This window comes from Alosa alosa, chromosome 12 (genome assembly GCF_017589495.1).
Source record: "Alosa alosa isolate M-15738 ecotype Scorff River chromosome 12, AALO_Geno_1.1, whole genome shotgun sequence".
Taxonomy (NCBI): Eukaryota; Metazoa; Chordata; class Actinopteri; order Clupeiformes; family Clupeidae; genus Alosa; species Alosa alosa.
Genome location: NC_063200.1, coordinates 35,100,463 through 35,353,468, shown reverse-complemented (window position 1 = coordinate 35,353,468; position 253,006 = coordinate 35,100,463). Strand labels below are relative to the sequence as shown.

The following is a 253,006-nucleotide window of genomic DNA, read 5'->3' as shown; positions in this document are numbered from 1 at the left end:
CAAAAAATTGTGAGTGATGCAAGTCACCCCTGGCCACAATCTGTTTGATCTACTGCCCTCTGGGAAGAGGTACAGAAGCCTGCGCCCTCACTACCAGACTCACCAACAGCTTCATACACCAAGCTGTAAGGATGCTGAACTCTCCCTCCTCTCTCCACCCCCTCAGCTACATAACATCCTGGACATTGGACCCACAATGGCTGCCTGCACTACTCCACTTGCAAACTTGCACTTGTACACTTTACAACTTGGTGTTGTTGTCCTGAAAACACAACACTTCTGCTGCTCTTACATAACTTGCACCACTATGCCACTTTTCTTCTTACTTAGGTCAAAGAGAACTACCCAAGCCTTTTATTGTTCGACTTTGCACTAGTATTTTATTGACTGTCTATGCACAAACCAAATTTTGCTGCTCTTATTTTTTCATTATTATATGTGCCCCCTTATTTACTTCTTTACTTACTTTTTGTTTACTTGAATGTTATGTTTGTCTGTGGACCTAAATTGGCAAAATATGTCTTGTCTTCACCGGATAGTGAGAGAAACGTAATTTCGATCTCTTTGTATGTCTGGAACATGAAGAAATTGACAATAAAGCTGACTTTGACTTTGACTTTGAAAAGTGCATTGTAGTAGTCTAACCTGCTAGTGATAAAGGCGCAATTAGTTTTTCTGCATCTTGTTGAGTTAAAAGGGCCGACTTTGGCAATGTTTCTCAAGTGGAAATAGGCTGTCTGAGTAACTTTACCGGATATGGGGGCTTAAAACTTAACTCTGCATCTAAGATGACAATCGAGGCTTGTTACTTTTTTGGTTTAACCTGGTGTGCCAAGTTCCCCAGATTACTAAGAATAATATCTCGCTTTAGTTTTGGTCCAACCAGAAGTACCCCTGTTTTGTCATCATTTAGTTTCAAAAGTTTTGCTCATCCACTGATTAATGGAGGTTAGGCATGCAGTGAGGGAGCAAAGGCCATCTGGGTTAGTTAACCCATTAGAAATATACAATTGGGTATCATTCATGAGCTGTGGTTTAGTTTATGTTGACTTATGACGCTTCCCAATGGAAGCATATATATAGAAAATAGCAGGGGACCAAGGCAGCCCCTGGGCACCAAAAAAGGCAAGTCATGTTTACAGATACATGATCCCAGACTGATATAAAAATCTCTGCCAGTAATGTAGGTTTGAAACCAGTTTAGAGCATTATCAGAGAGACCCACCCACTTTCAAGGCGGTGAATTAGATGCTATGATCAATGGTGTCAAAAATGCCACACTCAAATCCAGAAGAATAAGGATTGAGACTTTGTTTGAGTCAGTAGCCAGTCTGAGATCATTGACTATTTTACTAGAGCCGCTTCTGTGCTGTGATTTGATCTAAAAACCCGATTGAATTTTTCAAGGATACTGTTTTCATGGAGGAAGTTGCATTTAACTGATTACAAACAACTTTTTCAAGTACTTTGCTCAAAAACGATAGATTTGATACAGGCTCAGTAGTTGCTCAGATTGGTATGGTCAAGATTTGACTTTAAGTAAAGGTTTCACAAACAGCTGCCTTTAAAAAGCAGTTGGAAATATACCTGTTTCTAATGAGGCACAGGGGTCCCAGTTAAAATTGGATTAATCTTCATTCAATGACGCATGGTGAATGGTGAAATGTAAGTACAACTGCAGCCGCTGGGGCGCATAGTCCGCCAGGAGTTCCACGGTCGAATCCAGATGGCGATTCGGACAGCAAGGGCTGTGATTGGTCGAAGCCAGTCAGCTTGTGTTTTTAGCAGCCCCTGCAACATGCTAGTCCACTGTAGCCTAAGCCTTGTAAGATACGTTAAACATAGTTTTGGATTCAGTGGCAAGATTTCTGATTAGGTACAGTGTCTGTCTCCTCAGTAATGTTTTTAAAATGAGAGCTTCATAGCTGGCAGTAGGCTAATTTGTTTTGTAGTCATGAGAAGTTCGCCGCTAAACAGAACATAAATATGCTGCCCAGAAACCCCTGTAATATTCTGATTTTTTTACTACACTAACGAGGTTGAAATATAGACTTTGCCAACAGCATCTCCTTAACAGTAATGTTAACAAAATGACAGCATTCATATGACAAAGAAAAACTAATTCGGGTCACTCAAGACTGTGCCACAGCAACCAGTGTGGTAGGCCTCCTCGGCAGATAGCTTGTTCGACGTCAAGGGGTTATGCACTTATTTCAGAACAGGTCTGGGTAAACTTTCAGGTAGTTCTGAGTTCGAATCCAGGCAGGAGCAGAGCCATATAAAGGCCTAGGCCTATTATCATTTTTGCAAGGTGTGCTGCTCCTGGCAATACTTGTTCATAAGACGCTTGGTGATTAATGGATATCTGTTTTGGGACACGCTAAACGCTCTTATAATGAGTATCCGGGAGTAAAACGATTGTTACGCTGTTACAACTGTAAGCCATACGATTGCAATACAAAAATATGCGCTGTTAGTTTAGTTCGCTTTTGTGATGTTTTTGCACTTTTGCCTCATGTGTTTTCAGGCTTGAGGGCTTTTGGCAAGATTGACCTTGGTTAGACTCTCTGCATATGTTATCTGCATGGAAAATAGAGTCAATTTTCTACACACGCCTGTTATTAGTTCAATAACAAGTGTTGCTTGTTAAAATATGTGACTAGTGAAACTCAAAATGATTTTAGAAATATTTAGCCAAAGCCAAAAGTGTTGAGAAGAAGGAGAAGCTAGATGTTAATTTTCTTTATAGAATATTATTAAACTTTGACTAACGCTTCGATGTTCGTTAATAAAAACATCGACACATCTAAAATGTTAGTCAAAGTTTAATAATGTTCTGCACCTTTTACTGAAGAATAAAGAAAATTAAGAAGACATCTGAGCTGCACCGCCGCCTCCTCTAAAAAATATCTGTCCTGGCCTGGTTGCAACGGATTGTGGCCAAAAGACAGAAGCGCCGGAGAACCTCCTTTGTCCACCAAAAGTGTTACTTTGTGCCCGCTCGCCCACCGCTTGTGAAAGAAGGGATGGGGGAGGGGGCTTAACGCGAAAAGCTTAATGTCACAAAACGGCAACGAAGTCGCTTTAGGCTACAGGCCTTCATAATGGTAGGCTACAGGAAGTGGGGGAGGGTATGGGATGACCAGGAGCCGCCATCTATCGCCTTTCCAGGCAATACAGCCTGCTATATAGCCTATCCACTGCAGTCATGCCTTAACAGATAGGCTTTGCTCTTGGGTTTGGCCTTTACAGCCAACTCAATGCTCTTGTTGCTTGCAGTTTGTTAAATAAAGCCATGCAGATTACATTATTCATTTCTGATTAATTGCGCTTTGATGTATTTTGCAACATTTGCTTGTTAGGTTGGGCTACTGTCAATGTCCTGTACAGGTCAATGTTCAACAATTGCTGGTGGTAGGCCTAGGCTATTAATCAATTAGGGACTGTTCGTTATTTATTTAATTAAGGCTACCGGAGGAGTTTTGGGAGCGTTAGTCAAAAAGACGGACCCTCCTCGCCAGCAAGAATTTTTTCTATGACCCTCCAAAAAATGATGTGACCCACACAAAAAGACATCATCACTGGCTAACTGGAAGCCATGGCTGACAGGGGATGTCCTCAGGCTGCTGAGGGCCAGAGACAAAGCCTACAGAGCTGGGGATGAAGCTGGCATGAAAACAGCGAGCCAACCTGTCCCGTGGGCATCAAGGAAGCAAAAAGGAATACACTCATAAGATAACCACCCACTTCAAAGACCGCGGGGAACGCACAAAAGCCTATGGCAGGGCATTCAGGCCCTCACGGACTACAAGCCTGCGCCACAGAGCTGTGAGAGCAACATCCTCTGCTCAACAACCTGAACCTTCTTTGCTCGCTTTGAAGCACAAAACAGCACCTGCCCACAGAAGACCCATCCCCTACATGAGCAGCCCCTGTGCCTCTCTGCTTAACAGCTGAAGAGGACACTTGCTGCTATCAACACCCGTAAGGAAACAGGTCCAGACAACATCCCAGGTCGTGGCGCTGAAGGACTGCTAGGGAGCTTAAGGATGTCTTCACAGACATCTTTAACACTTCCCTGAAGCAAGCCATCGCCCCATCATGTTTCAAAGCTGCCACCATCATACCTGTGCCAAGAAAACTGCTCCATCCTGCTTCAATGACTACCGCTGTGGCACTGACACCCATCATCATGAAGTGCTTTGAGCGGCTTGTCATGTCACATATCAAAGCCATTCTCCCCCCACCTTGGACCCCTTCCAGTTTGCATACCGAGCCAAGCTGCCTACAGAGAGGATGCAATCTGCTCTGCCCTCCACCCAGCCCCCACCCACCTGGAAAAGAGACTCATATGTGAGATTGCTGTTTATAGACTTCAGTTCTGCTTTCAACACCATAATACCACAACAACTCATCTGCAAACTTGACAAACTGGGACTCAGTACCTACCTCTGCAACTGGCTACTGGACTTCCTCTGTCAGAGGCCCCAAGTAGTACATGTTGGCAACAATACCTCAAGCAGCATCACACTGAGCACAGGGCTCCCCAAGGCTGCGTGCTCAGTCCGCTGCTCTTCACACTGCTGACGATGACTGCACTGCAACCTACAGCAACAATCACATAGTGAAATTTGCTGACGACACAACTCTGGTGCGTCCTAATCACCAAGGGCTTAATGACTCAATACAGGTTGGAGGTCGACCATCTGACCACGCGGGTGCAGGGACAACAACCTCCTGCTGAACGCCAGCAAGACCAAAGAGATTGTTGTTGACTTCCGGAGAGGTCACACCCAACACCTGCCACTGACCATCGACGGTGCTGTGGTGGAGAGAGAGCAGCACCAAATTCCTGGGGTGCACATCAGTGAAGACCTCTCCTGACCACCAACACTGCATCACTGGCTTAAGAGAGCTCAGCCGCTGTATTCCTGGGCGGAAACTCAGGCGCAGCAAGTGCTCCACCAGCCATCATGACCACATTCTACCGAGGCACCATTGAGAGCATCCTCTCCAGCTGTATCAGCTGTGTGGAAGCTGCACTGAATACAACAGGAAAGCCCTGCAGCATAGTGAACACAGCTGGAAGGATTATTGGTGCTTCACTCCCTCCCTGAAGGACATTTACACCACCCACCTCACCCAAGAAGGCACCAAAATTGTGTGAGTGATGCAAGTCACCCCGCCACAATCTGTTTGATCTACTGCCCTCTGGGAAGAGGTACAGAAGTCTGCGCCCCGCACTACCAGACTCACCAACAGCTCCATACACCAAGCTGTAAGGATGCTGAACTCTCTCCCTCCTCCCCCTCCACCCTCAGCTACATAACATCCTGGACATTGGACCCACAATGGCCGCCTGCACTACTCCACTTGCACACTTGTACACTTTACAACTTGTTGTTGTTGTCCTGAAAACACAAAACACTTCTGCTGCTCTTACATAACTTGCACCACTATGCCACTTTCTTTTCTTACTTAGGGTCAAACAGAACTACCCAAGCCTTTTATTGGCCTGACTTTGCACTAGTATTTTATTGACTGTCTATGCACAATTTCAACCAAATTTTGCTGCTCTTATTTTTTCATTATTATATGTGCCCTTTTTACTTACTTACTTTTTGTTTACTTGAATGTTATGTTTGTCTGTGGACTTAAATGGTAAAATATGCTTGTCTTCACCGTGGGATAGTGAGAGAACGTAATTTCGATCTCTTTGTATGTCTGGAACATGTGAAGAAATCGACAATAAAGCTGACTTTGACTTTGACTTTGACAAAGTGATTGAGAAAAACGCATGACCCTCCCCAGTCCCAACAATTTATTGATGCCTTAGGCTACTGGGTCAATTTGGGAGCTTGTGATGCTACTTAATTCTTCCTTGAAATGCCTTGAAAAGGCTGTCGCTTGCACAATTTCACAAATAATCACCGGACCCAAACAAACCTGTCAACTTTTCCCGGTTTATCAGCAGATTTTAACTTTTTCCTCGCTGTCTTAGGGAGGAGCTGCAGGGCCGTCGCCAAGGGGATGCGAGGCCCTGTCTTAACTTTTGACAGATGCAAGGCCCTTTTCACTTACGTGCATGAAATCATGATAGCTTACTTTACACATAGCCAAGGCTACCGTTGGTGTTTTAATAGTAGCCTAGTCTAATAAGCTACACCAGCTTGCCTTTAAGAGGGAAATTCAATTGTATAGCCTATAACATTAGCTGAGTCACATATTTGGCCAAATGGTGTTTATCATAGGCTACATCAATAAACCAAATAGTGTAACAAAGGCTAACACTTTAACAGGGGAATTAATTGGGCATGAATCATTGTGTTGAACGGTTTTGTCAATGAGCAAAAAACACACACGACATTCAAACTATTGATAAGATGTACTGGTCTGTATCTATAGGCTAACATTGGACAAATAAATGACACTGACTCCATATCCTGACTCAGGAAAAAAACATTTTCTTATTTTGCCAAACTCAGCAATGAAATCATAGGCCAGTTTGCAGGTAGCCTAACGCCTTTTCATAGAAGGGAGAGCCCAGTCTCTCCTGTGACATGGAGGTGCGAAAATAGTTTTATTAGCCTGTTCAACTTCAAAAGCTTCGCTTCAATTGATGTCAGTCACTGATCGCAATTTCAAAGTTCGGAAAGCTTCATCTTTTTTAAGTTTTAACTGCAGTGGCCCCTATCTGCCCCTTTGGAATTATATCTCCGAGCCTATTATAAGGTCCAGTGCATTCTGTCCTGGGATTGATGTGCTCAAAAGAAAAGAAAAACACTTTTTATAGATGGTTATGAGGAGCAATGAGAGAAAATTTGATGATCATTGATCGTTGTTTTGGGACGTTAAGCCTTTTCCATAGGCCAGTGAAGGAGATTGAAGAATGACCATTTTTTATACGAAAATATTTCTTAACTACAAAAACTCCGTGGTCTAAAAACTCAGTGTCATTCAGACTCAACCCTTTGTTGTTTTATTATCTTTTTTAAGTTGTCGTTTGAACGTTGGCAAGCAGGCATGTTGCGGTTGCAATTTAAGTGAAATTTCTACAGTAGGCCTACAACATGCTGTTAGGCTGGGCTACTGTCAATGTATTTGTACAGGTAAATGTTCAACAAATTGCTGGTGTACAGGTTATATAATCAATTAGCTAAATCATTTGTCCAGCTGTTTAAACATTTTTTTTTTTACATTCAAACGCAAAAAGGTGCTTTGATATATTTTTCGTTTGAACGCCGGGCAAGCAGGCATGCTTTGGTTGCAATGAATGAGGATCATTGTTTTTTTGCATTATTTTGAATATGACTCAGCTCCAGTCTCAACAGCACGTACTTTTTTCCACACGCTAAGTTCTAACACACATAGGCCTATCCCTCTCGCTTTCTCTCTCCATCCCTGCACACGGTGCTTTCTTAAAGGAGCTGCACCATTTTACAACAATTGCATCTACATTTTCATATTAGAATGTTTTGTCAAGTGTAAGCTTAAACTACCGCGGATCAATTTAAGTTCCGTCTCCCCAAGGCCATGGAAGCAGTAAGTCAGTCGCATCAAAAATAGTAGTAGTGGCACCCAAGTGACACCTTGTGGTTGTTTGTGTCAACTGCAGTTTGTGCCATTTCTGCTGAGAAAATGGGGTATGGATTCATGAAGGAACCCGGCCCAAACTTAACGGGACCCACTGTATTTATTACCTTGAGAAAAAAAAGGGAGCTAAGCTCTCATATACTTTTTTGAGGAATGTAGTAGGGATTGGATCTAAAACACATGTTGAGGAGCCAAATGCGAAAAAATCAGACCAATTTTTTTTCACTTTTTTTGCCATAGTTCATGCATTTCACATGTCTAGATGTGAAATAAAAATAATTTGGACAATAATTGACAGATTTTGAAAATTTGTCAAAAATCTGTCTTTTTTCCTGACCCCTGACCTTAAATGAAAACTAAGAAAATCTGAAAAGTACGAAAAAATCAGACCAATTTTTTTTCACTTTTTTTTGCCATAGTTCATGCATTTTTCACATGTCTAGATGTGAAGTAAAAATAATTTGGACAATAATTGACAGATTTTGAAATTTGTGGAAAAAAAAATAACTTTCTCTCATCCTGACCGCGAAAACTAAAAAAAATCTGAAAAGTACGAAAAAATTAGACCAATTTTTTTTTCACTTTTTTTACCATAGTTAATGCATTTCACATATCTAGATGTGAAATAAAAATAATTTGGACAATAATTGACAGATTTTGAAAATTTTCAAAAATCTGTCTTTTTTCCTGACCCGGACCTTATATAAAAACTAAGAAAATCTGAAAAGTACAAAAAAAATCAGACCAATTTTTTTTCACTTTTTTTGCCATAGTTCATGCATTTCACATATCTAGATGTGAAATAAAAATAATTTGGACAATAATTGACAGATTTTGAAATTTGTGAAAAAAAAAAAACTTTCTCTCATCCTGACCGCGAAAACTAAAAAAATCTGAAAAGTATGAAAAAATTAGACCAATTTTTTTTTCACTTTTTTTGCCATAGTTAATACATTTCACATATCTAGATGTGAAATAAAAATAATTTGGACAATAATTGACAGATTTTGAAAATTTGTCAAAAATCTGTCCTTTTTCCTTGCATCAGAAATATAGCCCACTGGCAAAGCTGTCACTGAACAGCCTACCAAATGTGCATGACCCTTTATCAGCAGTAGACATATGTCTTTCATCAAAAATTATAACAAAAAATGCCATCAAGGTGATAAACAATGTAGCCTTAATACTTCGTATGGGAAGCGAACCTGCGAACACGCAAGAATGTAAATCCTTTCATATGCCGTCTCGCTGCACGTTGCACCACCACTGAATGTAAATGACGCAGAGTAGCACGATTCCTAGAACCACACGCATGTGAAGTTAAAACATTTTTAATCGTATAATCTTCATACATTCTTTGGAGCTAGTGAATGTGTAAATCCATGCTTGGTGCACTGTCGGTAAAAACATTTCTATAGGCCTAGGCTACTTCTATTTTTGAAGTTGTAGGCTACAGGTGACGAGAGCACAAGTTGACGGAACCATCTTTTTGGACTCGTTTTCCGACTGATTGTTTTTTTTTGCAACACAGCTTAATTTAGCTTGAAAGTTAACCTGCTACGGAGCAGGTTAGTTCTGTGGTATAAATTCCCATGGTTACCAAACTGGGATTCACGTTAACCTCGTTATCGAAATAAGCCAGGTTTGGCCTGGAGTCCTGGTGTGCAGTCAGCAACCTGGAGCTTTAACATCAACAAAACAGTGGAGATGATGGTGGACTTCCGCAAAAAGCCCACGACTCATCCTCCTCTGGTCATTAACAACTCATCTGTTACTGTGGTAGAGGACTAAGTTCCTGGGCACAACCATCACCAACACACTCAAAAGGGACAATAACATATCCCAACTAGTGAAAAATAAAATAAAAAATAATTTGGACAATATTTGACAGATTTTGAAATTTGTCAAAAATCTGTCTCTCGTCCGGACCTTATGCGAAAACTAAGAAACTCTGAAAAGTACGAAAAAATCAGACCAATTTTTTTTCACTTTTTTTAATAATGCAGCAGATTATTACAAAATGCGGCAATTACATAATGGCGTGAAAATGTATTACATTTTGTCGAGTCATTACATAATGCAGTGTTATTACATAATGCTATGTTAGGGCGTCTTCTATCCCTGGCTGTCTCTGACATATAAAATTCCTGCCCTCTAAGATAACTTTCGTCAGCAGCAAGGAATGTCCTAGGCAAATATTGGTATACAATGCTACATTCTAAGATATTGTTTTTATACATTTTGAAGGTAGAGTAGATGTATCCTTCATGCTGCCTTCAACATCCAAAATTCTATCAAATTGTAAGTCAGCTGTCAGTAATTGGCAACAGCTGAAAGGGGTCAAGAGCCGTGCAGTTGGCCTCAACAGAGATGGACCCGTGTGTAGAGATATTTTAAGTAAGGGATAATGTATAGAACGCCGGTCATTATTGGGAAAATAAGTCCCGACAGGGCGAACCGGACCCCGACGCGCAGCGTGTTTGCCAAAACGAAACAATAAACGTCCCACGATGTGACTCTTTAGCCTACATAGCCTAGGCTATAGCCTATTTGTTACCGTTTCATCGTGGCTTTTGGTGAGAAACAAATAGTTCGACAACAGCACACGCTGAATTTGAATCAAACATTCTTTAGAACACAGCTGATCAACCGTCTGCTTTCATTTTTGAATGAAGTTCCAGTCCTTGCGTAGTGATATGAAAGACGTGAAATAGAAGCACAAAGCCCATTTTCCTTGACAGCGGTCTGTTGTACTTAGCAACAGTCTGTTATTGAGAATTAGCAGACCACCGAATGTTGGGAAGGCCTATTCAAGTGAATGGAGCATTCTGCAGCATTATGAAGAGCCGTGTAATAATTTAGGCTAATCCACTGCAGTTTGCAGGTTATATGTAGAGATAAGTACCCAGATAAGTCCAGTTGTCAAGTAACACAGAGTGAGATAAGGGAGACGCCAGCAAATAATGATTTAGCTATGGACAACAACATTGTGTGTTGCTATCTTGCTAGGCTGTCTGAAACAAAGTTAATAGCTGGTACCTTGATGCCTGCTACAGCAACTGACTCTTTAAACAGCTGAAGGCAGCGAGACAACAAGCAGCTTTCTTCGGTTTCGGACTCAGCCCCTATGTATTAAATGAATAACAATGTACACCCAAAACTGCATTTTATTTGTTTTATTTATCAATTATTATTATTATTATTATTATTATTGCAGTGTACACAGGGGTGATTATGAGAATGCAATGAAATAAAATAATACAATCAAATAAACTGTAGCAAACGTGGACAATTATTTAAAAAATGTCAAATATTTTATGACTAAAAGAAAAGCATAAAAGAACCACCAACACCTTATCTAAAAATATTAACACTGATTTATAAGGGAAAGAATAAACGGTCATACCCAAAAACCTATTTCTTTTGTATACAACATACAGTTGTTGGTACAGCCAGTACCAGTAAGAAGAACATCCAAACACACATCATTCTTTTCCTCTACCTTAATTTCCCCAAACACTAAAAGGAATTATGACAGCCTGATTTACCATTATATTAAGATTGAAACAGACTGGAATTAGGTAACCAAAATGGCACAGTCAGGCACTCATATAGACATGGACTGATACAACACAAAATCAGTGATCTACACAGTTTCATACCATACTGGTTAGAGTTGACTCTACTTGTTCCAGGTCAGAAATAAACAGATCAGACTGGTATGACTTTCCCCTTTCAGCTCTTAAATGCTGGACAGACCTCATTAAGTGTGAGTATCTTCAAACTGTTAGCTTTGACAGGCATTCATAATCCCTACAGTTTCCCTTCATAAGCAAATCTCTTCTTTCAATCACCACCTCTTCTCATTCAAAGCTGGATATCTGTTAACCCTCAGTCCCGCTCCTCAACTTCTGTAAAGATGTTACTGAGGAAGTACTCTGATATCTTTGTGGGCTCCTCCGAGCGATGCCTGATGCCCGACTGTCTTGATTCAGATGAGTTCACCTCAGGATTCTGCTGAGAACATGTGACAAAACAAAACAAAAATAGATGAGCACAGTACTGAAAATGTGGTCCACCATATTAAAAAGTGACAGGGCACAACTTTGTTATACTGACAACTCAATTGATCATTCATGAAAAAGCACCTTAGTTTTGAGATTAAACTTCTCCCAAGCCTTACTTTTACAATTTACTACAGCAGGTTTTCTAGTGATATTGTGATAACTAAATTCATCTCTTTATTACACATACTACTCACGATGTGACAGATTGTATTTTTACAATTTAAATTAAATGTGTTTATTTTAACCGTATTATGATTGAGTGAGTCTCTTCAGTTTGTTCAAGTTGAGCCAATATCAAAGTATAGATAGCCTATAGCCTATTGGAATAGGGTAGATGCACTGTACGATATTTAATAGATGGATCAATATTCAGAGAGGGCTAGAGATATATCAATTTGCTATAGTATGGGCTACTTAATTAAATGAATATCTTAAATGTCTATGTTGAAAACAATATGTCGTTTTATTAGTTATAAATGTTATAATTAAATGATGGTGCATGGTGACCTATCCACAGAATTTAAAATGTATCTGTAATTCCATCTGGATTCACCAAGCTTAGCCAACCTTAATATTATAAACCATCTCACATACACTAACAAGTCACCACCATATAGCTGGCGTCCCAAGCCTTTATATGTGCTGCTCCAAAAATACCAGGGTAATTTACAAAGTAAGACAAAACAATTACATTCATAGCAACAGCCAACGCTAGTACCATTAACATGATTTCTCCATATCATTATTATTGATACATACACATAGCGTAGCGTTGTCAAGGCAGCAATTTCACTGAATCTATACCAGGGGTTCCCAACCTTTTTTGGCAGGACTATTTTAAATGTCAAATAACGTTCGCGACCCTAATCATTCATGTTGAGAAAGAGTGCATCTCATCTCCAGTTGAGAGCGGTATTTCCCCTAATGCCCAAGCAAACTAATTTGTTTGTTTGACTAGCTTGCCTGGTTGTTTTGCTACTTTGTTTGGAACGTTGATCAAGCATTATTACCCATGATGATCTCATGCAGGATGTCTACATTTATTTCTACATAGCTAGATTGTAATGAAGGATCCAATTAATTATTTATCTTGGATGTTATGGGGGATTTTATATATATTTTTTTTTAAATGTACCCTATGCAGGTTGAGCTCCCTCTAGAGTTGTGTGATGTATTAATATGTTGCTCTGCTATTGTAAATAGCAAACTTCTCGCGACTTATCCCCCCTCTTGGAAGTTGCATAGCTGGTTTTCTCGGTAGGGACTCGCTACATCTATGCTGTATAGCCTCGTAAAGGTGAAAATCTTGCATAGTGTACCTTTAATGTATATATTTTTCGTAATGTACTGGTCAATTGTAAGATACCCAATATCTCAGCCGACCCCATTTGAATTTCAGGTGACCCCACATGGGGTCCTGACCCCAAGGTTGGGAACGATGATCTAAACAAACTAATCTAACCAGAGAGGTGACCATAGTGGTGGCTTAAATATTTTTACAACATTGCTAAGACATTAGTATATTTTTTTGCCTAGCAGGTAAAACATGTTTAAATGGCTATAGCCTACATTTAAAACTGTTTAATGCTACTGAAGCCAGTTCCAAAATTGAAACAAAAATAGTATACATGTTCTCCTCGTTTTGAGGAGGGATTTACAAGACAACACTGACTTGGCTAACCTCATTTCCTAAGGTAGATCATTCCAATGATATGAGACGGGCTTCAGGAACAGTTAAAAAACGCTACCAGAGGATCTCAATGTACACGCAGGTGTATAAGGCAATAAGATATATAGCAAGGAGAACTTTACCATGTAGAGCTTTACAATTAACTAGAACAGCAAATCCAAGGAATTACCAGTGGATGCAAATAATGCTATGTAAACTATCATGTAAAAGAGATCATGTAAGCAGAGAGATAGTAACTGTAGTAATTGCTATGGTGGATATGGTGGTTGCTATGTTAAATAAAGTGGTTGCTATGCTGTTTGCTAGTCAAGTCAAGTCAACTTAGCGCATTTCATACACAGAGGTCATTCAATGTGCTTTACATAAACAAAAGCAAACAGAGATAAAAAGCATAGAAGGGCAATAGTCAAAGAATAGTTTAAAAAATAAAGAATAATAACGCACAAGGTAAAATCATTTAAAATAAAGAAAAATGAATAAGCGAAAAAAAAAACTATCACAATCAGGCTAGGTTTTTTCGTCTCATTATTTTAGATGGTCGGAGAGAAGACCCATAGGCCCAACTTGTGGAGTCACTCAAGGGCATGACACAGCCGACTCCTGATGAGGTCCAGGTCATTAGCAAACATGAGCCCAAGGACCACAATGGCATGAACCTGGAAGATAGGTAGATTCTAGATGAAGAGGAAGATGAGGAGGAGGATAATCTCCCATCATCCTCAACTGGGTAAGCATGTTTGAGTGTGTGTGCCCAACTGTGCGCATGCACATTTCTGGTTGTGACAAGAGTGTTGCTTATAACATTACTTGACAGGAATTATAGTGTTAATAGTTTGTTTACATTTGTAATTACATTTCTAATTACATTTCTACTTTCCTTATTTGTCAATTTCTTTATTTTGAGTTTGGTCTACCATTCCCTGTCAGGCCCCTTGTCAATCTGAGTACATATATTGCATGTAAAGTGCATTGAATTTCTTGTAAAGTTTGAATTATTTATACGTGTTTATAAGTTGTGTTAACCATGATTAAGTATTTTGCTGAACTTTGTTATACCGTTGCCTTGTCATTCTTGTAGATCTAATATGTATTGCTTGTTTGTAAATGTTTGTTTATGTTCATGTGTTATTTACCTGAGGTTGTTATTCCTAGTTATTTAAGAAATAGTTTGAGAAATCTATAAATAAAATGTATTTGTTTTTCTTTCTTGGGCAGGGTCTCTTTATTCTTATTTTCATAGTAGAATGAATCACACAGAGAAGGAGTCACCATCAGACATCCCATATTTAGCTATGCATCGTGCTTAGATGGGTCATGTGCCATAACATTTGAACAAAAGGTGAAATTGATTTTGTTTCTTTTACTGAGAAGGAGGAAAAAAATGTGAATCTTTCATACATTCTAGGATATTTAAGTGGTTTTTGGGGTTGAATTTTGAAGGGCTATTTCTCCTGATTACAATGGTGGGTACATCTCTGCCATGTAGCAGAGTAGTAGTTCCGACATGAGCCCGACATGAGCCCGACACGAGCCCGACACGAGCCCGACACGAGCCCTCCGGGACACAGCGTGTGACGTCATTCATTCTACAATTGCAAGACTCCAAACTCAACACACAGATGTTCTTTTTGAGACCGGTGGCGACTTCAACCACATAACACACCGATCTGCTGCTAGTGACCATTGAGGGGGTCAATGTGGAGGTGGTAAACACTTACAAGTATCTGGGGATACAACTGGACAATAAACTGGACCGGTCAGTCAACACTGAAGCACTCTACAAGAAAGGGCAGAGCAGGATGCACACCTTACCACTGCATACTGAATCACAGGGTCAGTCCCTGCCCTGTCACTGGAAGCGCCTCATGCTTACACATCCTTAGTACATTCATGTGGATCCTTGTTTTAGTATCTTTAGTATCTTTTACGGTTCATTTTATTCATGTGGATTTGTTTTTTTATCATCCTGTTTATGTTGTGGTGTCTTAAGCTACTGGGACCTTGAATTTCCCCTTGGGAATCAATAAAGTATCTATCTATCTATTTACAGTGGGTATCAGTTCAAGTCAAGTTTGGACGGGTTCCTTCATGAATCACGCACCCCATTTCCCCAAGTATTTCTCGGCAGAAATGGCACAAACTGCAGTTGACCCAAACAACCACCAGGTGGCTCTTGAAAGTTCTGCCACTACTATTTTTGATGTGACTTGACTTACTGCTTCCATGACGCATCCAGTTTCCAAGTCAGTAGAACAATCAGAGACAGTTGAGCCATTACCAAACATATATGATAATACAATAGGGGCGTCGATTTTGCTGGGGCTTCAGCCCCGAATGTTTCGAGTGTAGCCCCTAATGTATTTTGCAAAGTTGACTAACAAATATGAAACCATTATTCGGATCATGCATTGGAACTGTGAGAAGAGATAGACCTATTTATCATATATAAAAGCAGGACATGGGTTTCCTGTCACTCTCCTTCATGCAGCAGATCTAACTGGAACGTTACCTTAGGCTACCATAATTTGAAACGTAGGCTGCTTAGAGCGCGCGCACACACGAGCGAGACAGAGAGTCAGTCAGTTCCAGGGTTGGGCATGTCATTATTTGCATTTCCTATTTATTATAAGAAAGTTATAAAGAAATCATAAAGGCAACAAGGCAGGGGCGCCGGAACGAGTTTCAAAGTGCAGCCCAAAATCGTGTGCGCTGTATTTTCTCTTTCTTGCACAAACAAAATGTCCAAATAGCCTGCGTAATTCTGCTTCATAAAGTTGAACAAACGCATGTGGTAATTTTATAGATAAATAGAAATAGCCTACTGTCATGCAGTTTATAGGGTAGGCCAACTTGGAGTAAACTTACACACGGGAGATTCTTTCTCTAGTAGTAGCTGAGCAGAGTTGGGTGTAACGTGTCATTAATCACGTTACAGTTCCTACAGTGTGTGAGCAAAGATATTCAGAATTCTGGGAGGGTGACAAGAATATTGGCAAAAAAATAGAATTCATCGGAGTAGGCTGTTTGTTACCTTACTACTGAGTGGGAACTAACTAGCTAATGACTAATCTGATGTAAATCACACCACAAATTGATTCCAAAAAAATATGTTAGGCTATAGGCTACAAGCTAGGACTGCCACTGTTTTCAGTGTGAAGAAGAGCATCTAGTAGGCCTATAATTAATTACAGAAGGAACGCAACTCGCAAGTTGCAAGTTGTGTGCGTGTCACCATTCAACATTGTGAAGGAGGGTGCGCAAGCTGGGTAGCGCTTCCATAAAGGTCTCTTTCAAAATGTCCTGTTACAATTGCAGCTGCTTCCGATTGTTGAATATTTAGAAAGTAGCCTACATGACGGCATTTTTGAGCTAGTGAGAGTCAGATTTTTGGCTTCTGGTAGTAACTTGGTAATGAACTAAAGCAAGACTTGAGTGATATCACAAATTTGAAAAGAAAAATGAAGGCAACAAGTGGCGGGAGGCTACAGTGGGAGGGATATTGTGTCCTGTTGCTGTAAAGGACGAGCCCAATCGCCTATTTCTCAGTTGTGTAATAAAAGCTGTATCATCCAGTGGTCGAAGTTTGCCAGGGCGGATAAGCATAGTTGTAAAGGGCATGAATAAAAAAGGCAAAAAACAGCCTTTGCCGAACACAGAATTTTATCTTAACGAAACAACTCTAAATATCAGAGTGGGATAGGTTGGGATATTGTAGAAATTTCACTTAAATTGCAGCCGCAACATGCCTGCTTGCCGACGTTCAAACGACAACGAAAAATATATCAAAGCACTTTTTGTGTTTGAATGTAGCACGAACAAATGTTTAAACAGCTGGACAAATGATTTAGCTAATTGATTATAGCCTGTGCACCAGCAATTGTTGAATATTTACCTGTACAAGGATATTGACAGTAGCCCAGCCTAACAAGCATTTGTTGCAAAAGACACAATTAATCAGAAATAAATAATGTAATCTGCATCGCTTTATTTAACAAACTGCAAGCAACAAGAGGGTTGAGTTCGCTGCGAGGCCAAACCCAAGAGCATCTGTTTAGGCAGTTGATAGGCTATATGGTAACGAGCTGTGTGCGCCTGGAAAGACAATAGAATATATGCTTTCTGAATAGCACAAATGTTCTTCCCAATCGTTTCCATAAAATTGGCTAAGACAAGGACAGAAAACTAAGTCTTATAATGACATAATGGTATAGTTTTTTTTCCATTTAGGATACGCGGGTGAGGGATAAGGCTTTCATGGTGGACCACACACTTTTTCTAGTGTCAGGAACTCTGCACATAGGCTTAGTCCGTCCATAGCCCAGCTCCAGCGAAGACGACTCTGGTCATCCCATCTTACCCTCCCCCCCACTTCCTGTAGCCTACCATTATGAAGACCTGCGGGTAGTAAAACGACTTGTTGCCGTTTTGGTACATTTAAGCTTTTTCACGTTAAGCCCCCCTCCCCCACCCCTTTCACAAAGTAACACTTTTTGGCTTTGGCTAAATATTTCTAAAATCATGAGTTTCTCTAGTTTTAACAAACAACATACACATCTCTGTTCCAAATGTGCACTGGAAGTTGGTTTGTAGGACCTACTGTTCTTGTACAATTCCACTGAGAGTGGCGATAGGTGAAATGTAAAAAATGCAAAAGGCTGTTTTTAATTCAATTAATTCAATACATGTATCTGATTGTGTATGATAGGATCTATTAGGACTGTTTGATACATAACTCATGAACTAATAACAGCATGTGTCGAAAATTGACTTTATTTTCCATACGGAGAAATAACATATGCGTCAATGGAAGCAGAGTCTAACCAAGGTCAATCTTGCCAAGAAAAGCCCTCAAACCTGAAAATACATGAGGCAAAAGTGCAAAACATCACAAAACTAACACGCGCATATTGTTGTATTGCAACATCATTGTACAGTTGTAGGCTAACAGCGCTATAAGATAGCTCCTGCTATGTGTTGACTACATGTTTCAAAACGGTGTTCATTTTTAGCCTACAAGACGATTATTAGATGATACAAGACAAGAGTCAGTGAGCCACAACTCCGTAATCGAAAGACAAATAGCCTACCACCCATTTACTTTGATGCCTTCAAAAGACGTTTTGCTGTATCTACGTGAAAACACGTCCATACTGACTGAAAATTTGTGGAACACCGTCTCATAGTAATGTGGTTAACTGACAAATAGCATGCCCCGATAAACCCTCTGCAACTAGGTAAAAAGTCCATGTTACATTTAACCCCGCGTTGGCCTACTTTGTGCCCCGCGCTCCCCTGCAGCTTTCTGAAGCGGTGTTTCTGAAGCTAATGTAACAACAAATACCACCTTAACGTGAAAAAGCTTAGCATAGCTTAGGCCTATGTCCTCAAAATGGCAACAAGTTGTTTTACTCCCCGTATGCGCTCAAAGAACATTTAACGTGTCCCAAAACAGCTATCAATTAATCACCAAACGTCTTATAAACAAGTCTTGCCAGGAGCAACACCTTGCAAAAAAAGATAACAATAGGTAATAATGGTTGGAATGGAAAGATGCAATTATGTTTTAAAAACAAATGCTCCCGTTACCCCGCAGAAGTTTCAAAGTAGCCTACACCCAGCCTAAGCCTATTCAGAACACCTCATCAAATGTCTGTAGTAGGCTACAACTTCGATTCAATAAAAAGATTTCTAAAGGAAAAACGTTGCCTCATTCATTACTCCTGCCTGGATTCGAACTCGGATCTGCCTGAAAGTTGCAGACCTGTTCTGGAAATTCGTGCATTAACCCACTAGACCATCAGACAACGCTAACTGCTTTGAGTAGGCCTATTGGGTAGGACTGTAGCCTACACTGGTTGCTGTGGCACAGCCTTGAGTGACCGAATTCCCATATGAATGCTGTCATTTTGTTAACATTACTGTTAAGGAGACGCTGTAGGCAAAGGCTATATTTCAACCTCGTTAGTGTAGTACAAAAATCAGAACTATTCACGAGGTTTCTGGGCAGCATATTTATGTTCTGTTAGCAAGTGAACTTCTCACGATACGTTACGATACGATGTGTTTTTATGACGAAGCTCTCATTTTAAAACATTACTGAGAGACAGGCACTGTACAAATCAAGAAATCTTGCCACTGAATCCAAAACTATGTTTGACATTATGTACAAAGCTTATAGGCTACAGTGAACTAGCATGTTGCAGGGGCTGCTAAAAACGCAGAGAAACAACACACTGAAAACTCGGCAAATCACAGCGGACTTATGCTGCCCCCAGGCGGCTGCAGTTGTACTTACATTTCACCCAGCTGCATGAATCACCTTGATCGTGAATTAAGTGTCCATTCTTAACTACTACCCACTGTACCTATCTATCTATCTACTGTGGTGTCAATGGCAAATGTTAAGTCTATAGCAGAAATGTATTCGTTGAAGATCTACGCATCAACATTTTAACCAAGTTTCTACGTTAAGCGGTTCAAGTCAAATTGTACCCTGCAAAAATACTAATAAAAAGAAGGAAGAGGCCATTGGAATATAATCTTACTATATGCCTACAATATGATACTGTATTTTGTTGACAATCTATTTGAATGGAAGGCCTTAGTTTAAAGGAGATGCTGTTATTCTTTTAGTTGGTTCTGTAAATGGCAAGCAGATGTTCTGCTTTCTAAATGGAAACATAAACTAATATAATGTATGTGCAATGTTGTGTGCCGGTGAACAATGAATATTATAAATACCATATTTTCCGGACTATAAATCACACTTTTTTCATAGTTTGGCTGATCCTGCGACTTATAGTCCGGTGCGACTTATATATGAAAAAATATATAATTGAACATGTTTTTAAATGTTAATTCATATTAACTGACATGAACCCTACATGAAACATTACCACCTACAGCCGAAAAAGAGCGCTCTAGGCTTGTGGAATGAGATCGTTGGCTTGCGACAAGTCAGACATGTTTTTGGTGGGTTTTGGGGTGTCACCCCCGGGAAATGTATTAAATATTGTTATGTAAGTGCACACTTTCAGTCAGAGATTAGTGCTTGCACTATGCCTGAAACACGCGTGCATACCTAAATCCTCAAATTATGGCAGGGATTCTATTTATAGCTGGGCCTCAGATTAGGACAAATAAAGGCCGGTAATAATAATCTACATTGTTTAACTCATAAAAGAGCTCTTCTTAATATTTGATATTGTTGGACGATCGTTGTCCTACACCATGGGTTGCTCTCAAGCTACCAGTCACTTGCCGCCCCCTTCTGAGCCAGATGCTGAAGCAGTAGCCTACATTTAAACACAATTGTTGCTACGTGGAATTCCAGCTTACAAATTTTATAAAAAAGTAAATCATGCATAATTTAAAAAAAAATAACTCAATTTAGGCTATGATAGACCTATTTGGCTATACGCAATAAGATTTCCATTACAGCAAAGCGCAAATTCCATGATGCCTTGTCTCGCAATAAGCAGGTGGAAATCCCAACACTCTTTCAACTACATGAAACTTAGCAGTGGCAATCAGTCCCAACATTTAACAATATAATTAAACAGTAAATTAAATCCCAAACCAAACCGAACATCTTCTGCTTTTGATAGCCTGGTATGCCGCTCCAAACAAAACACATGTCTCACAATAAAACGCACCACGTAAGATATAAAGGCCTGCTTCGAATACAGGCCTGCCCCAAATAAAGGTACTGTGCTTAGCCTAAGTAAATAAAAGACCCTAGCCATAATTTGAGGATTTACGATAGTCTGTCTCCTAAACATTCCTCACCCGTTACCCAGACATGCATGAAAACATTTGAAAACAAAACTCACAGCCATAGATTATTATGACCGCTAAGCTAAGCTAAGGTCATATAGGGATTGTCAAAGTTTTTTTTTTTTTTTTTTTTTCCCAGTCATCTACTTCCTGAATTTTTGGTCAATCGATACCGGGACACCGAACAACCGGGGCACATGAAATTTGGTGGGTATGTAGCCCCACTAGACTTTTACTGAAAAAATTGTTTTAGATCCCCCGGGCCCTCCCCGGCTGGGCCCCGAACCGCAGAAAAAGCTTTAAAATAAAACTTTTAAAATCTCTAAACAATCACAAGTAGGGCAGTTCATCACAGTCCATCCATTGCAACTGGACTGATGAAAGGTACACCTGTAGGCTACATTGTATTTGGGAAAAGCAGAAGGTAGCAGCATAATGTATGTATGTATGTATGTATGTATGTATGTATGTATTTATTTATTTATTTATTATTATTATTAAACATAACAATCCCTGTCAGTTCCATGCAGTTTTCAACGGCTATCAAGAAGAGAGGTCGTGTCATGGATTTTTGTGAATGTTTCTTCTTCTACATATGCATAAGTTTAGTCATCTAGTTCATATGATATTCAGCTTTATTGTCAATGCACAAATTAAATACCAGTAGTCTAAAACAAAATGTAGTTTTACCCAGTGGTGCAAATCACTAGATACTATATCATCCATCGAAAAGAATGATTTTTGTAGCACGTGCAACAAATATGTGTAGGTACAGCCCTGCCCTGGATACATCTCTCAACGTGCGCTCTAAACATTTGGTTTAAATGGAGATGTAGATCACGGGTGCGTTAATAAATCTACATTGCGGCGAGTTGACAAAAATTATTCACTTTGACGAATTTATGTAGTTTCAGTCCTAGTTACATTACTTTGGGCCATGCTCGATCCTTACTTGAATCACCTTTGAAAATAGAGGATTGAAGTAGCCTATATGGGTGTTTGGGAATGAACGTTGACTCAGATGCTTTTTGAGACTTTGAGCAGAAATGTCCCAGCCCGGTGTTTAGGATGCATCATAGACAGGTTATCTTTCAGGTAGCCTATATATTTTCCATTAAAAACCATCACGAGTTTAACGAGCGTGTTGTGGCTAACTCACTTAGCTCCTGTTAGTAGCCTAGGTTATGGTCATAAGCAAATGAGATGACAGTCGAAAGATACAATTAGTGCTGCTATCATTTGCTTGGTATAACCGCATAGTTTTCTACAAATGCAATCAAATTGGCCTCCATCACTCAACCAATGCTAACGGTAACATTATTGTACCTAGGTCCTATAGCTATTGATATTATAAGATTAACGTACCTGCAATAAAAACCAAGCATGTCCGATAAACACTCAGATTTATTTCGGCTTCAAGAAGAAATGGGAATTACATTTCATGTGAAAATCGTCTATCCTATTAGACGTTCTCTGCGGTAAACTACAGTCCTTGTAGGAAGCGTCCATTGTTTTTCCAACACACGTTAGATTAACTTCCAACAAAATTACGTCTGGAAATGCAGCCATGATGATGATGATGATGATGAATATTTGGTTTTCCTTTAATCCTACTGAATTTGTAATTATTTATCGGCCGTTCTAATTGCCGATACCGATAGTATGTGCGTGCCTGTGTGTGTGTGTGCTTGTGTATAGGTGTGCACCAGCAGTGTTTCCCCTAGAATTTTTTCCAGCAGCGGTGCTGTTGATCGTAGGAAGCCCCTAAAAAATGACTCCTTAAATTGATTGAGTTACAAATTATGACATAACCATTAACACAAGCATTTACACAAAGCATGATTATTGCAGTACTTGAACAGGATTATTCATGTTTTTCTTTCACCTTTTTCATTTACATTATTAGTATTAGCCACTGTACAACTGTACACTGTAGGCCACTATACAAACTATTACTATTTAGAATATACAGTGCTGTGCATAAGTTAAGACATTTATATATAATAGCATTTATTTATTTACGATGATGCGTTAAAAAATAATTGATGTCCTATTTTTTTTTAATTAAGGCATTAAGACAAAAGGCAAAATATGTTTTTTATTCCTCCCTTTAGTCAATTTCAGCATGGGTGTTTTAACTTTTGCACAGCACTGTATAAACTATATAGACTTCTCTTTCATGTCATTACACTGTATTGGTGCTGTGCAAGTCGAATTGAGTACCTGTCACTTTAATGCCGTGACGGTCCGTGACGCTTGCTTGATTCTCATGGTTTTAAGCTAACTTAGTAGCGTTGTTGTGCATGGTGCATAAGAATATGTGGATGAAATGAATTATGCTTCCCATGTCATTTGGTAAAATAAATGGTCAAAAACTCGAAGAAAATCTATCTTGGATTATAGCAGATAAGTGTCTTGTATCATATATAATTTTGGTGAGCTCTACAGTAATTACAAACTATCTCAGATGTAAATGGTTGCGTATCCTATTACTCAAATTCAATTAAACCCACCAATAGACTAGCTAGACCAGGGGTCGGCAACCTTTTTTGCCTGGAGAGCCACTTTTACCATTTTTTTTTTAAATCTCAGAAGAGCCACATAAAGACGGTTACAAAAAAAAGTTTGGATATTTAACATAGTTACTTTCATTCAACAGAGGATTTTTAAATACATTATCTACTCGTTTTAAAAGTAGGCCTAATGTGCAAGTAACTTGAAATGTAAAGTGGAATGACAGAAGTATAGGCCTTAGGCTTCCCATGTACTGTAGGCTAAACACCACCCCCTATTTTTCCAGTGTCCTTTGGTATGCAAAGTAACATCATAGTTAACAAAACCTCAACACTTAATTTTCGTTGACATGTCATTGGCGAAATTGAACATTAGGCATACCAGATATTAGATTTGGTGATGGCCTTGGAGTCTGGCTGGCTCATATTCAGTGAGGTGAAGTTTCATGCAAGAATTGAGGCCGTCACCATTTAAGGGCAACTCCACTCAAAACTGTCATATCCATAACGGCAACTAAATACCATGGCATTGTGTTGGCGTTATGGATGTGACAGTTTTTGCTTAAATTACCTCTACCCTTAAACGTGAGCGCAGGTTTGTCTTTATATTTTTCATATGTGAGAGATTTCTCACATGCAATATTGTGCAGGCTACGGTTACGGAGTCAAGTGAGGTGGAAAGTTATATAGGCTAAATTACTCAGATAGACCTACAATATCACATTTTGAAAATAAACTAAAATAAAATACATTTTAATTAAATACTCATTAATTATTTTCAAAAGCTGAGCCGCATCAGAGGGATCAAAGAGCCGCATGCGGCTCCGGAGCCGCGGGTTGCCGACCCCCGAGCTAGACCTTAGTTTCACAGCCTAGGTATGTTAGCAACACAGGGCTTGAAAGCATTGCCTGTATCACAAACAAAAACAAAACAATGCGTGGAATTTATCTGGGAATAGGCTACTGAAGGTAGGGGCGAGCTATCTTGCTGGCGTGTTTAATTTGGTTCCTTGTTAAACATAATGTAGGCTACGTTTTTTTGCACAAAATTGCATCTGCTAATAAACTTAAACACAAACAAGCGTGATCTCCTGTGGAATCCCTGACTGCGCCTTCAACGTTAGCCTACTATTATTTGTTGACATGAAACCTGAACGAACGGCAGCTGTTCCTAAAGTTCACTTGCATTTTTTTTTTTTTTTAATTAGCCAACTTTTTTTTTGCAGTGGCGCTTGAATTCCAGGAGTGCCGCTGATGAATACCTTATAGGGGAAACACTGACCACCATCTACAGGCCAATGAGTGTAGTCACTAAATGTACACATAACTTACATTTTTTTAGACCCCCCTCCAATGGATGAAATTCTACGAAACTTGGCATCCCCCCAGAGAATGCCAGGTTAATCATACACATAAAATTTGATGCAGTTCTGAACATCTTAACTGAAGAGAGGGGCGATTAAAGCAGAATGATATTGCATTTTCATTTTTTTTACCGGGGTGTAAATCACAAATAAGTGATTATGGGCTAGGTTGATGTGGGCCCTTGAGACCAACATACAATACAAATGTCTTCATCCTCGGTGCCACGGTTCAGGTAGTTATTTAGGAAAAACTGCATTTTTTGGGTTTCGGGGGGCCCAGCGCGGAGGGGGAGTGGCCCCCGGGGACCAAACAAAATTTTTCACGCATTTTACGCATTTTAACACGCATCTTTTTTTTCTTTCCAAACATTTGCTCTGCTGCTGGCTTGCGCGTTGACATTACCCAAAATGCTTGATTGCATTGTCCACATTTTTAGCTACATTTTCATGTACCACATGGGTCATTCCGTGTGAAATCACCCAATTTCAGCACAATTTGGCAGGTGACCCTCTGAAAAAAAAATCACAGGTGTTTGTAGACAAAATCCATGCATAGATCTTAAATTGTATATCTGTATAACTAATCGTTGCAAAACTACAGCCCTTTGAAACTTCAAGTCATTTTAAGCATTGTGGTGAACAATCCTTTTTGTTCAACTTCCAACATTTTTGGCTCTTTTGGCATTTCACACACATTAGTGAAACTATGTGAATAGAAGTACATTTTCCTGTTGAATTAAAAAATCCAATCGGATCAGATGTATCTTGTGTACTTTTCCCTCTGGAAAGCTCTGAAAATGGCTATAAATTCATAATGTGAAAAAACATCATCACCTTTGAGGGCTTCTCATTCAAAAAGTATATGACACAAATTTCATCAGATTTTTTTCCTACTCATATATGTATTATAAGGTCCTGTCCATGCATTAACTTTGGTTGTTATAATTAAAGGAAAAATTAAAGGAAAATTCAGTTTTTTAGCACTTTAAGGCCCTTTTCTGGTTTGTTTTGGATGAACTAGAGTGGTGGACACCGACATTTTGACGATTGGTCCTGTCTCGACTTTTCTGACTCATTTTGAATCGCCTTTGACTTCTCAGGGTGGCTGGCAATGGGCATACTGTAGTAGGCTACTCAAACATGTCCTAAAACAACCCTTAACGTTCGTTTTCACTGTGCAACTGGTTATTGGTGTTCGTTGATGTTCCAAAACAAGTAGCGTAGCAAAATACAGTTTCTGTCGTGTTTTATTTGGCATTTTGTAAAATCCCATTGATTTCTGTTGGAAGACTCATTGCACGTTGATAGCTGCGCCACCGTCTATGCTTCAGGTTCAAATATTGAGCGGTTGTGAATAGTTCCACAATAGCAAATAAGACGGCTGGAAATCATACACTGCGCCGATATGCATGGAAATGCATGGATTCCAGTTGCTGCTACTGGAAGAAACTGGAATCCATGCATTTCCACTGAATTATTTTTGGAATCTGATCCCTTATCATACCTGTTCATTCTTACTCGTTGCTTTCGACTTATCGCGACTAAATTCAAGATGGCTGCAAACGCTAAACTTCGTGAAGATACTGTCTGTATAAATCGTCTTGTAAGCAAACTACCAGTGCTTTTTCAAAGTTCTCAATGTCTCGTTTTAAATGTCAGGACCCTCGGAAGTCTACCAATGAAGTGTGGAGATACATTGAGCCTCGTAAATGGGTGTAAAACAGTGATTTATTTGAATGGCTAGCCCGATGCCGAAGCACCACTATTGAAAAAAAATGTTGGTAGCATCGGCTAACTAGCCAGATTTTGGAGTGCAGGGGACAAGCCGAGATGGGCTATGAGACATACGTTCACACTCGGTATCATGTTTCAATACACTTTAGGTCAATATCACACCGGAATTCTCCTTTAATAAAAATGCTCTGACCAAAGTTAATGCATGGACATGACTTTATAATCCATACATGAGTGGGAAAAAAATCTGATGAATTTGTGTCACATACTTTTTGAATGAGAAGCTCTCAAAGGTGGTGATGTTTTTTCACATAATAAATGTATAGCCATTTTCAGAACTTTGCAGAGGGGGAATTACAGAAGATACACCTGATTTGATCGGATTGTTTAATTCAACAGGAAAATGAACTTCTATCCACATAGTTTCACTAATGTGTGTGAAATACCAAAAGAGCCAATAATGTTGGAAGTTGAACAAAAAGGATTGTTCACCATGATGCTTAAAATGACTTGAAACTTCAAAGGGCTGTAGTTTTGGAACCATTAGTGATACAGATATACTATTTAAGATGTATGCATAGGTTTGGTCTACAAACACCTGTGATTTTTTTTCAGATTTTTTGGGAGAGGGTGACCTGCCAGCCACTGGGTGATTTGACACGGAATGACCCACATCATAATTTATGTTCAGTGAATCTTTTGTAAATTGCTTTACAATTACATCAGGCCATCGTTGGCTGCCTTCGTTATCGCCTGGCTCGCCTCAGCTTGCAGCCATTTACTCCGTGCCTCCACATGCCCAAAATGCTTGATTGCATTGCATTCTCCACATTTTTAGATAAGTTTTCATGTACCACATCATCATTTTTGTTCAGTGAATCTTTTGTAAATTGCTTTACAATTACCGACGGGCCCTCATTGGCTGCCTTTGTTATCGCCTTGGCTTGCAGCCATTCACTCCGTGCCTCCATATGCCCAAAATACTTGATTGCATTGCATTCATCCATATCTTTTGTAAATTGACTCTCAGATTTTGCTGAAAAGCAGTGAAAATATGCCTTATGTTACCAAACGAGGGAATCTGAAGTTTCAGGTCAATATCTCAAACGGTTTGCCCGTGGCGTCCATTTGAATTTTGGGTGCCATGGCCGTAATTGACACATTAAAATGTCACATTTCATCTTTTGCCATTTTTGGAAGCCCATAACGTCTGTTCTAATAGTGGTAGAAGGCTGGAAACTGGTGTGGTAGTTCATTGTAGCCTGTACTACACAATTCTGGAGGTAGAATCAACATTACTTACTGTTACTTATTCACCAAAGTCCTAAAAAATGCATGTGTGATTTTTCACTTTTTGGGTGGCCTTAGCACCACAATTAATGATCATATTTATTCTAAACAGGATTATTTGTTATATGTGGGAACCTTGCTTCCACAATTTCTTGGATAATAGTTAAAGACACTATTCAATTCAATTTTCAATTAAATTTTATTTGGAGAGTGACAGCAGCAAGGAAAAACTCTTACACTATGTAACATTCTTGTTATTCAGTTCTTTAAAAGTTTGATGGCGGGTCTCTTTCATGACCTCCATTCCTCCAGAATTGTGTAGTACAGGCTACAATGAACTACCACACCAGTTTCCAGCCTTCTACCACTATTAGAACAGACGTTATGGGCTTCCAAAAATGGCAAAAGATGAAATGTGAAATTCCAATGTGTCAATTACGGGCCATGGCACCCAAAATTCAAATGGACGCCACGGGGAAACCGTTTGAGATATTGACCTGAAACTTCAGATTCCCTCGTTTGATAACATAAGGCATATTTTAGATGGATAGATAGATAGATAGATAGATACTTTATTGATCCTCAAGGGAAAATTCAAGGAATTTTCACCACTTTTCAGCAAAATCTGAGAGGTACCATGCACATGATACCCTGATTTTGGCTGTTTTTACTTGGAATGACCCCCCAGGGACTTTTTTTGCATTAAAACACATCAAATAAGCCATGGAGACAATATTTTTCGTTGATTAACCACTACAGTACAAAGCTTGCCCCGGTATACGCTATAGCCCCAAATCGCAAACAGTGGATTAGCTAAGGGCAGTGAGCGAAACGCTTCCCAAAATTTTTAACCAGCAATGATGTTTAAAACAGCACCAGTTTATTAAAAATGGTTGTTATGGTGTTGTTTGGGCAGACATGGTGATTGCTATGCTAAATAAAGTGGTTGCTATGTTGGTTGCTAGGATAATCATGTTTTTGCTAGGGTGGTTGCTAGGTTGTTGCACTGTTTTTTGCACTTCTGGTTAGATACAAACTGCATTTCATTATCTCTGTACTTGTACCCAGTACAATGACAAAGTTTAATCTAATCTAATCTAATGGCAATAGTTGCTAGGTTGTTGCTAGGGTAATTGAGATGGTTGCTAGGTTGTTGTTATGGTAAATATGTAGTTTGCTATGCTAAACATAGTGGTTGCTATGCTGATTGCTATGGTAATCATGTTAGTTGCTGTGGTGGCTGCCATGTTGACATTATGTTGGTGGTTGTTAGGTTGTTGCTAGGGTAATTGAAATGGTTGCTAGGTTGTTGCTTTGGTAGATTTGGTGATTGCTTCGCTAAACATAGCCATTGATATGGTAATGGTTTTCAGGTTGTTGCAAAGGTAACTGAGATGGTTGTTATGGTGTTGTTTGGGTAAAAATAATGGTTGGTATGCTAAATAAAGCAGTTGCTATGCTGGTTGCTAGGATAATCATGTTACTTGATAATATAGAATGAGTTGCTAGGTTATTGCTAAGGTAGTTGAGATGGTTGTTAGGTTGTTGCTAGGTTAGGCATGTTGGTTTCTTTGGTAATCATGTTGGTTGACAATATCAAAGTGGTTGGTAGGTTGATGATAGGGTAATTGAGATGGTTGTTATGATGTTGCTAGGGTAGATATGGTGGTTGCTAGGGTAGATATGGTGGTTGATATGGTAAATAAAGTGGTTGCTATGCTGATTGCTAAGATAATCATGTTGGTAAGGAAAGCTGGCTCTGTAGTGGGAGCTGAACTGGAGTGCATCACTTCAACATCTAACAAAAGGACCCTGAACAAACTGATCAACATTTTGGACAATGACTGTCATCCACTCCACAGCACTATAACAAAGCAGAAGAGCCTGATCAGCTGGAGATTTCGCTCACTGCCTTGCACAACAGACAGACTGAGGAAGTCATTTGTCTCCAGGGCCATTGAACTGTACAATGAAGAGGAGAGATAGACTTCTCCGCATAGTCTGTCTGCCTCTCCACCCTCTCCATGTTTGTGTACCGTCTGTCCACTAGCCACTTTTTACCACTGTCTTACTGCTTCACTGTTAGCATGCTGTATTAGCACATATGCATAACCCCTACCTCAGTCATTACAAGTGCCTAATGCTTAAATCAGCCACTATTAGGATACTGTTTTAGACTTGATTTAGATTTAGTCTAATTTAGTATAATTTATATTCTTTATCTTCTACTGTCCTTATTGCTTAGTTGTGTTTTTTATATTATATATTTTTAATTACTTTTTCTGCTGTTAGTGAATGTTGTGTGTGATGTCTGTATGCTACTGAGACCTTGAATTTCCCCTTGGGGATCAATAAAGTATCTATCTATCTATCTATCTATCTATCTATCTATCTATCTATCTATCTATCTATCTATCTATCTATCTATCTATCTATCTGTTCCTGTGGTGGTTGCTAGGTTGACATTATGATAATGGTTACTAGGTTGTTGTTAGGGTAATTATGGTTGCTATGGAGGTTGCTAGGTAGGAATTGAAGTGGACATGGCTGCTGAAGGAATTTGATAGACAGATAGTTTAATGGATGTTGATAGACATATGGTTTAATGAATGTTGATAGGCAGACAGTTTAATAAATGCTAATGATAGGCAGATAGTTGATAGGGCTGTAACGATACACCAAACTCACGATTTGTATCACGATTTTTGACCTTCGGTTCAATACATACCTTGATTTTGTTGTGTGTGTGTGTGTGTGTTATTTTTGGACAATGTACCAGTAGTTAAGGCATGTGTTGCTGCTTAGGTGGCCGTCTATGCTGCAAAGCTCTGCGGGAAACATTGGAAGGGGTGTGTCACGATTCTGCCTTCTCACACTGTGGCACAGGTTTGTGGATATGAGTGTTGCGATTTCGGTTTCGATATGCATATCGTTACAGCCCTAATAGTTGAATGGATGTTGATGTCAGTTTAATTATGATATCATAAAGCCAATGCAATGTCTATGGGGGAAAATAAGCTTGTTTTTTGCTGATATCTCAGAAAGTATAACAGCATGTCCTGACAGAATGCGATGTGAGCAAACATTAGCGATAAAATCCATTCAATTACACAGTTTTCTATTGGAGTGTCCTGACTGCAAGCGACACCAGCAGCGTGATGCAACACAACATTTTGAGGAAACTTTTGTCGGACGCCCCGTTTCTATTTTCTTTCTGTCGCTTGTGTTGCTCTACTATTTTGAATGAAAAATATGTCGTAATAGAAGGGCATATTTAACGGATCCAGTGTAGACGTACATACAAAACAGTCACTCGCTCGGATCCTATTAGTACATTGTGTAAAGTTTACAAAAATGAAAAATACAGTTGTGCTCTTAAGTTTACATACCCTGTACATACACGTGCTAAAGTTGACTAAAAAGAGGAATAAACAATCTTCTTTTGGAAATTGATCTTAATGCCTTAATATCCAACCTTTAATGACACCAATTTGTGAATGAATAATGTATTGTAAATAAATAAATGTTCTTCCTTAAAATACAGGGGCTCATAAATATACATACCTCTATGATAAATTCTCATAGAGGAAGGCAGATTTTTATTTTTAAAGGCCAGTTATTTCATGGGTCCAGGATACTATGCATCCTGATAAAGTTCCAAATGGCCTTTGGAATTAAAATAGCCCCACATCATCACATACCCTTCACAATACCTAGAGATTGGCATGGTTTTATTTCAGTTAGCCTAATAGCTGGTTTGATTTGCACTGAGAGATGATCTTATGAAAAGTACCCCATGCCAATTGACCTGTCGCTAAGCTCCGCCGCCCATTGTTACCATGTGAAAACTCGGACAAACAAACCAGACTTGATTAGAAATACATTGTGGACAATGGCAGCTGACAGTATATGAAAGCAGGATTTGAGGACGTTTTGGTCGAAAAAAGATTTACTTTCCTCCTGAAGCTATCAAAAAGGACTAAATTATGCTATGGAGGGGTGTATTCAAAACTTACAAGTTACATACAAATACATACAAGGTGATAAGCAGTTGTGGCGAGTAGCCGTGCACATCACCGTGCAAAAACCACTGACATTAATGCTAGCTAGCTAGCTAGTGGAAGATTGATACTAAGATATGTTAGTTTTTTTTTTTAGTTAACTCATTGAATGCCAAGCTGTTTTCGGAGTGCCAGCAATCTAGACCATTGTTGAGGATTTTTGTACAGCCACAGCATATTCTGTGTTATAGCTATGAACACATACAATGGGTCGTTTAAAAGGAGACTAAGCTCTCAGTGGGTGCAAACCGTGTATTTCTACACACCTCTGTTCCTGAGAAATCCCAAGCTAAACAGTGGCTAGTTTTCATCAAAATCGCCGTTTTTGTCTAGAAATGGAGATATAACGTCTTTCATGAAATATTAAGTGTTGCCTGTAAACTTTCCGGGAAGTGATCAGCGAGACCTGGCGAGACTGCCACCTAGTGATAGACCCACGAAAATGGCCTGGTTTTGAGATGACGTGCATGAGTCACTGATTCGACCCAAAGCGGCAACCGAGTTATGATAAAATGTCCAGATTGTGCGTTTTCATGAGTTTTCGATAGTCATATATTTCATTTCCATTCATCACAGAGTTCCCAAAATCACATATAAGGTGTGTTAGTGTCTAGTTTCGTAATTTAAAAAAAAAGCTAAAAACGTAATATTATGTTTTTGGCACTCAATGTGTTAATAAACTCCATAAATAACCATTAATTTGTCATTTTATGCCTCCTCCCTGTTGTTTCCTATGGAGTTGTCCGAGCTGATGTCCGAGTCCCGCTGAGGCTGGACTGTCATTGGCTCATTAGCGTTCTAAGGGTGGCGCTTAGCGACAGGTCAATTGTGAGATATGGTGAAGGGTATGTGATGAATAGGGTACTATGAATCAATATTTCAAATGTAATACACTTCAAATACTCAAGTTAACAATTACATTAAAATAAACTGTTTTATTTGCTGAGGCAAATAAAGTCGATTGAGATATTTTATTGCGTTGACTGCTTACCAAGGAGTGAATGTGGCAGGAGGAGGTGATTGGTACAGCTCTTCCAGTGCCACAAGTAGATCTGTTTGGTGTCAGATTATTTGCATTTGTTGAACTGCTTGTAGTTAGTTCTGTTGCTGTGGATATGGTCCTTGGTGCTATGCACATCCTCTTTGATGCAGATTTGACTTGAGTAGGTCTTGTAGCAGTCACCCCAGACACATTCTTACTGGACATGAAGGACAGGAAGCCTTTCGGTTTTCTTCCAGGTCTGCACAACAGCAAGAAAACCTAATGACACTCATGTGACAGTTTCACTACATGAAAAGAAGCATTTCTGTGAAACATGCTTGCACTGCAAAAACTGCTTATCTAATAAAATCTAACCAAGTGTAATTACAGTAATCTTATATCAAGATCCAAAAATCTAGTTGGTATTAATTTTCCATATAGGGACTTACCTAGTGTTTTCTCATAAAATCATTTGACTTTATTTAATAAGAGTTTGACTTGATTTAAGATGTCTCATCATGAAAGCAAGCAAATGTAACAATGTAATAAGTTATTGGCTGGTTATTACATTATTGGCTTGGTGAAAAAAAAAAAAAACTTTAATAATGTAATAACTGGAGCCGATAATGTAATAATATACTAATGTCAGTTATCAGTCTATTTGGTTATGGTTATGGGATTTGGCAGACGTATTTGTCCAAAGCGATAAACAAATAACAACAATACAAATTAAATTTAAGGCGAGACACGGCAGGTGAAAACATCGTTTTTTCATGCACTGGTCAATTTCGAGATTTTGAGCTAGTATGTTACCTTAGCATGTATTCTATCACACTATTACATCAAAAATGTCCGATTTACACATTTATTTTTATATATTGTGTTTATTTCATTATATTGTGTCTACTCGCGCCTGTATATTTCTCTTAAATTCAGCAAAAGTTAGCATTCTAACCTTGCATGCACTCCCGCGACCGTGAGCCAAAACATATCATGTGTAGTACCATTGGAAAGCTCTGTTTTTCCTGTATCACGCTATGTGATCCATATATGGACACTTCCTTTGTATCAGCAACCAATCGCGGAAGTTCAAAGGAGAGTCTAGGCTGAGAACGGAATCTCATTCAAGGATGTTTTCTCAAAATGAGTTTCCTCTCCCACTCTGAGCACGAAAACTCCACATCAGAAGCACTTACATACACCAAACTTTCTAGACTTATGCCTAACTATATGTAAAATATTTTTACAGAGGGGTTTGTTGATCTATTATTCCTAGCCTGACTTACATGACATTTTATTCCTAAAAACATGGCAAAAATCGATTTTTTAGGGCTATTGGCAGCATATTTTGATTGACAGGATGACAAAAGTAAATATTCATAAATCCCTCTAAAATTTTCCCCATCTAATATCTGAACACAATGAAAACATAATTTTGAACTTGGCTGTATCCAATGCTCAGGTTTCGTGCCTTAAAATGTATGCAAATTAGCCCATATTTAATTAGATAATGCATAATTTGCATATGTCAACATTAAATTACAGAAAACTTGTAATACATTTTTTTCTCATATTAATGTAAGTAATCAACTGGGGAAGTTTCATAGTGACATCTGCTTGTTAAACATTTTACCCTATTCACCTGTAGTGTCTCGCCTTAACAGTAAACAATTTAAAAAGTTGGCAAGACTACATTAAGGATAATAGCAATAATGAACAACAATGTCAATTCAATCAATAGCCTAATGGAAATAAACAAATACTATAATATACAAACCATAACACATAAGAAACGCTTAATAAACTAAGTGCATGTTGAACAGATATGCCTTTAGACCCCTCTTGAAAGACCCAAAACTATCACAGGAACGGAGAGCACTGGGCAACTCATTCCACCAACGTGGAACCACTGAGGAAGAGAGTCTTGAATTTGACCAAGCGTTTATGGCTTATGACTGGTTGACATAACAAACTATCAGAAGACCGCAGTGGGCGGTTGGGGTTGTACATCTTGATCATTGAATTAAGATAGCAAAGAGTTAAAGTTTTTAATGACCTCCTCATTGCTGCTGATAATGGATATATATCAATATTGGTCCTCCTGGACCTCAGCGCTGCCTTTGACACCAGACCACGACATACTACTTCATAGGCTTGAAAATTTGATAAGCATTAAAGACTCAGTACTCGCTTGGTTTAGATCATACCTTTCTAACTGCCGACAATTTGTACAGGTCCACAATAAACCATCTACCCAGACTATGGTAAAATATGGAGTGCCTCAAGGCTCAGTACTAGGGCCCCTGTTATTTTCTCTTTATATGCTTCCCCTAGGCTCTGAAATTAGGAAACATGTCATTCATTTCCACTCTTATGCAGATACACAACTATACCTTTCTATAAAAACCTGATGAATTAACGCCTCTAGCCAAACTTGACACAAGTATAAGAAACATAAAGACATGGATGACAAACAATTTCCTGCTTTTGATAAAACAGAAGTCATGGGTTTTAGGTCCTAAAAAGATGAGGGATATCCTATCCTCATCACAGGCTACATACAGTGGGCATTACTTTCAAATGGCCACTTCAGTCGCGCATTACGCGGCGTGAAGCTGCGTGAAACTTTAGTACCACTTTCAGCCACTGTGCGTTGCTCTGCCACTGTACATCGCTGTCAGTAGCCTGCCTGCCGCCCCTTCTGAAAAAGCAGGAGGCTACCTTTAAACATAATTGTTGCGAGAGGAATCCCAGCCCTCACTTAATTCAATAACAAAATAAATCATGCATAATTAAACATTACCTCGATTTAGGCTACTTGGGTATGGCTTAAGGCTTGGCTACACAGTGGTAACGAAAATCGAAATCTGCTTTTGATAGCCTACCGGTGCCGCTCCACAAAACGAAAAAATATTTTAATTTGCTGTCTACGTTATTGTCAGTGTTGGGGGTAACGCAACTACGCAAATCAAAACAGTGTCTTGTGCAAGAACTGTTCATGCAGACTACAACTGGCATGGTGTAGCCTACACAACAAACAACTACAACAAAATTGATGCATTCAAGTTAACTTTGCAAAGTTATTGTTATAGCCTACTTATCACAACGTTATCAATCGCAAACGCCAATTTATTCTAAAGTCTCTATAGGCTACGGAACTACCTGCTTCATTTGCTGAGGACAAAGAGAAAGCACCTTTTGATAATTGAGCCAGTAGAGAAATAACTGTTCAGAATTAATCTGTAGCCTAGGGTAGGCTTCTGCAGAAAACAATGTTGTTGGCGATATAATACTATCTAGCGACGTTTTTAACAGGCTACGCAATAGAGGCTTAGACAGCTGTGACCCACGTTTTGGTTTCGTAAATTAATATGCCCTACTTCTTGACTGTAATCTAGTCAATTGACTGCTTGACAGGTTATTTGTATTTTTCTGTACAATAAACAAATTGAATTACGCACTTGGCCAGCCTATAGAACGGGCACATTTTGGAGAGAATAGAGAATGTACGCACGCAAGAATCTGTAGGCTATTTGTGGTGGGTTACCAGCAAACAATGTTTAATGCATTAACTCAAGACGTCAAACGCTGTCTAAACAATAATAGAAAGGATGCAGCAGGCAGCAAATGAAGAGTCATTTCCAGTGGAAGAACAAAATGATGAATGAAGCCCAAAGATATAAAGGCATATCTGGCAAGTTGTTATTTTATGAAGACGTAAATGGTTGCGCTTATAGGCCTAGTCAAGTTTACAAGAAGGAGACATAATGCGTGAGCATGCCACATTATCCACACCTGTGGTGGCAGGGGTAGGAGGATTACTGTTAGCGCAGGCTTTATATAAAATTCTTCAACAGAAGGCCTGCCTCGAATGCAGGCTTGCCAAAAATAGGCTAAAGGCCTGTTGTTTGCACAGCCTACAGTAAGTAGGCTAAATAACAGACCCGCCACAAGATGCGGTATGATGATTTTTTACGAGCAAGATGTTTTTGGTGCCCTATGCGCACTGCATGTTCTTAAATAACAATGATCATCAGTAATATTTGACCATTATTTTGTGTAAATGGGCTATGCATTGGGTTAGACACCAGGGGCCATATTCACAAAGCCTTTTATCTTACCACTAGGAGTACTCCTAAATAGCAATAAAAGATTTTAGCTAGGAGTTTCTCTTATTAAGTTATTCACAAAGCCTTTCAGACCTACTATTAGTAAGGAAAAATGACAACTCCTAAACTAAGAGTGAGTCTTCGTTGCTATGGATGATGTCATTACTCATGCTGATGATTGTAACGCGGGAATGATTCCAAACACCTCCCTTACGATGAAGAGTGACAGGTGACAGGTCTGCGTGCGCTACATGAGGACGGAAGATGATGAATAACTGAATAAAAAGGCCTAGCCTAAATGAATCAAGAGTAAGGCAAAACAAATAGCCTAGTAGCCTAATGAAACATACGGATTGATGCAGTATCTTTGTAACATTATTAAATTAATCTGTCACTATGCCTATGCCTACGTTTGCAAAGAGGAGAACATTTTAATTTGATTCACAATAACGTTACATTTAATTTACATGTTGACAATGAGTAGCCTAGTTTTGGTTGTTGTTGGTGGCGTTATTGCATGTTAGTTATGCCTACAATGCGAAATTGCTTCTTTGCGATTGGAAGCTCCTGTAGCCGCATAGGATTTCAAAGCATCGCTTTGAAAATAGGTTTGTGAATAGGTCTCAGTGAGTTAGGAGTCCTCTCGACTTCTTTTAAGCTGTCCCAGAGGTGGAAAGTTGGGATTCGTTGGGGGCAGGGCCGGATTAACATTTCATAGACCCCTGGGAACAAATGTCTGATGGCCCCCCCTGCCCCCCAGCCAGCGTGAATCGGGCAGTCAGTTAATAGGCCTATATCGTGAAGATTTTTCTTGCCATCTAAGGCACGAGCGCATCTGTGAGGCCAAGCCTCACCAGCCCGTTTATTTACAACTAACATTACATTTAATTAAACTGCTTATAGGCTATGCCAAAATAGTTTTCAACATTTTGAATATCAGTGTCGGGTGAATAAGGAAATGTTCTCAAAGTAGCCTTATGGCTGAAAGTTGCTTCGGATCCCCGAAGCAATATAACCACACAAATGCGCGGCCAGCTCACTCATTGTTTCAAAAGTAGTAATTTCGGGTTTTTCAAGAACTGGCCATTGTAGGCTATGTAAAAATAAACTTCCAAAACTAACGAAAAATATTTATCTCCTTTCTACGACGGAGTATTAGGGCCACACATGAAGGAAAAAATATTTTTGCCATGACTATTCTCGAAATGTCGAGTTTAATCTAAAGTTGAAATGTAATATCAATTTTAATCTTTACGTATCGACTTCAATCTCGACGTGTCGACATTAAACTCAACATTTTGAAAATAAAAGTTAGTTTGGAGAGAGAACGACGAACGGACGAATGAAACAATGCAACAAGTGCAACAATAATTCAGAGTGTTCGAGTGCAACAATGATTAGACATAGGCCTATATCATATGGACAAAACATAGAACATATTAACCTACGTTGCTCAGCCAAATACTTTGCTGTTAGGTCCTTATCACGGAGTTACAGGCGATAAATGCGATGGTCAAAAGTAGCCTAAACGTCATAGCGGTTTATTTATTTATTGTAGGCCTATTATTAAAGTGTTGTTTTTCATCTAAATGTTCAACTTCATGCTTATGCACTAGAGGCATACTAGGCGCTCTCCCCAATCCTAGACTTTCACGTTGCTCGTTTGTAATGGATACAAAACAGCCCATTGCTGAATGTCTCCTCCCGACCACCCCATGTAGGCTAGTAGCCTACTTTCACACATATGCACACAAAGTGCATAAATAAAGTGCATGCACACATATTCTCCTCACGGGATCAAAATAGTATATATTCTTAGGCTATACCTGTGTTTCTAGCCTCCTATACGTATTGCAGGTGAGACATGGAAAAGCAGTTTTAGAAAAATGAGTTTTGCCATGTTATCCTATGGAGAGTGACGCCCGTGGGTCATGAAGGGCAGTTATTTGGATGTGCAGTGGCCTTAACCACGTAAAACAGAGTGAAATAACATTTTGTATAGAAACATTATATTATTGGATACATATATTTTTCTAGCTATTTAGCCTAAACGGCATAGTATTTCCATAACAGCGAGACAGCACTTCACGATGACGGCAATGTTAGTTAACAGACAAGACGCAATCTATCTGAATATCTGCAATCTATCTGAAATAACACCTATTTGAAGCCCATTTTTCATGTAACATATTGTGTATTAGTGTAGGCTACATAGCTTAAACTGTGTAGGCTATGTTTAAACAGTAGGGCCTATTGCGAGTTTAATGTCAGCATGTCGACTTTAAAGTCTTAGAATAGAATCTTAGACTTAAAATAGTTCCGGCGCCACTCTCTTGACAGGCTATGGACAACAGGCTGGTTGAAACAATAGTAAAGTATGTATATTTTGCACAGAATTTACAATTAAATTGAGCTTTTGCGCATGGTAGGACTAAGAGAGGGGATTAAGGGTTTTCTCCCCCGAGAAATGTTTAAATAGTTGGTCACGCAACTCCTAGGCCTACCCAAAATGGACAGGAAGGAAATGTTGTAAATTTAAGAGCCTTTAGCCTTATGGACATTTTATTATTGTCGACACTTTATTATTGCCATTTGTACTTTTGCATTGTTTATTGACACTGTTGTAAGCTACTTTTGTATTGTTTACTGGACCAAATTAAAGTCCTCTTCCTTTTCACACCAACCTCTGCTTCATCCTTTGCTTAAAATAGACCACCAGTCACAGTTACCCTTTAAAAGCTGAGAGAGGAGGAAAAGGGTGCGCACGGGTAGGCCCGGAACATTAGGAAATAGATTAAAATTAGGATTTCGGTCCCTTCAAGTAAAAAAGTTATCCAATGCAGATGTAAATTAGGTAAATAATGCAACCTTAACGAAACCGAACTCTGGGATTTAATTGAACGTTTATTTTGAAGTGTTTCAGTTGATTTGATGTCAGATTTACATGATTCAAATGTCCCTACCAAGGCAGGCTACTTGCTGTAGGGTTTATTATTTTTATTCAGAATGTTCTTTCTATCCATAATCATAAGCCTTTCTTCAGTGAATTAGCAAGATACCATCAGAAGCAAACAATTATAAAACACCTGTGCGCGCGCTCTCTCTCCCCCCTGTGCATGAAGCTGTCTGCGTGTTGTAGGCTAGATTTGCGTGAGTTCTTTCTATCTGCTTTACTTTTGTGAGTTGCGACCACCTAGGCTATGTTATAGACGTTCTATGAGGTACCAGTGTTTAGCTGTGTCACAAAACAATAACCTTTGTCAGACTACTTTTAAAATGATATTCAGGGCTATATACATTTTAAACATTCGGGGCTGAAGACCCGACAAGGTCTTGCGTTGGGAAGTGTCAGGAATTTTCATACGAGAGACGCCCTCACTGGTGGATATGGAGTAGGGGATTGACAGCAACATAGCCAATCACATTATGAGAGATGCTGAATGTAACATCAACTGCGATGTTTGATTTTAAATCAATGTAAATTTAGCCGGGACTGTAAGCTGCAGCATTTTCCGTGGGTGCTCGAGCGACGGAGCACCCACGGTATCGGCGCCTATGAGCCAGAGCATAGGGGAGAACCGGGACGAATGAAACACTTTTTAATTAAACGTAATTTACAAAGACATCGTAAAACACTGAAAGTTAATATTTTGTCACTAGCAACATACATCTGTCCTTTGTCAAATACAGTTGCATGTATAGTAGAGATGCGCGGTTCGTGGTTACAGCCGCGGACTCCGCAGTTAAACCGCGTCTCGTTGCAGAGCCTTGGTAGGCCACTAAGTAAATCTGCAACCTATGAGCCCAGCTGCCAGTATTGGAGGAGGCCTAAACATCTCGTATATGAGACTGCCTGGGTTATTTTGTTTCGATATTATATATAAAACACATAGTCATTGTAGCCTACCATTCAGGGTATAGGCATTTAAAAGAGAGACAGATTATGGAGTGATATGACTCAGAAAACTTCTACAAGCTCAATAACATCCAGAGCGGAAAAAAGAAAGTAAGAAAAATAGTCGGAAAACTTAGATGTGTAAGGCAAGCAAGCAAGTTTGGTGGTTCTTACTAAAAATGTGAACATGCACGTTGCACTGTTGTGTGGTGGAGTTTCAGAATGAGTAAACATGTGACCATCAAAAATCGTTTATCGCCTATAACTCCGTGATAACAGGAAGTAACAGGACGTAACAGGAAGGCATTTGGCTGAGCAACAGAGGTTAAAGGTCCAGTATGCAGGAAATAATGGAAAATAAACTGTAACCATTCCAAAAATGATCACCATATGTTGTCAGAGAGTAAGGAAACACGATGAATTGAAGTAATGGCTTATTTGACAACATTACTCTAACCCGTAAAACCCCGTAAAACCCATGAAAAAAAATGAGTTACAGGGCGGAATCTCTTGGAATTTTCGTTTATGTTTTGAACGATTAATTCTAGAATAGCGTATTAATAATGGGCTAGCGCGTCCTCCTATTTGGGTTGCCAAATTAGCAAAGGCCAACTGTCAACAGCTGTCAGTTGTAGTCATGAACGCCTACGAGAGGCAGGCAAATTTCCAAAATTAAAACAAGAAACAAATTAAGTGGACATCCGAGGAGCTTCCTGAGATGGTGACGCCTGAAGAATATCAAGTCTGAAACTGGCCATATTTCTCCACAACAGGTAGCCTAGGCTAAACTTCATCTGCATCGCTAACTTCAGCTAAATATGTTACGTTGGTTAGAGAGGTATTTTTTGTTTTCAATGTTTCCGTAATGTGTAGCTGGGTCATGGTTGGAGAAACGTTAAAGCAGCTGCAGGTCAACTAACGTTAGCTAAGTCTTCATTACATCTGGCAACCCAGAAGAGGCTCGCGTCTGGTAGTCTTGAGAACGTTCACCAGTGTTTTGATTTTGGCCTACAGAACGTTCGGTAACAATCCTACAAATCACACCTTTAATATGCTCTATATTTTGTCTAAATGATGTCTGTCTTATCATCGTTGCACTCGGAGAAAACCGGAATGTTTCATTCGTCCTGCGTTTCTTCTACGGCTGCAAACAGGATTCACTCGCAGTTAACCAAATATTTCTTTATTAGGGCAGGGCAGGCATATTTCTGGCTATTAAATTATTTCTAAACCAGTCTGCTAAAGTCTGTAGTGAAGTCTGTGTAGGGTTCCTTTTTACGAGACATCTGCCGGTTGTTTGGGTTGTTGCAGCGTCGTTGCAGCGCCACTGGAAAAATACAAATTAAAGTCGTGTGATGCCGCGAGGGAAGCTGGCCAATTTGAAGTAATGCCCACTGTACAGTATAGTGATCTTCCAATGACCTCATCCACAAGTGTTAAAAACCTTCACTGGACCAATCACTAAATATGCTTTTCCATGCTTTTTAAAGAGCTTACAGCTTATACAAAATGCAGCTGCTTGCACACTCACTAGGACTAAAAAATATGAACATATTTCCCCTATCGTAGCATCTCTACACTGGCTGCCTGTTAAAAGTCGAATTGCCTTCAATATATTACTTCTAACATACAAAGCCATAAATGGCCGGGCACCAGAATATATTAAAGATCTCCTAGTCCCATATAACCCACCCAGACCACTACAATCACAGAATACTGGCCTTCTTGTAATCCCAAGAATCTCAAAGACTACAGTAGGAGGCAGAGCTTTCTGCTACTGCGCACCCCTCCTCTGGAATAATCTCCCTCCCTAAATTCGATTAGCAGACACCCTCCCTATTTTTAAGTCTAGACCTCTTTACTGCCTCCCATAGTTAGGTATGGTGCAGTGTGGAACTTCACCCACCTCAGGGATTTTTGGAATGGACCACCCTGCTGTGTCCTCGTGTGACTGGCACCCCAGTCATGCGTGCGATGGTGGTCACTGACCATACCTGCGCTGGTGTCGACTACCCTTCACCATGCCTTAGTTATGCTGCTATAGCATAGTGCGGTCATGGCCTTCTCCTCTCTTCCCTTCCCTCACTATGGTATAACACTATATACAGTGGGCATCGGTTTCAAATGGCCACTTCAGTCGCGCATTACGAGGCGTGAAGCTGCGTGAAGCTTTAGTACCACTTTCAGCCACTGTGCGTCGCTCTGCCACTGTACATCGCTCTGCCTGCCGCCCCTTCTGAAATAGCTCGATTTAGGCTACTTGAGTATGGCTTAAGGCTTGACTACACGGCGGTAACGAAAATCAAAATCGAAATTTGCTGTCTACATTATTGTCAGTGTTGGGGTAACGCAACTACGTAAATCAAAACAGTGGTGTGATAATTGAGCCAGTAGAGAAATAACTGTTCAGAATTAATCTGTAGCCTTGGGTAGGCTTCTGGGACGTTTTTAACAGGCTACGCTATAGAGGCTTAGACAACTATGACCCACGTTTTGGTTTCGTAAATTAATTTGCCCTACTTCTTGACTGCAATGTAGTCAATTGACTGCTTGACATTTTTATTTTTCATGTTGGTTAGTTGAATGATGCATCCTGTTAGTAAAAAGCTAACCTCTGTAGTTGTACGGGAAACACACCCCAGATCAGCTTGTAGGCCATTAGCAATCTGTTTATTTTATTTTATGAAGCCTACACAGTAGATCACATGCCACATTCTCACTTTCAATAGACAGATGCAATAGCCATTGGTCAAGTATTGAGTATAAAGCAATTAAGATAGTACCCTATACAAAAAGTACATCATACTATCATAAAAATTCGTTAAAACGAATAGCATTTTGCAACTTGACAAAACACTGGATTAAATATCGTAGGCACAAGAGAAAACTTGTACATCCCATTGGCCCGTGGGGAGATCACATGCCAGTTGCCTCTCCCTTCAGTGCTATGACTCGTTCGGCTGTGAGCTTGTTTCGCCAAAAAAAACTCTATTGCAGATATCAATGCGTCTTTGTTCATGGGTTTGGCCTCACAGCAGAGGCTTAGACAACTATGACCCACGTTTTGGTTTCGTAATTTGCCCTACTTATTGACTGCAATGTAGTCAATTGACTGCTTGACAGGTTATTTTTATTTTTCTGTACAATGAACAAATACATCTGCTTTATGCCGCAGAATTACGCACTTGGCCAGCCTATAGAACGGGCACATTTTGGAGAGAATAGAGAATGTACGCACGCAAGAATCTGTAGGCTATTTGTGGCTGGTTACCAGCAAACAATGTTTAATGCATTAGCCTAACTTAAGACGTCAAACATTTTCTAAACAATACAAACAGAAAGGATGCAGCAGGCAGCAAATGTAGAAGAGTCATTTCCAGTGGAAGAACAAAATGCTGAATGAAGCCAAAAGATATGAAGGCAAGTTCTTATGGCAAGTTGTTATTTTTTGAAGACGTAAATGGTTGGGCTATAGGCCTAGTTTGCAAGAAGGAGACATAAAGCGTGAGCATGCCACACTATCCACAGCTGTGGTAGCGGGGGGTAGGAGGATTACTGTTAGCGCAGGATTTATATAAACTTATATTCAACAGAAGGCCTGCCTCGAATGCAGGCTTGCCCAAAAAAAAAGGCCTGTGGTTTGCGCGGATTAACAATTCATAGACCCTTGGGAACAAATGTCTGATGGTCCCCCCTGCCCCCCAGCCAATGTGAATCGGGCGGTCAGTTAATAGGCCTATCGTTAAGATTTTTATTGCCATTTAAGGCACGAGCGCATCTGTGAGGCCAAGCCTCACCAAGTAGCCCGTTTGTTTACAACTAACATTACATTTAATTAAACTGCTTATAGGCTATGCCGAAATAGTTTCAACATTTTGAATATCAGGGTGAATTAGGAAATGCCTTATGACTGAAAGCTGCTTGGGATCCCCCGTCAAGCAATAACCATACAAAAACTTAAAAACAGATGACATGATTCGCGTCACTGACATAATGCGCAAATAATATAGCCTAGATATTCCAATATTTTCGAATACATGTGTTTATTTTAGAGGGGATATTCGAACGTCATTTTTGAGCAATTTTGACAGCCCTAGTCCACTGTAGGCTACGCCAATCGTCTATTAACACCTTCCACCTAACCCCGGTGAGTGGGGGTCGCTAAAATGCGTGTGAAATAGCAGCATTGAGTAGCCTATGCAAAATAGCCTTAAAATCGTTCCGGTGTTGTGTGCCTTCTGGTTTCTCCACCTACTGGTTTCCTTGCACGGGCATGCGCTGCAGCAGTTGTCAGACATTCACAAACAAGTTGTTTTAGGTCAGAAGAGCCACATAAAGACGGTTACAAGAAAAAGTTTGGATATTTAACGTACAGTTACTTTAATTCAACAGAGGATTTTTTAATACATTTTCTACTAGTTTTAAAAGTAATGTGCAAGTAACTTGAAATGTAAAGTAGAATGACAGAAGTATAGGCCTTAGGCTTCCCATGTAGACTAAACACCACCCCCTATTTTCCCAGTGTCCTTTGGTATGCAAAGTAACATCATAGTTCACAACACAACACTCAACTTTCATTTACATGTCAATGGTGAAATTGAACATGGCCTTGGAGTCTGGCTGGCTCGTACGTGAGGTGAAGTTTCATGCAAGAATTGAGGCTGTCATCATTTAAGGGCAACTCCACGCAAAACTGTCATATATCCATAACGCCAACTAAATAGCCTACCATGGCATTGTGTTGGCATTATGGATGTGACAATTTTGCGCGGAATTGCCCTTAAACGTGAGCGCAGGTTTGTCTTTATATTTTTCATATGCGAGAAAGATTTCTCACATGCAAGTGGAATAGGGTTAACACAGCAATACTAACTTGTTGCAGTGTGCGATATATAACAGGCAGATAATTTCGCGTTTTCAGAATCAGTCTTCGGATGGAAACTTTCCCAATTAAAGTGAGTGTTCTTGTTGACTGAAATGGAGGGAAATCGGTGATTTTGTTTGATATTGACATGGCAACGAACCACAAATGTAACAATATTGTGCATGCTACGGAGTCAAGGGAGGTGGGAAGTTATATAAATTACTCAGATAGACTTACAAACTAAAATAAAATACATTTTAATTAAATAGGCCTACTCATTATTATTTTCAAAAGCTGAGCCGCATCAGAGGGATCAAAGAGCCGCATGCGGCTCCGGAGCCGCGGGTTGCCGACCCCTGTTTTAGGCGGTTTGAAGTCGCTACATTACAGCCACTCGGACAAAAGAAATGTAAAAAAATATATGTATTGAAAACTAGCATTAAACTGGATTCGATCCCGCAAAAGCAACACATGCATGAGACTCTCCATCCTGATTCCCTACTAGGGATGTAACGATTACCGGTATAATGGTAAACCGCGATAAAAACCGCGTGTTTAATCCTTCCCAGCTTCATCCGAGCCTGCTTTTGACATATAGTAGGCCTGGTACAATGGAACAAAACTGGTACCCTACTGATTCTGCTGTCTAATTGATGGTTTTAACTACGATTCGGATTAGGCTACACCTGATTTTAAAAGGCGGAACTTTTTCACTGCAAAATGTGCACTGTATCATGTAGCCACTCTGCGTCTTTTTATGTTCACGTCCACATTAAATCCATTCCACTCACGTTATCAGGAGAATACAGTTGCCTAAGGTTTTATTTTGAACACTCACTTTTTTGGGAGCAAACTCCCAAGTTATGGTAGGGTAAGTTAAGCTATAAGCACATAGCCAATTAAACATGAAGAAAAAAGTGAACAGGACACCTTTTGAAACTATTTCAGCTTGTGTAGGCCTATCAGTGCTTTCTGAACATATTGAACACACTTTTAGAAATACCGTGATAATACCGAAAACCTTGATAATTTTGGTCACTATGAACCGTGAGGTTTAATTTTCATATCGTTACATCCCTATTCCCTACTCTTTGAGCCAACTAATATGTTACGCGAATCAATTAACTATTGTAGGCTACCATTAATTAATAACGTAGGCAACACCAAGGTAACATGTTGTCCAGGCTATCTGAAACAAGGGGTTGCCTCTCATCTACAACAACTGGTTATCTTGGGCTGCTACAGTCGTCAGTGCACTGTGCACAGTAGGCCTATGCTACTCTTTGTGGTTGATCAACTAAAAATAAAAGATGTATTTGGTGATGACGTTATTGTAGGCCTAGTAGACCTAAATTCTGAGAAATTAAATGGTACGAGAAACGATCTACATAGCGCACCAGACCGCGATGTCTTCAAAGGTTGAATGAAGGGAGTTTGCAAATATTAGTGTATTCTTCAAGTCAATAAACATTCTTAATTTTCGAATGTCTTTGTCAGGGAACATCTGACTTTTAAAAACCATAGGCCTGGTAGTCGCTCAGACAAGGAGTTATAAGATAAAGGCAATACCATTTGTGTCACCTAATGCAGTTCAGTGAATTAGCAAGAAACCACCAGAAGCCAACAATCATAAAGCACCTGTGCGCGCGCACGCTCTCTCCCCTGTGCATGAAGCTGTCTGCGTGTTGTAGGCTAGATTTGCGTGAGTTGTTTCTATCTGCTTTACTTTTGTGAGTTGTGACCACCTAGGCTATGTTATAGACGTTCTATGAGGTAGTGTTTAGCTGTGTCACAAAACAATAAGCTTTGTCAGACTACTTTTAAAATGATATGAGTGTCAGGAATTTTCATACGAGAGACGCTCTCATTGCTGGTTAGTATATGGAGTAGGCAATTGACAGCAACATATCCAATCACATTATGAGAGATGCTGAATTTAACATAAACTGCAATGTTTGGTTTTAAATTAATGTAAATTTAGCTGGGACTGTAAGCTGGCACACGTGGGTGCTCGATGTTTTCAGTGGGTGCCCGAGAGACGGAGCACCCACGGTATCGGTGCCTATGATAAGCGTATCTCGCGGTTGCATCCATTACAAACAAACATGCAATGTGAACGTCTGGGATTGGGAAGAGCACTAAATGCTCTTCTGAATAAGCACGAAGTCAAGCCTTTAAATGAAAAACACTCTTTAATAATCAAAAAAATAAAACGCTAATGAAGTAAACTTGTGACCATCAAAAATTGTTTATCGCCTGTAACTCCGTGATAACTGGACGTAACAGGAAGGCATTTGGCTGAGCAACGGAGGTTAATATGCTCTATATTTTGTCCAAATGATGTCTGTCTATCATCGTTGCACTCGGAGAAAACCAGAATGTTTAATTTGTCCTGCGTTTCTTCTACGGCTGCAAACGGGATTCACTCGCCGTTAACCAAATATTTCTTTATTAGGGCAGGGCAGGCATGTTTCTGGCTATTAAATTATTTCTAAACCAGTCTGCTAAAGTCTGTAGTGACCTCTGCCGGTTGTTGCAGCGTCGTTGCAGCGTCATTGGAAAAATACAAATTAAAGTTGCGTGATGCCGCGTGATGAAGCTGGCCAAGTCGAAGCACTGCCCACTGTAGTACCATTGATTTACTTTATTAACCATTATTAATCAATATTAATGCAATATCAATCATTACACTGATACATATCCTGTAATTCATTGAGGCCATGGGGTTCTACTGTATTTAATTCATGTATCCAATATGCCTCTCTCTGTAACAGTTGTTTAATCAAGTTACCCCCTCTTGGGCTGGGTTTCACTCGTTCTATGCCAATGAATTTAAGTGTGGTGGCTGGCCCATGGTTCTTCTCTTTATAATGCCTGGCTATGGCGTAATCCATATTTCCATTTCTTATTGCCCCTTTATGTTCATTTCAGCATTTGGAGAGCGTTTTCAGCTGGAGACTGCTTCAACATTAAGGACTGTTATAGACGGTCATTCCTACCCACTGCAGTAATAACTTAAAACTCCCCTTACAATGGAGTTTTGGTGATATAGAAATGGACATCAATGCTGCCATACAAAGGCAAAAGACCTTAACTCACCAGAGTGTGAAACTAAGAAAAATGACTTTAAAGTTTTTGTTGTCTAGCCAAATGTATTATAGGTAGGGTACTGGAAATATGGCTATTACATGTTTTAATGAAGAGATGTCTGTACATAAAAAAATATTGGGCTCAAACTTGTCCTTTGACCCTTATTTGGAAGTTACTGTACTCTGCCTTTGTGTCATCTGTCAACAAATAGTGCCAAGACAAGGCAGAAACCTCCATATAATCAATATAGCTGATGTCCCCAGCCAGAGACTTTCTAATGAGGACACACAGCACTCAAAGAATCTCCCATGGGCAGCTCTGTATGGGGTTCGTCTAACATATATTCCACCCCTTCCGCCGCCAAAAGTTGACATGTGAGTACATCGTGCCAATCATATGGTATGTAATGAATACATTGTGCCAATCATGTGTTGTGATCTCGCAGCTGGAGCGAGGTTGTGTCGTGCCTTACGCATGCGCAGTTCTGCCCGAAATAGATGCCTGATAAGTGCCAAAAATGCATTGCAATATGGCAGCCGAGTGGAGGGACTTGCCTAAAAGTGACTGAAATGAATATGGAAAATAATAATAATAATAATAATAATAATAATAATAATAATAATAATAAACAACAACAACAACAACAACAACAACAACAACAACAACAACATTTTATCTATACTCAATATTTCTAGGAAATAATATTATAAGGTATAAAGAAAACATTTGATTTGACCAATAAGCTAGCCCATTTAATTAATCAAAGTTAGATTTGACCAGATAGGTTAATCAAGGGTTAAATTATGCTATAATACCAAACTGCTCCACAGTTACACAACTGCTGCACAGTTGATGGATTAGCCGACACCAAAAATGATGTTCTTTTGCCATGTTTCACCGACGCTTTGCATGGAATGGAATGGAGGTAACTTAGCCTTGCCTAAAAGAGGATGATTTGTTGATAGTGGAGCGCTTCAGTGTGAACAGGAGTAAGGATTAATGCTCAAAACGGGTGTTCAAACATCTCAAATGATGTTTATTGCAATGGATTACGGGTATCTTAGGGTTACAAGAACAGGTAGGATATGTATTTAATTGTGAGCTGTTGTTGAGCTTTGCCAATGAGTGATTATGCTAGGCCAAAGTCCTTTTAGGCAAGTCCCTCCACTCGGCGGCCATATTGCAACGCTTTTTGGGCACTCATCGGGCATCCTATTCGGCAGAAATGCGCTGCGTGCGCCAAGGCTTCACGACACCAATCTTGTTCCAACGGGCGAAGTTCACAACACATGATTGGCTCAATGTATTCACATGTCCTTCACAAAACTACACCATATGATTGGCTCAATGGCTATTTGTCACATTAAAAGTCCACATTCCTTTTGGGCTGCCCGGGCTGTCATTTTACAGGTGGCACTGAGTGATAAATCAGCTTTATGGAAAAAAGGAAAAAGGCAGGTAGCTACCAATGAATATGGAAAATAACAAACCTAACTGGGTGTCCTACAGCATTCTGACTTGGTTTCTCCCTTTGATGCATTTAAACAAAGGCCCAAAGAAAATAACAGTAACTGGGTGTTACAGCATTCTGACTTGGTTTCTCTTAGGCTTTTTTGCCAAAAAAAACCCCTTAGTAAAAAAAAAAAAAAAAAAGAAGTGTCTCAACGATAAAGGAGGTCTTGAAATTCCCAAAAATGACAATAACTCATTTTCGACAAAAATTAAGTTACGACCTTTTGCCTTTGCACGGCAGAATGGGCTCCTTTCCTGACCGACCTGCAGAGCAAATTCAGATTTGCCAACAGGTACGCCTGGGTTCTACCCTGGCTAGGGTAGACAGCAAATGAGTTAATTTCACAAAAGTTGGTGTGTTCCTTGACAGACAATATAAAACACAAAATAAATAAGGAAACTCTTTTGTTAAATCACCTGGTCACTGCATGAATAACTTCCGGTGGAGTGCTTTGCTGGACAATTGAAGATTCTTCTCCAACCCCAAAACTAGCCGTTGATGGAGGCTTATATGATGATTCTGGCAATTGTGTGTTGTTAGTCTGGCCAGACCCAGAGCAGTGTGCAAGGAAACTCCCAGTCGAGGAAAGTGGTAGAACAGATTTTTCTGCTGAGGCATTTTGTGAAGAAATTCGCCGTACAGGCACAGCTGGTTTCACTTGGAGCTTGGCTAGATTGTTAAAATGATAAAAGTGCATATGCATATAAAATCCCATAATCGCTGAAAAAAATTTGAATTTAACATCAACTCTTCACCTACCTCTCCTTGTACCCTCTAGCAATTTCCTTTTCTTTGGCGGGGATATCTCTTCAATTTGTCCATCAGAATCAAGCTGTTCTGATGACCTTGCAACTGCCAACAGATGGCAACAGTCACACCACAACAAATGCTGTAAATGTATTAAGTTTATTTTTTGAAGTTGCATTCTGCTTCTTACCATTTTCATTAGTTGAGCTTGGAGTGTCAAGACTCTACAGAAGACACACACATTGAAATGGGTTGAGGTGAGGAGGGGTTATTTGAGTGCAATTTGGTCATTATGATGTGAAAAATGTATGGAATACGATGGTCTTACATCAGGTTTCACTCTCTTTGTGCAATTGTCCTCTTTGCGCACATGTTTTTTCTCCATTTCTGCTGATACAGGCACCAGAGCATCAGGGACGATCATTTGAGAAACCACTGTAGTATCATCCTTTGGGGCTTCCAAATGGCTGGAGAGAGGTAGGCAAGAGTAAGTCTTAAAACCACTTCTACACATTGATTACTTCATAAGCAGATCACATCAACTTGAGAGAATATTATATTAATGATATATACAAGGATACAAGGATACAAGGAAGTTTATTGTCACATGCATATAGTTACTGGAAGTAAGAAATGCAGTGAAATTATGTCTGGTGTCAGCCTATTTGTGCATTATATAATATATTATATAATAATGTTAAATGATTTTCCATAATCAGAACTCACATATATCAATAACGATATAACAACACGTAAACACTTGAATACTGGACCATTTTAGGAGATATGTCATTTACATGCTGGCTCTGGGAGCTAAATGTTTAAAGTATCTGGGTGTCTGTATACAATTAGTATCATTCCAACTATTTGTTAAACTTTGATCCCACGATTAAAACACAACACCACAATTAGGGATGGGTATTGTTAAGATTTTATTGATACCCACACTGCTTATCAGTATCAGTTCTTATCAATATTCTTATCAGTACTTCTCTCCATAAAAATAAAGCATTACACTTTTGTCTGAAAGTGAGGACAAAGCTATTTAGTGCAGCAGATTAGTAAAACAATCGTTCACTTTGGTATAGAAGCATGAAATTTGGCACAGATACTCTCTAAGGGCCATTATTTTGGAAAAAGGTGTTGGCCACTCAAAAATTCAATATGGCGGCCATTTTTCAAGATTTTTCTAAAGGACATGTTAATGGAAAAAGATGCTTGTCCCTCAAAAAATTCAAGATGGCCGCCATTTTTAAAGAAATGTCGAATATTAATTATTTCAATTGTTCAAATGGTGATGCAAACATACATTGAGGCAGAAATACAAAAAACACTCTTTTGGAAAAAGGTATGAACCACTCAAATTCAGGATGGAAACCATTTTTCAAGATGGCTGCCATTCCTGTCCTATGTTCATTGCCACTGTTTCCAAAAAGTGATACAGAAAATATGCCACAAATATTCTGTTAAGGCCACTTTTTGGATTAAACTTGTTTTAATAGTGTACTCTGTTGGGACTGAGTTAAAAGGAAGGATTGAAAAAATAACAAGTTCTATTCACATTTTTACCAGCTCAAAGGCCTTGTGGTTAGAGCAGGGGTGTCCAAACTATGGCCCGCGGGCCAACTGCGGCCCGCCACGCACTATAATCTGGCCCGCTGAGCATTTATTAGTTTATCATAGATCCGGCCCGCTTATAAACTGTGAGAGGCCACGAGCCATAGGCACAGCACTAGCCATAGGCTATAGGCTAGCCATATACATACAGACACATTATTTTTTGTTGTGTGGCCCGCCGGCCAATTTTCAAAACCCAATGTGGCCCTTGAGTCAAAAAGTTTGGACACCCATGGGTTAGAGTCTCTGTGGAAATGGGAAAAGGCATGAGTTTGACTTCGATACAGACTTTAGGCTACAGCAGGGGTTTTCAACCTTTTCAGCCCAAGGATCCCTTGGCTGAGAGAGACACTGAGCACGACCCCCCCACCCAAATTAAGCCTAATATGCATATCTTATATTTGGAAGTCAATCATACTCTCACCGAACACACAAACACACTCCCCTACATATGTTAGCATGTACATTATCTGTAATGGGTGATTTATAAGACTTGTTTCAATTTATGCTGTTTATTATTGAATTTTTTTCTACCTGAATCACGGGACAACTTTTTAGGCAATGTTGCTGAGCGACACTCTCCCATTGAGATTGGGCAACACAATTTCTATCTGAACGATTTGGATACTTATGCTGCGTTCTATTATCTACCCGTGTGGGAGATCCAACGAGAAAGACGGGACGCTGCCTAGCGACACGCACCAACACATCCCCTTTACTTGGACGGCGAACTTTCCCGCTCGGTGGAACTCAAAGGACAACAGTTTGATACAAAATCCAAGATGACTGCTGCGCCCTGTGTGACTTGTAAGTATGAACTGTTTTCATTGTTTTTGGACCACTTTGGTTGTTTAAGGCGAGACACGGCAGGTGAAAACATTGTTTTTTCATGCACTGGTCGATTGAGATTTTGAGCTAGTATGTTACCTTAGCATGTACAGTGGGTCCCAGTTAAGTTTGGACGGGTTCCTTCATGAATCACGCACCCCATTTTCTCAGCAGAAATGGCACAAACTGCAGTTGACACAAACAACCACAAGGTGTCACTTGGGAGTTCTGCCACTACTATTTTTGATGCGACTCAACTGCTTCCATGACGCAGTGAGCCATTACCAAACATATGATAATACAATAGCGTGAGTTTATATATATATATATATATATATATATATATATATATATATATATATATATATATATATATATATATATATATATATATATATATATATTATACCCTATTTGTCACAGTTACTTATAGATTTGATAGTGTAACGATAAGCGCATGAGACTTTCAGCGGGGGCACGGGAACTTAAATTGATCACGGTAGTTTAAGCTTACACTTAAACAGACAAAACATTCTAATATGAAAATGTAGATGCAATTGTTGTAAAATAGTACAGCTCCTTTAAGAATGCCCCAAAAAATATATCAAAGCAACTTTTGCATTTGAATGTAGCACAATTTTTTTTTTAAACAGCTGGACAAATGATTTAGCCAATTGATTATAGCCTGCACACCAGCAATTGTTGAACATTTACCTGTACAAGACAGTAGCGCAGCCTAACAAGCATGTTGCATGTTGTAGGCCTACTGTAGAAATTTCACTTAAATTGCAACCTAACATGCCTGCTTGCCGACGCTCAAAACGACCACGAAAAAAAGATATCAAAGCAAGAGGGTTGAGTCTGAATGACACGGAGTTCAGACTCATATTGCTCCTCATAACCATCTATAAAAAAAAGTGTTTTTTCTTTTCTTTTTGAGCATGTCCGAATCCCAGGACATAACGCACTGGACCTTATAATAGGCTCGAGATATAATTCCAAAGGGGGCAGATATAGGGGCCTACTGCACTTAAAACTTAAAAAGATTGAACGAAGCTTCCTGAAATTTGAAATTGCGTGAAATTAAGTGACTGGCATCAGGTGAAGCTTTTCGAAGTTGAACAGGCTATTAAAAACTATTTGCGCACCTCAATGTCACAGGAGAGACTGGGCTCTCCCTTCTATGAATTGAAAAAGACGTTATGCTACCTGCAAACTTTCATTGCTAAGTTTGCGGCAAAGCAAGACAATGTTTTTGTTGGGATATGGCAAGTCAGTGTCATTTATTTGTCCAATGCCTACAGACCAATTTCCATAGTGCACATCTTATCAACAGTTTGAATGTCGTGTGTGTTTCTGCTCATTGACAAATACCGTTAAGCACAATGATTCATGCCCAATTAATTTCCCCTGTTAGGAGGAATAGTGTTCGCCTTTGTTACACTATTTGGTTTCGTGATGTAGCCTATGATAAACACCATATGGCCAAATATGTGACTCAGCTAATGTTATAGGCTATACAATTTCCCCTCTTAAAGACAAGCTGGTGTAGCTTATTAGACTAGGCTACTAAAATGCACCGACGGTAGCCTTGGCTATGTGTAAAGTAAGCTATCGCATGATTTCATGCACGTAAGTTCATGCATCTGTCAAGTTCGCACAGGGCTGCGCACCATCTGTCAAGTTCGCACAGGGCCTCGCACCCCCTTGCGACGGCCCTGCAGCTCCTCCTAAGACAGCGAGGAAAAAGTTAAAATACGCGATAATCCCGGGAAAAGTTGACAGGTTTGTTTCGGTCCCGGTGATTATTTGTGAAATTGTGCAAACGACAGCCTTTTCAAGGCATTTCAAGGAAGGTGTCGAAGCAGCATGCAAGCTCCCAAATTGACCCAGTAGCCTACAGAAGGCATCAATAAATTGTTGGGACTGGGGAGGGTCATGCGTTTTTTCTCAATCACTTTGGAGGGTCATAGAAAAATTTCTTGCTGGCGAGGGAGGGTCACATCTTTTTTGACTAACGCTCCCAAAACTCCTCCGGTAGCCCCTTAAATAAATAACGAACAGTCCCTAATTGATTATAGCTGTAGGCCTACACCAGCAATTGTTGAACATTTACCTGTACAGGACATTGACAGTAGCCCAGCCTAACAAGCAGATGTTGCAAAAGACATCAAAAGACGCAATTAATCAGAAATAAATAATGTAATCTGCATCGCTTTATTTAACAAACTGCAAGCAACAAGGGGGTTGAGTTCGCTGTGAGGCTAAACCCAAGAGCAGAGCCTATCTGTTAAGGCACTCGATAGGCTATATGGTAACGAGCTGTGTGCGCCTGGAAAGACAATAGAAGATGCTTTCTGAATAGCACAGCACGGCTCTGGTCATCCCATACCCTCCCCCCCACTTCCTGTAGCCTATCATTATGACTTGTTGACGTTTTTGGGACATTAAGCTTTTTCATCGTTAAGCCCCCTCCCCCACCCCCTTCTTCTTTCACAAGCAGTGGGGAGCTGGGCAAGCACAAAGTAACACTTTTGGTAGACGAAGGAGGGCTTCTGTCGTTTGGCGACAATTTGGTGCAACCAGGCCAGGACAGATATTTTAGAGAGAGAGGTGTAGGTTGCAGCTGAGATGTCTTCTTAATTTTCTTTATTCTTTAGTAAAGGTGCAGAACATTATTAAACTTTGACTAACGTTTAGATGTGTCAATGTTTTTGACTAACGAACATCAAAACGTTAGTCAAAGTTTAATAATGTTCTGCACCTTTTACTAAAGAATAAAGAAAATTAAGAAGACATCTGAGCTGCACCGGTGTCTCTAGGACTTTTTGGCTTTGGCTAAATATTTCTAAAATCATTTAAGTTTCACTAGTCACATGTTTTAACAAGGAACACTTGTTATTGAACTAATAACAGTGTGTCGAAAATTGACTTTATTTTCCATACGGAGAAATAACATATGCAGCGTCTAACCAAGGTCAACCTTGCCAAAAAAGCCCTAGAAACACATGAGGCAAAAGTGCAAAACATCACAAAACTAACTAAACTAACACGCGCATATTTTTGTATTGCAATCATTGTAGCCCACAGTTGTAATAGCGCGTAACAGTCGTTTTTACTCCCATTATCCATTATAAAGAATGTTTAACGCGTGTCCCAAAACAACTATCAACTAATCACCAAACGTCTTATAAACAAGTATTGCCAGGAGCAACACCTTGCAAAAAATGATAACAATAGGCCTAGGCCTTTATATGGCTCTGCTCCTGCCTAGATTCGAACTCAGAACTGCCTGAAAGTTGCAGACCTGTTCTGGAAATACACGCATTAACCCACTCGACCATCAGGCAACGCTATCTGCTTCGAGTAGGCCTATTGGGTAGGACTGTAGCCTACACTGGTTGTGGCAGTCTTGAGTGACCGAATTCGTTTTCCTTTGTCATATGAATGCTGTCATTTTGTTAACATTACTGTTAAGGAGATGCTGTAGGCAAAGGCTATATTTAACCAAACAAATCAGAACTATTCACGAGGTTTCTGGGCAGTATATTTATGTTCTGTTAGCAAGCGAACTTCTCATGACTGCCGACAAAGTAGCCTACTGCCAGCTGACGAAGCTCTCATTTTAAAACATTACTGAGAGACAGGCACTGTACAATCAAGACATCTTGCCACTGAATCAAAAAATTTTTAACATTATGTACAAAGCTTATAGGCTACAGTGGACTAGCATGTTGCAGGGGCTGCTAAAAACACAGAGAAACGCACTGAAAACACAGCCCTTGCTGTCGAATGCTCCACCCGGTTCGACTGTGGAATGCCACAGCGGACTATGCTGCCCCCAAGCGGCTGTAGTTGTAGATACATTTCACCCAGCTGCGTGAATCACCTTGATGGTGAATGAAGTGTCAATTCTTAACTGGGACCCACTGTATTCTATCACACTACTACAACAAAAAAGTCTGATTTACACATTTAGGTGTTTATTTCATTATATTGTGTCTACTCGTGCCTGTATATTTCTCCTAAATTCAGCAAAAGTTAGCATTCTAACTTTGCATGCACTCCCGCGACAGTGGTCCAAAACATTTCATGTGTACTGTAGTACCGTTGGAAAGCTCTGTTTTTCCTGTATCACGCTATGTGATCCATATATGGACACTTCCTTTGTATCAGCAACCAATCGCAAAAGTTCAAAGGCGAGTCTAGGCTGAGAACGGAATCTCATTGGCTGTCTTTCAAGGGTGTTTTCTAAAAATGAGTTTCCTCTCCCACTCTGAGCACGAAAACTCCACTTCAGAAGCACTTACCATACACCAAACTTTCTAGACTTATGCTTAACTATATGTAGAAGACTTTTACAGGCTTTTCCCAAATCACGGAAGTAACGTCAACGCAGCGGTGGATAGTAGCATCCATCAGGCAAGTGTTATTTAAATAAACTCCTGGTGTACTTACAAACTTTTCAATGCCTCGTTTTATGAGTAAAGAACATAGTTGTACTACTGTAGAAGTTTCGTACCATTCAGGGCATTATTAGTGGGGTAATTCACAAGATATTAAGTTGGTTCCATTACGCCTGCAGAAAGTCATTAGTTTCTGACAGCGCTACTGGACCAGGGTTCGACCAAGGGAAAACAGGCTCTGGGAGAGTGTTTGGCTCGGGGTCATGGTGCAAAGGACCCTAGGGTGAAATTACTCCAAACCATCGCTTTAATGTAAGTAATCAACTGGGGAAGTTTCATAGTGATATCTGCTTGTTAAAATTTTTACCCTATTCACCTGTATTGTCTCGCCTTAAATGACGATTTCAATCACTCGTATTACTGCAATACCTTACGGCGTCCATATCACTGCCTATAGGTATGGAAATCGGTCTTATTATGAGTGCAATATTGAATGAAGACTTGCTTCAAACGGGTGGTGCTAGCCTTGCAAACAGAATTTTGGAGCGTCTGGTACTCGGCCAGTGCTACCGCAACAACAGCTTTCCGGGTGGCGTCCATGTTTTTCTCTAACTCGGACGCGCAAAACATAACAGAACACTTGAAGTGTGGAAGTGAGTCATATCCGAGGGGCCAAGTCAGTTCGCAGAGAATAATAAAACCAAAGATTATACATGGCGGAGAAGATATTTCATCAGAACCCAGATTGCCTCTTTATGCAGACAGGACTCGACCCCCATTTCCCACCCATAGACATGAACTACGACAAGCTTTGTTGCTCCGCCTATGTATAACCATGTCTGTGCCACTGCTTGTCTTGTGAGGCACAGCTAGGAGACAACGTGGGAGACTGTAGTTTAATGTTTTTCGCTGTTAGCAGAGGCATAGCAACAGTCATATTTAGCGATATAGCAAATCCTCATGGAGACAACATACTCGCTGATTTTATTAAAAGGGTATGAGCCCAGGGACTAGTGAGCAGTTAATTAACTATTAAGGGGCATTATCTATCTATAAATTGCAGGAATGTCTGTCTGTCTGTGTGTGCGTGTCTGTCTGTTATTTGCATATCTCTTGAACTGATGGTCCGATTGATCTCAAACTTGACAGATAAGTAATGCAAAAGATATTGTTAAATATATCGGTAAAAGAAGCACACACTGGCTTTCGCCACTCTACTGTAGCCACTCCCCCTCTCACACAGCACAGTGCAGGACCAGAGACAGAGACAGAGAGGGTAGCAGAGTTTTGGCAGCACTGAATCAGGGGGCACAGCACGGGTCAAGATGCAAGATGTTTTGGATTATCATGTCTGACATCAACAATAAAGACTCCCTGTGTGCAGTTTGCGTGCATAAAATTATTCCGCAGATTTTGCAACAACACGCCAACAAACATGGGTATGCAGTAGCTATTTAAAATGACGTAAAAATTAAAGATGTTTTGGATGATTATCATGTCTGACATCAACAATAAAGACTGCCTGTATGTAGTTTGCGTGCATAAAATTATTTGCGGATTTTGCAACAATACGCCAAACAAACATGGGTAGCATGCAGTGGCTATTCAAAATGACGTAAAAATTATGTACAATAAACTGACACTTCGAATAGCCCAAACTACTTTGGACTTGAGACTATGGATAAACAAAACGACAATTCCGACTGCAAGGTCCCAAGTTGAAATGACGTGATGACGAAGTTTCACACATGCCACACAGCTAGACAACGAGTGGCAGACAGAGCGACATGTCACTATGCTACCAAAGACTGTTTTGAGTCACATCATTGCAAATCTCATATGAAGATGCATCTTTCTACAAAATAATTTGTCTTCTATATCATTAAGTTATTCAATAGGCTAAACATATAGCCTTACATCAAAGCATTAGGCTTATGTAGGCCTAATTTGGATCAGCTACAGACAACGTAGCTGACACACACCTACAGACACTTATATGCTACCAGAGATTGAGTCACATCACAACGTTTCTTACGATGATTCAACATTCCCCAAAATGGTTTGTCTTCTCTATCAGGAAGTTATTTAATAAGCTTAACAACAAACATATAGCCTTAACTCAAAACAGCTTTTAGGCTTATGTCATTTTGATCTGTAAAAATGTCACATGCAGCCCTGCAGGCCTACTGCATTGCACTGATTATGCACATTAATTATAGGCTAATATATTATAATAATATATTTAGTACCGTATTTCCGGACTATAAGTGGCTCCGGAGTATAAGTCGCATCTGTCAAAAAATGAATCATCAACAGGAAAAACACATATATAAGTCTCACCAGACTAAGTCATATTTACAAATGTATTTCACAAAATCCGAAACCAAAAACAGACAGAGACTATGTAACTAGACTATTGAGGCCAAAAAGATTAATGTTAATGAAGACGAAGGAGTGAAGGCAGCCAAGAGGAGGGCCGGAAGGTAAATGTAAAGCAATTTAGGCTACAAAAGATTCACTGAAAGAAAATGCTGACGTGGTACACCAAAATTTAGCTAAAATGTGGACAATACAATGCAATCAAGCATTTTGGGCGATGTGGAGTCACAAGCCATCAGCAGATTAAATGCTCAGGAGAGAGAGAGAAAAAGATGTGGTTTTAAAAAGACGTGACCAAAGCTGAGGCAAGCCAGGCGATAAGAGTAGGCCTATAGGCCCAACGGTAATTGTAAAGCTATTTACAAAAGATTCACTGCACATAAATTCTGATGTGGTACATGAAAATTTAGCTAAAAATGTGGATAATGCAATGCAATCAAATTCTGATGTGGTACATGAAAATTTAGCTAAAAATGTGGATAATGCAATGCAATCAAGCATTATGGACGATGTGGAGAAACAAGCCTGCAACAGATTAAATGCTCACGAGAGAAAAAGATGCGGTTTTAAAAGGATGTGCAGACCGAAGCTGCAGCAAGCAGGTGATATTTAGAAATTTATTTCACAAAATCCAAGACCAAGAACAGACAGACTACGTAACTGGACACAGAGGCCAAAAATATTGAGAATTCTACCGGGAATGTTAATAAAGACGAAGGAGTGAATAGTGCCAAGCTGAGGCAAGCCGAAGGCTGCCAACGAGGGCCCGACGCTAATTGTAAAGCAATTTACAAAAGATTCACTGAACAGAAATGCTGCTGTGGTACATGCAAATTTAGCTACAAATGTGGAGAATGCAATGCAATCAGGCATTTTGAGCGACATGGAGGCACAAGGTGGCAGCAGTCCAAATTTCCGGGAGGCTACCTCCCAGAACGAGAGAAAAAGATGCACGTTTTAAAAGAACATGCAGAGGAAGGAGTGAATGGCTGCCAGCTGAGGCGAGCCGGGCGATAAAGAAGGCTGCCAACGAGGGCCCGACGCTAATTGTAAAGCAATTTACAAAAGATTCACTGAACAAAAATGCTGATGTGGTGACATGAAAATGTAGCTAAAAATGTTGAGAATGCAATGCAATCAAGCATTTTGGACGATATATTGGCACAAGCTGGCAGCAGAGCAAATTCTCGGCAGGCCACCTCTGAGAGAGCGAGAGAAAAAAAGATGTGCATTTAAAATCAGGGCCTAAATTTCAGCGCGGGATTGCGGGTATTGCGCATAAGTTATTAAGTATTGTGCATAATAATAAAAGTCCCGCAACTCTAGCCATCATAATGAGAGAAATTCCAGCACACATTTTACAGTGCTGTCTGCTAGGCCTAACGTTAATCTAATAATGGAGCGGCCTGAATGCGGGACTAATGACTGGACGGACCAACTCTGACTTCAAATGAAACGTAGCCCCATGCAGAGACACACACACGCGCAGGACCACTTTGCGGGTGTCTCTCTCTCTCAGCAGGATTTGACACCGCTGAAGTCATATTATAGCCTAGGTGCTTCTACATCAACCGCTATCAACAGGAAAGCGAAAACAAGTTTAGCGATCAGGAACCGTCAGGAATTTTGCAAACACAGAAGCATAACAGCCTATAATGCGAGAGAACATGGATGTGTTCTCCATTTGAGGAACATTATAATCGATTGCGGACGTGAACAGACAGCTACAGACACGGAGCGCATAGTAGGCATACTTTCATTTTCTAGTGCACACATTCATTACGTGAAAGATAATTTGTAACAAAACAGCGATCAAATATTACATATATGGCAGTGAGCTTTGTTTTCAAATGTTTTCATGCATGTCTAGATAACGGGTGAGGAATGTTTAGGAGACTATTGTAAATCCTCAAATTATAGAAAGCACAGCACCTTTATTTGGGGCAGGCTTGCATTCAAGGCAGCTAGACCTTTATTTCTTATGTGGTGCGTTTTATTGTGATACATAGGCCTACTTTTCGTTTGGAGCGGCATACCAATAGGCAAAAGATGTTCGATTTGGGATTTAATTTACGTTTGGACTGTTTGATTATATTGCTAAATATCGGGACTGATAACCACTGAAATCTGTGGGGTATTTGATGGTTCACTATTAAGTTTCATGTAGTTGAAAGAGTGTCTGGATTTCCATCTGCTTATTCGAGATAAGGCATCCACTTTCATTCATTAATGCAACGTGTGGTGTGCTGTAATGGAAACCTTATTCTGTATAGCCAAAGAGGTCTACGATAGCCTAAATTGAGTTATTTTTTAAAATTATACATGATTTAATGTTTTATTAAATGTGTACACTGATGCCTGTCAGCAACAATTCTGTTTAAATGTAGGTTACTGCTTCAGCCTCTGGCATGCTCAGAATGGGGCGGTTAGCGACAGGTAGCTTGAGAGCGACGTGTTGGAGACTCATGGTGTAGGACAATGACTTTTCATTGGCAACAATATTAAACCAACCAACAATATAAAATAATTAAGAAGAGCTCTTTTATGAGTTAAATCGAAACAAAATTATTACTGGCCTTTATTTGTCCGAATCTGAGGCCCGGCTATAAATAGAATCCCGGCCATAATTTGAGGATTTAGGTATGCATGTGTGTTTCAGGCATAGTGCAAGCACTAATCTCTGACTGAAAGTGCATAGAACTTGTGCATCTGAGAGCACGCTCGAATCATAATTGATGTTTAATTATACATTTTTTCATATATAAGTTGCACCTGACTATAAGTTGCAGGACCAGCCAAACTATGAAAAAAAGTGTGACTTACAGTCTGGAAATACGGTATTCATTATTGAATGCCAAGCTGGAATCATCTTATTGTCAAAGCAGGCCTACCTGTGAGCATGTAATTGGCCTATGGGTTTTCTACAGGAATTGCATGTTTGAACGGGCACTGCATTAGTTTTTTATAATTCCCGAAACCCCATTCATTCACGCATAGGGATTTTTTCTTACGAACCGAACGCATACAATATGACGGTAGTGTCTACCACACTCTATATGGGCAATGTTTTGAGATCATCAAATCAGAGTGCTAGCAATGAATCACATGACCATCTGTGAGCTTCTGAAATTTTCAACAAAGATGGCAGTATCACAATAGTGAACCGAGTGAAAAGAGAGGCTTCTTTTATCTTTTTACTTCGCTAAGTGTTTATGTTAAAGTCCAAAATGGACATTTTACTTCATCAAATGCTCAAAAAACCAACTAACATCTATTTTTATGTGCTGAGGTTGTTAAGAAGACATCATTTTTCCCAGTAAACTGTTAGCTACCATTGCTCCATTGAGATTGAATGGGATTTAGCTAAATATCGGTGGGTTTGCTAACAAGTTGCTAGTTGTCTCTTGCCCTCATTAGTTGCCCTGTGTTGCCGGCAACATTGGCCAAAAATTGTGGTTATAAGGAGGGACAAGGAATTAAGCTTGAGTATGGATGTAATATCTCATAGCCTATCTAGTGAGAGATCTGACCCTGGTGAGTGGCACAGGTTCTGGGGCAGATGGAGGTCGTGTGTTTTGACGCAAGATGGCTAAATGAAAGTTCCCACGGTTATTGCATGATTGCATGAAGACTCATGGGTAGCCTATATGTTATTTTATATAACGAATAGAAAGCATCTTTTCTATGTTCTGTTCGGAAGAAGAAGAAAAATGCTTAAGATGAAATCATTTGACGGACCCCCTGCAGTACCTCTGCAGACCACTGGTTAAATATCACTGGGCTACAGGAAGCAATGGAGGGAAACAGGGGGCCTAGGCTACAAATACAGGATTTATACTGTTCCTTCACAATTATTGGGTTGAACACGCACAGTGGTGTCATGTAAGGACCCTGTTAGCACTTGTCATGACATTTTGAGTCTGTTAGGAGGCACAAAAGCACAGTTTAGTACATGCCCTCATGCCTTTTTTTATATATTGCAGTTCAGTTTCCTACATAATTGAATTATATTTGTGGCGGTAGGTGACGTGGTTATGATGCTAACGGATTTAATCACGATTTAGCCAGTCGTCTTCTATGCAAACAACAATCCTTGCAGGATTTTTAATGTTTTCTTTAAAAATGCATGCAGGTTTGTTGAGGGACAGAGACTCAAGGAGAGGCTGTACAAAGGTGCACATAGCTCTACAATTAAAGGATTTCATTCAATTTAGTACAACATGGAAAATCATTGTGTGGTGGTCAGTGTTGATATTGTGGTGGGCCGCCACAAATAAGTCAATGTATGGGAAACACTGTATTGCAAGTTTCACTGACGCTTTGCATCAAATTTAATGGAAGTAGCCTAACTTAGCCTTGCCTAAAAGAGGACAATTCATGGATAGTGGATGCTTCATTGTGAACGCCAGCAAGGATTAATGCTAAAAATGCGTTTAAACATCTCAGATGACATTCATTGGAATGTATTTTATCGGGTTAGAAGAAAAGTTAGGATATGTATTTAATTGTGAACGGTTGTTGAGCTTTGCCAATGTGTGATTAGGCTCATGGGAGGTGTGTCATGGCATTAAAAGTCCACACTCCTGCAACTAGTGGGCAACTCCGGGCTGTCATTTGAAAGGTATGAATGACTAATCAGCTTTAAGCGAAAATATATATTTTTTTATTTACAATCGCATATGGCTTTTATGGTATACAATGCTTTGTTTATGCAAATCCTTGCGAATTCTGAGTGACCTTGCAATTTTGTCCAAACACTAGGGCTGGGACAGTATGGATGTTTTCTTACTGTGGTCGGTAAGCAAGAAATTACTGCGGTTTTGCGGTATTATTTTATAGCACAATGTTATGATAACAATGATAACTTTCACTTAAACTTTAAGCAATATTAACCCTATTAGACTCACTATAATAAAATGGCTTCACATTTATCAACATCATATGAAAATTATAGTTTTTTTTTCAGTTTTTTTCTGTATTTCATACTACAGTACGCTGTGTTTGGAAAATAGGCTCTCGCTAGATTTTCATATAAAAATTGATTTTTTGGCATATTTTGCACCTCCTCCCTTGTTGCCTATGCTAAGCTCAGAGTGATGCATGGTATTAAGGGGGCCCTCCTCCCCATACAGCCTGATCTTATAGTGTGCGCCAATTCCATCCAGACACTCCACAATTTCATACTTGGTGGACACCCATGTATCCTGGATTTTGTGGCGACCGTGAAAATGGTTCTTGCAAAAGAGTGTATATGTACATTACATTTAGCAGACACTTCTTGACCAAAGTCATTTACATACGTCAGCTATATTACAAAGAATCACATTGTCCCCGGAGCAACTTGGGGTTAAGTGCCTTGCTCAGGGGCATAACGGTGGAAGCCGGGAATTGAACCGACAACTTTCAGCCCTTCTCCTTAACCACTACACTACCACCGCCCACTAGAAAAAGACTAGAGTGCCAGGTGGTAATATGGGTACGTGTGAGGACCACCATGCCTACAATATGCTGCAGCCTCTTCTAAGTGTCTCCTAGCACTAGCATAGACAGAAGTCAGGTACTCTTGATGTTGCACCACCCAATCAGTCGGTGGACTGTCCCTGTGGTTTTGTGACTACCAGAACATTCTCGTGTCCTGTGATACAGTAGCCCAATCTAAGAGAGTAAAGTCAATGGATATTATCTACAAAGGCAGATTTCCCATGAAGGTTCTGGCTTGGGTTGTCTTGCTTTAGTAACCACACAGTGCTCATACTCAGAACACCACTTTTGCACCTCATGCCACATCTTGGGCCAGTAGCACCTCTGGCATATCAAATCTGTGGTCCTGTCCACCCCCAGATGGCCATGGTTGTTGTGTAGGCTAGTGAGCACTTCGACTCGCAAAACCTTAGGCAGTAAAAGCTGTAGCACTGGATCCCTGGAAGGAGGAGCCTGGATCGCTCGGTTTCAGGTCCCATACACTTCCTGTATCTGGGACCACTGCTTTAACAGCTGCTGGACTTCCCTTGGTTCACTCCTCTTGTCTTAACGGGTAGGTGGTCGTCCCTGTCGCAAAAACCACAGGTATCTGGAAATACAGGGATCAGTCCCTTGCAGGACTTTCAGGTCTCTTTTGGTTCGACCAAGGATGGTTCAACCAAGATTCTGTCATCCAAGAGTCTGGATAGGTGCACTCGAGGAGGCTTACATGTTGGCTATGGCAATCGGCAGGGGGACGTCCAAGCCGTGTCACACAGATTGCAAAGTGTTAGTGGGGCTTGTGGGAAGCCTAGAAAGAGCATCGGCATTGTGATTAGCTGTCCCAGGACGATATTTGATGTTGTAATCAAAGAGGGCAAGCTGAGAAACCCAGCACTGTTCCAGAGCACCCAGTTTCGCTGATTGCAGGTATTGGAGGGGATTGTTGTCAATGTACACGGTGAACTTGTTGCCCAGGAGATACTTTTTTTTTCTGAGATTGCCCAATTGACTGCAAGGAGTTTCATGGCACTATAATTTGACATGTTTGTCTCAACTGGCCTCAAGCCCCGGCTAACAATGGCTATTAGTCGCCGTAACCCATCCTTCTCCTGTCACAGAACTGCCCCCAATCCTGCATGGCTTGCATCTGTCTCTAAGATAAAGGGACGACTGAAATCGGCATAACCTAGGACTGGCGCTTGAACAAGCCGATTTTTAAGGCTCTGAATTCAGAAAAAGTTCTGAAGGCAAACTTGAACCTGACTACATTCAATGTTAACTATCCAATATTAAGATGTCTCTTTTTTTTTGTAATTGAAATGTATGCAAATTAGTGCATAATTAATGAGATATTGTTAAATTACATCCATAAACATATATTTTCAGAAAACTTGTAATGCAAAAAATATTATCTCTACATAAATAATCATAATAATAAGTTTCATAAGAATATCAATGAGTTAAATTTTTTACCCTATTCACCCGTTCTATGTTGCCTATGGAGGCCAGTTTTATGCCACAAAGGCCAATTAGCAGGTTTAAAACTAAAAAATCAGCTAAGTAAATATGATATTCAGAATCAGCACCCCAAAATTAGGCAAAATACCCTCTATACTAGTGTTTCCTCACATTTGACCCCCAAGTGATGGTAGTCCCAGTCTTAATTATGCATTATATAAATGATGGTCATCTAAGTGTGAAAATGGATCGTGAAAATTTGAAGACAAAAAAAATATTGTTCCTTAGACTCTATACTAGCAACATATGCAAAAAAATCAATTTTTACAAGAAAATCCAGCGGGATTACACAAGACACTGTACTAACTCATACTAGTACCACACAGAGCCGCATTGATTCACACACTCTGTCTGACAGATGTCAGAAGTGTTTTGATGTTTTATATATTTTATATATATTTATATATATATAAAACATATTTTTCTGTTTGGATATGAGGCACTAATTTACTCACTGGTTTGTTTATTTAGATAACCAGTAGCCTAAAACAGCAAAAATATTGCAGAATCATCCCATTGTAGCATCTGTTGAAAGCCAGTCTGCTGTTAAGTTTCAGTGAAAACATACTTTACATATGTTAGCCTACTTGCAATATTTGCATTATCATGATCTCAGGAATACATTTTGATGATGAATAAACACAGTATTGATACATTTTCCTGGATAGAATGGAAACTTATAACCAAATGCAGATGATGATAAAACAAAGTTCTCCTGCTTTGCGACTAGCTTTAATTTCCCCACTAACCCACAGCTACACTAATCTTTAGGATTGCATGGATAGAACTGACAGCCTGTTACAACCTGGGAGTTTTGACTCGTGGCGGATTTAATGGATTTGCTTTAATGGATTTGCTCGTCGGTTGTTTGATATGGATTTTAACCAGGGTTCAACAAAAGGTAGGCTCTAAATTACTACATTCCTGCTGCTGGTGTATGGATGTGTGTCGTTGTGGCTCCAACAAGCTTGCGCAGCCTAGTTTTCAGTCAGTGACGGTCATTTGCAGGCAAGAGCTAGCCTATGAGAAACATTTTTTTCTTTCAGTTGACATGTAGCCTTGTATTACGGGCTGTGAATTAAGATATCCTAGGCAACAAGACATGCTCTAATGGACCGCTTGTTACGGAATACGTTGTTGAGTTTAGGCTTTTAAGTTAGGCTAGGCTATTAAGATTATCTTTATGCACCAGCATGTCATTCCTTGAACAAAACACCGCAACTTTCATCACAATTTTTTAGAAAAGTTGTCGAGAAATCAGGCATTTTAAGTCGCAACAATCTAAAAAAAATCCTCGCGAAATCCTTGAGGGACTGTACAGAGCAGTTTGGTATTTGTTGCTAAGTAGCCTAGCTAGCAAATTAAGCAGTAGGCTACAGTAACTTCCCTTTAATGCGTGGCTAAACAAAGGCAGAGTACCTTAAAGGTGCTCTAAGCGATGCCACATGTTTTTTAGACTAAAACATTTTATGTCACTTACTGCAAACATCACCTAACCAAAAACAGCAACAAAAACATAAACTGTTCCACCAAATCACAGACAATATGCGTGTTTAGGAGTTTCAATTGCACGGGAGCAGCACGGGAGGGAGGGGGAGTCAACAGAAAGTCAACAGAAGTGACATAACCAAGCATCGCTTAGAGCACCTTTAACTTACCTTTAGCACATGGCTAAACAAAGGCAGAGTACTAAACCTCAACTTCAGCGTCCTAAAACAAAAGGAAAGAACCGTAACTCGGGAGTTCTGGCCTTCTGCCTTGGTTTCTCTTAGAGTTCCTGTTAAAATAACCCTTTAATTTTTTGAAAAAAAAAAAACAAAATTGACTCAAGATATTTCTCCACATCATAAAGGAGGTCTTCAATATTCCATAGAGGACAATGGGCTGTATGTTGGGCACCTGCGCATGGCGCAAAGTTCGTTTTTCACCCGCGCAAAGTTGAATTCGGTATTTTGCACGTTTTTTTTTTAAACATCGCGCCCAGGGGTGTGGCAATTAACAACCTAGGGAGGGGCCTGGCGCGTTGTCTAAAAAATCGCCATCATACACCACCCAAAACCTGGTCAGAAGTCAATGGCGAAGTTGTTCATATGCTATTTTAAGAGCGCATGTCAACAGTCATATTGGCAGGTGCACGCACCATCCTTCTATCATTCATGAACGCACACCAGCGCACGTCCATGCAAAGCATTACAAATTGCACGATTACAATGTGAAACATAATTAGAATAAAGATATTACGAAATACTGTACATCTCATGATGAGTAGTTATTCACCATCATTTGCAAATTGGTAATGACGGTTAAAAGTGATTAGGGGAGAGGCGAGACACACGTATGGAGCACAGCTGAAGACGCACCGTCACGAGATATAAGCAACTCCTCTGCAGGATAAATGTTGTTTTATTCAGTCATTTGAGCAACATTAGGGTAAGTATTGCTTTTTCCAGCCTTTGTTTTCGGTGGTAACCCATTGTCAGTCGATAGTGAAAGTAACTGCATATAACTGTCTTGTCGTTGACTGACTCCTTGGTGAAGTTAGTTTCACTTGCCAATGAGTTCAAATAATAGACAAGTGCAAATGCGAGACGGCTATGCTAGGTTTTAGTAAAGCATGGTTTAAGAATGACTATTCCATACGGTCTCGCAAGCAGCCTCCTTCAAATGCGCCGTTGAATGCCAAAATACAGATGCATTTATTTGACATATCGCGTTTTGCGCCGTTAAAGGGAATGACATATGTCATTCTCATTGGTTTAAAATGATGTTACGCCCCAAACACACCCATATGACTGATTTAAAAAACCTAGGAACACCTTGTTGCGCCATGCGCTCCACTTTTGATAACGAAACCCCTCCCAATGTGAACTGGACATCCTACTAATTTGAATAGACTTTTGATGAGTGACAATGCACTTTAGAATGTCATGATAGGGCCCAATAACTAATTTTCGACCAAATCTGAAGTTACGGCCTTTTGCCTTTGTACGGCAGTGTAAGTTTGACATGGTTATACTAAAACATCTCATTTCCATTATAGATTAGATTAATATTGTTCTCTACTACATTTTTTTTACCATATTTTGAAAAAAAACCAACATCAACTTGAAAACATTTCCTCTCCGACTAGATTGCGTTATGCGGCCCACTAATGGGCCCCAGCCCAATGGTTGAAAACACACCGTCCTAAACAGTCTCCTTGACTTTTTTATAAGGAATATTGCAGATATGCCTCAAAAATTTTTTTTTTTTTTAACAGATGGACATTCTGACTAAACAGCTCAAAGAATTTAGTAATTAAAGGCAATTTATTGTTCAGTTCATGTAGAGGAAAGTACTTACACCTCCTTATATTATCATCCTGGAAAAAGACTTCCTTATCACAAAAACTCCCTGATATGCAACCCCATATCATCAGTGACTATGCTAGACTTGCTTGTTTTCTGCTATTCGATAAAGAGGAAACCTGATTGATGAAGAATACTGTTCTAAATTAGTAAAGTCTATGCCTCAGATAATTCAAGAGGTCATAAAAGCCAAAGTTAATAGTATAATAAAAGTATAAAGTATAATATTTCCATCAGGATTGAGTAATTACATTATTTGAAAAATAAATTGCCTTTAATTATATATTTACAATGTATAGAATGTTCATCTGTGATTTGTCTTTTTTTCTAAAAAAATGAAACCGCTGAATGAACATCCTAAAAGAGTGGTGATTCCATAACTTATTCCAGGGATTGTAGATATTGTGAATCGGTTTTCCAAGGAGAAAATTATGGCATCATTCACCTTAGTGGTCTTCCGTGGTCTTCCAGACCTTTTGGTGTGCTTTCCTTCCTTTTGAGAAGAAATTGTTGATTTGGCCATTCCTAAAATTCCTGTTATTTAGATTTTATTTCCAGCCTAATCATGGTCTCCTTCACTTTCATAAACCCTTCTTTGGACTGTATATTTATTAGTTCCAATGAACAGCAACCCAATGCAAATTCAAATGCTTAGAGTGAACTACAAACCTTTTATTTGCTTGATTTATCGTATTATAATGAGGAAACAGACCACAATTGACAGTCAACTGCTTGCCAATTGTGCAATTGCTTTTGATCCTGAAAAAAGGGTGATAATGTATAAAGATGGCTGTTGTTTTTTAATGGTTAATCCGGTCATTTTATTTAACTTGAATTAAAGACTACACTTCAAGCACAGCTTCATTTCAGATCCACTGTGGTGGTGTTCAGAGGCAAAATGACAAAAGTTGTGTTACAGCCCAAACACTTGATATGACTGTATAAAGAGCTTACTATAGAAACACAACATAACAGAATCAACACATCAACTCCACAAAAAACATCCACAACTGATCACAGGAGAAATAGATGGCCAATGAGAGTTATGATGGAAGTCAAAAGACTCCTCCCCAAACCTTATGATGGGGCCTTTGGGATCCACTGAAGAAGGTTCCTGCATATTGTTGTCCTTGGAATCATTGTGATGACTTGCAAAAGAGCAGAGGCCTGCGGAAGACACTGACAAGACAAATATACAGTATATATAGAAACATTAGTTGCAGAACCTTGGTCTTATAAGCAGTTTGCGGTCAGACTGATGTTTTCAGTAAACCCCTCAGAGTGAAATTATGATCATACCCTGACTCCGTTAACTTCTGTAATCATAGAAGAATCAACAAGACTACTTAGGTCTTCATGCGGTTTATGAATCAATAAGACATTAACTGAGATAAAAATCTCTCACCTGCTTTGCCATCAGAGTTAACTGGACTGAGACACTAGAGGAGGAAAAAGACATAAAATAGTAAGTAATGTGCTGTGAAGTAATGTGTAGTAATGCAGACTTGCACCAATGGCAGTTTTTTACTTGAGAAGTTGTATCCTCTTTGTTTGAAAAATGGTTGTCTAAGTCTTCTTTCTGCTCTCCTCTCTCTTGTCCTTCTGACACAGCCACCAGAGCATTGGGAATGAGCAAGTGAGACACCACTGCTGTAGCTGTCTGAAGTTTGTCACTGCTGCAAAACCAAAACAGGGTGCTATGGATTATGGGAGTATTACTGCCAGTTAAAGGTTGTATCAGCGATAGCGGGGAACATCACTTCTGTTGATGTTCAAACAAAACAGAGAGCGAAGGCCAGGTGTAAAACCGGCCAGTTGGAAAATGGAGCAGACTGGGAAATGAAGGTTGATCTTGGCCAGAAGATGGCGGTACCTCCACATATAGTGAATACTAGATTAAGACCCGATTTACTTCTGTGGTCGGATTCAGAGAAGATAGTTTATTTAATTGAACTTACTGTTCCTTGGGAAGACAGAGTGGAAGAGGCCATTGAGCTGAAGAGAACGACATATACTGAAATACCAAAGGAGACAGCCCAGCGCGATTAAGGCCTATTGAAATCGGCACACAAGGGTTTGTGCCAGATCTGCTATTGGCTTGCTGTATGAATTGGGCATTTGTGGATGAAGTCTAAGACAGGTGGTTAGTAACATGTCCTTGGCAGCAGAAGTGAATGGTTGTGGGTAAGAAGTTACACTTCCTGGGGTAAGGTAAACTAACTGGCTCATTTGTTTTGTGTTTGTGACAGACTGTGCCTAGGTTGATGGTGGTTGGTTAGGGTTTTTAGGGTTATGGTTTAGTCCACATCAACGGGACGGACCAACCTAACCAACCTAGACCATGCCAAGGCTGGTTAAGAGTATCTTAGATATTGGATATTTCAATGTGATAATATGGTGGAAGCATGGAGGGGAGTGTCTCCAGGACGCTGGTTTCACTGTTAAGCCTTCGTGGTAAGGTGTCGTGGGCCTAACTTAACGAAACATCTGTGAATGAGGGTGCCCACTTGATAACCCCAATGACATGCTGCATTCTGTATATTACTGTTAGATGGGCCACTTGTCTTGTGTTTGTGACCATTGGTTGGCAGATTGGAGGTTAGCGTGTTTTTTTTAGTTAATTTGGGTAGAGGCTTCTGAATGTGTATTTACCTAGGGTTAGGATTTTGGCACAAGGGATTATATAACATCTAATCCTGTGTACTAATGTAATTATTAACACACCTCATTATAAAGTGTTACCGACTAATATATTCAGTTTACACCTAATTAATTGATTTTAGAGTTATGGTTTGCATATTTATGCTTTTTTGTTTATTTTCATTATTGATATTTGACATTGTATTGATATTTGTTATTACTACTGATTTATTTAACGCATATGTACCTGTCAAATTTTTTAAAAACTGTTTACTGTTAATTTTAACTATTGTAATAGTTAAATAGTTAATGTAATTGAGCTTTGGACAAAAGTGTCAGCTAAATACCATAACCAATAAAGATGTACAGGTGCATGTAGACATGGTCAAAGGTGAACACCGAAAACTCCACCAAGGTAAGATTTAAGTTCAACTTAAATTAATGTTATGCTCCCACATCTCTTGCATAACTCCTTTCCACCGCAAAACCATGAGAATGTTAAAAAATCCATCACTTCAGATGAAAATCAGTGCGATACTTATCCAGGGGTCCCAGCACCCCTCCACTGTTTTGTGTAACTCGGCCATTGAGAAACCACTGTATGAATGAATATTGATCCTATATATTATATACGATTAGCCATGAAAAAACATCTACTATGATCACACAAAATCTGTCAATGAAGTTGTATTAGTTTTTTTTTTTTTTTAAATAACAGACACACTTACCTATTAATAGCAATAGGCATTTCAGGAGTAGTGTCATAGAAAGACACACTTTCTTCCAAATCGGAACCTGTGACTCCCTTAGGCTCCTTCTGAATGTCTTTGACTCTACTTTCTGGTAAGTTCACATAAGATGAAGGTATACAGCTTGACTGATCAGTTTTGCAGATTTGAGAAACAGGGGGGGTCTTTGCTTGGATATACTTAGCTGAAACCTGTCTTAAAGGAAGACCTGATCGCACTTGTGTTGTGCCTAGAACACAGAAAATCAAACTTTAACACAGTGCAGGAAACTTGACAATACAACAGGATGACAATTCCTGCCCAATCTACCATGCCCTCAACTTCAGTTGATACATCTTTATGAAACAAACTATTAGCTTGAAGGCAAAGTCTGCAGTTTACCCGTTGGATGGCTGAAGTCTCTAGAATAAGATTTGGTGATGAGATGTCTATATTACACACAAGTTGCTTATTCTTGTCTCCTTCCTCTTCCTTTGGCACAGGTACCAGAGCATCAGTGACCATCAGATGTGGCACTGCTCTTCTATCAGTCTCAATGATATCTCCATTACTAGTAGACAAAGACAAAATTGACATAACACAGAAACAGTTGCCACATGGCATGACATAGGTATTGAGAGGGACTGTTTGAGAGTAGGGCTGGGATAAACGATTATTTTTTAAACGATTAATCTAGCGATTATTTTTTCGATGCATCGATTAATCTAACGATTCATTTTTTCAGTCCAATTCGATTATCTCCCCATTAATTGACTAATAGCAACTCATACATGTTGATTTACATATCTGAATGAAAAAACATTAATTCCTTAACATTGCAATATATGTTTATTGCTCTTAAAATTCCAAAATAAAAGACTATACAAGTGCAAAGTCATGCATTCTTAGTCAGAGGTAGCATTCAATAAAGTTCAGTAGTGTATATGTCTAATTGAGTGCCTGTCACTTTAAGACGTTCATGATGGAATCCTTGAAATTGTAACATTAACACAGTTAAAAGGCTGCTGATGTGTGGATGCAATTCATAATGTAGTTAGTTCAAATAACGGTTCGTAGCCTACTTCTCCTTGGGACAAGCACTTTTGAGTCTTGGAAAACACTTTTCCATTTACATCGGGATTTTGCAAACATTCAGTGTCAGAGTCAATAAAACGAGCCCTGTATGAGTAACGAAATTGACAAGCAACTGTAAGTAAGCATGCTAAACTTGACATCCAAACAGTAGCTTTGAGATACTGCTTGATTGCATAACTTAACTTAGTTCAGTCTCCTCAATGTACTATGTTGTGATAAGACCTTAGCAGACTTAACTTTAATGCAGCAGTTTTGAACAAATTTGCGCAGCATGGTCACGATGCTAAGCGGATTTAATAGCAATTTAGCCCGCCGTGTTCTATGCAATGCTTCTATGTGGCAACAGCAATCCTTAACCTCGTTACGAGAGAGAGCGGGCGGGGCAAGGAAAGGCTGTGTGCGTAAAAAGCGCAGTACAGCTCAATGAAAGGATTTTATCTTATCTTTAATTTAAATAGTACAACATAGAACATCAGTGTGTGGTGGCCGATTTTGATTTCGTGCCGCCCAGTCACAGATAAGTCAACGTACGGGAACACTGAAGGTGTAAAGTTAAAAATATTTAGCGGCACACTTTATGCTTGACAAATCGACGCCAGATATTTTTTTTTTTTTTTTCGCGCCATCGATTTTTACATATTTTTTCGCCGGCGCCATCGACACGCTGGACGTTGTCCCAGCCCTATTTGAGAGACAAAGCAACTGAGAAAGTGACATGAGCAGAATACACTGACAGAAGCAAAGGAGCAGAGAAATATATAAAATTGCATTCATGCAGTGAATTGCTCACCCTTGCACTAGTCTTGTGTTCAATTGTCCGGTCATTGGATTGGGCTTTGTGATAGAACACAGAGGCCCTATAACAGTGGGAGGATTATCTGTAATGGAAGGAGGAGTCTCTTTCAGTGAAGGGAAAATGTCTGTGACCAAGTTATGGGGCTCTGTGAGAGATGTGGGGGGCTCATGGGAAGTCGAGCACATTTCTGAAAAAGATGGCAGACATTCTGCATTCGAGGGAAGCGTGTCGGTGACGCATGGAAGTGACTTTGTATCAGAGGGGAGAGTTTCTGTGAGAGATTGGAGAGGTTCTGGATTACAGAGGAGTAGCTCAGTGTGGGAGAGGGGGGGGTCAGTGTCAGGGGGAAGTGTTTCTATGAAGGACGGTGATATTTCAGTTAGGGAAATGATGAATATCGGCTCCTCGCAGTTAGTTTCTGCCAGCTGAGACACATCTGTTGAGACTTCTACTACCTGTTGTAAAAATAAGTACTTGTTAGTATAGATTACAAAAAGTATCCTGGCATTTAAAAAAAAAAAAAGTTATCTTGATTTACTAATTCATATACCGGTCTTGAATTTCTGCCGGAAAATGAGGCTCCATGGACACTCCTGTCCATGTCAGGCTCTGAAGAAACTGTTCTTCCATGGTCTGTATGTGTACTAGTGAGCTGTTCCTGAGTTGCAATTTCTGGAAGAAAAATCATATTATAATTCTATACTTTCTGGAAAGCATACAACAGTTGTCAGCTGCAATTGCAAGAATAAATACAGACATTTATTATGTTCAGCCAGATCTGTGCAATGTTGCATGAAGTTGAACGCGCATTGATTTAAAGCTACATGAATACAAAGGAAGGTAATATGCCGACTGTATAGTGTACATTTTAGGACATCCTCAGCTGTCAGACTCAGGTGTCAGACATCAGATGAAAGGGCATCAGGTCTCAGGAAAACCAGTCAAGTTTACGGAATTACACAGTCATGTCTCAGACATCAAATGAAAAGGAGTCAGGTCTCAGGAAAAGCGGAGTCAGAGTCAGGTATCAGACATAAGATAAAAAGGAGTCAGGTCTCAGGAAAACCGCTGTCAGAAGAAGCGGAGTCAGATGAAAAGTTATCAGTCAGGTTTCAGACATCAGATAAAAAGGAGTCAGGTTTCAGGAAAACAGCTATTTCTGTTAATTGGTACAACAAGCAAGCTTATTTGTGATATAATAGACTATAGCCTATTTCTTTATGCAAAGGCTGACTGACTGTCATTAGCTCTGAATGAAGAAATACAACAATAGTGCTATTGAATAAGACACATGTTTATGGCCTACGCTTCTACAGAAATCACAGTGAACGTTATTTTTAAATCTTCTGTCCTCAACTTTTCCCCTCACTTCGCACACTCCATCAGATTCTCCACACACACAGCCTAACGTTTTTGAGGAAGATCTTGTTTTCATTTGGTACTAAAGTTACTTTTGAACTGCTTGATTAACTTTGTTGACGCTGACTGACATTGAGCCCTGGAGAAAAACTTTCCCAGTAGCCCACTACGCACCAAAGGGCATATGGCAACTTACTTACTTACTTAATGGGCATGAATAAAAAAAGGCAAAAAATGTCTTTTGCCGAACCCAAAATTTAAACAAGAATTTTATCTTAACGAAACAACTCTAAATATCAGAGTGGGATAGGTTGAGATATTTCACTTAAATTGCAACCGCAACATGCCTGTTTGCCGACGTTCAAACGACAATGAAAAAGATATCAAAGCACCAAGCTAGCAACAAGAGGGTTGAATGTCACGGAGTTTTAGACACTGAGTTTTTCAAGTTTTAGAAATATTTTCGAAATAAAAATGGTCATTAAACCAATAAAGGCTGAAAACATGTAGGCTACATGCAACCCAGCAGAAGACTATTACATTGGTAAATCATTGACACCATTCACACATTGTATTCTGCACAGTCTCTACATGTGGAGCGCTAATGAGTCTACTGTAAATCATTCAAGTCATGTGTGAAAGTCATTAGGCTCGAAGCGTCAATGTGTCTATTAAGCTCATTAGCCTACTTTCAATAGGCCTACTGTACAGCCTGAGAAGGAGAACATAGCCTACTGTAGAGTAAACAATCAGTTTACTTAGTTATTACATTTGTTTAGTTAAATCCAGTTTTCTACCCTATCTCCATAATATGCTTATAGAAAGACGAAGTCGGGAAAGTGCTTCAGAGAAAACGTGTTTATTGAAATAATGAACATTCTACATTCTACTGTCTCATGCCGCAGTCACCAGTATTGCCACGGCAATGCTACTTTTTAAAGTAGTATTGCCTGGCAATACTAGTTTTCATACATGAGGTTACACTAATAAACAGCGTCACAAACTGCTGCTGCGCTGCGCTTATCCTAATCCTCTTAATTCTTGAATTTCCCCTGGGGATCAATAAAGTATCTATCTATCTATCAATCTATCTATCTATCTATCTATCTATCTATCTACCAAGTGTTTTTCCCGATGCACATAGGCCTATTCTAGCCTACTGTCAGTGACTGACGTGAGAAGCGGGTTCTGTGTTGCGTTCATTTCAGTGACTGACGCGAGTGAAGCGGGGTCTGTGTTGTGTTGCGTTAATTTATTTTCATTGGGTGTGCCCTGCCACAGCATAGAGACTGGCTAGTCTAATCCAAAAATGGAAATGGTCTTTGAATTGACACGCGAAATTAGACTGTTGTAGGCTATAGCCTAAGTTAAAAGTTGAATGGGCAGACTTGTTGTAACAAAGGTAGCCTAAATATCGTAGCAAATAGCCTATGACACAGCCTTTAAGACATTTATTTTACTCTCGCTGGAGTGAACGCAGAATGTGAATAGGCTATCTCTATCGTAGTAATGGGCATGAATAAAAAAGGCAAAAAAACGATTGGCAATTGGATTGGATTGACAATTCCTTCGCTGTTCTGTCGGTTTGTGCCAGATTTGTGCTCACTTTTTTGTACAGAGCTCCAGGATCGGCCACTCCTTCAATGTTCTCTCGGTTTGTGCTCGCATGCATTTTTCCGACACTTGGCTGCAAGCTCCCCTCCCCCACCCCCTTCTTTCACAAGCAGTGCAGCTTTCTGAAGCGGTGCGTTCTGAAGCTAATGTAACAACAAATAGGCTACCACCAATATTGTTGTGTGGCAATAAAAGTATCCAGGGTTTGTGCAAGTAGCCTAAATATATAAATAAATTAAGGACATAAAATCCTTAACGTGAAAAAGCTTAACGTAGCTTAATGTCCCAAAACGGCAACAAGTTGTTTTACTCCCCGTATGCGCTCAATTTTTTTTTTACGTGTCCCAAAAACAGAGTATTCACCAAACGTCTTATAAACAAGTCTTGCCAGGATGTTAAACGGGTCTACCGCGGGAGTGCAGACCTCTACTCTACAGCTGAACTACTTCTTCTCAACACATCAACAGTTTAGGTATGTCTGGAAAGGGAAACACCCACGGATTAAAATGTCCATCTTGCAGAGGCATAAACTCTCCTGAGGTCTTGGGTTTCCAAACTTCCAGTTTTATTTCTTGTCCTAAACTCTTCGACCTCTTCATACCTGGTTAAAACCGGGGGCACAAGTAGCTTGGCATTCTTTAGAGGAAAATTTAGTAAGACCACATAGGCTTCAGGATTTAATTTACTCAAAAATCCTTCTTAAAACCTGTAAATCCAAGTTTGGCTCTTTAATCTCATATCTTGTTGCCACATGGAGAAACATGGAATCACACTCTGACAAATCGCTCAAAATTCACCTCACCTTCCTTTATTTAATAATTATGCCCTTCGCTTGGGTGGTCACCCGATTTCCTTCTATCAGTGGAGTGATAAAGGGATCAATACCCTTTCCGACATTATATCAGATTATGCACTCAGATCTTTTCAAGACCGGAAATTACATTACAACTTACCGGTACTTCTTTTTTCTTCTACCTGCAACTCCGTAGTGCCTTACGGGCATACGGAGTCCCCTGGGGAGAAACTTTGGAGCCTCATCCAATCCATAAAATTTGTGGTAGTCCATCTACCCAAGGCTTGGTCTCCTCTCTCCAAACGTGCAGAAAAAACCCTGCAAGTTGATAGTCACTGGAGCCATGATCGCTCAATTGCACCTAATACAAGGGCCGTAGTCACCATAGACATTGAGGGGGACGTGTCCCCCCCCAATATTCAAATATGACCAAAATGTCCCCCCCAATATACGGACATAGAAAAATAAAGAAAGAATAAAGCGCTATACTAGGCCTACAGGAAACCAACACGCATCTGAAATGTAATCAAACGTAAATAACGCACAAATTAGTGACCTATTGTTCCAGAGTGGTTTGTCCTGGTGATTTTCCGTTTTTCGTTAGTGGCGTGCGCTATTAAAAGCTTCCATTTACTGCACCCTACTGCGGTGAGGTAGGGCTGTCAACAATATCGCAAAAGCTACCGGTACAATTTTCACAAAAGTTCTTGGAAAGGTGTAGCACAGGCTAAGGAAATCCCATACATGTTTGGAGCCAATCAGACTGAAAGGGAACATTTTCCATATTGTAGCCTATTCTCGCAATGATAGCGAAAGTGAAACGTTTTATTTTAAATGATGAATTTGTGCAAGCCTGTGTCATTTCTTTCATGTCTTTCAACTTAAATAATGCCTTCATATGCTAGTAGTAATGCCAGAAATTACCGTTTATAGGCCTCTTAGAAATGATTGTTGCATCTAGATGCGCACTCAATCGCGCATCCATGCAGGCAAAATGTGATCAAATGTGGCGACGGCGCACAAGTTGGAAAAAAACGTTTACAATACGTGATAGCCTACAGTTAATGTGAATCGCGGACAATAACCAAAGAAAGGAATTTGCACCTCCATTCACCAATTAAAGGCTGTAGTAGGCCTAGTGTTTCTACATGTTGGCACAAAACGTAATTTCTGTCAGAAGCCAGTCTATAATGCATACAGGGGTAACATGAGGTGAGTCAGACAGAAGAGGGCCTGTCTTAGTAGCCTATTCCTGAATCCTGTCCCTTTCAAACTACGTTAAAATTGTGTGATTAGCCGCCAGCATAATAAAATCTAAATTAAAAGACAAAATCTTATTAGGCTCCTAACCTATGAGTCTAAGCCTTAGTTTAAAAAAATCTTCAGGTGTATGTAATAAGTCAAAGAACCACATTCTGTGTAATATAGAGGTTATCATAAGATACTCTTGTACTCTTGTTTGTAATTTCTTTTAAAGTATACATTTTGAACACAAATGGAGTCACGGGTCCAGGGATGGATTACTGAATGGGCTTCCTGTGCCCAAGAGTTCAGGGGGCCCTGAAGCCCAAGACTCTGTGTGAAGTTGCTTCTTCTCCACCCTTATCTTTTCACAAAACTCACCAGAGGGGGGGGGCATCTGTGTCCAGGGGTTCATAATACATCCATGCCATGCCTATGTCCGTCAAAAGTTTGGAATAACCTAATTGACTGACCTAACTAATGACTTGTTTGTGATTTTTAATAATATTTTTGCATGGTAGGAAATGTATTGAAATTCTGTTTGGGGGTCTCTCAGACCCCACCACAGACTTGGTCCCCCCCAATGTTGACATCATGACTACGGCCTTGCCTAATACAATCAATTGGACCACAGTCTGGTCAAGGATAGTTATACAGTAGGCAGTGCTTCGACTTGGCCAGCTTCCCTCGCGGTCCGCTCGCGGGATCACGCGGTATTACGCAACTTTAATTTGTATTTTTCCAGTGACGCTGCAACGACGCTACAACAACCCAAACAACCGGCAGATGTCTCACAAGAAGTGAGCAGGGTGTCTCGTAAAAAGAAATGGAGCCTGGAAAACCCTACACAGACTTCACTGCAGACTGGTTTAGAAATAAATTAATAGCCAGAAATATGCCTGCCCTGCCCTAATAAAGAAATATTTGGTTAACTACGAGTGAATCCCGTTTGCAGCCGTAGAAGAAACGCAGGACAAATTAAACATTCTGGTTTTCTCCGAGTGCAACGATGATAGACAGACATCAGTTGGACAAAATATAGAGCATATTAACCTCCGTTGCTCAGCCAAATGCCTTCCTATTACGTCCTGTTATCACGGAGTTACAGGCGATAAACGATTTTTGATGGTCACAAGTTTACTTCATTAGCGTTTATTTTTTTGGATTATTAAAGAGTGTTTTTCAAGGCTTGACTTTGTGCTTATTCAGTAGATCATTTAGTGCTCTCCCCAATCCCAGACGTTCACATTGCATGTTTGTTTGTAATGGATGCAACCGTGAGATACGCTTGTCATAGGCCCCGATACCGAGCTCGAGCGAACCGATAGGTGCTCGAGCGACGGAGCACCCACGGAAAACATCGAGCACCCACGTGTGCCAGCTTACAGTCCCGGCTAAATTTACATTAATTTAAAATCAAACATCGCAGTTAATGTTAAATTCAGCATCTCTAATAATGTGATTGGCTATGTTGCTGTCAATCCCCTACTCCATATACTAACCACCAATGAGAGAGTCTCTCGTATGAAAATTCCTGACACTTCCCAACTGAAGAATTAACGCAAGGCTTTGTCGGGTCTTCAGCCCCGAATGTTTAAAATGTATGTAGCCCTGAATATCATTTTAAAAGCAGTCTGACAAAGCTTATTGTTTTGTGACACAGCTAAACACTGGTACCTCATAGAACGTCTATAGCATAGCCTAGGTGGTCGCAACTCACAAAAGTAAAGTAGATAGAAAGAACTCACGCAAATCTAGCCTACAACATGCAGACAGCTTCATGAGCAGGGGAGAGAGAGCGCGCGCACAGGTGCTTTATGATTGTTGGCTTCTGATCAGGGGTGGGCGATATCGTCTGCGATAATATTGTGATTGTTGTTTTAACGATGTGCAATTTGACATTATCGAGTATTTAAATTACTTATGGGGAAAAAACACTCGAAATCACGCATTGAAGACTCATACATTCCCAGGAGGTGTATGTGGGAGAAGCCCCTGGCTGCAGCAGAGCAAGTGTAACGTGATCACTAGTGGGTCACAACCCACATAGCAATTTCCTTTGGGCCGGATCCGCATAAAAGCCATTAGATCCGTCTGTAGCGGACATACGGTATCTGACTGTGGGCCAGGTCTGCTCCTGATACAGGTTTCAGCTCTGCTAGCAATGCTGTTTTATCACCGGTTTACAGATTTGTCCCAGGTCCAATTTCCACAACTCAACTGGAAGTCAGGAGATGCGTTTAAAATACAAAACACCGATTTGGCCCAAACCTGTGATACGGATATGAGCCGAAGGACCATTTTTTCACAGCAGACCCAGGTGGTAATGATATTAATTAAGGTGCTGATTCTGCTAAATTGACCTTTCCCTACTTCATTGTCAACTGGCTGCTAAAGAAAAAAAAGGTATTTTGGAATGGCACAAATTTAGAAACCATGGGGGTGCACTATGTTCCCATGGCCACTTCATTTCTACAGTAAGGCTGGAAAAGAAGATATAGTTGGCTCAATATTGATCATATGCTCGTTTCATTATTTTTATTATTACCTAGCAGTGGTAAAAGTAGTCAATTGTTGTTTGTGTCAGATCAAACAGTGCTATGAGACAACCCCATATTCTTGCCACGCATGCAGAAGTCCAAGCAGTAACGTTAATCAAGGATCTTTGGTTTGCTCACTGTCAATCTTTTGACATGATTTGCCAGCCTGGACTAGGACAGCCCAACTTTTCAAGTTAGGCTCTGCTTTTCTACTTTTTATCTCTGTTGGTTTATTCAGAGACAACAATAAGCAAACGAGCGATTGATAACTTTACTGTAAGGTTATACTATTATTTTCCAGCAATATAGGCTAGGCTACTAGCTTAGCTTGAGCAAAACAGCCATCACAATAACTAACTGTAATTGTGACTTAACCTATTTTCAAAAAGGAATAAATGGCTCATGTTTATTTTTTGTTGTTTCAGATTGACCATGGAGATGACTGAGGAAGACAGCCTGAATATCGATGGGAACAGTGGAATTGACACAACTTAAACTTTGTCTGGGATTGCACTTCTACAGCCAGGTTGTTGAATAAAAAAAATAATGACACTTATGTGTAAAGTTTTTTACCCCCTTGTGTTTGTAGCCTAGCTTATGTTTATCAGTTGAGCTGTTGGGAAAACGTTACGAACTTTAGCCTGGGTGAACCTATAACGAACCTGTTAGCAAATGTGTAGCAAACAGATTTTTCAGGATAATTAGCCCTAATTACCAATCACATTTCACATGTCAAATAAAGCCGGCTGATAAACGGGTCCGTACCACACACAATAAGCGGACCCGTATTGCATATGATAAACAGATCTGGAACACGTCAGTAACACAGACTACCATACGGAACTGGGCCAGTGTTAGCCCTTATTGGTACCAGATCCGTCAAACGGATCCAGACCAATTTTGGACCGATGTGCGTTTGGACGCCGGATCAGGTCCATTATGCAGATCCGTGCCGGACGTTGTGGTAGGTGTGGCCCAGTACCGTCCCAGTGTATGTTTGCTATCTGGGAACGTTATCCCACGCACGCCTAATGTTTATTTTGTGCAGCGAGAGTAGCCTACTTGGGATTTTATGCGGCTACTTCTGTTCAAGTAGCATTGATGAGACGGTCACGTTTTTTCCTACACGGTATTATATGGAGAGAAAACATTAGCCTTTGAGTATTTTTAATAGTCAGTTGTAAACAATTAACTATTCTCAAGTAACTCTTTTGTAAATGGACTGAAGTTCGCTGTAAATATCTACGTTTACCGATTATGCTAACGTTAGCATCTCTATGGGATTTCTCATATACATTAGCCATAAGCTAACGCATTAGTTTCTATTCTGTAACTTGGAATGCTAGCCTACATAGAAGGAAATAACTGATATGTACTCTGTTGGTCTGCTTAGTTTTACAGTGAATCCTATGTAAAGGTTTGAAAGGAACTTCAGCCTCAGACTTTCTCTTGGGAAACTGTTAGGCCTATTCATTTTCTCTAATGTAGCTGGCTAGACCATGTCATTGCCACACACCCAAGTGGGGGCAGAATTGGAAATGTGTCAGATTGACAATGCATTGGTTGATTTGGTTAAAAAGTCACAGGTTAGGTTATTGGTGTAATGATGCTATTCATAAATAATTAGCGGTAAAGTAACTCAGACTTTAACAAAACATTTTTTTTAAAGGATATCGACTAATAATCGTTATCGTCAAAATCACAAAAAATATTGAGATATTATTTTTTGTCCATATCGCCCACCCCTACTTCTGATGGCATCTTGCTAATTCACTGAACTGCATTAGGTGACACAAATGGTATTGCCTTTATCTTATAACTCCTTGTCTGAGCGACTACCAGGCCTATGGTTTTGAAAAGTCAGATGTTCCCTGACAAAGACATTCAAAAATTAAGAATGTTTATTGACTTGAAAAATACGCTAATTTTTGCAAACTCCCTTCATTCAACCCTTGAAGACATCGCGGTGTGGTGCGATGTAGATCGTTTCTCGTACCATTTAATTTCTCAGAATTTAGGTCTGCTAGGCCTACAATAACGTCATCACCAAATACATCTTTTATTTTTAGTTGATCAACCACAAAGAGTAGCATAGGCCTACTGTGCACAGTGCACTGACGACCGTAGCAGCCCAAGGTAACCAGTTGTTGTAGATGAAGGGCAACCACTTGTTTCAGATAGCCTGGACAACATGTTACCTGGGTGTTGCCTACGTTATTAATTGATGGTAGCCTACAATAGTTAATTGTATCGCGTAACATATTAGTTGGCTCAAAGAGTAGGGAATCAGGCTGGAGAGAGTCACGCGTGTGTTGCTTTTACGGGATCGAATCCAGTTTAATGCTAGTTTTCAAAACATATTTTTTACATGTCTTTTGTCCAAGTGGCTGTAATGTAGCCGAGCACTCATGGCGTATGAAAAGCGACTTCAAACCGCCTAAAACAACTTGTTTGTGAATGTCTGACAACTGCTGCAGCGCATGCACGCGCAAGGAAACCAGTAGGTGGAGAAACAAGAAGGCACACAACACCGGAACGATTTTAAGGCTATTTCGCATAGGCTACTCAATGGTGCCATTTCACACGCATTATAGCGACCCCCAATCACCGGGGTTAGGTGGAAGGTGTTAACAGATGATTGGCGTAGCCTACAGTGGACTAGGGCTGTCAAAATTGCTCAAAAATGACGTTCGAATATCCCCTCTAAAATAAACACATGTATTCGAATATATTGGAATATCTAGGCTATATTATTTGCGCATTACGTCAGTGACGCGCATCATGTCATCTGTTTTTAACTTTTTGTATGGTTATTGCCTGACAGGGGGGATCCCAAGCAGCTTTCAGCCATAATGCTACTTTGAGAACATTTCCTAATTCACCCGACACTGATATTTAATTTTTTTTAACTATTTCGGCATAGCTCCAACATTACCTTTCCATATAATGCACCCCAAGCCATTTTGTAACTACATTCTTAACAATTCTCTAATTTTCTCTACCTCTGAAATGGCTTTTTTATACACATAGAAATGCCACCTGATGTGTGGCAAGTGCCCAACACTGGGGCATTGAGTTTATGATAAGATTGAAGACCTCTTAATGGCCCACCAACATTTTCCCAGGAGGTCTCCCTTCCCAGTACAAAGCAAAGCAAGCCCACATTTGGTAGTCATTTAGTAGTAATAGGGCATATTCTGGAATTATTCAATTGGCCAGTCTTGACAATACAAAGTTTCCGGCATAAAAACTTGCATACTTTCAGCATACCAATATGCAGTTCTTGCCATTTTTTTAACATATAGTGTTCAACTTACCGGAATTAGATGCACAGTTGATCTGTCTCACATGACCTGGGTTTCCAATGGTCAGCAGAGTTTGGGCTGCCTCCTTATAACTTTCCTCAGATACTAAGGATCACGTGAGAATGTAAGTCAAATAAGTACATTTGATTAAAATATAATGTATAACTCTAAGTTGAAACTCCACAAAAGGTTGGTCCTTCAGAAAGTCACTGTCATTCATTCATTTTGATGGTATATGGGCATGTGAAGGACACATGTATGCAAGGTTTTGCTTGCATTTCAGGTAGCTAGTTCTAGAACAAAACTTGCAAAGTGCTGCTTTAGGGGTCCTGTACGCAATAGGGACAAGCAAATTTATTTCAGATTTCACTCAAAGCAAATTTGGGGCAGGGTAAGTTTTTCCATTTTTCCAATTTTGGCCAGGTTGACAGAAGCTAAAGGCTACTACATCTACGGTACCACATAAATAACAATGACATTCCACAAGTGACAATTAACATATCAGTGACAAAACATATTTCAAGGCATTTATATTTGCAATGGCTAGATCAGGAGTGCCCAAATTCTTCTCCGTCAAGGCCCAAAAAATAATCAAGGCGGAGAGCCGTGGGTCAAAACTTAATGTTCACGTTGTGAACCATTACATTTAAATGTATTGCATATTTGAGCAAATTTAACATTCTATAAAAGGTAGACTATTTTTAAGAAAAAAACACTACTCTTTATTGTGCTTTACTGTGTTTACAGAAACTTTCATTAATATAATGAAATGATTGAACATCCATATAGCTGTTTTAAGGAGTAGAAATATATGTTGTATCTGAAGCGATCAAATTTTTTGAAGAAAAGCTTATGGAGCAATAATTCTATGTCTTGGAAAAAAGTTATTTACACTAGAGTTCTCAACGGGCCTAAAAATTACAACCCGACCCGGCCCGTGGCTTTTAAAGCCCGGACCCGATGTAACCCGACACATCAACATGAATTATCTGCCCGAACCCGGCCTGCGGCCCGACGTAAAACATAAGCTTAGGCTACGTTTTGACTATTAAACCCTGACTTTATTTAGGTGAAGATTCAACACATTAGTGTGACAATTTACTTGGTGATTTTCTCCTCTTCTGGCGTATCGTGACGGCAGAACCATGCCAACTTTGGATGCGGTTATCTAAGCGATACTTTTTGCAATACCCTCGATATACATATCGTTGGAAAGCTTAGTTTATGGCCGTTCATATGAGCACAATAACTTAATTTTGTAAATTTTACCAAAGCGACTTGCAGGGTCACATATTTCATCAGCACCTTGCATTTTGAGCATTGCACATAACCTGTAGAATTTCCATCAGAATCCAGCACCACTCCAAACACTTTCCAGACCTCTGATTTTCCCACTCCTGTAGTAGCGATGGTGAATTCACCTGCGGCAAGTTTAGCCTACTTTTCAACAACTCCATCTTCTTCTCCAGGCTAAAGGCGTGCACGCAGCGGCAGGTCTGCCTCTGCCCCTCTCCATGATGCACGTTGCACGCAGCAGCAGACTTTCTTTACGGTGAACAGCTGCGATGATTAATAGGTTAAATGTTTTTTTGTTTTTTTTCACTGAGCAGAAAAGATTAAGCCCGAGGTCCGACCCGACCCGAGTCATTTGCTTATATTTTCGACCCGAACCCGGCCCGAACCTACGGGTCCCGTCCCGGTTTAAGCCAACGATTTGATTCTTTTAAATACTTCAAAATGTGTAGCAATCCGAGACTGTGAAATCAGGTAGGTTACAGAGTTTGTTCTCTTACACCCCCCCCACTCCCTAAAACCTCCTGTCACTAGCTAAATGCTTTCAAATTTAACATGGTTTAAACTCATATGTTGCAGTATAAGTTTTCTGTCACTGCAATAAAACTAGCCTATTTGGAATATTTTGTAGGCCTGCTGTTCCTTTTATGAGAACAATTTAACTGACTGATCAATTTTTCATAGGCTATTGAATGCTTTAAATGTGAATGCCATAAACAATTAACTAGATTAGCATGGTTCTTCACGAAGTTGTCATCTAAATGCAGTGTTTTGTAGGCTATTCAAAGCATTTCACGTTCATCACTCAGTTGTGGTGTAGGCCTATGTCTTAAGTGATCGCTGTCCCTTTAAATGCCTGGGACTTTAAATTAACGTTTTAACTCCATGCTGTTTTTGTTGGACAGCACCGTCTTTGATTCAGTTTTTCTACCGTTTTAATAAATGACACACGCACTTAGTGGTTACAAGTAAGGAATTGTTTTCACTCGTGTTCTTGCAATCCCCACGTAACATTAGATACTAGGTCTAGGTTACATAAAAAACTAGAAAATGCAATTCCAGGGAATTACCATTGCATGTAAATGCAAAAAAGCTGCTTTGTATAACATTAAATTACTTACAGTATGATTATTCAGATTACATAGACATGTCCAGTATTCTTGAAAACCACTTACTTGATTAGATGTTAGCTTAGAGTCAGGGTATCTGCACATTTTCCAAGTGCAAATTTAAAGACTTTTAAGACCTTTTCAAGACATCTAAATGGAAAAATTAAGACTATACCACGGCAAAAAAGATACAACTCAAAACTGTTTTATGCAATAGTTTTTTTCTACTAATTTTAACACCCACCCCATTTTGGATGTCTACAGACGTTACCAAATATATTTTGGCAAAAAAAAAAATTGTGTATTTACCTTCACAGCTATAAATGCCCAATTTTAGGGTCTGGGCTGCTTGCTTTTGAAGCTGGCTGTACATATCTGGTTGTGCTACTGTCTGAGGCTGTTCTTCACCTGTGTCTGTAGTAGCCTAGGCTACTTGCATGTGTACTGGACTGGACTCCCTTCAATTTTTTGACTATTTAAATATTTTAATAAGCCTACTAACTTTACTAGGCACGAAACGTAAGGCATATTTTTACCATTTTCACACCTTTAACGACACCTGTGAAAAACACCTTCACTCTGCAACCACTACACTTCCTTCAGTAGCCTTAGAGCCTCAATTACACAAAACCGGATGGAGACATTTCACTCGCTCTCTACTTTCTGGCAGTCCCATACACAAATTGAATACCTCCTTTTTAAAAAATTCAAGACATTCCAGTCAATTTAAGACTTTTTAGGCCTTAAAAACTGAAAGTTGTATTTAATACTTTTTTAAGACTTTTTAAGGATCCACGGGAACCCTGTAGAGTATATGACAGTCAGTAAAATAAATTGTTATTTCAATATTGATCAACATTCTTTGTTTTAATACAGCAGAATGATACTCAGAATACACTAATGAACACTTAACAACCAATGTAAGCTTGAAGTAAAAAAAAAAAAAAAAATCACAGTTGTGTGTGTGTGTGTGTGTGTGTGTGTGTGTGTGTGTGTGTGTGTGTGTGTGTGTGTGTGTGTGTATACAGAACTTGATAATGCCAATCATATTATCCTAAAACAGATCTATTTATCAGTGGTAATTCTGAAATGGCAGCAAGAGCTAGAGGTCTCAGTTAATTGTAATAAATAGGTCACTTTTGATGGTGATATAGACTGAAGAACAAGATTCAGCCCTTCAGATGATCAGTTTTAGACAGAACTTAGGTTAGAATCTTAATTTTCACACAGCACAGCTCAGGTCTAAAAACAGAGGTCTAACAGCACAGCTACGTTTCACAGATGTCACAGCACATGATTCAAATGTATGCATGCTTCATATAGTTGTCGGCATAGTCCTCCTGCAACAATATAATACTCCGAATGTCTCAGTGTAGATCTCAGATCTACGTCTATAGTTCAAAGGTATGTGCAGATATGTTGAGATATGGTCACATGTTTTTAGGAATTAATGTTAGTGTTAATGTCAGCGATGTATGGTTGGCAGGATGTGCACACAGACAGGCACACACATAATGTAATACACGGTCATCACCACACTGGTCTGGTCCCTAAAAGACAAATTGTTCAATACAACTTAAACATTTAAGTGAGGTTGTTGCACCATAAATCTGTAATCGTAGTTAAATATACTAGCCTATAGTATTTCACTGCAAAACAAAGCAACATTTTGTGTTTTATTAATTTCTGTTTAAGGATAGTTGATAGCCGAACAGTTTAAAGTAAATAGCTTAGAACACTTTGTAGGCAAAGGGTGTGTTGTTGCTGTTGATAATCATAAACTGAGTCTTAAGGATGGACCATTCTGATATTAAGCATCTTGATAACCAACTACACTATATCTTACAGCTTGCTAGGTCTGTTATCCACATTTTTCTACAGATTACGATGTAGTCCTACTTTAGGATGTAGCCTACAACAACTGGGAAGCTTTAATTTATAGGCCAGAATAATGCAGAAATGAGTAGGCTAGGCAAAGTAAACATACTCTGTATCTATGTTGACAGCACAAACGTTATACCTCAACTTCTGTAGTGTGTTTTAACAGTACTTTGGTCATATGATCCGTTTCCAAACAGTAAGGTTTTCATCAGATCCCTTTCCACAGATTATCAAGAGCCAGATGGTATAACGTTAGTTAAAACGCTACTGGTTAGTGAGCAAATGTAACGTTAACGTCAGTGCTTAGCTGGGAGCGACGTTAGGTTTGAATGTCGTTAACGTTATCGAAACCTACAGCTAACCGGTCAATTTAAAGTGACGACTTATTAACGTTGATTAGGTGGGTTTCATAACTTTCCTTACATAATAAATATCAACGGATAGGATAGCTTCTAAGTGCTAACGTTAACTATTCCCCTAACGTTAGAACTACCGAGTTTGGCTACTTGTGACCCATCATTTCATACATAGCTATAGTATAGAATGCTACATAACATAATGTTTGACGACACAAATGAGTCAAATACCAAAAATCGTACCACTTACCTTGTCTGTAGTTAGAGAAATGTGCCTCTGGAGGAGAGTTTTACGAGCAAGTAAAGGATCACGGCAGGCCAAAACGTTCAGAAGATTCACAGCTCCAGTGGTAGAAAGATTGCAGTGGACCAGCTGTTGATTGCCTTCAGGTGCAGGTCAAGTCATAATGCTAAAAGTTGCCGCCACGGCAGTCAATGTTAAGTCTATGGGATTTTATTGCTCTTTTATCGTAATTATCTCAAAAAGTATAAAGTTCACAAATATGAAAAATACATTGTACGATTGTCCGTTACAAGAGCTTTGTATGAGTCTTTGAATGAGGTCAGACGGTTCAGCGGTTTCAGTCGCATTAAACGTTGAATTTGGTCGGAAGAATAAGAACTAGAAATGCAATTCCAAGGAATTACCAGTGCATGAAAATGCTAAAGTTTTGATGTAAAATATCATGTATAGTTACAACAGATAATACAGAGATGGTTACTACGGTGATGCTAGGATAGACATGGTGGTTGCATAGCTTAATAAAAGTTGATAGTTTAAAAGTAGACTGTTTAAAAGCTGAATGTAGATAGTTTAAAAGTTGTTGATAGACAGCTAGTTTAATAGATAGTTTAAAAGTAGACCATTTAAAAGTTGAAGGTAAATAGTTTAAAAGTTGTTGACAGACTGGAAGTTGAATGAATGTTGATATTCAAATAGTTTAATGGCTGTGTATAGGTAGATATTTGACGATAACTGAAAGTTGGAATGGCTCTAATGTTTGCTAGCAGTTATGCTAAGATTTTTAACTATGCTAACCATGTTACTTAGCTAACTTAGCTAATCATTTTTAGCAGTTATGCTAACTATGCTAACATGTTGGCATGCTAACTATGCTAACCATGTTACTTTAGCTAACCTAGCTAATAATTTTTAACAGTTTTGCTAAAAATGCTAACTAGCATGCTAACATGCTAATTATCTTAACCATATGACTTAGCTAACCTAGCTAATCATTTTTAGCAGTTTTGTTAAAATGTTATGATGTTAATGCTAGCATGCTAACTTGCTAACCATGCTAACTAGCTACAGTGGGTAGGAGTCATAGTTGATGAAGTGTTGACATAGTTGATGACAAGTTAAAAGTTGTTGATAGACAGCTAGTGAATGTATATAGTTTAAAAGTTGAATGTAGATAGTTTAAAAGCTGTTGATAGACAACTAGTTTAATAGATAGATAGTTTAAAAGTAGACCGTTTATAAGTTGAATGTAAAAAGTTCAGTAGTTTAATGGGTTACATTGTTTAACAGTGGATTATTGTAGTAAGGACTTTTATTTTGAAACAGTTTTGGGCAGAGGAAAAAGTTGAATAGGATGTGTAGTCTTAATTGACCCAGATTGTATGCTTAAAGCCTGAGGCTGCAGGTGGCCTGAACACCTGCCATAGGATTCTAATTGCTTAACGGCCGTATTATGATGTCACAATCGGCAATGTTAAGTCTATGGGGATTTTAAAAATGTTTTTCTTTAATAGTTTAAAAAAGTATAAAAGTTTCAAAGTTGAAAAGTCATACCAACCCGATCTGTTTGAAAACCTACGTTACAAAGTTTGAATGAAGTTTCTAAGTTAAACTGTTGAAGAGAAATTGCGTACGGAAAAAGTGGTAAGCGGAAATAATAATAATAATAATAATAATAATAATAATAATAATAATAATAATAAAAAAGCATTTCCTGAAGGAAATACAGTGCATGAAAAGGCAAAAATATGATGTAAAATATCACACAGAGTAAAAACAAACTATATTGGTTGCTAGGTAGATGAGGTTTAATATAGTTAGAATGACTGAACAGTTAAATAAGTGGATAGTTTAAATGGTTAAATTATTTAGGTAGATAGTTGACGATAACTGACACTTGGAATGGCTCTAATGTTTGCTAGCAGTTATGCTAACTATGTTAACAAAGATAATAATGTTAACCAAGTTACTATGCTAACAATGTTAAAATCTTAAGTATCTTAACCATGTGACTTAGCTAACTTAGTTAATTATTTTTAGCAGTTATGTTAACTATGCTAACCATGTTACTTAGCTAACTTAACTAACAGTTATGTTAACTATGCTAAACATGTTAACTAACTAACATCCTATCCTAACCATGTCACTTAGCTGACTTAGCTAATCATTTTAAGCAGTTTTGCTAAAAATGTTAACTAGCATGTTAGCATGCTAACTATGCTAACCATATGACTTAGCTAACTTAGCTAATAATTTTTAGCAGTTTTGTTAAAAATGCTAACTAGCATGCTAACTATGCTAACCATGTGACTTAGCTAACTTAGCTAACTAGCTACAGTGGGTAGGAGTCATAGTTGATGACAAGTAACAGTTACAATGGCTGAACAGTTGAAAAGTTCAGTAGTTTAAAGGGTTAAATTGTTTAACAGTGAAATATTGTAGTGAGGACTTTTATTTTGAAACAGTTTTTGGCAGAAGAAGCAGTTGAATAGGGTGTGTAGTCTTAATAGGGCCAGTTTGTATGCTTAAAGCCTGAGACTGGCAGTTGATGCAGGTGGCCCGAACACCTGCCATAGGATTCTAATTGCTTAACGGCTCTATTGTGATGTCATCAGCCCATGTTAAGTCTATGGGGAAATTTTGACTAGTTTTTCATTAATAGTTTAAAAAAGTATAAAAGTTACAAAGTTGAAAAATACAAAGCCCACATGTCCTAAGTAAGACCCACGAACATAGTTTGAATGAAGTTTCTCACGTTAAACGGTTTTAAGCTGCATTAACTGCGTTAGAAGAAGAAGAAGAATAATAAGAAGAAAAAGCCTTGGAATAACAGTACAGTGCATTTTCATGCACTGTAATAAGAAGAAGAAAAAGCCTTGGAATAACAGTACAGTGCATTTTCATGCACTGTAATAAGAAGAAGAAGAAGAATAAGAAGCCTAGGAAGAACAGTACAGTGCATTTTCATGCACTGTAATAAGAAGAAGCCTAGGAAGAACAGTACAGTGCATTTTCATGCACTGTAATAAGAAGAAGCCTAGGAAGAACAGTACAGTGCATTTTCATGCACTGTAATAAGAAGAAGAAGTTGCCTAGGAAGAACAGTACAGTGCATTTTCATGCACTGTAATAATAATAAGAAGTTGCCTAGGAAGAACAGTACAGTGCATTTTCATGCACTGTAACAACAGCGATAACAGTCCATTGCATTTACATGCAATGCAAAAAAGTTAGGTCTACTATGTCAGTGACTAGTTCGAACTTTGTTACTGATGGGCTAGGTGGAATAATTTCATTATTGCACGATTCTGGATGATCACAGTCAGACAGCTGAACGAAAGCACACTAGTCAAGTCCACAGTTGTTAAAACTTCCAGCTGAAGTAGCCTAGTGCGAACTGAGAGTTGCCTCCTAACGGAGTGAGTGTAGCCTATATGTAAATGCAATGGACAGTTATCGCTGTTCTTCTTATTCTTCCGACCAAATTCAACGTTTAATGCGACTGAAACCGCTGAACCGTCTAACCTCATTCAAAGACTCATACAAAGCTCTTGTAACGGACAATCGTACAATGTATTTTTCATATTTGTGAACTTTATACTTTTTGAGATATTTACGATAAAACAGCAATAAAATCCCATAGACTTAACATTGACTGCCGTGGCGGCAACTTTTAGCATTATGACGTGACCTGCACCTGAAGGCAATCAACAGCTGGTCCGCTGCAATCTTTCTACCACTGGAGCTGTGAATCTTCTGAACGTTTTGGCCTGCCGTGATGCTTTACTTGCTCGTAAAACTCTCCTCCAAAGGCACATTTCTCTAACTACAGACAAGGTAAGTGGTCCGATTTTTGGTATTTGACTCATTTATGTCGTCAAACATTATGTTATGTAGCATTCTATACTATGTATGAAATGATAGGTCACAAGTAGCCAAACTCGGTAGTTCTAACGTTAGGGGAATAGTTAACGTTAGCACTTATCCTATCCGTTGATATTTATTATGTAAGGAAAGTTATGAAACCCACCTAATCAACGTTAATAAGTCGTCACTTTACATTGACCGGTTAGCTGTAGGTTTCGATAACGTTAGCTAACGACATTCAAACCTAACGTCGCTCCCAGCTAAGCACTGACGTTAACGTTACATTTGCTCACTAACCAGTAGCGTTTTAACTAACGTTATACCATCTGGCTCTTGATAATCTGTGGAAAGGGATCTGATGAAAACCTTACTGTTTGGAAACGGATCATATGACCAAAGTACTGTTAAAACACACTACAGAAGTTGAGGTATAACGTTTGTGCTGTCAACATAGATACAAAGTATGTTTACTTTGCCTAGCCTACTCATTTCTGCATTATTCTGGCCTATAAATTAAAGCTTCCCAGTTGTTGTAGGCTACATCCTAAAGTAGGACTACATCGTAATCTGTAGAAAAAATGTGGATAACAGACCTAGCAAGCTGTAAGATATAGTGTAGTTGGTTATCAAGATGCTTAATATCAGAATGGTCCATCCTTAAGACTCAGTTTATGATTATCAACAGCAACAACACACCCTTTGCCTACAAAGTGTTCTAAGCTATTTACTTTAAACTGTTCGGCTATCAACTATCCTTAAACAGAAATTAATAAAACACAAAATGTTGCTTTGTTTGCAGTGAAATACTATAGGCTAGTATATTTAACTACGATTACAGATTTATGGTGCAACAACCTCACTTAAATGTTTAAGTTGTATTGAACAATTGTACACATTCCATGTTTTTGGTATAACTCTAACTTGTCTGCTTTTGTCTTTTAGGGACCAGACCAGTGTGGTGATGACCGTGTATTACATTATGTGTGTGCCTGTCTGTGTGCACATCCTGCCAACCATACATCGCTGACATTAACACTAACATTAATTCCTAAAAACATGTGACCATATCTCAACATATCTGCACATACCTTTGAACTATAGACGTAGATCTGAGATCTACACTGAGACATTCGGAGTATTATATTGTTGCAGGAGGACTATGCCGACAATTATATGAAGCATGCATACATTTGAATCATGTGCTGTGACATCTGTGAAACGTAGCTGTGCTGTTAGACCTCTGTTTTTAGACCTGAGCTGTGCTGTGTGAAAATTAAGATTCTAACCTAAGTTCTGTCTAAAACTGATCATCTGAAGGGCTGAATCTTGTTCTTCAGTCTATATCACCATCAAAAGTGACCTATTTATTACAATTAACTGAGACCTCTAGCTCTTGCTGCCATTTCAGAATTACCACTGATAAATAGATCTGTTTTAGGATAATATGATTGGCATTATCAAGTTCTGTATGTATGTGTATATATATATATATATATATATATATATATATATATATATATATATATATATATAACTGTATATTTTGATTTTTTTTTTTTTTTTTACTTCAAGCTTACATTGGTTGTTAAGTGTTCATTAGTGTATTCTGAGTATCATTCTGCTGTATTGAAATAACAATTTATTTTTACTGACTGTCATATACTCTAAGCTAACATCTAATCAAGTAAGTGGTTTTCAAGAATACTAGACACGTCTATGTAATCTGAATAATCATACTGTAAGTAATTTAATGTTATACACAGCAGCTTTTTTGCATTTACATGCAATGGTAATTCCCTGGAATTGCATTTTCTAGTTTCTTAGCTGCTATCAGAGTGGTAGGCTAGCCTACATCTACCGCTCCTTTGCTACATGAACAAATATTATCAGATGAGTGACAGAAGCCCCGGACATTTGACCAGCAGGCCCATAAACGCTGCTCTGGTTCCTCTGGTAGCCTACGGTAGGGCCTAGATGACGTGAAAAAAGCGAGGGTCGCCGAAAAGCATCCCTGCATCCTCGCCCCTAAAAAAAACCTCATCGGATCTGCACAATTCATATTAGTCACCCATAGCCGAAGTCGCCCAAAGGAACGTAAAGGAGGCACCGAAAAGCGCGCTGTTTGCATCCCTGTAATATCAGCTGAGGCAAAAAGGCGAAAATGTTGTTGGCGTCGCTGATAGGCTGTCAACCACGGAACTCTAAACATGTAGACACAAATATTAAGCAAACATGTAAATGTTGTGATGAAAAATGTACTACCAAGTCAAATCATTTATTACCTTTTACTACCTTTCAAGGGCCTTCATTTTGGTAGATTCTTTTTACTACCGCGCGAACACCCTGACTTGTCATAATTTGGTTGCCCGGGGCAACGGTTACTGTCGAGCCCTGGTGTCACCACTCTCAAACGGATTACCACTTTCCCTAATCAGAAGCCATGGATGAACAGTGAGGTCAGACTCCTGCTGAAGGCACGAGACATGACATTCAGATCAGGTGATGCTCAAGCCTATAGTATAGCTCATCCAGGGCTAACCTGAAGAGGGGCATCAAAAAGGCCAAGCAAAACCACAAGCTAAGGATCGAGGATCACTTCAAGAGTAACTCTGACCTCCGAAGCATGTGGCAAAGCATCCAGGCCATCACAGACTACAAAACTACACCAAACCCCCCTACCACAACACCTCCTGAGTTGAACCATTTCTATGGCCACTTTGACGGGGACAACAAGGAGGTGGCCATCAAGGCTGGTCTCTGCAAAACAACAGCCCCTCACACTCTGTCCCACCGATGTGTGTGCAGCACTAATGGACGTAAGGCTACTGGTCCTCAGGGCCTGCGCTGTGCAGCTAACTGAGGTTTGAACTGAAATATTTAACCGGTCACTAGACCAGGCAGCTGTGCTTTAAAATCACCTCCATCGTGCCAGTGCCAAAACACTCCACTACCAAGAGCCTTAATGACTTCTGTCCAGTTGCACTCACCCCAATCATCATGAAGTGCTTCGAGAGGCTGGTCCTGGCCCACCTCAAGACCTGCTTACCACTAGGCCTACTCAGGGACAAAGGCTTGGCCCCGGTCGTGGCCCAGCGACTCGCTAGTGCCCCCTTATGTGACTCATCCCATGGTACTTTCAGCTACACACTCCAAATTTGGTAGGTGTGTGTATCTCCCCAAGATGAACAACTTTTGTGTGTACAATGCATTACCACGCCCAACAGGAAGTGAGGTATTTAGGATTTTGTGCACACTAAAATATGATGAATTGTCATGCCGAAGAGGTGCTTCCCATGGGCGAAAACTCATGAAATGTGGCACACACATCAATTGGTACAGTGCATACACAGGGATAAAAGCTTGGCGCCGGGCATGGCCCACGAACTCCATAGCACCCCCTTATGTGACTTGGTGTGTGGTTGGCATATACAGTCCCTGACAAAAGTCAAAAACCAGGACAATTTCAATAGCTCAACACAACTGAAACAACAATTGGTTTCCCCAAACTCAACACAAAATATCACCAAAATGCTACGGGAAGTGTAATAATGTCAAACTGACACGTTCAAAAGTCTTGTCACCCTTCACAAAAAGTGTCTTTTGCACTGATAAAAGCACACTTTTCATTGTTAAAATCCAGTGCTAAGCATTTCTAATGGACACTCAAGTTTACTCACTTGATTTCTATAGACAGTATGATGTTTTCTCCAAGGATGTCTAAATATTTGAATGACTGTACCTACCCCTTTATATGCAGCTGATTATCAGTGCCAGAGGAAGCAAAATAGGCTTAGAGCATCAGTTGGCCATGGCCATGCTTCACTTTAAACATAGTGCACCTTTCAGGGTATTCTTTAGTCTTCCTCATCCAAACATACTACTGTAACATGAACAAAACAGAAAACTGAACCAAAACCATATAAATGAGTGACAATAGGTTTGGCAGTTAATTCTATGGAGCAACGGAACAAAACTTTTTGGGCCTCCTGACCAGTGGTTATGTCTGGAGGATGAAGAATGAAGATAACCCCGAAAAGTGCACACACACTCTATATCTCTGTCTCACACACAGACAGACAGACACACAATAACACTGACCTGACACTGACGCACGCACGCGGACACAAAAATCATTCTAATTGATGTCAATAGTCAAAACACACGCAAGTGTCACAGTGTAAACCGTCACACCCAACAGGAAGTGAGTAAGCGTTTCCAATGTATAAAACCTGCAAAAACAAATTGCACACACATCAGATATGTGCATTGACACTCGCACCACATGTGAGTGCATTGTTGATTTCCGAAATGGCACGGATCACGGAGCCACACGTGCTCGGGCCAGTCAAGGCCGTGTTGAGGGGAAGAGTGCAATATATTTCTCCAGGTGAATGGGTCTGGAGATGGACGCGGAGCTGTATGCAGAATGTAAATGGACTAAATTGCATGTACATTCAAAGTTTATATTCTCGCGAACCATTTTATACTTACTAGCGACTAGGACCATTCGAAAGCCGGGACCACGTTCATATGATATGCATGTGATATCTTATGTGATGAATACTCTATATGAGCAATTCAACAAAGAAGAGTGGGTGTGAATTTGAACACACTGGTCATCATCTTACACCTGGTGCAGTGTGACACAACTGTTGTTGGCATTACAGATAACAATAAGACAAAATAGCACTTTCTGAATTACTCCTATATGGTTTGTTTGCACTGTGAATTAAATTAAGTAATTGGAGGAAATTAGGCATACCTTCAAGGTTTTCTGGAGCAATAAAGTCAACAACATCCTGAAAAACAAAAATGATATACTGTCAGTATTTAAAGTTCCAACCAAGCAAAATAGAAATTATGACATTAATTACTTTTAAACAATATATGCATGTACAAAATCTCAATTTATATCACATGAAAAGATGATGTATATTTGAGAAGCAGCAAGAAGCCAAAAAGTGTGTTGAAATTAATCAAATCTTGCTTTTTGGTACCACACCAGCTTGATAATGAATATCTCCACGGTACTGAAACTTTGATTCCACCTTCATCTAAAAATTAAAATGCCACTGATGATCTTGCACTTTACTATTGATACTGGTACTAATGATACTACACTTATAATGTAGAGATACTTGGTGTTGTGTATTGTTTTTGTGTGAGGGTAGGGTTTAGTGGTCCTCTTGTTTGTCTATCTGACGACAAGATGATGGTGCAAGACTAATTCGATCTAATCTATCTGAACGTCAATCTATAGAACGTCAATCTGTTTATCTATACGAGGCAATGATCATTTTCTCCAGGATTATTTTACAACTTGAAATAGTTATAAACTCTACAAATTGAAGCAGAGCAAGATTTCTCACCTCCTCAACAGCTTCCTCAACCACTACATTTACAAGCGAAGGAGAGCGAAGACCCAGGGGCACAAAAGCCGGCACTTGGTTCTGGTCTTCAGGGTTTGTGGGATAGCAATCTTGTAGAATTCCAGGCTCCTGTATATCTGTTTCTTGTACTTCCATGTCCTCTTCAGAGACCGATGCTCGAATGGTAACAAGCCCAGTCCGTTTTTTCCGGCTGCCATGCACAATTGTCACTGGTTTACTCCGACTCGCAATATCAGGAAGATAATCATTTGAGTTTGAGAGTGTGTGACCTTTTATTTCCGTGGACCTCTCCTTTGGGACGTGTGGTTGAGGTTGTTTCAGTGTCCTCTTCAACCTGAGGGACATTAAAAAAGATTTGAGAGTCTTTGGGTGTGTTCGAAACGGGTAAAGTTGCTGCCTTTTAAGATATCTAACTGGGGAGCGAGGCAGTAAGTGCGGTTCGAAACCGAAAAAACAAATTCTGCTGCCTTCTAAGATATCTTAGAATTCCCAAATAACGGTCATTTTTGGAGGCAGCATCGATGCACACTTCATGCTCCCTCCTACCCATAATCCCTTGCGGCAACGTCTGAAACGGCTGTGAAAGGTAAACAAACATGGCGGATGACATCGGTAATGACTGCTGAATCTGTTTAAAATGTCATTTGTGTGACCTTATTTTGCTTAGATTTGTAGATTTGAGATGACAAATAAACAATTTACTATCCGATTATGCCATTGTTGTAACCATTAATAGCGTCTGGTCTGATATATCTGCCGGCCGTAAAACTAATTTATACTGTTAGCCTGCTAGCTTACGTAAGCTAATATAGTTCAACGTCAGGCCTTTGCTAACGTCATACCGTAGTGTTAACCAAAGATTCTAGAGTGCTACGCTCATTTTTAAAAGATGCATTTAAAGGAGAATTCCGGTGTGATATTGACCTAAAGTGTGTTGAAACATGATACCGAGTGTGAACGTATGTCTCATAGCCCATCTTGGCTTGTCCCCTGCACTCCAAAATCTGGCGCTAGTTAGCCGATGCTACAGTGGGTCCCAGTTAAAAATTGACACTTCATTCACAATCATGGTGAATGGTGAAATGTAAGTACAACTGCAGCCGCTTGGGGGCAGCATAGTCCGCTGTGGAGTTCCACGGTCGAACCAGACGGGCGATTCGACAGCAAGGGCTGTGATTGGCCGAAGTTTCAGTGCGCTTCTCTGTGTTTTTTAGCAGCCCCTGCAACATGCTAGTCCACTGTAGCCTAAGCCTTGTACATAATGTTAAACATAGTTTTGGATTCAGTGGCAAGATTTCTTGATTGTACAGTGTCTGTCTCTCAGTAATGTTTTAAAATGAGGGCTTCGGCCAGCTGGCAGTAGGCTACTTTGTCGGTAGTCATGAGAAGTTAAACTTGCTAACAGAACATAAATATGCTGCCCAGAAACCTTGTGAATAGTTCTGATTTTTTTTTTTTATACTAACGAGGTTGAAATATAGACTTTGCCTACAGCATCTCCATAACAGTAATGTTAACAAAATGACGGCATTCATATGACAAAGAAAAACGAATTCGGTCACTCAAGACTGTGCCACAGCAACCAGTGTAGGCTACAGTCCTACCCAAAAGGCCTACTCGAAGCAGATAGCGTTGTCTGACGGTCGAGTGGGTTAATGCACGTATTTCCAGAACAGGTCTGCAACTTTCAGGTAGTTCTGAGTTCGACTCTAGGCAGGAGCAGAGCCATATAAAGGCCTAGGCCTATTGTTATTATTAAACTTTGACTAACGTTTCGATGTTCGTTAGTCAAAAACAGACACATCGAAATGTTAGTCAAAGTTTAATAATGTTCTGCACCTTTTACTGAAGAATAAAGAAAATTAAGAAGACATCTGAGCTGCACCGGCATCTCTCCTCTCTAAAATATTTGTCCTGGCCTGGTTGCAACGGATTGTGGCCAAACGACAGAAGCTGAGAACCCTCCTTTGTCTACCAAAAGTGTTACTTTGTGCCCCGCTCCCCCACTGCTTGTGAAAGAAGGGGATGGGGGAGGGGGCTTAACGTGAAAAAGCTTAATGTCACAAAACGGCAACGAAGTCGCTTTAGGCTACAGGCCTTCATAATGGTAGGCTACAGGAAGTGGGGGAGGGTATGGGATGACCAGAGCAGTCATCTATCGTCTTTCCAGGCACACAGCTCATTATATAGCCTATCGACTGCCTTAAAAGATTGGCTTTGCTCTTGGGTTTGGCCTTACAGCGAACTCAATGCTCTTGTTGCTTGCAGTTTGTTAAATAAAGCGATGCAGATTATTTGCTTGTTAGGCTGGGATACTGTCAATGTCCTGTACAGGTCAATGTTCAACAATTGCTGGTGTAGGCCTAGGCTATTAATCAATTAGGGACTGTTCGCTATTTATTTAATTAAGGGGCTACCGGAGGAGTTTTGGGAGCTTGGGAGCTAGAATTTTTTCTAGTCCAAAGTGATTGACGCATGACCCTCCCCAGTCCCAACAAGATGCCTTATTTTTTCTATGACCCTCCAAAGTGATTGAGAAAAAAAACCTGTAAACTTTTCCCCGGTTTATGACCCTCCCTGTCTTAGTCCCAACAATTTATTGATGCCTTTTCAGGCTAAATCTGGGTCAATTTGGGAGCTTATTTTAATAGTAGCTAATAAGCTACTCCTTCCTTGAAATGCCTTAACATTAGAAAAGGCTGTCGCCAAATTGCAACACTTTAACAAATAATCATGAATCCGGACCAAACAAACCTGTAAACTTTTCCTGTAAACTTTTTCTTTGCTTTGCCGCAAATCATAGGCCAGTTTGCAGGTAGCCTAACGCCTTTTTTTTTTTTTTTCATAGAAGGGAGAGCCCAGTCTCTCCTGTGACATGGAGGTGCTAAAATAGTTTTAATAGCCTGTTCAACTTCGAAAAAGCTTCGTTCACCCGATGTCAGTCACTGATCGCAATTTCAAAGTTCGAAAGCTTCATCTTTTTAAGTTTTAACTGCAGTGGCCCCTATCTGCCCCTTTGGAATTATATCTCGAGCCTATTATAAGGTCCAGTGCATTCTGTCCTGGGATTCGATGTGCTCAAAAAAAAGAAAAGAAAAAACACTTTTTTTTATAGATGGTTATGAGGAGCAATGTGAGAGAGAAATTTGATGATCATTGATCGTTGTTTTGGGACGTTAAGCCTTTTCCATAGGCGCCAGTGAAGGAGATTGAAGAATGACCATTTTTTTTATAATGAAAATATTTCTTAACTACAAAACTCCGTGTCTAAAAACTCAGTGTCATTCAGACTCAACCCTTTGTTGTTTTATTATCTTTTTTTTTTGTCGCTTGAACGTTGGCAAGCAGGCATGTTGCGGTTGCAATTTAAGTGAAATTTCTACAGTAGGCCTACAACATGCTGTTAGGCTGGGCTACTGTCAATGTACTTGTACAGGTAAATGTTCAACAATTGCTGGTGTACAGGTTATATAATCAATTAGCTAAATCATTTGTCCAGCTGTTTAAACATTTTTTTTTAGCGGCTACATTCAAACGCAAAAGGTGCTTTGATATATTTTTCGCTTGAACGCCAGCAAGCAGGCATGCTTTGGTTGCAATGAATGAGGATCATTGTTTTTTTTTTGCATTATTTTGAATATGACTCGCTCCAGTCTCAACAGCACGTACTTTTTCCACACGCTAAGTTCTAACACACATAGGCCTATCCCCTCTCGCTTTCTCTCTCTCCATCCCTGCACACGGTGCTTTCTTAAAGGAGCTGCACCATTTTACAACAATTGCATCTACATTTTCATATTAGAATGTTTTGTCAAGTGTAAGTGTTTAAACTACCGTGATCAATTTAAGTTCCCGTGCCCCGCCAAGGCCATGGAAGCAGTAAGTCAGTCGCATCAAAAATAGTAGTGGCACCCAAGTGACACCTTGTGGTTGTTTGTGTCAACTGCAGTTTGTGCCATTTCTGCTGAGAAAATGGGGTGCGTGATTCATGAAGGAACCCGTCCAAACTTAACGGGGACCCACTGTACCAACAGCTTTTTCAATGGTGGTGCTTCGGCATCGGGCTAGCCATGCAAATAAATCACTGTTTTACACCATTTACGAAGCTCAATGTATCTCCACACTTCATTGGTAGACCATCTTGAATTTAGTCCTGATAAGTCGAGCGACGAGTAAGAATGAACAGGTATGCATGGATCCCAGTCAAGATGGCTGCAAACGCTAAACTTCGTTAAGATACTGTCTGTATAAATCGTCTTGTAAGTAAACTACCAGTGCTTTTTCAAAGTTCTCAATGTTTCGTTTTAAATGTCAGGGCCCTCGGAAGTCTACCAATGAAGTGTGGAGATACATTGAGCCTCGTAAATGGTGTAAAACAGTGATTTATTTGAATGGCTAGCACGATGCCGAAGCACCACCATTGAAAAAGCTGTTGGTAGCATCGGCTAACTAGCGCCAGATTTTGGAGTGCAGGGGACAAGCCGATATATCACACCGGAATTCTCCTTTAATCCAGTCATGTCTAGCGAGACAGCTCTCTATGTAGGGAGGGAGGCAGTAGGCAGCTGTCTTCCGTTTCAAACAGACCCTTTATTTTCTTCAGAACAGTCGAAAGATCATAATTCTGTCATGAACAGGGCTGCACACACTTCATGAAAAGTGTGATTTTAGTCCCTGTAAACGCCCGGAAATCTCACTAATTTTGGCAGTTAACAACAATTTACAGCCTGTGAACGTCATGTTTGGCTTTGCCACATATTTTCGGAAACGAACTGTGACATGTGGAGAGCTCACGGAGTACTAATGGCTCTAATTAGCATATGAATGGCCTCTTTATTTCAGTGGAACGACTGCTAAGATCCAAGAAAGTGGAGATGGAGCCATCAGAGCAGTTTGCATTGCACTTGAAGTCCCCATGTAAGTGTTATGCTGTACAAACACATTGTCTTGCATAAACCTATACAAATAGCAGTTATATTCTTATTGCTTATGCAATATTAACTAAATGTAATATGTAGTAACATTAGCCATCTGTGTATGTTCCAAATGTTATCACCATTTGCATTTTGTATGATTTTCTATCGTTGTGTGACAGGTTCAGCCCTGTAGAACTTGCCTTCTTGGCTGAATATAGACCCTTTCAACAATAAAAACAAAAACAATGCTTGAACGTTCTATTTGGGCCCCAATCTACTTCCTCTGCATTAACCCTTAGAACCCGATTGACGCAAAGTGCATCAAAAAACACACCCTTTCTTCTCTGTTACATTGCTCCGCGGCTGTTCATCGCAGCGAGATGAAATTTTTATAGCATGACAGAAAAGAAGTGGGGCTTTCCAACGAGACCACACACTCGTCTGTACGATCAAGTATGAAAATTAAAAAAAAAATCATGAAATTAAATCAAATAGCATCATATTTACAGTCTATACTTCTCCACGTTCACCTGCGCACCCATTACTCTCGTTTGAATTACTCGCGAACTCGTGATCGCATAGATATGGCAAGCATATCAGATGAAAGAGACACAGGGATATCCATTGGTACCATGTATATCGATCCTTCTGGCTTATAAAAACAGACGAAGTGACTGCAAAATGTTAACGTCATGTACACAAACCAACGCTGCACACCCATTACTCTCGTTTGAATTACTCGCGGACCCGTGATCGGATAGATATGCCACGCATGTCAGATGAAAGAGGAGACACAGAGCTATCATTTGATACCAAGTACATCCTTCTGGGTTATAAAACAGATGAAGTGACAGCAAAATAATGACTTCATATAGCTGGACTTACCCCACGTTTTTGTCTGTTTTTGTGGCAAAGCATGTTTATAATCCAACGCTATCGTTATGTTTCTCACGCAAAGCATGTTCATAATCCGGTTTTGAGATCCTAGCAAATTCCTGCATGGCATCCAATTCAAGGCTCACATTGCATCCCAATTTGTTGAACAAAGAAACACCTTTTTTGCCTTTACTTTGTTCATGGCAATGCAGTAAAAAGTTGATAATCATTATGGCACACATGCTAACACGCAAACTTGGGTCAAGTCAGGTCAGATCAGTTTGTGTCATAGATATGGAGCGCAGAAAGGTCATTTTTCATCACTAAATAAAAAATGGCATTTATTTCCATAAATCACACACCACATATTTCTGGAAATTGCTCAGCCCCAGAGTATCCCTCCAACATGGCAATTATATTGCCGATTCAGGACAGTCTGCCCTACACACACATGAAATGCATGTAGAGCTATGAGCTTGCTATGGTGAGATACAGGTCAAAATATAAGAATTTTTATAATACGCTTTTTATATTTTTAATTAAAATTCTTTAAAAATCAAAATAAAATCAATGCTATTACTAATACATGACATGATGGCAGATCTGGATAGCCTAGACTCTGCTGAAAAAAACAATATATAATATGTGTGTGTAGCACTCACAATGACCAGAATAAATCCTTATGAATAAAGGTAGTGAAAATGCCCTAAAAACAGCTTAGGGTTCTAAGGGTTAAGATAACATATGGAATGTTAAAAAGGAAGTCTTGTGGGGCCAACTATGATGCTGATAATGGAACTCTCTTGAAAGGGTCTATACTGCTACCATGAGCCCTATCGCCAAGGCACTGAACATAATGCAGACAGAGGTGAATGTCCATATGGGATGGCTGGTGCCCACTATAACCCTCCTAACTGTGAAGCTTGACCGCCTCATAACCTCTTCCAAGTTCTACCTGCCACTGCAAGAAGGAATACAGCAGCGGTTTGGACCCATGCTTTCCGACCCTGAACTCATTGCAGCTGCGATTTTAGTTTTGCACGTCCTGGACAAGCAATGAGGAATTGCTGAATCTGGGTAAGTCATTGGTTCTTTAAATACTGAGGAGCAATATTTTCATAGCCTTGTCACACTAATGGTCATATCTGATTATGGAGACACATACAGTAATCTTTTCTTTCTTTCCTTTATTTGGTCCCATGGACATTTTGTGTAGGCATGAACTACATCAAGACCCAGTTGGAGCAGGAGCCAGTGCAGTCTAACCAGTCAGAGCAGGAGGAGGAGGAGGAAGAGGTCTCTCATGACCTCTAAGCAGCTTGATGTACACCTGGCCAGCACAGCTGAAAAGTGAAGTTGCAGCCCTCAACTGATGTTGATGTTGTGTTTTGTCATGTCATGTTGTGTTTTGGCCTGATGCGCCACCCTCCACCTATCTACTAATCACAAAGTCAGTAGTGTTTCGGCATCAGCTCAGCAGGGCAGATTTTTACCCCCAAAAGAGGCAGGCTGGGTTCAGAGAACTTTGAAAACCAACTCCTTTAGAAACTCAACAAAAAATACTGGTGATGAAGTTTTTAAAAAGTGCTCCAAATGTTCACAGGTTGTTTTGCTTTTGTATTTTGAGGATTCTGAGGATTACCCTGACAGATGACCAGAATTGTAAGTCAGAATGAAAACTGTTTTCATTCTGACTTACAATTCTGGTCATCTGTCAGGGTAATCCTCATTATTCTGATGCACATTACATTAACCTAAAACAGCTTGTTTTTTTTTTTTTATTAGAATTAGAATATAAACATTAAGAGAATTAATCATTCTGCAAGTACTTTTACTTTTAATAATTAAAGTACATTTAAAATCAGATACGTTTTACTTTTACTTAAGTAGGATTGTCATTACTTGTACTAAAGTAAATATTTCTCTGATTATTTGTACTTTTACAAATTCAGTACTTTCTCCACCACTGTTTATTAGTTAACTTACAACTTTGTATACCATTTACCACCATTGAAACCCCAACGCCAATGAAACCATTTTGGCAGGGGTGTTTTAATGTACATCACTAATATAGGATTTTTATCAGCACAAAACTGGTTTTGGTAGGAGAAAGTTGTTATGTATTTGTGTGTTTTATGTTTGCTTGTTAGATTTATTATTTAGTAATAACTGTGAACTTGAATTTGAACGCTGTTCCAAGTTGCTGCTGGTGCACAATTTTTTTTTTTTATACTAATAGTAGTAGTAGTAGTAGTAGTAGTAGTAGTAGTAATAGTAGTAGTAGTAATAATAATAATAATAATAATAATAATAATACTACATTACATTTATATCTAAGTGTTATTCTGTTATATTTTGTCCTTGGAAAGTATGTTTAGTTCGGGAAAGAATGTTTAATTTAGGCCTGATGCCTTTAATCTCCCACATGGTGGTTTATTAATTTAACTATGGTATCGCCTCGGTATCAGGCATTAACCGATACACAAAGCCCAGGCATCGGTATAGAGACTGAAAAAGTCGGATCGGTGCATCCCTAAAAGAAAACACTCTCTTAATGATGTGTAACATGACTGGGTGGTGGTAGTCTAGTGGCTGAGGCATTGAACTAGCAAACAGTAGAATGATAAATTGGGTTATGAATATTGCTAGATTCAGGACAGTCTAGCCTACACACACATGAAAGTCATGTCCAGTTGGCAGCTTGCTGTGGTGAGATACATATCAAAATGTAAGAACTTTGTCAAAATCAAATCGATGCAAGTATTAATACACAAATTGGTGGCAGATCTAGGTATCATAGACTCTGCTGAAAAAAAACAATATATAGCATGTGTGAATGGCACTTACAATGACCAGGATAAATACCTATAACTAAAGGTAGAGAGAATGCCCTGAAAATAGAGCAGGACTCATAGGGTTAATGTTCTCCCTCCGATTTAGCTAGACAGCCATTTATCAGCTGACTGTCTGGGTTTGTGTAAATTAATTGGGATATATTGACGTCATGCAAACAAAAATGTTTTTGACAGATTATCTGTTCGCATGGCTTCTCATACCAACTGGCAACTGAAAGAATGGTTATTACACTGATGACACAGGATCAATTTTGACACACTTTTCTTTGACAGTTCATCCAATTCATGTCAAATGTAGCATACATGATGTCATGATGCTCCTGATGTTAAATTGTAAAGGAATTGACCCTTTGCTATGTCCCGTCCTCCTTAGTTTCTGTTGCTATGCCTGACAACCTTTTGAACCCTGCACGTCTATTACACAGGGGGAAAACCAGGATGAATGGAACACTTTTTAATTAAACGTCATACCACACTGAAAGCTAATATTTTGTCACTAGCAACCTACAGCTGTCCTCGATCAAATACAGTTGCATTTTCTGTTCTGAACAAAACCGTTCATGAGTTATTTAAGCAGAAGTCGAACGTACATTGTTTTATTAGTCCCTTCTGGCCAGGACGGATAAAACAGGCATGGGGAACATAAGAAACATACCATTTTTGTAATATACTTCCCACAACTTCAGTATCTGACAACATATCATGAATGGTACTTCAAATAGGTGTTATTTTAGATAGATTGCTACGTCTTGGTGAGTCTTAGTTAGAACAATACGTGTTCCCAATTATATCAGGTTTCTATAGTGCAACATGTTATTTCACTGTGTTTTTACGTGGGTTAGGTTCATGAACCACAGGCCATCAGTCTCCATTGGTTAACATGGCAAAACTTGACCCCCTACCTGCCTTACATCATCTTATTTTATTTTAAAATATATGCATTGTGAACAAAGAACCGTCATTATTTGCAAGCAATGTTTTTAGCTAGCTAGCTAACATTAGTTTGTTCTTACATTGAAGCAAATGTATTCTCTTCGCAAAATCAAAATTCCACTGGAGCTCCATGTGGTTTTGCACGTGCATCCTTACAAAACTGTTTACAGCTCTTCAAGTCACTGTACAAATCAGTGTCAATGTAATTTTTGGTACACAGTTATTTAGATAACGTTACTCTTATGGGTGGGTGCTTGCGTTTCTTTAGGAATCCACTGTCTTGGTTTTTATACAAATCAATATGTGACATACACGTAAAAGGGCGAAAATAGGGCATGGGCGGTAATAGGTCCAGCAAGCTCCGCTTGTGGCTATATTTCTGATATAAACTTCGATGATTTTCGATTCATTTTTAGCTCAGGCCATTGTATTTGTAAATTTTGCCTAAATGATAACATACCTGGTGGACTTGTTGGGCAATTCATTTACTTCAACACCCTCCTTCTTGTTCCTTCTTGTTCTTGAAGTTGGAGATGTCTAAAAAGAAAATGAATAGCATTAAATAGTCAGTTTTGTAAGACCATAAGATATCTAAATCCTTATAAACCTTTATAAAAAAAAAATTCCAATACTGTTTCCAATACCTGCATCTCTAGGGTAGTTCACATTTCACAACATATGAGGGCAACAGCTGATAACCAATGTATGAAAATTAATTTGAATATTTTTTATGAAACTAGCAACCAGCAAAACATCCTGTAAATATTCTATTTATTTAGTGCACATTTTAAACAAATGTTCAGCTATATTAGGTTGCATACAAACTGTTTTATAACATTTCAATTTTGCTTTAAAATATTAGTTTCCTAAGAAATACTACCAATTTGATGTTCTCTTAAAGGGCTTTACAAGTCTACACAGTTCTTAAAATGACTTTTTGCCAGTTCCATCTAAATATAGCCTATATGGCTAATCCATTAAGTTGGTATAAACAGCCTTAAAGCAACACCAATCCACAGTCCACATAAAGCATGTTGCATGATTTTATTAAAGTGCGATGTATTGCGACATCAGAAGCAAGTCAAATTTGTAGTTTCTTAGGTCTCATTCCATCGAACTACAGATCCGGTACCTGATCTGGCAAACTTGCATAGTGCGGTTATAGCCGACAGAGGGGTCGCGAAGTGAATGCAGAAGTGCCGTTCACCCTGTTAGGAGTTGATGAACCACTGAAACGATTGGAAATGGAAACATTATTTTAAGGTACAAAAACCTCTTTGGTGTTGCTTTAATTGCTTTGGAAATGGAAGCACATATTGACATGATGCTAATTAGACATTTTCTGTTTGATATTAAAATTGAATTATAAGCCTTGTAGCCATAAGAATGGAATGTTTTTCAATTGGTATAACATTTTTTTCATATAAATGCTTATCTTAAGGGAAACAAACTATTAAAGGCTTCGAGATTCACCAATTCCACTACAGAAAGACAAAGACCACACTTTTAATCTTGTCCATTTTCCAAATCACAGTGAGTGCAGTATTCGTTAGTGCCCTCTCACAGTTTATAAATGGTCAGTAATGGGAACCAGATAACTCTGCAATCTCCCCTAGCCTACTGTTTGTTGCCTTCATGTCTTCCATTTAAAAGTTTCTTACATTAAAAAGGAGAAAATAATTATCAAACCAGCTGGAACCTGCCACTATCTCCCATTCATGCCCGCTCAAGATGTGTTCCCATTTAAATGGAGTAGTATAACATTCAAGTAAATGTGCTGCATAGTGGAGATTACGAGGACGCAAAAATCATCTTTACATGTAACATGCTGTTGGTGCATTTTGACATTGTAGGCGTAAACATTCTAGAGAACTGAAAAGCAGTTTGAAGTAAAGCTACTCCTACTGTCGAGTCTGCCAAGAACACAACAAGTAGCCATGCTTTGACACTTTCACATGACTAGTCTCGTTAACAGGCCTGTAATGCCAAAGTTACAAAGAGTTACAGCAGACTCTCTCAGGTGTTCAAGTGTGCGAACTCCTCACAGACAGCTTTCCCCACTTCTTACCACCGTCCCATAATTTCACACTGAACCAAAAAGAATGAAATATCACTACTGCAGTGAACAAAGAGCTTCTCACTGCACAAATGTGCATGAAAAAATATGACATTCCTTGACGGAAATGGAAATTTTAGAATAGGCCATTGCTTAGGCATTTGAACCCATAGTTGTACTCATACTTTTATAGGCTATGCTGTTGATAACAGCATTATGTCCAGGATTACCACCACTTCATAACTGAAGTAGCCCAATATGGACCTCTGTGAAAAACTTTCTGTGGACCTTATAACGGTAAGATAATAAATGGCAGGCTATCATTATTTAGCATAGCTTTTGCTGTGTGTTGATCATCGCCATACAAGCTGATAAATTTTAACCACTTGTTGCAGCAGTGCGATTTTATCCCATGCTCATTTCTACAGGCTGGTACTGATGGTAGGCTATGCCCTCCGCTCCTTAGCAGATAACTTGACTTTTGACGTATGCATGCGTGTGAAATGGTTTTGTAGCCTACATGATATAGGCTATGGTCGTTTTATAGCATATAACATTTTGGCACGTAACATTTTAAAATTACCCTAGCCTACCCTTCAAGTTGTTAGGCTACAACAGTCCGCCCAAATTGCATAACTCGCGTCCAATATGTGGGAGCAAAGGGTGGTTGCGTGTGTGTGTTTGTGTGTGTTATGTGGTGGGGTGGATGGGTGAACTGATGAGCCCAACCAACTCCTATGTGTTTCATCAGTGGTTCGACTGCACAATAATCAGAATAGAACAAGTAGAATAGACAAGGGATGGGAAGGATGGCCGTGAGCTTTCATTTCCCCAACACCTCTCAATCCAATGCACAGTCCCATGAATGAACAAAGGCTATTATCTGCTTCAAATCGAGTTCTCCCTGTCTCTTTTACCCAAAACTATCTCTTTCTTGGCTACATTTGGCAACTCCATCATTCACTCAGAAGTCAATAAGCTATACTGAAAGTCACTGCATGAACCTGTGTGATGTGAGCACAAAATAGAATGCGAAATATTAAAATAATAGACTCTGTGTGTACACTTTAAGTCTGAAATTTTAAATTAATTGTAAATAAAAAATATAGCTGCAAGCAGCAATGAGGGGGCCAATCAGATAAGCAGTTGAGCAGGAGTTGGGATTGGATTGGATTGGACTGGACTGGATTCAAAATTCACTGAATGTATTGTGTGTCCTCAAGATGTACTCCTAAGACCACATACCAAGTTTGGTTTAAATCGGTGAAAGTGTTGATAATTATAGCACCCCTAGTGGTGAAAGGCCATCAAAATAATTGTGCAGTCTTAATATGGGGTCATGACTCCACACACCAAGTTTGGTTTACATCTGTGAAAGTGTTGATAATTATAGCACCCCTAGTGGTCAAAGCACACCAAATTAATTGTGCATCCTCAGGATGTAGTCCCAAGTCCACATACTAAGTTTGGTTGCGATAGGTGAAAGTGCTAATCATACCGCCCCTAGTGGTCAAACATCACCAAATGTATTGTGGGTCCTTAGGATGTGTTCATGAATCAACGTACCAAGTTTTGTGTCAATACGAGAAAGTCTTACTAATTATAACGCCCCTAGTGGTCAAAGTACACCCAATGTATTGTGTGTCCTCAGGATCGGGTCCCTAGTCCATATACCAAGTTTGGTTTTGATATGTAAAGGCATTACTGAGATATGAGCTAATTTCCTGTATCTCTAGGAATTATAGCACCACCTATAGGTCAAAAGTCATTATATTTAATGAGCCTCCTCCTAATTGGGTTCTGAGCCCATGTAACAAGTTTGGTTTTGATACGTGATTTGATTACTGAGATATCCCTTCACTTCCTGTTTGGTGGCTTCACTGCCAAATTTGATTGGCTGTTACGGGCAAACGGTTTTAGGTTTGAAGACAAAAAGGGATAACTTTTTTGAGGCTTGGACTGAAGATTATGTGTGTCAAATTTGGTGTCAACCAGACAAACTTTGTGACCTGTGAAAACTTTTAGGTGTTTTTTTATTAAATCCAATATGGCGGCCGAATCAATTAGGATGACATCACAGTTTTGTTTGGGTCAGCCTAAGGACCTCCGATTGTATCAACAGACCCCACTAGTACATTTTAATTCCAAACACAACAGCAGCTACAGGCCAAAACACATTGTTCCTAATTGCAGCGCCCCCTAGAGGTCAAAGATCACTAAAGTATTTGAATATCCTCCTGATGTAGTCATGAGTCTACGTACTAAGTCTGGTTATGATACATGAAATAGTTGCGGAGATATGAGCTCACTTCCTGTTTGGCGGCTTCACCACAAATTTCGATTGGCTGTTACGGGACAGCTGTTTTATTTCCGAAGACGAAAAGGGATAACATTTGTGCGGCTTGGTCTGAAGATCATATATACTAAGTTTCGTGAAAATCGGACAAACTATGTGAGGCGTGAAACTTTAGTTTCACTTTCGATAAAATCCAAAATGGCGGAAAATGACGTCATAGGGTGCGTTGAACTCGGCATGGGCCAAGGATTCCAACAATACCTCATTTTTGACAATCGGGTCAACAGGTCAAAAGTTACGTGCGTGAACGCACGTCCAACTTTGGCCTGTTGGTGGCGCTAGAGCGCTCAAGGTGCCAACTTGAAACTTGGTAAAATTAATCATGGGACTTTGCCTAATTTGTGTGCCAAATTTTACAACTTTTTACCAGACAGTTCTATGGGCTGCCATAGACTTCCATGACGGAATAATAATAATAATAATAATAGGAAAACGTAGAAACACAATGGGTGCCTTCGCAGCTTCGCTGCTTGGCCCCCAATTATACAGTTCTGTTTTAGGGCACTGCAAATTACAGTTGGTGGTGACCCAATTGAACAACATGAATAGACAAAGGTTTTGTAAATTCCACGTAGAATGTTAAAGGAAATTGTACACTTTCTGGAGACTGGCTGGAGTCAGTGGTTATGCTGCGCTTATGTTTTTATTAGGGCTGTCAGCGTTAGCGCGTTAATCACACGTTAATTAAGGGGCAAGTATAACGCGTTACATTTTTTTAATCGCATGCCGCCAAAGATTTTTTTTTGCATCGTCACTTGTTCTGTTATCAACAATCCCCTTTAGCTGCTACCATGGGCATAGATTTAGGGTGGGACGCTAAGGACTAGTCCTAATCAAAATTTTAAGATGACAAAATTGTCCCCACCAATATTTTAGCAAACTCATTTGTGCTGCTGATCATTATGACACGGCACAGCACGGCAGTACAAGAAATGTCGTCATTTGATTGGCTGAAAAACCGAACCGGATAACCGGGGTTATCTGACACGCACGCTACACACACAGAGAGTGTCAAAGCACAGGCTACAGACAATGTTAAGTTACCAGAGTAAAACATTTTGATATTCCCTTTGCCCTTCAGCATGTACATGTTTGCCCCTTTTTGTGGTTTGTAGATCAGCTATGCCACCCAAAAAGGGGACATACTAAGCTTTTTCATTTTACAGAGTCTAAGTAGGCAAAATAACTAGCCATACAAACTGGCAACTGGTGACCAGGCTTTCAAATGTGAATTGTACTGTGTAAAATAGCATTAGCTGTTAGGGTATTACCCAGGATATTGTCATAACTAAACCTAGCTTCTGTAATTTTTTAACCAAAGTTAGGAGTCATGTTGAATAAGGGTGTGCCGCACGGACAGTCGCTAGGCTATAGCACAGAATAGAAGTCACCATCACTGAGTGTTAATTGGGCTACCAATCTTGCAGTCGCAATAAACAATGGATCTGAACAGGGTAGGAATTTCACGGTGGCCACGACGGCCATGGCCGTGATGCCCCATTGAAAATCAGAGGTTTACAGGCCACAGTGGCCTTGGTGCCCCCTTCTTTCAATATTCTGCTTTGCATCCGACTAATAGCGATTTTTATTTAGCCTATTCGAGGGAGAGCAGATAGCTAACAAACGTTCAGAAAAAGTCCTGTTGGCAAATTTGAGGAAAAGTTGGTAAAGGGGCCATTTCACACAATTTGAGGGTGCTGAATTCAAATATTTTGTTTACCAAGCTCAATTTTGAGTTTTAAGCTTGCTAATTAGCATAATTCACATACTTTTTGGTTTTGCCATCAGATATCATAGGAATTGCAAAAAATAAGGCATTAATATACTCTTTATGTATCAGATATGTTGTAGGACAGGACAGGAATTGCCCCAATGACCCTCAAGTAGCAAGTGAAAATAAGCTTAAATTAAAATATAAATTGAAATAATAGATAAAAGTCAGTATGACGTTTAGAAACAAAATAGATTCCTTGATAATAAATTGATAGAAAAGTACTGTAGGTGACTGCTCATTTTTCTGTAGAAAGTCCTTTGTCACTAACTATTATGAACAGTTGTCAGTCTTTACAGAGGATTTACACTGTATTTTTTTAACTGTAAAGGCGACTGTGCTTGCCTAGTTAAAACATCTCACTGCAGAAAAATGGAAGAATGTGCATGTTTGAGGAGTGCTGAAGAGTGCTATGGAGATTGCATTATTTGCAAAGAATTTAGACAAGATATCCTTTATAGTGCAACAAAAAGAAACATTCTCCAGTGCATTATTACTGCATATGATGCTGAAAGGAAAGTGGACCTAGGACAAATCCTCAGCTATGAACTGATTAATGTTCCTGTATTTACAGATAGTGATGGTTATTTGTGAAGTGGAAATAAGTCTATCCTCACAGGTGCTGTCTAGCAATGTGGAATGTCCAGTAGTGATCACTGCAAAAACTGCTCATTCAACACTGGTAATAGATGCTCAAGATCTAGTTACAGTATGTGTTTAGGACACCCATCTGACTACAGCACATTTAAGGGTATGCAGGAATGTTTGTGAGAAACTTTCGTATTGTTATTTGGTATTTGTTATATGGTAGCAAAACAGATAATGGTGTATAGGCCTATCTGATTAAGACCTGAGTGGTTGAAACGTCCTTATTAAATTACACTGGGAGCAAAGAAGACTATCTTCACTTTTTTCCCCTTTGCAACTGTCAAAGAAATCCCATAAACACAGGAAGGCCGAGGGTAGCCTACATCAGATGGCCTAAAGATTAGCAGCATTAAGTGATTTGCATGCAGTAATTTGAACACTGAACTTGATCTAGCCTACTTTGGCTATTTAAAGGTAATTTATTGCCAAAACACCACACAATATAAATGAGCTATAACAAACAATAAATGACTTAAATCACACACAAACTACTATTTTTGCTGACTCCAAAAATAATAATTATGTAGAAAGTTTAGAAGTTTAAAACCCAGAATTGACCAAAAGTGCACCAAATTCAACACAAATGACTCAATACACTTGGAGGAGGCCTGAGTCCTTTCTTTTCCAGATATTTTAGGATTTGGATATCGTTTCAGTATCGAGTATCAAGATATTTATGGCAGGCATTGTATCGAAGTCATACTTTTTGGTATTGTGACAACACTATGCCAGAGCCACTCTGTTTTCTAGATGTCGAGGATCGGAGGCTCTACCACCACCAAGTGATGCTGCTCAATGGCATATTAGAAGAGCACATCATCAAGCTCTGGTATGGAGGCAATATACATATACACACACACACACACACACACACACACACACACACACACACACACACACACACACACACACACACACACACACACACACATATATATATATATATATATATACATATACATATATATATATATATATATATATATATATATATATATATATATATATATATATATATATATATATATACACACACACACACACACACATATATATATAGACTTATTTCCACTTCACACTTCAATATATATACTGGAAGTAAAATGTTTTTTACTTGTCGGTTGTTGCTGATGGTAGATGCAGTTCTGCATTAGGCTTATTCCCGCTATTTAAGTTCATATGTACTGTAGGCTATATTCTGAGTTGAAGGTTATCTGTGCAACTTGTTATTGTGATGAAAGGCATTAAACACCACATGAGTGACTCACTATGTTGGCAATAAAAATTATGGTTGTGTTTTGATTAGAATTTCCGAGTTTATTACATGTTAACTGTAATCATGTTCCCATTAAATATGTTAATAAACTATAGTTTGGCTTCTTTAATGCTCAAACATGTATTTAGAGAACACTTTTATTTGGTTTTAGTGATTACTTTTGAAATCAACCCAATTTAAAAAAATAAGCAAAAAAGAAAAATCGCTATTTTATGTTAAAATGCTGATTATGCAGCTTAGATCTCAGAATTGAGCTTGGTAAACAAAATATTCAGAATCAGCACCCTCAAATTAGGTAAGTAGGGTGGTTTACCAACTTTTCCTCAAATTTGCCATCAGAAGTTCTCTTCTGTGAAGCTGCTCTTCCTCTATATGTCATGTCAAAATAATCTTAGCATTCACAGCGCAAATTAATTTAGTCTTTTACGCAGTGGAGAAAGTGACAGCGCACAGCAAGAAAGAAAGTGCGTCCAAATTCACCCATTCTTCTCAGTTGAACCACTCGCGAAGTATCCGACTCATCACACAGACATCACAAGTATCACATCACATGAAAGAGCTTTTTCTCAGCTTTTAAACAATGTTAGCCGCTAATTGCTGTGGTGAACGGTTCGCGAGAAAAGTAAATAATATAATTCAATTTAATCATAAATTCTACTTAAGGTTCTGCGCCAGTCTCCCTACCCATTCACCTCGGTCACGAACACTTCGTTCAACACAAGACAAACCATATATCAGAATAAACAGCAGACCTTACCGAACACAAAGGTGTAAAGCAGTCCCCTGTACAGTTAGCCGTTCCAAAGTAATCCAGTTTTGAATTTGCAGCAAATTTCGACAAGCATGGATGTCTCCAAATTTGGGCTTTAAGTTTTACAATGTGTTTAAATTGTTTTACATGATTTCATAACAGGCAAAATACAAAATAAATGTTACAAATATCACCTAGATATTGGTAAATATTAAAATCAGAGGACAGCGGAGTTTGTTAAAGTAGCCTTATTGATCACAAAATGCTAAGCATGCATCTAGGCTATTTGAGTTTCTTAAAGCTGAGCTGTGCTTAAATTGTTCAATACATGATTTCATAACAGGCAAAAATATAAAATAAATGTTAACTATAGCCTAGATATCTGTAAATATTAGATGATCAGATGTATTAGATTTACAGTTCTATGTAATATGTCATGTTTCATGTTTTTGTAATGTTTCATACAGTGATGCAGATCTACTGCTGTGAATAGACTAAATACAACTTGATCATTTTTGTAGCCTACTACTGTATAGTTAACTTTGGCCTTGGTGCCCTGACATTTGGCCTTTGTGCCCCCCACCAAATATGCCCAACTGAAGGCCCTAAAATGGTGAAATTTCAAGCCTGGATCGGAGACATTTTCCTGTTCCTATATTCTGTTTATGTAGGCTAATGTATTTGTGAATGAAGCCTGCATAATGCAAAGACATAAAAGATGGTGCTATGGTGCATTTCCATACTCATAGAAATGAACATTGCGAGACACCAGATATCTCTTCTATCATCCTAGAAAGATTTTCTTTGACTTTTTAGTTTGTTGAAGATTTATTTTATCTAATGACATAGCAAACATGATGAATTGAATCCACATATCCTTGCAGTTGCAAAAACTATTTTTCACTAGCCTAAAACCGTGAGACTGAAAGCTAAAGCTCTTCACGTTCTCCTTGAAGAGACAGGCACTCGATTAGATTTAGCCTACACACCCCAAATGTGATGATATTAAAGACAAGTGTAGCCTAATAATTTAAATATCAATATGATGTATTGAAATTACTAAATATGTTTAGCTATTAGTAATTATGCAGATCATAAAATCTGAAGCTAGGCTAAATAATATAAAAGTTTATATGAATTCCGAAATATGAAATAGAAACCTATGACAACCATCACGTTCTGTGTGTGTGTGTAGGGTCAATCAAATTCTATGATTGCCACTAATGTGAATGATCTCACAAATCACACAAACCAAATCAAATTTTAAAAAAGAGATAATAAACACCAACGCAGTTCTGAACTCCCGGTCGGCTGAATGGCGCTTTTAAGCACTGTGGACACAAGTGACATGAGTGCAGCACACTTCCCTTTCGACATTCATGTACCATATTTGGAGTATAAAGAGCTCAACTGAGTCAACTCCACGGCATAGCTATGCCGCCACTCCTACGGCGTTGTGACCCTTTTATGATTCTGCGTCGGGTTGCTTTGCATCGTGGTGCAATTCACCGCGCCTGCATCTTTGTCCGAAACAGTACTCAAATGTATGTAGAATGGCAAACCCCATAGACTGTCGTGCCAATATTAATCTTATTTGTTTGGCCTTTTCTTGATTTTGTACAAAGTATCCAGAAATAGACAGTAAAATCCATTGACCTAGTTATTTGTGAGGTGTCTACCAGCCAGTTTAAGTTATGTTAGCAAGCGAACTTTAGCACAACTGCCCACAAAGTACTGGTTGCTGGCGAAGTGCTAATTTCAAAACGTTACTGACACAAACACTTTACAAACGGAACCCCGTCATTGTAACCAAAATATGTCTGAGTTTATTTGCAAAGCTTACAGTGAGCCCCAGTTAAGTTTGGACGGGTTCCTTCAGGAATCACGCACCCCATTTTCTCAGCAGAAATGGCACAAACTGCAGTTGACACAAACAACCACAAGGTGTCACTTTGGAGTTCTGCCACTACTATTTTTGATGCGACTTGACTTACTGCTTCCATGATGCAGTTTCCAAGTGAATACAACAATCAGAGAAAGCTGAGCCATTACCAAACATACATGTATATGATAATACAATAGCGTGAGTTTATATATCATACCCTATTTGTCACGGTTACTTGACAAAGATAGATTTGATAGTGTAACGATAAGCACATGAGACTTTCAGCGGGGCACGGAACTTAAATTGATCACGGTAGTTTAAGCTTACACTTGACAAAACATTCTAATATGAAAATGTAGATGCAATTGTTGTAAGATGGTGCAGCTCCTTTAAGAAAGCATCGTGCGCAGGGATGGAGAGAGAGAAAGCGAGAGGGTGTGTTAGAATCTCAATTTCACAGGAGAGACTGGGCTCTCCCTTCTATTAATTGGAAAAGACGTTATGCTACCTGCAAACTGGCCTATGATTTCATTGCTGAGTTTGCGGCAAAGCAAGATATGGCGAGTCAGTGTCATTTATTTGTCCAATGTTAGCCTACAGACCAGTTTCCATAGTGCACATCTTATCAACAGTTTGAATGTTGTGTGTGTTTCTACTCATTGACAAATACCGTTCAGCACAATGATTCATGCCCAATTAATTCCCCTGTTAAAGTGTTAAGCCTTTGTTACACTATTTGGTTTTCGTGATGTAGCCTATGATAAACACCATTTGGCCAAATATGTGACTCAGCTAATGTTATAGGCTATACAATTTCCCCTCTTAAAGACAAGCTGGTGTAGCTTATTAGACTAGGCTACTATTAAAATGCACCGACGGTAGCCTTGGCTATGTGTAAAGTAAGCTATCGCGATGATTTCATGCACGAAGTTCATGCATCTGTCAAGTTCGCTGGGGCCTCGCGACCCCTTGCGACGGCCCTGCAGCTCCTCCTAAGACAGCGAGGAAAAAGTTAAAATACGCCGATAAACCCGGAAAAGTTTACAGGTTTGTTTCGTCCCGTGATTATTTGTGAAATTGTGCAAACGACAGCCTTTTCAAGGCATTTCAAGGAAGGAATCGTAGCATGCAAGCTCCCAAATTGACCCAGTAGCCTACAGAAGACATCAATAGCCTAAATTGTTGGGACTGGGGAGGGTCATGCGTTTTTTCTCAATCACTTTGGAGGGTCATAGAAACATTTCTTGCTGGCGAGGGAGGGTCTTTTTGACTAACGCTCCCAAAACTCCTCCGGTAGCCACTGAACAGTCCCTAATTGATTATAGCCTGTAAGCCTACACCAGGGAAGTTTTCTCTCGTTGTTGAGGGACTGACGTGCGGGCCATTCAAAATCATCGTGCGGGTCATATGTTTGACACCCCTGTTTTAGAGAGAAGGAGAGACGCGGTGCAGCTCAGATGTCTTCTTAATTTTCTTTATCCTTTAGTAAAAGGTGCAGAACATTATTAAACTTTGACTAACGTTTCGATGTGTCGATGTTTTTGAGAATAAAGAAAATTAAGAAGACATCTGAGCTGCACCGGCGTCTCTCCTTCTCTCTAACACTTTTTGGCTTTGGCTAAATATTTCTAAAATCATTTGAGTTTCACTAGTCACATGTTTTAACAAGCAACACTTGTTATTGAACTAATAACAGACGTGGTGTCGAAAATTGACTTTATTTTCCATACGGAGAAATAACATATGCAGAGTCTAACCAAGGTCAATCTTGCCAAAACCCTCAAACCTGAAAACACATGAGGCAAAAAGTGCAAAACATCACAAAACTAACTAAACTAACACGCCGATATTTTTGTATTGCAATCATTGTAGCCTACAGTTGTAACAGCTAACAGTCGCTTTTACTCCCCAGATAAGCGCCATTATAAAGAACGTTTAACAGCTATCAATTAATCACCAAACGCCTTATAAACAAGTATTGCCAGGAGCAACACCTTGCAAAAATGATAACAATAGGCCTAGGCCTTTATATGGCTCTGCTCCTGCCTAGATTCAACTCAGAACTGCCTGAAAGTTGCAGACCTGCTCTGGAAATATCGCATTAACCCACTTTCGACCGTCAGACAACGCCATCTGCTTCGAGTAGGCCTTTTGGGTAGGACTGTAGCCTACACTGGTTGCTGTGGCACAGTCTTGAGTGACCGAATTCGTTTTTCTTTGTCATATGAATGCCGTCATTTTGTTAACATTACTGTTATGGAGATGCTGTAGGCAAAGTCTATATTTCAACCTCGTTAGTATAGTAAAAAAAAAAAATCAGAACTATTCACAAGGTTTCTGGGCAGCATATTTATGTTCTGTTAGCAAGTTTAACTTCTCATGACTACCGACAAAGTAGCCTACTGCCAGCTGACGAAGCTCTCATTTTAAAACATTACTGAGAGACAGGCACTGTACAATCAAGAAATCTTGCCACTGAATCCAAAACTATGTTTAATATTATGTACAAAGCTTAGGCTACAGTGGACTAGCATGTTGCAGGGGCTGCTAAAAACACACAGAAACGCACTGAAAACTCGGCCAATCACAGCCCTTGCTGTCGAATGCGCCGTCTGGTTCGACCGTAGAACGCCACAGTGGACTATGCTGCCCCCAAGCGGCTGCAGTTGTACTTACATTTCACCCAGCTGCGTGAATCACCTTGATCGTGAATGAAGTGTCAATTTTTAACTGTGCGAACTTGACAGATGCATGGGCGGATTATGAACTTTCGGGCCCCTGGGCCCAGATGTATTAAGGGCCCCCCACTTATTGTCATATATGTGGGAGGGGGGGGTTGGGGGTCCTCCCCCAGAAATTTTTACATTTTTTTGATGTGATTTCCTGCATTCTGGTTCATTTTGGGGATGGCCAATACTAAATTTAATCAGATTCTAGCCTTCATCCTGATTTGTTGATATTGAGGCAATGATTCCATGCAAAGGCTTCAGGGCCCCCTGACCCCTTGGGCCCCTGGGCCTGGGCCCGGTAGGCCCGTGCAGTAATCCATCCCTGGACAGATGCATGAACTTACGTGCATGAAATCATGCGATAGCTTACTTTACACATAGCCAAGGCTACCGTCGGTGCATTTTAGTAGCCTAGTCTAATAAGCTACACCAGCTTGTCTTTAAGAGGGGAAATTGTATAGCCTATAACATTAGCTGAGTCACATATTTGGCCATATGGTGTTTATCATAGGCTACATAAAGAAACCAAATAGTGTAACAAAGGCGAACACTTTAACAGGTGAAATTAATTGGGCATGAATCATTGTGCTGAACGGTATTTGTCAATGAGCAGAAACACACACAACATTCAAACTGTTGATAAGATATGCACTATGGAAACTGGTCTGTAGGCTAACATTGGCAGTGGTGGAGGAAGTACTGAAACTCAGTACTTAAGTAAAAGTACAAATACACAGAGAAATATTTACTTTAGTAAAAGTACCACAATGACAACCCTACTTAAGTAAAAGTAAAAAGTACCTGCTTTTAAATGTACTTTAAGTATTAAAAGTAAAAGTATTTGCATAATGATTTATTCTCTTATCTATATTCCAAAAGAAAAATCAGTATGGGCTGTGGCATTTTAATTAAGCTAGTTTTAGGTTATACTCGACTAGATAGTTTTAAGCTAATGCAATTGTGCTTACCATCTGTGGCCCAATTTACATTCTGACCTACAATTCTAGAGACTGTAATTCTGGTTATCTACTAGGGTGATCTGCTGAGTAAAAGATCATTCAGCAAAACACGAGAGCCTGAAGTTTAACGGGGTAGACAAGGAAAACATTGGGTGGATCGTAATGCCAATTCTGCTGATTGAACAGAAAAGTTGCTGAGAAAGGTGTCTTTATGATTAGGTTCAGTTTCACTTAGCAGACGCACAGAGACATTGAATGAGCGCTCACATTACTACCCCCAAGTGTAGGCTATGCCTCTTTATTTGATCACACACAATTAATAAAGATTTCCTAATCTGGAAATTGTTATGTTTTTTTTCGGCCAGTGGTTCTATAATACAGTAGTCTACCATTAATTTGTGCCGCAAATGATCAGACGTGTGACAGAAGCAGGGGCATAGCCTGTAACTTCGCTGATCCGTAGGTAGCAATCTCATCGGAGAGGAGGCCCTAACGCTGCAGATAACAGACAGAAGGCACAGAACACAGTTGCATGTCCAGTAGCCATGGGTCTAGTGAATATAGCCTACCGAGTGCAGATGGCTACAAGCTCACGCTTTGCCTGGTCTAGACTAGAAGCTTATGTTTCAAAGATTTAGAAGCTGGGCACGTAGAGCTCCAGAATCTTTGGTAGCAACCCCGCCCCCTGGTAAAACAAACGTGTTTGACATAGAGAAAAAAAACTGATCATAAAATGTATCGTAAAAAGGAACGATGGTGTTGTAGAAATGTAGCGGAGTAAAAAGTACAGATAATTGCTGTAAAATGTAACGAAGTAAAAGTCAAAAGTATGCACTATAAATTCTACTTAAGTAAAGTACAAATACGTGGAAAATTTACTTAAGTACAGTAACGAAGTATTTGTACTTCGTTACATTCCACCACTGAACATTGGACAAATAAATGACACTGACTCGCCATATCCTGACTCTGAAAAAACATTGTCTTGCTTTGCCGCAAACTCAGCAATGAAATTATAGGCCAGTTTGCAGGTAGCATAACGTATTTTTCAATTCATAGAAGGGAGAGCCCAGTCTCTCCTGTGACATTGAGGTGCGCAAATAGTTTTTAATAGCCTGTTCAACTTCGAAAAGCTTCACCCGATGCCAGTCACTGATCGCAATTTCAAATTTTGGGAAGCTTCGTTCAATCTTTTTAAGTTTTAAGTGCAGTAGGCCCCTATCTGCCCCCTTTGGAATTATATCTCGAGCCTATTATAAGGTCCAGTGCGTTATGTCCTGGGATTCGGACTTGCTCAAAAAGAAAAAAAGAAAAAAACACCTTTTTTATAGATGGTTATGAAGAGCAATATGAGTCTGAACTCCGTGTCATTCAGACTCAACCCTCTTGTTGCTTTTATATCTTTTTCGTTGTCTTTTGAACGTCGGCAAGCAGGCATGTTGCGGTTGCAATTTAAGTGATATTTCTACAGTAGGCCTACAACATGCAACATGCTTGTTAGGCTGGGCTACTGTCTTGTACAGGTAAATGTTCAACAATTGCTGGTGTGCAGGCTATAATCAATTAGCTAAATCATTTGTCCAGCTGTTTAAAAAACAAAAAATCGTGCTACATTCAAACGCAAATGGTGCTTTGATATCTTTTTCGTTTGAACGTCGGCAAGCAGGCATGCTGCAGTTGCAATGAATGAGGATAATTGGTTTTATCTGCGGATTTATTTTTTTGCATTATTTTGAATATGACTCGCTATAGTCTCAACAGCACGTCTACTTTTTCCACACGCAGTTCCACACGAAGTTCTAACACACATCCCCTCTCGCTTTCTCTCTTTCCATCCCTGCGCACGGAGCTTTCTTAAAGGAGCTGCACCATTTTACAACAATTGCATCTACATTTTCATATTAGAATGTTTTGTCTGTTTAAGTGTAAGCTTAAACTACCGTGATCAATTTAAGTTCCCGTGCCCCGCTGAAAGTCTCATGCGCTTATCGTTACACTATCAAATCTATAAGTAACCGTGACAAATAGGGTATAAGATATATAAACTCACGCTATTGTATCATATATGTAATGGCTCACTGAGTCATGGAAGCAGTTAAGTCAAGTCGCGTCAAAAATAGTAGTGGCAGAACTCCCAAGTGACACCTTGTGGTTGTTTGTGTCAACTGCAGTTTGTGCCATTTCTGCTGAGAAAATGGAGTGTGTGATTCATGAAGGAACCCGTCCAAACTTAACTGGGACCCACTGTAGGACGAGTTGACTAATCACAGTCCTTGCTGTCTGCGTCGCTTCGACGCAAAGTTACAATTTTTTGGAGGTGCACGTCAAGCTACGGCGGAGGGGTCCGAGGCGATGCAGAGGGGTCTGCGGGGGTATGGCGTCGATTCGACGCAGAAGTATAAAATAGGCTTAAGACGCATCAGTCAAAAAATGAATAATTCACACCGGACTATAAGTCGCATTTATTTAGAAATTTATTTCACAAAATCAAAGACAAAGAACAGACAGACTATGTAACTGGACACAGAGGGCAAAAAGATTGAGAATTCTACCGGGAATGTTAATGAAGATGAAGGAGTGAATGACGACAAGCTTAGGCGAGCTGGGCATGACAAAGGCTGCCAAGGAGGGCCCGATGGTAATTGTAAAGCAATTTACAAAAGACTGACTTAACAAAAATGCTGATGTGGTACATGAAAATTTAGCTAGAAATGTGGAGAATGCAATGTGGAGAAAGTCATCATTCTCAAAATAACCTATGGCTGAGTTTTTTTTTTTTTTTTTCAAATGTTTTCATGCATGTCTGGATAACGGGCATGTTACGAGGAATGTTTAGGAAACAGACTATCGTAGGCCTACATCCTCAAATTATGGAAACCTTATTGCTACACTGTTACATTGATGGAACATTAATGGACTAGGCTATTTCTGTTAGCACTTCATTGAAATGTACATTTTGCACATGCAATTTTGCATATCTCAAAATGAAAAGTTCCTTATTTTCAACTGAACTCCAGAAAGAATGAATATAGGCTATATGGGGTATTTTTTGTTTGTTATGCCCTTTATGTGTATATATTTTGTGCATGCACTTCTGCTGTAGCATTTATTTCAGTTTATATCAGTTATATTTCTGAAGAATACAATGTGTTGTTTCAGGCCCGCTGCATATCTTTTGAAATTTTATTTGAAATAATCAAATGTCTTAAAGTTAAGTTAATAAAGTAACTCTCTCTGCTTTCATTTGATTCCCAATCAAGATACACAGGTAAAAATGTCTTTACACTGTTAATGTGGACTTCTGTAATGTTTAGAAATGTAAAAGAATTTTAATCATGTGATAAAATATGTGATTAATCGCGCTAGTGTTGCACAGTGCACTGATACTACAAAAGTATCGCAATACCATGAAATGAAAAATGTCACAATACCTAATATTTTATTAGTATCGATACTTTTAAGAATGACCGTCTTTTGAAGTAACGTGCGTGTGTGCAAGGCATGCTTTTAGAGTCATTTCTCCTCACACACACGTATGCGCAGCTGTCGTGCCATAAACAGCGAGACATTGCTGCTAGTTTAAATGCTGTTGTAACACATAATAATAGGCTAATATCAAGTTGATTTGCTCACTTGCATCTCAAGTTTGTGTTGCTAACCTACCTAGGCTATGGGATTTAGGTAATTTAGGCCTACTATTGGGTTTAATGTCATTTAGAAATAGGCTACGCAACCATGGCAAACTTTTACATCTGGAGAGAGCTCCTGGCTAACTATCCCGCTAGCTCAGGTCTCATCTCATTCGTGGAGTGGTTACTAAAATCATTAATGAACATTGCAAGACACTTAGCTCTTCTATGATCCCAGAAAGATTTTCTTTGACTTGTTAGTTTTTTGAACATTTATTTTATCTAATGACATAGAAAACATAATAAATTGCATCCACATATCCTTACGCACTATGCACAACTATTACTCACTAGCCTAAAACCGTGAGGCTGAAGGCTATAATTAACTCACGTATTTCTTAAAGTGACAGGCACTCAATTACACCTAAAAACAAACAATGTGTACTCAATTAGCCCTACACACCACATTAAAGATATGCCTAAGTGTAACACTTAAAAATTCATATTCATATTCATATTCAATTCATATTCATTTTTATGCAGATTATAAAATACTATATTTTATTAACAAAATAACTTTAGATGAATTCCAAAATATATCAAATAGAAACATATGACATAAGCCATAATTTTCCGTTTATGTGTGTATGGAGAGTCAAGCAGAATCTAGGATGGCCACTGGTGTGGTGATCACACTATATTCAATATTACTGATGACGTGGGTGGGGGCCCCCAAATCAAATACATGTACATTTTTAAAAAGTATCAAAGAAGTATCGAAATCGCAATTCTTGACCTGGTATCGGTATCAAAACAATAATTTTGGTATCGTGACAACACTAAATCGCGCTTAACTACAGAAATTCTGCGATTAATCGTGATAAAAAAAATAATAATTTCACAGCCCTAGTTTTTATGCATTTGCACCTGTGTGTCTTCCTGCCATTACCAAGCTTTAATTTTGCATTTCATTTGGTGTGCAAATACAACTTGCTCCCAGTGACTTTCGGTTCAAAGGATTTGCTTTTACCTCAGATCTCCTGGTCATCTGTGAAGAGACTCCCTCAGTCTCCTCAGTGGCACAATCTCCAATTGGGGCATTTTGTCCAGCCTTCCCTAAGGCTCTCAGTGGAAGTTTAGGGTGTGTTCTCTGCTGGAGGTCACACACCAGGGAAGTGTGCCTCATCTCGGAGTCCCTTCTGTCATTCATAAACATTGACACAATCTCAGTCCTTATTAAAAAATAAGATTTATATTATCCATCACTTATGTCAATTTATTGTGCCCCACCAAAATCCAAGCATCTTACCCATCACTGTGTGAGTTCTCATCAGCAGCTAATCTGCCAGTAGCTGCCTCATTGTATTCTAAGACAAAATGAAAGGTGCAATGTTTGCTTAACTTATCAATTATTTATAAAAAATAAATCAATCAATATTAGGCAATAGCATTTTTTTTTAAATTCACATTGTTATTACAAGACACACATAGGTTTTGTCATGCCTGTGTCGAGTGTCTGTCTATCCGTCATTGGATAACAATCACCTCCCTCTCTACTGTTTCTGCTGTTTTTGCCATCACTTGTTCCATGTTCATTGACATTGTGCTCATTTTCTTTTTCTCCCTCTGTAAAATCACCAATTGAATTTTCCTCTGCAGAACCTTCCGTATCCGAGGCAGCCTTTAAGGGCTTTCTCACTGATGGAGAAAGATATGAAAGGACATTTGATGACAATGGACTAGATCAAAAACATTTTATTTTTAAATACACTGTAGGCTCAAATGACAACTTTGCAATATTACCTCTGTTTTTTTTCTTGTCTTTCCTCTGCTGCACTCTGGCTCCCATAGAAGGTTTTACTTTATTTGTTTTCCTTCTTTCTTCATCAGCCAAGATCTTTTCAAGCAGTTCTGTGAAAAAATCCAGATCCAAGCGGCGTTTCTCTCCTAACACAAGAATACAAAAAAAGAAACTGAATGCTAAAGAATGAAACCTCGCAAAAATAATAACTGAAACATTTTGTTAAGGTCAACAAAAAACTGTGCCTTTAAAGAATTTATCACTTAGAAAGCTCGTAATGAATGCTGTAAGAGGGTGAGATGGGTTATTAATATACTTATTACATCTTTCTTATCAGTTTGTAAGTTGTTATGCAATCAACCTATCTAAAGTGAGTCATCTATAATTTATATGGTCTAGCTAAACAGCTGCTTTTGTTCAAACCAATTTAGAAAAACTATGCAAAGCCCTAGGTCTCCAGTTTAAATGGCTGCATTGCTATCCATTGTGCCCTCACATGATTGTCTGAATAAAAAAAATTAAAAAAAAACACTATTTACCATGCATCATGGAAAACTTCTAAAATGTATATCAGCCCTGGAAACACATAATGGCCTACTTTTTAAACTCAAAAATATTTGTTAGACATTTCACTCAATGTCTGTTTTATCCAGAATTTGATCCTATCATCACTTATAAACTGTAAGTTGCACATGATTATTGCTTTCCAGAAAATATGCTCTTGAAAGTGTGTCCTTTCAGGGATATACAGTGGGGAGAATAAGTATTTGAACCCATGCTAAAGTTGACTAAAAAAGAGGAATATAAAAAAATCTGTTAGAAATTGATCTTAATGCCTAAATTAAAAAAAAATAGTAAAAATCCAACCTTTAAAAACACCAATTTTAGTGAATGAAGAATGTATCGTAAATAAATAAATAAATAAATAAATAAATAAATAAATAAATGTTCTTCCTTAAAATACAGGGGTAATAAGTATTTGCAGTCCAGCTCACTGCGCCGGGATTAGTGTGTGCTTCACCTCACTGTGTTCACTGTGTGCTGAGTGTGTTTCACTAATTTCACGGATTGGGATAAATGCAGAGACCAAATTTCCCTCACGGGATCAAAAAGGAGTATATATACTTATATAACTATCAATCCTTCCAGGGCAGAAGAATTTGGTTTAGGTCAGGGATTCCAAGAAGAAAGTGATCCTGAGTTGGGAGGAAGGTAAATAAAACTGTGTAGCCTATGCATAATGTTAGCTTATGGAATGGAAGAAGTGACACTTCTAGTTTCGTAATAAATCAAAATATTGCCTTTTTCTAAAATGTTGTCCCCAAACAACTCGATGCATATTTAATGTTTCAACTATTTCTTTAGCACAAACACAGTGATGTTTTTCGACGGTAGAAAATATAGGCTAGATACTTTGGTTATCTCTATAAGAAATAATGTTAGCACTTGACATACACATAAGTAGGCTTGTGTGTAGACTTTGTCTCATTATGGTCAATCATGAAGAAGTTATTCCACTGGACAGACCATCATGAGACAAACAGCCCAACACATATTAGCCTATGCAGATTGACTGCTATGTAGCCTATTTATGAATGATTAATATACAAAATTCAATAATGTACAATTTTTGGAATGATTCATATACAAATAAATGCGCAAATCAATCAACAAATTTGCAAATCAAACCAGCTAATAGGCTAACTGAAATAATACCATGCCAATCTCTAGGTATGGTGAAGGGTATGTGATTATGTGGGTCTATTTTAATTCCAAAGGGAACTTTATCAGGATTGCATAGTATCCCGGATCCATGAAATAACTAGCCTTTTAAAATAAAAATCTGCCTGCCTCTATGGGAATTTAACATAGGGGTATACTTATGAGCACCTGTATTTTTTTTTTTAGGACGAATGTTTATTTATTTACGATGCATTATTCATTCACAAAAAAAAAATTGGTGGGTTGGAATTTCTCATTTTTTTAATTTGGGCCTTAAGATCAATTTTCAAAAGATGATTTTTTATTACTCTTTTTAGTAAACTTTAGTGGTTTTAGTAGTAGCTTTAGTAGTTTTTGAAAACTGGATGAAGTAATGAAAAAAAGTGTTTGATATTGCATTTATATCTGGAACATTGACTGATGAAATAAATTTAATGTTTGCATGTTGCACATTAATTGGGTAGCGATAGGACGAATGAGAGAAAGAACGGAAAAATTAAAATAGAGATATGCGATGGTCAAAAACATGATTGATGAATTCATGGTATACTGGATGATGTTAATTTACCACAAAGATATTTTATCTTATCCGGGTCACTTTTGACCCAGGTTATGCATTAAAAGGTACACTATGCACGTTTAGGTATTTTTGGCAACTCTAGAGCTCCTTCTAGAGTCACGATATATTTATATTTTACTGTAAATAGCAAACTTCTTGTGAATTGTCCCCCATGTACACATAACAATGGAAATGCTTTTGTTGTGGTGGTGAAGGATTAACTTCTCTTCTCCAAACAGCTATATCTACTGACAAGGTATCGAGTCACGATTCTCATGAGATTTGTTATGCCGCCAAAGTTGCATTGCTGATTTTCTCGGTAGCGACTCGCTACGTCTATGCTGCATAGCTATGCTAGGTGAACGATTCGCCTATTACAAGTTTGCTTCTTGTGGGAAATTCAATTAATGTAGCTGGCTAGACCATGCTATTGCCACACACACAAGAGGGGGCAGAATGGGAATTGTGAATTGTAAACAAAAAGGTTAGCATCATATCTGAATCATCCGAAGGGTAGGACCTCCGTTTGACAAACCTCCGCATATACTCCGGAGGTTATATCTGAAAGCCCTAAGTGAAACACATTCAGCACACAGTGAACACACAGTGAGGTGAAGCACAGACCAATCCTGGCGCAGTGAGCTGCCTGCTACAACAGCAGCGCTCGGGGAGCAGTGAGGGGTTAGGTGCCTTGCTCAAGGGCACTTCAGCCATTCCTACTGGTCGGGGTTCGAACCAGCAACCCTCCGGCTTCAAGTCTGAAGCGCTAACTAGTAGGCCACGGCAGCCCCTCATGTGATATGTTTTTTTAGAATTTCAATGACACATAGATCAAGGTTTAAACAAATACACAATAATATAACTGTACAACAACAAATGATATTGCATAAAATAAAATATTGTTATGTAATTGGCAAACAATATATTGCAGGAAAGTCATACGGAAGGCTTTGTCTATCCTCCAGGCATTGGCACGCTCTTCTTTCTTGAATTTGTTCTAGAAAGTTAAAAATTCAATTAACATATGATTTTCCAATAACACCAAGCTCAAACATCAATACTCAGCCTATTAAAAATAAACACCAACTAAAAAATAAAGCAACCTATGACCAAAATATGAGATCATACCTTAATCTCAGAGCGAGCTCTGTGTGGAAACATCGAGCCAATCATTGAAAAGTCTGTGCCTACCATACTAATGGCCAGGAAGAACATATCGGTCTCTGGAAAATACATACAAAAAAGAGCACACATCATGTCATCATAATGTATACAGCTGAAAGTAAAGCCAGTAATAAAACAATAACACCACATTACATTGATTGCTCTTAATCATGGTGACGAAATCTCTTTACAGTTAAGCGGGGACCTCACTTCAACCGCCACTAATGTGTAGCACCCACCCAATGGGTGATGCATTGCAACCATTTTGCACGAGAAAGCTAACCACAAACCAGTTTGGGGTAGCCTGGTCCTTCCAGACTCTCGTACATTTCATAATGAAGCCACTTTCCATTGCCAAGCGTTAACTTCCTTGAAGGGGAGTACTCTGTTGAAGTTTGAAACTATTGGATCTGTCCAGAGCCACTCTGGATCTGCCATAATCAATCGCTAACGTTTGGTCATGACGTATGTCTGGCTCAAACTAGCGCACAACCTCAACGTCATCGTTCTCAGCTACTCCCTCTGTTCGCTGATTGGACCTGCAGATTTTTGCAGGAGAAAACCCGCGAATATACCGCAGACCCAGACGACGTACTGAAGGGAAATGAAAATTGAGCGGAAGTACGTAGGAGGGTGGAGCCAGGCTAAGCTTGGGGTGGAGAGAGAGGGAATCATTCAGCCAATTACACTGAGGGATGATTAGGTGACCAGATGGAATAAAATGATTCCATGATTTAAGACATCAGACACCCTTTTCTTTCTAACACATTTATTTTAATGTGGACTTATAATAAAAGTATTTAAATCAGTAATACGTCCATGTATACAGATTTCTCAGTCAACACATCATACATCTGCATTTCCAGCTCAAATCCCATGTCAACTTGGGAGAGGAATTGAATTGAATTTTCAAAATCTATTTATTACAATCTTAAAAATACATCAAGATCAACCTGACACTGTACTCAAAAAGTAAAGGTTAGGAAAGTTACTTGGGAGAGGATAAATGTCAATATTGCAAATACTACATTAAGGTCTGTCTGGAGTAATCACTGTTTGTACGTTTGCGGGCAAAAAAAAAAAAAAATATGTGCTACATATGCTATCATTTACAACAAACTCAGAAACAAACATGGCTGCAAGCAGCAATGAGAGGGACCAAGCAGTGTCCAGAGTTACCATGGCAAGTTTCACATATTAAAAGTCTAATAATTTAATGCTTTTCTGAAGCTGTCTGAAGATTAACCCTTACAAGCTTTCTAATTTCGTTAAAACTTTAACGATGACCAATCGTCTTATATCTCAGCTGTCCATTGACTGATTTTATTTCTGAAATCTTCCCCATAATGCTGACAACATAGGCTTCAATTTGATGATTTCTTTGAATTTCTTTGGATACTTGAAGATGAGTTGTGAAAAATAATGTCACTTCAGTCGCTTTATTTGATGTAGACAGCTGCGGATGCCGTCTGTACACCTTGGGAGATTACATCGACTGATACCCATACAGCTGGATAAACTGAGGTAAGATATATTTTAAATCGGTTGTAGTTATGGTTAATCTTAATTTATAGTCCTAAAATCATGTTATTTGACAGTAATATGCTTTTCATTAGCGTCATCATTATGGCATAACGGGGCTCACGTTAGTGTACCGGCATGTAAACTTTAGCTAGCTGCATTACTCTGAACGGTTTGTAATATTCTCGTTTGCTTTTGATGTCAGTTGTTTTCATTTAACAATTAAATTAAATTTTGGATATACATTTGGAGAGGATTTCAAAGACTGTTCATTACTATATCAACATTACTACATGTATTTTACATCATTTCATAGAACTAATCCTTCTGATTACAATGATATGTATATCCCATTGATGGTATGTAATATACTCAAGAAATAAGGTTTTTTTGTGTGAGGTCATTCAGCACAAAAAAATGGAATGTTCGGCACGGGCACGAAAGGGTTAAACGGACAAAATGATGAACACCTGTGAAAATTTTTGGCAGCCGGTTCGATTGGGGTCAAAGATATTTTAGTTTAACAAGCTGAAGCATATCAGGAATCGCCAATGGAAAGACTAAAAGTTAAAATAAATATTTGTGCTACCTACACAACAGGATAATACATGGATTTAAAGGAAAGATCCGGTGTAAAAACAACCTATTAATGGATGATAGCTAGTTCAAACCTTCGTTTGGGGGCAAAATTATGTTAAACGGAGGAGTTTTGAGCTAAATCTTTGTTTGCATTAGCACACTTCTCGCTGTGCAGATCTGGCTGAACACGCCCACTGATTTGACGCTACTGGAACACAAAAGGGTTACACTTTACATGACAGTATCGACATAAGAGTGACATGACACGGTCATGAACATGTCATAAACAAGTGACATTCGGTTTTTGTCATAACAAGTTAGGGTTAGGTTTAGGTTTAGAGTTATGGTTAGGATTAGGGTTAGAGGCTAGGTTTCACGTGTCATGACAATGTCATGTGTTCATGACAGTCACTGCATGAAAAGTGGGATTTCCGTCAGTATTCAGCACTGTAGATTGTCGTGGAAGTTCAGTTTAATGGCTGTTCGCAGCAGTTTGCACGCAATGCCGAAAACTGCCATGAATTGTCAGAAATTGATGTGGGCCTTGCTTGGCAGTCGTCCGCCCATGACCCCCCTCCTCCTAATTCTAGGGGAGGCTTTAACATGTAAATGAAAATGCTGTGAGCATCAGGGTAGCAGGGGGAGTGAACTGTGCATGCTGGCATGACTGTGGCCTTTGGTCTTGCTTAAACAGTGGATGTGTTAACCACACAACTCCCAGTAATACACTCAACAGGCAGAAATGATGCTGGGTATGACATGTCTGTTCCCTGCAAGCTCCAATAATGTAACCTGACTTAAAACAGTCGATAGAGTTTAGAGTCAGATTTTCCCTTCGCACCAACACAATGAGAATTTCAGAGGCAAATAAATGATTGTCTTCATCACTGTCTTCATTCAACAAAAATATATGCAAAACTGCATATATTTTTGTTGAATGAAAACATACATACATACATACATACATACATATTGGCTATTTCCCTGGTAGTAGACTATTTACACAGTCCAAAACATTCTCAGTCTATACGCCACAGCAGGGTCACTTCAATAGTCCAAAGTCCAACCGTTACGCCCCCACACCAGCAGGGGAGACACTTCCTCTAGTGAGCAGTGGTTGTACTATGGTCACGCTTCCACCAGAACAGCTGATAGGATAAACAACAGTCAGTGTGCGGCAGCAAATTCAGAGAGGAGCATCTCCAAGCCTCGCCTTCCCACAGGCTGCAGCGAGCTATACTTGGATTTAGCAGAACAGAAAGGCTAGCCTACAGTTTCATTAGGCTACTACTTCACGTTACTTGGATGTATGTGGATGTGAATCATAAACAACGCGCCCGCGATCATCGGCGCTCATTCCTTCTAGAAGAGGGGACCTTTAAACAAGCACTTCCCTTTTTGCTTGGAAGAATGGAGAGCGTTGGATCTAGTGCCAGATGAGTGGTTACTTGTCTCGCCAGGAGAATGGACATCTGCTGTCAGGAAATCAAAGCCGCGGTAGCCAGCCGTAGCCTAGCAGGGTTCACTCGGAGACACATAGGCGCTACCGGAGCAATGGTAAGATTTAAAGAATACTATGCTTTCATTCTGCTGTAGGCTATAAGGAAATAGATAGGCTACGTTGATAGATACCGATCTTAACTGTACATTTTGTTTTCACAGACTAACTTTGCCTCTTAATGGGGTTGTGACCACCTCTTTGCTCGGAGCTGTCTGCAAGTCATTAGAGCAATTAGGTAAACTCCAGGTTGCTGTCCATAGAGGCCGGTTGGCTGCACTGGAGTCGAAAAACTGTGCGGGAGAGACAAACTTTAAGAAGAGAAGACGGGTGTACAATCCCAAGCTTGTGGTAAGAATATGTTCGATGACTGCTAGCTAAGCTAAAAGTAGCCTACCCTAGCCTAAAACCAAAGCTAAGAGTAGCCTAGTAGCCTTGCAAAAGAACAAGTGAGCAGAACCAGCTTTATTAAAGTGTATTTTTTTGTCTCGTCATTTACAGGAAGCATGCCGTCTTCACAACTCCGAGACAAATTGCAGGCGCTACGAACCGGAGCAAGGGTAAGATTTAAAGAATATGCTTTCATTCTGCGGTATAAGGAAATAGATACTTATACCATAAGATAGATACCGATCATAACTGTACATTTTGTTTTCACAGACTAATCTTGCCTCATAATGAGGCGGTGACCTCCTATTTGCTCGGAGCAATATCTGCAAGTCCAGATTTACACGATGTTGATAAAGACTACATTGTGCGCAAGTGACTTTTTTACAATCTTTTGAAGATTGTTTCGGTAGTGACTAAATGGAACTATAGGTCCTATATTTTGGTAAATCAGTGATATTTCCAATTGCACATTTATATAAATAAAATGCATTTTAGGATATTTAAGACTATGCCTACAACCTAAAATAAAAATTTTGTTTCAATGATTAAGCTAGTGCTATTCATGGGTTTCATCAGATTCCTTTCCACAGGTGTATTAGTCAAGCACCATGCAGTCTGCATTCATAATCTAGGTTATTGATTGTATACACCTGTGGAAAGAGACCTGATGACACCCATGAATATAGAAACAAAATGCCAACATGTCTAAACATAAAAGAAAACATGGAGCAGAAAGACTGATAAAATATAGACAAATAGTGAAGTACCAAGAATATTTAAGAAAGGAAAGTGAAAGAAATCATTGTTCAACTGCATATTTTTGCAGAAGCATTAGTTAGGAAGACTGAGGGCCCTCTCTTACACTCAGTGCATTGAGGAACCAGTCGCGACACAATTGTTTTTCTAGTTTTAGGTCAGCGCATTTTATCATTATTCCGCCAGACCTTGCACACCCACGGGTGTATCGATGAAAAAAACAGGTGTGGTCAGGCATATGATCAGAAATTGCTATTTTGACGCCACAGAAAATTATAACACCACTGACCAAGGAATGTGATCTAAAGTTAAATGGGCATTATTTCGTTATTTTGATGGTGCACTGTCAGGAGTCTAACAGCCTGCTAAGCCAGTGTTTCTTGCACTGGGGGTCGGGACCCCCAGGGGGGTTGACAAAAATTTGGGAGGGGTCGCGAAATTATTTGCAGAAGGTTTTCAGACCAACATGTTTAAAAACTGGGATATTCAGTAGTCCTAGATGTAGGGTTACAATTCACAGTGTTTCCATAATGTTCCTCCGAATGTGGATGCTTTGTTTACGCAAACTCAAATCTCTATTTGCGCCTATTGCAACGATAACTTCAAAGATTCTGTGCGTAAGCTTACCAGTGATGCAGCCTTTTCTTGCCACAGAACTGCCAGTTATACATTGGATGAGTGCTTATTCTTTGGAAAACAATAAATCAGATTATCAAAGGCTTGGTTTTGATGTTGACATAGCATACCGTTTCTGCCTCTGCCTCCAATGCCAGTCTTGCAACATTTTCCAAAATGAAACCAACTTTCATTGGCTGGAGAGAAGGGGGTCTCGAGGCTTGGCCAATGTTTTTTGGGGGTCACCAGTCAAAACGTTTAAGAACCACTGACCCAAGCAACAAGTCCCTGGCAACGCAATTCAAAGTCTGTGCTGGTGTGCTTGGATGAATGTCCTTAGCATTTTTAACATTCATTGGAATGTTATCGGGGTGTTGGGAAGCAAAGTGCATGAGCGTAGACAGCACACAGACACATACATACTCCACACACCTGGGGACGCTGGTTTGCCTGTGTAATCTGTGTTGTGTTGAACCACGTGGCTCAGCCTGTAACTCGTCCGTACTCAAACCCGCAAACAGCAGCACCTCGGATCAGGAGGAGTCGAGGATCCTAGCAATAGCAGAGCAAAAGCCCAGGCTGCAACACTACTCTATAGGCGTCTGCAGGGAGGTTTACCAACATACTGCACACCTACCGTTACACTCCTAAAGCCCCCTAAACCTCACTCCTGATCTGGGTCATGGTCCAGGATTCCTACACAGTGGACCACCCCTCCACCCTCGTTTTGTTTTCATTGTTGAAATTTGGGAAAAACCTTGTCTTACATTTAAAAAACAAAAACTGAACTGCAGATTTGCTTAACTACTTGGGCTGTCTGACCGAGTGGGTCAGAGTTTAGGCTGGCTATGGACGAGGCAAACTGGTGTCGCCTGGTTTCAAGCATTCCAACAATAGTTCCATACATACTTTCACATTTGTGTGAGTACCTAGTAGGGGTAATTGTTGATTTAAAGAGTAAAAAAAAGTGTAAGCCTTCAGCAGATCCCTTCTGCAGAAATGTGTTTGCTCATCCGTATGGTGGTACTGTGCCATGGTACATGCAGTAGGCCTACTTCCTTTTAGGGAATGGGAGATGGCACTCATTGTTTTTCTTCTGATTGGTTATGGCATACCTGCTGACATTTAGCTTTTAAAAAACGAGTTTTGGGTTGCCAGGTTTTATGACAACAGGATTGAAATTGAAAGTAAGTCATTGTGTTGGCTATATGTAGGGTGCATATCATACCCAATTTGGCAACCTGGGAAATGTCAGACTAGCAGCATTATGTGCAACATTTGTGACTTATGTCATTTTTATCAACACAAAATACTGGCAGTCTGATGTAATAGTCACTACCGAAACACTACCGTCACTACCGAACATGTGCTGTCAAAACCGAAACATGGGATGTTTTGTTAAAAAAAGAGTATATCTAATCATCTGACAAGATAACATGGTGGTGTTTGGTTAAATATATATTTATAGTAATACATCCTTAAATTTGAAAACGGTATGATCAACTTTTGGCGTTTTACAAAGAAATATTGTTTTTAAAATGCAATTAATCTCATAAATTACCTATATTTTTGGTTTCAAAATGGATTTATTTTGGCGTGTCTACATGCCCTATGCTATAAAGGCTATAAACCATTTTGTTGCTAATGCAAACTTTTAGCTTTAGCTAAAATGCCTCCATTTAATGTAATTTTGCTAAAATGTTGGTTAAATCCACTCACCTTGACTTGACCAGGGCTTAGTGTAGCTGCCCTTACGAAAACTGGAGTATGTAGTTGTTGAGCCACGCTCAAATATAGGGTCTCGGTCTTCAGAAAGGTTTGGTCCCTTGTTACGAAGTACTTCTACTGTCAAACTACAAGGAGACAGAGGAGTCAGACAGTAATCAAGGTCAGGACTTCCAAATTAGCCGATTTTTGTGTTTTGCTTTCAAATCATACCCTCATGAATTTAATTGTTGCAACATCTACATTTGAACATCTGACCCACAAGTAGGGGTGCACTGAATCCAAGATTCGGTTTGGGATGGCTCTATGATGGGATTCAGATTCTGCTGAATTTCGATTGGCTGTGTTGGGCAAATGCTGGTTTGGCTCTAAGGCTCAGTCTGAACAGTATTAAAATACACTACTAGTAAGTTTTGATTCCAAACACGTCAAAAGTAAAAAGCCAAAATGCATTTTGCTAATTGCAGTGACCCCTAGAGGTCAAAGGTCACCAAATTTCTTGAGTGTCCTCCTAATGGGGTCATGAGTCCATGTACTAAATTTGGTTTTAATTAGGGCTGTCAAAATAACTTAATTTCGATTCATTAATTTGAGAAGAAATAACTGATTAAATAAAAAAAATAGCGCAGATTAATCGATTCCATATGACCCCGAACCGTTCTAGTCCTTAACCATTAGACTGTAAAATGAAGGAGAGAAGAAGAAAATGTGCTGCCTAGATCATTGACTGGAACATTTACTTTTAAAAAATGGCCTGATGATGTTGATAAAAATAAAGTGTTGATTAAAATAAAGTCTTCTGCCATGTAAACAGTAAAATGGATGTAAAACAAAATAAAAGTGGAGGCTTTGTGTGACTGAGGTAAATTCTGACCTCTCCTCATCGATGATCAGTGAACCATCCTCTGCTACCTTCACCTGGGGTACCAGCAGCGGTTCGTTGGGCTCAGATTCTGACAAATCTTCCTCATGGGTCTGTTCCTGTTCTTCCACATGATGTTGCGATTGAATCTGCTGTTCCAACTGTGCTGGTATCTCCTCTGAGCTGCATATAGAAAAGAGAAGTTTATTCAAACTTTCACAACAACACTTGATTAAACAAATGATTAAGTACATGAACCTGCAAACTAGTGACTTAACCCATTTGGTGACAAATCTCCGGCACTGCGGTTGTTATTGACGACAAAATACACCTCACAAAAAAATATGCTTTTCACAAGCCTGACCACAACATAGCCAATCAAAATTCAGAGTAGAAAGCTTTTCTTTGAGATTGGTTGATTCAATATTGATAACCATAAGCAACAAATCAAGGTATTCTCACAAGCTTAGAATGAGTCCTTTATATATATGTAGAGCGGGGAAGCCGATCTCAGTTTCTGTCATGTTGGCTGCCATATTGATACTGAGGTCAAAAACTGACATACTCCACTGCCTTATGTGTTTTTCACATTTAAGTAGCAGCGTTGCCAGAAGAATAAAACAACAAATCAGTAGCCTTAGCTTGTTTTAGTGGGCTACTGATGGTGGTTGCTAGTTCACGCTAACAAGGATTCTGTGAAATGGGAGATTGCAACATTAGCCTACATGAAAAGGCAAGGAAGACAAATCATGACAGCAGAAAACAAGGTTAAGAGCAAGAATTCGCAGTACGCGAATGACCATTCCATGCCTTGAAAGAAATGCATTTAACATGTATTGTAAATGTGATCACAAACTATTGATCTTTGCCTATGTGCAACATTAATGTTTCATGTGCCTTGCAGGGTTCATTGCTGTAGCCTTCATGGGTAGGGATGTCCCGATCCAGTTTGTTTTCAAAACTCCGGTCCGTGTTTTCCAGCGCACCGATGTAGGTAATCCATTCCAGGTTTATTTTCAGCTTTTCCCCCACACCTAGGCCTACAACTCTACACATCCAAAAGGTTAGAAGCTTCCAGTATAGGCGATCATAACTTTTTTTACCGTTTAGTCTGTTCATCGGCGCAGCCTACGACGATGTGAATTAGTGACAGCTGTTGTCGCGGTAAACTTAAGCTCCTGTCTCTAAATAGTGTAGATAGGCCTACGTGCTGTTGCTTGATTTTCTGTAGCCTAATAAATGCAGCCTGTAGCCTAGGTTACTTCAGCAAACCCAGACCAGTTGTGGCATCAGTTTCACTTTTAAAACGCAACAGTCTCACTTATCATTGATGAGCACAGGAGCAGGCTGACACCTGAGCATGTTGAAATGATCACCTTTGTGAATAGAAGAATAATCTCCCCATCATGCTCAGACTGCAGCCAGGGCAAACAGTAGAAATTGAAGGGAGTATGGAGATGGAGCAGTAAAATGTGAAAGAGATAGCAATACTGTAGAAGGCGTGACAGTTATTTAGGTTGTTATAGCCAATTCAGTGTGTGTGGGGTAATTTGACTATTTTCTACTCAGGTTTTGTGTGTGTTGCTTTTATATATAATTTTAGATTGTTTACAATATTGTTTACACTGATGGCTTTTTTAAGCCTTGGTTTACACTCTTGAGCAGAGCACTGATGCCAATTCAGTTTGTGTGGTTAATTGACTATTTATTTTATACTCAGCTTTTCTGTGTGTTTTGCTTTTTTTATACAGTTTACAATATTGTTTGCACTGATGGCTTTTTAAGCCTTGGTTTACACTCTTGTTCAAGAGCAGAGCACTGATGCCAATTCAGTTTGTATGGTTAATTGACTAGTATTTTGTGTTTATTTAACCCTGTTAAGAATAAACAGGTCAGCTTCTCATTATCAACCACTGTGGATTATTCAAACTAACCTAATTAAGTTGGCCATAGTTGTTCTTAAGAGTAAAACCCTTTTCAACATGAGTATAACAACAAAATAAGTAAATATCTTTAATCTTTAATACATGCTTGGATCGACCGGTATCGGCCGATGCTAAAAGCTACAATTTCGATATCGGATTGGAAGTGCAAAAAGCTGGATCGGGACATCCCTATTCATGGGCACAGCTTGTTAGTTTGAATCGTTGATTGATGTTGATTGAGAGACAACGCACAGTTTACAGTCAATTGTAAAGATAGGTCATATCCTAATTGTATTTATTTTTGACTTGTTTGTATGTGTGTGATATGTTTATATTATTAATTGCTGCTGTAACACCATAATTTTACTTTGGGAATGAATAAAGTAATCTGTCTGTCTATTGTATCCATCTATCTATCTATCTATCTATCTATCTATCTATCTTCAAAATCAATAGTTTACAACTGAAATATTAATTCAGAACATCACTAAGAAAATGCATTTCTTTCGAAAAATAAAAACAACAATACATTAAACCTTATTCCCAACTTTTGAACAGTGTACCCATTTTACTTAATTTTACATACACTTCAGAAGGATCTGGTGAAGAAAGGGTGGTTTCATTGCTGTGCTGGTCCTTTTCCTGATATGATCTAAGAGAACACAAGATCAATAATACGTAAATAAAAAATAAAGGGCATGCCTGCTGATTAAAAATCATGAAAAACACATAAAATCATTACATTTGTCCAGCTATTTATAATGAGTGGAAGAACAGTCATACTTCATTGGGTTGGTTTTTGGCAGATAGTAAATAAGTTCCCTCATGGTCATCTTGCTGTGGTCTTTCAGAGTCTCATATTGTATCCTTTTTGTTTTCTCCGTTAAGGTCTTCTGGCTCTAGAGGACACAAAATGGCATTTAGATTAGGGTATACAGAAATCCTGAAGTGAAATTCAATACCTTAATACCTGCTCAAAACACATTTAAAACCTCAACACCACAGAGATTTTCACGGGCGAAACCTTTCTTAGCCAAATTTAGTTACTTTAATATATTGGGGTATGAAATTAATTGACTTTGAATTTCAGTTTTTACCCATCTGATCCTATTCAAACGGATTCAATCTTATTTGTATAGACCTCTGAAGTTCGCCTACAAAAAAGCTGTTTTGCCCATTTACAGTTCCTATAAAAAGTCTTCAGCCCCATGCTAAAGTTGACTAAAAGAGGAATAAAATCTAATCTTTTGGAAATGAATCTTAAAGGAGAATTCCGGTGTGATATTGACCTAAAGTGTGTTGAAACATGATACCGAGTGTGAACGTATGTCTCATAGCTCACCTCGGCTTGTCCCCTGCACTCAGAAATCTGCCGCTAGTTAGCCAATGCTACCAACAGTGTGTCTCGGGCATCGGCCTAGCCATGCAAATAAATCACTGTTTTACACCATTTACGAGGCTCAAAGTAGCTCCATACTTCATTGGTAGACTTCCGAGGGCCTTGACATTTAAAACGAGACATGGAGAACTTTGAAAAAGCACTGGTAGATTATTTACAAGACGATTTATACAGACAGTACCTTAAGGAATTTTACCGTTCGACACCATCACGATAAGTCAAGCGACAAGTACGAACGAACAAGTATGATAAGGGGTCAGATTCCAAAAATAATTCTGTGGAAATGCATGGATTCCAGTTGCTGCTACTGGAAGCAACTGAATCCATGCATTTCCACTGAAGGTACTGTCTGTATAAATTGTCTTGTAAATAAACTACCAGTGCTTTTTCAAAGTGCGAGTCCCCCAGAGTGCAGGGGACAAGCGGAGGTGAGCTATGAGACATACGTTCACACTCGGTATCATGTTTCAAGACACTTTAGGTCAAAATCACACCGGAATTATCCTTTAATCCTTAATTTAAAAAAATGAGGAAAAATCCAACCTTTAAGGACACCAATTTTCTTTGTGAATGAATAATGTATCGTAAATAAATAAATGTTCTTCATTAAAATACAGGGTGCATAAGTATTCATTGATTAACAATGATTAAAAGGTTCTAATTAATAGAGGCCTTGGCAGTGGAGTGCATTACCTATGATTTTCTCTGTAACAATTGAACCAGCGGATGGCGGGCAGGTGCGGTTTTGAAAATTGGTCAAAAAACGTTGGTGCGGAAGGATGATAAGTTTTGCTATGCAGTTACGGTTGAAATAATAGCCCATCCGCGCATCTCTAGTGTGTGTGTGCCTCTCTCTCTCGCTCAGAGGGGAGGGGGAGGCTGAGGGGTCGATCAAGCATGGATTCTAAACTCTGTGGTGGATAGGATCTACAATTAGGTGTTAATTAATATTACTACGCTAGGTCGAAGTACTCCCAAGTGATATTGCGCCACACATTGTAGTTCTCCTGTTTATTCACTTGGAAAATCGTCACGTTTCATGTTGTGTGACCTTACACATTTTTATCAACTACTCGTGCAACTGTATTTAAGTAGGGAAAACGTGGATGTTTTTGATTGCTGCCATCTTCCTCTCTCTATGGCTATGTCTGAGCCCGCTAGCATAGCAACATGCTAACACATTCGCGCTGCACACCAGAGCGTTTGAGTTCACGTACCGACACAGGAGAGGCATGACTCAACTCGTGAAAGTTAAGGTAAGAACATATATTACTACTGACTTCCCAACTATTTTTCTTACCTTCTTTTTTTGCTGTGGATGTTATTGAGCTTGTAGAGGTTTAGCTCTTGCGTTCTGAACATCCCGCTGCCATTGCCCGATGTCTGAGTCATATCACTCCATAATCGGTCTCCCTTTTAAATGCCTATTCCCCAAGTGGTAGGCTACAATGACTGGCCGTTTTAAAATATAACTAATATCGAAACAAAACAACCCAGGCAATCTTTTCTATGAGATGTTTAGGCCTCCTCCAATACCAGTGTTGGGGTCGTTACTAGGGCTGGGACAACGCGTCAACGTAATCGATGACGTCGACGCAAAATATGCACGTTGAATCGTCAAGCATAACGTGTGCTGCTAAATATTTTTAATTTTACACCTTCAGTGTTTCCCATACGTTGACTAATCTGTGGCTGGGCGCCACGAAATCGAAACCGGCCACCACACATTGATGTTCTATGTTGTACTATTTAAATTAAAGATAAGATAAAATCAGAGAATGTCTAATAAGGGTAAACGGGCTCTGAAAAAAATCCTTTCATTGAGCTGCGCTTACTCACGCAGCCTTTCCTCGCCCGCCCGCTCTCTCTCGTAACCACCCCGCTGCTCCTCCTCTGCATGTACATTTAACAAAATATTCATGATTGTTGTTGCCACATAGAAGCACTGCATAGAACAGGCTAAATTGCTATTAAATCCGCTTAGCATCGTGACCATGCTGTGCAAATTTATTCAAAACTGCTGCATTAAAGTTAACTCTGCTAAGGTCTTATCACAACATGGTACATTGAGGAGACTAAACTAAGTTAAGTTATGCAATCAAGCAGTATCTCAAAGCTAATGTTAGAACACTGTTTGGATGTCAAGTTTAGCATGCTTACTTACAGCTGCTTGTCAATTTCGTTTTGTCGGCTCATTTTATTGACTCTGAATGTTTGCAAAATCCCGATGTAAATGGAAAAGTGTTTACCAAGACTTAAAAGTGCTTGTCCCAAGGAGAAGTACGAACCGTTATTTGAACTAGGTAACTATGTTCCTGTATATACCTCCTGAAATGCGTCCTCCTCCTACTCAAGCGAGTAGGACGCATTTCACACTGCTCCTGCGTCTCCTGCTTCACCTATCCTTTTAGCAATTTCCACTCTTTTTCATTCTTTTATTTTATTTACAAGCTAGTTTAGCAAAGACAGTGAAACCAGTACATTTAAATCTGAAACTTTAGTGGTTAGTTTTTTACTTTAAATGAGCCAGCCAAGTCAATGAACAAAAACTGAACGGCAATTCACCTTGAAGTTGGATTAAAATAAAATGCGCTCCTCCGGCCAGAGACCCAGGAGATCATGCCGAAAATGTACTGAGCTAGAACAGAGAATTTCTACTTTGGAATCAAAGATGCATGCCCTTCCACCAACGACAGATGAACTACGAGAGGCATCTCATGAAGTGAGTACAGCAACTACTGGAAATGCAGAGAATGTAACCCAGCAGTCTAATATCACTGCTAATAGAGCAGATGAATGCATCGACCTCACAAAGGGAAATGTGAGTACAGAGCCTTGGCACAGGCAAGGTGCCAGACCAAAAACAAAAAAGCGTAATACAAGAACTGCAATTACCTCAACACCAGTAAATTCAGATGTTAACTTCAGGCCTCGTATCAGAAATACAGACAGATCAGCAAACTACTACAGGGCTTGTGGTCCTAAGGGAAGCCCACAGCCCCTAACACTATGGAACAGATTTGATTTCACTATGGAACAGATTTCTCAGGGAACAGACTCAAAGCAGGCAGCAATCAAACCACAACAATAGAAAGACACCTATTCATCCCACAACCCTCGTTCTAGGCGACTCTGCTGTGAGACATATAAATGGGGAAAGGATGATTGTATGTTGTTTCCCAAATGCTTCAGTGTCTGACACAAAAACAAGCTTGCAGAACTGGTGTCAAAATATGCAACTATCAAAGCATCATTGTGCATGTTGGAGCAAATGACATCTACAGAGAACAGCTGTATGTCAAAGAAAATTTCAAGGAACTTTTCTCGGCTTGGAATACAAATTTTCATCAGTGGCCCACTCCCAGCAGAGGGAAGCTTTGTATTTTCCAGACTATTCAGTTTAAACACCTGGCTCACAAAAACATGCTTTTCAGTTGGGATGAATTTTATTGACAATTTTAACCTTTTTTGGAATCGCAGGGAATACTTCAGACCAAATAGCACAGAGCCGAGTTGGACTGGGGCCAAGATCTTAACCGAATACTATCACCTCTCTCTCCTGCACCCAACATTTTTTCTGCCAACCTTGAGCCGAGCCTCTGATAAGCACTCAGTGGCCATACAGACGGAACAAGCGGATGACATCAACAACTCAGCTAAACCAAAACACTCTGCACAGGCTGAAACAGAGATATGCCCAACCCCCCCTGCTGTGGGGTCCTCTGGTAACCACCCGCTAGCCTTCACTGAAATGCAGACCTTGGAGAAACATAAACAACCAGCTCAACAATGCCCAGCCATGTCCACTGGACAAGATAAGATGGGTGCTGCTAAAATGACTCAAAGTCAATCACTGGCGTCAAACTCCCTGGAATCTCAGCAAACAAATGGATGTGATGAGCATGAGGAGATAGCACCTATCAAAGCTGCTGAGAGGCTATCAGAAAGGAAGGGTCATGTTGTAACACCAGTACCAATACCCCTCCCCACCTCCGTCGACTCCTTGTCACCACAAAGACACAACATGGAATACACTACTGGAATACATGCTGAAAGCGGAGCGTCTGCAACAAACTTCCCAGAACCTAAGCAGGCAGATGGAGACTCTGGATCAATTTTCAACCCCAACCTCCTTGATTTCCCATCACCACCCACACCCAATCAAACTCCCCAGGGCACACAAACCCCCCTAATCTCCCATCACCATCCCCACCCAGTCATCCCACCACCCACTCAAACTCCACAGGATCCCCTGAATACCAATCACCATCCCCACCCAAGCACATGATGTTCCCTGCAAAAATGGAGAGACTGCTACCAGTAGCCATGCAGAGTTTTACTAGCCCAAGATCATTAGCACCAAAGAAGCGAAGGGCACCTCCACCCCCCCGCCCTCCCCGTTTAGAAGGATCTCTTAAGCAGCAGCAACCTCTTAGTTCATTTTCTCAGCCGGCATATAGCATGGAATGTGCAGTGGAAAATACAGATGGCAGCAGCAGGGGACAATTATATGATGACTGTATTGCATGATATTCTCAGGGTCCCTGCAATATAAATGGCACTGACAGTAGTTTTGAGAACATGCCGGGACCCAGTAAGCCCATGACACCAACCACATCAACCTCAGATTTCCCCCATGGATTATATTTCCCCAACACTTACAGCAAAACTAGCACTCCTAAATATCAGATCTCTTTAAAACAAATCATTCTTAATTTAGGATCTAATTTGCATACACAACCTTGATTTTTTACTTTTAACTGAGACATGGTTAGATCAAGCAAACAGTGCTGCATTAAGTCTTCTCCTCAGATTTTATTACTGACAATTTACAGGCCTCCAAAACATTCAGCTAAAGTTTTTCTTGAAAGAGCTAGGTGAACTGCTATCAGTTGTTTGCATGGAGTTTGACTGTCTTATTATATCAGGGGATCTAAACTTGCATTTGGATAATCCAGAAAACAATGATGCCAAGGAATTCATTGCACTAATCGATACATTCTCCCTAACACAGCATGTACAGGGGCCAACACACTCTCTCGGCCATACCCTCGGCCTTGTTATTACAAAGGGTCTCGATGTCTCTACAGCTGTTAAAGACTTGGCCTTATCTGATTATTTCTGCGTGTTCTTTGATGTGTCTATGTCCCCACACACTCAAAACACAGCTATGATGGTAAAAAGGAGAATCATAAATGATCAGACAAGTGCTCTCTTTGAGCAAGCACTTTCACTAAAGTCAAGTCAACTGTCAGACTCTGATTTGATCACTTTAATGCAAAAATGGCAAACATTATGGATGACATTGCTCCATTACAATTCAAGAAAGTTAAGGACAAACAGAAAGCACCAAGGAGGCAAAATCCAGCAGTTAAACTTCTAAAAAGAGAGTGTAGGAAGACTGAAAGAAAATGGCGTAAATACAAACTTCAGATCCACTATGAAATCCATAAAGAGATGCTCCGCACATATAACTCTGAAATATGCAAAGCAAGACAGTCTTTCTTTTCTAACATTATCAATAGAAGTTCAAATAACACTCGTATTCTATTTTCAACTGTTGATAAGTTAACAAATCCCCCCTCACAATTAGCGCCTGAACTTCTCTCAACTAATAAATGCAATGAGTTTTCATCTTTTAGGTAAAATTGACCAAATCAGACTCAACATATCTGCTCAATTAAAAAATTCAACAACCTGAACTTCCAGCAAGAAACAGAGGGAAACTAAACTTGATGTCAGAGTTCAGCTTGATAGACTACGAAACACTTGAAAAAACGGTACAGAATCTCAGCTCTTCCACATGTGTCTTAAACACTCTGCCTACCAATTTCTTCAAAACTGTTTTTCACCTCATAGCGGCGGATGTCCTTCAAATTGTAAATGTATCACTGCTGTCTGGCACTTTTCCTAAGTCACTGAAAACAGCTGTTGTAAAGTCACTTCTCAAGAAAAATAACCTGGATGCCTCCATGCTAAACAATTACAGGCCCATATCCAATCTACCTTTTATTGGCAAAATTATTGAAAAAGTAGTCTTTAATCAATTAACCACCTTCCTAACATCAAATGGGTATTTTGATTACTTTCAGTCTGGTTTTCGGGCAAATCACAGCACTCCAATGACATACGCCTTAACACAGATTCAGGTAAAACATCAGTCCTAGTGCTACTGGACCTTAGTGCAGCATTTGACACTGTTGATCACAATATTTTACTACACAGACTAGAACACTGGGTTGGATTTACAGGCATAGTTATCAGCTGGCTAAAATCATATCTACAAGAAAGGAGCTTCTTTGTTGCCATCGGAAACTGTACCTCAACACCAACGTCCTTGACCTGTGGTGTTCCCCAGGGGTCGATCTAGGGGCCACTATTATTCAACCTCTATATGCTCCCACTTGGACAAATCATTCAAAATAATTTGATTTCATATCATAGCTATGAAGATGACACACAAATTTACTTAGCTCCATCACCAAACGACTATGGTCCTCTTGAATCTACAGTGGGTCCCCGTTAAGTTTGGACGGGTTCCTTCATGAATCACGCACCCCATTTTCTCAGCAGAAATGGCACAAACTGCAGTTGACACAAACAACCACAAGGTGTCACTTGGGTGCCACTACTATTTTTGATGCGACTGACTTACTGCTTCCATGACGAAGCGGGGCACGGGAACTTAAATTGATCACGGGTAGTTTAAGCTTACACTTGACAAAACATTCTAATATGAAAATGTAGATGCAATTGTTGTAAAATGGTGCAGCTCCTTTAAGAAAGCACCGTGGTGCAGGGATGGAGAGAGAGAAAGAGAGGGGGATAGGCCTATGTGTGTTAGAACATAGCGTGTGGAAAAAGTGCACGTGCTGTTGAGACTGGAGCGAGTCATATTCAAAATAATGCAAAAAAAAAAGCAATTATCCTCATTCATTGCAACCAAAGCATGCCTGCTTGCCGACGCTCAAACGAAAAATATATCAAAGCAGCTTTTATGCGCTTGAATGTAGCACCTAAAAAAATGTTTAAACAGCTGGACAAATGATTTAGCTAATTGATTATATAACCTGTACACCAGCAATTGTTGAACATTTGCCTGTACAAGTACATTGACAGTAGCCCAGCCTAACAGCATGTTGTAGGCCTACTGTAGAAATTTCACTTAAATTGCAACCGCAACATGCCTGCTTGCCAACGCTCAAACGACAACGAAAAAAAGATAATAAAACAACAAGAGGGTTGAGTCTGAATGACACACACAATGAGTTTTAGACACTGAGTTTTTGTAGTTAAGAAATATTTTCATATAAAAAAATGGTCATTCTTCAATCTCCTTCACTGACGCCTATGGAAAAGGCTTAACGTCCCAAAACAACGATCAATGATCATCAAATTTCTCTCTCACATTGCTCCTCATAACCATCTATAAAACAGTGTTTTTTCTTTTCTTTTTGAGCACATCCTAATCCCAGGACATAACGCACTGGACCTTATAATAGGCTCGAGATATAATTCCAAAGGGGCAGATAGGGGCCACTGCACTTAAAACTTAAAAAGATGAAGCTTTCCAACTTTGAAATTGCGATCAGTGACTGGCATCGGGTGAACGAAGCTTTCGAAGTTGAACAGGCTATTAAAAAATTTTATGCACCTCCATGTCACAGGAGAGACTGGGCTCTCCCTTCTATGAAAAAGACGTTAGGCTACCTGCAGTCAGGATATGGTGAGTCAGTGTCATTTATTTGTCCAAAGTTAGCCTATAGATACAGACCAGTACATCTTATCAATAGTTTGAATGTCGTGGTGTGTTTCTGCTCATTGACAAATACCGCTCAGCACAATGATTCATGCCCAATTAATTCCCCTGTTAAAGTGTTCTTCCTTTGTTACACTATTTGGTTTCGTGATGTAGCCTATGATAAACACCATATGGCCAAATATGTGACTCAGCTAATGTTATAGGCTATACAATTGAATTTCCCTCTTAAAGGCAAGCTGGTGTAGCTTATTAGACTAGGCTACTATTAAAATACACCGACGGTAGCCTTGGCTATGTGTAAAGTAAGCTATCGCATGATTTCATGCACGAAGTGAAAAGGGCCTTGCATCTGACAAGTTCGCTGACAGGGCCTCACATCCCCTTGCGACGCCCTGCAGCTCCTCCTAAGACAGCGAGGAAAAAAGTTAAAATACGCCATAAACCCGGGTTGACAGGTTTGTTTCGTCCCGGTGATTATTTGTGAAATTGTGTAAACGACAGCCTTTTCAAGGCATTTCAAGTAAGGAGTCGAGCATGCAAGCTCCCAAATTGACCCAGTAGCCTAAGGCATCAATAAATTGTTGGGACTGGGGAGGGTCATGCTTTTTTCTCAATCACTTTGGAGGGTCATAGAAAAAAATTCTTGCTGGCGAGGGAGGGTCACGCTTTTTTGACTAACGCCCCAAAAAACTCCTCCGTAGCCCCTTAATTAAATAAATAACGAACAGTCCCTAATTGATTAATAGCCTAGGCCTACACCAGCAATTGTTGAACATTGACCTGTACAGGACATTGACAGTAGCCCAGCCTAACAAGCAAATGTTGCAAAATACATCAAAAGACGCAATTAATCAGAAATAAATAATGTAATCTGCATCGCTTTATTTAACAAACTGCAAGCAACAAGAGCATTGAGTTCGCTGTAAGGCCAAACCCAAGAGCAAAGCCTATCTTTTTAAGGCAGTCGATAGGGCTATATAACGAGCTGTGTGCCCGATAGATGACGATAGATGACGGCTCTGGTCATCCCATACCCTCCCCCACTTCCTGTAGCCTACCATTATGAAGGCCTGTAGCCTAAAACGACTCGTTGCCGTTTTGTGACATTAAGCTTTTTCACGTTAAGCCCCCCTCCCCCATCCCCTTCTTTCACAAGCAGTGGGGGAGCGCGGGGCACAAAGTAACACTTTTGGTAGACAAAGGAGGGTTCTCCGCGCTTCTGTCGCTTTGGCCACAACCGCTTGCAAACCAGGCCAGGACAGATATTTTAGAGATGGCGCGGTGCAGCTCAGATGTCTTCTTAATTTTCTTTATTCTTCAGTAAAAGGTGCAGAACATTATTAAACTTTGACTAACATTTCGATGTGTCGATGTTTTTTGACTAACTAACATCAAAACGTTAGTCAAAGTTTAATAATGTTCTGCACCTTTTACTAAAGAATAAAGAAAATTAAGAAGACATCTGAGCTGCACCGCATCCTCCTTCTCTAACACTTTTGGCTTTGGCTAAATATTTCTAAAATCATTTGAGTTTCACTAGTCACATGTTTTAACAAGCAACGCTTGTTATTGAACTAATGACAGATGTGTGTCGAAAATTGACTTCATTTTCCATACGGAGAAATAACATATGCAGAGTCTAACCAAGGTCAATCTTGCCAAAAAAAACCCTCAAACCTGAAAACACATGAGGCAAAAGTGCAAAACATCACAAAACTAACTAAACTAACACGCCGCATATTTTTGTATTGCTATCATTGTAGCCTACAGTTGTAACAGCGTAACAGTCGCTTTTACTCCCCGGATGTGCTCATTGTATAGAACGCTTAACGGTCCCAAAACAGCTATCAATTAAATCACCAAACGCCTTATAAACAAGTATTGCCAGGAGCAACACCTTGCAAAAATGATAACAATAGGCCTAGGCCTTTATATGGCTCTGCTCCTGCCTAGATTCAACTCAGAACTACCTGAAAGTTGCAGACCTGTTCTGGAAATACGCATTATTAACCCACTCGACCGTCAGACAATGCTATCTGCTTCGAGTAGGCCTATTGGGTAGGACTGTAGCCTACACTGGTTGCTGTGGCACAGTCTTGAGTGACCGAATTCGCTTTTCTTTGTCATATGAATGCTGTCATTTTGTTAACATTACTGTTAAGGAGATGCTGTAGGCAAAGTCTATATTTCAACCTCGTTAGTGTAGTAAAAAAAATCAGAACTATTCACAAGGTTTCTGGGCAGCATATTTATGTTCTGTTAGCAAGTTTAACTTCTCATGACTACCGACAAAGTAGCCTACTGCCAGCTGATCTAAGCTCTCATTTTAAAAACATTACTGAGAGACAGACACTGTACAATCAAGAAATCATGCCACTGAATCCAAAACTATGTTTAACATTATGTACAAGGCTTAGGCTACAGTGGACTAGCATGTTGCAGGGGCTGCTAAAAACACAGAGAAACGCACTGAAAATCCTCGCCAATCACAGCCCTTGCTGTCGAATCGCCCGCCTGGTTCGACCGTGGAACTCCACAGCGGACTATGCTGCCCCTGCGGCTGCAGTTGTACTTACATTTCACCATTCACCATGATCGTGAATGAAGTGTCAATTTTTAACTGGGACCCACTGTATGTGTCAGTGTATAGAACAAATCAACACCTGGATGTCTCAAAAGTAATTATATTTGGTAAAAAGGAGGAAAGACTTAGGGTTGCCACTCTCCTTGACACAAAAGGGTTGAAGGCAAAGGATACTGTTAAAAATATTGGTGTATTAATTGACAGTGATCTAAATTTCAACAGCCACATGAAAGTGATAACTAAATCAGCTTTTTACCACATCAAAAATATTGCCAAACTCAGAGGGCTGATGTCAAAGCATGACTTAGAAAAACTCATTCATGCATTTATCTCCAGCAGCGTTGATTACTGCAATGGACTGTTCACAGGCCTTCCTAAAAAGACTAATAAACAGCTTCAGGTGATACAAAATGCAGCAGCTAGGATTCTAACAAAAACTAAAAGAACTGACCACATTACTCCAATTCTTAAGTCCTTGCACTGGCTTCCAGTAAGTCACAGAATTGACTTTAAAACACTATTGCTTGTTTATGAATCAGTAAATGGAGCAGGACCTAAATACATGTCAAACATGCTTCAGCAGTACACACCTTCTCGTCCTCTCAGGTCCCAGGTGAAAAACCTGCTAGTAAAACCTACAGTTAGAACTAAACATGGTGAAGCAGCTTTTAGCTGCTATGCGGCTCAGCTGTGGAACCAACTTTCAGATGACATCAAAAAGGCCCCAACTGTAGCCAGTTTTAAATCTAGACTTAAGACCAAACTGTTCTCAGATGCTTTCTGCTAACTGTGCCGAGTTACAAATTCTGAATCTGCCTTGATAATTATTCTACCTTGTCTTTTATTACTTTTTTATTTACTTTTTTTTTTACTACTTTTGCCTTTGTTTTTGCTTACTAATTATTCTTTATTTTTAAATGATTTTACCTTGCGTTTTATGTTTTCTTTTTATTATGATCTTTACCTTTTACCTATGCTTTTATTTGTTATTATTGTTTGGTTTTGTTTATGTAAAGCACATTGAATGACCTGTGTATGAAATGCGCTATATAAATAAACTTGACTTCACTTGAATTGCATCCACGCATCAGCAGCCTTTTAACTGCGTTAATGTTAATTGCAAGGATTCCCTCACGAACATCTTAAAGTGACAGGCACTCAATTAGACCTATACACTACTGAACTTAATTGAATGCTACCTCTGACTAAGAATGCATTACTTTGCACTTGTATAGTCTTTTATTTTGGAATCTTAAGAGCAATAAACATATATTGCAATGTTAAAGAATTCATGTTTTTTCATTCAGATATGTAAATCAACATGTATAACATGTATTAGTCAATTAATGTAGAGATAATCGAATCGAAATCGAATCAGACTGAAAAAATTAATCGTTAGATTAATCGATGCATCAAAAAAATAATCGCTAGATTAATCGTTTAAAAAATTAATCGTTTATCCAAGCCCTAGTCGTTACTCAAAAAAAGTTATGAGTTACAAGTTAGCTCCTTCTTTAAATTGTAATGAAATTACTTTACTCGTTAGTCATTTTGGAAAGCAACTTGCTACTCGTTACTTTACTTGTGAGTTGGTCTCTATAACCAGGGTGCAATATTCAAAGAGTTAGGATAGCCTACATTATTAATATTCGCAAATTTCAGGTTCGGCAGCCTAGGCCTACTTTCACGCCGAACAGCCTAGGCCTATATTAATTTGTCACCTTGATAAATTCACATTTTGTTTAGTTTTATTTTACCGTTATGTGTGTGTGCTTTAACATCAGTAAAGCTTTGGGCATCATTCAGCATGTTGTTCTTCCATCGGAAATAACTCCTCTACATTTGCTGCCTGCATCCTTTCTGTTTTTGTTGTTTAGAAAACGTTTTATACTATGGCCTTGAAGTCTTGACTTAACACATTAGATAAATATTGTTTGCTGTTAACCCGCTTCAAATAGCCTACAGATTCTTGCGTGCGTGCACTCTCATTCTCTCTACAAAATGTGCCCGTTCTGTAGGCTGGCCAAGTGAGTATTTCTGCTGCATAAAGCTGAATAAACAAATGTGTTTATTGAAAAATATAAATAACCTACTGTGAAGCAGTCAATTTGCTATGTTTACAGTGCAGTCAAAAGTTGGAAGTATAGGGCAAATGAATTTACGAACCAGAACGTGGGCCATACAATTGGCCATTAAAAACATCTGCTAGATAGTTAAATCGCCAACAACATTGTTTTTTTGTTTTTTGCAGAAGCCTACACTAGGCTACAGATTATTTCTTAAAAGTTATTTCTCCACTTCTGGCTCATTTATCAAACAGGTGCTTTCTCTTCGCAAATTAAGCTACAGGTTCGGTAGAGGCGTTTGAATAGGATAAATTAGCGTTATGCGATTGACAACGTTGTGATAAGTAGGCTATACTAACTTTGCAAAGTTAACTTAATGCATCAATTTTAAACAAAGTTGTGTAGACCAGTGGTTTTCAAAGTGGGGGCCGCGAGGGGGTGCCAGGGGGGCCTCAGCAAGTTGGAAAGAAAAATAAAAGCAACAAATAAATACATTTGAATTTTTTTTTAAATATACCCATTACTATGAGGGTTGTTATACAATGGCAAATAATAATTAATATAACAAAATTATTATAACAAAATAATAATTTATCGCATATCTGAACATTATTTTCCATGATAATGACTGGGAATAATAGTAGAGTGATAGCTCTCATCACAAAGTGCTTGTAGCTAAAATAATTATTAGGATTAGCTTAATGTATTTTTAAATTTGCTGTAGTATTGTCGATGGGTTAAATAACACATCAAGGGGTCCTTGGCCAGAACCTAGTGGTATTTGGGGGGCCTTGTCAAGGAAAAGTTTGGGAACCCCTGGTGTAGACTACACCGCGCCAGTTGTAGTCTGCATAAACAGTGCTTGCACAAGCTGTTTTGATTTGCGTATAGGTGCGGGATGGAACCAACCTGTTTGAGGGATAGCGGTGCAGGAAAAGATTGCGTGCTCTTCCCTGCGCACTAATAATGTATCTAGGCTAATCTACATTTTAAATAGACCTAAGCAATTACTGTGTGCTGCTATGGAAACAATAAGTCAATATATTAGAGATATTGTGAGTAACGCAGTGATGGACGTTCAACCGCCACCCGCCCGAATTTAATTAAAATATTATTTTTCTTCACATCATCCGCCCGATCCGCAGTTTATCCGCGGAGTCCGCAGCTGTAACCGCCAACAGTGCATCTCTAACACACACACACACTGCAGATCCTTTACATGCAATAACTTTCAATTGAAGCAGGTGGAAATCTACATAACACACTTAAGTAGAATTGATTAGTATAAGTATACTCTTTGATCCCGTGAGGGAAATTAGTAATATAGTACTCACCCGCTCCTTATAAATCTCTAGCTTCAGCAGTTCCCGCAGTTTTTGAGCTTTCCCCAAACGGATTCGATCAGCAGGGTCATTTAGGCCTTGTGGTCGCATAGCAGATGAGTCCTTATTAGTCCATTTGTAATTATCTTTCTCTGAGGTCAGAGTTATGTCTTGCTCGGAGGAAACTGTTGGTTCAACCTCTGAAACCTTAGAACCACCTATACCTAAAAAGGAATCTGGCTGTAGACTTGACACTTTCAGTGCCCTCTCTTCCTCAGTATTTGACTCCAGAATCTCTTTGTTTTCTTTATTAAGAGACATTATATCTGGCTGCTGCTGGATAGGGATGTCCTCTCTATGCCTTAATCTGCACTGTTTAGGATCAGCAGTGGAGCTCTGTCGGACCTTAGGCTTCTGTGGGGCTTTGTAGTTTGCCTTCGCTTGCACAAAGGCTGTTGATGGAGTGGTTTCATCTGTGTTGATGGTAATTCTGGGGAGGGAGGATTTGACTGAGGTTGAATGCTTATGTGAAGAGAGAGTGCATCTGTTAGAAGGAGATTGAGGGGAGGTGGTTTTGTCATGTGTAATTTCTGTGAAGGAGGCAGAATAATGTGGCTCGGACAGGCTGACACTGGGTGGTTCTTCCTTCCACTGAGGTCCCGAGAATTGCTTTCTGCTTTGAGATACATCAATCCTGCAAAATAATTAATTTAATGGTAAGTATCACAATATTGAGTGCATTGTGCTTAACTGGCTATTCAACCCATGAACAGGTATGATAAGGGATCAGATTCCAAAAATAATTCAGTGGAAATACATGGATGCAGTAGCAACTGGAATCCATGCATTTCCACGGAATTATTTTTGGAATGTGATCCCTTATCATACCTGTTCATTCTTACTGCCGCCGACTTATCGCGACTAAATTCAAGATGGCTGCAAACGCTAAACTTTGTGAAGATGCTGTCTGTATAAATCGCCTTGTAAGTAAACTACCAGTGCTTTTCAAAGTTCTCAATGTCTCGTTTTAAATGTCAAGGCCCCTCGGAAGTCTACCAATGAAGTGTGGAGATACATTGAGCCCTCGTAAATGGTGTAAAACAGTGATTTATTTGCATGGCTAGCCCGATGCGAAGCACCACCATTGAAAAAGCTGTTGGTAGCATCGGCTAACTAGCGCCAGATTTTGGAGTGCAGGGGACAAGCCGAGATGGGCTATGAGATAGTGCTGGACGGTATACCGGTTCACACCGTACACCGGTGTATATTTTCGTTATGATATGAATTTTTAATATACCACCATACCGTGTATTTGATTACACAACGTTTGGAACGCTGCCGACAGTGTTTCAGACGGGACTTTTTCACACGCGACGATGGTGCCATTGCGAGGCATAGTGAGGGTAAACACAAGTTTTTCCCCTGAAGCATGACCCTTAAGGCTTAATTTCTCCTTAGGTAAGGGGTTTATTTAAGGGTGTTGCACAGGATACCTTAAATTGTTTCTTTAGTTAAGGAAAAACGTTAAGGGATACTGCATTGAAAGGGATTTACCAAAGATCCTTGATTACTAGCTCCGCTTTAACCCTTTCTGGATTTACCGTCACGAAAATTCTATTGAGATTGTTCAACAGCTGTAACTAGCTGGCTAGTAGGTGATGTCGTTAGTTAGCAACCCACCGAACACAGTGAAGTTTAATGTTCTTATCATTCATCTCACCTTAAGAATATTCGCTGAAATTATCCAGGTAACAAGTAAAGCATGTTATAGACATGCACTGAGCAATACTAGCTGGCTAGTTAGAAATGATCCTGACTGTCATCAGTGCACCAAAACAAACTTTTTTTGTTAATGTTTTGCCTAGCGAATCGAACCGAAGCGAAGCTCATGGCAGGCTAACAAGACATCCACATCAAGTTAACGTTAGCCTACCACTAATGTCATGTAAACCACACCATAACAATAAGGCATGTTTCTGATAGGCCTATTTGACAGAGTAAGCATATTAGCAGAGGTTTTATTTTAAATTGTATAATTTTCAAAAAAGTATAATTATTGCAAGTTGCACTACTTTTTGTATTGGTTTGATACAAGATGTTTGTGAAATTTGCACAGTAAAAGTTCTGTATTTTGACTGCAATTGTCTTTGCATTCTGATTAGATTCTTCATTAGAATCATGAGTGGCTCTTTGTAAACGGCATCATTTTCTGGGGCCATGCAAAACTGCATTACCACTAGTGTGGAGTTATTCTACATCATGACAGTAAAATAGACCATCCTTAGTCAGTGTACTGCAGCAATTCCTCTCTCAACCTGTAGAAAATGCTGTGAACATCTGATTATGCATGGGGGAAAAAATACTGTGATATACTGTGAAACCGTAAGAATTTTGAAAAAATACCGTGATATACATTTTTGGTCATACCGCCCAGCACTACTATGAGACATACGTTCACACTCGGTACCATGTTTCAACACACTTTAGGTCAATATCACACCGGAATACTCCTTTAAGAGAGGCACATATCTCTTTATATAAGGTCTCACAGTTGATGGTGCCTGTCAGAGTGAAAGCCAAGCCACAAGGTCGAGATAATTGTCCGTAGACCTGCGAGACAGGGTTGTGTGAAGACACAGATCTGGGGAAGGATACAAGAAAATGTCTGCAGCAACTGAGTAATCTGGGACGAAGGGCCTTGGTCAGACAGGTAACCAAGGACCCAATGGTCAATATGAATGAGATCCAGAGTTCCTTTGAGAGGATGAGAGAAGCGTAAAGAAGGACAATATTTTTTTTCAGTAGATGTCATTTTGATAGGTTGATCGGAGGATATGGCATTTTATATTGGTGTAAAAAAGTAAATTTCACAAAAAAATGCAGATACTGCACTTTGGCTTTGTAGGGCAGTATAGGGTCCAGAAGAGCATGTAGTAGGATGGCTACAATTCAGCAGCCTAGATACCTCACTCTCGGAGAGAGGCGCGAATGCAAATAAGGATAGCCAGCTACCGCTAGAGCTTGTAGGAGTGCAATGTCTGATTTTGTCTCGTCCTGTGGGCATGTAGAGAATTGACTGCTGATTGCCTACACTTTGTTTGTAAAAAATGAGGCAAGGGTATCGCCAGTAAGGCTGGACGGAGGAGGAGGCGGCTGAGGGTTGAGGAAATTGACATGACGTCTCCATCTTTCCTGTCAGCTACTATTAGGGATGGCGAAAATAAAAAAAATTCTTGACCAACCACCGAGCCTCATTAGCCGGTTGAAACCAGTTAACCGATTAGTTTAAAATATGCTACGCTATTTGAAATGACAGCCATTTCGAGCCGTGCCTGCAATTTCGCAACTCTGTTGCATCTCTCTCTGCCGCTCTCCCTCCCACTCACACACACACTGCCCCAGCACCGCCCTTCCACTCACGTCACTTTTTTTTAAATCCCCTACAGCGTGAAACATGAGTGCCGCAAACGCGGCACCGAGGAGCTTGTATGTAATCGAAGGACAAATGGCTCCTTAGTTTCGAAATGGTTTGGGTACAAGGCGATCGCGTTGAAAATAAAGGCATTTGTCTAGCGTTACAAGCTCAGTTGAAACATTGCCACGGCTCATTTAAGAAAATGACCGCTCCGAAGAGGTTTAGTTTGAGGTAGTGCTAACAGTAAAGAAAGATGATGATCATCATAATCACCTTATCTGTTACCACTGATGATCCTTCCTGAAATGTAGGCTAGATGTAATGTATTTCCAAAAAATTTGCCTAAAAATCTAGCGGAAACACTGGGAATCCGAGCATGGGGGTAGCAATAGGCAATGGTAGGGCAATCATAGGGATGGGATTTCCCTAGTTCCCGAGTTTTTCCACTCCCTGGTTGGGTTTTAGAGTTTTAAACATGTTCCACCGAAAGGCTTTGGCTGTTTGAAAACCATGTTTTGAGGAGCTGACACAAATTTCTCACCTCTAGCTAACACGTCTGGAGATGGATGACCTACTACAAGCCTACAAAGTGTGTTAATGACATCACCATGACTTGATTGACTTGAAACAGGTCCACCGACTCTATACACGATGTGATTGGCCTAACTGAAGTTTGGTTTTTCCACCTCGCAAGCCAACAGAGAGTTGCTAGACTACCCTGACTGCAAATTACATTTGCTGGCGCTAGGGTGCGTCAAGATTTCTAGGCTAAGATGTATCTTTTGTCGACGATCTCCATCTTGAATTTAGTCACGATACGTCGAGCGATAAGTACGATTGAACAGGCATGATAAGGGATCAGATTCCAAAAATAATACTGGAAGCAACTGGAATCCATGCATTTCCATGGAATTGGGGCTTTGGGGACTCTTTCATTAATTGGGTTAAACTATTATACACCTCACCGACAGCCACTATTATACATCTCACCGACAGCAGGGTTTCCCGCAGCACTTTGCAGTCAACTTTGCAGTCACCTTGGCAAAACACACCTGCCGCCTTAACTACGTTGTCAAAAAAAAAAAAAAAGTAGTCCACCGTGTTACTCTGTCCTGTTTTCTCCCTTTCATTCCAAACCGTGACAAACGCCAGTCTCCCTTCTCCGCAGAACGCATTAAAAAAATAACAAACGTGCCATGAGTCGAAAAATAATCAGTTTTTATAATCTTTACATAGGTGATATGCCTCCGAAGCAGAGCTAGTGAGCGGTGCAAATATCCCACTCCTCGCTCAGGTGGCTGTTTATAGACCGCTCCTCCGCTCAAATTACGTCAGGTAGGGCTGGGACAACGCGTCGATGTAATTGAAAAATACGTCGACGCAAAATATACGCGTCGATTTGTCAAGCATAAAGTGTGCCGCTAAATATTTTTAACTTTACACCTTCAGCCACGAAATCAAAATCGGCCACCACACATTGATGTTATGTTGTACTATTTAAATTAAAGATAAGAAAATCCTTTCATTGAGCTGTAATGCGCTTTTTACGCACACAGCCTTTCCTTGCCCCGTCCGCTCTCTCTCGTAACGAGCTTAAGGATTGCTGTTGCCACATAGAAGCATTGCATAGAACACGGCGGGCTAAATTGCTATTAAAACCGCTTAGCATCGTGACCATGCTGCGCAAATTTGTTCAAAACTGCTGCATTAAAGTTAAGTCTGCTAAGGTCTTATCACAACATAGTACATTGAGGAGACTGAACTAAGTTAAGTTATGCAATCAAGCAGTATCTCAAAGCTAACGTTAGAATACTGTTCGAATGTGAAGTTTAGCATGCTTACTTACAGTTCCTTGTCAATTTCGTTACTCATACAGGGCTCATTTTATTGACTAACACTGAATGTTAGCAAAATCCCGATGTAAATGGAAAAGTGTTCTCCAAGACTCAAAAGTGCTTGTCCCAAGAAGTAGGCTACGAACCGTTATTTGAACTAACTACGTTATGAATTGCATCCACACATCAGCAGCCTTTTAACTGCGTTAATGTTAATTGCAAGGATTCCCTCACGAACATCTTAGTGACAGGCACTCAATTAGACCTATAACTTACTGAACTTTATTGAATGCTACCTCTGACTAAGAATGCATTACTTTGCACTTGTATAGTCTTTTATTTTGGAATCTTAAGAGCAATAAACATATATTGCAATGTTAAAGAATTCATGTTTTTTCATTCAGATATGTAAATCAACATGTATAACATGTATTAGTCAATTAATGTGGAGATAATCGAATCGAAATCGAATCGGACTGAAAAAATGAATCGTTAGATTAACCGATGCATCAAAAAAATAATCGCTAGATTAATCGTTTAAAAAATAATCGTTTATACCAGCCCTAACGTCAGGTCGCTTCGCTCAATTTCGCTCCCTGCTCCACTGATAATTCATCCTGCTCCAGTGAAATCACTCCATGCTCGCTCCAATTTAAAAGAGGGAGAAATAATCTACAAGCCGAATTGTCACCTTTCAAGATTCAAGATTTCTAGATCTCATTATAGGTTTATAACAGAGTAAAATTCGTTGTTTTTTTTCTCCTCAAAAAATAAATAAATGAAAGGGTGTGTGTGTGTGTAAAAAAAAAGTGCCTTGTCTTCAGCATGAGTTCAGCAATCTAATTGCTTGGTGAAAGAAACTACTTCGGAGTCTGGTGGTACGAGCTTTCAAGCTTCTATATATCATTTGCCAGATGGTAATAGCTCAAATAGTTCATGGTTGGGATGACTAGGATCATTCAAGATTTTTTTTGCCTTCCTAATGCATCTTCCCTCAAATAACTCCAGTATGGAGGGTAGGTCACAGCCGCATATGGTCTGTGCTGTACGCACAACTCTCTGAAGTGCTTTCCTATTGTATTTTGAGAGCAGTTCCCATACCATGCAGTTATGGTCCCAGTCAAGATGCTCTCAATGGTGCCTCTGTAAAAAACCCCAGGATCTTGGGTCGCATACCAAACTTTCTCAATCGTCTGAGGTGGTACAGACGTTGTTGGCCTTTTTTTTACAGTGTGTTGAGTGTGACTGTCCCAGGTGAGGTCTTCGGAGATGGTAACGCCCAGGAACTTAAAGTCTCTCACCCTCTCCACTGTCTCACCATTGATGTTAATGGCTTCAAACTGTTGTTCTTTCCGCCTGAAGTTAACTATCAATTCCTTCGTCTTGGACACATTCAGAGACAAGTTGTTTCCTTTACACCAATTCATAAGGTTGTTGATTTCGTTTCTGTAGGCTGTTTCGTCATTGTTTGTGATTAAACCGATTACAGTGGTGTCATCTGCAAACTTGATGATGGTGTTGGTGTTGTGTATAGCCACACAGGTCATGCGTATACAAGGAGTAGAGGACTCAGAACACAACCTTGCGGAGCTCCCGTGCTGATGGTCAAGGAGGAGGATGTGATGGAGCCCATTCTCACCACCTGTTTTCGTCCAGAGAGGAAGTCCAGTATCCTGAGCTTGCCGTCGAGTATATTGGGGACAATGGTGTTAAAGGCCGAGCTGTAGTCTACAAACAGCATCCTTACATAAGTGTCTTTTCTCCAGGTGTGTCAGGGAGGTATGCAGTGCACTGGTGATGGCATCATCAGTAGATCTATTCTGTCTGTAGGCAAACTGGTGACGGTCAAGCATAGGTGGAATCATTTTGCAGATGATGTTCACAAGCTTTTCAAAACATTTACTCACGATGGGGGTGAGGGCCACAGGTCGCCAGTCGTTCAAGTTGGTGATTTGTTTTTTCTTAGGCACTGAAACAATAATAGATGACTTAAAGCTGCTTGGTACAACACACGTGGACAGGGAGAAGTTGAAGATGTCTGTAAACACACCAGCCAGTTGCTCTGAACACACTTTGATTACACAGCCTGGAATCCCATCAGGTCCTGCTGCTTTCCGGTCAGAGAGGTGAGAAATGGAGGGGGCTCTTACTGGAGGTTTGATGTTAACCTCAAAATGTGTATAGAACTGGTTCAGCTCATCTGCAAGTGAGGGGTGAGAGACTTAGATGTTGGATTTCTTCCCCTTCAAATCTGAAATCATGTGCAGTCCCTGCCACATATTCCTTGAAATCATTCCCTTCCAGCTGTTCCTCAATCTTGTGCCTATATTCTCTTTTTGCTGCTTTGATTGTTTTCCGCAGGTCATATCTGGCTTTTTTCCTCCAGAGGCAAACGCACAATCCCGAGCTCTGAGAGCAGATTTTACTTGGCTATTTATCCATGGTTTTTGATTTGGATACATTTTGACTGTTTTTGTTGGAACAATATCTTCTACACACTTCTGTATGAATCCTGTGACTGTCTCTGTGTATTCATCTATATCCCCATTTGATGCATCACGGAACATGTCCCAATCAGTGCATTCAAAGCAGCCTTGCAGTGCACTGTCTGATTCCTCAGACCAACAGCAAATGGTTTTGACAGTGGGTGGGCTCTGTTTCAGTTTCTGCTTGTAAGCTGGAAGGAGCAGGATAGAAGAGTGATCCGATTTGCCAAACGGTGGGCGGAAGAGGGGCTTGTACCCATCGCGGAAGGGAGTATAGCAGTGGTCTAGTGTCTAGTGGTCTAGTGACTTGTCAGTTTCCTATCTAACAGTAGCGTAGCCAGAAATGTTCAAATGGGTGGGCACAGAAAAAACAGGTGGGCAAAGCGAATTTGATTGAACACAAGAGAGGCCTAGATGAGATACATCATACAAGCATTAATCATAGGCATGATATATTTATGACATAAAAGAGGAATTTATTGAACGCATTATAGGCATGTTACATTAATGCCTATATGCGATGCGTCGCATAAATGAACTTACAACTTCACTCGCATAAACTTGCCCATTGGACAATCGTACCACAAAACCTTTCCAGGCCTGCAAATTTATGACATATAAAGTGGAATATGAACGCATTTCACCACACCTGACAATTAAACGGAGCTGTGGCTGTTCGCGATTTGACTGATTCTTGAGCTCTCAGCGCAGTGTTGACTGGCGCGTCTTTTTAAGATGGTGAGTGTAAACGAAGGAAAGCCCTCTAATCAGACGGGCAAGACTGACAAGTAGACGGGCCTATGTCCCGCCCATGGCTACGCTTATGCTTTCTAAATTATTTAGCTAACTGCATCCCCATCAACGAACTTAGGCTATATGGCCAATATCTTTGAAATTTAATGGTCTTGGTTTTATTAGGAAGACATGAATTCTGGGTGGGTTTGGGCATGCCTCAGACTCGTGGTGTGAGCGGTATCAGAGCGGAACAGAGCGGCCACTCCGGCCTCTAAATTTAAAAGCGCTCCGCGCTCAAATTCCATCCATATTACACAAAATAATCTAAACTTCATTCACGCAAAGTGCGTCAAAAAACACACCCTTTCTTCTCTGTTACATTGCTCCGGAACTGTTCATCGCAACGAGATGAAACCTTTATTGCGTGACAGAGCAGAGGTGGGGCTTTCCAAAGAGACTACACACTTGTCTGTACGATCAAGTATGAACATTTAAAAAAAAAAAAATCATGAAATTAAATCCAATTGCATGATATTTACAGTCCATACTTCTCTGCGTTCACCTGCGCACCCATTACTCTCGTTTGAAATACTCGAGAACCCGTGATCGCATAGATATGGCAAGCATATCAGATGAGAGAGGAGACACAGGGCTATCCATTGGTACCATGTGTATCGATCCTTCTGGCTTATAAAAACAGACGAAGTGACTGCAAAATAATAACGTCATGTACACAAACCAACGCTGCACACCCATTACTCTCCTTTGAATTCGCGGACCCGTGATCGGATAGATATGCCACGCATGTCAGATGAAGGAGGAGACTCAGAGCTATCATTTGATACCAAGTACATCCTTCTGGGTTATAAAACAGACAAAGTGACAGCAAAATAATCACTTCATATAGCTGGACTTACCCCACGTTTTTGCAGCAAAGCATGTTTATAATCCATCGCTATCGTGTGTTTCTCTATGGCAAAGCATGTTCATAATCCGGTTGAGACCCTAGCACAGTGGTCCCCAAAATTTTTCTTCCGAGGGCCAGCTCACTATGCCTGGCTCTAAGAGAGGGCCAGAGACTCGGAGTATATCAACCATAAATAGCTTAGTGCTGTAAACAACAGCAGTCTACCTTAGTTGAATATTCCATTATATTTAAATCATCACTGCAATTTAATACCATTGCTAGCTGTGTTAATGTTGCCACCATGCCATATCAGTGTAAAATGTAGCTCAAATTAAATAATACTAATAAAAAGACTCTGTTTTTTGCATACATAGCTTAAGTTGTGAACAAGCAATATCCTACAAATAATTTAAAGTTATCAAACTATGAGAGTTTTATGAAGTGCTGGCAAACACATCTGAAATGACCATCATTCTAACTTTCACTCACCTGATGAGAACTTTGAACTCTGTATGAACATTTGAACGTGTGAATAAAAAATAGAAATAATTATCCCAGAAAGTCCCAGAAATATGACTTGAATAGAAGTTAGTTATTAACAAATAATTGATAAACTTTTAGAACACTTTGAGCACTGTTGCAGTCAGCATAGGCCTCTTACATTGTTTGCAGGCAGGCCTACATTTCATTCCGTTTTCGATGGCAAACGGGAAACAGCATCAAAACAACCACCAGTGGACAAAAAGAGTATTACATGTGTACTGTTAAGACTCGAATGAATGGGGAAATTACAAAGGTTATAGTTTGACGATGTCTTAGTCCCGTGCGGGGCAGATGCTATATACCACGGACATGTTTTGGGGGGGCGTAGTTTGGGAACCACTGTCCTAGCAAATTCCTGCATGGCATCCTGCATGGCATTCCTGCATGGCATTCAAGGCTCACATTGCATCTCAATTTGTTCAACAAAGAAACACCTTTTTTGCCTTTACTTTGTTCATGGCAATGCAGTAAAAAGCTGGGACTCATTATGAGTGCATACACCACAGGCTAACACGCAAACTCGGGTCAAGTCAGGTCAGATCAGTTCGTGTCACAGATATGGAGTACAGAAAGGTAATTTTTCATACTAAATAAAAAATGTATTTATTTCCGTAAATCACACACCACATATTTCTGTAAATTGCTCAGCCCCAGAGAATCCCTCCAACATGGCAATTATATTGCCCAATTCAGGACAGTCTGCCCTACACACACATGAAATGCATGTAGAGCTATGAGCTTGCTGTGGTGAGATACATGTCAAAATATACAAAAATAATACGCTTTTTATATTTAAATTCTTTAAAATGCTAGTACTAATCCATGAAATGATGGCAGATCTGGATAGCCTAGACTCTGCTGAAAAAGACAATATCTAATATGTGTGTGGCACTTACAATGACCAGAATAAATCCTTATGAATAAAGGTAGTGAAAATGCCCTAAAAACAGCTTAGGGTTCTAAGGGTTAAAGCCAAGGAGGATGGCTTGTAGCGATGCTAGTTGTCAGCTCTACCATAAGTAGTGACTGATCACATTTGAGATGTTGTTCATTGAGTGAGATACAGTAAGATCCAAATAGCGGGGATAGCCAGAACAGATGAAACACGTTTTAATTAAACGTAATCTACAAAGAGAAATAATAGCGGGATTTATTTTCCCCAAATCGCCAAACTGCACCGAGAGCTCATATTTTGTCACTAGCAAATAGCCTATATTTCGGGTCCTTTGTCAAATACAGTTGCATTATCAGCCCTGACCAAAACTGTTCTCCCTCATTTTTGGCACGAATGAAACAGCAAGAGAGAGCATGAACCATATTGTTTCTCCCGTTTTGTATTTGCCAAATTTGACAACAGTCTACATTCAAATCATAGCCTGAATTCCAGGCTCGCGGGAACATATTTTTGACCAGGGGTGCTGAATAACAAAATAATCATGGATGTCCGACGATTTCTCCCCCAGCATATGATTCGACAGCTAAATACGCCATTTCACCGCCCGTTAATGAGTAGGTCTAAGAGTGAGAAGTTTTATAATGCCCTGGGCAGCCACATTCCACTGCAACTATGCGCAGCACTTGCCACTCCGACTCATCAATAAAAACTGTGCGCACACACAGCAGTCCCATAGAAGCGCATTTGACTTTACATCATTAACCTATTTCAGACTTCATTAACCTATTTCAAGACTTCTTTCTCTTTATCGCCATGGCATTTAGAATAAAGAATAACGTTCACGAACCGTTCTGGATTTGTTGCCAGCATTAAAACAAGCTTACCATCGGCCTATCCGCAAATTTTACACACAAGGGATGAATTGAACGATGACGAAGTCGGACATATAGGCATAGTTCATATTGGAAAAAAGTTATACAATTTGGAACTCTAGCTTTTCCCCACCGCAGTCTTTTAATGCCATCTAATCATAACGTCGCGCAGTCTGCTCTATACTTAAGCCCAAATCACACCCAAGATTCAAGAACGAGATGAGCAGCAACTTCATGCAACATTCTAAAACCTTGCAACTGTGACCAGACATGTGAATGCTTTTGCGACGGCTTGTAACGACGTGCAACATCTAATTCACACTGCTGTAACCTCCTTTCTGTAACGGTTTAAAGTGTCATTCTTAATCTTTAAACAGACGATCTGACGGGTTTTAGAAGATTAAATACAACCCGAAACTAAAAAAACAGACCAGGCCTCTACTGGAGACTGGCCTTTAACCCAAACCTGTAGCCACGCCAGGCGTTTAAAAGAGACAGGCGTCTCTTAGGGACTTGGCGATTATTTGAAGTTTTACGGTATATATATATATATATATATATATATATATATATATATATATATAGGAATACTCGATAAATTGGTATAAATCATCTGTTCTCCCATTACAACCCAAAAGTTGGGATACAGCAGCCACCACACTACCTATACCCCTATACTGTGACCACATCCACCTACTTGGGTATAAGAGTTTCCCTCTGGCTGTCAGATCTATTTACATTAAACTTCACTCCCCCCTCCCCCCCTTCTGAAATCAATTCAGGAAGACCTCCATCGCTGGACAAACCTACCACTTTCCATTATGGGCAGGATGGATCCACTATCAAAATGACAACATTACCCAAAGTAAACTACCTCCTCTCAATGGCCCCAATACAACCAACCACTTCCTGGTTCAAATCTCTAGACTCAGCAATCACACAATTCTACTGGAAAAACAAGACTCCAAGAATAAAATTATCCACCCTTCAAAAACCAAAGAACCTAGGAAGATTAGAGGCACCAAATTTCACTTTATACTGTTTGGCAAATCATCTTCAATGTGATGGACTCACCCCAGATCTCCAGATCTAAGACCTGCCCTTCCTTACCCCGACAATTAAAGAACACCCCTGTTTCAAAGCGCCCACAATTAGCTAAAGGCTGACAGCCTGGTGGAAATTCCAAAACATTACTAACACAAAGCTTTCTCTTTCGAAACTCACTCCAATTTGGATTAACCCCGATTTCACTTGCAACAATAAAACAATTAACTTCCGCAACTGGAAAGATAGAGGCATTACTCATTTGCAACATGTTTTTTTCAATGGCAACTTCTCCACATAAGCGGACGTGGTCCAGAAATTTTGCATCACCGACAAAAACTTCCTACAATACCTACAGATTAAATCAGCAATTAAATCAGCTATCAAATCAACCACCAACACTCCAACGGTCAACTTAGAACTCGCCACACATATCTCACAGCTAGTCAATACTCCATCCTCAAAAAACTACTATCCAAAATCCTCTATGTCTCCTCCCCTAAATGGTTTCCCGTCAACCTGCAGTTTCCCTCTGTGCTGCTCTGGCCTCCAGAGGCTTAAGACTGGCTCCCTTGCGGGGTGGTTGGGTGGATGAGCTGGAGGGGGGTGTCTACTCAGAGGGAGGATATGCACCCAGAGGGACCTTTCTGCCACCACATCTCCACAGCCCTCCTCTTCCCCTGTGACTGCCAGGGCCAGCTCCACTCTGTACACCTCACGTTTTAATGCTCCTCATGCTAGATGTCCAACATTCACACCACCATTCAAGAAAACAATAACTAAATCATCTAGGAATAGGGCCAGATGGGGTGCTCTGTGGAGGGCCTGAAGAGCCTTATGAGGTATGTTACCTCTTGTAACATACACTTCAGGTGGCTTTAAACACCATGTTCTATTTTCTACTGACTAACTTATGCATTTATCATGTATACAGACCTTACTGTTCTGTATACATGTACCCTAGGCAGATGAGTCAGGCCCTTGAGTCGTGGATCTGCTCGAGGTTTCTTCCTATATGCCTCTCCAATTCTAGGAAGTTTTTCCTCGCCCCTGTTACCCATGGGCCTTCTTTTCTTTTCTCTGATTGTCTAACATTCTGTAAAGCGCCATGAGACATGTGTAATGTTTTGGCGCTCCAAGTGAAATTAAATTGAAATTGAATTGAAATGGTGCTTTACAGAGTGTTAAAACATTCAATCCCTCTTTTCTGGCTGCGATTCCCAGGATCTCCTGCCCCATCTTTAAGTAATTTATTGTTCACACTTATTTAGGAGACACACTCTGTTTTTACTGTTCTTATTTGGTATCAAGCTGCTGCAGGTCAAGATTGGGGCAAAACCTAAATTTGTCCCTTTTTATATGTGAATAAATATATATGTGAATAACTGAAACTGAATCTGAATGTAATATTTCCAAGTATCATTACATTCATCTGATGGGTCCCCCAGGAAAGGCATAAACAGAAACAGGCTGATGACACACAGAAAAAATGTTTCCTTTACATTTATTTCAGCAAGGCCCCCCACGGTTTAATTAATACCGCCACGGTATCAGAATCAGGGCAGACGCACATTTGCTTTTTAAATAATCCTGCGACGTATCCTCCCCTGCAGGCTGCCGCTCACTTTGCAATTTAACAATAAGTAGCCTAGCCTAAAACTAGTCAGAGGTTATTATGGCCCGTCCAGTTTCAGTTCACATATTATATATATATATTGTATTGATGTAGCCTATTTAAAGCATTAACTTTCTTCTCAGTGTTTCCTCTTCATTTAGCGGTGCCACTGCTTCAGAATTAGGGGAGACGCAAAATATTGTCCGGAAGCATAGTAGGCTAAATGCCCTCCGCTGGCTGCTGAAAATTGCAGTTTAAGAATAAACAGCAATGCTAATCCGAGGTACCTGTTTAGTTTTATTCCATAAATATATTGTTTTATAGACGCAGTGGCATGCGCTATCAAGAGCTTCCATGTGCTACGCATGTTTGTCAACATCGCAAAAACTACAATTTTCGCACAACTTGGTGGAAAGGTGTAGCACAGGCCAAGGAAAACCCATTAATTTCTGTAGCCGATCGTATAAAGTATTTCCCATATCGTAGTCTATAGGCCTAAGCTCGCTCGCAACAACAGCAAAAATGAAACTGGAGAGGATGTCTCGGCCAAGACACCGTTGGTACATTAGATGCACATTCAATTGCGAATCGACGCAGTAAAAAAGCAACGACTGCTGGTAGTAATGAAGGTAAATTGCAAAACATTTTGTATGCACTTGCGGTGATGGCCTAGTAGGCCTAATGTGAATCGCGGACTATAAAGTAAAGGAGATTTGCACCAAATAAAGGCAGTGTTGTGGGTTGTGTTTTTACAACGTGTTGGCACAAAACTTAATTTCTGTCATAAACGAAGTAAGCTAAGCGTTTCTCCATTGTCAACATATGAACTACCGGTTCAAGCGACAATGTGGTTTAACCCATTTACTCCTAAAATGCCTGCTAAAAACGCCTATACAATCCTATGGCATTCTAGACTAAATAACCTTATTTCCTGAGGGTTTTCTGAAAACATACTAAAAATTGTCAATGTCTACCAAAATTTAATATCTAAGCCTCTGTAGCACCTAGAAACATGAAATAAAAAGCATGCTGCACTACGCAGCATCCAGCGGGAGGGTCAATGTTGCGCTACGTGACATGAGTCAGACAGAAGATGGGCCTGTCTTAGTTTCTGAATCCTGTCCCTCTCAAGTCACATTAGGCTAAATGTTGTGATTAGCAACTAGAATTTAAAAAAAAAAACATACCGGGAGAGACTCCCAACCAGTTTTTTCATACTAACCTTTTTTTTCTGGGGGGGCGCTGCCGCCACTGTTAAAAAAAATCTAGCGGAAACACTGTAGAAAGGTACCATCAATGCAATTGTGGAATTAGTACCAAGTACCAGAGTTTTAAAGGAATTTTAACTGAATTTATGATGTACACAGCACATGACATGACCTAGGAACCTTCACACATCATTTAATCAATGTTATTTTCAAATGCATTGACTCACTGGCAAGAGGCAGCTGTCTCAGGCTTCTCTGTGTAACTCTTGCCTGCTTCAGTAAACAAAGGCTGTTCTTGTGCTGTTTCAGTCAGTTCTAAGCTCACAGAAGACTGTGAAGAAAAGTCTTGATTCTTCTGGGATGTGTCCTGAGAAGTAGTTGTCGATCGGTTTCCAGGCCGCACATTCGGCCGTACACTGATCCTGGATCTGCGAATCATTGTAATCTACAGGGTGGGGAAATAACTTCAATCAGCAAAATGATTATTGGTCTTCTTTACAAAGAAAAACATTTAAAGGTACCAGCAATCGTGCTTCACTAAGTTCAAAGTTCATGAAATTTGACATGCAATATCACTTCCACATTTCCTGAAATTTTTGTCAATGGGGGCCACTAGAAGTCATAAGGTCAATTTAGGTAGTTTATTTACTTTAATTTAAGTTTGAGGGGTAATTTTACCTCCAGAGGGGCAAACAAGATGTGAACTGATCTTGTCATTTCACCATTCACACTAGTCACATGACATTGATACATTACATTACATTACATTTGGCTGACACATTTTAACCAAAGCAACTAACAACGTGGTAAACAGTTTAAGTCTTAAAGCAATTCTCTCAACAATTCTAGGACAATTTAAAAAAGGTAGAGTACAGTAAGAATAAGTGCATCAGTGAGTGCTGTTTTTAAACAGTTGAGTGTCAGTTCAAGACAGGTGGTTAGTGCTAGGATCAGCAAGACTGGTTGTAAGTAGTGCTATGAGAGGAGATGTTCTCTGAAGAGCTGGGTCTTCAGGAGTTTTTTGAAAATGGAGAGGAATGTCCCTGCCCTTGTAGGACCTGGCAGTGCGTTCCACCAAAGAGGGACAACAGATTAGAAAAGTTTGGATTGGCCTGAGCGTACCGGTGGCAGAGCTAAACGTTGTTCGTCTGAGGAGCACAACAGTCTGGAGGTAGCGTATGTCTGTATAAGGGCATTGAAGTAGGAGGGAACCGGAGACTACTTTGTAGGCAAGCGTTAGAGCCTTGAATTTGATGCGGGCCACCATAGGTAGCCATGTGTAGGCAGCGGGGTAACATGTGCCCTTTTAGGTTGGTTGTAGACCAGGCACGCCGCAGCGTTCTGGATCATCTGAAGGGGTTTCACTGTGCAGGCTGGGAGACCTGTCAGGAGGGCGTTGCAGTAGTCAAGTCGTGAGATGACTATTGCCTGAACCAGGAGTTGGGTAGCATCTGCATATGATACATTTTAATCAAGACAACCTGGTTTGTTATTCTGAAGTGTAATTCCTTTCCTAAATGCAACAGAAACACTTCTGGGGAAAAAATGAAGTCATTGTGACCGATATGGGATTAAAGACACGTTCGATCAAACTGATTCGTTCGCGACCGACCCATCTCTACACGGAGGGAGTAGAAAGCTGGCTCTCTTTTGTTTGTACGTCAACAGAAGTGACGTTATCCAACATCGTTTAGAGCACCTTTAATCAAAATGTGAAGGGTCTGGTGATTTTAAAATGGAGCCCAGCCCTGACAAAATGCATTACTATTCACGCACAAATTCTGGATGCTTAAGAATAATATCGGCAGTCTCACAACACTTTTTGATCAAACCGGCAAGGCTAGGTAAGGATTATCCTGCAATGTTCTGCTAGTTTACCTGTGTCGACAAGACAGGTACACTGTCTAATATTAGGATTAATAGACGCCTTCTTGTTGTCTGTATAAGACAATCCAATAGAAGCTAGAGTAAGTTAAAAATTAAACCGACAATAATGAATAAGTTAGCACGCTAGTAGCTAGGTTCAAAATAGGTTGCAAGGTATTACAAGATCATTCTGGGTCAATCCATTCGTCGATGCATATACTACTAAGAATAACAGTAATAGGAACGTCAACTTACCCTGGTATTGGCAAATAATAATAGTTACAATAAAGATGAGCTCGTGTCCACACGCCAACCCGATATCCTGTGAGTTAAACTCGTGTAAATAGAATAGTTCCGTTAGCGACAATAAGACTTCCGGTCAGTAAAAAATCCGCCAAAATAGAAGTAAAATGTCTTACTGCTGTCATCAGAGACTTTCTAATGAGACACAGCACTCAAAAACACCTCTTCCATAAAAATGCATGGGGTTAGTTTGTAACACCAATCTGTTGTCTACACATATCCTGCCCCTTCTGTGGAAAAAAGTAGACAGGCTTGTTCGAGATTAACTTTATTTATTTTTATTTTTTTAATTGATGTTATCAAAGAGTAGGGGAGAGCGGGGTTAGATGTCACACGGGTAAGTTGTCACATGTGTTAGATCTCAGCCACTCAAGGGCACTGGTCAAAACCTGAAATGAAATTGATCAGAATTAGTGTCAGAGGCCATCTATGTTGGAATTTAAAATGAAAGATACCTTGATGTGAGACAACTGTTAACTGTTTTTCATGTTTAAAAGTAAATTTTGAGACTTTCAGTCTTTTTCTTCTAACTCATTACACAATGGGTTGACAATAAAATTAGTACCATTTAAAAGTATAGAGAGAGAGCTACAATTCAGTTACCTTTCATAGCTACGCTAAAACATGTGGCTGCTGGCCATCAAAAGAGCTAGCAGCTAGCAATGTCAGTTGGGGTTGGTTGTCACATTTTTTGTGGGGGTTGTCACATGTTGGCCTATGGACTCTTCAGTATTTCATTATATCATCATTACCTTGGTTTCAATAGGAATTTAATCTAAGTAGTCTAAAAACCAACTTAAATCATAAAATACTAATGAAAAGAACATACTTGATGTTTCCTGTTCATGTTCTCAACGCATATGATGTATGTAGTTTTGCATTTCAATGAAATTAAACTTTTTACATTTTTTTAAGAATGTACCCATTTTTCATTTTTATCCCATTGGAATAACATTGGGAAAACTAATCCCATAGCGTGTGACAACCTACCCTGTGATGGGAATGGTTGTCACATTTGCGCAAGGTGCATTTGACAGCCCACATCCTTCTAACTGACTGGATTCAAGCAGATCAAGGTCCCTCCATTTGTACCTGACACATGAGGCTTCCTTTGTGTCCTGAAAGGGAATTTGTGCAGGACACGGTTTTTGTGGAAACTAATTTTAAGTAGCGTTTCGTCATTTAGGTGATGGGCTTACCTAATGTTCCTGATTGATTAGCTACGGAATAATACAGATTTTACAAGTTTTATTTGCTACTTGCTAGATTGACAAACGTATAATATAGGCCTACATTTAATAAGTGTTCAAAATCAATCTATGGGATTAGGGTTGGTTGGAGCAGCCAAGCTCGTCCAGGGCGGGCACAGATGACTTCCAGGACGGGCCTGGCCCCCCAAAGCCCCCCCATGCCGCCGGGACTGCGCACCTTTTGGGCCGATAGAATAGGCTATAGGCTATATATAATTGAATAATTTTGGCCAACGATCGGCCCAAAGGAAGGACAATCAGCGGCCCACTGGTTACATTTCCATATGTCGACTGATCCAATAACAGCTCACGTCAGGCCCACCCCTCGCATTTTGGCCCAGAGCCAGGATTTTGTGAGCCATCACCTGCGTGAAGCTGGCCCCCCATGTTATTCAAAAATGATTAAAAACACTGCTATTCGTTTGTGCTATGTTTGTGCCGGTTTGTGCCGTAAAAATGATCGTTTGTGCTGTTAAGGGTTTTAAGTAATTAAACTTTACATTTTCTGGCCAGTGACGTCACTCAGCCCCCCATACTTGTTCAAATTTCCCCAAAATAGTCTCAATCGTTTGTGCTATGTTTGTGCTCATTTGTGCCGTTAAAAGTAACATTTGTGCTACTATGTTTTTTAAGATATTCCATGTTATTTGTTACACGTGTGACGTCATCCAGCCCCCCATCAATGTCCAAATCTTTCCAAAATGGTCTAAATCGTTTGTGCTAGGTTTGTGCTGATTTGTGCCATCAAAAGATCCATTTGTGCTACTATGTTTTCTAAGTTATTATGGTTTATTTATTACTCGCGTGACGTCACCAGCCCCCCATCAATGTCCAGAACTCACCAAAATGGTCTCAATCGTTTGTGCTATGTTTGTGCTGATTTGTGCCGTTAAGAATAACATTTGTGCAGCTATGTTTTTTAAGTTAACACGCTTTGTTAGATGTGTGACGTCATTCAGGCCCTCCTCAGTGTCCAAATCTCCTCAAAACAGCCGCGATCATTTATGTGCTGATTTGTGCCATTTAGGCTTCTATGTAAATTGTCCAGTGGCCTTGTCCAGCAGTTGTAGCTTATGCTTGACATCACCCAGCCCCTCCATCAATGGCCTATACCCAATCGTTTGTGCTGATTGTGCCGACATTTCTTACTATGTTCCTATGTTTAGCCTATTACACGTGACACCCAGCCCCATCAATGTATTTTCTGTAACTATATTTTTACATTACCAAGTTCTATCTGCTATGTGCATGACATCAGTCCACACACACTGGCCAAATCGTCCCAAACAGTAGCCTACCAAATGTTTTTCCTGATCTGAGAAAACATAAGTGTAAGGAAGCTGTTTCTTGGGTTCATAGCTAAAGAGTAGCCTATTAATTTAGTCAACTTTAAGTGCTAAAAAGGCTACAAATGTACCTTTAGTTTTAGTTTACTGTCGTATGACTTTAATGTTTAAACATTATTTTGACAAACATACCAATTTAGCCTACCTTCTTGCCCATCTGAAATAACTCTATAGCTTTGCTGCCTCCTTCCTTTCTGTTTTTGCTGTTTGCAAAGTTTCATATCCACGGTGGCCTTGGAGACTTGGGTCAGCAACAAGTAGCCTATGTGCTGCTTGTGTGCACAATCCACTGTAATTCTGATGCATAAAATTATTGAAGAAATACATTTGTTTATTTTAGAGAGTATGGGCTACAGTGCAGTGATGAGTTATGGTAGGCCAACTTGGAGTGAATATACACACACACAGGGGAAATTATTTCTCGTAAGTCTCTCGTAGCCTACTCCATAGCTGCCTGATAGTAGGCCTACGCACACTGCTGTGCACACCTGCAGACGCTACTGGCCGGAGAATGGAGTGGTGTTTCTCCACAGCTGCCGACTAATGGCCAGCAGGTTTATTCTGGTAGTGGTTGCAGTAATTCTGACGTTATGCACAAGCAACTGGTGTACTATAGAATCCTTGGCAGCACAAACAGCCACGTAAATAGTAGCACATCTTTTCTTTTCTCGGTTAAGATCAGCACGATACAGCTTCCCAGGAAAAAAAACTATTAAAAGTATACTTTTGAAAGTGTACTTTTTGTACTTTTTTGTCAAATCCAAGTGTAATTAAGTGTATTGAATTATGTATTAAGTTCAACTTAATACCAACTTGAGTATACTTTGAGTGTAATTAGTGTGCTAAAATGGAACAACTTTTTTCAAACTTTAAGTGTTCTTAAGTACATTATACAAAAAGAGATTTTATGAGCATTCGAAACACAGTCGCAGTACAATTTTGTAACATCCCAAGTGTATTGGAAATGTACTTAAAAGGCATTACAGTATAACTAATAATAGTGTAGTAGTGTATTTTGAATACACTCTTATCCTCCTCATTTCTATTCATTTGGCATGGTTCTGTAATATTTTAAATTAACTTCAAATGTACTTCCTGACTACAATAAGTGCCTTGAAAGTTTGCAGTAATGTTAATAAAAGTATAGTCTTAAGATACTTTAAGCATTATAAAGGCATACAATTTAAGTATAATATTAGTGTGATTTAAAATTGTACTATTAGTACTCTCCTACCTATTCTGTTACATGACAAACTAGATGTACCGCATAGCGGTACAAAATATGACCGCCGCTCAGTCCTGGACATCCGTTCCGCGAAAATAAATCACACTTCAATTTGTATCCATATTTTACTCCATCCCCCACTCTTGAAACTGTTGTGTATGCTTGTTTGGCATGCCTGTGTGTGTGTGTGCGGCTGCACAGAAAGTAGCCTACTGGTGCTGAAAAGGTGAATAGATTGTAGAATAGCCAAAGAAGATGTAGCATTGTTATAAAAACCTTTAAAATCTCTAAACAATCACAAGTAGTGCAGTTCATCACAGTTCATCCATTGCAACTGGATTGATGAAAGGTCACTTACACCTGTAGGCTACATTGTATTTGGGAAAAGCAAAAGGTATCAGCATAATGTTATTTATGTATGTATGTATGTATGTATGTATGTATGTATGTATGTATGTATTTATAAACAAAAACATCTCTGTCAGTTCCATGCCGTTTTCAACAGCTATCAAAAACAAAGGTCATTTTTGGCTGGATGGATGTTTCTTCTTCTACATAAGATTTTAGTCATCTTTAGTTCATGTAATACTTTATTGTCAATGCACAAATTAAGTAACAGTAGTCTGAAACGAAATGCTGTTTTACATCTAACCAGTGGTGCAAATAACTGACATGTCCAAATGGGCCTTGATGAAATGCGTCGCTAGACTGTTCATACACATTTTAACGGGCCAAAGTTGAAGAGCTATTGTCCGTTATTGTTCGTGCAAATATAGGCTGATTCATGTTCCCTTGCATTGTGCAACTGAGGTCCATGGCTAGTCTGGCTTTCATCAGACCAAGCTCAATCTTTTAAGAAATCAAAAAATAAATAGCGGGCAGATCAGGCTGGGTTCACCCAGCCTAGTCCATAGGCACCGATATTGTTTAATTTTTCGATTGAGATATACACGCTCTGGCTGTTCTAAATGCAAAAATGCATCAGGGAGTTATGACAAAACGGTAACTAACAAACTAGATCCTAATAGAAAGCTGTTAGCTTCCCTAAGATACAGGTAGGATTATAAGGTAGGCCTATTTACAACATAAATTGTCAATAGGCTATGCTGGCGACACAAAATAAAATCTCCTTTGAAACCAATGGCTTACGCCTTACAGTATCAAGCGTGCTTAAACTGCCATATCGTGGGCAAAGTTGTAATAACATTCACGCAGCTCCATGAGTCAAGGAAAGCAAAATGAAGTAGCCACTTCTAAATGGGACCCACTACACAGTAGCTTAAGGTGTGTTGCTAAAGCAGCCATAATGAAATGAAGGTGTCATTGTTTGGATACTTCACACACACACACGCGCTTTTAATTTCACAGACTACAACTACCAAGCTGGAATCAAAGAACATCGATTCCCCTCTCACACCCTGCACGCACTTAAAACAAAATAAACAGGCGTCTCAGTCTCACGCATGTATAGTCAAAACTGTATCAGACCGGTGTAACGTTGGTAAATCTTCCATTGCACAGAATGATTTTGTAGCACATGCAATAAATGACAGTCGAAAGATACAAACAGTGCTGCTATCAATTTGCTTGGTATAACCGCATTTATAGTTTTCTACAAATGCAATCAATCAAATGGGCCTCCATCACTCAACCAATGCTAACGGTAACATTATAGGTCCTTATTGATATTACAACATTAACGTACCTGCAGTAAAAACCAAGCATGTCCGATAAACATCCTCAGATTTATTTCGGCTTCAAGAAGAAATGGGAATTACACTTCATGTGAACATCGTCCTATCCTTATTAGATGTTAAGCTGCGGTAAATTACAGTCCTTGTAGGAAGCGTCCATTGTTTTTCCAACCCACTTTTAACTTCCAACAAAATTACGTCTCACTGCAACGATGCGCCATCTAGTGGACAAACGACTACTTATACTGAAAATGCAGCCATGATGATGATGATGAATATTTATTTTGGCTTTCTTTTAATCCTACTGAATTTGTAATTATGTATCGGCCGTTCTAACACCGATAGTATGTGGGTGCCTGTGTGTGTGCATGTGTATATGTGTGCACCGCCATTTACAGGCCAATGAGTGTACAGTCACTAAATGTACACATAACCTAATTTTTTAGACCCCCATGGATGAAATTCTACTCAAACTTGGCATACCCCCAGAGAATGCCAGGTCAATCATACACATAACATTTGGTGCAGTTCTGAACATCTTAACTGAAGATAGGGCGATTAAAGCAGAATAAAATTGCATTTTCATTTTTACCGGGATGGGGTGCAAATCACAAATGAGTGATTATGAACCAGGTTGATGTGGGCCCTTGAGACCAACATACCATAAAAGATTCTTCATCCTCAGTGCCACGGTTCAGGTAGTTATTTAGGAAAAATTGTTTTTTTTGGGTTCTACTGTGTGGTGGTCCCCGGGGACGAAATGAAATTTTTCCGTGTCTATACATACCCACCAAATTTCATGATTGACCAAAAATTCAGGAAGTTGAAAAAATTCTTGAATTGTGTGCATGTGTATGTACAAGTTTATGTTTATGTGTGTGGGTGTGTGTGTGTGTGTATCTGTTTTTGTGCATGTGCATGCATGTATGTCTACTGTGTGAGTATGTGTCATAATTATGATTACTGTTAATGAAATCTGTTTATGCACATGTGTGCAATGAAATGGGTTAACATGACCCCTGGAGGCAAACATACGGAAAAAAATGGTCATCCTAGGCCCTACAGTTCTCAAGATATTCACAGAGAACTGTGGTCTGCCCTACCCTCCTTTGGGGGTCCAGTCCAGCGGGGGGCTACAGATCAAAACGAAAAATGACGGTTCCATGCTATCCATGTGGGGGGGTACATGCCCACCAAGTTTAAATTACCCCGGTCTTTCAGTGTCCCGAATCCTTGTTGGTGTATCGTCACTAAATGTACACATAAATTATTTTATTGTAAGGCCCCCATGAACGGAAGTACACAAAACTTGGCATGCATTCGGAGGGTGTCATAATGATCCTACACTTTTAATTTCGTGCAGTTTTGACCTTGTCAGCCAGAGATATTGTGATGAAAACACCAAATTTTTGCTGTTTAATTTTTAACTAGGTGGCGCTATACATGAAATAAGTGGTAATGGGATGGGTTGACATGCCCCTTAAGACCAACATACATAAAAAAAAGATGGACCTCCTAGGCCCTACGGTTCTCGAGATATTCACAGAAAACTGTCTCCGGCCACCTACAGGCCAGTTGGTGTATAGTAACATAAATTAATTTATTGTGTGGCCCCCCATGAATGGAATTCCACAAAACTTGGCGTGCATACAGAGGGTGTCATAATGATCATACACTTCCAATTTCGTGCAGTTTTGACTATGTTAGGTCACAGATACCTTCAATTACAACACCTCATTTTTACTTTTTGTGTTTTTAACTAGGTGGCGCTATACATGAAATGAGTGGTTATGGAATGGGTTGACATGGCCCCTTGAGATCAACATACAAAAAAAAAATGGTCCTCCTAAACCCCACGGTTTTTTGAGATATTCACAGAAAACTGTGTCTGCCCTACCCTCCTTTCGGGGGGTCCAGTCAAGCGGGGGGGTTACAGATCAAAACGAAAAACGATGGTTCCATGCTATCCATGTGGGGTTACATGCCCACCAAGTTTCGTGTACCCCGGTCTTTCAGTGTCCTGGGACTCATTGACGGAAATTTGGGCATGCGAAAAAAAAAAAAAAAAAAAAAAAAAAATCTGACTAAACCTATATGACCGCCCGGCTTAAGCTGCTTGCGGCGGTAATTAATTACTGATCATGAGAAAAACATTTTATTGACATGAATGAAAACAAAACATAATATTCATCCATAACAAAAGTAAAACATTTTTCTGAAAGTTATGGATCTCTTGAGCATATCTTTTCAAGTTGGATGTGGTAACGCGATAAAACATGCATTTGGGCGTATTATATTATTTCACATGCATAGATTTTTCGAGTGGCTGTTTGGAGCGCTGGTCAGATTCCTCCTCGCTCGCAGCATTTTCTTCCATGCTTGGGGAGCAGTTTCCTCTGAGTGCGCACGCGCAGAGAGAATTTGTGCGCACACATTTAATATCTATGTGTGTGAAATAATATATAATATAATACACCCGAATGCATGTTTCATCGCGCAAGTGCTTTTTGCCACTATTGTGTCGCGATACTCTACAGCCTCATTGGTAGACCATCAATTAAAAATGCAGATTTCATAAAAAACAAAAGTTGTTTACCCTCCTAGGTGAGAGAATTTGCCCTCTAAGCTTGAAATTGTTTACTGGAGACCCAGCCTACAAGCCAACAACTTAACAGTCTAACATGGCCAAATTTGTAATGCATGATCATTTATTGCTTATTTGTTTGCAAAGTCTTCTGGCCCAGAAAGAAAACCATGGTGGTTACGGATCATGGCTGAGGAGGAAAGGTACAGCTGGTAGAGTTGTGCAGTGAGTGAACTTCCCTCCCAACACTGAGATGTGGTGGCAAAGGCTGTGGTAGCTAGCTTCCTTACTAGCACACCATCTTCCAGTCCAAGATGCATAAAGTTTTCGGTGGCAACCCGGGGCTGGACAGCAGTCAAATGCATTGACCTTGGTATTAGAGAATTTGTCTCTGTTGTCTGTGAACAGAAAGAAGATGGACAACATTTTACAAGATAAACAATATTTTACACAGAAATCCATTGGCAATGATGAGATTAATACAGATTATCTGTACCTATTTGCCATTTACTTTTATGGGTCAAATTGATATTGACACCATCTGTTTGCCATCCTGGTATGGGTAGACCTGGCCAGGTAGTCTTTCCTTAAAAAGCGTTGTGCACTTTGGCACCAATATGAGTGCAACCACCCTGTTTTCTGCATTTGATTACCTTAGATTCCTTTGTTTCCAATACAATCAGTATTATCGTTTTGGGTCAAATGGCATTTTAAATGGGAGTCGTAGGGGGCACTAGCCTATTATTTTGATGCATGAATCAAAAATCATCATGTATCAAAATAGTTCTGCCCCTACTTACTCCCATTCAAAATGGCATTTGACCCAGAAACGACAATACAGTCAAGCTTAATGGTGGCTTCTGACTTAATTATGCTTTCAAACGAAAGTTTGACTCAGGTACATTCACAAAAAGACCCTAGGTTGCATTTTGGCTTGAGTTATGCTTTAAGAGTAATGGGACAAGGTCCTGGATGAAGAATATTTACCTTTACTGCTGATTATTTGAGGCGTTCAGACATCTCGGTTTCAAAACTGTCCAGGAACACCTGTAAAAATATAGTTAGGCTACAGATTAAAACTAGGTAAATTACAAACACTACCATGAAATGAACTTGAATGCTCAGTCAAACACAAATAATTAAAAAAAATCTAAATCTATCGCATAAACCAAGGCATAATATCAATCATGTAGCCTAAGCTTCATAGCACTAACTTAGTAGAACACCAGGTTTAATTCCCCCTCTAATATCAATTGTGGAAAAAAACGTTCCACTTCATAAAATGCATGTAATTTGTCCTGTAGACTCATTTTAAAAGATGTCTCCACGATTAAAGAAAAAAACAGCTACAATGTCATTTGCATGCCTAATGAATGTGAAGTGTGACTAGCCTAGCACCATCCTCCTTTCTGTGAGTTAACTTAGTCTAGCCTACACTATAATATTAAAGAACATTGGTGAACTTTAGGCAAACGTTGCTTAATAAAGAACACACTTTCTTCCATCATAGTTTGTCTAACGTTAGTGCTAGCCAACGCTTGTCAATAATCCCACAAACACAAAGCGTAACGTTAGTTTTCTTCTTGATAGGGATCTGGTCGACCTGGCATTGCTAGCTTGTACTAGCAAGGATAAAAACAAACTCTTGAAAGATTGCTAAGCCATCAATTTAACTTCTCCAAAGACTACCGAAGGTCATAAAGAGTAAGCTACATCAGAATCATTTAACAATATGCTTTGGGACTCACCTGATAACGAATAACTTGGCACTTTAGATCCAACTGGCTTCAGCCCTTGTTATCTCATATGACGAGTCCTTCTGGCTCTGTAGGACCAACGTCTCTGGCATGACTAGAATTTATGGTATCTTTAATTTGGACAAACCTGTAACCTTAAACGGACCGTAAACGTATGAATTTTCTGGTCTCTACAGTCCATCTGTCTTGCAAATAAAGTTACAAGCATAGACTGTATAAAATAACGTTAATGTTTGCTCACACCACGTTTTGCTCGAAAGCTGCACAGATCCGCCCACTCCATTTCAAATTCAAACAACCATGTTATTGGTCAACTGGACTGCCTACATTGAACTGTGTTGCCTATAAATTTAAAGGAGGATTCCGGTGTGATATTGACCTAAAGTGTATTGAAACATGATACCGAGTGTGAACGTATGTCTCATAGCCCATCTCGGCTTGTCCCCTGCACTCCAAAATCTGGCGCTAGTTAGCCGATGCTACCAACAGCTTTTTCAATAGTGGTGCTTCGGCATCGGGCTAGCCATGCAAATAAATCACTGTTTTACACCCATTTACGAGGCTCAATGTATCTCCACACTTCATTGGTAGACTTCCGAGGGCCCTGACATTTAAAACGAGACATTGAGAACTTTGAAAAAGCACTGGTAGTTTACTTCCAAGACGATTTATACAGACAGTACCTTCACGAAGTTTAGCGTTTGCAGCCATCTTGAATTTAGTCACGATAAGTCGAGCAACGAGTAAGAATGAACAGGTATGATAATGGATCAGATTCCAAAAATAATCCAGTGCTGGAATCCATGCATTTCCACTGAATTATTTTTGGAATCTGATCCCTTAGCGGCAGCAAATTACATTTGCTGCCTACATTTTAATGTGGGTCTGGCTCGTCAGGCTAGGGCTGGTGACGTCACGCGAGTAATAAATAAACCATAATAACTTAGAAAACATAGTAGCACAAATGTATCTTTTGACAGCACAAATCAGCACAAACCTAGCACAAACGATTGAGACCATTTTGGAAAGATTTGGACATTGATGGGGGGCTGGATGACGTCACACGTCACAAATAACGTGGAATATACTATAACATAGTAGCCTAGGCTAGCACAAATGTTACTTTTAACGGCACAAACGATTGAGACTATTTTGGGGAAATTTGAACAAGTATAGGGGGCTGAGTGACATCACTGGCCAGAAAATGTAAAGTTTAATTACTTAAAACCCTTAAAAGCACAAACGATCATTTTTACGGCACAAACCGGCACAAACGTAGCACAAACAAATAGCAGTGTTTTTAATCATTTTTGAAAAACATGGGGGGCCAGCTTCACGCAGGTATCAAAATTCCAAGACCAACGATCTCATGTCTTTCTTTGCCCTATGCATGATCAATATCAGAAGATTTTTAAAGACGTTTTTGGACGCAGCTTCATGTTTCATGGTTTGGCATAAAACTGCTAATGAGAACTATAGCACTTAAGAAAGTGAAAAAACGTATAGCTTACTTATTTCATAATATCTATTAAAAACACCAAGACCTACGATAAAATGATTGAAACATTCTTACAGGTGATCTAGTATATTTAGTGTTCTCACCAATCTAATATTGACCATAAAATGTCCAATTGCCCTCGTTTAGGAGAGGAAAAGTACATTTGTGCCAGGGAGGTAGTGGTAAAATAAGAGGTGGGTTAACTATGAATTCTGCAGTCTCGGTGAGGTGGACTGCGCCATGCAGGTATCAGATTTTTTAAAAAAGGCATTCAGAACATGTTTGATAATGGTGGAGGTTATTATGCAGTATTGGGAATAGGCCTATAGGATAGTAGGCCTATTGGATAATACAGTTTTGAATGTTAAAAGTGAATAAAGGTGGATAAACTCTAATAAGAGGTGGGTAGGCCTAAACTCTATTTTTTAAATTTCTTAAACTGCGTTTACTCGCGTTTAGCCTCCACTACATCCTAATTTGCGCTCATAGGCCTATTCCCAGCTTCGTAACAGAAAGGTAATATTTGAATGTAAGCTATACAGTGTAGGCTATAGATATACTATATCATATATAGCCTACACAACCAAGGGATGGGAGTTATCCTCTGAAAGCAGGGCATCTTCATATTTAGTGTTGCGGCGGGGTTGCGTAAAGAGGTGCAGAGCGCACACCTGTTTGCTTTTTTTGACTGGCAGTGCCCAAGATCAGATGACAGTACGTGAGTTGAATAATGTAGGCTAGAATATAAAGGTAGGCCTAAAGCAAACAATAAAGGACAATGTTTAAGCCATTGGACATTACTGAAAGAAAACGATAGCAAAGATATGCAGAATGAATGAATAATGACCGGCGAACTAGGCTACTTTTTCAGCAAAAACATAGCCTATCCTAAAAGAAATGTTAAGCCTACGTGACATATCACGCTTTATTTAGTCATCTGTTTTGTAGACTAAATCAGCATATCACCCTGGGTCATATTGGAAACGTACAGTAGCCTACTGTACCATAACGTACAGCATTATGCTGTAGGCCTAGGTCTTTCCTTCATAAGGCCTACCCAATTTTTTTTCCCAACAAAGTAGGCCTAAACATAGGCTACTATAAATGTTGATTATTCACATTACTGCATGCAAAAGGAATGAAAGCGAGCAGAGGACAATGAACATGGATGCATACGATCTCTTTCCAGAAAGCTTTGCTGGAAAAAACATAATTAGTTAAGCTATTCGAACTGACGCATATAGGCTAGTTAACATCAGATGGCATAGGCTAGGCCTATATGTTTTCAATATATAATTTTACATAGGCTACAGCTTTTAGGCCATTGATTTCATTAAAACATATGCTAATGATATTGATGAGGGGGTGTTTACAAGGCGGAGACCTAAAACCATCCGGCTGCGCACAGGTTGACGTTCATTTGTGATTTATAATGGGCACATCTGGAAGGGTGGCGTACGCAGGTTTTTTTGTGCGTACGTTCGTGTTCTCTGAATCACACGTACGATCTTTTCAGAAATTATCTAAGATCAAATTAAGGATGGTTTCTACGCAACACTTTTATAAATGAGGCCCCAGGGGCCTGATTTATAAAGCGTTTTTACGCACAGATTTGATCTTAGACCAGTGCGTACGCTCAAATCCATGCCAACGCTCAGATTTATAAAAGCCGTCTTTGACGTGGAAAAGTGCTTATCTCCACGTCAGGGGCCTCAGAGGCAAACAGAGGACTAAATTATAAGCATGATATGTCATGTAGGCTTAATGTTTCTTTTAGGATAGGCTATGTTTTTGCTGAAATAGAAGCCTAGTTCGCCGGTCATTATTCATTAATTCAGCATATCTTTGCGATCGTTTTCTTTCAATAATGTCCAATGGCTTAGCCTAAACATTGTCCTTTATTGTTTGCTTTGGGCCTACCTTTATATTTTAGCTATTATCCAACTCACGTATTGTTATCTGATCTTGGGCACTGTCAGTCAAAAAAAAGCAAACAGGTGCGCGCTCTGCACCTCTTTACGCAACCCCGCCACAACACTAAATATGAAGATGCCCTGCTTTCAGAGGATAACTCCCGTCCCTTGGTTGTGTAGGCTATTGACGTGTTGCCTGAACACCAACCGTATGGACCACAGAGCGGTAGCACAAAAACAATACGTCTTACAAGGCGAAAAGGCAGAAAGGCTAGATTCAGCGTTAGCTATCAAGGTAATCTGTCTGACCTAGAAAATATGATTAGGCAAATTAGGAAAGAAACTGACCAGGAATTGAATCGTAATGTTAAACGGGCAGGAGGAGGAGTACAGGAGCCTGGTGGAGGACTTTGTGCAATGGTGCAAACTCAATCATCTTCAACTTAACACTTCAAAGACCAAGGAGATGGTGGTGGATTTCAGCAGGTCTAAGCCCACTCTGCTACCAGTCCACATTGATGAGGTCAATGTGGAGGTGGTTAGCACCTACAAGTATCTGGGTCTCCACCTGGACAATAAACTGGACTGGTCAGCCAACACTGATGCACTCTACAAGAAAGGGCAGAGCAGGCTGTACTTCCGGAGGAGGCTGCGGTCCTTCAATGTGTGCAGTAAGCTCCTCAGGATGTTCTACCAGTCTGTTGTTGCCAGCGTCCTCTTCTATGCAGTAGTATGCTGGGGGGGGAGGAACAAGGAAAGAAGGATGTGGGACGAATTGACAGGCTGGTAAGGAAAGCTGGCTCTGTAGTGGGAGCTGAACTGGAGTGCATCACTTCACTATCTGACAAAAAAAAGACCCTGAACAAACTGATCAACATCTTGGACAATGAGTGTCACCCACTCCACAGCACTATTGTTAAGCAGAAGAGCCTGATCAGCTGGAGACTTAAGCTCACTGCCTTGCACAACTGACAGACTGAGAAAGTCATTTGTCCCCAGGGCCATTGAACTGTTCAATGCCTCACTTAAGGGAAGAGGAGAGATAGACTTCTCTGCATAGTCTGTCTGCCTCTTCACCCCCCCTCCATGTTTGGTACTGTCTGTCCACTAGCCACTTGTACCACTGTCTTTATGCCTCACTGTTTGCGTGCTATATTAGCACATTAGCACATATGCATAACCCCCTCCATGCCACAGCCGAACTGTGGCCACACTTATACATTTTCTTAAATAGTTAAATATATAGATATATAGACTTTACTTTATTTCTGCATTGTTGCACTGTTGACTTACTCATTTGCACTATCACCATGACCACTATCACCATTAAACTACCACCATGACACTCATTCACACAGAGCACCTTAGAGCACCTTACCATACCTTACTATGCACAGAGAATCACAGGTTCAGTCCCTGCCTCAGTCATTGCAAGCACCTCTGATTTATTAATCACCACTATGTGGATACTGTTTTTAGAATTGATTTAGATTAAGTGTTAGTTAGTATAATTTGTATTTTAGTATATTTAGCATATTCTTTATCTTCTACTGTCCTTACTGCTTAGTTGTGTTTTTATATTATATACTTTAATTACTCTTTCTGCTGTTAAAGAATGTGTTTGTGTTGTATGTATGCTGCTGAGACCTTGAATTTCCCCTGGGGATCAATAAAGTATCTATCTATCTATCTATCTATCTATCTATCTATCTATCTATCTATCTAAACCAATGACCTTGCAACCTACTCTTGAATTAAGTTTACCTGAAAGTGTGGAAGTGGATGAATGTGTTGTAACAGATGATGAACAATGTGCTGGATTACTAAACCAGATTGCGCTGACCTCAGAAATACTTGATGAGTATTGAATGTGAATTAAAGAATGGTAAATGAACCATAACTGCAAACAATGACCTCATAATAAATAAAAAAAGTGTGATGAATGAAATGTGTCATTACAAGTATTTTAGTAGCCTGACATTGTAAAGTCTAGGGAATTATGCATGTAAAGAATTGTATGTCTCAAACTGTGAAATGGGTAAAGTGCCTTAAACTGTTTAAATGAATGTATTCAGATTGCATTCAGTGTTTCCCCTAGAATTTTTTTCCAGCAGCGGTGCTGTTGATCGTAGGAAGACCCCCCAAAAAAAAAAAAGAGAGAACATTTTGAAAAAATGACTCCTTAAATGGTGACTTCTGGTGGATTTTGTGAAAGAAAGAAAAGAAAATTGAGTTACAAATTATGACATAGGCTAACCATCAGCACAAGCATTTACAAAGCATGATTATTGCAGTACTTGAACAGGATTATTCATGTTTTTCTTTCACCTTTTTCATTTACATTATTAGTATTAGCCACTAGTAATAATTAATATTAGCAACTGTACACTGTAGGCCACTGTACAAACTATTACTATTTAAAATATACAGTGCTGTGCATAAGTTAAGACATTTATATATAATAACATTTATTTATTTACGATACATAAAAAATAATTGATGTCCTATTTTTTTTAATTAAGACAAAAGGCAAAATATGTTTTTTATTCCTCCCTTTAGCCAATTTCAGCATGGGTGTCTTAACTTTTGCACAGCACTGTATAAACTATATAGACTTCTCTTTCATGCCATTACACTGTATTGGTGCTGTGCAAGTTGAATTGAGTGCCTGTCACTTTAATCCCGTGACGGCCCGTGATGCTGGCTTGATTATCACGGTTTTAAGCTAATTTAGTAGCGTTGTTGTGCATGGTGCATAAGAATATGTGGATTAAATGAATTATGTTTCCCATGTCATTTGGTAAAATAAATGGTCAAAAATTTGAAGAAAATCTATCTTGGATTATAGCAGATAAGTGTCTTGTATCATATCTATAATTTTGGTGAGCTCTACAGGAATTACAAACTATCTCAGATGTAAATGCTTGCGTATGCAATAGGCTAGCTAGACCTTAGTTACACAGCCTAGGTATGTTAGCAACACAGGGCTTGAAAGCATTGCCTGTATCACAAACAAAAACGAAACAATGCGTGGAATTTATCTGGGAATAGGCTACTGAAGGTAGGGGCGAGCTATCTCGCTGGCGTGTTTAATTTGGTTCCTTGGTTAACATAAGGTATGCTACGTTTTTTTCCACAAAATTGCTAATAAACTTAAACATCAACACAAACAAGCGTGATCTCGTGTGGAATCCCTGACTGCGCCTTCAACGTTAGCCTACTATTATTTGTTGACATGAAACCTGAACGAACGGCAGCTATTCCTGAAGTTCACTTGCGTCTATTTTTTTTTTATATTAGGCAACTTTTTTTGCAGTGGCGCTTGAATTCCAGGAGCGACGCTGCGCCGCTGATGAATACATTGTAGGGGAAACACTGGCATTGTAATGCCATAAGTGTTTGTAACCTGTAAGAATGTAACCGAACTCTCTTGATGACTGTAAAGTGTACGTTGTTAAATGTAATGTGTCACATTGTTATAATTGTCGTTGAATGTAAACTGTTTGTGTAACTTCTGAAACTATCTAAACCATAATTACTGAATGTAATGTTGCATCTCCGAAATGTAACCCGGAGATAAGTGACTTCTAGAATGTATTAGCTATCGTGAGAATTTTCCCAGCTACCGTGAGAATATTCCCAGCTATCGTGGGAACTTCTAGAAGGTTCTAAACTGTCGTGGGAAAGTAGGATTGATTTGCCTTAGGAATGTGTGGGGGAGGTCAAGTCTATCTAGTATAAATAGGGGTCGAACCAAATGATCGGGGCTGCTTCTTTTTTCCTTCCTTCAACTCGTTGGGTTTTTGCTTTATGATGTCGCGTGCGGTTGTTAGAATTCGTCCTCCGAAATTCGTTGAGAAGCAAAGTGTTGGACGTCGTGCCAGGCTGAGTCGCGGACCGAAACTCCGTGGAACCTGTTGCAGATATCAGACCTGCTACTCCGACAGAGTGACTGCAGAAGACAATCAGCTGACTTTTCCCCTTTTTGAGGACTTACTTTTTTCTCTTTTCTATTATATTCTCTTTTTCTCCATTTGTGGATTTACCATTTTTATTGTAATCTCTTCTCCATTTGTGGATCTACTATTTTCCTATTTTGTGGATTTACTCTTTTTCCATTTTCTACAACATTGTAACATGCAAGTGGATATTACGCCGCATTTTGTAACATCACCAAAGTGCTGAAAAGTAAAGAACTCATTTAACCTTGGCATCCAATTCTTCAAGCAGCATTTGTGTCTTTTCTTGGTTTTTCTACGAATTCCAGCAGGAGGGTAAGATAACTGGTTTCTTCTGTGGTTATTCATCTGCTCTGTCTAAGACTTGGGTTAGTTGGACTTTAGTACTGCTGGACGGTAACAAAATCTCCATCCTTATAAAACCTGAGCAAGATGTAGCCTATAACCTGTGTCTCTAGATAAACTCTAGGGTCAAACATCTTTGCACGTTAGCCAACTGTTCGAGCCCTAGGCGTAGTCGCTCCTCATTTCATAAACATCTCAATAAATCCACCACGGAAGCTCGATCAACTTCCAAGGGCGATATTTAAAAATAGGAGTAATAGGTTATCTGCGCCGCAGAGGGAAGACGTGCAACTTCGCTCGACAGTAGGTCCCTGCTATCTACAATTATTCCTCGACAAAAACACCTAGGCTACAGAAAGTTCGTGGGTCGAGACCGTAAAGTTAGAACGGTTCCTAATATTCCGGACTATTGGGAGGGTAACTGGTGTAACATCAGAAAGAGGTTGCACTGATATTGCAGAAGCAGTTACGGAAAGTAATAAACAGCGTCGAGGTACGCGCTTGCTTGGAAAAGGGAGATACGGATTAGATAAATATTTTTTGGGAATAGATTCTAAAGGTATCTTTACTACGTGTTGTTCAGTAGTAGGGAGACTATTGGCGGAAATCCGTGCGTAAAACCAAAAGTAACAGCTTTAGCGATGGCAGAGTTTGCCTATTTTGAGCCTGTCGTAGGCTTATATGAAGTTCTCCATCAGGAAATGAGACTGAATCTAGAAAAGAACGCTTAGATAAGAAATACCAAGTGGTTTTAAGGGTTATCCAGCATGACCCATCGGCAAAAGCAGACATGCAACAAGTGTCTGATAGGACACTGCACCGCGAGTCGAGAGTCGCGTCCCTATGTGTTTTGGGAATGAAGCCCTAGAAGGCTTCGAGTAGCCTAAGCTAATTGAAAAATCGTATTAGAAAATGCAAGCCAGCGAGTAATGACAGAATGGCTTAACTAAACTCAAACGTATTACAACTTGCAGGTAAACTACCAGTCCTCAAACTGCGATGGCCGTCTCCCTAGTTGCGGTTGGGCTATGAGGGGTCGCTCCCCTTCGATAAGCACCGAGATTAGGGGAGATAGGCTGAAGGCATCACTGGCTTGTCACCAAGTGTGCACGTGCACAGGGGCCCTCAGCCAATGGGGGCCCTCGGATTTAAAAAAAAAATTGCCATGAATTTAGGCTAGATTATGCCCGGTGCTTCTGTCTGTTAATTTGCGGCACAACTGAATGGTGTTATGGAACCGCGGACCGAAAGAAAAATAAACTAAATGTTTTCCTGAGCAAATCGTAGCAAATAGCCTATGGCGATGCCGATGACAGATAGGCCTACACTTATTTCACTCGTCTCGCTGGAGTGAACGCATAATGTGGGCTGTTGCGCAAAGAAATTAATTAGGGAGATGATCTGTATCTCCATTTACCAAACGCTATAGTTTTGATAACATCTCCACTGTTAACGTGAAATATGTCTCCATGCAAGGTAGTGTCAAGCAGCAGTGAAGTGAAAACCTTATCATGCAGGTAGCCAATGTTCACGTCACCTATGTCAGACAGAAAACGGGCCCTGCTTGCTCTGTTAAAGTTTGTATGCCCCTTCCAAACTGCGTTAAAAGGGTATATTTAACAGCCAGAATTTCGAAAATGTCCAGGGGGAGACACCCCCGAACCCCCAGTAATATGATCAGCACCACCTCTCACAAAATACTATCAACGTCCCTGCTACCGGTCCGGTCCGTTTAGTGAAAAATGTTGATGTAGACTGTTTGGACAGCAAAGGGAGATTACAGCCTAATAAAACAGCTGCTGGAATTCATTTCTGTGTGGGCCTGAGTTATATAATATATGAAATAATGTACTACATTTTCATTGTGTGCAATTGTGCACCAGCCTGCACAGCGACAGCAAAGAGAGAAGCGCTGGCTGCACGCGCATGCGCAAACGCGCCCGCGTGCGTCGCGGTCAGGGGGAGGGGGGGCCTTTTTTGATATTGTGCACAGGGGCCCATATTTGTTTAATCCGTCCCTGCTGGTACGGATACCAGCGGGAGTGCTTAAGCACTTGCAACTCATCAAAATGCCTTTAATTACATTGGCTGTTACGTCTCCAATAATTGACGAGTTTGTTGCGTGTAGTATTTCGTGTGCATGACAAAGAAATGTTTCTGTTAGATAGATAGCCTAGATAGATAGATAGATAGATACTTTATTGATCCCCAGGGGAAATTCAAGCTTGTTTGATCATGACAAAGAAATGTTTCTGTTCGATCAAAGTATCAATTAACTTGTGTAGTTACAACTAACTCAAGTTTTGGGGATGCATTGTGGTGGTGACACTGCGTGGGTTACTGGCCAGGACCCATGTTGTTCCACTGCTATAATGTATTGCCGACGGTATCCAATAAATTAATGGATGGTTATTGCTAAATGTAATTACGCAAAATAACTTAAACCAACAATCGCTTTTGTACAGCCAATAAGCAGAGTTATCAGTGTTACTGAACAAGAGCGCCGTTAGTGAATGGATGAGAAGCGAGATCTATCTAGCTGGACAGAACGTTGTAACTAGTGCGCTGCATGGGATTCACAGACACACCGCTTGAATGCGTGGGAGCGTGAGTAAAAGTGATGTTGATTCATTAAGTACAAGTATAGACTAATTCGACTGGTGTTGAGAGCGTAGGCTTAACGTCAATGACTTCAGATTGTCATTGATGTAATACCTAAAGGATGCAGAATCCATTGTGTTTTAATAGAAACTTTGTAGTTAGCTCCCAGGATACGTATAGCCTTCTCCGTCCGTGAGTGCGGCTGCGGGAAGATGGGTTTATTTGATATGCCATACGTGAACAGGATAAAAAGTTATTCGAAACAGTTGTAGCCTTTTGTGATAAACACATTAGCTTAAATCCCCTCCTAGTCGTTTTAGAGAGAGAGAGTTATTAGAAATGTGTTTCTGTGACCCTGGCTGCTGACAGAGTTACGCAGGACACAGTCGAGGCTACAGTATGCAGAGATTGGCCACTCTTGGCGATAAGGATCAGTCACACCCGTCTATGTTACAAGCTGTGAAGCGAGGACGACGAGGGACAGTTCAACATAGCGAGGAAAACACTTAGTTAAAAAAATCCTTAGATCCTTAGAGGCTCGTTCGTTGCGTTGACAGAGATAGACGACAATTCGAATAAAACCAGAGGAAAGCGTAAGTCCAATATTCTAAAGTTAGCCTGTACCCAGTTTCGATGTACAACTCAGGTCAGCGAACCAAAGATGGAGAGAATTTCTGCTTACGTAGACTGTTTAAAAAGCAGATGTCAAATGTCCGCCTGATAAAGCAACTAGTCTGCCAAGAAAAAAATATAATTAGACTCGTAAAGTAACTATAAGTCTGTTATGTTTCAGAATGGGTATTAAACTGGTATTCACGAGTGTCAAACATGCGTCTGTCGGTAATGTTTAGAAAGTACAGGACCACGTCTAATCAATATACTTGAATAGTCGGTTAATGTTCGCAGGATCAGGGCCTTATGGTTTCTAGTTTGTAAACAAAGTATGCAAGCATTTCGCTATAGATTCCAAACTCGCAGACAGACAGATTTCAAAATAAACTTTAGGATAATAGCCTATTCTGCTGTGTCCATAACGGGAATCTTAATAAGCGTTTTAGTTCATTCAGGACAGGTTGAACGTCCAAATCAGCCTATAACTCTTTATTTTTGTTCTAAGACATTACGTAAAGTTGCGGGGGATGCTTAGATGTAGGCTAGTCTATTGATCAATAATGTCCCTTGTTCAACAGTAGGCTATATCTGAAAGTTGTATTCAGATTTTATGCGTAAAACATAGGGAATGGGGCGTAAACTTCCAACAATGTACCAGGTACGACCAACAATACATTAATCTTGAATTGGCATGAGAAGCTTCTCGAGCTCTACCCCAAGGTGTCCTGGGGCCGGTTCCCCGATAACGCTCACTCTTAGCACGCTAAGAAGACTCAAAAGATATATCTTACCAAAGTTGTTTATGTTCCTAAGTGTGTTCCCCGAAGTGTCCCTTAGGAAGCTTCTTAACACGCTGCCTCTTACGTTCGACGTCACAAAGGCGCTGTCCCAAGTGAAGGTGCTAAATTAGTTGGCATCGATTGCTCAGGAATCGATTTTCTACTTCACGTGAAGGTGCATGACGGCGTTAAGAAACACAACACGTTCTATGCAAATGAAACATTTCTCAAATTATTCCAGTTACATTTATTTTAAGATAGTTTAAGTTATCAGTAAAATATAAACTATTAACTAAATTATCATTGTCAGTAATATGTTCACACGATATGTTGTGACGGGTAGACTAACCGGGTAGGCCTATCCCTCACTAATCATCCACCCTCCTTATCCCGTTGAGCCACTTGTGCCGCTCCTTGACATGGGTTTAACAACTTCTTAAAATGATGTAATACACTTTTATATTTATGGTAAGGTATCTTACAATTATAATTGATTGGTGCAGTTACTTCTGTTTAATGCGGCATTGATAGATAGATATATGCTTTATTGATCCCCAAAATTCAAGGTTCAAATAAAAAAATTTATTGGCAACCTATCTACAATGAACAGCTGCAGTTAGAAGAACTTCTGTTTAATGCTTTTCAAAGAATAACATTGATAGATTCAGATATATAGGCCTTTGGTCGACTTCAGTTCTGCATTGAGATCCCATTTAGAGGCACAGCTTTTAATTATCAAAAGTGATTGCCAATTTGAACAGCATTACTAAATAGCCTAGGCTAATTACCACCATATTAGTTCTGATACCAAATAAAGTAAACTTCATAAATAGGCCTGCATCCATTGCGAACATATTTTATTATTAGTCTTAAAATGTCCATAACATAAAATCATCGTTGAGCCACAACATTGTCAACATACTGTCGGCCTACCATAGTTTGACTTGTACTGAGTTGCGGTGATTTCTAAAGACTGCTGCACAGTGGCAGCGACTAGCATCTTGAGAGCTCAAACAGCGCTAAGAGAGAGCTTAAGAATAGTCCAGACCAACCTTACGAACGTATGACTTACAGAAGATAGCGTACGAACGTGTCGGGAATCGTGCCATAACGTTAAGAGAGAGGTTAAGGAATAGGTTAAGAACTACTGAGCGATAAGAACGTTTTGGGGAACTGGCCCCTGGTTTCTGTCACTAGCCTGTCGAGTCAGGGCAGAGCCAGATTTTGTGACCCTTGGTGGGGGTAGTGAAATTTCTAAACTTTTCCCTGGTTGTCTCCGCAAAGACATTCTGTTTTTAGCTGAGGGTGATACCCATAATCACGTTGTAATTCACACTCATAGTGGTTCTTAGCTTCCACACCTAACGATAGGAGATAAAGTATACTGATAAGATAATTAGTGTGGAATTGTCTCATGTGGTGACTATTTCCCCTTGAGCTTTGTAACTTAGTCCATGCTAAGAATATGCATTTCTAAAAGTGTTTGTATAGACTATCATATATGATCCCGATAGTGATTTTTAGATTTTACTATAAGACTAGGCCTATAGATAGTTCCGCGAGGCTTGGTCCGTAATAAATCCCCATTTACAATATCCGTGTATTGTTTAAAGTAAAGATACAAGTTTTATCTAATAGAAAGTAAACTAAAAGCAGCGGATCTTTAAATCCTTCCATTTGAATTTATCTTTTAAAGCCGAAAGATCGACTTTAGGTTAGTTGCGCTGTAATATTCATGGGATCTCACACATCGTTTTTGTTACAATGATTTCCCTAACATAGGGCCCGTCCACATGGAGACGCTTTTTAGGTTAAACGCAGAGGTTTTGCTTCGTCTTGGCCGAGCGTCCAAACGAATCCTGTAAACGCACTGCCCGAACCGCACTTTTCTGAAACCTGGTCCCAGAGTGGAGAAATCTGAAACCGTTTCCGTTTGAATTCGTTTGAACAGCTTAAAACCAAGACATCCTGCTTTATGTGATCGATGATGTCATCGCCACACCTCAGCTGCCCTGGACTTGCACTTATAGTATTGCCTAACAATACTAGTTTTCATACATGACATTACCTACGATTACACCATTAAGATAAATATCACAACTGGTGCTGCGCGGCCGATAGCTTATGACTTGGTGGACTGAACACTGTTTTTCCGGTGTTTTTTAATGCATTCTAGCTACTGTCAGTGACGCGAAGTTATTAGGAAAGTGCGGTGTAAGTTTAGGCTACATTAATTTGTGCGTAGTGCCAGTGTCATTCATTTAGTTTACATGTCTTGCAACATATATACATGCATTCACAGTTGAGTGAAATCAGATATAAGCATACAAAGACGCTTAGAACTCACGTTAAGCCGATGGTAGCACACTGAATGCAAATCTTGGCGATTTGATTTGATGCAGGCAAACGTATTGTTACTAACGGTTTTTTATAGCAATATTATAAATGTGGCGACAGAATAGCCTAGAACTTGGGTAAGCCTTGCGTTTAGTAGCCTAATTGCGGTGATAGCCAAAACTAATGTGAATCACGGACTATCCTACAACCAAAGAAAGTAAAGGTGATTAGTAGGCCTACCTGCGTTAGCCAAATAAAGGACGGGACTGCACCCTTCACAAACCGTAAAATAAAGTTTATTAGTTTTACAGTTGACTACAGTTGACAGTTCACCATCAGTCCACACAAACAATTCTGGTTTCCTTGCACTAGCCATTTTGTCATAGCTTATTCTATCTGTTTGTAAAGCACAAACTTTGGTCAATTTCTGTAAAGAAACAGTGCCACCTATAGGCCTGGGGTATGAAGTAACGTGTTGAGTCGTGTTGAGATGGATCCGTTTGGACGCAAATATTCTTGATGCCGTTTCAGGGAAGACGGAGGAAAAAAAGATCGGTTTCGTACGTGTGGACTAGCCCATAGGCTTATCACGTCGCTTAGAATCAAATGGGTGGAAGTCCCTTATTTAGTAGGCAAGTCTTTGTCTTATAACAATGTAGAAAAGTTAATGATTTTAAATCAGATCGTGTCAATGTGCTGGTAGCCGTTTAGACATTTTAACTCCACTATTCTACGTCTACTTGTTCAATCATCGGGACGGTATGAAACCTTGCGCAGTTCCCGCGTTCATGGGTTGCTTTAGCCAGCAAAGAGACTCAGAGGAGCGTTGGCCATATCGAATATTATAGTTAAACTAGTCAAGATTAATTTAAGCACAGTAACATGTAAGAAACAACTCACAATGCTTTACATAAACCCTTTGAATTAGTGTTTTAAGTTAATAATTATCCTCAGAGTAACGATAAGTGAGATAAAGATGTTGGCGTTGCATATAAGTTGGGGTTACTTTACAGAGACCCTAGCGAGGCTTGGCTAATGGGAGCCTTGGGAGCAATGATGCGAATGGGTTGCAATGATGCGAATGGGTTGCTTGGATCTAATCAGATGATAAGGAATGCGCACGGCCATACAGATAAATCCCTTGCAGAATTACATACCAGTCTCACGTTTATATTTCCTATGTTTATCTTTATTGACAGAAACAAGAAACGTTAAATTGCTTGGTGTTAAAGTCTCAGGTTATGCGAAAACAAATTTGTACCCTTCCGGAGTTTAACTATGCCTACTCTGCTGATAGATACGCATACGTCTTCCGTGAACCATACAGATGAGAATGTTACAATTTAATACAATTCGATGATCGTTGGTTTAGGCAAATGACAATGTAAGCTCTGAAATGGACTCTGAAAGGTTGCATTGGTCCATATTAGACTCGGTAAAATGTAGGCTATGGCAAAAAATTCAGATGAAGAACCGTGTTACGAGGTCATTTAGGGCAGCCAGAACCAGGCAGTAACATAATTAGATTGTGCTGCTAAGGTGTTGATGAACAGGACCAACAACTTTAGTTGATAACATATGCAGAGGAAACAAAATACCATGTGGAGAAAGCCACACTTTAAGTAGAAACTCAACTCGATTTTCTAACTCATTTTTCCTTGAATGCCCGATAACCTCGCCCCTTCTAGGCCATTTGGGTTGGTTGTTGTATGACACTGCTTCGATGAGACTTATATCTGCATATAGGCGCGTCCGCATCGTGATATTTTTTTATCCATTGTGCGTAAAAGTAGGCCTAGATGATTTATGTTTATGCTTGAAAGTGACATTTTCATAAGAACGAGTTACAGCATGTGAATAATAATAAATATTATTTTGCCATGCTCATTTAAAAATATAATGTCAGCATATATAAATGATAGGTAGACAATATGATCAAACTTTAAAATAATCGTAGGAATCTTGTGACATAACGCGTTCTAGTAAGCACAGTCTAGCGTGGCAGGAATTGGGAATGCTGTTGTATTTTTTCCCCTATTCGCATGAGAATGTTTAAATGCAAAAGATCTTGTATATTCCCAGGAAGATGGTAAAGATGTTTTACCTAACAACTATTGAACTTAGTATGATTTAACTTTCATAGGTGAAGTATAAGATAGAATGTTAGAAAGAAAGCTTAACCAGAATTGAAATGGGACACGATAACCTGGTGGTAAGAATTCATACTGCAGATGGAAGTATGCAGCGAAGTGTAGCCAGTTACTTGCGCGTGTAGTAAGTAAAAGAAGATGCAAACACGCATTATCCAAAGATAATGATAACTTATCCAAAGTGTCCAGTTGCTGGTAGGTTCTTAGACACGTGTTGCTTTGGCTAAGGTAACTTCTCCTCTCCAGCTGTATACCGGCTGTGTATTAGAAGCTGCACTGAATACAACAGGAAACCCTGCGAAGCATAGTGAACACAGCTGGAAGGATCATTGGTGCTTCACTCCCCTCCCTGGACATTTACACCACCCACCTCACCCGCCAAGGCGACCAAAATTGTGAGTGATGCAAGTCACCCCACTCACAATCTGTTTGATCTACTGCCCTCTGGGAAGAGGTACAGAAGCCCGCGCTCCCGCTTCTGAGACTCACCAACAGCTTCATACACCAAGCTGTAAGGATGCTGAACTCTCTCCCTCCTCCCCCTCCACCCTCAGCTACATAACATCCTGGACATTGGACCCACAATGGCCGCCTGCACTACTCCACCTGCACACTTGAACACTTGCACACTTGTACACTTTACAACTTGGTGTTGTTGTCCTGAAAACACAACACTTCTGCTGCTCTTACATAACTTGCACCACTATGCCACTTTCTTTATTACTTAGGTCAAACAGTATTTTATAGTATTTTACAGTATTTGCACTAGTATTTTATTGACTGTCTATGCACAATTTGGACAAAATTTTGCTGCTCTTATTTTTTCATTATTATATGTGCCCTCTTATTTACTTATTTACTTACTTTTTTTGTTTACTTGAATGTTATGTTTGTCTGCGGACTTAAAATTGGTCAAATATGTCTTGTCTTCACCGTGGGATAGTGAGAAACGTAATTTCGATCTCTTTGTATGTCTGGAACATGTGAAGAAATTGACAATAAAGCTGACTTTGACTTTGACTTTGACTTTTCTGGGTATATTTAACCGATTGTGTATTGATTCAGGTTCAGATTCAGATAACTTTTATTATTATTAGTCCCCGAGGGGCTATTCAGTTTTACTGCTAACCCAACCATTACTTATTCCATTACAAGATTTAGATGTGCATTAGTATACAATGTTAAAATAATAAATAGACATTTCACTTGACTGTTCAATGGACCAGTAGTGTTGTAATTAAGAGACAGTGTGAGGACACTACAAAACAGGATATATCCCAGTGGAAGATAACGTTATATCATTGTAAGGGTGTTGGGATGCCTGCAGAGGCCTACCGTAGTTAACAACGTCAGTTAATTGCTAGATGCATTTAAGTATCCCATTTACTAATAGAGATATGATCTTACATTCAATATCAGATGCTCTAAAATTCCGTAAAACCTGAAAACACTAGTGAACAGTAAGTGGACAGTGGACAGTGGACAGTAAGTAACTGCTGTGTGCTCGTCTTCACTGAGACTTGGTTAAATGACAACATTCCGGACTCTGCTGTACAACTGGAGCAGCTAGCATGCTATCGAGCAGACAGGGCCATTGTAAAGGAGGTAAATCACGAGGAGGAGGAATCTGTGTTTACATCCGTGACGAATGGTGCGGGACACTGTAGTAGTATGCAAACACTGCTCACCACTGGCAGAGTTTATGATCATAAAGTGCCGACCTTTTTACCTGCCAAGGGAAATTACTGCGATTCTGCTAGTTGCAGTATACATCCCGCCTACCAACAACAACAGCGATAAGAACGCTCTTAGTGAACTGTACCAGGCTGTCAGTGAACAACAGGCGGCACACCCAGACGGTTTCACCATCTTCACTGGAGATTTTAACCATGCTGATCTAAAAACTGTACTTCCAAAGCTACACCAGCATGTTGATTTTCCAACAAGAGGAGATAACATCCTGGACCTGGTCTACACTACACACAAAGGAGCATACAAAGCCACCCCCCCCCACATTGGACTTTTCAGACCATATCACTGTTATGCTAATGCCCGCATACAGACAAGGGTAAGCGAACAAACGGTTAAGTAAGCAGGTAAAAGTGTGGCCTGAGGGAGCCTCCGATGCTCTTCAAGACTGCTTTGACACAACAGACTGGGAAATGTTTAAGCAGGCAGCCACTTACAACAACCGGACAGACATAGAGGAGTATACAGACACTGTAACCTCTTACATCACCAAGTGCATCGATGATGTGACCCACACAAAGACATCATCACTGGCTAACTGGAAGCCATGGCTGACAGGGGATGTCCTCAGGCTGCTGAGGGCCAGAGACAAAGCCTACAGAGCTGGGGATGAAGCTGGCATGAAAACAGCGAGCCAACCTGTCCCGTGGCATCAAGGAAGCAAAAAAGGAATACACTCACAAGATAACCACCCACTTCAAAGACAGCAGGAACTCACAAAGCCTATGGCAGGGCATTCAGGCCCTCACAGGACTACAAGCCAGCGCCACAGAGCTGTGAGAGCAACATCCCTCTGCTCAACAACCTGAACCCGGCTTCTTTGCTCGGCTTTGAAGCACAAAACAGCACCTGCCCACAGAAGACCCATCCCCCCTCTACATGAGCAGCCCCTGTGCCTCTCTGCCGACAGCGTGAAGAGGACACTTGCTGCTATCAACACCCGTGAAGGCAACAGGTCCAGACAACATCCCAGGACGGCGCGCTGAAGGACTGGCGGGGAGCTTAAGGATGTCTTCACAGACATCTTTAACACTTCCCTGAAGCAAGCCATCGGCCCCATCATGTTTCAAAGCTGCCACCATCATACCTGTGCCGGGAAAACTGCTCCATCCTGCTTCAATGACTACCGCCCTGTGGCACTGACACCCATCATCATGAAGTGCTTTGAGCGGCTTGTCATGTCACATATCAAAGCCATTCCCCCCACTGGACCCCTTCCAGTTTGCATACCGAGCCAAGCGGTCTACAGAGGATGCAATCTGCTCTGCCCTCCACCCAGCCCTCACCCACCTGGAAAAAAGAGACTCATATGTGAGATTGCTGTTTATAGACTTCAGTTCTGCATTCAACACCATAATACCACAACAACTCATCTGCAAACTTGACAAACTGGGACTCAGTACCTACCTCTGCAACTGGCTACTGGACTTCCTCTGTCAGAGGCCCCAAGTAGTGCGTGTTGGCAACAATACCTCAAGCAGCATCACACTGAGCACAGGGGCCCCCTAAGGCTGCGTGCTCAGTCCGCTGCTCTTCACCCTGCTGACGATGACTGCACTGCAACCTACAGCAACAATCACATAGTGAAATTTGCTGGCGACACAACTCTGGTGGGTCTCATCACCAAGGGCTTAATTTGGACTCAATACAGGTTGGAGGTCGACCATCTGACCACGTGGTGCAGGGACAACAACCTCCTGCTGAACGCCAGCAAGACCAAAGAGATTGTTGTTGACTTCGAGAGGTCACACCCAACACCTGCCACTGACCATCGACGGTGCTGTGGTGGGAGAGAGCGAGCAGCACCAAATTCCTGGGGTGCACATCAGTGAAGACCTCTCCTGACCACCAACACTGCATCACTGGCTAAGAGCTCAGCGCCGCCTGTACTTCCTGGGCGAAAACTCAGGCGAGCAAGTGCTCCACCAGCCATCATGACCACATTCTACCGAGGCACCATTGAGAGCATCCTCTCCAGCTGTATCGCTGTGTATGGAAGCTGCACTGAATACAACAGGAAAGCCCTGCAGCGATAGTGAACACAGCTGGAAGGATCATTGGTGCTTCACTCCCCCCTGAAGGACATTTACACCACCCACCTCACCCGCTTAAGGCGACCAAAATTGTGAGTGATGCAAGTCACCCCGCCACAATCTGTTTGATCTACTGCCCTCTGGGAAGAGGTACAGAAGCCCGCGCCCCAAGACTACGAGACTCACCAACAGCTTCATACACCAAGCTGTAAGGATGCTGAACTCTCTCCCTCCTCCCCCTCCACCCTCAGCTACATAACATCCTGGACATTGGACCCACAATGGCCGCCTGCACTACTCCACCTGCACACTTGAACACTTGCACACTTGTACACTTTACAACTTGGTGTTGTTGTCCTGAAAACACAACACTTCTGCTGCTCTTACATAACTTGCACCACTATGCCACTTTCTTTATTACTTAGGTCAAACAGTATTTTATAGTATTTTACAGCATTTGCACTAGTATTTTATTGACTGTCTATGCACAATTTGGACAAAATTTTGCTGCTCTTATTTTTCATTATTATATGTGCCCTCTTATTTACTTATTTACTTACTTTTTTGTTTACTTGAATGTTATGTTTGTCTCATGGACTTAAAATTGGTCAAATATGTCTTGTCTTCACCGTGGGATAGTGAGAAACGTAATTTCGATCTCTTTGTATGTCTGGAACATGTGAAGAAATTGACAATAAAGCTGACTTTGACTTTGACTTTGAACACAAACAAGACATGATGGTTCTCGTCCTGCAGATGACCCCAACGCAGATAGGCTAAGGATAACTGGCAGGGAGGAGACTCCGATGCTCGTTGTAGGTACGAAATGTAGTCAGATGTCTCTAGACCCTCCATGACCATGCATCTCCCTCAACCGCCTCTTAGTCATTAAAAAGCTCACGCAGAGACGGGCTTCACTAAGGACGCACTTTCATGGGCAAATTTCCTTTAAGCAGAGCGATCAAACCTATACGTAAGTTTTTAGTTAATTATACTTATTTGGGTAAAATATTGTGCCTCCTTAGTGATTAACATTTGTAATGTTATTGAAGATCTTATAGCTGTAGTAGGCTATGACCTACAGAAATGTTAACAAGTTTTATCTTTCTAGAGTTAAATGATAAAGAGATCTGTCCAAACCCATTGTCCAATAAGGAACTTTATACTAACCACAGGGATGGATTACTGCACGGGCCTACCGGGCCCAGGCCCAGGGGCCCAAGGGGTCAGGGGGCCCTGAAGCCTAAGCCTTTGCATGGAATCATTGCCTCAATATCAACAAATCAGGATGAAGGCTAGAATCTGATTAAATTTAGTCTTGGCCATCCCCAAAATGCACCAGAATACAGGAAATCACATCAAAAAAATGTAAAAATTTCCTAGGGTTAGGAACCCTAGGAAATTCACAATCCGCCCATGACTAACCGATATTAAGATCTTTATTCTTAATATTCTTAAGATATTCATGTTAAAAGTTGTGTAATTGTTGTCAGCATTATTATGACTATTTGCCTGTGACCCTCTGTGTAGATGCTGTGGGTATCCAAGTTGCGCTAGGACTTTTACTTGTAAGACAAACTCTTATCTCAGTAGGCATAGGCCTTCTCTGACTCACGATTATTCTGTGAGCATAGAGCAATTGACAAACATGATAACATCTTTAGAACCCTTATTTTTCCTGTAAGTTTTATAAAATAAAAAAATAAATAAAATTGCATTGACTTAAACATACTATATGACTGATTAATAATTTAACCACAGAAATGTTATTTTTTATTTTGAATTTAACACAGTTATTGCTATTATTGGTTGCACAACATGATGAGTGGTCGCACCAAATAACTCAAGGATCTCATATTGTTAAAAATATAAGTAGAGAGATTAATAAACTGTTATATTTTCATTTCGTGAGGGTAATATAGTGCTTGCAAAGCAAAAAAGTTTTACACAAGTAAAAGTTGCTAATGATGTTGAACATGTCCATATATTGGTAAAGGTATAAAAAGATAAGCTTTGTGAGGGCATTTGAAATATAGAAGGTGATGAAAACAAACACACATAGAAAGAAACAAATAAGTGTAGACAGCTTAAGGGAGAAAATGAGGTAAAAGTGTGTGAGTGATCGAGGGGATAAACAGAAGAAATTCAGGACGTAAAGTGAATGGGATTTAGCAGATGATTTTAAGAGATGGGGCAGGAGAAGATATTAAGATAGAAAAAAGTGCATGGTTGGATGGAAAGGAAGAGATAATAAAAGATAAAGAAATTAAAAGATAGACAGACAGACAGACAGACTAACAATGGCAGAATGAAAGCTTTTTTGATTAAAAGAGTGAGACATAGAAGTTAGGCTAACTGGAGGCTAGAATACAGACAGATGATGGATAAAGAAAGATAGATATTATTATAGATAGGTAGTGTGATAGATTGATAGTGTGATAGATAGCATGATTGTGCGATAGATAGTGATCTGTGATTGATAGTGTTAGTGGGATAGTTAGCGTGATAGATATATTGTGATAGATACAGCGATGAAGAGAGTAATAGGCCTAGTGTTTAACAGATAGAGATAGAGAGAGAGAGTGAGTGTGTGTGTATGTGTGTGTGTGTGTGTGTGAGAGAGAGTTTGCACACACACACATACACAATGTGTGTGTGTGTGCGTGTGAGTGTGTGTGAGAGAGTGAGAGAGAGAGAGAAAGTGATACAGAAATGAAATGGGGAAGTTTTCAGAGCAAACAAACTTGATGATGTTGCCCTATCATCACTAATAATATAACAAATAAAAACAATAAAATAATGTGAAACAAAACAAAAATAATGGTAATAAAATCCTATATTACAGTGTTAACGCCCCTCACCACCACACACATAGTGATAGCCTATTTTTATGATGTTGATAATAAGTGAAATATATCTTTCTTGCTGAACAGAACACAGTGGGAGGGATAAATGATTAATAAATGTACATTTACCAAAGTAACCTTACATGTAAAATGATTTTTATTTACATTTTTGTCATTATAATGTACTAAGAGTAAATGTAAACGTTTTTTTCTGAAATCTTGGAAAATGTACTCTGAATGTATAAAAATTGATTCCATATGTAAGCACCTGTAAAATATGTTTATAGTGGTTATCACCACACTGTTTAATTGTTGTTACTACAATGACCATAATGCTTTATGTTTTTGCAATATGTTGATATGGAATTCGGTACAGACCAATCAGATTTGTTTGTTCTCTGTGTTTTTATTTGAATTTTATATCGTCCAATGATAATTTATAAATGTTTAATGCCCGCGAAATGGTGAGCTCTCTGAACATTGGAACGCCTCAGGAGAGGAGCTGAGAGTGCAGTCCCAGTCAGAGTTCAGAGGAGCGAAGTCCCGTTTTTGATAGGCTACTCCATCAATGCCATTCTGGTGTGTAGTGCTATGCCCACTGCGATCTGTATCTGTATATCACGTTTTGTCGGAGGTCTCAGGTTCACTGTTATTCTGTCCACTGCTGTGTTGAGGCAGTGTTGACATTTAGAAGCTCGCGTTTTTTGGGCTGTTGGCAAGCTAAGGCAGACGGCTAGCTAGGGGGCAGATAGCTGCTGCCGCCTTAGCTAATTCACCTCAGGGACTGGCCTGATACTTGTCGGGACTCGTTTTCTTCCTCCGGTGCTGGGCCCACCGGAGGTCGACAACCATCACGGACATCTCCTGCCGCTACACTGCTGACGTCGAGGATCCTTGTTTGAGGTCGCATCTCACTGCCGCTAGCCAACGCTGCAGGGGCGCATTCTGTTCTCTGGTGCTGGGCCCACCAGAGAGCCACCACTGGCTGCGACTGCTAACGGCTAGCTTTGAGGACGACTGAGCAGTAATCAACCCCAGGGTCGGCTGCGAGCTGATTCGCCAGGTCGGGACGGTGGATCGTGAGTAACTTGAACCCACACTTACACTGACACACACACACGTTCCCTCGCTCTCGTTTGGATCACCGGCAAGTTGGAGGGCCGTTCAGCGGTTGCTGTCCTGCCTGCAGCTCATAGAGCTGCCACTTGTGCACCACCGAGCTCCAACGGCCAGCGAAAAGGGGGGTTGGGGCTATCTTTATTTTAATAAGTATGGGGTCAACACTATATTAATGTGATTATTCTTGTGATTATATGGTATGTTGTTTGTAATGTATCGCTGACTGTTTGTTTCTTTCCACACTGGTGTCTGTTTAGCTTAAGCTAACATAGCATTATATGTTAATCTTTAACATTACCATTCCTTAACGTTCGGTTTTATCGTAACTTTACCCTTGAGTGAATTGTTCGCTCCCTGACATTTGTCAGCTTTTGGGTTGTCACGTCCACGACGTGGCTATTATCAAATAAATATTTAATTATTATATTTCTTTATATCCAGGGTGTATTGGCAAATCATTTAACTACATTCACTAGTCTGATTATTATTTTCACATTGTTATTTACATTCTGTAGAAGTGCATAATACACTAGCCTAAGGTAAGCGTAGTATTTTTACAGTGGAGGCACCGCGCTACTAAATTTGTATTTATAATTATTCATATTCATATTTACCATTTATAATCCTACTACACAGCTATACATTTATATTTATGGTATCAGGAATCTCAGCCAATTCACTATTTCACCGCTGAGAATTCAGGATCCTGTTGCGCCATTATTTAGTGTAACTAAGTTAAGCTTTACTGTGCTGAGTGACTAGCACTCGTTAAAAAGGGGTTACACATATAACACTAAAATAAATTGCATAGGCATATAAATCCTAAATTAAATGTAAAATCACACAAAAAAGCATTTTGTAATAGTCGCACCACATGATGTTTGGTCGCACCACATGACATTTTCAACTTGAGATCAAATTTACAGGCACAAAATTGACCACCTACTCATAACAAACTTGATTCCTCTAAAAGGTCACTATTTCATTTCTAATCAAAAAATAAATTTGAACAAATAAATTAATATTCATTGTATTGTTGAGGTCATACCACATGATGTCCAAATTTGGCAACTTCTTGCCAGCTGTTATTTAAGCTATGTTTTTCCAAATATAAGAGATAATTACAAACTTGTTTGCTGCCCCAATGGATGCCTGGCACACTAGTTTATGAATGCAACTTAAGATCTTTGAATTCATTTTAAAATAAAAGTCTCAAAATGGCAGTTTCTTGATGGTTGCACCAGATGATATTTGATTAAGTTGACATCTTCGGACAAAGTTTGTTTGTATAATAGGATGGACATAAAAATAAAAAATGCTGTGTCATTTTCTACAGAGCTACAAAACACATCTAATAAAATGCTAGATAGAGCAGAACGCACATTTGAATAGATTCAGTGTAATTTTAAAGAAGTTTCCCAAACAGCAGTCATGGTCGGACAGTCGCACCACATGATATTTTGATACTTCACATAAGAGAAAAAATTAAAATACCTAAAGATTTTTCAAAAGGTAAAGTGGTTACAAATATGGGAGTGCTCCCACATATATATGGTGTGTCTGCAGGCATTCAAACCTTTTATAAACTTAAAAAATGCTGTTGGACAGAAAATCTAGACGTCACGTCATTGACCCATGTAAGCATGCATGCATATGCACAAACACACATATGGGGTCAGGCAAACACACAAGCACGCACACACACACACACACACACACACACACACACACACACACACACACACACACCCACACACATAAACATAAACGTGTACACGCACACATGCACACAATTCAAGAATTTCTCAGAATTATGAACAGGCAAGATGGGGTGGGGTTGTATAAAATGAATTTTACATGTGAAATCTATGAACTAATCATGTTTTGGTACTTGTTGTCTAGCAGATACCAGTGAGAATTGAGTGTGGATAATGCAATTTAGTGAGACAGTTAGAATCATATAGGCCTTTCAGCGTGATTTATTTTTGTGGAAAAAATGTGCTGGACTGGGCGGCGGTCATATTTTGTACCGCTCTGCGGTACATCTAGTTGTTATTATATTATTGATTGAATGGACATTATTATTTATTATTGCTTTCCCCCCTCGATTTCATTGTTTATTTCATTAGGCTATTGATTGATCCCTGTTTTAAGTATTATATTGTTTTGTATTTGTTAAGGGTAACCATAACCATCATCATAATGTGGTATTTTCTTATGCACTTGAAACAAAGAATAAAAATGTTTCTTTAAACGTAGTACCACTTTAAACACATCACACACTGAACAGCAAAGTAGCTTCCTGATTATGTATGAAATGTTTACAGAGTATCCTGATGTAGTAGGTCCATGTTCTCATATTTTTACAGCTGACATGAAGGCTGCAATATTACATTTCTGATTTATGATGGAGCACCCTCTCTGGTGAAAGACTAGCAAGCCTGTGGTAGAGGCATACGATTACAGACATATTGAGAGAGCCTATCAATAAGTTGTCACAGTTTTCAATTTAGACGTATTATTATGACCGGCCTTGCCGAAGTGGGCGGGCGGTCATATAGGTTTAGTCAGATTTTTTTTTTTTTTTTCCATGTCCAAATTTCCGTCAAGGATTCCCGGACACTGAAAGACCGGGTAGATTTAAACTTGGTGGGCATGTAACCCCACATGGATAGCATGGAACCATCGTTTTTTTTTGTTTTGATCTGTAGCCCCCCCCCCGCTGGACTGCACCCCCCGGAAGGAGGGTAGGGCAGACACAGTTTTCTGTGAATATCTCGAGAACCGTAAGGTTTAGGAGGACCATTTTTTTTTGTATGTTGATCTCAAGGGGCCATGTCAACCCATTCCATAACCACTCATTTCATGTATAGCCACCTAGTTAAACACAAAAAGTAAAAATGAGGTGTTGTAATCGCAGGTATCTGTGACCTAACATAGTCAAAACTGCACGAAATTGGAAGTGTAGGATCATTATGACACCCTTTGAATGCACGCCAAGTTTTGTGGAATTCCGCTAATGGGGGGCCACACAATAAATTAATTTATGTTACTATACACCAACTGGCCTGTAGGTGGCCGGAGACAGTTTTCTGTGAATATCTGGAGAACCGTAGGGCCTAGGAGGTCCACCTTTTTTTTGTATGTTGGTCTTAAGGGGGCATGTCAACCCATCCCATTACCACTTATTTCATGTATAGCGCCACCTAGTTAAAAATTAAAAAGCAAAAAATTAGGTGTTTTCATCACAATGGGTGTGTTCGAAACGGGTAAAGTTGCTGCTTTTTAAGATATCTAACTGGGGAGCAAGGCAGCAAGTGCAGTTTGAAACCGAAAAAACAAATTCTGCTGCCTTTTAAGATATCTTAGAATTCCCAAATAACGGTCATTTTTGAAGGCAGCATCGATGCACACTTCATGCTCCCTCCTACCCATAATCCCTTTGCGCGGCAACGCCTGAAACAGCTGTGAAAGGTAAACAAACATGGCGGATGACATCGGTAATGGCTGCTGAATCTGTTTAAAATGTCATTTGTGTGACCTTATTTTGCTTAGATTTGTAGATTACAGATTAGAAATAAACAATTTACTATCTGATTATGCCATTGTTGTAACCATTAATAGCGTCTGGTCTGATATATCTGCAGGCCGTAAAACTAATTTATACAGTTAGCCTGCTAGCTTACGTAAGCTAATTTAGTTTAACGTCAGGCCTTTGCTAACGTCATACCGTAGTGTTAACCAAAGATTCTAGAGTGCTACGCTCATTTTTAAAAGATGCATTTAATCCAAAGTCATGTCTAGTGAGACAGCTCTCTATGTAGGGAGGGAGGCAGTAGGCAGCTGTCTCCCGTTTCGAACACACCCTATATCTCTGGCTGACATGGTCAAAACTGCACGAAATTGAAAGTGTAGGATCATTATGACACCCTCCGAATGCATGCCAAGTTTTGTGAACTTTCGTTCATGGGGGGCCTTACAATAAAATAATTTATGTGTACATTTAGTGACCGTACACTAACAAGGATTCCCGGGACACTGAAAGACCGGGATACACGAAACTTGGTGGGCATGTAACCCCACATGGATAGCATGGAACTATCGTTTTTTGTTTTGATCTGTAGCCCCCCCGCTGTACTGGACCCCCCGAAAGGAGGGTAGGGCAGACACAGTTTTCTGTGAATATCTTGAGAACCATAGGGCCTAGGATGACCAATTTTTTCCGTATGTTTGCCTCCAGGGGTCATGTTAACCCATTCCATGTGCACACATGTGCATAAACAGATACACACGCACACACATACATTCACAGTAATCATACGTATGACACATACTCACGCAGTAGACATATGTACGCATGCATGCACATGCACAAACACACATACGCAGGCAAACACACAAGCACGCACACACACACACACACACATAACATAAACATGTACACGCACACATGCACACAATTCAAGAATTTCTCAGAATTATGAACAGGCAAGATGGGGGTGGGGTTGTATAAAATTATTTTTACATGTTAAATCTATGAACTAATCATGTTTTGGTACTTGTTGTCTAGCAGATACCAGTGAGAATTGAGTGTGGATAATGCAATTTAGTGAGACAGTTAGAATCATATAGGCCTTTCAGTGTGATTTATTTTTGTGGAAAAAATGTGCTGGACTGGGCGGCGGTCATATTTTGTATGGCATTTTGTATGGCATTTTTGACAATGCTGGCAATGCTGAGAACAATAAACGACCTTGTTTATCTTACTTACATTGAGTTAACTGTTTGGCTTAATCCATAGATGTGGTGGAGCACTGTTTCTTGATGACAAGAAAAAAAAAGATAGTGGTAAGTAATAAATTACACTGGATAAAATAGCTCTACTTGTCTTGTACAAATGGTGTAATGTCGCAGCAGGAAGGCTAGCCTAGCAAAAACATTTTTTATGTTAACTACCTGCCTGACGGCCCATGCTGCTTGTAACAAACTAGAACAGTTAGCGCAACTTTTTTTCCCGAACGGACGGAATATGGTTACATACTGTAATATGTTTATTAACGGGATAAGGAAGACGCAGATCTGTTCCAGAATCACTGTTTATCGCATTTAATGACATAACATTGCTATAGCTGTAATAGGTTTTGATGAAGGTGGCATAGCTTCTCTGGTATAGGCTACTAATCTACCGTGATAATCTATTTACCAAATGGGGGTTAGGAAAACCACACGATAAATTCCGTGCATCAAAGCAGACTGGAACATTCATGTCTAGCAGTATTCATGCACGCCAGCTGTTTACTGTTTTTAAAGCACGGGGTGCGTCTGTCTAATTCTCAAACAGCAGAATTCTTAAATGCTATGTTAAGATACAAGTAGGCCTGGGTCAATGTATAACATTAGCTTGGGATGTTTTTACAGTAAGCATTGGTAGTTGTGAAAGCAGCTGCATCCCTTCTAAATATCAAAATATGGAAATGCTAACAAATCTTTTCTTTCTCCCTCAAGGTGCTTTGCTTAAATTTCTCAGCCCTCCGGCTCTTCCTAAGGATACCTCCACTGATGAAGGTAGAGTGAATTTCTCTCGCTGAGCTGTTAATGACCATTTCCAATATGCTAACAGTGAAATGGTCAAACGTACTTCACAGGTAATCTCAGATTTTTTTTTCAATTATTTTCCCAGGTACACCATCAACTTCATCCTCCATTCATGAGGAAGAAGCTGACATTGGATTTTATGGTACGGTGGTGTTTTTGCAAATGTTCAAAACTAATGCACAGCATATGGGTAGATGACAAATAGCAGAATTCAGACTGTCCATGTGTCACACACTTATAAAAAATGGCAATTGTTAAGAATTGATATGGAAATGTTGTAGGTCTGGTAGGTTCAAGTTCTGCCATATTAAATTTATTGGATTTGTATTTCACTTTTGACTTAAAATAATCATCCAAACATAAAAAATGTCATATGGTGTGACTGTCCACCATGTGTGCGAACTTCCTAAAAAGAGTGTATATCAAATAAAAAGTATAATTACTTTAAAGTTTTACCATGCATATAAAATAATTGGATGTTTTTTACAACCACAAAAAGTTTTGATGTTTATGCATGCTGTCCAACTAAGTTATAATCAAATATATTTTGTCCATAAAATGGTTGTCATATGGCGTGACACTATATTGTATATTTTGACTGGGCATTCATTTGGACATTATTATTGTGAAGAGGACCCTGCTTAATCAGGAAGTAACAATAGAATGTCAGGAGTAATTGGCATGGTCAAGAGGTGAGTTCTGCTTTTTAGATTGTTATATAAAAAGCTTTGAATTGGACATCATCAATCGTGGCCAAATTTTAGTGTCTTATGGTGTGACCTCATTTGCCTAAAAAGTAGCTATTTTCCACAAATATTCTTCATGAATTCTTAAAAAGCACTGCTGCCATGTGGTCAGTTGCATGTTAAATAATAGTTAGCTGTATTTAACTGTCTATTTGTCAACTGTCTTTCTGTCAGAAATCTGTGAAATTAAACTTTCATCTATTTTGCTTAACTGTCAAAATGTCATATAGTGTGACGACAAATTGACATATAAATATATATTTCACTTATTTCACTTTTTTTTTAAATGTATATTAGTCAAGTTTAGAGATACAGCAACACATATAAACACTTTTTAGCATCATATGGTGTCACAAACAATTTGACAGCTTTTATGTTTGATGGCTAGCTATTAATGACATAGAATGAACATTTGGTTCCCAGACCACGCCTCATTGAGAAGTGGTGGCAGCTAACCAGGCCAACTGTGACACACATTACATGTATTTCCAACCTCTTCGTAAATAAATAAAATACATTCTGATTGTCATTAGCTTAATATTCATTTCTATACAAACCAAGAAGGAACGCAAGTGTCTTTGGATTCCTAAAGAAACACAAGCAAAAGCCCAAATGCCACCTACGTATCTAAATTAGCTATGTACCAAAAAATACATGTTACCTATGCAAAAACCTATAGGACTTTTAAAAGAGCTGTAAATAGTGTTGAAGCCTGTCAAACCTTGAAAATACAGTAGAAGTCCTACTGTTGCTTATAGGAACTTTTCCAACCTTAGTGTAGAGCTCCAGTGGAAATTTGAATTGCGTAACTTCTAGCCTGTCAAACCTTGAAATACAGAACTACCCAGCTAGCCAACAAAACATGCAGTCTTACCTACTGTTTGTAATTTAAAGAAAACATTTGTTGCAGTAGGCTCCAATATTGCAAACTTCTAGCCTGTAGGCTATATACGGCTCTTCTATTTCTTATCCTGCACTGCCACCTAATTATATATATATATATATATATTATCGCTTACAGCCCGACAACATTCGTCAGTGAATCGGACATTACAATTTCTGTAATATGATTTACATGCAAACTACCGGAAACATTGACGTCGTTAACCCAACCCTTGACAAAACCAAATCAGACTAAAGAAATTGATGAGCTATACGTGTGTATGTCAATGTTTTCTTAAGTTTAAACACGCCACTGTTGTAATATGAAGACATCATATTACAACAGTGGCGTGTTTAAACTTAAGAAAACATTGACATACTACCTTTGCTTCTAATTAAATATACATTTCTAAAATACATAATTTCTAATATCAGCTGATTACACACATAAACAGTAAAATGAAGCTTGTCCATACATTTGGAAATCCATTACCACAAATGACCACAAAAAACAAAACAATTCCAGAGAAAACAGTGGACATGTTTATTAGTGTCTAAAGTGTTCCACAATGTGTGTTGCATCTTGTAAAGATATTCATGAGAAATCAAGTTTCAGTGTCCATGTCTGGTCGGTGCCAGTCCAAATGTAGATCACTGTCTCACTGTCCATTAAGGCCTGTCAACCTGTGAAAATAAAACGAACAATCAGTGTTTTAAACCGGTTTTAAAAACTGTGGAAGAACTTTAGCTTAAAGGTCTATAAATACCGAGAGTCTGAAATAAGTCTGAAATAAGGTTTTTGTCTCTTTAGTAGTTTATTAATCTCTGTGCAAAGAGGTCTCAGTGTTTCCTCTACGTTTATTTCAGCATGGCGGCCCACCACGGTTTAATTAATACCGCCATGGTATCAGAATCAGGGCAGGCGCACAATGTAGCTGCAGTTGCTTTTTAAACTAGATGTACCGCATACCGGTACACAATATGACCGCCGCTCAGTCCTGTACATCCGTTCTGCGAAAAAATAAATCACACTAATCAATTTGTATCCATCTTTTACTCCACCCCCCACTCTTAAAACTTTTGTGTATGCTTGTTTGGCGTGCCTGTGTGTGTGTGCGGCTGCACAGAAAGTAGCCTACTGGCGCTGCAAAGGTGAATAGATTGTAGAAAAGCCAAAAAAGTTGTAGTATTGTTATAAAAACTTTAAAATCTCTAAACAATCACAAGAAGGGCAGTTCATCACAGTTCATCCATTGCAACTGGATTGATGAAAGGTCACTTACACCTGTAGGCTACATTGTATTTGGGAAAAGCAGAAGGTATCAGCATAATGTTATATTTTTTTTTTTATTTATTTATTTTTTTTATTTATTAATAAACAAAAACATCTCTGTCAGTTCCATGCAGTTTTCAACAGCTATCAAAAACAAAGGTCATTTTTGGATGGATGGATTTTTTGTGAATGTTTCTTCTTCTACATAAGATTTTAGTCATCTTTAGTTCATGTGATACTTTATTGTCAATGCACAAATTAAGTAAGCTTACCAGTAGTCTGAAACGAAATGCATTGGCTTCCAGTAAGTCACAGAATTGACTTTAAAACGCTTCCATTCCATGTCATGCAATTGGGCCTACTATCATACTTTATTTCAAGACAAATTAATGAGTGTATCAATGATTGTTAATGTGTGTTTGGAGATAATTAATTTTCTAAAAGCTGAAAGGCCAAAAGTGCACGTATTCTAAGCCAAATCTACCTATGTCTGTGACATTGTAGAGCTCCATGCTGTGGTCGCCAACGTTCTAGGATACGTTGTCACAACAGTTGTCACTGCGCGTCATGGCTTTTCAATGCCTATGTTCAATGCGGCAAACTGAGCGAAACCAGGTAATGTGATCCCTGACATGTGACTGGATAATACAGGGTGTGTCACAGTTTCTGTGAAGACTGCCATTTTTGTAGATAGGTGATCACCTGAAGGCGGAAGAGCATTGCTCTAGCCTACCTTTGAACGCACGATGGCTGCCTTAAACCTCGCTAACCTCTTGATATTTTTCTGGTTCTCTTTTAACACAGCTTCACAAACAGGTAGGCAAATTATATGATGTTCTTCATTCGTATCACTGTTTTTGACATGGTGGACTAGTTTATCTTTTAACTAAGGAGCTTGACCTTTCCGCGTAGCCTACCAGTGTGGGTTTGTAGGCATGATCATAAGGGTTATTTCATGAACGTTAACATTAGGCTGCACAATTGGCTAAATGAAGCGTTGGACGTGACTACCATGAACTACGTAGGCCTATATGATATTAACAGATAACTTGTTTAACAGTTTAGCTTTAACCATGCAAATAACAAGTTTCGGTGCGGGCTATGCAGGCCGAAAACCGAAAAACCTGATTATCCGGTCTTGCGCCATAGTATATATCCTTGGCAGAAAATGACTTCTGCATTGCAACAGTAACCTACAGTAGGCCTAAAGCTTAACATGTTTTGTGTATCTGTCGCAGATTAATGATGGGTGATATCCCTTTATTGTGAACTCCTAGGCAACTTCCGTCCGGTGTCCATTCTATACATGCTAACCTCACTATATATACCCCCCATTAAATTATCATGATGATTATCATTATCACAATTATTATTATGCTATATTGTTATACATGCACTTTCACTTCAAAGCAGTCAATGTTTAAAGTGCTAACATTGTTCACAAAATGTTTGTGAAAACATGCACATCAGAGGACTGCTTTACTAATGTAAGATATAATAACTACAATAGTTAAGTTAATTGCTTTTTCATGGTTGCATGATGCTTGCATGAGAAATACTTCTCAAAACAACATCAACTATATGGGTGCTATTGTTTTGGAATGTTTCCCTCATGTAAGCAATGCATCATACACTGGTAGGCAAATGGAGAAAAAAATGTACATGCTTTTTAAAGAAATTTAATTTGAATGCCTGAATGTAAGGATTCAGAAAACATAATACCAGCTTTTGTGTATGGTAAACGGCGGAGCAGATAAGCGTAAATCTCTGGAGATCTTTAATAGGAAGACTAATAAGGCTACAATATCTTTTGGCCACGTTATATTCAAATTTGACTATACTCAGAGGCCTACTCAATGCTAGACAGTGTATTATACAGTCTCTGCTCTGTTTATATGGAAATTGCAAGAATCCACGTAGTTCTATTAAATGCCGTTAAATAATTAAACAGCCTTCCGACAGGTTGAAGCGGAGCTTTGCTACCAACGTTATCGGGTGGTTTCGGTTTCGCGCGCACGCATGCATTGAATGAACGCTCATACCACTACTTAATTGTACGACTCTATGTCTAATGACATCGAATTAGCAAGTATTTCCTCCTGAATGCAGAAACGTTTGTTTTCTTTTTCTGTCGGTCCGCGGTTCCTTGATCAATTGCGCAGCAAATTATTACACGAAGCACCGGGCCTAATTTCACTCCACGGCTCCGCAGACCAGCAGTCTCCACGTTGAGGACCGGTACCGGTCCGCGGCTCATAGTTTAAGAAACGCTGGGCTAGGCTACAGAAAATATAGTTTAGGGTCATTCCACGTCAATTCAACCAGGGCCCACGCACTTAGGTCTCAAAAAATTCTGAAAAAATTACCAGGTGTACCTATGTTACCCAGGAGACACACTGTAAAATTACTCTTATGTAAGATCAATACTTTCCAAGATACAGCCAGCCAAGGGAGGGGGGTGTCGATTTTGTTTGGCTCTTTTTTTTTGTCAAAGTTCACAAGCCCACAGCACAAGAACTAAACCATGTAGGAGGCTCAAATTTTGCATACTGGTACATAAATAGGAATAGTATGTAGCAAAATCGTCACGTTTGGTCTGGATAATCCTGCATGGTCATAGCTGTCCCTCAAAGTTGATACAAATTTTATTGGAGTTTTTGGCTGGGCTCTGTAAGCCTTCAGAAGACATATTTGTACTAAACATAGGCTCTTGATTTATTTTCCTTACTGAGATAGAAACACTCTCACAAAAAACAATGAACAGAAAATAAATTCCTTCAGGGTCTGAACAGCAGACCTTAGAAGTCTAAAAAATCATTTTGGTTCTCATTTTCAGAGTTCCTAAACATTTACAATATACAAAGATTTTTAAATATTTTTTCTTTATTCTCAATGATCTTTTCTTTTTAAAAACACCAATTTGACTTGTCTTATGCAAATCTTTCTTTTTCACTTTCCACCCTGAACATGGGCAAAATGCACCATTGACATCAATATGTTTTGTTTGTGAATGTCTGACAACTGCTGCAGTGAGTGCACGCGCAAGGAAACCAGTAGGTGGAGAAACCAGAAGGCACACAACACCGGATTAACTGGGCACAAATGTCTGATGGCCCCCCCTGCCCCCCAGTCAACGTGAATCGGGTGGTCAGTTAATCTAAGGCACGAGCGCATCTGTGAGGCCAAGCCTCACCAAGTAGCTTGTTTGTTTATAACTAACATTACATTTAAATAAACTGCTTATAGGCTATGGCGAAATAGTCAACATTTTGAATATTAGTGTCGGATGAATTAGGAAATGTTCTCAAAGTAGCCTTATGGCTGAAAGCTGCTTGGGATCCCCCCCTGTCAAGCAATATAACCATACAAACGCGCGCACTCATTGTTTCAAAAGGAGTAATTTCGGCTTTGTCAGAACTGAAGAGCTGTGGACGACACGGCACGGCATGCCCAATTGAAAATAAATTAATGCAACGCAACACAACACAGACCCCGCTTCTCTCGCGTCAGTCACTGATATGAACGAAACACAGAACCCGCTTCTCTCACGGCAGTCACTGACAGTAGCCTAGAATAAATGCATGGGGAAAAAAACTTCCCCATGACAAAGACATCGTAAAACACTGAAAGTTAATATTTTGTCACTATAACATACATCTGTCCCTTGTCAAATGTGTTATGTTCCAAGTAGCCTAGTGCGTAATTCTGCTTAATAAAGTTTAACAAATACATTTGTTAATTTCACAGAAAAATATAAATAGCCAGTTAGGGTCTACAGTGCAGAGTTGGTAAGTTATGGTAGGCCAACTTGGAGTGAACATACAAACAGGGGAAATTCTTTCTCTAGTAGCGGAGTAGCCTCAGGTGCGCACGTAGACATAAGGCCGAACATGCAAGCGCCAATGAATTGTGCTCTCACGACAATCACGCCGTTAAACTTAAATAGGTTAACATCACTCTAAGTTCGCCTTCAAGCAAGGAAAATTATCATTTGAAGACATCTGTTTCGTTGGAAGGGCAAGGGGTAGCAACAGGGCAATACAGACAGGCCCGATGGCAGGGCTGTTATGAGAGTATTAAAATATGGGATATTCTACGGGAAAACATTAAAACGGCAAGACAGCGGGAGAAATTTAAAATACATGATAAACACGGAAAAAGTTGGCAACGTTATCACAGTGTGTGGCTGTGGCGCAAAGCAGCGCGGGCGGAAGACAGCGACAATTGGCAGGGGAGGGTCTTGTCTTTTTTAACAATTCTGTCGGAGGTAGTGTTGTCACAATACCAAAATTATGACTTCGATACGATACCTGCCATAAATATCACAATGCTCGATACTGAAACAATACTACGGTGAAATCCTAAGATATCTGGAAAAGAAAGGACTCATACCTCCTCCAAGTGTATTGGGTCATTTGTGTTGAATTCAGTGCACTTTTGTAGTGTGCAGGTCAATTCTGGGTTCTAAAATTCTAAACTTCCTACATAATAATTATTTTTTTATAGTCAGTAAAATAGTAGGCCTACTTTGTGTGATTAAGTCCTTTATTGTTCATTATAGTTCATTTACATTGTGTTTTGGCAATAAAGTAGCTTTAAATAGCCAAAATAGGCTAGATCAAGGTCAGTGTTGAAATTACTGCATGCAAATCACTGAATGCTATGCAGAGGGGGCTAATCTTTAGGCCATCTGATGTACAGTATAGGCTACCCTAGGAGGCCTTCCTGTGTTCATGGGATTTCTTTGACAGTTGCAAAGGGAAAAATGTGAGGATAGTCTTCTTTGCGCCCAGTGTACAAGTACGACGTTCCAACCACTCAGGTCTTCGTCAGATAGGCCTACACCATTACCTGTTGCAATATATCTGTGTGCATTCCTACATTACGTCTATTTCTTTGATAACATGATTTGCTACCACGTAACAATAAGCCGCTATTGTTATCAGGACTCAACATGCTTTGGTGGTAATATGCTGTGGGCTTTAATTAGCGCATTTCGGGTAGAACATGAAATAGATTGTTTACAAGTTATGGTAATGATATTCTGACGTGAACATTGCGCTTTCATCACGTTAGCATCCTATGATTAGGCTACAGCTCGTTATGTCTCGTCAAAATGATTACCTCGTTATGTCTCGTCAAAATTCATTGATGAAGGAAGGTTCGCTTTATCCCAGAAAACCATACTCGTTTCACTTAGGCTAGACTGAAGCAGAAGAGAAGAACTTGGCACTAACCATGTAGTCGTGTTTTCTATAGCATATTCGTTAACCTGTCGTTCTTTGAACTCTTTAAAAATGCTGGGATATGTCTGCGAGGTATTTAGCCATGCGTAGCCTAGGCTACTGCTTATATATGACTTTGAAACATATTTTACAAACGGGCCTCTGTGTACCTGATGGCTTGCCTTCACTATTCCCCCTGATGGCTTGCCTTCACTATTCCCGATGTATCCCATATAGTTCCAGATTTCACTTCACCTTTTGTTTTATCCACAAGGCAGAGTACTGTCGGCAAAGAACTATGTTGACGTTAGCTGCGCACTCTCTCACTCAGAGATGCCTGCTTGACACGCCCACTTGCCTAGATACGTGCAAGGAAAAATTAGAGCAGCAGTTCACACAGACGCAGAACGTTATTATTTTACTAAAGTATCGATTCTAAAAACGGAAATCGTATCCTTTTTTTGCGTGAAGGCATCGTGATACCTTTTTCGTATCGATACACCGTGCAACACTAGTCGGAGGGTCATTGAACAATTTCTAGCAGTCAAGTGAGGTCATGCAACTTTTGACTGAAGCACTCAAAATTCCTCCGGTGGCCCCTTCAATAAATAACGAACAGTCCCTAGATTGCTGCTGGGCTATAGCCTATGTCTTGGTTCATGTCTGTAACAACTCATTGCCGTCAAACGCGTAGCCTATCCCGCGGTTGCATCCATTACAAACAAACATGCAATGTGAACGTCTGGGATTGGGAAGAGCACTAAATGCTCTACTGAATAAGCACGAAGTCAAACCTTTAAATGAAAAACACTCTTTAATAGGGGTGTGAATCTCTCATGTAAAAGACGATACGATTCGCATCTAGATACATGGGCACGATTTGATACAAGAAAAGATAAATGTTTATAAAAAACGATTCAGTAGGCTATGATTGGCTATGATTGGATGCGATGCGATTCGATGCAGTTCAAGAATGGAAAGCATTCTGAAAGATTTTTTATCATTTGCTCATGGTGCACATTAATTTTATATTATCAATTATCATGGTCATGTCAATTAGTAAAAAAAAATGTGTGAATATGATTATCTAAACTGAGGTTTGTTTCATACTGTATTGAAATGGAAAAAGAATAGGCTAGTCTACATTTCAGTCAAACACAGCAGCCAAATACAACATAAAAATAAATTTTTATAGACTTTATAGATCTTTCACAGATTTTATAGAGTTATATCTGATTGTTTTCATGGAGCTGTAGCTTTGTTGAGGTAAGACAATACCAAAATAAAAGTGCTTAAAAAACTCTTGGCCTTTTCTCATATAGCCTAGCCTAGCCTACCCTACAAGAATAAAATAGGCCTACAAATCAATGAACTCTCTGGGCTTATTTTGTTCCAACAATAGACCTAATGCAGAAACCTATAATGCCACAAGTCTGAGTGAATATGAACAAAATCATTGGCTGATAATTTGTGCATCGTTTTAGCAGCAAGGGCCAAATTATTATTTAACATTAAGGAAATCCCTTCATCAAAGGTAAGGCTACTCTACAGACTATCGCTGCTGTTTAGGAATGCTATAAGTGTTTAATTTCGCTGGATTTGAAAAACAAAAGATTCGACCGAGTGCAAGTTGTCACATGCTTAAGTTGCAGTAGATGTATGGGTAATGAGGTCATTTGACAACTTTGGGCAATGAATGTAACCAAAAACGAACTGCATTACCCACAATTCCGTACCACGTATCGTTTCAAAACCGGAAGTGGGATGAACGCGCTGCTTGGAACGTAAATGAAAGTCTGAGCAAGCAGAAAACGTTGTTAACCGATTCATAACAAGTAAATCGATATAACGACCGATTCATTTCAGTTTTTTTCCGATACGGGGCTTCACGTATCGATGTAGCCGTATCTTACACGTTAAAAACTGATACCGATACGTATCGGTTAATCTTTACAGCCCTACTCTTTAATAATCAAAAAAATAAACCGCTAATGAAGTAAACTTGTGACCATCAAAAATTTTTATCACCTGTAACTCTGTGATAACAGGACGTAACAGGAAGGCATTTGGCTGAGCAACGGAGGTTAATATGCTCTATATTTTGTCCAAATGATGTTTGTCTACCATCGTTGCACTCTGAGAAAACCAGAATGTTTAATTTGTCCTGCGTTTCTTGTACGGCTGCAAACAGGATTCACTCGCAGTTAACCAAATATTTCTTTATTAGGGCAGGGCAGGCATATTTCTGGCTATTAAATTATTTCTAAACCAGTCTGCTAAAGTCTGTAGTGAAGTCTGTGTAGGGTTTTCCAGGCTCCATTTCTTTTTACAAGACACCCTGCTCACAAGAGACATCTACCGGTTGTTTGGGTTGTTGCAGCGTCGTTGCGGCGTCACTGGAAAAATACAAATTAAAGTCGCGTGATCCCGCGCACGGACCGCGAGTGAAGCTGGCCAAGTCGAAGCACTGCCCACTGTATGCCCACATCCACGGCTGAACTGCCCTTGAGCAAGGCACCTAAGCTTAATCCCTCACTGCTCCCCGAGCGCCGCTGTAGCAGGCAGCTCACTGCTCTGGGTTAGTGTGTGCTTCACCTCACTGTGTGTTCACTGTGTGCAGTGTGTGTTTCACTAATTCACGGATTGGGATAAATGCAGAAAACAAATTTCCCTCACGGAACCAAAAGAGTATACTTACAGCGGGGAAAATAAGTATTGAACACGTCAACATTTTTTTCAGTAGTCTTCCAGTGAGGCTATTCGCATGAAAGTTTCACCGGACATTAGTATTAACTTAGGTAATCCACACATATATAAAAATCCAAAAATTAATGTCTAAAAGTAGTGTTATGAGTAAAAAAGTGGAATGGCACAGGGAAAAAGTATTGAACACGCTAAGAAAAAGCAGTACACAAACGCAAATAATGGCAAGGAACAAACTGGAATCTATAAGTAGTTAGAGAAATTATCCCTCCTATCTGTACAAATTGATATAAGCTGGGTTAGTACATACTGGTGGGCTATAAAAAGTTTTTTTGTTAGCAAAGTGTCACACAAGAAACATTTCATGATGGGTAAAAGCGAAGAGCCCTCCCAAGATCTTTGCAACCTTATTGTTGCAAAACATATTAATGGAACTGGTTACAGATGCACTTTAAAACTTCAGAATCCATTATTTGCAAGTGGAAGGAACATCACTACATCATCAACTGGCCATGCACAGGATCTCCTTGCACGATTTCTGACCAGGAAGTCAGAAGGATAGTCAGAAGAGTAGCCCAAGAGCCAAGGACCACTCTGAGAAAGCTCCAGAAAGATTTGGAGGCAGCAGGTACAATTGTTAGAGAAAATCATAGGTAATGCACTCCACCGCCATGGCCTCTATGCACGCTCATCCCGCATGCCTCTATTGCTGAAGAAAAACATGTCAAAGCTCGTTGAAAGTTTGCTACACAACATTTGAACAATCCTATGAAATACTGAGAGAATGTATTCTGGTTAAAAATTTAACTTTTCGGATGTCATACTACACACCATATTTGGAGGAGAAATGGCACTGTGCATCACCCTAAAAATACCCTACCAACAGTGAGATTTGGAGGTGGTGGCATCATGGTGTGGACTGTTTTTCATCTCATGGTACTAGCAGACTTCATCCAGTTGAAGGAATGATGAATGGATCATTTTGTTCTGGGAGAATCTTTACATCCACGAGGATGAGGATGAGACCTGGCTAGACCTTCCAGCAGGACAATGATCCAAACCATTCAGCAAAGGAAACTCTCAATTGGTTTCAGAGAAAGGAAATCAAGGCCCTGACTTCAATTGAACAGTTTTGGAAGTTAACTAAAGATCAGGACACAACAGGGACCCCTGAAATCTTCAATATTAAAGGACTATCTGTTTAAAAGAATGGGCCAAACTCACACCAGAATACTGTGACTGATTAGTTTCATCATACAGGAAGCTTTCATTACGAATAAAGGCTTTTCCACAAAGTATTTAAGAAATTTCAGTAGGCGTGTTCAATACTTTTTTCCTGTGTCATTCCACTTTATTGCACATAACTCTACCTATGGACTTTAATGTTTGGATTTTTTTTATATGGGTGGATTATCTGAGTTAATGTCTGGTGAAAATTTCATACAAATAGCCTCATTGGAAGTATACTTACTGAAAATTTTTTTGACGTGTTCAATACTTATTTTCCCCGCTGTATACTTACTTATTTAAGTTAAGGATTTTTTTTCTAACGTGCGTTTTATTGTGAGATGCGTTTCGTTTGGAGTGGCTACCGGTAGGCTACCAAAAGCAGAAGATTTTCGGTTTGGTTTGGGATTAAATATACTTTTGGGCTGTTTGATTAAATTGCTAAATGTTGGGACTGATGGGCACTTAAATCTGGGGAGTATATTTGATGGTTCGCTATTAAGTTTCATGTAGTTGAAAGAGTGTCGGGATTTCTACCCACTGTTTATTGCGAGACAAGGTAGCCGCTTTCATTCATTCATTCATTCATTCATTCATTCATTCATTGAACGTGTGCTTTGCTTTAATGGAGATCTTATTGTGTATAAGTAGCCTAAATTGACTCACCTTGGACAAAGACCAGGACAAACGACTTGAGTTGCTTATCTAATCTTACTTTTCAGTGTTAACGTGTAACTCCGGCGAAAATTGACCCAAGGGGGCTCGCTAACTACGTTGTTGGTGCTTCGTTATGTGTAGGGCTCTATAGTTGTGCACACATGTTTTCGTGACGTTGCATAGAAATCCATGTATGGTTGAGCACTGTGCATTCGTAGTAGCCTGCACATACCTAAACACGCCCACCGAAAAGCAGCCTTTCCTCCCTCATTCAGTTTGTCTCAAGGCACTCAATGCGCATGCGCAAAGTCGACTTTATAGTTCTCTGAATAGCCTTAGGCTATATTGTTGCCTACATGTTACTGATTGTTACGTTGTCTTTCCTATAGCAGCCACATTCCATAATAAATGTCTCCTATGTGCAATAGGCAGGAATGTGCATTTTTACAGCATTGTTTTGTTGATGAAAGAGTCAGTAATGTGCAGGGCTCTCAAGTCTCACATATTGACCGTGAGACACATTCAATTGCCAGATCTCATGACCTGTCATGTAGGCCTACAGCGTTTTGCTTTATGGACTTAAAACACCTTTGTGGGTTCTTATAAATATGTCTCGGTCTTTAGCACAGATGCTCAAACTAGTAGGCTAGTGGGTTTCTTACTGCTTACTGTTACTTTACTACTGTATACTGTACTGCAGTGTTCTCCAAAATGCCATGGATTCCAGGGACATGGTTCTTTAGCCAATAAGAAAAGTCAAGGGTTTGTTGGGTTTGCACATTTGTGATTAAGGGAACACGCCAACATTTTGTGAAATTGGCTTATTTGGCGTCTGACAGTATTTTGAGGAAGAAGTAGCCAACCAGGGGCAGCCGTGGCCTACTGGTTAGCGCTTCGGACTTGTAACCGGAGGGTTGCCGGGTCGAACCCCGACCAGTAGGCATGGCTGAAGTGTCCTTGAGCAAGGCACCTAACCCCTCACTGCTCCCCGAGCGCCGCTGTTGTTGCAGGCAGCTTACTGCGCCGGGATTAGTGTGTGCTTCACCTCACTGTGTGTTGAGTGTGTTTCACTAATTCACGGATTGGAATAAATGCAGAGACCAAATTTCCCTCACGGGATCAAGAGTATAATACTTACTTACTTACAATTTAAGCACAGCTCAGCTTTAAGAATAATAATAATAATGTTTATTTGTATAGCACATTTCATACACAGAATGCAGCTCAAAGTGCTTTACATTTGGAGCATGTAAAACAATAATAGAGAAGAGTCAGTCATTATCAGTCATTCCTCTTAGTTGCTGTGGCTGTTTATGATCCAATCAGTAACATTTGTAACACAATAATAGAGAAGAATCAGTGTTAATTGTTAAAAAAAACTAGTAAAGCTACTAACTAAACCCATGGTACACCTGTTCTCTGCCAGTAAAATAACAGGGGTGAGCTGGCTGCTTTTCACATTGACTTTAACAAAGTTTGGGATATTCTGAAGTGATGCTACACATACTTTCAAGTTGTGGTATTTGTAAGGTGGTGTATTTTTATAGGTGGTACTTTTTTCCATATTTTAATTATTACAGTACATTTAGTCAAAGTAATGTGACATTAATACAGTACGTTGAGTCAAAGTAATTTGTTTCTTAATCCAAATTCAGTGACATTAAATCTGTATTTCATACATCTGTATTTCAGTTGCAAAAAGTGGAAGAGGATTTGTTGGAACTGAGGTGGAAAACACAGACGATGTCATCATAGATCAAGCAACAGCACAAATTCTTAAAAGCAGTCTTACCACAGTCTTCCTCCCAATTATCTACATAGTTGTCTTCAGTGTGGGTTTGCCAGCCAACATCATGGCTCTCTGGGTCTTCCTCTTCAGAACAAAGAAGAAACACCCATCTTCCATCTACATGGCCAACCTGGCTCTGTCCGATCTGCTTTTTGTCATCTGGATTCCACTGAAGATTGCTTACCACTTCAATGGCAACAACTGGATTTATGGAGAGGGGTTGTGTAAAGTGTTGATTGGTTTCTTCTATGGTAACATGTATTGCTCAATTCTCTTTATTGCCTGTCTGAGTGTTCAGAGGTACTGGGTAGTAGCCCACCCATTTTCACAATTGAAGAAGAATAACCGTGTGGCAATACTTATTTCCCTCTTCATCTGGTTCTTCATCTGGATCAGCACCACCCCACTCTACCTTTACCAACAAACAGTCAAGCTTAAAGGCCCTGATATTACCACATGCCATGATGTCAGTAGAATTAACACAATGAAGGTATTTGAGTCTATCCAGTACTCATACTATTACTTCATGACAATGGCTGTTGTTGCTTTCCTGCTACCCTCTATGGTGATTATAGTAGCTTATTTCATGCTTCTGCGTGCAGTTGGTAACTCAATGACGGAAGGCAATGCTGGAAAGAATCGTAGAAAGGCTGTAGTGCTGATAATTACAGTGTTGGCTGTGTTCCTTGTGTCTTTCATTCCGAGCAATGTCATGCTGGTGGTGCACTACTCCCTTTTAAGCAAAGGGATAGAAAACAATGCCTATGGTTTCTATATCACAACACTATGCATGGCCAGCTTTAACAGCTGCTTAGACCCATTCATCTACTACTATGTATCGGAGGACTTCAGAGAACATGTGAAGAACATGCTTCTCTGTCGCAGCAACAGGACTGTAGAGAGAATGAGGGTTTCCTTCAGCTCTATGAAGTATTCAACAAAGACTAAAACATATATGTCTGATACTTCCAACACACAAACCAGTTCTTGCTAATTCAAGCCAATCCATTTACAATCACATGTGAAACATAGATGGAAGATTTAAAAGTGGAGGCATATTTTATAGATAAGTCATTGTTGGACTCACCACCTGCCAAACTATATTGTCTTGAACAAAAACAAACAAATGTCTTCCTTTGTGGTTTTAAGAGGCTGTCCTGTAGTCTTCCACGTTCACAAATGTTAATCTTAAAATCTGATTATTTACTATTTCACTGCTGTATTTCATTCATTACCACCTCTTTTTTGAGTTTAGTCTGGCATATTATGTGTTTTACTGTAGAACTTATCAGTTATTTTACTCTAAATATTTATTATTCAGATGTTTTCCTATCCATGTTTCTTTCTGTTTATACCCCATAGTGGGGCAATATGTTTTTTCATGTCTGGCCTAACCTAAGGCTATCATATGTTAATATTATTGTATTACATGTGGTAGTACAGTTCACTTCCTCATAAGATAACCAAAAAATGAGGCCTACATAATATCTTAATGCATCCCATACATTGTATGATACTGGGTTAGGTCATATGTTTTATTTACGGTGTTTTGTTCCAAGTTGCCATGTTTGCACAAAACTGTATAACACTTAAATAAACATTTTCTAAACTAATTTATAAAAAAAGTTCTCAATTTGAAGAAATCTGACTGGGGTGATTTGTATTTACATCATACCGATAATGCAGTAGTTTGTCTCCTTTGACTGACAATGTCCCACAGGCTGTCTAGATGACCAGACAGAGAAAACGTGCGGTTACGTTTGTGCAGCAAGGTGTTGAATATCTTCTGCCAGTCTGTAATAGCAAATACATTTTCTATGCAGTCATCTGATGGGACAACAGCATCAGAGCCTGTGACACTAGGAAACTTAACACTCTGAAGGAGGCTGAGCAAGGGATGTTGCACTAAGGCGATATTCAGGATAGTACATTTTGTTACAAATTTAAGATGAGAGGAAACACTTTAGCGCAATCTGTGAAGTAAGGTTACTGGTTTACCCAACTTCAAGAGTAACCGCTGATCTCCAAACAACACAGAAACCAAAAAACGATAGCTGCTTAGTGCAGTGTTCTTTTAGAGACCAGTGGTTACTCCCAAAGTTACCCGGGTTAGCCAGTTATCTTGCTTCATAATAAAGCCAAAGATTATACATAGGTGGAGCAAGATATTTCATCAGGAGCCACTTCCAGGAACCTGGATCCCACGAGGGGAGGGGGGTAAAATCCCCCTTTATGCAGACCAGAGCTAGTCCATTCAAGTCTATGGCTCAGAATTTCACCACATAAGCTAAGATCTTGGTTCTATAAAGTTAGGAATGTGAATTTTGGGCACGTTTTCATGATCCTCAAACCCTTCTGACTATTTCATGTACATTTTTAGCATTTTTGAGCATTCCAGTCTGGAGAAAATTTACCTTATATCAGGTATGTGCCTGTTATTAAGTGTGCTTGCTGAAAGCAGCACTTATTGTTCTTCTTAAGTTTTCTTGTGTGCTTGCTGAAAGCCATATTGGATTGAACAGAAAGCAAAAGTCAATTTTCACAAGTCACAAATTTGGTCCGAACTTCACGAAACTTGACATACATGTTTCTTGGACCAAGCCTCACAAAACTTACTAGAGGGATTTCTGAATTTCGGAAGCGTTTGCCCGTCACAGCCAAACGAAATCAGCGGCGTTGCCGCGAAACAGGAATTTAGGTATTAACTCAGGAACGCTGTCACGTATCGAAACAAAGCTTTGTACATTAACTCGAGGCTCCAATGTGAGGATGCGCAAGATAAAAAAAAAGAAAAACGTTCCAAAATTCTATATCATTTGGCAAGCCCCCTCCAGCTATTTGGTTCACCATCATCTTCACCTTTGCTGCTGTAATTCTGCCAGAAATAAGCTTCTGAGAAATAATTTACTTTGTTACAGTGCCCCTAGAGGCCAAATTACACCAATGTCCTTGTGCATTCTTACAATCAGCTACCATGTCCCTCTACCAAGTTTGGACTTTATACTCCAAAGAGTTGCTGAGATGTGAGTTCACTTTGTTTATTACAGCACCCCTAGAGGCCAAATGAGACCACTTTCCATGCATGTCCTCACAATCAGCTACTTTCTCCCTGTATTAAGTTTGAACTTCATACATCAAAGCGTTGCTACATGGTAGCTGAGCTCATTTCCTGTATTGTAGCGCCTCCTATAGAGGCCAAATGATGCCAATTTCCTAGTGCATCCTCACAATCAGGTACCAAGTCCTTATACCAAGTTTGGATTTTGTACATCAAAGCGTTGCTGAGATACAAGCTCAGTTCCTGTATTACAGCGCCCCCTTTAGAGGCCAAATGATGCCAAATTCATAGTGTGTCCTCACAATATAAGTCCCTGTACCAAGTTTGGACTTCATACATCAAAGCGTTGCCGAGATGTTAACCCACTTCCTTTTTGGCGGCTTTGTCAAATAAACTTGAAATTTAAAAATCTGACCAGTATCGTTTGTGTTTGGCTAGGTCTGAAGATCATCTCCGCCAAGTTCCGTGAAAATCGGATGAAATTTGTAACCGCTGAAACTTATCGTAGAGTTTGGACTAAATCCAATATGGTGGAGGTCCAAAATGGTGGAAAGTGACACAATAGGGGTCCATGAACTTGGGATGGTCTAAGGATTCAGACGATACCTCAATTCTGAAAATCAGACAAAAGAGTCAAAGATCACGCGCATGAATGCATGTCCAACATTGAACTGGTGGTGGCGCTAGAGCGTCCAATGTATATGCATAAAAATTGCTGTGAGTGATTGGGACAGTGTCCTGACTAACGGTATCGAGTTTTGTTATGTTAACTCAAAGTGTCACCGAGATGTTAGTCCACTTCCTGTTTGGCGGCTTCATCGCCATATTTGATTGGCTGTCACAGCAAAAAAACTTGAAATTGAAAAATATGGCAAGTATCGTTTGTGCGGTTCGGTCTAAAGATTATCTCCGCCAAGTTCCGTGAAAATCGGATGCAATGCACTGTAGGACAACTGAAACAACACAAAATAAATAGGGCTGTTGCTGGAAATATTTTATTCCTGTAGGCTACCCAGATAGCAATTTCCTTTGGGCCAGATCTGCATAAAAGCCTTTAGATCCGCCTGTAGCGGACATACGGTATCTGACTGTGGGCCAGGTCTGCTCCTGATACAGGTTTCAGCTCTGCTAGCAATGCTGTTTTATCACCGGTTTACAGATTTGTCCCAGGTCCAATTTCCGCAACTCAACTGGAAGTCAGGAGATGCGTTTAAAATACAAAACACTGATTTGGCCCAAACCTGTGATACGGATATAAGCCGAAGGACCATTTTTTCACAGCAGAACCAGGTGGTAATGATATTAATTAAGGTGCTGATTCTGCTAAATTGACTGTCCTTTCCCTACTTCATTGTCAACTGGCTGCTAAAGAAAAAAAAGGTATTTTGGAATGGCACACATTTAGAAACCATGGGGGTGCACTATGTTCCCATGGCCACTTCATTTCTACAGTAAGGCTGGAAAAGAAGATATAGTTGGCTCAATATTGATCATATGTTCGTTTCATTATTTTTATTACCTAGCAGTGGTAAAAGTAGTTAATTGTTGTTTGTGTCAGATCTAACAGTGCTATGAGACAACCCCATATTCGTGCCACGCATGCAGAAGTCCAAGCAGTAACGTTAATCAAGGATCTTTGGTTTGCTCAATCTTTTGACATGATTTGCCAGCCTGGGGTTGGACTAGGACAGCCAAACTTTTCAAGGTAGGCTATCTGCTTTGGTTTATTCAGAGACAACAACAAGCAACCGAGCAATTGATAACTTTACTGTAAGGTTATACTATTATTTTCCAGCAATATGGGCTACTAGCTTAGCTTAAGCAAAACAGCCATCACAATAACTATTTTGGAAAAAACAGTGATAACGCTAACAGGAAAAACAAGTGCAATTGTGACTTAGCCTATTTTCAAAAAGGAATAATGGCTATGTTTATTTTGTGTTGTTTCAGATTGACCATGGAGATGACTGAGGAAGACAGCCTGAATATCGATGGGAACAGTGGAATTAACACGACTTAAACTTTGTCTGGGATTGCACTTCTACAGCCAGGTTGTTGAATAAAAAAATAATAAGACACTTATGTGTTTTTATGTGTTCTTATAAGTTTTTTTTACCCCCCTCTTGTGTTTGTAGCCTAGCTTAGCCTATGTTTATCAGTTGAGCTGTTGGGAAAACGTTACGAACTTTAGCCTGGGTGAATAACGAACAATAACTGTTAGCAAATGTGTAGCAAACAGATTTTTCAGGATAATTAATTACCAATCACATTTCACATGTCAAATAAAGCCAGCTGATGTCTGATAAACGGGTCCGTACCACACACAATAAGCGGACCCGTATTGCATATGATAAGTAGATCTGGAACACGTCAGTAACATAGACTGCATACGGAACTGGGCCAGTCTTAGCCCTTATTGGTACCAGATCCGTCAAACGGATCCAGACTTTGGACCGATGTGCGTTTGGACGCCGGATCAGGTCCATTATGCAGATCCGTGCCGGACGTTGTGGAAGGTGTGGCCCAGTTCCGTCCCAGTGTATGTTTGCTATCTGGGCACCACCTGCTCACTGTCCCTCTGTATGCTTGCTTACATCCTCGTTCAAACTCCACGAACTTCAACATGTTGCTGACATATGCTAGCCCACTAGCAATATTGTATTTTTGAAGCTTCTACATTGGTGTTACTTTTGCACTATTGTCACTACCGCCATCCGCCGCAATTTCGTGTAGGCAACTTGTAGGCAACGATTAACTGCTGATGGCTCACAAAATCCTGGCTCTGGGCCAAAATGCGAAGGGTGGGCCTGACGTGAGCTGTTATTGGATCAGTCGACATATGGAAATGTAACCAGTGGGCCGCTGATTGTCCTTCCTTTGGGCCAATCGTTGGCCAAAATGATTCAATTATATATAGGCTATATAGCCTATTCTATCGGCCCAAAATTCAGTAACTGTTTGGTGATGCTGTCAGTTGAGCATTGTATAGCTTAAATGTAGCCTATTGAATAATTTGAAATGATACTTTGAATTCAAGCAGAAACTCTGCTATAATAATTGCTTGTATATAGGCTACTTGAATATGGAGATTACATTACATTAGGCTGACGCTTTTTAGCCAAAGCGACTAACAACATAGTAAACAGTTTAAGTTTTAGAGCAGTTCTCAACAATTTTAGGACAATTTAAAAACATTAGAGTACAGTAAGAATAAGTGCATCAGTGAGTGCTGTTTTTAACAGTTACTTGTCAGTTTGAGACGACTGGTGAGTGCTAGGATCAGTAAGACTTGTTGTAAGTGTTGCTATGAGAGGAGATGTTCTCTAAAGAGCTGGGTCTTCAGGAGTTTTCTGAAAATGGAGAAGGATGTCTCTGCCCTTGTAGGAGCTGGCAGTGTGTTCCACCAACGAGGAACAACAGATGAGAAAAGTTTGGATTGGCTTGAGCGTACTGGTGGTAGAGCTAGACGTCGTTCGTCTGAGGGCGCCCAGCGGTCTGGAGGTAGCGTATGCCTGTATGAGGGCATTCAAGTAGGTGGGAGCAGAACCGGAGACTACTTTGTAGGCAAGCGGAGACTACTTTGTAGGCAAGCGTTAGAGCCTTGAATTTGATGCGGGCCGCCATAGGTAGCCAGTGTAGCTGGATGAGCAGCGGGGTAACGTGCCCTTTGGGTTGGTTGTAGACCAGGCGTGCCGCCGCGTTCTGGATCATCTGAAGTGGTTTCACTGCGCAGGCTGGGAGACCTGTCAGGAGGGCATTGCAGTAGTCGAAGTGGTGAGATGACTATTGCCTGAACCAGAAGTTGGGTAGCATCTTGAGTCAAGTAAGTCCTGATTTTCCATTATGTTGTAGAGTCTCGAAACGGCATGACCGGGCTTACTGAGGCAACATGATCTGAGAAGTTTAGTTGGTTGTCGATAACAACTCCTAGATTTTTTTGCAGTCGTGGTAGGTGAAACCGACAGGGATTCAAATTTGATGTTGATGTCGTGATGTATGGTAGGTTTAGCTGGGAGGACCAGCAGTTCAGTCTTTGAGAGGTTCAGCTGGAGGTGGTGTGCCTTCATCCATGTAGCTATGTCTGAGAGGCAATCCGAGATCCGTGCTGAAACCAAGGGGTCATCAGGTGGAAAGGACAGATAGAGCTGTGTGTCGCGTCTGCATAGCAGTGGTATGAGAAGCCATCTTAACGGATAATCTGTCCCAAGGAGGTGGTGCAAAGATAGCAAAGAGAAGGGGGCCCAGCACTGAGCCCTGGGGGACCCCTGTGGTGAGATGGTGAGGTGCAGATAGCTGACCAAGCCATGATACTTTAAACTAGCGTCCTGTAAGGTAGGATTCAAACCAGGAGAGAGCAGAACCGGAGATTCCCATGTTAGCGCAGTATAGAGAGAAGGATCGCGGTGATTAACGTGTCCAAGGCAGCCGATAAGTCAAGCAGAATGAGTACTGATGACCGAAGCGGTCGCCCTGGCTTCTTTAAGGCTTCTGTTACAGACAACAGAGCCGTTTTGGTAGAAGTGGCCGCTTTTGAACCCAGACTGACTTGGATCCAGAAGGTTGTTCTGTGAAAGGAAGTCAGAGACCTGTTTGGAGACTGCTCGTTCAATGCCTTTGGATAGGAAAGGCAGGAGTGAGACAGGGCGGTAGTTCTCGACGAGCAGGGTTGAGAGAAGCTTTCTTAAATGGTGTTATTCGCCCATTTTGAACGCTATTGGAAATGTGCCGGAGGTTAGCGAGGCATTGATCACATGTGTGATAGCTGGAGCGATGGTCGGGCTGATGGACTGAAGTAGGCTCGTAGGTATAGGGTCCAGCGAGCATGTGGTAGGACGGCTGCATGTCAGGAGTCTAGATACTTCACTCTCGGAGAGAGGCGTGAATGCTGAAAAAGATGTTCCAGCAGTCCCTAGAGGTTGTAGGAGTGCGGTATCTGAGTCAGATGCGTTGAGTGGGCATGTAGAGAATTGACTGCTGATTGCCGCCACTTTGTAAAAAATGAGGCGAGGGTATCTGCAGTAAGGCTGGATGGAGGAGGAGGCAGCTGAGGGTTGAGTAGTGATTTGAAGGGTGAGAAAAGTTTTCGAGTGTCTGTAGCGCTGTTGATTTTGTCATTGTAGAAAGCCGTCTTAGCAGCAGTGATGCTGGCTGAGAAGGAGGTCAGGAGTGTCTGGTAGTTTTTGAGGTCATCAGTTAGTTTGGATTTGTGCCATTTCCTCTCCGTGGCTCTGAGTTTGGTGCGCTGCGATCGGAAGGTATCATTTAGCCATGGATGAGATTGTTTGGATCGAGCTGGCCTTGTGGTAAGAGGGCACAGCTCGTCTAGACACGAGGTCAGTGTGGAGCAGAGCGAGTCTGTGGCCTCATTAACCTCCAGAGAGGAGAAGGTGTTGAGTGGAGGTAGATCGGAGGCAACCACAGAGGAGAAGTGCGTTGGAGACAGGTTCCGGATGTTGCGGCGGAACGTGACCATCGGCTGAGATCATGTACTCCATGGCTGCCTACCTCTGATCAGACAGAGTGATAGCCAATGAGGCCTATCTTTCAGTGCTCCATGACAGTTGAAAATATATGCATATTTAAGGGTAATGCAAAGATTTTGTATTTAATTAGGTGTGCCCGACCGATTTGAGTGCCGCTTGGGCCAAATATGCCAGGGCCGATTTTTGGTCCCAGTCCGCCCCTGGTATATTTATACTTACTTACTTAGGCATAACACTGTATATATATGCGCGTCTTTCTTCACTGCACCGAGTCAGTGCAAAGTGCTAAATCAACCAAATAAAAACTTATTTCATCTACCCAGTAGCAACAGAATGTGAAAACTATGTGCAAAATAACTGTATAAACACTTTTCCATCTAATGTAATTTGTGTGACTTACATCCAGGGATTAGAAACGGTTTAAAGAACAAAACGAAAACCGGAAACGTAACTGAAAACGGGAACAAATCCAATGAAAACTATTTTCAATTTTAGATAACTGGTTAATAATGGTATTAGGATGAATTTAGTCAGATTTTATGAATCACTGTCTCCCTGAATAATAGGCTAGACATACTAGTTGATAAAAAGGATTTTCATATCCAACACTATCTAACTGCCTTTTCCAAGTATGTAGCCTAAATTATTGAAGCATTGTGTGAAATTCCTCTCTAGTAACATATAGGCTACCACAGAGGAAAATATCTATAGACCTGTCATGCAGTTGGTAGCACCATGCATAGGTTAACAGGAAAGGCAGAGCTAGAATTTCAGGTATGTCCCTGCTTGGCTAATGTATTCAAAAGACGGAGGCCCAACATGGTTGCCACTATTCGATCGATTCTCCCGTATCTATTCTGAATGGCAGATTCCACACTTACGAGAATACCACGATTTGATGGTGGAAGTAATTACACATAAATGAACACACATTTTTGAAGGAATTTTTTTTTTTTTTTTACTGAGAATCAACTCAAGAAATTACACAAAGTAGCTTTAACAACACAGAGCCCCCATACAACTACCGAAGACCGTGGTTTTGCTGTTGCCACAGAAAGAAGAAAAAAAAACATTCCAACCAATCATCAATAATCTAATCCAACACCTTTGCCCTGATGAGTGGCCCAGTGTGCCCATCGTGTCTTTATTACAAAATTCAATTGGTTAACATCACTTGAGAGGCATACTTCCCCAAAACAAACCCACAAAGTGTTACATAATACTGTTGCAGTTGGACTGATATGTTGTTGAGGCGAGGTATAGGCTACTTCCCTTGTGTTGATTTAATGATTTTACACTTACATTCATTATAGCAATTTTAAGTGTATCAAACAATACAGTGTGACAAATTAGTTTATTTTAACACCCACCCCACCCATTCAGATCGCACATCCCAAATGCCACTATAACCCTGCCCCCCCACACACACACACACACACCAAACTTCTTGATCTACAGGAAACACAGGAAAGTATATTTGAGCTAGATTTCAAGCTCTGCAAAACACAAAATAAACTGATGAAGTCAATATTACAAGATTAAAAGATTTAAGATTTAGGACATTTTAGATTAAAAAATGTCCTTTTTCAATAGAAAGAAAATCCACATCTTCAAATTTTTAATAGCTGGTCTTTTGGTCATTATTAGATTTTACTGGACTTTCCTTTACTTTTCTACACTTTACAAGCATCAATACATCCTGTATATTTTAATAAAATAATTAAAAGAATAATCTTACATTATGAAATATTGTCAAGGTAAGTCAAGACTGTGGACATTACACAACTAATTCAGTTAGAAAACAGGGAAGCAAAGATTTAGCAAAAGTGTTTGAGAAATCGTTTCCTCTATCTTTTGCATGCTCCTTCTCTGCTTCCACATATTTTTCTCCTCAACAGTGGGTTGGACAACATTTGAAACAATATGGCTGAAAGTCTCTCTGCTGGATGCATTGCTCTTAGACATAGACATCAACAGAGAAGACGTATGCTCTTAGACATCCACAGAAGAGGCTGAGCTCTTAAACATCTACAGAGGAGGCGTATGCTCTTAGACATACACAGAGGAAGCTGTGCTCTTAAACATCTACAGACATCCATAGAGGAGGTAGTGATTTGTCATTCCTAACTATCACCCTCATCCGAGGACTTACCCTTTCTTGAAGACTTCAGTAGAATCTCCTCTCTTCAGTTATGATAGCAGACTGTGTATGCTGTGTAATGTACTGGGTGTTTGATATGACTAATATGAGCCTGCGTCTGCCTGAGGAGTCACTTCTGCAGCCAACATGGGATATTATCCAAGATCACTACCAGACTAGCATCCGCTCTCCTCTCTTTCCAGTCTTCCTCTCGGTCTCCACCTACCTCCTCCTGGTAGCACTATATACCACTCTGGACCTGCTGGCTCCTTCATGTCCCAAGATCAACCAGTACCGCATCCACCAAGAGCGTCATGTGGTGTGGTCCAACATCTGGGGGACACTTTGCCTCACGACCTATAACCATTTGGTTTTTATTTTTCCAGCAGCAGTGGCACAGTGGCTGTGGCGTCCGCCCATCCCACTACCCCAAAAGGCACCTACACTCACTGCTTTCCTAGTGGGAATTCTGGGATGTACAGTAGTCTTTGACTTTCAGTACTACCTTTGGCACATGCTACATCACCGCATAGGCTGGCTCTACCGCACCTTTCACGCTGTGCACCATGAATACAACGAGCCATTTAGTCTGGTCACACAGTATCTGTCCGGCTGGGAGCTTTTCAGTGTTGGCTTTTGGACTACAGTAAACCCTTTACTTCTCCAGTGCCATTGTTTGACTACCTGGGCCTTCATGGTTTTTAATGTGTGGGTGTCCACGGAGGATCATTGTGGATATGTCTTCCCTTGGGCCATGCATAACCTGGTGCCATTTGGGTTGTGGGGAGGGGTACTGAAGCATGATGCCCATCACCAAAAGCCTGGCACAAACTTTGCTCCCTTCTTTTCCCACTGGGACTGGCTGGGGGGTACAGCATGTTTGCCTTCCCCTACAGTGCTAATCAACAACAAGAAGAACAAAGGAACTTGAGTGGAAGCACCACTTTAAGTCATCACATTAGTTTCTTTCCCCCCATAAATACATATAGGATGCTTTTTGGATGCCTGTGTTTCCTCTTGTTATTATTTTCTATCTAATGTTTGAGACAATGCATTCCCTTTAATAACATTTGCATACCTTTTTAACAGCCTGTTCAGCAGATTTCAGATGTCAGGTGCTCAGGCTATTCAATGCTTCTGAATTTAAGTTTTTCTGGTTAAAGTTGTGAGAGATTTGATTTGCACCAGCTACTCTCCCCTGTACTTGTGTTCTATAGTGTAATTATAAAATAGATTAATCTGTTTTATACCAAATCCGGCAGAGTTGTCCAAATGCATCTATTGTATTGCATAAGTACTACGAGTATTATGCATAGGATGATAATGTGCATAGTTGCTACGAAGATTTATAACAATTTTTAACGTTATGCATCAAGCTGAATAAAACACTCATTCCTTTATCAATGTAAATCAGCCTGTGTTTTTTCTTTGTGTTGTTCAAGAATGTTTAATCAAAGGAGAAACATTAAGTCAACCATTTAACATTAATTATACATCAGTGAAATTAACTAGTTTTAAATAAATTAAATTCCAATGAGGGTACTTAACTCCTGAGACAGCAAAACCTGGTTTTAAAACATGCTTGAATACATTTTAGGGTGATGGTGTCCATAATTAGGTCTCTGATCCCTCTATCAGTATGAATACTGTGAACACCAAATGAACTTAAAGACCACAGTTAATTAATCATCTTAGCCCAAATCTGACAGTGCCATCTGGGTGAGGGGTGAAATATGCCCCTTCTGTTGCATAACGTCTTCAATAAACATTAAACCTTAGCTGTAAAGGCAAAAAGAGGGTTGACACAGTCGATTGTCTTTGAATAGCATTTGCTGGCAGACCACCAATATATCACTGAGTACAACATGCAGTTCAGCATTTTGAAAGGATGCTATTTGAAAAGGTTTTTTTTGCCCATTAAATTCTGTGTGCTGGCAGCAGAACAGTGAGCCATTTTGGAAATGTGGTATTAGAATGCAAAGTGTGATACGTTTAAAGGAACACGCCACCGTTTTATAAAATTGGGTTATTGACTGTCTCCCCAAGAGTTAGATAAGTGAGAAAATACATTTTTGTCTCTGTGCATGCATTGTTGTAGTCCGGTAACGACCCTGCTAGGTTAGCTTAGCATAGTGAATGGAATCCTTTGTAGCCAGATAGTACATTGTCAATAAAAGTGAGCCAACAAAAAAAGAATCCCTAAATACTTCTTGTGGCCTCCGTCTTCACAACGAGTATATTTGTGATCTTCTAGGCAGGTATTGACTTGGGACTAAATTGGGACAAAGCACAGGCGAAGCACTGCTACTTGGGCGAGATTGTCGAGATTGTGCTTTGCCCCAATATAGTGAGATGAGGGCCAAACACACAGATGGCTGATGACTGGTGATGGTATACTTCACAAGTGAGGTAAGGGGGAAGAAATAGAGATGTAGAGTGGGTTAGTATTAAATAAAAATGGTTAATATCAATAAGTATGTCAATGGTACTATGTAGTGTTATAACATAGTGAGAATAGGCAAAAGAGGGAGAGTTGAGAGGGAGAGAGGGAAGGGGAGAGAGGAGAGGGGAGGGAAGTACTGAAACTCAGTACTTAAGTAAAAGTACAAATAAGCAGAGATATTTTTACTCAAGTACCACAATGACAACCCTACTTAAGTAAAAGTAAAAAGTACCTGCTTTTATTTTTACCGATAATGTAATTATGCTTACCATCTATGGCCCAGTTTACATTCTGACTTAAAATTCTGGAGACTGTAATTCTGGTTATCTACTAGGGTGATCTGCGGAGTTAAATATCATTCAGCAAAACACAAGAGGATGAAGTTTCACGGGGTAGACAAGGGAAACGTCCGGTGCAGGGCTGTAGTCACTGTGGGCGACTCAAAACTTTGGTCGCCGAGAGGCTGAGTAGGGGAGACTAACTTGCCCGACGCGCTGTTCAATAACTTCCAGTAGCGATAAAGTTAAGTTCCTTTATTGTAGAAAACAGTCATCTCTAGAATATCCAACACAGCTCAGTATCAGTTCATGAACGTCAATAAATCCAGTTCTTAAAATCCACAAGTTTCATGTATTCCACAACAGCTTATTTCATTCAACAGTCATCAAAATGCAGTCAGCAAAAAGTAAGGCTTCCCCCATCACCCCCTCTCTGTTCATTCACAAAAACACCTAGCAGGTAATATTGTAACGTCGGCGCAAAAGACAGTGTTAGCGTTCTCCTGCACAGGGCATCCTGGGATACGATAGCGAACATTTGGGGGGTTATGTCTTTATATCTCCTTAGTTTTGAGTGTAATGTTAGCATCTTTATTGTAACATGTTTCCCTTTTAAATCTCCCTCGTGTGTGATCCTTTTTGTGTGGGGGGCTGCGTCCTCCCCTGTATGTGTAGTGTGTGTGTCTGCTTGACTTGCCCCGTGTGTATTGTGTTCTTGGTCTTGGTCTGTGTGCTCTCGTTCTCAGCTAATAAACCTTTCGATTGGACAACTGTATGTGTCGCTATCAAATCGTAACAATATGAACCTTGCTGCCACCAACACCACGTGACCCAATTATCGTGAGCAATCACAGGTGCATAACACAGACGTCATCTGACCCCAACAGTCACCATAAACATTGAGGGGGACGTGTCCCCCCAATATTCAAATATGACTAAAATGTCCCCCCAAAGAAAAAAAGCACTATAATAGGCCTACAAGAAACCAACACGCACCACCATCTGAAATGTAATCAAACGTAAATAACGCACAAATTAGTGACCTAGTGATGGTTCCAGAGTAGCCTACAGCCCTGAGTGGTTTGTTCTGGTGGTTTCCGTTTTTCGTTAGTGGCGTGCGCTCATAGGCGTGCATACATAGACACTAGGTGGTGCTAAAGCACTAGGAAGTTTGCCCTTTATCAACGAAAATGATCTTTTGAAACTTTTTTTTTTATTATTATTAATATTATTAAGATTTTACTGAGGTCGGTTTTGAAATGATCTTTTGAAAACCTGAGCCATTAAAAACGACTGAAACAATGCCCTGAAATGAGACAACTCCTTGCGCACATCCGACCAGCCTTGTCACGTGAACTCGCGCGATCGCGCGCAGGGCACGCCAGATGCGCAGCACCATAGCAGTTCAGTAAGCGTTTTCAGATAGCAGGCATGGTCGCTGACAGGCTGTTTCTACCGTGCCCCATTAGCCAGGTAACATACAGATCAAGCAAAATCTTACAGTTTGCCCTCTAAGCCCAACATGTAATAATTTTGTTGTGCAGTAAAATGTCTCACTCAGCACCAAACAAGCATTTTTGCCGACTGGTCACCTGATAAACTAGTTAGATGAAGCTAGATAAAGTTTTACGCTGTAGCCCAAATCAATGACAGATAACGTGATGACCACATACAAATAATTTTGGTAGATTTTGCAAATTTATGTGTTAAGAAGAACGTTTTCTGTTGTAGGCTGACTAAATGGACTCGACACGACGAGAGCCACGACGAGGCGGGAGGCTATAGGACTCCTGAGCCGTCGCGTGCCTATATGTTTTGTTAGGCAACATGTATTAACACATTCATTTGTGACAGAAGAAACGGGAAGTTCCCCATTACCTGTGAAAAATGCCCATCTGCATTCATGTAATGACAACAGTCAGCCCACTATAACTCCTTCTCGTACTGTTTGGTCTCTTTATTGTCTTAGAGATCAAGTAAAATCGTACAGTTTGCCCTCTAAGCCCAACGTGTAATCATTTTGTTGTGCAGTAAAATGTGTCATACAGCATCAAACAACTAAGCATTTTTAGCCGACTGGTCACCTGATCAAGTTTTACGCTGTAGCCCAAGTCAATGACAGATAACGTGAGGACGACCACATAGGCTACAAATAATTTCGGTAAAGTTTGCAATAGCAAATCTATGTGTTAAGACGAACATTTTCTGTTGTATAGGTTTTGTTAGGCAACATAAATTAATACATTTTGGTCTTTTTATTGTCTTAATTGTATTTTGATTTACTAATTGCAGCACAAGTCAAATTTCATTCAACATGTGCGTGTAATTTTTTTTATATAATTAAGTGTTCCACGTGCGCTAAAATTTATAACAAAAGAAACACACTGATAACACCTACTTAAATAAGACTCTATTAAGGCGAGACACTACAGGTGAATAGGGTAAAATTTCATCATGAAACTTCCTCAGTTGATTACTTACACTTAGTATGAACAAAATTTTAATGTTTAATTATGCAAATTAGGCATTATCTCATTAAATATGCACGGATTTGCATACATTTTTGAGAGATAGATCTGAACATATGATAAAGCCAGGTACAAAATTATTTTTTCATTTTGTTTACACACAAGAGGAAAATAAAATTACAGAGGGATTTCAGGATATCTGCTTTCATTACCTAGGAAATCAAAATATACTGTCCCTTAAAAAAATCGATTTTTGCCATATTTGATTGATTAAAATGTCACATAAATCAGGCCAGGAATGATTTATTAACAAATCCCTCTGTAAATATCTTCAAAATACTGCTGTATTATAACTGGAAAGTTTGGTGTACATAGGTGCTACATAGGCTGAGATGTTTCTACTGAAAAATGAGAAAAACTCAATTTGAGAAAACAACCTTGGAACACAGCAAATGAGATTCCGTTCTCAGCCTAGACTTTCGCGATTGGTTGCGGATACAAAGGAAGTGTCCATATTTGGATTGCACAACGTCATACAGGAAAAACAGAGCTTTCCAACGGAATATGAGATATGTTTCGTATCACGGTCGTGGTAGAGCCTGAAACGTTAGAAGGCTAAGTTTTGGTGAATTTAGGAGAAATATACAGGCGCGAGTAGACAAAATGTAATGAAATAAACACCTAAATGTGTAAATTGGACTGGAAAATTGTTGTAGTAGTGAGAAAGAATACATGCTAAGGTAGCAAATTAGGCCAAAATCTCGAAAATGACCAGTGCATGTAAAAACAATGTTTGCCTTTAATGAGGAAAAACATATTTGTTAATCCTTAAGTAATGTTGAAAACATACTTAATAATGATGAATGAAGTGTTTGTTAATGCTTAACTAATACTTAACTAATGCTTAATTGTGTACCCTTATTGTAAAGTGTTACCAAGAAGTTTAACACTCTAGTATAACGAAAGTGATTATATCGATAGAAAATATCATTATAGTGATATAATATGATTTATCACCCAGAGAGAAGAAACAATCTTCTCCGATTGGCTGGTAGGGTGGCTATGAAGTCGATCTGGTAAAAAAAGTTGATCACAATTTCATATCAATGCTGTTTTCAATGGTAACTAACAACCACAGTCAACAAAGGTTTAACCTGAAAGCAGGCTTCGCAACAATGGAATCAACCCTAAACAAGCTACCCGTCACTATCACGGTCACTGTCAAAGAAAGAAGTAGGCCTACAACAAACTGAATAAGTTTATTTTTAAACTGAACTGATTGTCTTCTTTGTGTACTATAAAGGAATGACTACTGCCTATGTATAGAGTGGCAACTGGGGAATAAGCGAGATGACGGCCTTCGAGGTGTCCCAATATACGGAATTAATGGACTTGGTGGAGGAAACTCCGCTGGGCATCATGGAGCTCTGCCTCCGCCTTGTCCATTAATTCCGTATATTGGGACACCTCAATTTATTAACAAAACATAAATCAGAAACACTGCAGAGTAGAAACAGTGCAGCTTTACTACTTTGCCTCCAATAAGAGAAGGCAGAAACAATGGGTGAATTTCACTTGGCCCCCAGTAAAAAGGTGATGAAAATAATTGTAGAAGCCAAATATGTTGCTACGGTTGACGTCTCATGTCCTTTTCTTGCACAGTGTCGCTGTGTATCTGTGGGGGTGCATCAGGTATGAGCGTACTGTATATAGGTAGTAAGCCTACTGTTGTGGTTAGGTGTTGACCCCGGAAGGGCAAAAGGTTTTTGACCGTTCTACCGTGGAGGTGCGTTTGCCATGCTGTTTTTACATTGTGGAATAAATGGATTGCACTTTGAAGCAAGGACAACGCTTGGACTCTTCTTAACAGTAACAATAGCTTAGTGCGTCAACCAGCTCATTCCAGGGCCGAACATATCAGTAGATCGGCGGTAGGCCGATCTTCTATAACAATAACTAAAGGTAGAAAGACAATGATATCCTACACAGTAATCTGCTTGGCCCCCACTAAAGGTGTTCAACTATATGTAATAACTTTTTTAACCTTCCCACCAACGTAATAACTTCCTGCATACGTAATAATTATTACGTTGGCAGTAGGCAACACCCAGATAGCAAAATCAGATTGGCAGATAGTGGACTTGTGGTCCGCCGTTGGACCACCATCTCTTTAAATTTAACTTGTCACAAATATTAAGAAAAGTTAATAAAATGATATGGGGTATAACTGAACAAATGAAAAAGACTTTAGACCAATAGTGGAAAAATATTGAGCAATTTGTCTGCAACCCGCCAGCGGACCGCCAGAGAACCAATGAGCAAAATGCCAGCGGACCGCCAGAACCAATGAGCAAAATGCCAGCGGACCGCCAGAGAACCAATGAGCAAAATGCCAGCGGACCGCCAGAGAACCAATGAGCAAAATGCCAGCGGACCGCCAGAGAACCAATGAGCAAAATGCCAGCGGACCGCCAGAGAACCAATGAGCAAAATGCCAGCGGACCGCCAGAGAACCAATGAGCAAAATGCCAGCGGACCGCCAGAGAACCAATGAGCAAAATGCCAGCGGACCGCCAGAGAACCAATGAGCAAAATGCCAGCGGACCGCCAGAGAACCAATGAGCAAAATGCCAGCGGACCGCCAGAGAACCAATGAGCAAAATGCCAGCGGACCGCCAGAGAACCAATGAGCAAAATGCCAGCGGACCGCCAGAGAACCAATGAGCAAAATGCCAGCGGACCGCCAGAGAACCAATGAGCAAAATGCCAGCGGACCGCCAGAGAACCAATGAGCAAAATGCCAGCGGACCGCCAGAGAACCATTGAGGAAAAGTCTGAGCACGGACCGCCAGAGAACCAATGAGCAAAATGCCAGCGGACCGCCAGCTATCTGGGCAATTATTACGTTGGCAGGATTATTATGTTTAAAACGTGCAGATTTTGTGCAGATTTTTATTACGTAGGTGGTTTATTACGTTGCTGGGAAGTTATTACGTTGGTGGTGTTATACACCTTCTAAAGACACGAGGATAGACACGTTTTCACTAAATCAACAACATTAAATCTTTCGGAATTAACTATACTTTAATAGCACTGAATAGCATTTCCACTTAACCAGAACCTGTGAAGGCAATTAATCGAACTACAGATTTAACAATAAATGCAAATGTAAGAAGAATGTGGATGAATGAAAGAATGTGTAATGCAAGAAGGAATGGGTAATGTAAGAACATGGAAACATGACACAAATGTTTTTAGTGTTCAAATTCTAAACAAAGTCTGAAATGTTCTCTATGTTTTATGTTAACATTTTGGCAGATATAAGATGGTTTATGTGAATAATTTGTAATTACAATATTTAACCTTGTGTTACATTAATTGCCCTTCTTTTTCTGTTGCTCTTGAAAGAAGTCATTACATGCTACTGTGAGTGCTGCTACAAGTACAACAAATTCATTGAAGTCCACTTCATTGTCTTTGTTGGAGTCCAAGTCATTCATTATCTTCTCCACCAGCATTGGATCTTTCTGAGACTGAAACATAACAGAGAATATGGTTTAGGTCAGAAATGTTTTTATAGCACGCTTGTGTATAAGACCGACTGGATAAAGGCTCAGTTTCTCCTGAGAGTTGGGCCATGGTGTCATGCACCCTCTTCTACATGCCGTTGATGGCCACCATCTATTCCCCCATCCGCCTGTGATGATATGATTCACACTGCACTATTTATTTAACTTATTTTCACTATTCCATTAAAGGTTTTTATGCTTAGTTATAAGTCAGTGGTAATTGTTAGACTCAGTTGTACATGTTAGACTCAGTTGTACTCAGTTGTACATGGCCTTTGTTATGCCTTTTTTTAAATTATATTTTTCTTTATTCCTATTCTTCCATACATTAATTCATGTGTTGTTTCATTTCAGTTGCACTTGGTGCATATAGGGTTGCGTATTGTTTCAGTTTTATCTGATACCGGTGCTAAATTAATACTTTTAAAAACGGTACTGGTGCCAGGATGCCTGGATTACTGTGACCCAGAAAAAAGAAAAAGAACGGTGGCTACCCTACACATAGAGGTGTTTCAAGCTTTTTAAAAATTCTGGGATGAGGGAGATTTCACCTCCAGGATTTAAAAAAAAAAACACACAATTTTAACGCAATTTGGGTGGGACAGAAATACCTTTACAGAGCAAGCAGCTCTGGCCATATCGGCTCTGGCTCACATGACGTGAACATTGCTTTAAATGCATTATCGCTTCACTACACAATACGCGAACAAGGGAAAGAAAAGAAAAAAGAATCCAATGAGCTTATGTTACGATTTGCGATAGGCCTAGGCCTAACAATAAGGATTTGCTTACACTGCTGTTTTGTTGTCCCAACGAATAGGTTTTATTTGCTCTGTTTGTGAATGAAGTTGTAGCTCACTTTCCTTTGATCAATGTGCTTGTTGAACTATGTGTGTCCCTATAGTCCAGGCAAAGTAACTTATTTTGTAGCCAAAAATAGAACTAATTGTAAAAGATTTTTTTTCAGCATAGATCATTTCTATGACGTACGGTGGAGCATTGCATTCACATCACAAAAAAATAAATAATCAGGTTATCTCATAATTATTAGATAATTATCTCATAATTACGAGATAGTATCTCATAATTACGAGATAATTATCGTAATTAATTCGTATCGTAATTAATTAGCCGCTGTTGATGCAGGCAGTTCACTGCGCCGGGATTAGTGTGTGCTTCACCTCACTGTGTGTACACTGTGTGCTGTGTGTGTTTCACTAATTCACGGATTGGGTTAAATGCAGAGACCAAATTTCCCTCACGGGATCAAAAGAGTATATATACTTATACTCATAACTTAATCATCTCGTAATTATGAGATAAGGATAGGATCCATGCTGAGGATCTAAACAGCCTTTCAATAAAAGCAAGCACATATTTCCTACTGATTTCCTGCTTTGAATGACTTTCACAGACTTTGAGAGATTAACATGTCTTTAAGTGGCATGAAAAATAAGCCTGTCAAATCGCCAACAACCCCAAAGCAAAGAGTAAGCTTCTATAGGCTACTCTTTGCCCAAAGGCAATACAATGTTGCACGTTACAGTCCTGTCATAATTATACATGTCATAATTATGAGATACTATCTCGTAATTATGAGATAATTATGAACTTGCCAACTCTGAACTCACACTATACAGCCTTTGCACTCATTCACTCCTCAGCACTCATGACCCCCACACACAGACACACCTACATGATTTTTCGTACTTTTACATCCCTCTCCCTATGCCGTAGACCTTTTATTTATTTTCTTATTTCATCACACGTCAAAACACACACACACACACACGCATCTGACTTTCTCCAACTTTTGCACATCTCCATAGAACTTTTTATTTATTATTTTTGATTTCTCCTCCATCTATCTACCCATGTCCTTGATTGCCTAGCCTTTCTGCCCCCCACCCCCATCCCCAACACACACACACACAAAAAACACACACACTTACATCATCACTGTCATCACCACACATACATACAGCACACTGCTTGCTACAGTAAGCCTCCTCTACATACTTGCTGCACACTGCCCCCCCTACATACACAGCACATTGTCTTCAGGATCTTCTCCAACACACATCCTCTACTTACTTACAGCACACTGCCCCCGCCTACCCACACACACAGTCACTGCTCCACTCCCCTCCCGCCCACACACACATCTTCACTGTCATCACTCACATACATCATACATACAGTACTCTGCTTGCAATAATAAGTCCTTTCACCATACTTGCAGTACACTGCCCCCCTTCTCCCCTACATACACAGCACATTATTTCATCAGGAAGCAAACACTTCATTTTATGTTTGGGATATCTATCTATCTATCTATCTATCTATCTATCTATCTATCTATATCCTCATCCCCTGCTTCATTCCTCTTCTCGCCCCCATAAGTCTGTCCCAACCACCGCTGCATTTAGTTTAATCTTAACTTAATAAAAAGGAGATATCAATCATCATCAACAATGACAAGCCAGCTGGAACCTGCCACTCGTTTTCTCTCCCTCTCGTGCGTGCTCAGACGCATACTCAATTAAATGGAGTAGCATAGGGCCTACGTTCAAGTTGGATCTTTATAGAGAGGACCCGAAAAGTATCATCTTTCAGGGTTCCCATTCTAAGTCAAATGTAAAATTCCCTGCCAAAAAAGAAAAAGAATTTCCATGACTTACTATAGGCCTACTATTTACTAACGTTATAATTGTTACTTTTAGAGTGGGAGATGAATAAATGGGCATTGAATAAACAATGTTGGGATACTCAAAGGAAGCAGTAAAGCAAATAAACAGATATACAAAGTTATGTGTAGAAATATTTGTATTAATGTGTTTTGGCAAATACATTTTAAACTTCTACAACAAAATTCCCTGATATGACTTTGACCCAAACATGATAAAATTCCCTGACATGATAAATTTCCCTGGAATAAACTTTCCAAAATTCCATGATATTCCA

General features: G+C 39.8%; 5 protein-coding genes and 1 long non-coding RNA gene across 7 annotated transcripts in view; 2 read left to right on the top strand and 4 right to left on the bottom strand.

Annotated features, from left to right (window-relative positions):
• Nucleotides 1-10,754: 10,754 nt before the first annotated feature.
• LOC125304165 lies at nucleotides 10,755-74,414 on the bottom strand. Its single transcript, XM_048258233.1, has 10 exons — nucleotides 74,215-74,414; nucleotides 72,375-72,522; nucleotides 72,252-72,285; nucleotides 71,923-72,025; nucleotides 51,617-51,755; nucleotides 51,479-51,512; nucleotides 51,301-51,393; nucleotides 50,958-51,210; nucleotides 33,080-33,329; nucleotides 10,755-11,610 (listed from the first exon to the last, which is right to left on the bottom strand). The coding sequence occupies exons 1-10, from the start codon at nucleotides 74,232-74,234 to the stop codon at nucleotides 11,485-11,487; spliced, it is 1,200 nt and encodes a 399-aa protein (XP_048114190.1). The 5' UTR covers nucleotides 74,235-74,414; the 3' UTR covers nucleotides 10,755-11,484.
• On the bottom strand, nucleotides 74,328-176,771 carry LOC125304164 (transcription factor TFIIIB component B'' homolog). Of its 2 annotated transcripts, none has more exons than XM_048258231.1 (21): nucleotides 176,662-176,771; nucleotides 174,768-174,985; nucleotides 158,998-159,679; nucleotides 144,636-144,751; nucleotides 144,439-144,504; nucleotides 141,940-142,110; nucleotides 141,060-141,193; nucleotides 133,946-134,040; nucleotides 133,760-133,814; nucleotides 130,539-130,682; nucleotides 130,239-130,433; nucleotides 130,045-130,102; nucleotides 129,766-129,934; nucleotides 111,136-111,212; nucleotides 101,075-101,429; nucleotides 100,468-100,504; nucleotides 86,971-87,063; nucleotides 76,656-76,777; nucleotides 76,100-76,560; nucleotides 74,617-74,785; nucleotides 74,328-74,464 (listed from the first exon to the last, which is right to left on the bottom strand). In XM_048258231.1, exons 2-21 carry the CDS (start codon nucleotides 174,977-174,979, stop codon nucleotides 74,432-74,434), a joined length of 3,444 nt encoding a protein of 1,147 aa, XP_048114188.1. In that variant the 5' UTR covers nucleotides 174,980-174,985; nucleotides 176,662-176,771; the 3' UTR covers nucleotides 74,328-74,431. The 2 variants fall into 2 exon arrangements, with proteins under 2 accessions (XP_048114188.1, XP_048114189.1); XM_048258232.1 differs by having other exon boundaries at nucleotides 130,281-130,433.
• Nucleotides 176,772-184,942: 8,171 nt separating this feature from the next.
• LOC125304859 lies at nucleotides 184,943-186,937 on the bottom strand. The gene is made up of 3 exons (XR_007195286.1): nucleotides 186,557-186,937; nucleotides 185,796-185,855; nucleotides 184,943-185,206 (listed from the first exon to the last, which is right to left on the bottom strand). It is a non-coding gene; the product is annotated as an uncharacterized LOC125304859 (long non-coding RNA).
• A 32,662-nt stretch (nucleotides 186,938-219,599) lies between these two features.
• LOC125304102 (proteinase-activated receptor 2-like) lies at nucleotides 219,600-232,216 on the top strand. Its single transcript, XM_048258128.1, has 2 exons — nucleotides 219,600-219,818; nucleotides 230,507-232,216. Exons 1-2 carry the CDS (start codon nucleotides 219,749-219,751, stop codon nucleotides 231,595-231,597), a joined length of 1,161 nt encoding a protein of 386 aa, XP_048114085.1. The 5' UTR covers nucleotides 219,600-219,748; the 3' UTR covers nucleotides 231,598-232,216.
• Nucleotides 232,217-240,936: 8,720 nt separating this feature from the next.
• On the top strand, nucleotides 240,937-242,682 carry ch25hl2 (cholesterol 25-hydroxylase like 2). The gene has a single exon (XM_048259358.1). It carries the CDS (start codon nucleotides 241,337-241,339, stop codon nucleotides 242,213-242,215), a length of 879 nt encoding a protein of 292 aa, XP_048115315.1. The 5' UTR covers nucleotides 240,937-241,336; the 3' UTR covers nucleotides 242,216-242,682.
• Nucleotides 242,683-249,576: 6,894 nt separating this feature from the next.
• Nucleotides 249,577-253,006, bottom strand: part of s100z (S100 calcium binding protein Z) — a 27,052-nt gene continuing 23,622 nt past the window's right edge. The window contains exon 3 of the mRNA XM_048259178.1: nucleotides 249,577-250,006. Coding sequence (XP_048115135.1) covers nucleotides 249,848-250,006 — 159 coding nt within the window. The 3' untranslated portion in view covers nucleotides 249,577-249,847. The remainder of the gene's footprint in view (nucleotides 250,007-253,006) is intronic.

Bases quoted from the DNA above. Each gene is read 5' to 3' on its own strand.
- LOC125304165 (XM_048258233.1), bottom strand. From the start codon at position 74,234: ATGCCTATTGCTATTAATAG. The intron at 51,394-51,478 runs GTAAGAAGCAGA...ATCTGTTGGCAG, and splicing joins AAGCTCAACTAATGAAAATG to TTGCAAGGTCATCAGAACAG. The intron at 33,330-50,957 runs GTGATTTAACAA...GCTGTTGTGCAG, and splicing joins GTTATTCATGCAGTGACCAG to ACCTGGAAGAAAACCGAAAG.
- LOC125304164 (XM_048258231.1), bottom strand. From the start codon at position 174,979: ATGATTCGCAGATCCAGGATCAGTGTACGGCCGAATGTGCGGCCTGGA. The intron at 130,103-130,238 runs GCATGACAAAAC...ATTTTGTCTTAG, and splicing joins TAGACAGACACTCGACACAG to AATACAATGAGGCAGCTACT. The intron at 74,786-76,099 runs GTGAGCAATTCA...TTTGTCTACTAG, and splicing joins AACACAAGACTAGTGCAAGG to TAATGGAGATATCATTGAGA.
- LOC125304102 (XM_048258128.1), top strand. From the start codon at position 219,749: ATGGCTGCCTTAAACCTCGCTAACCTCTTGATATTTTTCTGGTTCTCT. The intron at 219,819-230,506 runs GTAGGCAAATTA...TCTGTATTTCAG, and splicing joins TAACACAGCTTCACAAACAG to TTGCAAAAAGTGGAAGAGGA.
- ch25hl2 (XM_048259358.1), top strand. From the start codon at position 241,337: ATGATAGCAGACTGTGTATGCTGTGTAATGTACTGGGTGTTTGATATG.